The sequence below is a fragment of the Cynocephalus volans genome, chromosome 8, assembly GCF_027409185.1.
Source record: "Cynocephalus volans isolate mCynVol1 chromosome 8, mCynVol1.pri, whole genome shotgun sequence".
NCBI lineage: Eukaryota > Metazoa > Chordata > Mammalia > Dermoptera > Cynocephalidae > Cynocephalus > Cynocephalus volans.
The window spans coordinates 112127074-112395240 of record NC_084467.1 but is presented as its reverse complement, the minus strand read 5'-3'; the positions used below and the strand labels follow the sequence as shown (position 1 = coordinate 112395240).

General features: G+C 43.9%; 8 protein-coding genes, 1 non-coding gene and 1 pseudogene across 12 annotated transcripts in view; 5 read left to right on the top strand and 5 right to left on the bottom strand.

Annotated features, from left to right (window-relative positions):
* The first annotated feature begins 60222 nt into the window (after nucleotides 1-60222).
* ADAR (adenosine deaminase RNA specific) lies at nucleotides 60223-86399 on the top strand. Of its 3 annotated transcripts, none has more exons than XM_063103769.1 (15): nucleotides 60223-60287; nucleotides 65189-66615; nucleotides 68480-68663; nucleotides 69306-69454; nucleotides 69975-70119; nucleotides 70246-70436; nucleotides 77981-78128; nucleotides 78473-78644; nucleotides 78949-79042; nucleotides 79758-79880; nucleotides 80178-80311; nucleotides 82107-82289; nucleotides 82792-82904; nucleotides 83254-83381; nucleotides 83553-86399. In XM_063103769.1, exons 1-15 carry the CDS (start codon nucleotides 60273-60275, stop codon nucleotides 83788-83790), a joined length of 3444 nt encoding a protein of 1147 aa, XP_062959839.1. In that variant the 5' UTR covers nucleotides 60223-60272; the 3' UTR covers nucleotides 83791-86399. The 3 variants fall into 3 exon arrangements, with proteins under 3 accessions (XP_062959839.1, XP_062959838.1, XP_062959840.1); XM_063103768.1 differs by having other exon boundaries at nucleotides 77981-78206; XM_063103770.1 differs by lacking the exons at nucleotides 82107-82289; nucleotides 82792-82904; nucleotides 83254-83381; nucleotides 83553-86399 and adding an exon at nucleotides 80499-81031 and having other exon boundaries at nucleotides 77981-78206.
* Nucleotides 86400-86811: 412 nt separating this feature from the next.
* CHRNB2 (cholinergic receptor nicotinic beta 2 subunit) lies at nucleotides 86812-108889 on the bottom strand. 2 transcript variants are annotated; one of them, XM_063106030.1, is made up of 7 exons: nucleotides 108795-108889; nucleotides 99794-100055; nucleotides 98364-98509; nucleotides 98142-98186; nucleotides 97614-97723; nucleotides 95796-96771; nucleotides 86812-92251 (listed from the first exon to the last, which is right to left on the bottom strand). In XM_063106030.1, the coding sequence occupies exons 2-7, from the start codon at nucleotides 99855-99857 to the stop codon at nucleotides 92081-92083; spliced, it is 1512 nt and encodes a 503-aa protein (XP_062962100.1). In that variant the 5' UTR covers nucleotides 99858-100055; nucleotides 108795-108889; the 3' UTR covers nucleotides 86812-92080. The 2 variants fall into 2 exon arrangements, with proteins under 2 accessions (XP_062962100.1, XP_062962102.1); XM_063106032.1 differs by having other exon boundaries at nucleotides 108822-108833.
* A 344-nt stretch (nucleotides 108890-109233) lies between these two features.
* UBE2Q1 (ubiquitin conjugating enzyme E2 Q1) lies at nucleotides 109234-117880 on the top strand. The gene is made up of 13 exons (XM_063104734.1): nucleotides 109234-109672; nucleotides 111909-112013; nucleotides 112331-112435; nucleotides 113062-113112; nucleotides 114696-114836; nucleotides 115048-115132; nucleotides 115397-115457; nucleotides 115677-115767; nucleotides 115893-115951; nucleotides 116054-116102; nucleotides 116377-116472; nucleotides 116868-116934; nucleotides 117391-117880. The coding sequence occupies exons 1-13, from the start codon at nucleotides 109337-109339 to the stop codon at nucleotides 117420-117422; spliced, it is 1278 nt and encodes a 425-aa protein (XP_062960804.1). The 5' UTR covers nucleotides 109234-109336; the 3' UTR covers nucleotides 117423-117880.
* Nucleotides 117881-119925: 2045 nt separating this feature from the next.
* Nucleotides 119926-139563, bottom strand: TDRD10 (tudor domain containing 10). The gene is given in 12 exon segments (XM_063105843.1): nucleotides 119926-120158; nucleotides 120352-120422; nucleotides 122215-122317; nucleotides 122319-122370; nucleotides 122647-122735; nucleotides 122737-122793; nucleotides 123060-123198; nucleotides 124249-124344; nucleotides 124713-124731; nucleotides 135303-135457; nucleotides 136115-136185; nucleotides 139531-139563. Coding segments are annotated over 12 exon segments (918 nt in total). The 3' UTR covers nucleotides 119926-120125.
* Nucleotides 130224-130327, bottom strand: LOC134385424 (small nucleolar RNA U13). The gene has a single exon (XR_010024392.1). It is a non-coding gene; the product is annotated as a small nucleolar RNA U13 (small nucleolar RNA).
* Nucleotides 139564-144951: 5388 nt separating the features above from the next.
* Nucleotides 144952-145123, top strand: LOC134385224 (small ribosomal subunit protein uS14-like; annotated as a pseudogene).
* Nucleotides 145124-146542: 1419 nt separating this feature from the next.
* On the top strand, nucleotides 146543-147085 carry LOC134384865 (large ribosomal subunit protein eL21-like). Its single transcript, XM_063106656.1, has one exon. The coding sequence runs from the start codon at nucleotides 146568-146570 to the stop codon at nucleotides 147048-147050; it is 483 nt and encodes a 160-aa protein (XP_062962726.1). The 5' UTR covers nucleotides 146543-146567; the 3' UTR covers nucleotides 147051-147085.
* Nucleotides 147086-154052: 6967 nt separating this feature from the next.
* Nucleotides 154053-170342, top strand: SHE (Src homology 2 domain containing E). Its single transcript, XM_063107103.1, has 6 exons — nucleotides 154053-154670; nucleotides 157002-157128; nucleotides 165794-166099; nucleotides 168063-168219; nucleotides 168678-168797; nucleotides 170156-170342. The coding sequence occupies exons 1-6, from the start codon at nucleotides 154053-154055 to the stop codon at nucleotides 170340-170342; spliced, it is 1515 nt and encodes a 504-aa protein (XP_062963173.1).
* Nucleotides 170343-179101: 8759 nt separating this feature from the next.
* IL6R (interleukin 6 receptor) lies at nucleotides 179102-223168 on the bottom strand. The gene is made up of 10 exons (XM_063106055.1): nucleotides 222861-223168; nucleotides 208374-208622; nucleotides 207085-207208; nucleotides 203820-204001; nucleotides 203364-203530; nucleotides 202739-202880; nucleotides 194176-194219; nucleotides 192936-193047; nucleotides 189488-189581; nucleotides 179102-182945 (listed from the first exon to the last, which is right to left on the bottom strand). Exons 1-10 carry the CDS (start codon nucleotides 222943-222945, stop codon nucleotides 182699-182701), a joined length of 1446 nt encoding a protein of 481 aa, XP_062962125.1. The 5' UTR covers nucleotides 222946-223168; the 3' UTR covers nucleotides 179102-182698.
* Nucleotides 223169-264343: 41175 nt separating this feature from the next.
* ATP8B2 (ATPase phospholipid transporting 8B2) overlaps nucleotides 264344-268167 on the bottom strand; it is a 19456-nt gene continuing 15632 nt past the window's right edge. Inside the window, exons 24-27 of the mRNA XM_063105135.1 lie at nucleotides 268156-268167; nucleotides 267868-268006; nucleotides 265787-265917; nucleotides 264344-265536 (exon numbers count right to left, since the gene is read on the bottom strand). The exon at nucleotides 268156-268167 is cut by the window's right edge and continues 234 nt beyond it. Of these exons, the coding sequence (XP_062961205.1) occupies nucleotides 265258-265536; nucleotides 265787-265917; nucleotides 267868-268006; nucleotides 268156-268167 (561 nt within the window). The 3' untranslated portion in view covers nucleotides 264344-265257. The remainder of the gene's footprint in view (nucleotides 265537-265786; nucleotides 265918-267867; nucleotides 268007-268155) is intronic.

Genomic DNA, 268167 nt, shown 5'->3' with positions numbered 1-268167 from the left:
CTCCTGGATAGCTTCAAGATGGGGGCTGGTCACCAGAAAGATCAAGATTTGATTAGAAGCTTGGAACTTCACCCCACCCCATCCCACCCCCAATCTCTAGGGAGATGAGAGGGAACTGGAGATTTAATAATCAATCATGCCTACATGATGAAACCTCCATAAAAAACTTAAATGACAGGGTTTAGAGAGCTTCTTGGTTGGTGAATACATTCGTGTGTTGGGAGGGTAGCATACCCAACCTCCATGGAACAAAAGGTCCTGTGCTTGGAATCCTACCAGACCTTGTCCTGTGTACCTCTTCACCTGGCTGTTCAATTGTATCCCTTATAATAAACCAGTTAACACAAGTAAAGTGTGTTTCTGAGTTCTGTGAGCCAGTCTAGAAAATTATCAAACCTAAGGAGGAAGTGGTGGCAACCACTGATTGATAGCCAATCAGTTGGAAGTTTGACAAGACCTAGGACTTGTCACTGACATCTGAAGGGGGTGGGGGCAGTTTTGTGGGACTGAGCCTTTAACCTGTGCTAACTCCAGGTGCTTAGTGTCAGAATTGAACTGAATGGTTGAACACCATTCAATTGGCATCCAGAGAATCAGAGAACCATTTGCTGGTGTTGGAAAACACCCCAACTTGGTAAATCCCTGGAGCCACTGAATCTTCTGATTACCTGAGCCAATAATTTTGCTTTATATTGAAGCCATTTGGAGGTGAATTTTCTGTCATAGCCAACATAAAGGGTCCTGGTAGAGAAGAACCAACCTTCTGGACACATGTCAAATCACCCAGAGAAATAACCAGAAGGAGAATCAAAGGGAAATACATATTTAGTAGTCCTGACATTTAAAAAATTTAAACCACAAAAATTAAATAAGATAACAAGAAAATTGGGAATGTCAAAGTTGACTTTAGAGTATACCTAACCACCAAGGTACAAGAGAGATGGAGGAAGAAAAAAAAAACAGAATGAGATTCTGTTAAATAAACCAATTTGGTTTTTAAAGAGAAAAGACTAAAGCAGGAAATGATCTTTAGTCAGATGAGGGGTGATGAGTGGAATAAAAGTGATCTAAGATCTTGGTATTTGTCTTAGTTCATTTTTGCTGTTATAACAGAATACCCAAGACTGGGTGATTTATAATGAACAGAAACTTATCGGCTCACCATTCTGGAGGCTGAGAAATCTAAGATTGAAGAGTCAGTATCTGGAGAGGGCCTTCTTGCTGCATTATCCCATGGCAGAAGGTGGAAGTGCAGGAGAGGACAAGAGACTGAAATTGCAGCCTCGAGCCCTTTTTATAATTGGCATTAATTCATTCATGAGGGACCCGCCCTCATGACCTAAACACCTCCCCTTAGGCACCACTTCCCAACAATATTGAATTGAGAATTAAGTTGCCAACACATGCTTTTTGGAAGCCACATTCAAACCATAGCAGTATTGTTTGGAAGGAGGGTAAATATTGATAACTTCAGAGTTTGATCATTTAAATTACAGAGTAATTATAATTGAAATAGAGTCTATAACTTCCAAGCTAGTAGAGGTTGAAAAATGAGAAAAAATAATCAGTTCAAACAATCATAAGATAGGAGGTGGAAAACAAAGAGAAGCTGGAACAAATTGAAAGGACAAAACAAAATGGTATAAACATGTCCAAATATTTCCAAATATCACAATGAAAGTTATGGACTCCAGGAAAAAGAAAGTGCAGTGAATTGAATGGCCCCCCAAAGTCACTGAAGCTTAATCCTCATTTTAACTGTTTAGGTAGGAAATCCTATTGTGATAATTGAAAGGTGGGGCCTTGAAGAGGTGATTAGATTGTAAGGACCATGCCTTAGTTCGTGGGCATGATTCTGAGGGCTTTAAAAGAAGAGCATGTGAGAGTCTCTCTCTCTCCACTTTGCCATTCTGTCATGTGAGACCCCTGGATCACTGTCACCACAAAAAAGTTCTCTGGACTTTGGACTTCCCAGCCTCCAAAACTGTAAGCAATAAATTTCATCTTCTCACAAAGTACCTAGTTGCACCCAGTTGCAAGTATTTTGTTATAAAAACCAAAAACAGACTAATGAAGAAAGACATTGTCAGACTGTTTTAAATTATCCAAATAAAGGCTACTTACAAGGGACACATCTAAAACATAGGATAGAGAAAAATTGAAAGTACAAATTTTTTTAAAAATACAAGTATATTCTAACCAAAAGAAAGTGTGTATAGTTATATAAATGCCAGAGAGGAAAAAAAAAAAAAACACCCCAATGTAAAAAACATGGAGTTCACCAAGAAATTATAACAATTCTAAATTTACATAATACATTTAATAATATGGCCTCAAACTATGTAAAACAAATATTTACAGAACTACAGCAAAATATAAACACAATCACAGTAGGATATTTAAACACATCTCTCCACATAAGCAGTAGATTAAGCAGACCAAAAAAATCTGAAAGGATATAGAAAATTCGGATGACATAATAATCATAAAGTCTATAGTACACACTTTTTCCTAGTACATGGACTATTAAATAAAATTGGCTATTTAATGGACCCTAAAGCAAGTTCAACAAATTTTAAAGGAATAGTATACAAACAAAATTCTCTCACTGCAATGTAATATACACTAAAAATAAGTAAAACAAAAAATTAGAATTAAAAAAACTTTGGAAATTAAGAAACATAGTTATAAATAACTCATGAATCAAAGAATAAATCATAGCAGGAATTTTAAAAATATGAAACAGAACATTAATGAAAATACTACATTTCAAAATGAGTTGAATTTTAAGAAGTTAGAAAGAATAACATGATTTCAAATAAAGTAAAATGGACAAATAGAAACAAGAGCAGAAATAGTTAAATAGAAAATAAACATACACTAGATAAGATTTTTTAAAAGCCAAACGTTAGTCCTTTGAAAACACTAATAAAATTGATAAACCTCTAGCAGGATTGAACAAGAGACAGAGAGAGAAATAAAGAAAGGGAGAGAAGGGGAAGAGAGCGAACACAAAACAATATTGGGAATGATACTACAAAAACTGGAAAGATAATAAAAGGATATTTGGAAATAAATTTAAAAGATTCCTAGAAAAAGATTACGTATGAGTCTGTTTCTGTCGCTTATAACAAAATACACGGAATTGGGTACTTTGTAGGAAAATGAAATTTATGGCTTACAGTGTCAGACTGGGACATCCAAAGTCCAGGCAACACATCTGGTGACACAGGGTAACCAGAGCAGAGAGAGGAAGCAGAGTAACCTCCAGAGTCTCTCTCTTTTTAAAGCCCTCAGAACCATGCCCCTGACCACCATTATTAATCCATTCACTACTGCACAGTCCTACAATCCAAACACCTCTTCAAGTCTCCACCTTTCAATTACCATAATAGGATTTCCCACCTTTTTAACAGTCACAGTGGGGGCCAAGTTTCTAATACATAAAACCTGGGGGACACAATTCAAGCTTCAGTGAGTTTGAGGGGAACATAATTCAATCCACTACAGATTACTAATCAAAACTGACTGAAGCATAAATGGAAAAATGAAATAGTCATAAAATTGTTATTTTAAATATAAATAAATAAATAAATGGTTCAAAATTTTTCCACAAAGAAAACTCCTGGCCTGGATTATTTTACCAGCAAATTCTACCAAACATTAAAGTAGCAATATAATTTCAGTTTTACACACTTTTTTCCTGAGCATATGAAAAAAGAAAGAAAAAAAGGACTACTCCCCACTTCATTTTATAAGATCGATATCAGAATATGATAAAATTATAGACCTGAAAGGAAAGGAAAATTATAGATCAGTTTTACTTATACTGTAGATACAAACACCCTAAACATTCTATATCAAGCCAAACCTAGAAATAGGTGGGGGAAAGTACAGCAGAATTGAATTAGGTTTATCCCAAAGAATACAAGTTTTGTTTAATATTAGAAAAACAACAAAACTTACCAATTAACAGATGAAAGAAGAAAAATCATTTATTAGTAATAGATTTTTAAAAGATTAATTACATTCAATATTAATTCAACAGTAATTCAAATTCAACCATTAATTAATAAAAAACAAACCCTGAGCAAACTAAGCAGAGAAGGTGTGAAGGACACACCCTAAAGTGATCCCCAATGATTCATGCCTTTGTATAATCCTCCTTGAGTATGCGTGGGACCTGTGACTTGCTCCTAGCCAATGGGATATGGCAAAGGTAGTGGGAGTCACTCCCATGATTATGTTTAGTCATGTAAGATTCCATCTTAGTGGACTGGCAAGATTTTCCGGCTGGCCTTGACACAAACAGACCTATTGTGACCTGCGTATGGAGAGGGTCACATGGCAGGGGACTGTGGGCAGCCTCTGGGAGCTGAGGGTGGTGAACAGCCAGTAAGAAGCCAGGGCCCTAAGTCATATAGCTGCAAGGAAATTAATTCTGCCAACAATATGAATGAGCTTGGAGAAAAGATTCTTCCCTAGCTGAATCTCCAGATGAGAATGTAGCCTGACCAACATGTTGATGGCATCCTCGTGAGATTCGGAGCAAGTGACCCAACTAAAGCTGTGCCTAGACACTTGACCCATGAAAACTGAGGTAATACATGTGTATTGTTTTGAGTTATTAAATTTTTGGTAATTTGTTACCAAAAATTAGAAAATTTTTACAGCAGCAATAGAAAATTAATACAAAAGGGAGCTTCCTTAATTCAATAAATGATATCTATAAAATTATATCTTCCTAAAGCATATGTCATACTTAACGGTGAAATCAAGATGCCTGTTATTACCCCACTCTACAGTGGAGGTTCCAGTAGTGCAATATAGCTAGAAAAATAAATAGGAAAAGATTAGAAAGGTAGAAAATTTTGTCATTATCTTTAGCTGATATGATTACCTAATCCACTACAGATTACTAAACCCCTACCTGTCTACCCAAAAGCATCTAAAGATAAATTATTAAAATGAATAAGACAATACTACTGTTGAATACAAATTCAATATATAAAATTAATTACATTTCTATGCCCTATCAATAAGCCAGAAAAATAAATATTTTACAAAAAGAAAACACTTATAATAGCATCCAAAAACATTAAAAACCTTGCAATAATCTAACAAAAGGTCTATTACAGCTTTACAAAGAAAACTATGAAATGTTATTTAAGGACAATAAAGAAAACCTAAATAAATGAAAAAATATACATGTTCAGACTTGTAAAGATGTTCATTCTTCCCCAAATTAATCTATAAATTCAATGCAATGCCAGTCAAAATCCAAACAGGCTTTTTTTTTTATAGAACATGACTAGCTGATTGTAAAATTTACATAAAAACAAAAGACATTTTGTTTTTGCCTTGACATTTCTGAAAGAGAACAAGGTGGAGAGACTTGCCTTACCATATATCAAGAATATTTGTCATAAAGCTCTAATAAGGTAATATGGTCTTTGTGCAGGGAGAGGGAGGCAAACTGAACAGTGGAATACAATAGAAAGCTAACAAACAGATTCATACATTGATGGAAACTTGATTTATTACAGAGCTAGTCTTGCAAATCAGTTGGGGGTAAAAATGGGATAGTCAATAAATGGCAATGGAACAATGGTATCCGTCCATGTTGTGCTGGTCTCACAGAATACCTGAGACGGGGTAATTTATAAAGAACAGAGATTTATTTTCCCAGTTCTGGAGGCTGGGAAGTCCAAGGTTGAGGGGACTTCATCTGGTGAGGGTCTTCTTGCTGCTTCATCAAATGGCAGAAGACAGAAAGGCAAGAGAGCACATATATAAGAGAGAGAGAAAGAGGGGGCCAAACTCGCTTTTATAACAAACCCACTCCTATGATAGCGGCATGAACCCACTCATGAGAACAGAGTCCTCATGACGTAATCACTTTTGAAAGTTCCCACCTTTCAACATTTTTGCATTGGAAATTGTTTCTAACACAGGGGGGACACATTCAAACCATAGCAAATGGTTATCTAAATTCATACACAAAAATTAATTCTGGTTGTATTAAAAATATAAGTGTAAAGAAAAATTGTGACACATTCAGAAGATAATGGAAAACATTTCTTAAACAAGACTTTGAACACTCAGACCATAGGGGGAATGACAGACAAATTTGAATATATTGTATTAAGACTTTCTATTCCATATTTTTTTTTCCTTTTTACCATGGAATATCCCTTATTAGCTATGTAGTTTCATTGGTTCTTGTTTTAAAGCAAAAGATACATTTTACATTTATTCTAAAATTTAATCTATGTAAAAAACACACTGATCCCAGTTTGTAAAAATAAAACCCATATATCTATACACATATACATGTAAACTTACACAGAAAATATAAAATACATAAAATGAGAGGTTGTATTACAGATGAGTAGAATTCCGTATAGTTCTCATTATTTTCCAAATTTTGTACAGTGAACATGTGTTACTTTTATATTCAGGGACAAAACACATTATTTTAAAAAGAGCTGTTTAGTCTTTATAGACTATTTAAAACATGAGTTCTATTCCACATTTTTTTTTAAAGTGAGAAGACAAGCCACAAATTGGGAGATGTACGATTTATATAACTTACAAAGTCAAGTAACTCAAAGAAAAAAAAATAGACAAAAGAAAGAAACAGAAAAGGAATCACAAATTGCCATAAATGCAAACAAAATCACAAGATACCACTTCACGCCCACTACTGTAACAAAAAAAAAAAAAGAATTTGAAAATCAGATAAATCCAAGCATTATATTTGGAACAACTGGAACTCGCACCCACTACTAGTGAAAGCGTAATTGGTACAAGCACTTTGAAAAAAAAAATTTAGCATTATTTAGACAAGTTAAATACATACAACATATCCAAAAACCCATTATTATTTGTAAAACAAAAACAAAATCAGGAATAGAATGGATAGATAGATAAATTATGGATAATCACACAATAGAATATTGTGCAGTAGTGAAAATGAAATGAATGAACTACAGCCGAGTGCATCATCAGGAATGACTCTCAGTCACACAATGTTGAGGGAAGAAGCAAACCAAGGAAGAACACATACTGTATGTTCCAGTGATATGATGTTCAAAAATAGGCAAAACTAAATAATGTGCTGCTTCAAGATACACACATTGGTGTGTCATGGGGGAGGAAAGGGGATGGGATTGGGGAGCAGTGCCAGTGGAATTCCAAGCTCCTGACACTGTTCTAGATCTCAATTTGGGTGGATAATACACAGAGGTTCATTTTATTCTTCTTTAACCTGTGCAAAGATGTATTTATACACTCTTTTTTAAGCCTGCTATACTTCATAGTTTTAAAATTTTTTTAAGAAAGCAACACCCCAAAAATGCAAGGTTTTCCCTGTGGTCCAGTGCAGTTGGTTGACATAGAGGGCAGCAGCAACATCTAAGGTAAGTAGGAGAAATGACCCGACATCCAGGGAAGCAAGGAAAAGCTGAAGGGACGCCACTGGAAGCCTCTGATGCTGTTTTGGACTTCAGAAAAACAAAGAGATGCCCATAAATGACATTCACATACATTCAGTTAGGAGCAGAGCTTTTATCTCCAGAAAACTGTGACGTTGAGCACATGGCAGAACCTGCTGAAAACTGAGGAGAAGGAACAAGGAGAAAGCAGTCCTTACAAGTTACCCTAGAGGAAAAAGCCCTGCTTTTTTTTTTTTTTTCAAAAGATGACAGGTAAGGGGATCTTAACCGTTGACTTGGTGTTGTCAGCACCACGCTCACCCAGTGAGCGAACCGGCCATCCCTACATGGGATCCGAACCCATGGCCTTAGTGTTATCAGCACCGCACTCACCCAAGTGAGCCACGGCCCGGCCCCGGAAAAAGCCCTGCTAAGAAGATCTTATTGAATCGAGAACAACCTGAGTACCCAATACCTGGATTTGGAGTCAGCTAGACTAGGATTCTTATCCTGACTTGGGTACTTACTAGCTAGTAACCTATGAGAAAGTGACTTAAACTCTAAGCCTCAGTTTCCCCATCTGTAAAAGGGAATTATAGCACTTTTGCCAGAGTGTTGCCATGAAGACTAAATGCCATAATATACGTAAGGCCACCTGCTACAGGCACTTGGTTAGCGAGTCCTGTGCTGCATATGTAGAGTCACTATTTCTAGGCTTTGTGTTTTACCCAGTGCAAGCTGATTTATTCAACATTGCCTCTTCTCCTATAACAATCATGCTGTCTAGTAGCTGCCTTACCCAGATTCAACTGACTCCATCAGCATAAAATAAAGAGGGCTGGAAATCCCAGTGTCATGTCTCAAGGGCAGCAAATCAAGACTAGTGGCTGGCAAGGCTCATGTTACACCCCAGGAGTCTAAGCACATCATGCACTGTGATTTAAAAGAGGCTTTACTGCCTCAAAAGCACAATCTTGATAATCCTCCCAATCATCAAGAAATCGTTAGAACTCACAAATATTTCCTCCCAATCTAATTTTACAGAAATCTTCATTTCTTACAGAAGAGCATTCAAAGGGAAGCACGGGATGCTCAGGAAAACTCTGGGGCCCTGGGGAGGCAGCAGCGCCTTGTTCCTGCCCAGGATGCCATGCCTGGGGCCGCGCCTGCTGCATCTCCCTCCGACATGGTCCCACGTGGTCCCTGCGGAGAGACCACACACTCACAACCCTGTAACCCCAGCCAGGCGCTCGGCTCCTGCCTGTAGCTTCTGCCCACCGACCCAACCCGCTAGTCAGGCCCCTTTGCCACCTTCCACCCAGTAACTCTCGACACAGAGACCGATTCCTCCCAATGGTGCCTCCTATCCCGCGCTGTGAAAATACTTTGTTCCTCCTCATTCTCCCCAAATGTGTAAGTCGGTGAAATAATGACCACTTTATGGTGCATTCCATTTTCAACAGCACATTCTCTTCTCTCACCCAAACCCCTATGATGCTCTTTTGGCTTAATTAATTATAAATTATGATCTTTTTCCCTGTTTATGTTCATTTTCCTTCAATATGTCAAAATCTTGGAATCAAAAAGATGAGACTTTAAATAAAGACCATTATCTTCTCCACGGCATGAAAATTCTTCAGGGGCTCTCCCTGTCTGTAGGATAAAGTCCGAGTCCTTAGCATGATTCCTAAGCCTGTCACATGGTGACCCCGACCCACCTTCCCAGCCTCTTCCCCCTCTCTGCCTAGCACCCTCCTTTCCTCATTCTTCCCTTCCTCTTCAGTTACTCCGTTCACACGCACACACACACAACAGGCTATCATAAACCTGCTTCGTTTACTTCATTCCCTGTGGCTTTGCACATGCTGTTCCCCCTGTCTGGATGGCTCTTATGTACATTTTTCCTGGAAAACTACTGCATCCTTTAAGAGCTACGTCTATACAGCCCTCCCCGACTCCTTCACTCTGATAACAGCTACCATTTATTTAAACATCCATTGGTTCTCCACCTGCACATCAAGATCGCATGGGAAGCTCTCTAAAAATATATTCCTGGTCCTCATCCCAGACCTACTGAGAATCTCCTAGGGTGGGAATGAAGCACTCATCTTTTTCCAAAGCCTCACAGGCGATTCTAATGCACAGCTGTGGCTGAGAAGCTGTGTCCTCGGGTGGAGGAGCAACTGAGATCGTGGGCTCTGGAGCGAAACTCTCTGCTACTGGCTGCCTAACCTGGGCCAGTCACTCGACTTCTCCGTGCTTCTGTAAGGTAGGGATGGTGACGATAATGATGAGGAGAAGGATAGTGTCTACCTCATAGGGTCGCTGAGAGCTTTAAATGAGTTAAATGAGGAAAAGTGCCAAGCAGAGTAAGTATTAAATAAATGTTAACTATTATTGTGTCTCTGCAGCACGCATTTCAAATAATCTCCGCCGTAACTCTGAAAGATAATTATTAGTCATAATTTACAATAAGGGGTCTGAGCCTGAGAGAGAGAAAGCAAACTGGGGATCACACCCAGGGCTGCCCAACCTCAGAGCCTACATTCATTCCCATAAACCACGTTGTGCTTTATATTTGTGGTGGGTGAATTGCACTGAAACGGCCTTATCTTTTGGGTGGGCCACTTGACATCTGGTGATGGGTAGGATCCATGCCTTGAACATCTTTGTGTCCCCAATACCTGGCACAATAAATGTGTATGCTTGTGTGTATCTCTATTCTGTGTGTCTTTCAATATAGCAAGCCACTTCCAAACCACTTATGAAAATTAATTTTGTCTTAATTTGGGCTGCTATGACAAAAATAACATTGACTGGGTGACTTAGATAATAGAAGTTTACTTCTCACAGTTCTGGAGATTTGATTCCTGGTGAAGACCCTCTTCCTGGTTTGCAGACAGCTGCCTTCTTGCTTTATCCTTACATGGTGGAGAGAGTGAGAGAGATCATCTCTCTTGTGTCTCTTCTTACAAGGGCACTAATCCCATTCATGAGGACTCTGCCCTCATGACCTAATCACCTCCCAAAGGCCCCACCTCCAAATACCACTACATTGGGAATTAGGGCTTCCACATGTGAATTGGGGGAGCAGGGACATTCAGTTCACAGCAGATACTATATAAATCAATTAACAAAGTTTTGTTATTTATGTTCTTACTCAAACTCCTCGAGAGAAGGGGTGGAGAACTGAGATTTCTATTTGCTGATGATCTCTAATTAATAAAAATGCAAACCTCTGTAAAATTTCTGCCATGGAGTCTTTCTTTGGGAAGGCTTGAAGAATGTTGCAAAATGTATGTGTCAAACGGAGGAGGCACATGAGTGAGTTGTGAGGACTTCACTCACCCAGTGGGGTCAAGTAGCTGACCAAGGTAGCAGCAGCAGCAGCAGCAAAAGCCAAATTCAATGAAAAGGAATCATTCTGTGGAGGGTAGAAGTCTTGTGACTGCCGCTCCCGCTGGCTGGGAGAGCAGCAGTGGCTTCCACCTAGGCTGGAAACAGAGCCCAAGATGCCTATCCTAACCCAGCCACAGCAGTTACTCCCTGCTGCAGGGACCTGTGTTAGACCTCAGCTGCAAGTAAAGAGAGAAGGACCAGGGGTCAAGATCGCACCCCACTGTCAGAGCCAGTGAAAGCCATGATTCCCAACCTCCAGATCACCAAGTTGTATTTTTGTCTGTTTGTTTTTGTGACCGGCCGCACCACACTCAGCCAGTGAGCGCACCAGTCATCCCTATATAGGATCTGAACCCGCGGCAGGAGCACTGCTGCACTCCCAGCGCCGCACTCTCCCGAGTGCGCCACGGGGTCGGCCCCCAAGTTGTATTTTTAAATATTATTTTTGCTTTAGTATACGTTTTTCAGTTTATGGTCTGTCTTTTATAGTATTCTGTTCCTCAAAGGCCTCTATTTTTCTCTGTGAGTTGATATTCCTTGGGAAGTGTAATGTACACACTACAAGGGGCCCCAACCCTCCTGGTGAGCTGGGGCACTAGGAGGTGGGCTGGGAGGACAGGTGATGCTCCTTGTGGTCACAGCCCTCTCTGGCGCACATTCTGGCTCCACACTCCTTCCTCCCAGCACCCTGCCAGGTGACCACCCTGTTCAGGGAACTACCCTTTCCCCCAGCAGAGGCACTTTTCTGAGTGCTTGGTTATAATCCGTTTCAAGGAAGAAGGTAAGAGGAAATACTTAGGAGCTCTCAGGTATGGGGCAGGCTCTGCAAGTTCAGATGAAGTAGGTTATAATAACCAAGTTTCTCTTTAGAGTCGGCTACTCCAGGTAGAAGGTGAGACTCACCGGGGACTGGAAATGGCTAGTGCAGTTAGTATCCTCTCTAAATGTAAAGGGCCCCAGGTTGCCCGCCTCCATGAAGACATCTTTGGCTGCATTTTAAAGCCCAGCATGAGCAAGCCTGTTCAGTCTGGATGAACTAGGTGAGAACTGAATGTGGAGGAGAAAAAGGAGCCAAGCAGGAACCCAGCCAAAGGGAGGAGATCACTTTGTTCAGCCAGACTAGGAGCTACAGCTTTAGCCAAAGATGCCTTTCTCTTTTGATCCTCTTCTTCCATGTCCTACTCCTTCACAAATATTTGGAATAAAATCTATCCAGCCTCTGAAAGATCAGGTTTAATTTCTGATATAAAATTTGGGAGCTGGGGGGCGTTGAAAGAAAGTTGTGCCTGAGCAATAAATATAGAACAGATTCTCAATACATCATAGGCCTACATGTCAGGGGCTCAACAATGGCTGGAACCTGCAGCCAAGTCATTAATTTTCTGATGCACTTCTAGAGAAAGCCCACCAGCTTTGATTTCCTAATTTATTTCCTTAGATGGACTGCATCCTTTCTCCATGGGCAAGATAATGGATTCTATAATTACCTACTTCTGCTTTATTTTTACATCATATTCCAGTTTCAAACTTGGAGTTTGGTGATCGAAATACCTATAACATCAATATTTCATTTCCAAAGACATTTTAATTTTAAATGAATAGTGAAAAGAATCACGTCCCCTCATATACGAGTGCACCTATTTATTCCGGTTTGGCACTTTTCTTCATTACTTTCAAACCAGAGAAATTGCAAAGATTAATTATTATTGCTAAACTCTTAAAAATTAAAAGCATCACCCTGGTTTGGGGCATTGTTTCATATTTTTTGGAGCCATGTGATTCAGAGAAAACCTCCAAAGTACAGATTCATTCCCCTTTTTTGGAGACTGGCACAGTGGATGGGACAAAGAGTCAGACTGGCCAAGGGTCACATTCCAGCCCTCCACTTATTAGGGTGTGTCATTAAGCTAATTATTTAAGCTTCTGAACCTGTTTTCTCATTTGCAAAATAGATATAATAATACTATGTCGAAGGGCTGCTAAGGATTAAATTTGATTGTCTAAAGCTATTATTCCCTGGACCAGCCCTATCAGCATCTCCTGAGAACTTGTTAAAATGCATATTATCAGGTGTTGGGAAAATAGAATAATTTAATCAGGCCCCCTCGCCTGACCATCTGGTTGGGAGTGGTGCGGTGCATTCTTTGTAAATAAGTTGTGTGTGGGTGGAGTTAGTGCGCATGCACGGTGCTGTGGCTTGGCTGGCATTTAGTGCCTTGGGCATCTGCCCAGCGCAGCCATGCTCCCCAACCTATGGCTTCCAAGGATGTTTGCCAGTTACCTAGCTCATAGACCTGCTCCTGAGGGGTCTGGTGACCCAGCCTGGTGTGTGAAGGGTTTGTGACACAGGCTGTGAACGGGCTTGTGGGGTCTGTGAGCTCCAGACCCAGCCCTAGCTCAACAATTGGTGTCATCAGCAGGATGATGAGAAGGTAAAAGAGCCCCAAAATTGGCATAGTCTGTGACAGGATTCCGAGCAGGTACAGGAGCTGAAAGCTCTTAGAAGAAGGAGGAAATGTAGCTACTTTTGAATATGCTCTGCCCTATGGCCACCTTCCTGTTGACTGGGATCTGTGTGCTGCTGACTGTATTGCAAGGCAGCATAGACCAGGCACTACAGCAGAGAACCCCTTGGGAGGGGGAGGAAATGTGGCTATTCCTGAGCATGTGGTGCCTGGTGGCCACCTTTCTGCTGACTGGAGCCCGGCTGCTGCTCACTACACTGCAAACTGATCAAGATTTGCAGCAGAAAGCAGAGTTGTTGGAAGCATGGATGATTATCCTGGAGGATGACATGCAGCGACTGGCCACTCCTGCCCCTCACACCAGGGAAGATGACCAACCCAGCAGTGAGTTGGGGGAAACCATGTATCTTCAGGCATGACCTGTTGTGCGTGAGAAAATGAAGCACAAGCAGCCTATGGGACCAGATGGACAACCGGTGGGTGATCCACAGGTGACCCAATTCACCACCTATGTCCTGTATACCCAGGGTGAACTGGTTGACTTGGGAAGACAGTTCAGGCAGAAACATGGGAGCCCCTGGCTGCTTGGCTGTTGCAGTTATGGGACGTAGGGGTGGTTAGTGTGGTATGCTCTGGTGAGGAAATGGAGAAGCTAGCCTCCATTACCATATACACATCCCTGAGGCAGCGGCTGCAGATATGCCCGAGGGTGAGGTAATCACTCCTTGATGGACTGGGTGAATGCAGCTGCCCAAACCGTGTGGGCAAATGCTGGAGATCTGCCCAAGATTGTTAGTAAATGGCAAACGTATGCGGAGTTGGTCCAAATCATTCGAAAGCTGGGGATGCAGCAGTCCATGTTTAATGTGAACACTCGTGGCCTGGACGATGAAAATTTTACAGGCAGCATGAGAGACATAGTGCTGCAAAATGCCCCGTTAACATCCTTTGGGTCACTGATGGCCATACTGGCCCCATACATTGGTCGTCCTATACATGAAGTAATGACCATGATAGCCAGCCTGGGTGAAGTAGAGGATAGGAGACAAGCAAAAGGGGGCCAAAAGGTGGCTAAGACCAAACCCCCAAGAAATACTTGAGATTTTATCCTGAAGGGACCAAGCAAGACTAGCCGTAAGCAGATATGGCTTGACTTGCTTGCAGCAGGGATTGATAAAAAGAAAATTGACCGGCAGCCAAATGCGGTCCTGTTTGCCTTGTGGCAGCAATTGCGCCCTGAACAGTGTTTCACTAAACATCTGGAAACCAGTAGCAAGGTACGCTCAGTGGATTTAAAAGACTTTTTGGTTGCTCCCGAGGAGGTGGATGAACTGTTCCATTCGTATTAGGGAGCAGGCCAATGTACTCATCTTTTGGGGGCAGGTGAGGATCAGAGGCCTCATATTGAATTGGCAATATATTGGTGGAGGACAAATGTGCAGCATGTTTTGCCATTGATGGATACGAGTGCAGAATGTAGCCTGATATATGGCAATCCAGATAAAATTTCCAGGGGCCACAGTTCGTATAGATGGCTATGGAGGACATACTACTGAGGTCAAAGCTGTGCCATTGCCATTGGGCATAGGAAGATTACCTCCTCGTGTATATACTGTATATATATCTCCAGTAGCTGAATACATCTTGGGTATGGATGTACTTTATGCTTTGCACCTACAAACAACAGTTGGAGAGTTTCGGCTGTGAATACGGACAGTAAAACTTGTGTTACGAGGATATGCTAAACATGACCCACAGGTGTTACCCAAGCCAAGATGTGTGGTTAATGTAAAGCAGTATTGCCTACCAGGAGAACATGCAGAGATACATGCCATTATATTGGAATTAGAGAAAGTTGGCATTATTCGTCTGGCTCACAGACCATTTAATTCTCTGGTATGGCCAGTGAAAAAGCCTGATGGTACCTGGAGAATGACTGTAGATTACAGAGAACTGACCAAAGTAGTGCCTCCTTTGCATGCAGCTGTGCCTTCAGTTCATGACTTGATGGATCAGCTGACGACTCAGCTGGGGACTCATCATTATGTATTGTACCTTGCAAATGCTTTTTTCTCTATTCCAATCTTGGCTGATAGCCAAGATCAGTTCGCCTTCACCTGGGAAGGAAGACAGTGGACCTTTCAAGAATTGCCCCAAGGTTATCTGAATAACCCAACTATCTGTCATGGTTTGGTGGCTGGGGACCTAGCCAAGTGGACTAGGCCCAGCACGGTTACAATGTTTCACTACATTGATAATGTGTTACTAACCTTTCATTCTCTTGCAGATTTAACCCAGGCAGTTCCAATGCTGTTAAGTCATTTGGAACAATGTGGGTGGGCTGTGAATACAGCCAAAGTGCAAGGACCTGGGCTGTCAAATTCCTGGGAGTGGTCTGGTCTGGTAAGACAAGGGTCATCCCAGAAGCTATTATAGATAAGATACAGGCACACCCTTGACCTACAACGGTAGCTCAGCTACAGACATATTTGGGACTTTTGGGGTATTGGAGAGCTTTTGTACCCCATATGGCCCACATGACACACCCACTATATGCATTGACAAAGAAAGGAGTCCTCTGGGATTGGACTGAGGAAGTAGAACAAGCTTATCAAGCTACAAAAAGGGCAATACAGCAAGTACAGGCATTACAAGTGGCTGATCCCACTAAGCTGTTTGAGTTAGACGTACATATAACCCAGGAGGGGTTAGGATGGGGTTTGTGGCAGAGACAAGACCAATTCCAAACACCTGTAGGATTCTGGTCTCAGCTCTGGAAGGGTGCCGAAGTACGCTATTCTCTAATAGAAAAACAGCTAGCAGCTGTATATTCTGCTTTGATGGCCACTGAATCTATCACAGGAACTACCAAAGTCCTAGAAAGGTCAACATATCCCATACTAGGTTAGCTGCACACGTGGGCAACCAACCCTAAAACAGGTTAGCTCAGACTCCCACTCTGTCTAAATGGGGAGCATGTATAAAACAAAGGAGCACTATGTCAACGAGTTCTCTGTTCAAAGAGTTGCAAGCTGTGCTAGGCCCAGCAGAGGTTGTTGAGGAAACTTTGACAAAACCGTTACCCATGGAGGTAGAGGCTACACCTTTCCATGAGGGACAGGAACCTATCACAGAGCAAGCTTGGCATACAGATGGCTCTAGCATGGGACCTTCAGCATCATGGACAGCTGTTGCTGTCCAGCCCTTAACAGATAAGATGTGGTATGAAAATGACACAGGGCAAAGCAGTCAATGGGCTGAATTGAGAGCACTATGGATGGTGATAAAAAACGAGCCTGGGCCATTAACCATCTGTACTGACAGCTGGGCTGTGTACAAAGGTTTAACCCTTTGGATTTCTACTTGGAAGTATCAACAGTGGACAGTAGGCCACCGACCCCTGTGCAGACAAGCCATATGGCAAGAGTTATGGGAATTGGGACATGAGAAAGAAGTAACTCTTTTCCATGTCACAGGACACTCTCCCTTAGCCAGTCCAGGAAATGATGAAGCCAATGCCTGGGCTAAGGTAAGATGGCTGGAGAGAGCAACAGCTACTGATGTAGCCCAGTGGTTACATCGACAAATGCAGTGTGCTGGCAGTAAAACCACGTGGATGGCGGCTCAAAGATGGGCCCTGTCTATAAAATGGGAAGACGTAGTGAATGCCTGTTGTGCTTGTCCAGTGTGTGCTCAAGAGAGTCCTCACCCCTGACGGCTGCCCCATATAGACAGGCAAATAACTCGAGGAAGGGTGCCCCTGACTCAATGGCAAGTGGACTTTGTCAGACCACTGCCAAGGTCAGAGAATTTCAGGTATATCTTCACTGCTGTTGATACAGCTACCAGTGTTCTGTTTGTGTGGCCTTGTAAGGCCTCGGACCAGGTAAACACTGTGAAGGCACTGAATAGCCTTACAGCTATGTGTGGTCGACCTGTAGTTATAGACAGTGATAATGGAACCCACTTTACTGGACATGGGGTTCAGAGGTGGGCCTCCCAGTTGTCCATTCCATGGAAGTTACATGTGCCATATCATCCCCAGGCAGCGGGAATGATTGAGTAGTACAGTGGCCTTTTAAAAAAGGGACTAAGGCTATCTACCCAACCCCCATCCCTGAAGGGGTGGACACGGCGATTATGGCTGATGGTCAGAATTCTAAATGAGAGACCCTGCAAGGGCAGACCCTCTCCAGTGGAAGCTCTGTTGCACAGGGCTGCAGCTGCAAATATACAGCTGCAAATCACTACTAAAGATAATCTTTTGAAGCCAGGATATGGCAAGAATGGAAATATTCTCTTACCAGCCCCAACCTGTTTGCAACAGGGACAGACAGTACAATGGGAATGGCTATGGAGAATAAAAATCCCCCATATACGCTGGGTAGGTTTAATAGGGCCTTGGGGGAAAGGATTAGAGGAAGACTTGCAAGTTTTACCTTGGGTGACAAGTACCTGGCCTCCTCGAGTAACGGTGACATGGCCTGGAACAGATAAGTGCTCTATTCCAAAGGGCACATTTGTATTATCATTATGGCCAATTATGAGTTCCCCTATACTGTTACATGTAGAACCTACAGATCCAACAGTGTTGGCAGATAAAGGATGGTATCATAAACCAGGTAGGATATCTATTCCTGCAACCATCCTTTCTCAGGATGGCAAACTGGCATGTATCTTACCAGAGGGGCGAGAACTTCCCTTATTGATACCAATAACTCTTCTGTCTTTTCGGCCATAGTGTTCTGGCTGCAGGCACTGCACCAGAGTTGACTGGGTACATACATACATTGGCGTGATCATCTACTGAATGTGCATTGAACTGCCCATCAGTATGACTTCAGGATTCGCATGGAGGATCACACCAATGTGGGTGACTACTAACTGGACATATGCAGCTAATAGTTAAAAGGACAGAACTACAAGCCTTAAGGCATATTGAACAGACAATAGGTTATGTAAATGTAAGGGTGATTTATCTTTGCTAATGGAACATCGTGGAAGATTTTGAACACGCATAGATTGTACCTCGAGGGACCCTGAAGGGGTGGATTGTTGGGAAAATAGAATAATTTAATCAGGCCTCCTCGCCTGCCCCTACAGTTGGGGGTGGTGTGGCACATTCTTTGTAAATAAGTTGTATGTGGGTGGAGTTAGTGCACATGTGCAGTGCCACAGCTTGGCTGGCATTTAGTGCCTCTGGTGCCTGCCCCACACAGCCATGCTCTACAATCTACAGCTTTCAAGGACCTGTTTGCTGGTTACCTAGCTCATAGACCTGTGTGAGGGGTCTGGTGACCCAGCCTGGAGTGTGAGGGGTCTGGTGACCCAGGCTGGCGTGTGAAGGGTTTGTGACCCAGTCTGTGAATGGGCTTGAGGGGTCTGTGAGCTCCAGACCCAGCCCTAGCTCAACATCAGGCCCCAACCCAAATCTATTGAGTCAGAAGTTCTAGGGGTGGAGCCAGTAAAATGTGTTTTAAGCAGTTCCTCCAGGTGATTCTGAGACCCACTCAAGTTGGAGGACTCCTGGTTCAAAGCACATATCATACAACAAGTGCTCGATTGTTCCTTCTTCCCCCATTCTCTTTAAATAACACCAATAATTCCTTGTACCTAATGACTTGTACATGAAATGAGCTACTGTGTTCAGCCTGCTTGCTCAATATTAGCTGACACAAACTCTGGACCTAGAGGTTGTGTCCTTTGAGTATGAATGCCCACAATCCAAAAAATCACTTAATTCATCTCAACAATGTCATTCTCCACCAAGCACATTGAATAGAGGGTGGGCAGAGAATGCTGCATTATTTTATGGAGGATCCCCTCATAGGAGGAGACCCGAAGCACAGTTTTCACTGCAGAAAGTAACCAGGTATTTAAATTCCCAAACACAGCCAGTCTCTTACTGGGGCTGGAGCCTTGACTAAATGCTGCCATCCTGTGGGCAGAAGTGAAACACAGCACCTGACCACCTGGTCCATCCAACTGCACGCACTGAGTGTCTACAGCACACCAGGCTGGAAGATGGGTCCAGGCAGGTTCAGAAGTGCAGATGTTGAAGGCGCTACCCAGCAGCGCTCACTTCAGGAGACTGGAGATGAGCTTGTAGACAGATGAGAATGTGCCCAGCGCGGAAGCCCGGAAGAGGGAGGGGCTCGCTCTCAAGTGCCTGAAAAGACTAAATATACAGTCTGTTCCCTCAGGGCAGCAGAGAATTTACAGAACTATTAATAAATTTTCACAGAACAACAAATACACAGATTTTTAAATGAGGAACTGACAAGAGTGACTAAAAAAAAATGCTATTCAAAGGCTCAGTTGTTAATTATAGCCTCCTAATGGAGAAAACATGGAATGGATTCATCTCTGTTGCTATAACAGACACTCTGCGAGAGCTCCCATTGATAAATCAGTGCTCTCGTTTATATCTGTTCATGCTGCATGATTTAAAATTCTGGGAGGATATTTCAGCTTAACATAAAATAACATCCTTTGGGAAAATGCACTTAAATTCTGTGTATACCTAATTCAGACTTTTAGATAAGTAAAAAAAATGTTTATCCATCTACCAAAACAAGAAATTGCTTAAAAGAATGACGGAGCATGTCAGTAAGATAAGGAAGCCCACTCCCAATGGCCAAATCTAGAACAATTAGGGCATCAAAATAAACAATGAAATAACAGATTACAACCCATTGGATAAAATGGAAACACGAGTCTTAACTGATCTGAATCAATTAAATGAATAAATAGAAAGTTTGATGAAGAATAAGATATTTACATATTTTTAAAATACTGCCCTGCAAAATATTGATTACAAGGGGGAAAAGAGTAACTTTACAGTGAAACGGACTGACAAACACCAAGGAGATTGTCAAACCAACCTGCTCCTCAACAAAGCTAATGCTTGTTGCTTTATGCGGCAAGGAAGACCACTACCTTGCCAGTCTTAGTATTGTCTCAGAAGGTCATGGGTGTGATATTCATGAGGTTTGAAAGGTATGGTTTAAGTTGGGTCAATGGAGGAGTCTGGGGGGATGATTGGTATTGAGCAATTCATAATACAATAATTTAGAATGCTGGATACAGGGAGGAGAGGGTTTTGAAGCAAGCCTTGAGGAGTAAATAGCTGTTTGATAAGCCAGAGTTGAGTGATCTGCTCTGAGAAGAAGGCTATTAATCTAATGAGGGATAGAGGAGTCGTCTGTGTTCAGATATATGGGTTTTCTAGAAGTTCCTTAAACAAACAAGGACATTTGCAACTTCATCTTCCTGGGCAGGAGTTTCCTGGAATTTGTGTCGTGTAAATGCAATCTTGGTTCTTAATCCTATTAAACTGTGTAAATGTAGATGGCTTCCATTCTCAGAGGACCCTTACCAGACACGACTTAGAGACAACAGGCATAAACCAGGAAGTATGGTCACCCTACCTGATGTCAGTGGTAGGGTCCAGGGGCCCAATAGTCAGCCTCAACCCATTCAGTTCTCTTACCAGGCTCTTGACTCCACCATAGGTAAGAATTCAAGGGCAGAGTCACAGTAGAAAGTGAGAGCAAATTTAATATAATGGATAAGAAACAGAAATTCCACAGAGAGAGTGCGACATGCTCCAGAAACTGAGCAGGGCCCACACCAAGTTTAACGCAAAAGTAAGTTCAGTACAGACATCAAATCTAACACAAAAGCAAGAAAAACATACTTAACATTCAGTGCAAAGTGCAGGCTGGCTCAAAGAGTGAGCGGCTGGTTGCTGAAAGTAAGCTCCATACAAAGTAAAGTACACATACTTAAAAGAACAGAAGCCTTGGGAAAGTGAGCAACAGCCCTGCTTGCTTTTGTAGTTTCTCAACTTAATGAATATTCAATTAAGGGGGTGGCTCCCAGTTATGTAACATTTAGTCTTGCACATGCTCAGTCAATCTCTTCCTGGAGCATGTTCATTGGTCAGACCCTGCCACATGCACGAGGCATATTCAAGAATATCCTGTGCTTTCTATTGAGCATGCTCAACCACTGGATTTGCATAAGCCAGCCCCTGTAATCTTACTTTCCCCTGCTGGGGCTGAAAATAGGTCTAACTGGCAACAGTAACTTTCCTCCAGGAAAGTGCCCAGAGGAGAGGTCCTGAGACCTCAGGGAATGGCTGAAAACACAGAGGCATGTCCTGAAACCTGAACCCAGGCAAACAGAGCATCTCCTATATCATGCCTACTACTAGGCAGATACCAAATCCATATAGTGTAGGAATTATTATCTCCATTTTGCAGATAAGGAAATTGAGGCTTGTGGCTATTAGAAAGAGCAGCTAATTAAGACTTGGCAGAGCAAGGAAAGCTTCCCAGAGTAGGTTAGAACCAAGTTTAGCCCTGAATAATTAGCAGGAGCCCATCAGGTGATAAAGAGAAGAGGGGAAGAAACGGGAGTGGGGGGAGGATGTAGGAAGAAGGGTGCCCAGCAAAAGGAGCCAGGGCCTCCTGGGGAACTACAAGCTGCTCAGCCTGGGAGGGGTGCAGTGGAAGCTGGAGGGGAGGGGTGCAGTGGGCAGGGGAGGGGGAGGGGCCCGAGGAGATGACCTGGGGTGCCTTGCTATGGAGCTTGGGCGTTATTCCCAGGGTGATGCCAAGTCACTGGAGGGTGGTAAGCAGGAAGTGACATGCTTAGATGAGCATTTTTGAAAGTTAAACTTAGCTGCAGTTGTGGTAAGATGGGTTGGAAAGGAGCAACAGTTAGGGGCTCATCAGTAATTCAGAGAGAAATAAGGACTCAAAATAAATTAGAATCAGTGAGAATGGGAGAGAAGTGGACAGATGGAAGAGAGGAAAGTAGAACCAGCAGAACTTATGGTTTTGAGTAGAAGTAGGGGACAAAAGAAAAAAGGGAAATTTATTGGAATTGCAACTGACATGAGAGGGAGTCATCCTATCCACATAGTTCATCTTTCTTTTTTTTTTTAGCTGCTTTAAAATTGTCATTTAACAAAATTTTACAGTTTTCTTCATAGAGGGCTGAGATTAATTTATTCCAATATATAACTGATATTATTTTGCTATCATAAATGGTATATTAAAGACTCGATTCACCTTCCCAAGTGGATCAACTGAAAGGCAGCTATTAACAAAATGACCTGTTTAATCGTTAGGCCAAACGCCCAGCCACTTTGGGAGGCCAATGTTTAAGAAAGGACCGCACCATCCAGGGCAGCAGCCAAGTGGCCAAATAGCAAATTGAGCCAGTTCCCTGGTTCTTTTCCTCAAAGACAGCAGGACCCCAGCTCCTGCCCCGTTGGATGCCAAAGCTGTAGTTGCCTGCAGGGGGCGCCCTGATCACAACCTCCAACACCCAGGAAAAAGAGCAGATCCCTGAAAGATCCCTCTCCAGGAGGTGATGTGCTCTGTTAAAATATGGCTTGTGGGTAGCAGCAGGCAATGAGGAAGGCCCTTTGTTTATAATTGAGTTCCACATGCATAAGGGAAAAGCATTACTGTGAGATATCTAAAACTGCACATTTTTACATCCCTAACCGGTTTTGTTGTTGTTTACTTAGGAACTAAGCAAGGAAACTGTTCTACTGAATTTGCATAGAAGTAATTAAGGCTTGTACAAATAGTGTTTTGGTAATTAGGTGTATAAGTTCTAACAAATGAAGGCATTTTTCAGAAGTAGTTCAGAGTTCTATGCGGATAATAAGCAGCATTTTTATTTCACCATTTTTCATTTCCAAAGCCCTTTCCTATCCATTATTCTATTTTATCCTTACAACAACCCTACAAAGTAAGCAAGAAGGGTATTATTAGCCCAGTTTTATAGATGTGGAAACTGAGGCTCTGTGGTTTCAGGAATAGACCTAGGAGGGTCACAGAGCTGCCACCCAGAACAGCCAGGACTTGGAGCCCTGATCTTAGGCCACCTGACCCTTGGCAGCTCCACACTGCCCCCTTTAGTTTTGCCTATCATTTAGAAAGCTATTCTCAGGTATTCAAGGTCTCTTGCCAGCTTGAGGGGGCGCAAGAAATTAGCCAAAAGACAGACTGAAATATAACTACAATTTTTATGCTAATGTAATTCTTTTACCCATTTATCATGAAGTTGTGGGATAATGGTGGAAGGGATTCTCAGCACAGCTAACGTGCCACAAGAGATGTGAGCACGAGTGAATTTTTCCTCACCTGGCATTTTTGACCGCCAGTAACAGTCACTGAGCAGGGACCTGGCTGGCCTCCCTAAAGCCATGCACTACTACTCAGGTTGGGTTTGATCTTTTCTAAGTTTATGGAACTGTGAACAGATCAAACTTCCATTGCAGAGCATCCTTTATTCTTGGGATGGAAATGCAGTTACATAAAGCAGGTTTTACTTTTATTAAATACGCCGTTAGAAAAAGTAGGTTCTTGCCCGTGATAACTGCATTACTTCCAATAGAATATAGACTAAATAGTTCTTCCTAGAATAAAATGCGCTGGAGAATATTTGGTGCCAGTAGCCAAACTAGCTTAAATATTTTTCCAAAAATTCTGAATTTTCTCTAAGAAGAGTTGTGGTTTTTAACCCTTGAGACATCAAAAGAAACTGGAAACCAAGAACACAATAACAACTGGCTTTAATCTACACTGGCTAAGTACAAAAGAGTGCTGAGAATAATTTGAATGGCACATTGAGCCATTTGGATTAGGCAAGCTCACGTCAGATCTATAATAGGCAATAGCTATCATTATTTCTCCTTGTTTTTGGTGTTTTTATTTTTCCCCAAAAGTATTTTTTTCACATAAAAGAATATTTTGCTTACAGATCAGTTTTTCTTATTAATTTCTTCCCCTAATAATCTAAAAAATGGCCTTAAATGTAGCTTAGGGTTTACATTTTAAAAAAATGTATGTTCTCCTTTAAAACAAAAAGTTAAGGAGATATGTTTAGTTGGTTGGTTGATTGGTTAGACATCAGAAATGGCTTTTAGTTTTGGGAACATTTGACTAGTTTTTCTGGAAACTTAAATTTATGTTTATAAGAAACCCCAAGGTAAACTACAAAACATAATCACCTCAGCCTTTAAATGTTTTTCATGTTTTGTTTAAATTTAAGAAATTTTAGAAACTGCTGTTTCAAAAGAAGGTTTATCTCAAGTACATCATTTCTCCCACTTTCATTTCAATTTTGCTTTGTGTCTATCAAATTCAAATAAAGTTCAATATAATACTTGTATTAGGTAAGGTTTCCTTAGACACAAACTGACAGAAACTCAAGCAGTAAAAGAGAATTTACTGACTTTCAAAATCGAGGTGAAGGATGCATCTGATTCCAGTGGATCTAGGGATGAATCAGTGATGTCCTCAGGATTTACTCTCTTCATCTTTCAGCTTTATTTATCCCTTCTTGGCTTCCTTCTCCAGACATCCATTCCCCAAGTGGTGGTGAAATGGTCTCTGGAAGGCCTAGTCTCACACTCTCAGTTTAACCGCCAGGAGGAAGAGCCATCTTCTTCATTAGCTCCCCCTGCGAAAGTTAGGGCGGACTCTGATTGGTTCCCTGCTTGGTTGAGTTGCGTGGCTTGAACCAATCTGGCGGGGAGAAGGGTGGAGGAAGACTCTGATTGGTCAGACCTAGATCACGGGACCACCCCTGAAAAAGGGAGTGCTAGCCTAAATTGATCATATTGGATGGTTCCTCACAAAAAAGAGAAGAGGGGGTCTACTACAAAAAGAGGGCTCAAAGGGGAATGGGATTGACCAAAGCAAATATTCAATTCCATGCTGCTAAAGTTTATCTCAGGATGGTAGGAATACAGGCAAATTATTTTTATTGATGTGTGTCTGCAATTGTCAAATTTTCAACTAAGATCTTGTATTATTTTCATAAACAGAAAAAAAGCAACAAATTTAATTTATATGACCATGTGACTTGCTTTAGCCAATAAAAGGTGAGCAGAAGTGACAAATTTCTAGCCAGAAGCTTAAAAACCAGTGCATGCTTCTCCAGGTTCTCTTTTTCCTCTGCCACACAACTGGCAATGTTCTATAGTAGCTTCCCTCTTAGCCTGGGTCCCAAAGTGAGAATGATGAAATGTGGAACAGAGCCCCCTGACTCATGATGGACGTGTGGCACAAGTGAGAAATAAACTTGTCAGTTGTTTTATTACCATAGCACAACCAGTCTTTCCTGACAGATACAGGCACCTGGGACAAGAGCTAACAAAATAATTGCAATACCAAGAGGGCTGGCCGGTTAGCTCAGTTGGTAGAGTGAGGTGCTGATAATACTAAGGTCCAGGGTTCAATCCCTGTACCAGCCAGCTGCAAAGGAAAAAAAAAAAAAAAGAGTTGCAGTACCAGTGTAGAGAAGGTCATAACACTTTATTGAAATATATTAATAAGAATTAAGTAAAAAGAGAGAAATATGTTATCAATGGCTAGATGGGTTTAATATCATAAATTCTCCCCCAAATGACACATAGATTTAATGCCATTCTAACCAAAATCCTAAAGTGTTTTTCACAATTTTGACAAACCAATTCTAAAATACATGTGAAGGAGCAGAGGGTCAAAAAGATGTAAGATACTCTAAGAAAGAATAAAATCAGCAATTACATTCTTGGGCATTTATCTCACAGAAATAAAAACTTATATTCACAGAAAACCTGTGCTTGAATGTTTATAGCAGCTTTATTCAAAATATATCCAAACTGAAAACAGCTCCAATGTCCTTTAATTGGTGAGTGGTTAAACAAACTGGCACATCCATACCATGAATAGGACTCAGCCATAAGAAGGAATGGACTATTGATACATGTGGCAACCTGGATGGATCTCAAGGGAATTATGCTGAATTGAAAAAAAGCCTATCGCAATTTACTGCTGTGGATTGAATGTTCCCCCGAAACTCACTGAAGTTTAGTCTCTACTGTAACTTCTAAGAGGGTGGGAAATCTTATTATGGTAATTGAAAGGTGAGGCCTTTAAGAGGTGATCGGGTTGTGAGGACTATGCCCTCATGAATGAATTGATCCATTCATAAAGTAATGGGCATGGTTCTGATGGCTTTAAAAGGAGAGCAAGTGAGAAGCTTAGCCCTCTCTTGCTCAAGACATTCACTGTGTGATACCCTGCATCAGTCTAGAGCCACCACAATGAAGAAGACCCTAACCAGATGTGTTCCCCAGACTTTGGACTTCTCAGCCTCCAAAACTGTAAGCAATAAATATTGTTTCTTCACAAATTACCCAGTATCAGGTATTTCTGTTATAAGCAACAGAAACAGACTAATTCAGTTACATACAGTATTATTTTATTCATATAACATTCTTTAAATATCACAATTATAGAGATGGGAAACACATTAATGGTTGCCAGGGGTTGGGGATGAGGGGTGGGGGAAGTGTGTGTGGCTCTAAATGGGTAGCATGAGGGAACCTTGCAGTGACAGAACAGTTCTGTACCTTGATTATGGTGGTGGTTGCACAAATGTATACACATGATAAATTTGATGAGAGAATGAATATAAACATCCAAGAATCTCAAGGAACTCCAAGTAAGATGAACTCTAAAGAGATTAAAACCAACAGCCATTGATTTAATTTGATTTTAACTTTTAGAGGATCAGAAATACATATTTTGCTCAGTTTAATAGTTAGCTGATAGCCATTATGGCAGTTAAGCACGTAGAATTTAGTTAATAAGGATGGAAACTTGTAACAGAGAAAAGGTTAAGGGAATTTGCTTAAAGAGTGTTCTGTCTATCTTAAAGAAAAATGTGACCAGCTAAGCATAAAATAATAATAGTTTGAACAATTGTCAGTAGTGATTTAGAGTCACAAGATGTTTCTGCTTTTTGCTTTGAAGATAACAGCACTGACGCACAAATTCAAGTTGTTTCACAGATTCTTGAGGTTGGAGGCAGAAAAGGCCACCAAACCACAGTCACATAGACCTCCCAACTTCCAGACAGGATGACACCAAGGACAGAAATAAATCAGATTAAAGAAACTGCTGAAGTTTACACAGCAGTCAACCAAACAGAGATGTCCATGAGCTGTTCACAAGCCCTAGCCCCTTACCATTGATTTTTGCCTTTAAAAACCTATGATTGAAAGCTAGTGTGGAGTTCAGGTTTTAAGCAATACCTTCCCAGTCTCCTTGCTTGGCACCCTGAAATAAAGCCTATACTTTCTTCACTGCAAAACTCAGTGTTCAATGTTTTTGGCTTGGCCGTGCATCAGGCAGACAGACCCTTGCTCAGTAACAAGACCCACACCGAGACACATTATAATTAAACTTTCAAAAGACAAAGAGAGAAGAATCTTGAAAGCAGAAAGAGAGAAGCAACTCATTACACACAAGGGATTCTCAATTAGAATATCAGCAGATTTCTCAACAGAAACTTTGGAGGCAAGAAGGCAGTGAGCCAATATATTCAAAGTGCTAAAAGCAAAAACTGTCAACCAAGAATCCTATATGCAGTAAAACCATCCTTCCAAAGTGAAGGAGAAATTAAGTTATTCCCAGGAAAACAAAAGATGAGGGTGTTTGTTACTACTAGACCCACCCTACAAAAAATGCTTCAGGGAGTCCTGCAGGGTGAAACCAAAGGGCACTAGACAGTAACTTGTAGCTGTATGAAGAAATAAAGATCTCAATAAAAATAAATATATGAGCAATTATAAAATCTAGTATTATCATAAAAATGGTTTGTAACTCCACTTTTTGTTTTCTACATGATTTAAGATACTGAAACATTTTAAATAAATTATTAGTCTAAAAGCTAGTGTTATTATAACTTTGATTTGTAACTCCACATTTTATTTTCGGCATAATTTAATAGACTAATACATTTAAAACAATTAAAAGTTTGTGTTTTGGCACACAATGTATAAAAATGTAATTCTGTGACATCAGCAACCAAAAGGGGTGGGGACAGAGCAGTAAAGAAGCAGAGATTTTGTATGTTATTGAAGTTAAGCTGGTATAAATTCAAATTAAAGTGCTATAATTTTAGGATGTTAAATATAATCCCCATGGTAACCACAAAAAATAGATATAGAATATATAAACACAAAATGAGAAAGAAATTTAAACATTTCACTCTAAAAAATAAATACAAAAGAAGACAGTAATACAGAAAGTGGGGGAAAAAAAGCTATAAGGCATATAGAAAACAAGTAGTAAAATAACACAAGTAAGTTCCTCTGTATCGGTAATTACTTTAAATGTAAATAGATTAAAATCTCCAATCAAAAGACAGAGATTGGCAGAATGGATAAAAACAGATGATCCAACTCTATGCTGTCTACAAGAGACTCATTTTAGATCCAAAGAAACAAACAGATTGAAAGTGAAAGGATGGAAAAAGATATTTCACACAAATAGTAATCAAAAGAGAGTAGAAGTGGCTGTACTAGTAGTAGATAAAACAGACTTTAAATTTTAAAAAAAAGTCACAAGAGAAAAAGTAGGACATTATATATCAATAAAAGGTTTAAAACAGAAAATATAACAATTATAAACCTTAAGCATCTAATTACAGACCATCAAAATATATGAAGCAAAAACTGAGAGAACTGAAGGGAGAAATAGACAGTTCTACAGTAATAGTTGGACTTCAGTGCCCTACTCTCAATAATGGACAGAACAACCAGACAGCAAAGCTTAAGTAGAGGACTTAAACCAACTATATCTAACAGACATATAAAGAACACTACTGAACAAGAACATACAGATTCTTCTCAAAAGCACAAGGGACATTTTCCAGCATAGACCATATGTTAGTCCACAAATTAAGTCTCAATAGACCTTAAAAGATAGATATAATACAAATTATCTTCTCTAACCACAATGGGATATAGTTAGAAATCAGTAACATGGATAACTGGAAAATTCATAAATTTGTGGAAATTAAACAATCAATGAATACAAGAAGAAGTCACAAAGGAAATTTACAAATTCCTAGAGACAAATGAAAACAAAAACACAACATGCCAAAATTTATGGGATGCAGTAAAAGCAATGCTAAGGGGAAAATTCATAGTTACAAATGCTTACATTAAAAAACAAGAAAGATATCAAGTCAACAACTTTATTTTTTATTTGTTTCTTTTTTTAAAAAAAGATGACCAGTAAGGGGATCCCTTACCCTTAGCCCTTGACTTGGTGTTGTCAGCACCACGCTCTCCCAAGTGAGCTAACCGGCCATCCCTATATAGGGATCCAAACCCGTGGCCTTGGTGATATCAGCACCACATTCTCCCAAGTGAGCCACGGGTCGGCCCTCAAGTCAACAACTTTAGAACTTAAGGAATTAGAAAAAGAAGAACAAACTAAACCAAAGCTAGCAGTAAAAAAGAAATAATAAAAATTAGAGCAGTAAACAAAATATAGAATAGAAAAACAATAGAGAAAAATCAGTGAAACCAAAAGTTGATTCTTTGAAAAAATCAACAAAATTGACAAAACTTTAGCCAGAGGACTAAGGAAAAAACAGAGAAGATGCAAATGTCTAAAATCAGAAATGAAAGTGGGGGCATTAATACTGATTCTACAGAAATAAAAAGTATTAAAAGAGAGTACTATGAATAATTGTACACCAACAAATGAAATGGACAAGTTCCTAGAAACACAAACCCTACCAAGACTAAATCATGAAAAAAATAGAAAATCTGAATAGACTTATAACTAGTAAGGAAACTGAAGTAGTAATCAAAAATCTCTGACAAAGAATAGCCCTGGACTTGATGGCTTCACTGATGAATTCTACCAAACATTTAAGGAATTACTACCAATCATTCTCAAAATATTTTTAAAAATTGAAGCAAAGAGAACACTTTCTAGTTTATTCTACAAGGCCATCATTACCCTGATATCAAAGCCAGACAAAGACACTACAGAAAAGAAAACTACAGAACAATATTCCCTTATCAACATTGATGCAAAAATCCTCAATAAAATACTAGCAAACCAAATTCAGCAGCATATTAAAAAGAATTATATACCATAACCGAGTGGGATTTATTCCTGGGATGCATAGATGGTTCAACATATGAAAACTGATCAACGCAATACCCCACATTACCAAAACGAAGGACACAAAATAACATATGATCACCTCAACTGATGGAGAAAAAGTATTTGACAAAATTCATCACCCTTTCAGGCTGGGAAGTCCAAGATCAAAGCACCAGCAGATCCAATGTCTACAGAAAGCTGCTCTCTGCTTCCAAGATGGTGTCTCTCTTTGTTGTGTCCTCACATGGCTGACGGAGGCAAAAAGGGATTAATGCTGTATGTCCTCACATGGCAGAAGAGATGAAAGGGCAAAAGGCACTAGGATTCTTCTTTCAACCTCTTTTAAGAGTACTAATCCATTCATGATGGTACAACTTCATCACATTCTCAAAGCCCCCCTCCCTCCCGACCTTTTAATATCATTACCTTGGGGTTTAAATTCCAACATATGAATTTTGAAAGGACACATACATTCAAAACCGTAGGAGGAGCATAGCTACCAATCTTACAGAAATTAAAAGACTATAGGAAAATACTATGAACAACAGTATGCCAACAAGTAAGACAGCTTAGATGAAATGGGAAAATTCTTAGAAAGCCACAAATTACCAAAACTGACTCAGGGAGTAATAGAAAATCTTAATGGACCTATAACAAGTACAGATTGAATCAGTAATTTGAAAACTTTCACACAAAGAAAAGCCCAGGTTCAGATGGCCTCAAAGGTGAATTCTACTAAACATTTAAAGAAGAATTAACACTAATCCTTCACAAACTCTTCCAGAATAGATGAGGAGAAAACACTTCCCAACTCATTCTAGGAGGCCAGAATTACCCTGATACCAAAAACCTAAAATAAATTCACAAGAAAATTATAAAACACAATCCCTTATGAATACAGATGCAAAAATCCTCAACAAAGTACTAGCAAACCAAATCTAGAAAAATATAAAAAGGATTATATGCCATGACCCAGTGAAATTTATCCCAGGATTAGAAGGTTGGTTTAACATTCAAAAATCAATTAATATAATAAACCATATTGATAGGACAAAAGCTACATGATCAGCTCAATAGTCAGGAAAAAAAAAAAAGGGAGGCTGGCCAGTTAGCTCAGTTGATTAGAACAAGCCACGGAGTTATAACACTGAGGGCAAAGGATCAGATCCCCATACTAACCAGCCGCCAAAAAAAAAAGTATTTGGGCTGGCCCGTGGCTCACTTGGGAGTGTGGTACTGATAACACCAAGGCCACGGGTTTGGATCTCTATATAGGGATGGCCGGTTAGCTCACTTGGGAGAGCGTGGTGCTGACAACACCAAGTCAAGTGTTAAGATCCCCTTACTGGTCATCTTTAAAAAAAAAAACAAAAACATTTGATGAAATCCAAAACTCTTTTATGATAACAACACTGACAAACTGATAATATTAGTGAACTTCTGCAACTTGATAATGTACAAGTATGAAAAACTTAGCACAAACACAGTACTCAATGGGAACAGACTGAATGCTTTCCCCCTACAATCGAGAAAAAGTCAAGGATGTCTGCTCTTGCCACTCTTCAACATTGTACTGGAAGTTCTTGTCAGGACAATTAGGCAAGAAAAATAAAAGGCATCCAGCTTGGAAAGGGAGAAGTAAAGTTATCTCTATTCACAGGTCAAATGGTCTTATATATAGAAAATCTTAAGGAATCTAGTAAAAACTATTAGAACTAATTAATTCAGCAAGGTTACAGTTTATAAGATCAATATACAAAAATCAATTATATTTCTACATACTAACAATGAAAAATGAGAAAATTAAATTAAGAAAATAATTCTATTTACAATAGCATAGAAAAGGAAAAATATTAATAAGTAAACTGAACTAAAAAAAAGTACAAGGCTCATATGCCAAAAACTGCAAAAGAATGTTGAAAAAATTAAAAATCTAAAGACATCCCATATTTATGAACCAGAATACTTAATATTAAAACAGCAAGACATCCCAAATTGATCTATAGATTCAATACAATCTATATACAAATCCTGGCTGGATTTTTTTTGTAGGAATTGACAATTTGATTCTAAAATTCATATAGAAATTTAAGGTATCCAAAATATCCAAAACAATCTTGAACAATACAAAGTTGGATTTGTAAAAAAGTCCCATTTCAAATTTTACCATAAAGATACAGTAATTAAGTGTGTGGTACGGAGAGCCGGCCGTGGCTCACTTGGGAGAGTGTGGTGCTGATAACACCAAGGCCGTGGGTTTGGATCCCTATACAGGGATGGCCCGTTAGCTCACTTGGGAGAGCGTGGTGCTGACAACACCAAGCCAAGGGTTAAGATCCCCTTGATGGTCATATTAAAAAAAAAAAAAAAAGTGTGTGCTACTGACATAAGGATAGAAAATGGAATAAAATTGAAAGTCCAGAAATAGGCCAGCCCATGGCTCACTCAGGAGAGTGTGGTGCTGATAACACCAAGGCCACGGGTTCAGATCCCCTTACCATTCATCTTTATATGGGATAAAAAAAAAAAAAAGAAAAAGAAAGTCCAGAAATAAACCTTTGCATTTATGGTTAGTTGATTTCAATAAATGGTACTGAAACAACTGAACATTCACATGCAAAAATTATTAATCAAAACACAGATCTCCACAAAAATTAACTCAAAATACAATAGACCTAAATGTAAAATGCAAAACTATGAAACTCCTAAAAGATAAAAAGAAGAAAATCTAGATGATCTAGAGTTTGGCAATGACTTTTTAGATACAACACAGGCAGTCTGAACCAGGTCCCTTACGTTCCTGAATGGCAAGACACAATATCGCAAATTTATTGATTCTCCCTAATTTAATATACAAAATCAATGCAACCCTAATAACATCCCAGCAGTATATATTATGGATTTTGACAAAGCAAATCTAAAGTTTACATTAAATAAAAACTGCAAGAGTATCAGGAACATTCTAAAAAAAGGACAATGTCAGCAGGAGTAAGGGGGCACTCAACCAGCCAGATATTGTTGCAGTGTTCTATATGTAACATTTAGGCAAAATTCATTGCATTGTTGAAATATTTTATATCCTTACTAAATTTTTTATCTGCATAGTCTTCTAGTTAATGAGAGAGGTGTGTTGAAATCTCTTACTATAATTGAGGATTTATCTATTTATTTTAGTATGTCTTTTTTTTTTTTGTCTTTCTATATTCTGATGTTTTGTTATAAGGTACATACAAATTTTATATTGTTATAACTTCTTGGTGAACTGACCAATTATCCTCATGAACTATTCCTCTTATTTGCTTCTTATATTATATGCTTCTTACATTAAGGTCTTCTTTATGTAATAGTAGTATTGCTATGTCTGTTTTCTTTTGTATTCGTGCAGTATATATTTATTTTTTTAATTAATATATATTTTTTTACATTCTATGTTGTTGTTGCAGAGCAGTCAGGAGGGGAAAAGGGGAAAGGGGAAGGAAATGGGATGGAAGAAGGAGGTAGGAGGAGGGGCAGGATGTGCAATATATATTTAAATCGAGGGTACTTCAAAAGGTTTGTGAGAAAATAAAATTAAAAGATAATACAAATCTTTCTAACTTTTGAAGTATCCTCGTTTATGTGTGTATGTGTGTGTGTGTATTTCAACCTTTTGCTTTCATCTTTTCTAAGTTCTTCTATTTTAGGCATGTTTCTTATAATCAACATATAGTTGTGTTTTATTAATGCAGTCTGACAAGCTTCACTTTTTTTTTTTTAAAAGATGACCGGTAAGGGGATCTTAACCCTTGACTTGGTGTTGTGAGCACCACGCTCAGCCAGTAAGCGAACCGGCCATCCGTATATGGGATCCGAACCCGGGGCCTTGGTGTTCTCAGCACCACACTCTCCCGAGTGAGCCACGGGCCGGCCCACAAGGTTCACTTTTAATTGGACTATTTAGTCCATCTATGTTTAATGTAATTACTGACATATTTGGGCTTAAAATCTACTATCTTACTTACTGCTTTCTATTTGACTTACCTATTCTATGTTTCCTTTTCTCTCCTTCTTGCCTTCTTTTGGATTATTTTTATTATTCTATTTTCTTCATCTATTAGCTTATTCGTTATACCTTCTTTTACTGTTCTTTCTATGGTTACTCTAGAGATCATAGCATGCATTCTTAGCTTTTTAAAGTGTAACAAAAATTAGAACCTTTAACACTTTCTGGTAAAAGTGCAATGCAAGGACCTTAGAACTTTACATCCATTGATCATACCTATCCTTCTTTTGAAATTATCATATTTATATATTGCCTGGATTGATCAAATTGTGTACCTCAAAGTTCATATAGTAGAAGTTTAATTCCCACTGTAACTGTTGAGTATAGGAAATCCTATTATGGTAAATTGAAAGGTGGGGCCTTGAAGAGGTGATTATCCATTCATGCCATAGTGAATGGATTGATAATGGTAGTTAAGGGCATGGTTTGGAGGACTTTAAAAGGAGACCACACAAAGAGTCTCTCTCTCTCTGCTCTACCATCTTCTGCCATGTGAGACCCCTGCACTGAAAACCCTCACCAGATGTGTTCCCTGGATTTTGGACTTCCCAGCCTCTGAAACTGTAAGTAATAAATTTTGTCTTCTTACAAAGTACCCAGTTCCATGTATTCTGTTATAAGCAACAGAAATGGACTGATACATATATATATATTTTTTAATTCTCCATAAATTTTAATACACAAACTATTATTGTTAATTTTTACCTTTTCCATTGCTCTTCATTCTTTCCAGAGTTACTGTACTTCCATTCTGAAATCATTTTCCTTCTCAATAACTTTCTTCAGTATTTCCTTTACTATGGTTCTTCTAGGGATAGATTCTCTTAGGTTTTTTTTTTTTTCTCTGAAACTGTCTTTATTTTTCTTTCATTACAGAAGGATATTGTCAGTAGGTATAGAATTCTTGGCTGTTACTTATTTTTTTAAAGCACTTTTAAGATAACATTCCACTGTCTTCTAGCTTCCATTGTCATTGTTGAAAATTTAACTCAATCTTATCATTGCTTTGACTTTCAGCACCTTTATGATAATGTGCCTAGGTATGGATTCTTTTGTAGTTATCCCCACTGAGGTTGAATCCAGCACTTCTTGAATCTATGGGTTGATGTCTTTTGACAGTATGGGGAAATTCTCAGCTACTGTCTTTTCAAATATTCCTTCAACCTCCATCGTACCCTTGGTATTCTTATGCTGAGACTCCTGTTACAAATATGTTAGATCTTTTCACCTTGTTTCAAAAGTTTCTTATGATTTTTTTCTGTACTTTACATTCTTTGTCTCATTCCTTGCAAGGATGCTGGGATGGATAATTCCAAAGCCTTTTCTTTACCTTGGCTTTCTTTATCTCTCCCAAACTAGCAAGCAAAGACATCTACACCTACAAACCTCCTTTATCTCTCCCCAGTAGCTTTTCCCCCTATTTCAAATTATTCCCAATGCTAGGAATTCAACTTCATGTATATCCAACCTTAAATCCTTGAGATTACAAAAAAGAATCACAGAAGTAAAAATACATTTATGAGTTCATATAATGAGAATTGTCAGTTGGAGAGGAATTGTTATTTTTGCATCTCCCTAAAGGAATAATGCTTTCTCCCATATCTGTGCTTCTAATATGATGTTCCTTCTTTTGAGAACATTCTCTTTCATTATTTCTCATCATATGTTCCACTTCAGATTCTCTCGGCCTCACCTGTCTCCAGGACCTTTAATTCCAGCCACTAGAGCTGGGACTAACTCTGCATGTATTTCATCCATATTCATGTAGGCACACACTGAAAGACACACATAGACAGGCCTTACTCCATACCAGCACCTCTTTTCTCCTTTCCTGTTGATAAGTCATCAAACACCAGGGGACACACATTCACACCACCAAAGGGCAGAGTGGTTACCCTTCATGACGGAGGGAAAGCCAGCTGAGAAATTTCTCTCTTCTTTCTCCAAGACAGTTTGCCAAGCGATTGAAGATATCTTTAGAATATGCCCCCAGCAGACTTTCTTGAGACATACTTTATATGGCTTCTTGAAGGACAGCCCCATTAGACGGAGCTGTAGCAGTTTCACTTAAAGACAGCTAGTTTGTAAACAAATTCTCATATTGGCTCTTCTTGTTTCTCTAAAACCCAACAGAATAAACTCAAAGAAAGTGGAAGGAAGGAAAAGATAATTGTAAGAGCAGAAACAGAGATAGAAAATGAAATAGAAAACAAAGATACAATAGAGTGAATCAACAAGGTCAAAAGTGGGTTCTCTGAAAAGATTAACAAAATGAACAAACCTCTGCAATGATTTATGTTAAAAAAAAAAAAAAAGAAAAAAGGAAGAGAAGGCAATAATTTGTCAATCAGTTTTCATTATAATATGCTTTGGTAACTGCCCAAATCCCAAATTCCAGTGTTTACTTCTTGCTTGTTGGCTTGCTATATATGTTTACTAAGGTCCACTGTGACTCTGTTGGGCTCTCCTGCACACGTCTCCATTCTGGGATCACCAGTCAAGAACATGACTTTCTCATGGAAGAGAGAAAAGAGCAAGAAAGCTAGTGGAGACACACACAATATCTTTTAAAGTTTCTGCTCAGATATGATGTCATTGTGATCAAGTCCATTGACAGCTGGATGATGATGCATTCTCCTCCCACAAGAGGCACTTCAAATCACATGGCAATAGGTGGGAACGTGTAGCCCTCTTACAAGAAAGGGAGCAAATACTGGGGAACAATAACAGTCTACCACAAATAATATTATAAGTGAAAAGGAGCAATTACTACAAAAACAGTAGAGATTAATATTAGATTTGGATCCCCATATGGGCCAGCCACCAAAACAAACAAACAAAAAACCACAAAGAAGATTGGAGAATACTATCAACTTTATGCCAATAAACTTAAAACCTTAAACGAAATGAAAACAATTCCTAGAAACATATTACTTATTAAACTGACTCAAGGAGAAATAAAATACCTGAATAGTCCCATAACTATTAAAGAAATCAAAGCAGTATTTAAAATTCTTCCCAAAAGGAAAACTTCTAGCATAGACAGTTTTATAGGTGAATTCTATTGAAACCTGAAGGGAAAGATCATTACAATTTTATTCAAATTCTTCCAGAGGATATAAAAAGAAGGAACACTCTATATCATTCTATGAGCCTTGAAATCCAAACAGATAAAAGGACAGAATGAGAAAGAAAAATCACAACCCCATGTTGTTCATGAATACAAATGCAAAAATCCTACATGGAATATAAGTTGAGTATAATAGCATATAAAATTTTTAATACTTTATGGTCAAGTTGTTTATCTTAGGAATGTAAGGATAGTTTAATATTAGAAAACCTATAATTGCCATTCATCAAATTAACACATTAAAGGTAGACAAGAATTACATGATCATCTTGGCAGATAGAGAAAATTTTTGATTAAATTCAAGTACAGTCAAGAGTAAAAAATCTCATTAAACTAGGAGTTAATCTGATAAATTAATTTATAAAAAGCCTACAAAAATATTATTCTATATTTTTTACCAAAAATCTACAAAAAATAATTCCAAATCACCTTTTTAAAAGTAAGGATCATCAAGAATGCCCACTATCACTATTTCCATTAACATTGTACTGGTGATCCTAACCAGTGTAATATTTTAAGAAAAATAAACGGCAGTAAGAGCTGGATTAGGGGCAATGACTGAAATTATTTTCAGATGATGATTGTTTACATACAAAATCCAAAAGAATCAATGGACAAATTAGAAAGAAGAGTTTAACAAGGTGGCTGGATACAATATCAATATACAAAAATCAAATTTATTTCTATGCCAGCATCAAACAATTAGAAAACATAATTTTAAAAGACATCATTTACAAAAGCAACAAAAACCACAAAATATCTAGGAATAAATCCAGTAAAATATGTGCAAGATCTGAACATAGACAGTAATAAACCTTACTTTAAAACATTACTGAAGACCTAAAAAAGAGAGTAATCCCTTATTCATGGATTGTAAGACTCAGAATCATAAAATGTCAATTCTCTCTAAATTTATGCATATATTCAATGCAATGCCAACAGATTTTTGTTGTTGCTGTTGTTGTTGTTTAGGGGAGTGTGGGGGGTATACACATGCAACTTAAGAAGCTTGTTGTAAAATGTGGAAAAACATGGTAAAACAAAGACCAAGAAGAGCCAAGATAGAAGATGAAGAAAAAACAAATAAATAAGGAAAGCATTGCATCACTAAATATTGAGACTTTTACAAAGCTATGGTAATTAAATAGTGTGGTGTTAGCACCAATGTAGACAAATATTCCAGAGGAACAGATAGACAGTTCAGAAATAGGCCCATACATAACTGGAATGTTGATATATGACAGAGTTGGGGAAGGTGGGGCTAGTCAATAAACAAAGCTGGGGGTGGAGGGGAAAGGTCATTTTCATGTAAAAAGCAAAATTAGATCCCTACCTCCACCATACACAAAAGTAAATTCCAGAGAGGATAAGAATTTAAATGTCAAAAGCAAACCTAAATATTTTTAGAAGTAAAAGCAAATGACTATGTACTAAGGTAGGGAAAAAAAAGAAAAACAGTATAAATACCTATAAATTCAAAGTTAAGAACATCTATTTATCAAAATAGAAAGTGAAAAGATAAGACACAAATGGGATAATAAATTTGCAGGCTGGCCAGTTAGCTCAGTTGGCTAAAGCATGGTGCTAATAACACCAAGGTCCAGGTTTCAATCCCTATACCAGCCAGCTGCCAAAAACAAAACAAAAGAAAGGTAGGCTGACCAGTTGGCTCAGTAGAGCACAATGTTGATACCACCACCATGGTCAAAGGTTTGGATCCCCCTTACCAGCACCAACAGCAAAAAAAAAAAAAAAAAAATTGCAACACATATAACTGACAAAGAATTAGTGTCCAAAGTATATAAAGAATTTGACAAACAATCCACTAAAACAATGGGCAAAAGACATGCACTGTTATATAAGTGAACCAAAGATGGAAACTATTAGCTAAAAACCTACCAGCACCAGACTAAAATGTTTACACATCCAGGTGTTTTAAACAGTTCAAATAAGCAGATGTTTAGCCATTTAAAGCTGCTTGATTGCTTTGTTACCTCATGAAACTGTGCCCAACATCTGCTAGCTATAGATAAGATAAACTCTGTGGCTATAAAGACTCCCCAATTTGCTGCTGCCCTTCGGAACCTTCTGACCCAGAGATTTCCCATGGGCTGCTGAACAACATCACCTAGACACAGTAAGCCCCCTCTCTTCTGGAAGTTTCCTTGCCCTCCTCCCCTTTTAGATGCCCCCACTCCCAACGGTCTCTATTATCTCAGGCTGTGAGGGACTCCCCTGCATGTGAGTATGTCAAAGCTCGCTCAAATAAAGCTTGTGTGTGCTACTGCAACCTCCTGACCATATCTTTTTTGATGCTCATCCCTGAAATCCCTCAAACCCCCTCCACTGACATTTCACAGAAGAGGAACTATGGATGATCAATAAATATATAAAAGAGATACCAAACCTCAGGCCAGGATGAGACACCAGTTAACTCCCATTTCATTGGCAAAAATCAAGAAATCTGAGGTGTTAGAGAAGATGTGGATGCTGGTAGGAGTATAAACTGGTACAACCACTTTGGATAAAAATTTGGCACTATCATATAAAATTGAACATCGCCATATCAAAAACCTTTCAATTCCACACCTTGGTAAATATATCCAAGAGAAATTTTGTGCAGGGTCACCAGAAGGCAATGCTCATAACAGCACTATTGGAAATAGCAAAAGATTGAAAATTGCATAAATGCTCAGCAGCTGGAGAATGGATAAATTGTGGTACATGACGGATTGTTAGGTAGCAGTGAAAATGAACAAAATACTTCATTCAACAAGGATGAACTTTAGTGACACGCTTGTGAAAATAAAGTCCCAGGACCCTAGATGAAAGTTCAAAAACACAAAAAACTAATAAAAACATATTGCTTAGTAACAAATATAAATGTGAAAAAATTAAAGCAGTGTAATAGTTGTGTAAATACAGATTCAGGATGGGGGTTACCTCTGAGGGTGGAGGCGGTAGAAGATGGGGACCACTCATAAGTTGATCAAAGTTAATTGGTAATATTTCAGTTCCTGGGTGGGGTGGCCGGTTAAAAGGAGTATTCATTGTATTATTTTTAAAATGAATTAGTTTAATTTAAACAGGCTATCCAAGGACAGCTGGTTATAGTGAATTATTAACTAATTGTGTGGACTTGTCCATATTTTTTAAAAGGGGACTGTACCTATACACCTTCTCAGGCCTTCAGACCCCACCACGTTAGGAATGACCGAGAAGTTTAATCTAGGCCATGAGCAAAAATGCAGCATCCTAAACCCAAGTACCTACTCCCCACCGTGCCCACAACAACGCTATTAACATTTCATTAAAAAATCCAGGCAAGACGGAACAACAAAAACCTAGCTTTCCTAGGGGGCAAACAAAGAGGGAAGAATCACGTGGTACTCCCTCCCACGCCCGGCGCGCCAATGATGTCACCAATCTGCGACCAAGCCATTGATTCCCGACTGAGAGTAGAGAGGGCTACGTGGTGGGGGAGGGCGGGGAGAGGGTCCGGGCTGCAGTGGCAATCTCTGGTGTCGGGCTGTGTCCCGAGGAATGACAAGACCCGGTAAGTGGCTCTCTCCTGCTGCACAATCACCTTCCCCGGCCGGAATGCCCGGCTTGCGCTGCCTTTCAGTCTCTGATGCAAGGTGGAGCGCGGGGCGCCCCGATGGGGCGCTGAGGGTGGCCGCAGGGCCAGCTGAGGATGTGGCTGGTGGGGGACAGCGACTAGGCTCGGTAGCCTTCTGGGAGGCGGGCGCCAGGACCCCGGTGCTTGTATGAGTGTGTGTGCGCCCGTGTATGCGCGGGTGTCGGCGGTAGAGGCTGCGCACGGATGCTCTGGCGCTCGTGCCAGTCGGAGCCAAACAGCTGGGTACCAAAGGTCCTTGTTTCCTTCTTGCCGACTCCCCCGCCTTGAAGGGTGACTGGTGAGCGAGGCGCCTGGGACTCGTCCCGGTACGCGCTTTCCTGCGCCTTCTTCTCCAAACTGCACTGGACCGGCGCTCATCCCGGGGATAATACCCGCCACCCTTGCGTGCCTGACACGGGCAAGGCTTAGGCGGCCGCTGTGGAGAGCTCACTGTGGGGTCACGGCCACCGCGCTCTACCTCTGTCTGGCCTTGGTGCAGGAGGCCTGGTTGCGTCACCTCCCCTTCCTTCACCTGTTTGGCTTGATTCTTGGGTCCTCCTAAAGGGTAAGCCGGCCCCAGGTGTTTTGTATTGCTGTCAGAGTTTGAGAAACTTGCCTTCCCAAAAGGGATACCTGTCATTGGGTTTTGAATGTTGCTGGGGGGGCCTGGGGAAGTCCAAGCATGGTTGGCTTGATTCTTGGGTCCTCTTAGAGGGTAAGCCAGCCCCAGGTCTTTTGTGTTGCTGTCAGTTTGAGAAACTTGCCTTCCGAAAAGGGATACCTGTCATTGGGTTTTGAATGCTGTTGGGGGTTTGGGGGAGTCCAAGCATTTAGTGAGCTAAGGGATCAGAATCTAAGCTGCTACTGGAGGAGACTTGCATCCAGCGGCCTACACGAGGCTTGTTGCTGGACGGAGAGGCAGGATTGCTAGAGCAGGTCATTGGGAGCAGAGAATGCAAGAGCGTCACATTTTGTCGGCAAGTGTGAATGATGATGCCAACTTCTCTCTACTAAAGAGGGCTTGTTCCTATCCTTCTAAAGATCCTAAAATATCTTGTTCATTATTTTAATATTTACAAACAGTTGAAGTGCTTGCTGTATGGAAGGCAGGGAAATAGAGTGGGAAGGGGGCATGAACTCTGGAGTCAGGTCTGCTACTTAGCAGCTGCGTAACATTGAGTGAGTTATTTAACCTCTCTACTCCTTCTTGGGCTTACCTACAAAATGAGGATAATATCTACATTGCAGGGTTGTCAAAATTTGAAGTATCTAGCCAGATATGATAAAGCAGACTTTTGGGGGCCAGGAGGGTATCTCAAAAGCCATAATTTCTCTACTGTAGACCTCATAAAATTCTAGAACTGGGAAGAGGTTAAGACCTCACTTTATCTTTTCTATTAATTATAGCTTCTCTTTATCGAGCACTTGCTATGTGCCTGACACATTTCAAGCACATTACATACACTAATTTATTTAATCCTCCAGTAACCTAGAGTAGTATTATCCCCATTTTATAGATGCACAAGATGAGTCTTGGCCAAGGTCTTGACGCTAGTAAGCTGCAGAGCTGGAACTTGAAGCCAGGCCATCAGGCTACGTGGTTTACGTCTTGTTTTTTCTCAGTGACAAGTGATGTGGTAATGTTAACCTGGTGTAGTGGGGGAAGGGAGGCATACACAGAGTTTAGAGGGCCAGCATTTGCTGCATGAATAACATCTCAAATTGTCCAGTGATACATTATCTTTTATTTTACATTTTACCCAGCGTTGTCCAGATGTGAACCGAGATTTGGCCTTTTCACCCAGAGAAAAAGGAAAGGCTCAGGGGCACACAATGCTGGGATCGTGGGCACACAGTAGGTATTTGGTAAATGCTTGTGAAAGAAGAAAGAATCTTGAGCCATTATTATTTCTGCCGGAAGGAGGCCGAGTGCTTATTACACAAAGGCCCCTTAAGCTAGCTATTTTTATACTATAGCATGTTGTAATATGAGCATATCTCTTATTCATGGATTTAAAGATTTGAAACTCTGTTTCAGACTGAGATTGGTATTATTATCTGTGACCAACTGATTAGAGTCTTCAGATATGAGAACAACAGAATCTGAGCTTTTGGGCTTCTGTAGTGATCTCTTGAGATATAGCAATTTGTTTTGCTATAACATCTGTTAGACTCGGACGTTAATGGATACAGCTGCTTAAGTTAAGTTTTCTGGAGAGCACCATATGATTGGCATCAGGGATAAAGAGTTCAGAATGCTAAGTTTGTCTCAAAATTAAATATTTGGGAAAGATCTGTGACTGATTAATGTGCATTAAGGTCGAATAGTAAACTAGTTTTAAATAGAAAATATTCTTGGTATTTTCCATCAGCTATTCTGTGTCACTTCTCTGTTTAAGGATGACTTAGGGCCATTGATGAAAACCAAATTGTTTTTCGTTTGCTCTCACACCACAACAATCAACACAGAAGATTTCTGTTTCCTCTGGTTACCAAGAAGTATGTGGGGATTTCTTCCCACCAACAACCAATCAATTAATTCTCCAGATTCTGCAGCAGACACCAGCTAGGTATCCTCTCATTCAATTCAATCCCACAATATCTACCTGGAAATCCCACAGGTTGAGGACTCATTCCCACAAGACTGCTCCTAACTTCAGATGTCAGTCACAAGCCCCAGGTTGTTTTTTCTTTGCTTCTGACAAACCAGCTATAAATCAGGGTTCTCATGACCCCCTCCTTCGGTTCAATTAATTTGCTAGGGCAGCTCACAGAACTCAGGGAAACACTTTACTTACATATTTACTGGTTTATTATAAAGGATATTACAAAGGATACAGATGAAGAGGATAGGATGAGGTATCCTCTGCAGAGGGTGAGGTATGGAGAAAGGGGTGCAGGGCTTCCTCTCTGGGTGCACCACCCTCCAGGAACCAGCATCTGTTCAGCTATCCAGAAGCTCTCCCATCTCTGCCCTTCTGAGTTTTTATGAGGCTTCCTTAGGTAAGCATGACTGATTAAATCATTAGCTATTGGTGGTCAGCTTAACCTTCAGCCCCTCAGTACTCCCTAGAGGTTGTGGGGTGGGACTAAAAGTCCCAACCCTCTAATCCTGAAGCTACCTGGGCTGCCAGCCATCAGTCAGCTCATTAATTTACAGAAAGATATTTACAGATGCTCCTCCACTTACAATGGGGTTTCCTCTTGAAAACACTGTAAGTCAAAAATGCATTTAATACCCTGATTAACCAATCTTTGAAAGTTGAACCATCAAACCAATAAGTCAGGAACCATCTATATTACTTAGCAGATTCCAAAGAATTTAGGAGTTGTATGACAGGAAATGGAACAAAGACCAAATATATAGTTCACAGTATCACAGCTGTATAGTTAACTATTAGGAACATACAAGGTTTATGTAACCCATTCATATAGACTGTGACTTACACACCCCCTCAGTTCCTCCACCCAAGGAACTGTAGTTGCTGTTTCTATACTCTTCCAGATGCCTTGAAGCCACCTATTTCACCATCTTTGTCAGACTTAATGGGAAAGACCCTCTGACATCCATTCTCCCTTTCTGTACCACTCCCCCACAACACACATATGTGAAGCTCTTTCCCCAAAAGAGGGTATATTAATCTAGTTGCAAATGGCAGAAACCTAGTGTAAACTAACTTAAGCAAAAGATTATTTAACTAGAAAGTCCAAAGTCGAACTTCAGGCATGGCTGGATCCTGGGGCTGAAATGATGCATGAGGGCTCTCTTGGCCCTTTCTCTACTCCTTTTTGTTTATTGCCCTCCTTCTGTCCTGCTCCTTTCTCTATACATACTGAAAAAGCTCGGTATTGGCAACCCCAAGCCTATGACCTTATAGCTGTCTTCTAGCATTACAAACTAATCTGTGGATGAGGGGATAGGGATACCATGACTGGACAGGTCTACATCACATGCCTACTCCTGGGATGAAGTAAACTGCCCCTTTGTAACCCCATGGGATAGGGAACTGCAGAGGGTCTAGGCAGGGAGAAACAGCAGGTGACTACTGCTTGCATGTGTGCTCATTTTACTTCTCTGAGGCCCTTGCAGAGCTTTCCAACTGGAATGAATCCACCTGGTTTTGTTTGTCCGTCACACGTTGTCGTGGCATCTGTCATATGCCCTCTGTTCCTTCCACACCTTTGCATCTGCTGTTTGGGTTGCCCTCTCCCACTGCTTCATCTGAATGATCCTTTTGGATTCAGGTCATACTTCCCATCGCAGAGGCTTTCTTTGACCTCCCTCAATGTGACACCCCTTCTCTTTGCTCCCCATAAACCTCTGAGTACATCCCTATTGTAGATTTTATTTCTATTTGATAAATGCCTTTGCTGGTAGGTTCTCCACTAGACCTAAAGCCCCTGAGGATAGAGGTGGCCTTTGCTTTGTATATCTTATCTCCCACTCTTAGCTAGCATTATTTTTCTTCATAGCACTTACAGCCACCTGACATTGTGTTACTGAACCGGGTGGGGTCCATTTGCCGGTGCGCCACTGAACGCCAATCACGGAAGGGCGGTCTTTGCAGTAGAGAAAGGCTTATTCACAGAGACCATATGAGAACAAGGGAGATTTAGTATCTCAGATCTGTCTTACCCACAGTGGGAAAGATGGTACATTTATGTGAAAGGGGTTAGGGGCGATGCATGACGTGAGAGTTCACGATCGGCAAAAGGCTGCGGAGTCGTCCCTCAGCGATCTGCGCAGGCTTATGCCGTCTGCAGGTTCAGAAGATGGCGGCGTTAGCAGGATCTGGAGGTGGAGCGCTCGGCCCTCTGACGTCAAAGATGGGACATTCGCGCACGCTCAGTCGGATGTCAATAGCGCTGTCAGCAGGCTAGGCTGGTTTGTGTCGGGCCGAGCTAACTCGGATGACGCAGGAAAAAAACATCCGAGGCACGTACGTCATGAAGTCTAGGAAAAAAACAGAATGCGTAGTTAGTAATGGAAATTTACAGAAACGGGGAATAAACTGCAATTGAAAAGCCATGGCTACACTTGTATGCTGTATTTATTTGTTGCCTGTTCCCTCATTAGAACTTAAGCTTCATGAGAACAATGAAGAAAGGAATTTTGCTTTGTTATCTCCAGGGCCCTGGACAGTGCTTGGCGCATAGTGTGTGCTCTGTACATGTTTATTAAATGAATGAATGAAAATCTGCACACAGAAAGAAAATGCTAGCATCATGTTGATGAGTGTTCCAATCTGCATGACAGATATAATTCTCCCCTAGGGGTCTGAAACTCAAGTACTGAGGGTCATCCCAGGAAGGCAGAACCTCTCTCCCCATGTGTATTTCAACCTCCAGATGTGAGACCCTAGGAGAAGCCAGCTGGAAATTCCACCCTGTGTGATGTTTCATTCTGAAACCTTTCTGAACTTTAATCGGTTGTATGTTAAAGCTTTTTCCATATTTTGAGCCTTTTTCCTTGGAGTTTTTGGTTTTTTAAAAAAATATTTACTCGAGCACTTTATAATGTGCCAGGCACTGTTCAAAGCCCTTCATAAATAACAACTCATTCTTGCACTGGAGTTTGAGGATCAAGGGTTGTGAACTTTAAATTTTTTTTTTTCTTTGTAAATTCCAAAACACTCAAGAAAGGCTTTTTTAAAATCTCCAATAAAAACATTATAAAAGATATGAGACTCCTCTCCATCCAGCTTATCTCACCCTCCCGAATTAGAGCTACCAAAAACAGCCTGATATGTGTCTCCTCCCTGACCTTTCCTTAGGTTTTTATAGTCATAGCTAGTAAATCTACTGCATCTTGTCACCATTGTTTGGTTTGGTTTTTACCCAAACGCAGCCTTGCTCTGCACCCTGGTCTGCACTTGGCCTATTCCATAGTTGTCATGGAGTTGCTTCAGCTTCAGCCACTGCTTCTACCCAGGGCAGAGCTGCCCTGCCTCTCGATGTGTGTTACAGCTGGGTGAGAGACCGGTGGCCCTGAGCCACTCTGTCCTTCAGGACAGGGGCTGCTCAAGTGTCTTCAGTCTTCTATCAGGAAGGACCCAAACCCACGTCCTGAGGCCACTACAGAACACATCCATTTTCCTGAGAACGTGTTAGGATGTATCTTCGGAAAACCCTACCTGCCCCATACCTACCTCTCAACAAAAAAAGCAGGGGTGGGGGGTGTCAGAATACTCTTTTCTTTATTTTAACAACATCAAAAATGTAATTCTCGTACAAATAGAGACTTGAGGTGAAAGTGTTATTGTTTCACCCCACACTTACCCCAAACATCCAAGCACAGTTCCAGCCCAGCTGCAGTACTCTGTGGTAGTGCTCAGTTCTGATTTGCTTTCTGAAAAGTACCAGTTTCCACTGTGTCAGCAATGCCTGAGCACTTGCTGTGCATCTCTCACCCTACCCTGTCCAGAGCTGGGTATTTTAACTAAAAAAGGAAAATCTTAGTTAAATTGAAAATGATATCTGATTAAGTTTAAACCCTTTTGCATATACTTGTTAACCATTTTTATTTCAATTTTTTAAAGTCTCAGTTAATATTTTGTCTATTCATTTATTGTGCTGAAGTGATTTTTTATAAACTATACAAATGCTCTAAAAAACATGAGTATGTGCTCATTGTGAAAAACAAAATATTTGCTGTATTTTTCTAGTTTATTGTTTGCTATCTAATTTTGGCTTTATCATCAAACATACAAAACCTATTTTTCTTTCTTCTGTAGACAAATTTTACCCTTTTTGATCTTCCTTTTTTCTGGTTTGCTTTTTTACATATGAGTTTAAAAAGCTAATATTCAGTTTTTTTTCAGATTTTAACAAGATATTTGATGAAAATGTTGTGTTATATTTTAAATAAAATCAGTTTTAATTAGAAAAAGGCCTATGTTTTGTTTTAAAGATGTTTACATTACTGTACTTATATATTTTTCCTTTTGAAATAATTTATCAGAATATCAAAGCTTGTTCCACAAATCTGAGATTTAAATGTATGTATAATTCTCATAATTTTAGTGTTCTTGGCATTTTCATAAATTGCTCTGTGAAACGGTATCTATCTGTGGCTATCGGGTTGAAAGAGGCACTCGTGTTCAACAAACAGCTTCCCAGCATGTAGCTAAGATGATGATTTCAGCCTCTTCCAGTTCCCTTTCCTCACTGTTTCCCTAAGACTCTTTTTATTGAGATGTAATTATGTGTACCTATATGCACAGATTTCATGTGTACTCTTCAATGTATTTTTACAAAAATATATACCCATTTATTTTCCATCCAAATGCAGAAATAAAACATTTCCATCACCCCGGAACGTTCTCTTGTGCCTGTGTCTAGTCACCACTACCCCCAAAGATCAATACAATTTTAATGTCTATCACCATAGATTAGTTTCGCCTATTCTAAAATTTTATATAAATAGAATTACACAGTATGTGCTTTTGTGTGTGGCTTCTTTCAGTGAGGTTCAACCCGGTTGCATGTGTCAGTGTCCACTGTATGAATAGACATCAAGTTATTTATTCCTCAGTTGAAGGACATTTGGGTTGTTCCAGTTTGGGACTATTAAGAATAAAGCTCTATAAACATTTTTTTCCCTGTTTTTTATTGTGGTAAAAACACAAAAATTACTATTTTAAACCATTTTTATTTGTACTGTTCAGTAGTGTTAAGTATATTCACATTGTTGTGTAACAGATCTCCAAATTTCTTCATCTTGTAAGTGTAAAACTCTATAGGCATTGAACAGCAACTCCCCTTTTCCCCTTCACCCAGCCCCTGGTTCTGTGAACATTCTCATACAAGTCTTTTTGTGACCGTTTCTTTCATTTTTCTTAGATAAATACCCTGGAGTGTAATTGCTGGGTTTAGCCTTAGAATAAACTGCCTAAAAATTTTCCCAAATGGTTGTACTATTTAATGTTTCCACCAGCAGTGTATGGGAATTCTAGTTGTTCCATATCTTCACCGTTAGGTATTATGAGTCTTTATTGTAGCCATGCTGAGAGCTGTGAAGTGGTATCTCATTGTGGTCTTGTCGCACATTTTAATCACATATTCACGTGGCTGTTCCCATATAACAAGTAATATGTGAGCTTCATAAGGGCAAGTTTCATGGAGTAAGTAGTTATCTTTTTGTTCTAGTTAACCTTTTTTCTTTTGAGGGTAATATATGTTTTAATATAAAAAACATGAAAATTGTAGAAATTGTTAAAAAGTGAATAAAATTACAGGTAAGCCCACATCTCAGACGTCATCATTAATATTTTGGTGTCAGTCATGCGATGCTGTGGTGGTTAGCCCACAGATAGGGCAGTTCCCATGTTAGTTGATTCAGCATCTCTGCAGTGTCCTTTGTTCCACCATCCTCAGGATGTCACTTATTCACAGCAAGGAATCCTCGTCACAGAAAGCCCCTGGCAGACTTATTTTTTGTGGTTTGCTGGCCACAATTATATCACATGTATCACTGGCAAGAGGAGTGGAATCACAAAGACTAGATTAGGTTAGATTAATCAAGGCCCTCCCTCTGGGTCTGGGGAGGGAGCCTGGCCTTCTCAGGGGCAAGTGGACAGAATCAGGGCTTTCTCAGAAAAGAAGGCATAGTTCTTGGGTAGCCAGCCAGCTCTATCTGCCACTTAGACATATTGTTTTTCAAAGCTACAATTGTTCTGTATTTAGAATTTTATGTTCCACTTACAATGAAATTAATATCTCCCATGGCATTAACTCTTTATAAATATCACTTGTTATATGTTGTATAATTTATGACTTTACCAGACTCTATTTGACTATGTTTCCAGTATTGGACATTAAAACTTTTTCAGTTTTTTGCTATTGTGTCCAGTGCTGTAGTGAAAATAAATGTTCATACTAAATTTCAAATTATCTTCCTCAAGGCTGAGTAGTATTAATTACATTGATTAATTATTAATAGTTATATAGTATTCATGATTACGTTATTAATAATAAGGATTGATGACTATTAACTGAAGGTATGAACATATTTAAGGCTTTTGACACTATTTTGGTCCGTTTTGTGTTGCTTTAACAGAAATACCTGTGACTGGGTAATTTATAAAGAAAAGAGGTTTATTTGGCTTACGATTCTGGGACAGCTGCATCTGGCATGGGCCTCAGACTGCTTTTACTCATGGTGGAAAGTGGCAGGCAGCCAGTGGGTACAAGCAGATCACATGGCGACAGGAAGCAAGAGAGAGGAAACAAGAGAGAGAAGGTACCAGGGTCTCTTTAAGCAACCAGCTCTCACAGGAACTAACAGAGCGAGAACTCACTCATTAATCCCCCCTCCCCCAGGGAGAGCATTAATCCATTCATGAGGGATCCACCCCCATGACTCAATCAGTTTCCAACACTGCCACATTGGAGATCAAATTTCCACATGAGTTTTGGAGGGGATAACACATCCAAACTCCATCAGACACACATCATCCAATTGCTTTGTAGAAAATTTGAACCTATCAGTTTAGTCTTACCACCAGTACATGAGAGTGCCTGATTCTCTTTCTTTCCTCATTTTCGTTTTCTCCCTCGTCTTTCTTTCATTCTATATTAACGTATATTCATTTGAGAAATATTTGTTGGTCACCTTCGATAGCCAAGGCACTGTGCTGAGTCATGGGGGTACACTATTACTATTGCCCAGGTGAAACAGACATGATTGATCAAATTATCACACAAATGCATAACTACTACTGGTGATAAATTTATAAAGAAAGCTGCCTATGGTTATGGGTACCAAAATCTTCATATGCCCTCTGGCACAGGAACAGGACTGGAGGAGAAAACTGTGATTTGCCTTTTTCAGGGCTGCAAGAGTGCTTTGTGGCTGTTGGGCAAACAGGTTGGAGGGTGGTTTTCTTGAAGTCTGATGAGGGTGCGCTAGGTCACGGGGTGGGGATGTACTGCAGACCTTGTTACAGACTTGGGCCTTTCTCCTAAGAGCAATGGATAGCCACTGAAAGGTTTAAAGAAGGGAGGTGGCAGTGACCTAATCAGATTTGAGAACATTTTGGAGGGGGCCAGGGTGGACGGTAGCCATGGAATCTCCAGCCTGTGTTAAGTAATCTCATTTTTTTTAATTGCTAATTTGATGAGTGAAAATGTAAGTCGTACTACATTTCCATGTCTTTAATTATTAGTATGATTGAATATTTTCCCAAATTTTTGTTTTCTGTTTTTTTGTTTTTGTTTTGGTGGCTGGATGTTAGGGGATCTGAACCATTGATCTTGGTGTTATCAGCTCCACGCTCTAACGAAGTGAGCTAACCAGTTAGCCCTTCCCAAATGTTTAACAGCCATTTGCACTTCCTTTTTTGTGAATTCCCTGTTTATCTACTGCAGTTTTAGCCGAGGCAGCATAGCATAATAGCTAAGAGCTCCCACGCTTGAACTGCTTGAACCGAAGTACCTGGGTCTGAATCCCGGCTGTGCTGATTACTGGTCAGGTGATGTTGGGCAACTTTTATGACTTTGATCTGCCCCAGTTTCCTCTTCTGTAACAATAGTGTACCTCTGTGGTTGTGAAGGTTAAAAGATAAACCACAGTGCTGGCCCATCTGAGTGCTGCATATGTGTGTGCTATCTTATTCAGTTATATGAGCTTTATACATACATATTAACTCTGTACTGCATATGTGTGGTGACTGTGAGTCCTGTGTGTTTTCATTTGTTTATTGACTTATATTTTTTAAGACTTTTTACTATGAACATTTTCAAACATTGTGTTGCTTTTTTGAAGAACAAAAATCTTTCTGCGGTGAAGTTACCAGTCTTCTCCTTTGTGATCTCTTCCATCGCTATGAAACAAATCAAGTTATACACTGACTTTGTTTTTAGTGTTTTTATTTATAGTGGTTTACATTTAATCCTTTAATACATTTGCAATTTGTTTTGGTTTAGTCATATAAGACAAGACTACTGGTTAGCTCAGTTGGTTAGAATGAGGTGCTGATAACACCAAAGTCCAGAGTTTGATCCCTATACTGGCCAGCGACTGCCCAGCCGCCCCCCAAAAAAGACTCTAGATTTTTCTTTTTCGAACAGCCACCAATTGGCTCAGCTCCACCTGTTGAATAAACCTTCTTCCCCTCACTGCTGCTTTTGGCTCCTTACCACGCATTGAATTTCTATACGTACTAGGATCTGTTTGGGGGAATGTAGTACTTTTCTGTTAGTCTATAGGTCCACTCTTGTTTTATACCAGTACTGCCTTGATTTAATTAGAATAGCTGTCTTCTTTATAAAAAATATTTTGGCCATTCTTTCCTGTGTGTTCTTGCTGTTGAACTTTAGATTAATCATTTTGTCAGGTATCTACTCCTTACTGCCCTGACCGCACAGAATTTGCAGTAAACCATTATTTCATTTGGCATTAATTAGCATTTCCATATATGGAAACATATTTACCATATATATTAAAGACCATATTTCTTTGTTTCTAAGACCACTGAGCATAACAGATTTGGGGGGGAACACCATATTAAATGTACACCTATATTACAATTTATATTCCAATATCAGAAATGTTAGGATATGAAAAACAGTGCTTCTTAGAATTAAGGAAATAAGATAATGGTAATGGTGGTCCTCCTTATTTTCTCATTTTAGTGGTAGTGTCTGACAGTTCCATTCTAAATATGATATTGGCTGTTGAATTATGATGGACAGTCTTTGTTATATTAAAGAAGTATCCTTTCCCCTCCCCAATTTTCTAAATAATGAGACTATTTCACTAAGCAGCACCTGATTAGAGGAGATTTTACCTTGTTTTAGTTAGCTTGAGGGTGAAAGGTGACTAAAAGGCTCACCCCTTGCACGCAGGACCCCATCTCTGCCCACAACTCCTGCCTTCGTACTTTCTTTGTTAGAAAGAAAATATAGATTCTGGCATCAAAGATTGAGTGCTAAATGGAAGTGTTACTGCTCCACAGGAGAACCAGTCTAGTACAAAGGTTAGGCTTCTGGAGCTAAATCTCAGTGGGAGGAAGTGAGGTGGGTTTTTAAAACCTACACACAGTCTCTGTCCCATATTAGGGACTCAAAGTACCACTTATTGGCCAGCATTATCTGGGTTAGATATTATCTAAGCAGTGGGCAGGACAGGACGTTCTGCAAGATAAGTGGTCTCTCACTATGTACATGAGTCAGGATTATAGTGCCCCAGTCATTGTTTTTGGTAGAAGTCAGGTCCATAGGCTAGCAACTGTGTTGGGATTCATCGCTTTGTAGCTTAACTTTTTAGTGTGTACATATTGGGAACTTCAGCCCTCTTCTGGGATACCCACTGTCTACTACAGTTCCAAAGAAAAGAGGTAGAGAGGACAGGGTCAAGAAGTCATAAGCCAGAGCTGAGGTGCACCAGTGGAAAGAACAGTCTTTAGAGCAGTGACTCTTACCATTCCTTTCAAGGACACAGATCTATTGGGACAGTCTCTCAAGGAAAATGCACATACTTAGTTTTTCAGTAAATATTTTTGAGCACCTACCATGTTCTGTGTGAAGTGCCAGTAACACACTGATGAGCAAATCACAAGTATAGCCCTAGCCTCATGGAACTTGTGGCAAGAGAGACAGACAGGAACCCAGAAACCACACAAAGAGATGCAAAATTACAATGTAAACGTGCTCCAAAGGACAGGTACAGGGTGCTTAAAAGCACCTGATACGGAGCGGACAGTGGTTGGAGCACTTCCTGAGAAAGTGTTGACTAAGCTGAGATCTGAAGGATAAATAATAATTTAGTTGAAAAGGAGGGCAGACAGTCCAGAGAGAAGGAACAGCATGTGACAGGAGGGAGCACGGCAATCTGAAGGTAGGGAAAAGCAGGCTCAGAGAGGCTGCGGGCAGAGAGACTGGCACATGGTGTGAGAAGAGAGAGGACGGCAGGGCCAGGCCGTGCAGGGCCTCTGAGCCGTCATGTGAAGATTTTTTGCCTTTGTCTTAAGAAAATTGGGAAGCCATTGAAGTGGGCGTTTTGTTTGTAATGTAAATATGTGATATGCGTAAAAATTCTTGTAGCATACATGTAAGTCACTGAAATACAGCAATGAAATGAATACTCATGAACCCAACACCCTGCCCTGAACCAGAACCTTTATCTATTGCTGAGCTTCCTTTGTCCCCTCCTGGATCCCATCTCCCCATCTCCTCACTCCCACCCCCCTAATCAGTAGTTGATAATTTTCGTGAATTCCATGACATCGATCAGGTTTTGGTTTTCAGAGAGCCCTCAGGCTGTGTTGAGAAGACTGGCAGGAGAAGGAAGGAGGCCAGAGTACATACAGGGAAACCAGTTAGGAGGTTGTTGTGATCACATAAAATATAATCGCAACAAAAGTTTCCCTACATTTTATTTTATTGCCTTGGAAATTTATTTCTTTCACATAGGATTTATTTTCATCATTTTAAAAATGTAAGTTAATGGCACCTTCCTGGAAAAATAAAATAAAATCATATAAAACAAAAAGCTGTAATTCTGCTGTACAGTAAGGAGAAGGCTGAACTGTCTGACTTAATGAATAAATGGAAGTTGTGGCTAAGCATATGTTGTCTGTGACAGCTGCTCTGTTTCAGCCTTTTCCTTTTGATATCCCCAAATGCAGAAATCCCTGGCTGGCCAAGTGAGGTCTATGGCAGTTCTGTGTTCAGAGCTCCCTGTTTGCACTGCCCAGCAAGAATGCTGTATTAGTTTCCTACAGCTGGCTGCTGTAACAAATCACCACAAACTGGGTGGTTTAAAACAGAAATTTATTCTCTTTATTCTCTCACAGTTCTGGAGGCCAGAAATCTGAAATCAGTACCACTGGGCTGAAATCCAGGTGTCCGTAGGGCTGCACTCTCTCAAAGGGCTCTAGGAGGGAATCCATTCATTGCCTCTCCCAGCTTCTGGTGGCTGCCAGCATTGCTTGGTTTGTGGCTACATCACTCTAGTCTTTGAGGCCAGCATCTTCAAATCACTCTCCACTCTGTCTTCACATGGCCTTCTCCTCTGTGTGCATAGATGGCAATTTTTGTGAACTTGTCAATACTGGAAGAAATACGTGTAAAGATGAGTTAGAAATAGCAAAGCCTTATTAATTCCCTCTGGAAAGAAGACTGTAGACACCTGGAAATGGCTCTCTGTCAATTCCCAGAAAATCAGTCTGCTGAAAATCGGTTCTACAAAATCCCCTCTGTCTCACCCTTTTGTCCTCCCTAGTTTCCTCCTCAATATCTAGCTCTAGAGCAGCAAGGAGACAGCAGAGTACATCTCCTCTAAATTCTATTATGAAGACAGAATAAAAACTGGTCAACTAAGACTAAGGAGCTTAAACAAAAAAAGTAAATTAAGCATATTGGTTGTTTCCTAAATTGGTTATTCAGGGAATTGACCATTTGGCAAATTGGCTTTCTGTAAATTGCTGTTGGTGAAATCAGCCTGCTTCCCCAGGAAACACTGCAGAACTTGGGTCAGAGGCTGCCTTTGAGCCTGCCCAGGACAGTACTTCACTTGTCCCCTCTGGTTTCAAGCCTAGGAGATGAGGACATTACCTTGCAGGAAGCTTGGACTGAGCCCAGCCACTCACAGCCTGGGTCCTGGGGAAGAAGAGGAAGAAAAGGCAAGAGTGGATGAGAGGTCCCCCTTTGTGTCCCAACTCCATGGAACCCAAACATGGGCTGGTAGCTGAGCCTCTGTTCTGGCCAGTGCCAGACCAGAAGTCAGTCAGGTGCTGCATGCAAGACCAATCTAGCATAGGAGAGGCAGTTTAAGTGTGTTAGGATTTAATGCATAAAACCACAAGTTGTATAGAGTTGCCTTGTGGGGTGGTTATGAGACTAAATGAACTGGTTATACGTACGTGTGAAATATTCCACACAGGCCTGTTTTCCATTATTAGTAGCATTATTTTGACATTATTGCTAATACTATATCTGTATCATATGATAATACCCACTAACACAATGCCTGGCGGCACTTTTTTTTCTTTCAATTACTAGGTAACTTTAATTGGGTACAGGTACTTAACTGCTTTTGGAGACCTCTGGTTACCCGAGGCATTTCTTGCTTTCTTAAGTAACTTCAAAAGCCAGTTCAGGTCATTAACATCAATAGAGTATACTCTATTGATAAATACAGCTGTGGAGCACTACTCAGCCAGTCGGGCAGCTCGCTGTTCTGTCTACCAAAAGCCTTATGGGTTATCAAAGCAAGTGGTGTTTTCGTGGGAAGACCCTGTTAATTTTTGAAAATTAATGTTGATATGGTAGTTGCTGTTTTGGCGGAATAAAAAACCCAGTGATAAAGAAGAGAAACAACACAAAGAGGAGAGCAATAAATTTGTGCCTAACAACTCTATGGATTGCTTATTGTGTGTTTCCAAAGAGTTAGGATAAGAACATGAGTTTATTTATGTGTATATCCTATTCTAAAATAATACCTTAGAACTTAAAAATAACTCAGTAATTTATTACTTTCTTTGAAAACATGTTGCAGATTGTTTTAGTAGCATATTATATTCACAGACAGTACATTTCTGTTGCAGTATCACTGTATGAGCAAATATTGAAGGAGTTTGCATTACAGTAGGGAGATAGATGATCCAATCAGATGTAGCCCATATGTGTACTGCAGTCTGGTTAAAGGAAATTATAGATCAAAAAGACTGTTGTTATATGCATCCCTGCATGCAGTAAGGTTAAACAGAAGATCCACAATAAACCAAATTAATAATTACAAAGCCAGCTAACAGTTATTTATAGTTAAAAAGCAAGAATAGCAGGGATTGGAAACTAAAACCAACTCAGTAACCAGGACGATAATGTGTCCTTCTCCATAACTGGAGAAGTCTAGCCCCCTGAAGGCACATATGGAGCTGGAGCTTGGCAGTAACTTCTGAAACTACTGAGTAAGGGGTTTCAGTAAACTCTTTTTTATGACTACCTCATTTTAGATGGTAACTCTTAACCATTTGTGTGTTTGTTAATAAGTAGCCCTAGGTGGTATGTACACATGAAGCACTGCATTGGGTCACTTCGCAGCCTGGCAGGAAGCACTCCCAGGCCCCTGGGGAGGTGAGCCATCCTTTATAGGAAGAGCACCTGCTTGGGAGAGGACCAACTACCTATGTGTTCGTGGTACCTTTATATACAAGGAAAACACTGGAAGGGTAGGCACCAATGAACTAACAATGAAGGATTAAAGGTGATTTTTATTGTGTTTGCTTATCTGTATTTTCTGAGATTTTCTTCAATAAACTTACCACTTTCAGTTAATTTTTTAAAGGGCTTCATCCAACTGTCAAGTCCCTACAATAGAACAGCATGAAGATTTACATCACCACTTCACAACCCTGGGGGAGTTTAAACAATCACCGAGGAGGAGGGGATGAAACGTTTATGAGTAAGACTGCAGTTACTCGAGCTGTTAAGATTAAATGACAATAGCAGTTGTTCTTTCAAGGCATAAACTGACCCTCTGTTTAGGAAAGAAATTTCCCCGTACTGCTTCACCGCGGCATCCTATGTTAGATGAAATGGGATAGGGAAGCAGTAATGCAGCTTCTCCTGTACAGTAGTTGTGATTAAACCTTTTCTGGATCATTCCTGAAGAAGGGTTAAAGGCTTTCAGACTGTTTAGCCTGACGGCAAGAAAGCAGAGGTAAGACATAACTCATGTTACTTAAATGGAGAAAAGAACATGGGGAAATGGGCTGGAATTGCTGCGGAAAGAGTTTGTTGTAGTTCTTGGGTTTTTTTAACCTTTTAGAGTAGTGAAATGTAGCATATACATATAGAAATGTGAATAAAATATAAATGTATAACAGTGAATTATTAGAAAGCAAACATATATGTAGCCACTACCCAAGTCAAAAACTAGAACATCACCAGCACCTAGAATATTCCTTCCCAGTCAAAACTCCCTCCTCCTTCCCTAGAGGCAACCATCATCCTGTCTTTTATGCAGTGCATACTATAGTTCAGTTTTGCCTGGTTTTGGACTTTATGTAAGTGGAACCATATAGTATGTATATGGCTTCTGTCATTCAATATCATGTTTAGATAATTACCTGCCTGGCTGCATGTGGTTATAGTTCTTTCATTTTTGTTGCTGTACAATATTCCATTACAGGCATATGCCACCATTTATTTATACATTCTACTTTTGATGCATAGTGGGTTGTTTCCAATTTGGGGGCCATTACAAACAATGCAACTATGAACTTATACGTGTATCCTGATCTAGGACTGGAATTGCTGAATTGTAGGGTGAGTATATTCACACCTTTCCTAGATAATGGCTTCCTAAAGTGAGCAGGAGCTGCTCTGCATCTTTGCTCCCACCTGGTCCAATCAGATGGTTAATGCTGCCTGTCTCGTGGATGGGCAGTAACTCACTGTGGCTTTACTGTACATTTCCCTGATGCAGTGAGGGAAAATATTTATTGATATTTTTATTTCCTTCTATGAAGTTCCCTTTGAACTGCTTTTGCCCATTGTTTTACCTGAGTAGTCTGTTATTCATTCAACCAACCAACCCTCTGAAGGTCATTGTGCAGGGGGATATAGGGATGTATAAAAACATGTTCCCTGCTCCTGAGAAGACTTGATGGCTCTAAAGGCAGATCTGTAACCAAATAATACATAATATTGTGGTGATTGTTGGGGCATCCATCTTCCCCACCAGACTGGAGGATAGCTGAAGGATGGGGCTCTTACTTGTGTCATACCCTCAGTGCTTAACACGGTATTTGGCACATATTAGGAGCTTAATAAAGTTTTGTTAAATGATTGAATGAGGCATTTTCAGTGGAATGTGGAAGTGCTCTATTAGGGTTAAGTGCTGAGTAATGGAAAAGCACAGAATAAGGAACCACATATTGCACACGCTCCCTCACTTCTCACCCCCAACCTGGGGTGGGAGAAGGCCTCCCTGGGAAGTAATATTGAAGCAGATTTTGAAAGACTGCTTCACGGAAGCAGTGGAGGACAAAGTGCATTCTAGACCAAGGAATAGGATGTGCAAAGGCACAGAAGGAAGAAAGAGCACAGCCTACAAGGGAGGGAAATTTGGAGTGACTAGCACTTAGGATGGCTGGAATGAGAGTAAAGTGGAGAAGGGACATCAGCTGGAGATAATGCTATGAAGTGACTGTCTCGTAAATCTCATAAACAGTCGGGATAAAATCAAGATTAAACAGAAAAAGACATTTCTCATAGGGGAGGGGAGAGAGGACTGTTGAGCACTGGAATTGATCTGTAGAATCTTTTCCTAGATATTTTGAACAAAATCAAGCTGTTAGAGAGATAAGCCTGACCATTAAATAAATTGAACGTTTTCCCTCTCTATACCAAAAGTTATCTTTTTGAAAGTAACGTTGTAAGTTGAGCGAGTGTAGAAGAGCAGTGAAGAGGGGGCTTTCCGCAGTCACACCTGTATTTAGCAGCGTCACCTCGGTTAAGCCTCAGTTTCTACACCTGTCAAGTAGGAATAATGCCTACTTTGTAGAGCTGTTGTGAAGATCAAGGCAGATAACGCACTAAGGTAACCCTCGCCTGCTGGGGTGGTTCTATGACGTAGATCCTAGATTATTCACTGCTGCTGTTACCATTATCTTGCTACTTTTTACTGGCTTGTATCCACTCACTTAAGTTTGCAATATGGTAGGAACATTAACAGGTAGTCCACCGTGGGGACGTTAGTCACTTGAAGAGATCTGCCCCCGCCACGGCATTAGAGACACGGTCACGTTCACTGCCCCGCGAGAGGAAGGACGCAGCCCCTGCCGCTTCCCTCGCGCCGAGGGCTGGCCGCGCACCTGTGTTTTCTTTTCGCTTTGTCCCGCGGACTCCCGAGCGCGCCGTGCGAGCGGAACCGTGTAGCTCAGTACGGGGACAGACGTTTTCCTGAAGAACGCTCACTCTCCGCACTTGTCACACACCGCAGGGACTCGACGCGCGATCCGCGCGAAAGCCGGTGCGCACGCTTCCATTTGCACAAACCCCTCCTCTTTGCCAAACTTCCCGAAGGGGAAGTCTTTCCGAGGAAACGAAAGCGAAAGTGAACCGTAGCCATCTTGGGCCCAGCGCGCGACGGGCCGGGGGCTCTTCCGACTCCGAGGCGCCCCGAGCGTGAGAGCCGCGGGGGCGGGGGCGCTGCAGGCGGCGGGGCCGGGCGATGCCTCCGGGGCGCCATGGACCCGCGGAAGGTAAGCGGGGCAGCCCGGCCCGGAGCGGCGCCGCCGAACTTTCTCTGCCGCCTGGGCTCCTCTCGCAGCCTAGCGTGTTTGTGTTATGTGCGTGTTGTGAGCGGGAATGTGTGTGTGTGTGTGTGCGCGCGCGCGTGTGTTTGTGTACCAAGCACAATCGCTGTTCTAGGAGTTTGTATCATGCTACTTAACGCTGCAGCGTCACGTGGGGTGCGGGGAGGGCGTGCACCCCGGTCGGAGGAGGAAGGCCAGAGCCCCTGTCAAGGCAGGCGCCCCTCTTCCTTTCTGCTGGAACCCCTGGGCTGCCTCCCACCCCCGCTCCAGCTCCACTTTAACAACATTCATTACTTTTAGCAGCTCTGCTCTCCGCACCCTTTTCCACCTCCTGAGGGCCTTGAGGGAATTAAAAATAGCTCCTCGTAATAAGCTGTAGAGAAAGTTTATAACAGCTTTCTTCATTATAGCTAAAAAGTGGAAAAACACAAAAGTCTTCAACAGGTTAATAGATAACGGGATACATCTGTACAGCGGAATAGTGCTCATCAGTAAAAAAGTTACTGATGCATGCAGTAACGTGGATGAATTTCGGATGCATTATGCTAAGCAGAAGCCAGACTCAAAAGGCTGCCAACTGTAGGAGTTCATTTATATAGTCCATTCTGAAAAAAACAAAGCTATAGGGTCAGAAAACAGATCTGTGGGTGCCAGGGGCTGGATGTGGGGGAACAAGTTGACTGCCAAGTGGCAAGAGAAGACTTTTTGGGGAAATAGAAATGTTCTATATCTTGATTGTTGGTGATGGTTAAAACTCATAGAATCCTACACTGAAAAGGGTAAATTTTACTGTATGTAAATTATACCTGAATTTTTAAAAGTAATATATATGTGTGTGTGTGTATTTAGATATACATACTTTTTAAATGCCCTTCTTTAAAAAGATTAGGGGCACGTGACTTGAAGGAAAAGCATTCCTTCACACTTGTCAATGTATTACCCTGTGGAGCCCATGTTGTAAAGAGGGGCGGGAGGGGGACTTATATTTTGATACCGGATATATAAAACCAGATTAAAGTGAAATTTAGGAATGATCCTACGGGTTGATTCTCACTTTGTTGCTCTTGTTACTGTTCAGTGACTGTCCAAATAGCTGTTCTCAAGTGGTGGTTTGGTTTTTAGGGGGGTTAGAAGGATAAAAAGAAAAAAATCAATCATCTTCTCTCCCTTTAATCCTACTTCCCTAAAATAACTGTTAACAAATTCATGTATCATTTCTTTCTTTTCTCTGTGTTTGTTCTAGCGTGCGCGCGCACACACACACACACACACACACACACACATCTATGGGTTTTTTTCCTTGTGTTTACAAAAAGATTGTAAAGTACATGTTACTCTGCAATTAGCTATTTGTTGTTTTATTTAACATTATATTATTCCTAAATGTTGAATACAAATATATGTATCTATTTGAATACAGATAGATCTAACACACTTTTTTACTGTTCCATAGCATGAATGTATCGTAATGTATTCATCTCTTCTCTAGATAGACATTCATGTATTTTCCAGATTTGGGCCAAGAGTAGCAATTTAAATCTAGAAAGGATTTTGCTAGAAACTGACTTTAGCCACTTTGAAACAAAGTTCTTTTTCTCAAGGTCACTCAAAGAGCTAATCAGAAAACCCCTAAAGTTCCCATAACTCGGGCACTCATTCTGTACGCACATTTGCCTCTGCCCCTAGCAATATGGCGGGGAGGAGGGGTGCTCCAAGAGGAGCAGGAAAGAGAAGTGATTACCTGTATAGGGGTGTCTTGTTCATGCAGTTGTTAATTGAACAGATGTTGGTTCAGGATCAGCTTTGCCAGGTGCTGGGGAGGCAAAGATGATTAAAGCATAGTCCTTGTTCCCCGGGAGCTCATTGTGGAGTCACCTGCAGCCCCCCCATCAGTACTACGCTGAGAGTATGGGGAGTGGAGAGCTGAGTATAATTTCTAGGGTATCTAATATTGTTAATTACTTTTCAGATACACTGCAGTATATGTGTAGCATTATTTTAAAAATCCAGTAGCTGTGATAAAAGGTAGAGCAAATGGTATAACAGGTGCTGAGTGGAAGGAGTTCAAGGTGAGGAAACTGTGGGCTGGGGGAGGTGGGAGTCAGAAGTCTCCTGAAGAAAGTGGCATTTAAGCAGATCTATAAGGAAAGGGTCAGAGTTGTGATAGGTGGCGGTAGAGAGAGAAGCTTCCATGTTGGATTGGCATGTGGAAGGATGAAAAGATTAGAGGCTCTTGCCGTAGCCCAGGTGAGAAGTAATGAGGGGCTAGAACTGAAAAAGACACATTTAAGAGAAAATACAGAGGTGGTAGACAAGACAGGACTTGGCAACTCCTGATTAGATGTAGGAGATGAGGGAGGGAGGAAGGCAGGCAGGTAGGCAGGCAGCAAAAATGACTCAGGTTTCTAGCCATTAATAACTTAGGAGGAGAATGATTCCATTAACAGTAATAAGAAAAGCAGGAGAAGGAGCTGGGTTTGAGATTAATTTGGTCTGAAGTATGTGGTGTTTGAGGTAATAGCAGGATATCTAAGCAGACAAATTGTCTATGTAGTTGGAAATTGAGATCTTAAGCCTCAGCACAAGGTGGTAGCTGGAGATGGTAGATTTGAGTGCTGCTGTTTAAGAGGTCTAGCTAAAGTCAGGGGAGTAGATGAAATCAACCCAGAGAACAAATTATAAAGGAAGATGAGGTCATTAGACAAAACCATGGGGTCTGATTAAGTGAGAGGGTACTTCAAAAAGTTTGTGGAAAAATAGAATTAAAAGATAATATGAATCTTTCCGTGAATTTTTTGAAGTACCCTCATATAAGAGTGGAAGAAAGGGACAGAGACAGACAGAAGGAAAAAAGAGAGGTGAAAGGAGACCTTTGGTGCTGTGTCACCAAGCCCTCGGAGGAGAATTTTTAAAGAAAGGAGCTCAATCCACAGTGGGCCAATGCATGTTTGTTGAACTGAATTGACCACCAAGCAGTGAAGACCCAACTGAGGTTCAGGAGAGGGGATTTATATGGGCCCTATTAGCATAAGTCAGTGCCCTTCTCCAGTCCCATTTGGAAGCTTTAGAGAAGAAAAAGGGGACAGTGGGCCTTGGGTGGAGATGGGAACTGACCGTGAGATCCAGACAGGGTGAGGGAATGTGTGAAGCCAGAATGAGGAAGAAGCGGGAGTGGCTGACCAGCAGCCGCCGTGGGGTCATGTGAGGAGCAGGTTCCGCCAGAGCAAGGAGTGGAAGTTGTGGAAACACAGGGAAGTTGCCATTGGAAGAGAGCAGGAGCCAGCAAACTACGGCCCACAGGCCAAATCCAGCCTTCCACCTGTTTTTGTAAATAAAGTTTCATGGGAAATAAATTGTAAGTAAAGTTGTACATGTTGTGTGTGGCTGCTTTTGCACTACAATAGCAGAGCTCTCTGGCTCTTTACAGAAAAAGTTTACAAGCTGCTGGAAGAGTTCCAGGGTTTGAGGTTTTGGTGGTGGCCCAGATTAGGGTAGTAGTGAGATGGAAGGAGTGGTTGGATGAGCCAGTCGTGTGGCTGAAAGGTGGCAATGGAGGCCACTGGGATAGACATTAAGAAACCCCATAGCAGGGATGCCATGAGAGTGGTTAGCAAGAATGCTGAAATGCCCTAAGTGTGGCAGGGATGTGGGGAGTAGAAGGGAAGTTATTGAAGAAAGGGACACAGCTGCCTGTGTAGCCTTCAGGAGAATTGGGGGGGGAGGACGTAAGCATGAGGAAACGTTGCTGGATAATGCTCCCCCACAAGTCTGCAAGCCCTGGGAAAGGAAGCAGTGTGTTCAGTGACACCCCCACCCCCCGTCCCATGAGAACCTCCTGCCTCCTGCACCCTCCAGTGAAGGGCACTGGAGGATGAAGGGGAGAAGATGAGCACTGGTTGGTTGGGGGGGGGGTCACGGGTGCTCAGTGTTCTGGTAAATGTACAGCAACACACGAGAATATGGGGTTGCTTGTGCCCTGTACAGCGGGGTTCAGAGCATGTACAGTGGAAGCGCTGCTGGGATGTGGCTAGAGAAGGTAGGCAGACTGGGCTGAGGTGGTGACGAGTAGATCCTGCTTGCTGCACGCATCTAGGGGAGCCTGGGTACCACACTGAAGGGTGAGGATAATGTGCCATTTTTATAAGGAAACCCTCCAGCTCTCCTAAAACCAAATTCTGATCCTCCCCCCGGGATAGCAGTGGCAAGCAGATGAAAGCCTGAGGTCCTGCGACCCTTCCCCATTTCCCCATGTGGAGATCATTCTTGTTACAACCTTGGAGGGCTGGGGTTCAGTTTCATCCAATCAACTTAAATTTCTCTTTTTTTGTCATGGTCATCCAAATCATAGATTTTAGAGATGAGGGGCTCTGGGGTGTTGGGCCTGTCTCAAAGGAGGGGTGGTCTCATCCATTCTCTAGTCCTCTAACCCTTGGCATTATCAAGTTATTGTTCTTTTTTTGTTTTCAAAACAAAATGACATTTATTTGTTTTCCTGGTTTTAAAAGGGTGGCTTTTTTGGGGGGAATGGAAAGTTTCCTTTTCAACTCTCTAAAATTCTGTCGAAGGGCAAAGAATAAGTTAGGTTACTGGAGAGGCTGTGCTGAGGTTATCAGGGCATCTGTGTGCTCCTGGCAGCTCTGTGTTTTGCCTCCTGGCCTCCTCTCTGTTTTCTCCTTGTTGGGCCATGTACAAGGTGGGCAAGTCACCCTAGCCAGGTCACAAGCGCATAGCTCAGTCACCTTAGCATATTAGAAGTCAGGGGTAGCTCCTCAGGGCATGGAGGGGATAGGGACGCCACAGGCTCACCGCCACAGCCCTAATTCACTTTCTTTTCTCTTGTTTTGCAGGAGTGTTCTCTCAACAGATACCACCCCCATGCATTTCAAGGCTATGAGCACAGCAAGCTGAGACACCAGCAGCCGGGGCCTAGATCTTACCCTAATAGTTTCCAGCTCAAGCAAATAGAGTTTCTCAAGGGACATCTCCCAGAAGTACCCCTGACCAGAAAGCAGACATCATCACTGCCACCGTTACTCACAGGATTTTGGCCAAGACTTCCAGGACTACCTACCATAGGCAGGCAACTGGAGATCTGGGGTGTCACCAGAGACGTGCCTCTCAGAAGTCAGGGGTTCCAGAGAGGGTTCCAGCATCCTTCACCGCAAGGCAGGATTCTGCCGTGGAGAGGTGTTGATAGGCTTTCCTCACATTTCCAGGAACTGAACATCAGCCAGGATCAGGAACAAAGGATCTTAGAGCTCTTGGAGAAGCTTGGAGAAGGAAAGGCCACCACAGCCCTTGATCTGGCCAGGAAGCTTGGGGCCACAAAGAAAGAAATCAATCAAGTTTTATACTCTCTGGCAAAGAAGGGTAAGCTACATCAGGAGGCAGGAACACCCCCTTTGTGGAGAATTGTGGTCTCAGTTCAGGCCTGGAACCAGCACAGCAGAGTAGTGAAACCAGTCAGTCATAGCCAGGGAGCACCAAACTCAGACCCCACTTGGGAAACTGAAGACAAAAGTGACACATCTGGCTCAGAAGATCCCCCTGAGCCTTTCAACATGGCTGAGATCAAGGAAAAAATCTGTGACTACCTGTTTAATGTGTCTGACTCCTCTGCTCTGAACGTGGCTAAAAATATTGGCCTCAGCAAGGCCCGAGATGTAAATTCTGTGCTAATTGACTTGGAGAGGCAGGGGGATGTCTACAGGCAAGGGACAACCCCTCCCATATGGTATTTGACAGACAAGAAGCGAGAGAGGATGCAAATCAAGAGGAATGTGAATAGTATCGCTGAAACCACTCCAGCTGCTATCCCTGAGACCAGAAGAAACACAGAGCTCCCCACCTGTAACTTACCCACATCAGCCTCAAATAATGTGGTAACCACAGTAAAAGCAGAGAATGGGCAGGAACCTGTCATAAAGTTAGAAGGTAGGCAAGAGGCCAGACCAGAACCAATAAAACTGAAACCACCTGTTTATCACAATGGCCCTTCAAAAGCAGGGTATGTTGACTTTGAAAATGGCCAATGGGCCACAGATGACATCCCAGATGACTTGAATAGTATCCACGCACCACCAGGTGAGTTTCGAGCCATCATGGAGATGCCCTCCTTCTACAGTCATGGCTTGCCACGGTGTTCACCCTACAAGAAACTGACAGAGTGCCAGCTGAAGAACCCCGTCAGCGGGCTGTTAGAGTATGCTCAGTTCGCTAGTCAGACCTGTGAGTTCAAGCTGATAGAGCAGAGTGGACCACCCCATGAACCTCGGTAAGAGACCACCCAGGCATTGTACCTAGGGCTGGGGTCAGGTGCTCTTGCTCCTGATGCAGTCTCAGCTGACTTGTGAGCAATACCATTTGGTAGCTCCTCTCTTTTCCCTCTTCCTTTCTGCCTTTTGGTTAAATCACCAATTGATTGGGCAATTCTTCGGATGTCAAGTATGACCAGCCGGAATCTTGGCTGAGTGGGAGTGGGGAGAGGTGACCCTTGGCTAAAATGAAACTTCCTTACAAATGATTGGCTTTCATGCATCAATGTCATGCCTGCCTCCTAAGGCCAGAGGTAGTGAAGACTTCACTCGCTTCCCACTACCTTCTGTGCACCATCTCCCTCCTCACGCTAAGTTCCCAAGGGAGGTACAGGAACAGGTGGCTGGGACCAGCTGCACACACAGAATGAGGGTGGGTTGTGCTGCTAAGTAGCAACAGGCCTAAATCCCCTCTCTGCTCAGCTCCTGGAGGGAAAGAATGGTGTAGAGCTGCACGGCTGCCTGCCCGCCTGCCTATTGAAGGTGGAGGTTCTAATTTTACATACCTCCTCTGCACAGATGGGTGGGCTAGCACTTGCTGCTCCTGAGCTGTGAAATCAGAGATTACCTCACTCAGATAGCTGGCCAGTCCCTTCTCTTCAGGGTCCTGCAGGCCAGTGGACAGATTGAGAAGACAGGTGACCCAGAAAGGAGCAGCTGAAAGGCCTAGCAGAGAACTGAAACAGAGTGGCTGCAAGTTGCAGCTAAAAAGAGAGCCAGTGATGATGGGGGAGAATTCCTCTAACTGTTATAGTTACCTGTGCTGGTTTCTAGGGGCAAGGGATTCTTGGCCATGACCCTTATTCCTTATCTTGACCATTTTAATGACACCAAGTTGGCATTGCAGAAGAGCTGTTAAGAAAAGGGTGTGTTTGTCTGAAAACTGGCAGGGCAAAAAGTGGGTTTGTTTCTGTTTGTGTAGAGACTAGGCAGTGGTCATTCTCGTTCTTTCCCCTCCATCCCACCCACCCACCCCCCCCCCCCCGAGTTGGGGGAAAGTAGCGGGTTTTGTGGCTAGTCATTCTTTCGATTCCAGCTATGAGAAACATTGGTGCCATGTTCAGGTATTTCAGAAGGAAATAAGAAATTTGACTTACTTTTCTAAATAAAATCTCAGATTGAGCAAAGAGCTGAACAAATTTGAAGTCTTGAACAAAAGAGGCCTAGGCTAAGTCCAGAGGCCAAGAACAAATGCTTTTTGGTTTTCAGCATAACAAGGGGAAATTCCTTTCATCTCAGGCTTGGGACAAATAGAGCTATAGAATGACTCAAAATGTAGAAATGAGTAGGTTAACCTACTCATTTAAGCTCTAAGAGTAGGTTAGAGACAAAAACAGGCCCCAGATAAGGGGTAGGTGTCTGATCCCTGTAGGTGTCTGCGGAGCGTGTGACTGGGCTGTAAGAAACCTTCACTGTCTTTTAGGACCTTCCTTTGAGGAGGCTAGACTACCACAGTTGCTTTAGGGTGAAGGCATTTTGCTTGCTAACAAGACTGTAATGGTGATTTTAGCTGATCATTTTTTTGTACAGACTTTATCTTAATTCACTGTTAAGAGATAGTGAGTTTCCCTGAGCTAGTTTCTTATCTCCTGTGGCCATGTTTCCTCCATGGAGCTATGAAGAGAAAGTCACTGGCTGCTTTGTTTCCAAAAAGAAGGGACAGGCTGAGCCTCCAAAGGGATAGGAGTTCCTTGGCCTACCCTTTGTCTCCTCCACAAACAAAAAATTCCAGAGTGATGATCTCTTTGGAGAGGGCAGAAGAGGTGGCCTAGTTCACTAGATGTAGTGAGCTAGTGTTCACACATATAATCACTTTCCGTTAAGATTTAAATTCCAGGTCGTTATCAGTGGCCGAGAGTTTCCCCCAGCTGAAGCTGGCAGCAAGAAAGTGGCCAAGCAGGATGCAGCTATGAAAGCCATGACAATCCTGCTTGAGGAAGCCAAAGCCAAGGACAGTGGGAAATCCGAAGAATCATCCTGCTGTTCCACGGAGAAAGAATCAGAGAAGGTAGGTGTCCTGCCCTTGGGAGGATATCAGTTCACCTTCATTGTCTGTGGATTATCAGGATTTTAACTGACACTCTTGATTCAATCCTGGCCTAAACAACTAACAGTATCTCGGGCTCCCACTCTTCCTTCTACCCCTCTGCCCAGCCCACTTTTCCTCCTTTCATACCCTGCTCCCCTTTTGCCTCCCCACGACCCTAACTAGATTTACAGAATTTCAGAGTTGAAACAGATCTTAAAGATTATCAACTTCAGTCTCCTCTCTTGGAAGATAAGAAATGAGACCCAGGGCCAGCCCCGTGGCTCACTTGGGAGAGTGCGGCGCTGGGAGTGCTGAGGCCGCAGGTTCAGATCCTGTATGGGGATGGCCAGTGCGCTCACTGGCTGAGTGTGGTGCAGACAACACCGTGTTGAGGGTTGCGATCCCCTTACCAGTCAAAAAAAAAGAAATGAGACGCAGAACATTTAAATAACTTATTCTTTCCTACGATGCCTAGAAAATCCCCCACATCCTTTTTTCTTTTGGCAAGCCAGCCCCTAATATTTAGTTGGCCAAAAGAAATTTTCTCATCCCATTTCTTTTGCTGTGATGAACTAACCAGAGTTTTCTTAGTTTTTTTTTCTTGTCTCTTATTTTCTCCAGACTGCAGAGACCCAGCCCACCACCCCTTCAGCAACATCCTTATTTTCTGGGAAGAGCCCTGTCACTACATTGCTTGAATGTGTGCACAAATTGGGGAGCTCCTGTGAATTCCGTCTCCTGTCCAAAGAAGGCCCTGCCCATGACCCCAAGTATGTCCCATGTATCGTGTATCTCTGCCAAGGTTTTCTCAAAAAGAAAGAGATACATTTTCCTCCTTGCCTCCTCAGAGATAGAAGATTATTTCACTGAGCAATTTGTCCTGTTTCAATATGGGAAAAAGGGGCCCTTGAGGGCACAGTTGCCATTTATGAAGCAGAGAATCCTATACGGAGGTATAGGGCTTGGAGGTTATTCTTGGTGGGACAAAAAGGTATAGGACCTAGGCATACCTGAGAAGCTCTCTGCTTGAGTGTGGACTTACATGTTCAAGAGAGGGGTTCCTAGAGGAGGTAAAACTATGTTGACACTTGTGTTGAAAGGGAACAGCCAGACTAAAAGACACTGGGGACAGGAGGTGGGTGAAGGGCACTGGCTAGTCAAAGCAGAGAAGTGACTACACAAAGGTGATTTGTACAAGGAAACTACAAGTAGTAAAGGATGACAGCCTTACACAAGCTAGGAAAATGTCAATCAAAACCATTTTAATTCTTCTACTCCATCTCCCATCAGGTTCCAATACTGTGTTGCAGTGGGATCCCAAACTTTCCCCACTGCAAGTGCCCCCAGCAAGAAAGTAGCAAAGCAGATGGCCGCAGAGGAAGCCATGAAGGCCCTGCAAGAGGAGGCAACCAACCCAACATCTTCTGATAACCAGGTAGGGCCATTTTCCTTCTAAAAGATACAGGTCATTTTTAGCAACTGAGTGGTTTAGGATTGCCTGTGAGTCCCTCTGTTTCCTGAATATTTATGGTTCCTCTTTGTTTGGCTAATTCTCCTTTAGCCGGAAGATACGAACATGGAATCACTTGATAACTTGGAATCTGGGATGCCCAGCAAGATCAGGAGGATTGACGAGCTCGTCAGATACCTGAACACCAACCCTGTGGGTGGCCTATTAGAGTATGCCCGCTCCCATGGCTTTGCTGCTGAATTCAAGTTGATTGATCAGTCCGGACCTCCTCACGAGCCCAAGTGAGCATCCCAGCCCTGGCTACAGCCCTGTTGAGGGGGCAGGGGTAACCCAGGAAAGAAAGGATGTGCATTATCTGTGAATGACAGGAGGAGCCAATTGAGGGAAACAAGTGCAGCCCTGTCTCCACAGCCTCTTAGAAGACATTAATTAGATCAGCCATCTTGAGAATACTCACTCATCCAGTGGACATGTTTCCATTCAATTTTTTAACTAATTTTTAAAGGAATATTCTCATATATATAATAGAAAATCATTCAAACTTTTTAAAAATGTATATAGTGGGCTGGCTGGTTAGCAACCTTGGGAGAATATAATGCTGGTACCATCAAGGTCACAGGTTCAGATCCCCTTCTCGGCCGGCCGCCAGAAAAAAGAAAAGAAAAAGTATAGAATAAAAAGTCTCATTTCTATCCCAGATTTCTAGCTTCCCTCCCCAGAACCATATACTATTATCAGTTTCTTGAGTCCTCGTAGGAATTTCTATGCATAACTAGCATATTTTCATTTCTTTTTGTTTTTTTAAACAAAAATAAGCATATATCATATCATCTGTTCTACACCTTGACTCCTTTACTTACCAATGTTTCTAAGAGATCATTATAAATCAGTATATATAGATCTCCTAGATAATGCACAGCTACATGATATTTCATTGAATAGATGCTTATAATTTTAAAATAGTTTATTAAATAAGAGATAAAAAAGCCTTTTCTAAAATGGATACTAAACTGAATGTACCACCATCCAGTTTAAGAAACAGAATGTTGCCATTACCTTTGAAGCCCCTACTTGGCATAATTTATTTAACCAACTTCAAAGGACATTTAGGTTGCTTTTGGTCTTGCTATTAGAAACACTCCTGCAGTGAATATCTTTGTACTATGTATCTTTGCTAACATGTACAAAATTGTCTGTAGTATAATTTTTAGGAGTGGAATTTCTGGGCCATCAGTTATGTACATTTTTATAAAGTTTTAAATTTTTTGTATGTAGGTAACAGACTGTTCAGTAGAAGTACATATTATATGCTCAATGGTTTGGATCCCCGTACAGCCAGCTGCCAAAAGAAAAAAAAAAAAAAGTAGTACATACATACATTGATATATAGCTTGCTTTTTACATGTAACACTATTATCTTGGAGAGCTTTCCATATCACCCTACGTTGTTTTTTTTTTTTTCCTGTTTCTTCTATATTCTTTTAATACAGCTGCAAAGTATAGTGTTATAGTGTACAAGTTTATCACTATTTAACCAGCCTTCATTGATGAACACGTGGATTGTTTCCACATTTTTGCTATTATAAACAATGCTGCAGTAAATAACATGTTTATGAGCATTTAAAATTTTGGTAAATTTTGCCAAATTTTCCTCCAATGAGATTACACCAGTTTATGCTTCTGCCGACAATATATAAGAATGGCTCTTCCCTGGCTGTGCCCTGACTGATATAGTATTATCAAAAATCTTTTCTTTGCCATTCTAAAATGTGAAAAATGATGTCGTAGTGCAGTGCAAAGATTAGTCAACTTTAGTATATTTTTTATTATTATTTACCATATTAATAGACTAAAGGAGAAAAATCACATAATCATCTCCAGAGATTCCAAAAAGGCATTAAGTAGAATTCAACATCCATTCAGATTCAAAAACCAAGCTGCCAATAAAGTAGAAATTTTGAAAACCCACTTAGCATGATAAAAATACGAGGGTACTTCTAAAAGTCCACAGAAAAATGGAATTAAAAGATAATACAAGTCATTCCATGAACTTTTTGAAGATCCCTTGTACTCATCTGAAGTCCAAAGCCAGCAGCTAGCTTAATGAGGCATCTAGAACTGTTCCCCTTAAAGTCAAGAGGAAGGTATGGTTGCCAGTGTCATTATTAACATTATTCTGGAATTACTAGCTAATACAAGCAGTCAAGAGAAAGCAATACGTATAATAAGAAGAAAGAGGAAGTCAAGTTATCGGTATTTGCAGATATGATTGTATGCCTGGATTACTCATGAGAAAACTGAAGAAATATTAGAGACAAAGGAAATAAAAACACCAATAGAATTTATTTCAGGACTAGAAAACTTGATTCTGAAGTTTATATGAAAAATAAGGACTGGCTGGTTAGCTCACTTGGTTAGAGCGTGATGCTAATAACACCAAGGTCAAGGGTTTGGATCCCCATACCAGCCAGTCACTGGGGGAGGAAAAAAAAAAAAGGATGTGCAAGAATAACTAGGGATAATCCTGAGAAAGGAGAATAATAATGTGTATTGTTCCTAGCAGATGTTAAAATAGTGTTGTATTGCATGTGGATAGAAAGGCAGATCAGTGGAACAGAATGCAACACCTAAAAGGAGAGATAGATATGAATGGAATTTTGTACATTGTAAAGATGAGGCTTCAGATAAATCAGTGGGAAAATGATGAGTTATTTGGTAATGGTGTTGGGACTGCTGCTGACTGTGCATCTTTAAAGGGGGCTGGCCAATTAGCTCACTTGGTTAAAGCATGGTGTTGGTAACACCGAGGTCAAGGGTTCAGATCCCAGTACCAGCCAGCCACCAAAAAAAACCCCCCAAAAAACAAAAAAAAAAAAAAAAAACAGAGCTGGATGTCTGCCTCCTTCCCTACACCTATATTCCAGTGGTTCCAGGATTTCAATGTAAAATAAATCATAAAATTACTAGATAGAAAGCAGGGTTTTTTTTGAGAATCTTGGAATGGCAAAGACACAAAATATGAAGTCATAAAAGGAAAAGACTGGGAAATGTGACTGTAAGAAAAACTAGTGTGTAGTAAAAGGGCCACCTGAGAAAAAAACACTTTAATACACAACAGCCCAAGGGCTAATTTCTTTAATATATAAGGGGTTCTAAAGAACTTTTTTTTTTTTTTTCGTGACCGGCACTCAGCCAGTGAGTGCACCAGTCATTCCTATATAGGATCCGAACCCGCGGCCGGAGCGTCGCCACGCTCCTAGCGCAGCACGCTACCGAGTGCGCCATGGGCTCGGCCCTAAAGAACTTCTTAATAGAAAATCTAAGAGAAAAATAGGCAAAGTATGTGAACTGTACTTCCACAGAAAAAGAAACATAAATACACGAAAAAGTGCTCAACTGCACTTTGTAAATTTACACTTTGACAGTGTACTTACAACAGTGATGTAATTGATCATCTACATTATAGCCAAGGTAGCAAGCAACACCTTTAACCTAGCAATGTCACCTCTATGAATTCACAAACACACACTATATATGACATAAGAACAGAGATTTTCATTGTGGCATTGTTTATAATAGTAAAAGACTTGAAATGGTCTAAAGCTCCATCATTTGCAGATTGGTTAATAAACTGTGGTACATCCACACAAAGGAATATTAAACAGCCATAAGAAAAGAATAAGTCATATCTATATGAAATGATCTCTAAGGCCTATTGAAAAGTGAAAAAGCAAGGTGTAGAGTGAGGGGAGAGATGTACATAGTATGTTTGTACATGCATAGGATATTTTCTTGAAGGATTAAAAAAATTGGTAACTTCATTTGAATTTTTACTTTTGGTAAAATACATATGGTATGCCACTTTTCAATTTTAAAAGTTTTTAAAGAGAAAAGCTCATAAAAATAGTATATTGTTATTTCAAATTTGTTTTTCTTTAGTAATAAGTAATGTCATTTATTTACTCAATGTATTTGCATTTCCTTTTCTGTGAACTACCTGTTCTTGTCCTTATCCATTTTTCTTTTGGGTCGTTATTTTTTATTGATATGCAAGAGCTTTTAATATAATAAAAAAATTAGCCCTTTGACCAGCATGACCCAATTTAGATCACTCAGACTAGAGGGGGCTGGAGAAGGTCACCTTCTCCTCTCCCTGTAGCAGGATGCATTTGCCCGTTGTTCAAGCTATGTAGGAGAGGAGCGGGGCAGTCTCCCTGCAACTGTTCTCTTACTAGTTCTTGTCCTTCATTCTCAAGAAGTCCTCCCTTATCTTTAAGCTCAGTCCTTCACATGATAGGTTCAGTTCATTTCCTTTTTCTCTTCTGTGAAATATTCTATAAAATCCCATCCAGGACTTCAAGTCTGTGAGTCATTTAGAATGTAAGAACTTACTCTGAACTAGATTGAAGATATGAAAAGACATGTAACTATAACATCATGTTGGAATGTGCCTTGCAGAAGTGAATGCAGTGTGCTTTGGGGACACAGAGGATATTGCCACTGGTGTCTCCTGGGGAGTCAAGGAAGGTTGCATAGAGGAGGGGAAATGCTAGCTTAGTAGCTATGTTTGTTGACCATCTTATACAATAACATACATTACTTCCTTCTTAATGTGAATTTTGCTGGTTCCCCTTTTTTCCTTTCTCTCTACTCTTGGTGACCTTAACTAATCTCATGACTTTTAATATCTAAATGCTGGAGACTGCTAAATTTATATCTCTAGCCCAGACCTTTTCAGAGCTTCATATTCCTCTGTACAGCTGCTTTCTTGTCACTTCTACTTGGATAGACATCTCTAACATGATATGTTCAAAGCAGAACTCTTCATTTTTGTCCCCTTAATCTTTTTTCCCCCGTCTTTCCCATCTCCATAAATGACACCACTGTCTACCCAGTTGCTCAGGCCAAAAACCTGAGGATCATCTTTTCCTCCATCCCCTTCACCTTCCTTGACCAATCCGTTCTTACATTCCATTGGTTATGCCTTCAGTTTCTATTCCAGATCCCTTCCTCATCTTCCCACCTGCAGTGTCAGTGCTCTAGTCTAAGCCTCTGTCTTCTCCCACCTGGAACATCATAGTAGGCTCCTAACTCGTCTACTTTATTCATTCAACGCATATTTATGGAGAACCTTCTATTTGTTAGTACAGGAACCAGATATTAATCAGTAATCACTTAAGGAAATGTAAGATCTCACATTTGCTAAGTATTACAAAGGGCTCAAGTTGCATAGTGCAGTGAGGATCTTGATAGCACAACTTGACTTAGTCAAGGGAGGAGGGTGTCCCCAGGAAGTGATGCCTGAGCTCAGACCTTAAGGATGATTCAGAGAGAAAGACAGTGGGTTCTTGGCAAAGGACACAGTACAAGTCCTGTGGTGGGAGGAGAACAGAGCTGGTATAGGAGGGGTCTTCAAAAAGTTCATGGAAAGTTTCTTATTTTTTAATTCCATTTTTCCATGAGCTTTTCAGAGTACCCTCAAAGGGGCTAGAAGAAGATGGATGGAGCAGAGAGAGCCTGGGAAGCCTGGTGCTAGCAGAGATGGAGAGGAGATGGGCTGGCCCACACGGGCTGCCCTGTAGATCATGTCAGTGCTTTTACCACAAAAGCAGTGGGCAGCCATTGAAGGTTCTAAATAAAGGAGTGTCACTTATCCTCTACCCACACTCTTGCCCCCTTCCCCGCATTTTCCTATTAAATTTTCTTTCCTACTCTGAGAGAACAATTTCAGACCTTTTCCTCTTTCTTCAGATTTCCACCAAAACCCCCATTCCTCACTCCAAATTGATGACCTTACTTCACGCTTAATTGAGAAAATAGCAACAATCACATGAGAAATACCTCATCTTCCCATTACCAAACTACGTTGCTACCTCCATCTGTACCAATAAGTATGAAGGAAGCACCTTCCTCTGATTCCTGTGTCCTGGATCCCATTCCCTCTTGTCTGCTCTAGAACTTTGCTTCTTCAGTTATCTCCCCTCTCCTTGCCGTCAGTTACTCTGTCTCTCTTGGATCATTCCCATCAGCCTATAAACATGTCCAAGCCCATCTTTTATAAATCTTCCCTTGACCCTATTTTTCCCTCCAGGTACCACCTCATTTCTTTGCTTCTCTCACAGCCAAACCTCTCAAAAGAATTGTTCATGTTCATTGTCTTCATTTTATTAACTCATTCCACTAAAAGGGCTAACCACTAGCCATATGTGATTACTGAGTACTTGAAATGTGGTTAGTTTGACTAAGGGACTGGATTATTAACTGTATTTAATTTTAATTAATTTAAATTCAATAGCCTCATGTGGCTAGTGGCTACCATCTTGGACAGCACAGCTCTAAAGGATTCTAATTACATAGTTAACAAACTTTATCTCATATGTGTATATGTGGTATATATCATACATATATAAAACTTTGTGCATGAGAGTTCATATTCTTTTCAAACAGAGCAGTAATGAGATTCTCCTAGATCCCTCAGGTAAAGATCCTACACAGTTTTGCCCCCACCCTCTTTTCATGCCACTGTCCCTCTCATTCTGAACTTTAGTGCACTGGTCTGCACAAACCTGCCAGCATGGGCAAAGAAAGGACTGAAAGCATTCAGCTGCTCAAGATAATCAAGGAATAGTAAGAAATTCAGTGTCATTGAACATGAAGATTGATTCCTTACTGCTTGAGCTGATAAATCTTGATGCTGATGACTCTGTTATATGCAGTTTGAGTATCGAAAGCTGGAATCCCAACCAGTAGATTAGGATCTCGTCGAAAGCTAGGATTCTTGAAACATTGTCTACCGACTTCCAGGCCATTTTGCTCCATCATGCTCTTCCCTTTGTGTTTGTGGAAATCCCCAACCATGAACGGTGGGGGCCACCTCACTGCTCCTCTCGTGCACTTTACTGTCAGCAGAGCTCATGAGCCCAGGATCCATATACCCCATCACTATCTCAAGCCTGCCAGGAATTGAAAAATAACTCCCCAGCAAAGCTTGGTTCCCTGGCCTAAGACAGACCTTGACATAATGACCTCTCCAGGTTAGGTCCTCTTGACCTAATCAGGAAATGAATGAGGAAATAGGATTGGGTACTTTAGAAATCAGATGGTGTATTAAGTAACAGTGATTCACATAGAGAGAAAGTTATTCTCTTCTCATTTCTGCTTAGGTTAAGACAAAAGTCCAAGTTTGGTGTTAGTGTTTCTTTAAATTTCCTCTAATACTTTCTAATCTTCCTTTATAGTAAAGACAGGTCCAGAGCCTTTGCAGGTAACAGTAGTCAGAATTTAGTAACATGATTTTATCACATTCTGTTTTACAGCCAGTTTTAATTTATGGCAAGTGATACAGGTTTTCCATTTACAGTATTGATATGAAGCTTACTTTTTAAGTGTGTTTACTTTTTTTTTTTTTTTTTTTTAAGATGACCGGTAAGGGGATCTTAACCCTTGACTTGGTGTTGTCAGCACCACGCTCTCCCATTGAGCTAACTGGCCATCCCTATATGGGATCCGAACCCGTGGCCCTGGTACTATCAGCACCGCACTCTCCCGAGTGAGCCACGGGCCGGCCCAAGTGTGTTTACATTTTTAAAGAGTCAATTTAGAGAAAAATATTAAGTCATAGTCCACGTGATATCTGGATCTAGCAAAAATCATGTAATTCATGAATGACCAAAATCTGGGAAACGCTGCCTTAGAAACAGAGTTGTCAAGATTGACAGGTCCATATGTTTGCAAGACTGGTCACATCTTAAGCAAAACTAGCCCTTCCCTGGAACAGCTGTCAAGGTCTGGTGCTTGTCTTTACCCCCTGCTTCTCATCCCAAAGGTTTGTTTACCAAGCAAAAGTTGGGGGTCGCTGGTTCCCAGCCGTCTGCGCGCACAGCAAGAAGCAGGCCAAGCAGGATGCAGCGGATGCGGCTCTCCGTGTGTTGATTGGGGAGAACGAGAAGGCAGAACACATGGGTTTCACAGAGGTAACCCCAGTGACAGGGGCCAGTCTCAGAAGAACTATGCTCCTCCTCTCAAGGTCCCCAGAGGCACAGCCAAAGACAGTTAAGACGTCTACTTTTGGTGCTATCTTTTTGGGGGGGTGGGGGTGGGGGTCCTGCTAACTCCTCTCTAGGTGGAGTTGGCTCTTAATTTGCTGTCATGTGAATTATCCCTAGGCTTTAATATTAGCCTCAATAGAGCATATAACTGGGACACTAGATCTGAGAGGGAAGAGATGACTCACAAGAACTTGCTCTCCTGCCCACTGTGAAATATGGTGGACTCAGCCTTGGCTGCGTGTTCGTGACGCAGCCTCCTGTCCCCACAGCTTCCTCTCACAGGCAGCACCATCCATGACCAGATAGCCATGCTGAGCCACCGGTGCTTCAACACTCTCACGAACAGTTTCCAGCCCTCCTTGCTTGGCCGCAAGATCCTGGCTGCCATCATTATGAAGAAAGACTCCGCGGACATGGGTGTCGTGGTCAGCCTGGGGACAGGTGAGTGAGGCTCTGAAGTGTGCACCCCAGCCATCTGGTTCCCATGGGGCCTGGAAGAGGGTCCTTCTCATTCTCTCCTGGAGTCCATGTGAGCAAGTCCAAGCGGGCAGAAAAAGACTCCTCTTATAATTTCATTTTAGCTACAATCAGTTCAGACTAGGGAATGAGTTACTTCCTAGGGAAGAAAATACATCTGATAAATTAAGGCTGTTTCTGCCTTCGGTCCTTAAGAACTAACAGCCTTCATACTATCCATCGTCATTTTCCTTTAATTATGCCATTTTTCTTTTAAACGTCTTCCTAGGGAATCGCTGTGTGAAAGGAGATTCTCTCAGCCTAAAGGGAGAAACTGTCAATGACTGCCATGCAGAAATCATCTCCCGGAGAGGCTTCATCAGGTGAGCGAGACCAGAGCAGGGCTGTGGAGCAGGCAGCACCTCTCTGCCCCACTTCCCGAGCCCCCACCCCAGGAAACCGTGGCTCCAACACGTGCCTCTCTGAAATCCCATCAGACTGGCAGGCCGTTGACCTGGCAGTGGCAGCCTTTGCTTTTAGCTCGTCCATTTGAACCCGTCTTATGGAATCGATCCCCTCTGTGAACAAGGCTGCATCCCACTACTCTGCCTGGTTTTAAGTGCTCTCCTTTTTTCTGCTTGCTCTGCTTCGTGCCCTTTTTCTAAAAACATAAAATGACCTCTTGGTCCTCAGGGCCTTAGAGATGAGACAGCCTTCCATCTACATTTGAGGACCTATAAACAACCTCAGTGCCAGCTTTCTCCTCTAGTTCACCTTTTCTTTAATTTATAAAGGGAGAGACTCAGGGAGAAGCAACAGTCTCCTATAGTCCTTGAATCGGTTTGTTCTGCCCTAGAATCCCTGTAGCCATCATAGCACAGAGCCCTTGGCAGAAATGAAACTGACCCAAAGGGCTAACCTTGCTTTATCAAACACGGAGGTCTCCCACGGAGAATTTCCCACCACCTCTCTCGACCTGAGAAACTGAAAGCCGTTAAGGCTTTTCCTTACTTGGGGCTCAGACAGAGGTCAGATCACAGAAGCAACTGCTAGTCCCAGAATCAAACCTGTCTTCCTAACCAGACTTTCTTTTTGTAGGTTTCTCTACAGCGAATTAATGAAATACAACCCCCAGACTGCAAAAGAAAGCATATTTGAGCTTGCTATAGGAGGAGAAAAGCTCCAAATAAAAAAGTCTGTGTCGTTCCATCTCTATATCAGGTCCGTACGGTCTCTGTTGCTACCAGAGTGGGCCCTGCCAGGCTTCCTGGATTGGGTATCTGAATGTTCTCCTGGCCCATAAATCAGACCTTATACAATAGGCCACATTCCCTCTGGGTTTGAGGTACATACACTGGTGCAGAATGACTCTCACAGACACTGCTGCCCACCTCCGGTATCCTATGGTAGGCTTTAGAAAACATCCCCTGCTTCTACCACATCTGACTGTTTTTGAGCCCCAGGAGATGGGAGGGAAATCTGCACAAGTCAGTTTTAACAGATGCCCCTGTTTTGCAGCACCGCTCCATGTGGAGATGGTGCCCTCTTTGACAAGTCCTGCAGCGACCGTGCTGTGGAAAGCACAGATTCCCGCCACTACCCTGTCTTTGAGAATCCCAAACAAGGCAAGCTCCGCACCAAAGTAGAGAACGGTGAGTGACACACAACCTCCCCCCACTTCTCACAAAAGGTTCTGCAAGACCCCAAGACCCCCAGTCTGCAAGACTGCAGAGGTTCGTCATTAGTCAGTGGGCACTGAGGTGTGTGGTTTACAGGAGAGGGAAGATGCCAGTGGGGGAGGTCTGTAGGAAGATCAAGGCTCCATTTTGAATTTGTTAGTTTGGGAGACCTGGGAGATCTCCAAATCAAATAGGAGGTGGAAGTACCCGTCTGGAGTCACAGACAGAGCATGGCTGGAAATAAAAAGATGGGAGTCATCCTCCTGGAGGATCTTCACACCATGGGAATGGATGGGACTACTTTGGGGGAGGGTAGAGGAAATGAAAAGAAAATGATGCTGAACCCAGCCCCTAGGCAATGAGTTGACAGCTGAAGATGCTAAGTGCCTGGTCCCCTCCTGGCTAGTTGGAGGCTGATTCTACACCTTGTCCACTAGCTCCTCCTCTTCTGACCTCTAACATCTCCTGTCTCCTTGCATCCTCTCCTGTTCCCTTCAGGTCACACTTCAACTGTCATCAGAGTGATCCTCAAACATAAATGAGATCATGTCATTTCCCTGCTAAATACTGTAAAGTATAAACATAGAGTTACCATATGACCCAGCAGTTCACTCCTAGGTTTACCCTGAGAGAAATGAAAGCACATGTCCACACAAACACTAGTACATGAACGTTTATAGCAGCAGCATTCATAATGGCCAAAAAAAAGTGGAAACAACCCAAATGTCCATCAACTGATAAATGGATAAATAAAATGGGATATATTCACACAATGGAATATTATTTGGCCATAAAAAGAAATGTACCAATACATGCTACAATATGGTTGAACCTTGAAAACATTATGCTAAGTGAAAAAAACCAGTCACAAAAGATAACATATTGTATGATTCCATTTATCTGAAACATCCAGACAGACAAATCCATAGGAACAGAAAGTAAATTAGTGGTTGCCTTAGGCTGGGGGTGGGAAGGGTTGGAGGGAAATGAGGAGTGACTGCCAATGGGTAGAAGATTTCTTTGGGGGATGATGAAATGTTCTAAAATTGATTATGGTGATGGTTGCAGAACTCTGTGAATATACTAAAAACCACTGAATTGTATGCTTTAAATGAGTGAATTGTATGGTATATGAATTATATCTCAATAAAGCTGTTATTTAAAAAAACAAAAACAAAAAACCCTATAGTGGTTTCCCACTGCACTTCACGTAAAAGCAAAACCTGCCATGATCTTCCAGCCTCCTCACGCCACTCTCCCTGTCACAGTGTGCTCTAGTGACACTGGCTCCTTGCCAGATCCCTGAACAACCAAACCCCTTGCTGCCCCAAGGCCTTTGCTTTTGCTGTTCTCTGTGTCTGAAACACTCCAGCTCTTCCTCCTCCTCTGTATCTCAGCTCCCCCAACCCCTCTGTCCCATGGAGTTCTCCCTGTAGTCCTCCATCAGAGCTTCCTCAAAGTCTTCAGAGCACCATTAGCATCTACAATTCTTACACATGTATTGGTTTACTTGTTTAGTGTCTGTTCCATTCCCTGTATATCCCCTCACCCTCATAAATATCCCAGGAGGACAGGGATCTTACTTTGTTTTGCTCACCATTGTTTCCCAGTGCCAAGGATCGGGCCTGGCACATAGTAAGTGCTATGAAATATGTAAGGATGAATGAATGAATGGGTATCCTATGGCCCAAGCCTAAGGAGTATAAACACCACATCAAGGAATAGTTTGGTCCACTGGCCCCTGGTCTGACCCAAGTCTCTCACACAGGGGAAGGCACAATCCCTGTGGAGTCCAGTGACATTGTGCCTACGTGGGATGGCATTCGGCTCGGGGAGAGACTCCGTACCATGTCCTGTAGTGACAAAATCCTACGCTGGAACGTCTTGGGCCTGCAAGGGGCACTGTTGACCCACTTCTTGCACCCCGTTTATCTCAAATCTGTCACTCTGGGTAAGGGATCTGCCTTGGGAGCTGGAACTGATCTGTCCTTCTAATGCCCAAATCCCAGCAAACTGCATGCTTCATTGCCAGGCATTGACATGATGTCTCCCTTTTCCAATGTGAGCTTGATTCAGTCATTAGTAATTGATTCTGAGTGTCCAGTCTGCTGTGGTAGGAAGATTAGATTAGGCAGAAAGCCTAAGTAAAGACATGCCAGGCAGGTCTTTTCAAGATGAGTTAAAGCAACCCAGAAGCTTAAAGCTGCAGTGTCTCAGTTTCCTTGGTCTCCACAGTCCTTGGCCTTACCTGGAACCTTATATATTGTGCTTAAATATTTGATGATCCCATATATATATTCTGGATAGCCCCAATCAGTAGGTGCTTCCTAACAAGGGAACTGTTTCTCAGTCTTTACAACTCTATTTTGTACCTTTAAACTCCCCACATGACTCTGCCGCTTAACAGTATTTGATGCAAACACAGCTGTATACATTTCTCTTTTTGTACCCAGGTTACCTTTTCAGCCATGGGCATCTGACCCGTGCTATTTGCTGTCGTGTGACACGAGATGGGAATGCATTTAAGGATGGACTACGGCATCCCTTTATTGTCAACCACCCTAAGGTGCTATAACCCCATTCTGTTTTCCCTGGGCATTTTTCTCCTTTTCAAGCAATCCTATAAGGAGAGCAAAAATGTACACTATAGGCAAGGGGAGCCTTTGTTGGCATCCCAGGAATTAATCCTTTTCTCCTTTTGAATGCAAAGGGTTTTCCTTCGCTTAGTCTGAAATTAATTTGAGTCGAGGTGGAGTTAGTATGTCTAGAGTCTTCATAGTCTTAGCCAAACAGAATCCTAAATAAAGGAGAAAGATCATGGCCCCATGCTCCTTCCTATGAGTTTTGAATCCCTGCTTCAGAAGCTTATTCCTGAAAGGTTTCCCTCTTTCTCTCATCGCTCCTGGGCTTCCTAGGTTGGCCGAGTCAGTGTATATGATTCCAAAAGACAATCTGGGAAGACTAAGGAGACGAGCGTCAACTGGTGTCTGGCTGATGGCTACGACCTAGAGATCCTGGATGGTACCAGAGGCACCGTGGATGGGTAAGGAGATGGGGGGAGCACAGTAAAAGCAAAGCCAGGCTTCCTGCCCTGACACACAAGGGCGCACTGCACGTCTGCCAGTCTCAGAGCTTGAGAGCTGCCTGCCACACCATGCTTCCTCCTCTGGGCTCCCACCTTTCCTGGTCCCTGTGAGTGCTTTTGTTTCTCCAGGCCACGGAATGAGTTGTCCCGGGTCTCCAAAAAGAACATTTTTCTTCAATTTAAGAAGCTCTGCTCCTTCCGTGGCCGCAGGGATCTACTGAAACTCTCCTATGGCGAGGCCAAGAAGGCTGCCCGTGACTACGAGATAGCTAAGAACTACTTCAAAAAAAGCCTGAAGGACATGGGCTATGGGAACTGGATAAGCAAACCCCAGGAGGAAAAGAACTTTTATCTCTGCCCGGTATAGTATGATCCAGTGACTGATGGACTGGGGGTATTTCACATGGGGCAAGAGGGGTAGGTTGTAGCATTCCTCATCACATCGGTCAAGGGTGGTTTTGTTTCTCCTCCTCTTTTTTAATGGAACCACAATTGATGGTACCAAGAATTTCAGGTTCCCATTTATCCTGCTTTCTTTAGGGTTGCTATGCTGGGTCTGGCCAGGACCTCTTCTCTTTTCCCAAGAGGCAGAGACCTAAGAGGATAGAATGGAGTTATCTTTTCTTTCCACTCAAAGCATAAGCAGTCACAGAGCACCTGAGGCTCATTTCCTCTTAAGTTTTGTTTTTTTCCATTTCCTTTCCCTTTGTGTTTGCTACACTGACCTCTTGTGGTCTTGATTAGGTTCCAGTCAAATCTCTATGAATCATGTCAGGGACTGATGATTTCATTTATGGATACTGTATGTCCCTCTAATTCCCTTCCTCCCCTTCTGAGATTCTTCTTTGTGATCATTAAGTTTCTCCCTGCACCCCCACCAGGGTAAACAGGTGAACTTAAAGAATTTGGTGAAACCTTTATAAGGACAGGAGTTTAAAACTGCAGTCAGTTAATTACCAACTGAAGTGTGATCAGAGTCTTGCACTTTAGCCAGCTGGGTGGTGGGGAGGAAGGTGGGGGTTTGCCAAGAGGCAGGGAAAGCTGCTTCTCAGGCAGTTTATCCCTTCCCCAGGCAGCTGGGAAGTCTAGAACCAGCCAAACTGGGCTAGGGAAGTTGCTCAAGCAGTAGCTGAGATTCCCCCTGCAGATGACACAGACTATTTTCCAGGAAACACAGACATTCCTTGGAATACTGCCAAGCTACCAGCTTCCCCTCCTCTTAAATCATTCCTAAGAATTTGCCCCATTCATGGAGGGCAGAAGGTCATAGACCGCAACCAACTGGTAGGGAAAAAAATCTAGGACAAATCCTAGAGGGCAAATCATCTCTGCTCAGATAATCAGGACTTAGCAAGAAGAGGGCAAAATATCATGTTGGGTCAGATCACTGTTCCACCCAGCATACTATTTCACATGACAGTGACACCAAGGGAAGTTGACTAAACCATGTGTAAAATAGATGAGTTTTTAAAAGAATGCCATAGATGTTGATTCTTAACTGCTACTGATAACCTGTAACTGCACATATTTAAAATGCAGATGTACTTTTCCATTTATTCAAATGCTTTCATTCTGCAAAATTGCTTCAGAAGCTGGTTTCTGGGCAGGGCACAGACCTAAGGTCTCCCTGCCTCTTAGAGAATCTTTACAGGGTTGGCATACAACAAGGCAGTAGTCACAGGTGTAAGGGCAGATTGTCCTCAAACTCTGTGAGGTGAAATCTATTGCCTACACCTCCATGTTGACTTGTGTGGTCAGAGCTTCTGTCCTCTGTGGAGTCTGGCTCTGAAGCCAAGTCAGCCAGACATGCTCAAGAGGACTGTGGAGGCTCTGCTACCTCCAGGACCTGGGTCTGCCTCTTTCCTGTAGATGTGTCTTCATCTGGGAACATGCTGGCCACTGCCCTCAGATGATCTTCAATCTTCCTCCCTCTCCCCTCAAACTGCTGACTAGTGCACCCCCTGTCTGGCCCACCTCTTCAACAGTAGATACAAGTACATCTACATTTGTACTTTTACTCTTGTGGCTACTATACCCTCTGTACTTTTGAGCAAAGTTTAACCATGATAAAATCCACGTTTTTAAATTATGCTAAAGATGTCTTTGCAGAACACCAGAGCATCTGAAGGAACTGGTAGAGAAATGGTGCCTGTCTTCTGAGGTGGAAGGGGCCTGCTCCCTGGCCCTGTGAGTCTGCTGAAGGCACATTAAGTCAGTCCTGGCACCCACATCTGGGGCAGAGAGATCTGTGGTTCCCAGCCATTAGAAGGAAGCTCATCCCCTCAGTTCTTCAAGCTGAAGGGTTAGCACCTACTGATTTACTCAGAATGTTTGGCCCCTCGGGTGTGTCTTGGGCATTAGAATCTCCAGCAGAGCTCTGACTCAGCTGCCTCTTTAACTGGGAGCACAGGAGCTCTCAAAAAATCAGAGCCTCCACTTGCTCCCAACATCTTAGCTAGCACAGATAGTGTTTGCTTTCTGCTGTAGGAAGAGCGCGAGGCATCCCTGAGCTCTATGTGTCTGCTGGAAAGGAGCCCCCTGAGGCCCTGCACCACTGCATCCCCGCACCCCTCTGAGTCACGCAGGACAGAGGGGAAAGAGCTTCCACCCAGCCAGTGTTCACTTTTTTGTCCAATCTTTGTTTTTAATAAGCAGGACCCCTTCCCCCTTTCTTTTTAATGATTTTTGTAGTTGATTTGTCTGAACTGTGGCTATTGTGCATTCTTTGAATAATCACTTGTAAAAACTGTTGATGCTTGAAGCTGTTTCCTTTACTCAAGTTGAAAGGACTCTGTTGGTTTTGGGGTCTTGGTAGTGACTCCAAGAGCAGAGTGGGGAAGAGCCCAAGCATAGACTTGGGTGCCATGATGGCTGCAGTCCAGTTTTATGATTCTGCTTTTATGTGTCCCTTGATAACTATGACTAACAGTATACATTCCTCATAAATAAAAAAAAAAGAATCTGAATTGTTAGAAAGCCTCGGGTCTTGGTTTCTTGGGGGAGGTGAAAATGGGGATAGAGGGACCTGGGTTCTTGGGATTTCTGCTGTGTCGGATATGTAACCTGGGGAGACGGTCATCCTTCAACCTGCAGAAAGGAGCCATTTCAAAGAGCTTCCCTGGGCAGGTAAGCTTGCATCTAGGTTGGGTGGGGTACCTCAGGCACCTCTTAATCACCTCCCCAGCTCCACACACATCCCTTCACCATCAGAGCCCACCATTAAATATTTTGTCCACAAGGACTTGACATGGAAGATTTCAAGGCCCAGAGTAGGAAAACCTCCCTTCAGACAGTATCACAAATTACATACACAATTCCAGCTCTCCTTGAGAGGTGTTCTGCCTCCCCAGCACTGCCCCCACCCCCCACCCCCAGAGTTCTTTGGCCTGTGCATATTTGGAGTAAAGTTGCAGCTGGGACCAGGACAGGCTTGGCTACAGTCTTAGGAGAAAGACCATTTGCTTTTAACTTCACATATATATAGCACCCAAAATGTCTCTCCATCTTGAATTTCAAAGATTGCACCTCTTGCCACATTGTAACTTATTCCAGAATTTTTAGAAAACTCATCCTTGGCCTTTTAAAAATGATATTATACCAGAGGACTTACAGTAACCAACAGCAAGGCTGTCAGTGAAACCACGTTCCTCATACATTATACAGATGGAAGAGCTGAGGCCAGGAGGGCCAGTGGCATGTTTTGGGGCATATTACATAAGGACCAGGACTCTGCATGGTGTTATTCACAGTCTGCTGAAATAAAGTGCTAAGTGAGCTGAATAGTTTTTAATTTAAAGACAGTGAAGGATAATGTCTTCATCTGCCACTGGTCTATCAGGAACCTCGAGTGCCTCTGTCCTGTCCTCAGGCAGCTCCTGGTCCCACCTAGAGGGAAATGTAGTGCCCAGGCTTTTTAGAACGTGGATAGTTTCCTTGAAGTCTAAGGCAAGTGCCTGGATATGTCATCTGCAGGGTGAACAAGACTGTCCCACCACCCACCTCTAAATGGGCTGGGAAGCAGGGCTGCCCTGTGAGAGCACAGAAGGGATTTTCTTTAGCTCATCATTTCACTTGCTGTGCACCTTGCATTTTATCTGGGGTCCCATAATTTAATACTGTTCCCAGGATTTGGGCCCTGTTCTGGAAACAGTCTGGCCTCCATGCAGATTGCAGCCTTGACTCAGAGCACAGGGGCCATGAAGGAAGCCCCACCATCCCAGCCTCCAGAAGACTGGTCCTTGCCTCTGCCCAGTCCTTTACAAAGGGTCCTCCCTAGGAGCCATTTCTGGGCTCTGTCTGCTCCAGGCCCAGCCATTTGGCCATTTCTTTTCCATCTGATGAGTAGATTTGTAAGGCTACAAATCAGTCATTCAACAGCAGACTGTTAACCACTCACCTTTTCTTTGGAATCTTGTAATGTCTTTAACCTCTCATGAATCCACTTTCTCCAGCTTTCTCCCTTTTTCCTGTATTTGCCAACCCTGTGCTGTGAGGGCTCTCCCCCACCCCACAAATACAACAGAGTGACAAGACACCTTTAGAAACTACTTTCTTTACGAGAATCTTGAGTTCCTAATGAGTCTGGCCTGGGATGGGCTAGACCAGTGCAACTATTCCAGGAGTGCAGACAAGGGGGGCCAAGGCAGTGTGGGGGAGGTGGGGACACCAAGGATGGATGAATGAGGTGGCCTAACGGTTCCTAGACCTACTGTCCTTTAGGAACCATGTGACCAGCACACTGACCTCTTGGACCTGTTGGGGTGAATATTAAGAGGTGGCTGCTTGCTCTCTTTCTGGTCAGTCAGGGAGTGGGAGGCTGGCCAGCACTGGTTAGGCTGTGAGGGATGCTATGGCCCCAGCCCAACTCTGCCCTGAAGCAGAGGTGACAACCGGAACTGAGTCCACTCTGGCTTGGGGAGTGATTCAGAGAGGGCCCTAAAGAGCTCTTACTCCCTTCCCATAGAGCTCTTCCCCCTGTTGCAAAGCCCACAGCAAGAGCATGGACTTTAAGGCAGTCTTGGGTTTCAGGCCCAGCACTACTCACCCGCTGTCCCTTGTTCTCTCTGAGCCTCATTTCTCTTCTGTAAAATGGGAGCCCCTTCCCTGCATGATTGTTGTGAGGAATAAAGACGGTGCATCCAAAGGAACTGGCACAGAGCAAACCGTTAGTAAATAATAGCTGATACTGGGATTTGGAGGGGATGCAAACAAGGACCAAAGCGCCCAAAGACTGTTCCCTATTTCCTTAGGGGGAAACAGTCTTGTCCTTCCTCCACAGATAGCCTTCCTCGGCAGAACACACCATCTGGGGAGCTGCCTATGTTTTGTTTGCTTTCAAATTTTCAATAACTTGGTACCAGCTGTTCCATATTACATACCTCATTGCCAGGAAGCTGCCTTCCTCCCACTGCAGTGCCAACCATCAAAAGCAGAGGGCCCATGTGTGCTTTCTTTCCACACAAAAATGGTCATCAGATCACCTGTGGCCTTGCCATCTCTGAGGGAGATAATCCCAACTCCTTTTCTCACTGCCTCATCCCAAACCCACCTTGCTCCGGTTTTCCATCCAGTTTCTCTACCTCCCTCTTCAGATCCAGAGCCACCTCCAGTCCTTGGCCAGCACCAAGCTGGGCACCCAATTCTCTACAGAGACAGCCCCACCATGGAAAGGAGGCAAGGGGCTTCCCTGACATCACCAAGGGAAGAGGACATAGGACCCAAGAGTGGAAGAGACTGTGGTTCCCAAAATTTTCCAGTGCCCTTGAGGGTTCAAACTCTGTACTGGCACGTAGTAATACTTCCTTCACCTCTGCCCTTCCCTCCTCCCTAGTGTGGTAGTCCCCAGAGGGCTGAACCCAGAGATGAAGGGAATGGCACTACACAGTTAACTCTCATGTACACTGACCCCTTTCCTCCTTGCTGCAGCACTCGGCCAGCTCTGTCATCCTCGTTTTACAGATGCGGAACACCAAGTTCAGAGGTAAGTGCCTCATTGAGAGGAGCTGGACAAGCTGCTCTCTAACATCCCCTCTAGCGCCCTTTGGTGATGTACTTGGACAACAGCCACTGTGGGAAATATTAAAAGCAAATACAGCCACAGCAGCAGCTGAGGGACCTCCCCATAGCCCAGGCTATGAACCTCTCCTCTGAAGGGTAGGGTGCCAGCTTGAGGAGGAAGGGGCCTCAAGCTGGCATCCTACCCTTCAGAGGAAGGGTTCCTTTCCTGATGCTGTTTTGGGTTCCAAGATGCTTTTCCTAGGGATATGAGTTTGAGGTGTGTCCAGGCATAATACAAGCAACTCCCAATTTTCTGTTCTAGAAGGGAGTCTCCATGGTGCAGACACTTCCACCACCAAGAAGCGATGTCTGTGAACCCATCTGACAGGTGGGGAAATGCGCTGAGGCACAGCTCATGCAGCTGCTGGCTTAGTGTCCCCATGATGTTCTTTCATAGCTAGTGCAGAACCAGATGAGCCTGGGGTCTCTGAGCACACACCTGTGTCAAGAGGAGCTGACCCAGAAGCGAGGCAGGGCTAGGGAAAGGGCTTAGCCCAGGAATGGATGAAACTTCGCTGAGGATGCGCCTGAGAGAAGCCCCCCACCCATTAGACTAACTTGAGTATACCCTGTAACATTCCTTCTATCTGCATGCCCCGGTTCCCAGCTCCCCCAGATCCAGGCCCTTTTGGGGGAGACTTGGTTTGCTCATGGAAAAGATAGGGTAAGGCTAGGCCTTGGAGCGGGGCTGGCATGACAGTTGACCCCACTCCCACTGGCTCTGGCTGCCTCTCAGACTTCACATTCATGAAGCATCTACTCTGTGTCAGGTACAGCACTAGGCTTTTCCACAGCATCACTTCATCCTCCCAGCTACCCCATGAAGAGAGCATTACTGTCCCCATTTTACACACAAGGAAGCTGAGGCCTAGCAAGGCAAGGGACTTGCTGGAGATATCTTCAGAGTGAGCAAGTAGCAGAGCTGGGACTAGAACCCAGACTCTGGGATCCCTGTCCAGTGTTCTTTGCCTGTGTTGTGTCTCCTCCCACCCATCCACCAGCACCACCTCCCACCTCCACTAAGCCTGGAGAAGCAGAAGTCCCAGCTGTGCTCCACAGAACAGAACAGAGCACCAGGTCCCTCGAGTGCACTTGGCAGACTGACCCTTCTGTGACCTGCCATCTGTTGGCCTGGCACTGAGACCAGGCTGGGACCACAAATAAGAGCCAGTCACATGGTAGGAGTGGGAGCAGGAGTGGGAGATCCCCAAAGAGGTCTGCTTCCTGGGCTAACAGGCCAGGTGGCCTCCAGCCAGCCCCTGGGAGCAGCATCAGGAACAGCCTCCAGGGATGCACAGAACGGAAGCTGAAGCTATGCTTTCAGGGGAGTCACTGGCAGCAGCAGACCTGTCCTTCTGAAGTTCTTCTTCAAACCTGCTCAGCTTTGGTTGGGAGAGGGCGGAGGAGGAGCAAGAGCTGGAAGGATGGAATAATGAATAGAAGGACAGGAGCAGCAGTGTGGACATGACAGAGTTCCAGCCATTTGCCCCCTGCTTGCTGGTCTTCTGTCCAGCACAGCTCTGCTGCAGGCAAAAGCCTGAGTCTGCTTAAAGCCAACATCCTTAGTTTACTTCCTTCAAGCAATCAGTCGGTTCAATTGGGAAAAAAACAGGGCACCGACAGATGGCTCTCAGGGTGGGGAGGAAAGGTCAGAGAGCCACCAGGGTGTGTCTCACCTTCTAGGCTCTTTCTTCATCTGGAACATGGCTCACGTTGGAATCCATGACTGTAAAATGTCCTTCCAGCTCCAAAAGCCTGTGAACTTGCACTTCTCACACAGTTTTAGTATTTGGACATCAGACTCCCAGCAGGTCACCCAAAGATTCAGAACTCAGAGGCTCCCCTAATAGCCAGCTTTGCCCACCACACCCTGAGCCCAAGGGAGAAAGGAAGGAGAGGGAAGTCTAGAGGGTACAGAGAAATCTTCACTGGGCACAAGGGGACCTGGTGCTGGGCTCTGAATCCCTTAGAAGCAAGGAGCTATGGGATTGAGCTGGAAACCTGCCCCAGGAGTCTGTGACCATAGGGCCAGGCTAAGGCCTCTGGGTGGAAGCCACTGACCACTGCTAGGCCCACCCAGCCCAGCTGCTGTCCATTCAAGCAAGGGCATATGTCAGGCATACCCTCTTGCTCCTCTCTCCTGTTCCTCTCTCTTTCCTCTTGCTCCTCCCTTCTGAGCTACCATTGTATCAGGCCAGCCCAGCAGAGTCTGAGCTCCTGTCTCCCCGCCCCTCCTCCCATGACACGGAGGCAGTGGATGATTCTGTCCTCTTCCCCAACACTCTTTCTTCAGGGTGGAAGGCTCTGACATCTCTTTCCTCCATTTCTCAGCCTTCATCCTTCACTATCAACACTATTGCCTGGGCTGGTACAACATAAGAAAGGGAGTAGCCCAAACATGATGAAGCTGGCCCAGCCTCCAGGTTAGAGCTGGCTGTGTGTGGATGGAAGTATGGGGGAGGAGGGGCTCCAGATAAATTGAAGGATGGGTCTGTGGGGGCAGCGTCCCTCTTCCAGGTCGCTCACTCATCCATCCTCCACCCAACACTACTGTACAACAGAGGGCAAAGGGGTGAAAGAGCGTGGAGATGCAGAAGGTCTCACTTGGAGCTGGGAGCTGAGTGGTCCGGGTGGAGGAAGGTGGTGCTGGTGTAGTTCTGGAAAAGAGGCTGCAGGAACATGCCAATGGTGCCAAAGACACAGACAAAAACAAAGATCCAGAGGAACAGGCGGTCGATCACCATGGCGACGTACTTCCAGTCCTCACTCACCTGGATGGAGGAGACAAAGGAGGCCCAGGTGTCAGACACATGAAGGAGGACGGGAGTGGAATGGGTATAAGCAGGTCCCCCCACATATACACACACCCCACTCCTCTCCCTCAGTGATCCCAGAGCAATCTTTCTAAAGCACACTCTGATCTTGCCTGCCTAAAACCCTCCAGTGGCTCCATTGCCTTTAGGACCCATCCAAACTTCCAAGTCTGGAATCAAGACCCACCCATGACAAATATGAGCCTATCTCCTGTCTTCTCACAACCTGTAACCCAGACTTACCAAACCCTAATGTGTCCTGTCAGGTCTCTATGCCTTTAGGTTTCCTTTGTGTCTGCAAATCCTGACCTCCCTTTCTCTATCTGGTGAACTCCTACCTATCCTTCAAAGACCAAAGCAAACATCTCTTTTTCTATGGAGGCTTTCTTGACACCCAGATCAAAATGAACCACTGTTCCCTGTGGGATCTCTGAGCCCTGTGTACACATCTCCATCACATTATTTTTACTGTGCTGTACTGTCTCAATTTGCAGGTCTGTTCCCCCAGTAAGCTACAGGTTCCTAAACCACAGGAACCCTGTCAGATTCATCTTTGTAACTCCAGCATCTGGAACACAGAGAGACCCGTACATGGCTGCTGAATTAGTGAGTGAATGGCTGCCTCTGCAGGCCTCGTTCCTTCTATAATTGCAGAGGGAGCTCCATTCAACAGCACCACCTTAAGTACAGAGGCCCCAAAGGGTGAGAGCTGGGTCCCAGATGTGAACAAATCTGTTAAAAAGATAATACTCTCTGTGGGTTTGAGAGCCAGTCACAGGGCTCACACAAAGGGCCAGCCTCTCCTCAGAGCTGCTCCACTCCAGCCTGAGTCTGGGCCTCTGCACACGTGTTTATCTGGAGCCCAGCCAATTCCAGGGGTGGGGAGGAAGCAACCATGCATCTTCACTTAGTCAGCGGCTGAACAATCCCTCATGCATGTCACAACTAGGCCTACTGTATATCTGCCACCATGCTAGGCACTGGGGACATGATTGAGCAAGACAAATGCATCCTGCAGTTGACAGTCTATTGAGGGAGATGGAGACAAAAATAAGTAAGAATAAAAAAATTACATACTGTGTGGGAAACAAAGGACTGAGATAGAGAAATGGAGGGGAAAACATAATTTAGAGTGTGGTCTGGGAAAGCCTCTTTGAGGTGACATTTAAGATAAGATCTGATGAGTAAAAGGAAGCCTGTGTCAGGAATACGCTGAAGAAACAATCAGACCAACCCAAACTGAAGGATATTCAACCAGCCTGTACCCTTTAAAAATGTTTATGTTATGAAAGACAAAGCTGAGGAACTGTTCCAGATTAAAGGAAACTAAAGAGACATGACAACTAAATGCAATTTGAGATCCTAGATTGGGAGGGGAGTGAGGGGTGATGTTATGAAGGACATTACTGGGACAGTTAGAAAAATTTAAATGTGGACTTCATATTAGATTAAGGTATTGATGCTAAATTTCCTGAATTTGATCATTGAATCTAGGCTAGGCAAGAGAGTGTCCCTCTTCTTAGGAGAGACATGCTGAAGTATTTGGGATAAATGGTCACAGTGTCTGCAACTTACTCTCAAATAGTAGAGGAAAAATTAATAACAGTAATAATTTTTAAAAGGATAAAAAGAAGGGCATTCCAGGCAGAAGGACCCATATGTGCAAAGGTCCTGAGGCAAGAAAGAGTTTGGTGTGCTTAATAAAGTCAAGCGGGTAAGCCAGTGACCTGAGCAAGGTGGAAAGGCACAAGTTCTGAGGGAGTCATTGTCTGGATGCAGGAGCGCAGGAGCTGAGTCAGGGAGACTTTTAGGAGACTATGCCCTGGTCCAGGCAAGAGCTGGTGGTGGCCTACAACTGGTGTTGTAGTGTGGTCCAGGCAAGAGCTGGTGTTAAGTGTGGTGAGACAAGTTAAATGGTGAGACAAGGTTGAAGCTGAGAATTACCTCAGAGTTCGAGCTCACAGGACAGGACTTCTTTTTTTTTTTTTTTTTTTCCTAAAAGATGACCGGTAAGGGGATCCTAACCCTTGATTTGGTGTTGTCAGCACCACGCTCACCCAATGAGCTAACCGGCCATCCCTATATGGGATCCGAACCCATGGCCTTGGTGTTATCAGCACTGCACTCTCCCAAGTGAGCCACGGGCCAGCCCAGGACAGGACTTCTGATGACTTGGATGATGGGGGAGATGAGAGAGAGGAGTAAAGGATCACTCCAGGTTTTTAGTCTGAACCACTGGGTGAATGGTGATGCCATGTACTAAAGATGAGGAAACTGGGGGAGGAGCAGATTGGTGGTGGGGATGTAGATCAGCTCTCAGTTTTGGACATGTTGAGTCTGAGATGCCTGCGAAGTGTTCAAGTAGGTCACTGCATCATCGTCAGCACCTAGCTCCGTGATGCACAATACATGAGTGGACTGCAGCAGGAGAGGCAGGCGGGTGATGCAGCCACCAAGTCCCTGCAGCCCAGCACCCCTGCATCTCCCACTTGGCCTCAGCGGGCTCCTGCCTCATCTTTTCCGGTCTCGGCCCCCCTCTTCCTCCACTGGACTTCAGATGCTCTCTGGCCCAAGGTTCAGCTCCAACTGATCTGTTGTCCAGAAGAACAGATCTCTGAAGCCCTCCAGCCCACACAAACTGTAGTACCTGCCCTTTCTCATCCCCCAACCAGAATGGCAGCATCCCAGAGGAAACCTGGCCAGTCACCATGGCAACAGCTGAGCCTGAGTCTGGAATCAGCCAAGTACCTAGAGACTGACCGCAGGCTGGGGCCAAGGATGCCCAAAGTGGGCAGATGTCAAACCATCATACCTCCTCCCAAATCCCAGCTCAGTCACAAGCAGTCCCCTCCTGGGGAGCCACTGCAAAAAAAGCCAAAAGCTAGAAATGCAGAGAGCTGGGGTACAGGTGAGGAGCCCTCACCTCCACCCGCCACCCCAATATCTCCATAAAAATACTTCATGAGGCCGTCCTCCAGACCCAGAAGAGCAGAAAAGTGATATTGATTTGGGACTCTGTCCTCTCCACAGCTAGCAGGCTCGTGGAACTCTTAACACCCCTCTCCCCACTCCACACACACATCTACTGACCTTGATTTGCCCCCCGTGGGGCACTCGCCAAGGACGCGTCTCTGTGCTAAGAGCTGCAGATTAACAACGTGGATGCGGGAATGCAAACGGCAGGGACGGACAGGCCGCCCTCCCGACACTGACACTGACGGTGCCCCAGCGGAGGCACTTCACCCTGGACACGAGTCCTCAGGAAGCCTCAAGATCATCCTGTACTGACTCCAGTGTAGGCGGCGCCGCCTCCCGGAAGCCAACCGAGAAGAACCGAAGCCGGCGCCCGGGCCCACAGCACAGACCCGCCCCACATTCCCTGTGCTGCACCCCTATTAGCTTTGCGTGCCTAAGGAACGCCACCGCTTTCCAGACGCCGGGGCCCGGCAGCCCGGCTTCTCACCCCCGGTGTCCCTGCCCGGGGACAGTCCCTGCCACTCACACTCTGGTCGTCGTCCTCGCTCCGCATATGGTCCGCAATGAAGCGCACGCCCTCCACTGCCTCCCGGAGGCCGCAGCCACACGGCCCCCCAGCGCGCCCCGGGCCGGCCACTGGCGCGGGCTCAGCCCCGAAGGCCCCGCCGGCCAAGCCCTGGACCGACGCGCGGTTGACGAAGCACGTGCAGGAGTCGGCCCCGCGCACTTCGCGGAAGAAGAGGGCGCCAGAGCGCTCGCGCTCTTGCTGGCGGCGCCGCAGGCGCAGGCGCTGGCGGGCGCAGTGGTGGCGCGGCTGCTGCATGAAGAGCAGCGCCGGCAGCCTCTCCAGGAAGACGACCTTGACCCAGGGCGCCATGGTGTGCGTGGTGGGCGAGCGGTGGTGCACGTTGAGCACGCACACGCTCGTGACGATGGAGAAGGTGACAAGCACCATGGTGAACATGAGGTACTTGCCGACGAGCGGTACGTCGAGGGAGGTGGGAGGCACGATCTTGGAGATGAGCAGCAGGAAGACTGTGAGCGCCAGCAGCACGGAGATGCACAACGTCATCTTCTCGCCACAGTCCGACGGCAGGTAGAAGACGAGGATGGCCAGTGAGGTGATGAGCACGCAGGGGATGATGAGGTTGATGGTGTAGAAGAGCGGCTTGCGGCGAATGATGAAGTCGTACGTGATGTCCACGTAAGTGGAGTCGTCCGGGTTTTCATTGCGCCGGCCAGGCAGCGCCACGATGTCCCACTCACCACTGGGTGTGAAGTCGTCCAGGCTGGCCACGTCACTCTTGAGCACCAAGTCGATCTCGGTGCGGTCGTAGGTCCACGAGCGGAACTTCATGGTGCAGTTTTGCTGGTCAAATGGGAAGTGCTTTACTTCAATCTTGCATGCACTCTTGTAGATGGCAGGCGGCAGCCAGAAGATGCTGCCGTCATAGGAGACCACGGCGTTGGAATAGAAGGACACCTCATACATTCCATCCGCACTGCCAAAGGATGGACACAGTCGGTCCTGGCCTAAGCATTCTTCCATCCCCACCCATCAACCCAGCCCTAGGTGGGAGGAGAGGAAATCCAGAGGAAGACACGAGTAGGGGAAACCCAGGTCTGAGAGTAACCATCCAGGGGCATAGCGAGGTGGAGTAGGAATTGAACAGGAATAGGATATGAGTGGGTTGGTGGCTGGAAGAGATGTCCTGGCCAGGAGTCCTGTGTGGCCTCTTGGAGGTAGAAGAGGGTGAACGGAGGGAGGGGCTACTTGCTACTTGTCGTGCATTGTATAAGCTGGTTGCTACTCCTAAGGGTGGAGAAATTGGGAAAGCCAAAGAGGCCAGAGAGAGGCTCCCCGAGCAATGGAGGGATACAGAGGCAGGTGGGAGCAGGGCATGTTCCTATCGGTTGAGGGAAATGGTTTTATATATTAGAGGTGAGAGGGATTATAAGAGACAGGAGAGAACTTGGAGGAGAAACTGGGACCTTAAGGTTCTTTGATCCTGGCCAGACTTCCAAGAAAGCCTACTCTTGAATCAGTTTAGAAACTGGGGGCTGTCAATCCCTGTTTGTATCCCTACTGCAGCTCCAAATACTGAGAATCCTAATTGGCTAGGAGGGGGCTGGTCATGGCCCAAGTCACCTTGGCTGTCCACACTATATCTCACTGGTCTGGGTCTGTCTGTCTGTCTGGATAGTGACTATCTGCCTATCTGCCAGTGAAAAGTCCCTTCTCTCCCACACCATGCTACTTTCTCTCATTTTCCCCAAGACCCCTTCCCTCCCTGAGCATTCCCATGGTCTCCCCCAACATTCTTATTACTCCAGGGTCACCTACTTGTTGTACAGGACCACATCTGGCAGCCAGATATGTTTGGAAGGGAGCCGAACTTTCTTCATATTGTCAAACTCCTCAGGCTTCCAGGTGAGGCGATAGTCTTCCCACTCCTAGGAAAGGGAGAGAGGCAGTACCAACCTCTGCCCTGGGAGGGCCTTGAGGTCAAGGAGAGGGGTATGAGGAGACCCATATGGCTTGAGGGAGCTTTTAAAAGCCAGTCTCCTCCCTACAGTGACCTCTCTGCCATACAAGTGTGGCTCATACGATACTTTCTCATTTAATTTTCATAGCTAAGCCAAGGTATTAGAATTTACATTTTACCATTGAGAAAATGAATTTTGGAGAGTTTATCCTGTTTAAAGTCACAGAGCTGGTGAGTGTAAGAACCAAGATTCAAATCCAATTACTTAGGACTCCGAAGTCTACATGTTTCTACCTCTTTTGAGGAGATTGAAAGAGAGAAAAGCACATGTCAAAAAAAAAAAAAGGAAAGAGAAGGCCAGGGGTGTGGATGGGAAGAGCACTTACCTGGGTCAACCAGACATTGGTGGTCATGATCTGCTCCCGTTCATGCTGTGGGGAAGAAGAGAAGCTTCTGAGAACATTCCCCAGCCTGTGGGCCCACTGCCACCAGGGTCTCTCTCACACCTCCCCAATCCTTGGGAACAGAGGAGTCAGTACAAACATTAACACAACACATTCTGGCTGGGCTGACTTTAGCTAGGCAGAGAGTTTGGGACCCCCACTCACCACACTGATGAGCTGGGCCAATGATACCATGAGCTGTACCGTCACCAGCTCAGAGCCATTGGTGGCTGGGCGGATAAGCTTGTTGTAGCGAGAAGGATCCAGGAGATGCTCCACCAGCCGCTCCTCCGTGTCTGTACCCCACACACCTGGGCAGGGCAGTGGCAGGAAGTAAGTGAATAGGTAAGGAGGGCCCACCTAGGATCCCACCCTCCCCAAGCAAGTGGAACAATCCGGACCCAACCAGTAGCTTCCTACTGCACCATCCCTAAGGATACTGCAAAATGCTTAGATTATGCCATGGAATCCCCAGATTAACACCCCCACAGATAAGCCCATTTCTGAGACCACCGACCAAGGAGTCCAGGCAGCCCCACAGAAATGCCTCCAGACTAAGAACCCACTCTGCAAGGATTAGTGGAGCGGAGACCTGCTCTTCCTCCAGGGTCTCAGAGGGTAGTTTCAAAAGGCTTGATATTTCTGCTTCCATGGCTTCTCCAGCAAATTCCCATGATTCCAGGGAGGTTTTAGAGGGTGGTGAAAGGGAAATAGTTATTTGTGTCCTGCCACACACACCTTCTCCTAAGACAGTGCCCATCTGTGTGTGCAAATAACAGTATATGCCTCTACATATGACTGTGGTCATGCCCCCCCCCCCCCAAAGGCACTGGGTTGGAGCAGAATAATTGGACTGCCTAAGCTGTTGGTCAGGGCATATTTAGTCTCAAATTCCACACATATAGGAGCCCACTTTCATGAGATGGCATGCAGATGTGGAAAGCTCATTCAGTTGTACATTCCCTTTGTGCCTGCCCCTCCACACACTCTATCCCCTTCTGAAACTCTGCACGAACACACCCCTCCCCACCCCCTCAGAGAGCTCCTTCCGAATTCTCAGCCTGACAGAGCTTCTTCCCTTCCAAGTCTCCTGTCCTACCCTACCAGAAGGTTGATAAGTCAGTTCTCTCCCCTTCCTGCTTGTGGGGTGACTAAAATCAGGACCCCAATGTGGGGGACAGGAAATGATGTGCAGCCAAGGGCGGAGCATTGAACAAGGTAGATTTCTTGAGATAACGTTTCACACAAAGTCAGATGGGATCTCAGTCGCCATCAGAGTCAGCCCTCCTGCCATCCCAGAAAGCCTGGGGAGATCCCCTTCCTCCTTCCTCTCTGTGCCCACACCATCACCACCACTGGCCGGGTTTCCATCTCTTCCTTGTGTCACTTACTCCTTTGGGTATGTTCTCCGCCAAGTTCAGTCTCCCGGATGCTCCCTGCAGTCCTGGGGGGTCTCTCCCCTAACCCGCAGTGGACTCCCCCATCTCTATGGAATCCATCCCTTCCACTTTCCGGTCTGGCAAGAGTGAGACTGAGCGTGGCGAATCTTGGGCCATTGACTGGGGTAGGGGAATCTGGCCGGTGCCCGTCCTTACCTGAGCACAGCCCAAGGAAGCCGAAGCTGAGGAGCAGCGCCATAGGGCCGGAGCGTCGGGCCATGCCGCGGGCATAGCTTGCTACCTCGCCTACCCCGGCTCCAGCAGGCCGCCGGCGGGAGGGCCGCGGGCGAAGCGCTGTCCGTGGTGCTGAAGCCGCGCTCGCGCCTGCGCCCGGCTGGAGCTGGGCCCAGAGGATGCTCGCGGCCTTCGTTGCTGCCCTGCCGACCGCCGCGGCAGTTCCTCGGGCGCAAGGAGCAGGCTGCAAGGAGGAACGAGCCTGTCGTTTATCCCGGTCTGAGCAGGCGGAGGCTTTTCCGGCTGCTCTTCCAGGGAATACAATTGGGACAGTAAGGGGGAGGAGCCTCCGCCCCGGAGGCGGAAACGCCGGATCTTAGGAAAAAAGGGGGTCCCTGAATGGTATATTCCTCTACTGGTCCTGCCTAGTTAGGGTGTGCGTGAGGCGGGAGAAGAGCTGTCCTTCCACGGGACGGTGGAGGAGTTCTTAGAGCCCCGAAGTTGGGGCAGCACCTGGAGGGGTCGGAGAAATGGCGGGAGGCTCGGCAGGAAGGAGCAGCGGGAGTGACAAGTAGGTCAGGGCCCGCTTAGTAAAGGGGGCCGCAAGGCTAGAATGAGGGAGCGGGAGACGGGAGGAGTTTCTGGAGTTCCCGCCCTCTTTTTTTCTCTTACCAAACACAACTAATCCTGCTCCCTGGGTTTGCTGTTGTAAGAAAGCAAACAGCTTTGGAGTCTTGGAACAGAGTCCCCTCTCCTGTCCCCTTCTTTACCTCCACAAACTCCCTAAAAGGCCAAGCTTCCTGATGCTCCCCCACAGGGGGTCTAAGGCAAGGAGGTTGACTTTGCCTGAAAAGAAGGTAACCTTGAAGATCTTGAAGAGTGGAAAGATAAGCAGCCCAAATCAATTAGCCTTTCTCACCCCCATTCTCTTCCACTCTAGTCATTGGCTTCTGTGTGACCAGGGAGATCAGAGAACTACTTCACAGAGGCCTGCCCAAGAATAAAGCTAACACAAAGGAGAGCAGAGATAAGAGAGGAAGAGAGGTGTCAAAACTCAATGACATCTTTGATCTTGAAAGCCCTGAACCAATAAAGATCCCACTTTTTCTTAAGTGGGTTTGTTGTCACTTTCAACCAAAAGATTCCTGACTAAAACAGATTTATCTTACAGCAAGGCTCTGTCTTGTTCCATTTCTGCCTACTTCTCCAACCTCATCTGGGTCGCTCTACCCCCAACTCCACACTTCAACTATTGGCAATGTCTTTAAGATCCTTGAATATTTTATCCCTCCCATACTCCATACTTCAGAGACTTTTTTTTTTTTTTTTTTTTTTTTTTTTGTCTTTTTCGTGACCGGCACTAGTGCACCGGCCATTCCTATATAGGATCCGAACCCGCGGCTGGAGCGTTGCTGCGCTCCCAGCGCTGCACTCTCCCGAGTGCGCCACGGGCTCGGCCCTTCAGAGACTTTAAAACACATAGTTCCCTTTGGCTCTCTTATCACCCATTTTCCCCTAACCACCTTCTACTTAACTTTGAACATTTGGCAGGAATGTTAGTTCCTCAAGGAAGCTGTGCCTAATGAAGGACTAGGTCTTAATCCCTTTTCTGCTCTATAACAGAATACCACAGACTGGGTAATTTACAAAGAACAGAAATTAATTTTTTTTTCTAAAGATGACTGGTAAGGGGATCTTAACTCTTGACTTGGTGTTGTCAGCACCATGCTCACCCAGTGAGCTAACTGGCCATCCCTATATGGGATCCGAACCCACGGCCTTGGTGTTATCAGCACCACACTCTCCCGAGTGAGCGACGGGCTGGCCCAGAACAGAAATTAATTTTGCTCATAGTTCTGGAGTCCTGGAAGTCCAAAGTTGTGGTGCTGTCACCTGACAAATGTCACCCATGTCAGAAGGCATCACATGGCAAGAAGCTCATGCATGAGACAGAGAAAATATCAAGCCAAATTCATCCCTTTATCAGGAGCCCACTCCTGCAATAACTAGCTCACTCCTGAGATGACGGCAGTACTCCATTCATGAGGGTAAAGCTCTCATGACCTAATCACCTTCTAAAGGTTCCACCTCTCAACACTGTTGCATTGGGGATTAAGTTTCCAACAAATGAATACGGGGCGGTGGGGAGGGCACATTCAAACGATAGCAGTCAGGTACCCTGTTATATGTTTCTAGAGCATGTTCAATGATAAATGAATCCATCTATGGCAGTGGCTGTCTACTGTACTTGATTATGAACAGCACAGTGCCTGGCATATCATAAGGGCTCAACAGGTAAGGAAAAGGGTTAGTGCAGGACTGACATCTTTCAGTATGTGAGGGAAAATTCCTCTGTAAAATCTCAGCTAAAAGCAACTTACTTAACATGTCCCCAGTTCCTAGAACTGAGGGGAAGAAGCAGGACAAGTTCCAGAAAAGGACGAGAGAAGAAGTGGGATGACTACAGGCCCCTAATGAACCTGGAATTGGGCATAAATCTGAACCACTAGCTCCAGGGCACATGCATGTATAAACATGTAATAATCTCTTAAGACTTAGAGAAATCTTGGAACCAAGGAAAGGAGTGGAGAATAGAAGCCTTAAGGAAAAGAGATGGAAGGTATGCAGTCACTCCACTTTGGGAAAAGGTCAAGGATGGGAAGAAGACCCACCTTCAACAATTTAGATCAACATTTTTTGGTTATCTACTGTTTGCCAGGAATTGTGTAAGTGTTGAGAAGACAGTGATCAAAAATACTTAGTCCCAGATATTAAGGCGGTCAAAATCTGACAGCAAATTATTACACAATGTGGAGACACTCTAACAGAGATATAAAAGATGGAAGCACAGAAGAGGGAGAGGTTAATAGCGTCTGAGGACCTGGAAGGGATGGAGATAAAACTTGACACTTGAAAGACGAGATGAATAAGGCAAGGATGACTTCAAGGCATTCCAAACTCTTGAGATAATAAGGGAGCTTTGGTGGATGCAGGGTGATTAAGGAAGGCTGTGAAAATCTTCTGTTACGAAAATCTCTTTCTGGAGTGATTGCCTTTTTCTGTAATGATGGACTGGGGAGGGGTGTCCCTTGCTTGCTTAAAGCTTTTGGCTGCTCCCTGATGCTCCTTTCAGGCAACTCCAGGGAGCCTGTTCACCCTGGTCTCTTGCTTCTCTTCTCAAATTCCCCACCTTTTAGCTCACATTTACTTCCAGCCTGGCAAGAAGTGAGTCCTTAACCACTCAGTGACCAAGGAGAGCTGGAACACCCTCCCTCCTCATCTCACCCCCATATACTCCTCCCATACTCACCAGGAAGAAAGGGAGCCAGCGAGAGAGGACAGGTCCAGAACCACACAGGGTCATGGATAGATATAGAAGTGTCAATCCTGAGGCAAAATAGTGATTGGCCAGTTTTGGTGGGACATTCCCATTGCCTCTGATAGTAAGGAACATTTTCTCTTGAAAGGTATTAAAATCAATGTTATTGTCCTTTATTTAAGATGTCTTAAATTTTAAAATTTTATTACCAAATACATGTGTTCATGAAGACGAATTGCAGATTACAAGTTAGTAGGCTGGCTCATTAGCTCATTTGGTTAGAGCGCGATATTATAACACCAAGGTCAAGGGTTCGGATCCCCATACTGGTCAGCCACCAAAAAAAAAAAAAAGAAAGAAAAATAACACAAGTTAGCAAAACAAAGTAATTACAGAATGGATTCATAATCCTACCTTCCCCCAAAAAATCACTGTTAGTAATGACAACAAATTTATATATACACATCTCCAAATTTATCTATTTATATGTACTTAGATAAAACATTCATACACAAAAAAGTATATACATCATAAGTGTACAGCTAGATAAATTTTCACAACATAAACACAGCCATATAACCTCCACCCAGAATTTATTTTTAAAGGAACAAACATGGCCAATATTGACTACTTCAAGTTCTAGAAGTAGGTAGTGGTAATGATTACACTACGTCGTGAATGTGATGAATGCTGCCAAATTGCACATTTTTAAGTGGTTAAAATGGCAAATTTTATGTATTTTACAACAATTTCTTTAAATGACTAAAAAAAAGGATCACTATTCTGACTTCTGATAGTACAGGTTGACTTTGCTTGCTGACCTTTTTATAAATGAAATCATAATCTTTTGTGTCTTTTTTTTTTTTTAATGATGTTAGTGAGAATCATGGACTTTGTTGAATGTAGTTGTAGTTCATACATCTTCATTTCTGTAGAGTATTCCATTGTATGAATATACTATCATTTATACATTCCACCATTGATGGATATTTGTGTTGTTTCCTATTTTGGACTATTAAAAATAATATTGCTATGAACATTCTTGTTCATGTTTTTCATGTATGAATCTATGCATTTCTGTTGGGTACAGAACTAAATCACATACTTTTTTTTTTTAAAGCATACTCTAATATAGTTTTGTAACCTTCCTCTTTCATTTACTATTTCACAAACATCTCTCCTACCAATAAGTATTCTTTGATACCTATTTTTTTAACAGCTACACAGTATTCCATTGTAAGCAAAATTTTGCACATACCTTTAATAATTTCCAAGTGAAACTGCTAGGTCACAGTTTTAATGTTCTTTGAATATTTAATTATTTATTGCTAAAATGAGGTCCAGAAGGATTGATATTGCCAGGGTTCCCCTGAGGCCTCAGGCTACGGCACTAATGACCAACACCCCTACAATTATTGCTTATGCTGAGTCCTATTTTCCCTTTCCTCTCTTCTCTTAAGTCATTTCTCCTTTGTGTTAGGCCTTTCTTCCCAACCTCCTTCTACTTTAGGGCCCACTTCTTTCAGAATGTCCTTCCATTTCCACCTAAGGAACTTCTACTTTCATGTTCTTTTTTGGGATTTAATTCTAATACCACCCTTCAAGGCCCTTACCCTTCTTCATCCATACTATTGTGCTTGTCACACTGTATTACTTCCCATTATATCTGGCTTCAGTTCATCCATTACCATGTGCTCCTGAGGGCAGGAGCAAGAAATACAACAAAATGATAAAATGAGTAGGAACTGTTACGTAACAACCCCTCCTCTGTGTAACAAATCATGTCAAGTGCTTCCCACAGGGACTGTATCTTCTTTGTCTGTGCATTCCCAGTGCCTACCACCATTTCTGGCAAAGAGCAAATGCTCAGAACACATTTGTTGAGTCAATGACAGAATGCTATGCTTCCCAGAGCAAGTCAAATGAGAAGCCCCGCCGCCCTGCTCCAAACAAGTGCAACTTTTCACTCTGACAATGCATGACCTTTTGGAGAAAAAAAAAATATCCCTACAATCCATTTTCCAACGAACAGCCAGAGTGATCTTTCAAAATTTTAAATCAGATCATGCCACTCTCTGCTTAAAATCCTCCAGTGGTTTCCCACCACTCTTTGAATAAAATTCAAATAACTTACTATGGTCTCCATAAACCAGCCCCTGCTTTCCTCACTGGCCTCATCGCCTACCTTTCTCTCCTCTTCTTTCACTAGACTCAAGCTATGCTAATCCCCTATTTTTAGAAAACATTTACTGAATTCTTACAATGTGCATGGTTTGATGCACTTTACATGTGTTCTTACGTACACCCAACAACCTTCTCAGGTAAGTGCTACTATGATCTCCATTTTATAGATGTGGAAACAGGCTCTAAGTAACTCACCCAAGGTCACACCCTTAATAGCTAGCAGAGTTGTGATTCAAAGCCCATGCACTTAGCCAGTATATCATTAGCTTCCAACTTCTAGACCACACCACCCGTTCCCACTCAGTCTTGAATTTACTCTCTCTGCCTGTAATAGTCTTCCCTTGTCCCTCCCAGTCCTGCTTTCTTTTCTTTATCAGATCTCAGCTCAAGCACTGCCTCCTTAGGGAGACCTGCCCTAACTACTGGACTTATAGTTACCCCAGTCACTCTCTCCCATTCTCTCTCTCCCTAAGAAGACCATACTTTAATTCCTTGCATCTACTTCCAGTCTGATATTCTCCTGGCTTTTTTTTTTTTTCCTTCATGTTTTTGTTCTTTTGTTTATTGTCTAACTCCTTGCACTAGAACAGAAGTGTCATGAGAGCAGGATCATGTCTGACTTGTCTACTACTATATATCCATATCTAGACCAGCATCTGGCACATGGTAAAGCCCTCCATAAATGTTTATTGAGTACCTCTTGATTTTTTAGCAGTAATGGTATTCATAGCAATAATAGTATTTAGCATTTGCTATTCAATGTACTAAGCACTCATCCCTGTGTTAATCACTTTACATATCTTATTTCATCTAAACTGGCACAGTGACCATGCTGCAAGTCAGAGTATCACACCCATTTACAGATAGTGAAGCTGAAGTTTGCAGAAATTAAATAATTTTCCAAAGGTAACATAGCTAGCAAAGCAGAGGAGCTCAAATCCAAATCCAGTATGATTTGACTGCCCAATCCATGTTCTTTGCACTCAGCTGTGCTACCCCTTTATGCTCTAATTAAAAGAAAGGCTGTGACCAACTCTACAGTTAACACCTATGGCTCTGCCCTCTCTCCTGAACTCAGAAATCAGACCATACTTGATGTCTCCAGCAGAATGTTCCACATCACCCCTTCCCTCCACACACTCGACACTTTCATTACCCAACCTCCACCTTTCCCACAAAACTCAGCTCTCCTTTAGAAAGTCTCATTTTCCATTAGTGCTACTACTATTATTTGCCCAGGATTCCAGAGCTTCTCAAAACTCTAGTTATCTTTTGATTTTCCCTGATCTTAAAATAAAGTCCAAATTCCTAAACATGGCTTTGAATACCTGCCCAGATCTAGCCTTTGCCTGCCTTACCTGCACAGTTCTCTCCCTTACTCTAAACATAGGACTTCTTTCTGTTCCTCCAACTTGTCACAGTCCTACCTCAAAACCCTTTTGCCTAGGACAGTGTCCGGCCCTTCCTCTTCCCTTGGGTAATTCTACTTATCCTTCACAATTTAGTGTGTCATTTGTTCAGGAATGCCTTCCCAGATCCCCAGTCTTGGTCCTCTTTGAGGCACTTACCACAGCTGCAAATAAGTGACTGAATGTGTAACAATCCATGAAATGTCTGAGTTTCTACCAATCTGAACACATGGAAAATGTGAGGACTGGGTCTCATTCAATGCTGCATCCCCAGTGCCTCACATAGTAGGTGCTCAGTAAATATTTGTTCATCTTCTCCCACATTTAGTGAGTCAGTTGGCTTTTTAGACTACAGCTTTATCATCTCTGTTTTCCCCAAAAGAAAGTAAGCTTCATGAGGACACGGATTATTTATTCACTAGTGTTTTCCTAGCACCCAATAATTCATTAAATGAACATATCCCTCACTTCTTTTTCATTTCTGCCCTCCATATTACAGCTGGACAACCACACTGATGTCATTTCAGATATGACTCCACACTAGGTTTGTAGGTGCCAGAGGGCTCTCCCAGCCAGAGAGCTGAGATGCAGAAGAGATTAGCAGAGAGAAGACAAACCTCATCCCAGTGTTCCTTACTTTTGGGTTTCCTCACTGGGGGAGCTGGATAGTCTGTACAACACTGTGGGACTGTAACATTGTGTCATTTTCTTCTAATTAAACCCTTTATAAAATATAGAATTCAGGATCTTCCAAAGGGCTGCATTTGTGGGTTTCCTGGGTAAGGGCTGGAGTCAAGTAACATGTGAAAACCTCTTGAGAAAGCATCACAGGAAGGCAGAGTGGGGTAGAAGAGCATGGACAAGCCCAGGAACTCTGCTTACTAGCTGAATATCTTTAGGCAGTCATTCCTTTTCCCCACTTGTAAAACAGGGATACAAATGCTTACCCTGCAGTGCTGTTGGATTAGATATATTTGCAAAATACCCTGGCTCAGGGAGTGCTCAATAATTGGAAATTCTTACCACAACCTTTCATGCTACCAGCTTGTGCACAGACACAAAGGTGCCATGTAACTGTTCAGGCTACCCAAATGAGATAAACGGCCCCAGGAAGACCAGGAGCACGACACAATCTTTAAATACCCAGAGCCCAACTTAGCCAAAGAATACCTTCTGCAAATAATAAATAATAAAAGGTGCTGATAACACCAAAGTCAAAGGTTCAGATCCCTATTCCAGCCAGCCACCAAAAATAAATAAATAATAAATAAACGAGTAGCCCAGCACCAGGCACCAAGTTGCGCAGCTTCCAGAAAAGGCTAACTCATTTTAGTCCAGGTGGAAGAGGAAGGGGACAATCTTGCCAAAGCTCAAGTGCTGAGTTGGCCCAGCAGTATTCACCAGGCCCTACAACAGTCTTAACACCTGCCTTTGGCAAAGGAACGCCAGTTCCGATTTCTGGAAGCTGAGCCAGCTTTGTCCTTTGTGAGAGTGCCACCTAGCGAGGGTCCAGAGGCACTGCTGCCTAGTCCCGGCAGCTGCCAGAACCACTGCGGCAAGGTGTTAGCCATTTAGGCTTGGGACGGGGGAATGGGGTCCGCCCGAGTCTGTCTCCTTCCATCTTACTACAAGGTTAGTGATTTACACTAGCGATGCACTCCTTCCATGACGTTCCTCCCCCAACCTCGTCCAAGGCCATGGGGTGTGAAAAGCACCAAAGGTCAGCTAATGACTACCCCTCAGACATAATTAACCAGCGATCTATCACGCCACACTTTATGGTCTCCTAGCGTCGAATCTTTGGAAGCAGGCGGAAAAGGCATCCTCATCAGAGCCATTGTACAGACAAGAAAACTAAGGCTCAGCGGGAAAGTGGTTAATCGAAGGTCACACAATGAATTTGAGACAGGACCGGGACGAGAATCCAAGCCTCTGATATCCCGGGCCCCGGCTCCTTCCCCGATCACACGCCCCTCACTCGGTGTGGAGAAAGAGCACCGGGTGCAGAAGCTCGGGGACCCTGCGCCTAGGACTAGCAGCGGGCGCAGAATACCGACGGTACAGCACTGACCGCACTTCTTTATTCTTTTCTGCCCACCGACTGCTCGCCGCGGCTCGGTGGCGGAGTAGGAGAGGCCCAAGGCAGGAAACAGGGTCCCGCGCGGGTAGCCCCTGGGAACACGAGGCGCCGGGTCACGTGAGAAGGGAGCGCCGGCCAAGGGCCGTCGTGCGCATGCACGCGCAACGTACGTAGACACGTACTGAAGCGGTGAAAAAGAGCCCGAAGCCCCGGGTCACATGTGGAGGGTGGCAGACGAGAACAAGGGGGCGGGAAAGACTGAGAGATCACGTGGAGGAGGCCGGAGCAGGGAGGTCACGTGAAGGGGGACGGAGGCGGGGCCGTCGAGGAGGAGGAGGGGCGCGTGGCTTCCGGCGGCTGAGGGGGCCAGCGAGCGGAGGGGGGGGCCCTGTCCCGGAGGTGGCGGCGGCGCCATCTTGGCGAAGGGGGGATCAGGAAGTGCGGACCGCGGCGGCGGCGGCGGCGGCGGCGGAGCCCGGAGCGGAGGCCGGAGGCTCCCGGCCCGCCGGCCCCGGAACGGAGCGGAGCGGAGGATGCAGCAGCCGCAGCCGCAGGGGCAGCAGCAGCCAGGGCCGGGGCAGCAGTTGGGGGGTCAGGGGGCGGCGCCGGGGTCCGGGGGCGGCCCAGGGGGGGGCCCGGGGCCAGGGCCCTGCCTGAGGCGGGAGCTGAAGCTGCTCGAGTCCATCTTCCACCGCGGCCACGAGCGCTTCCGCATTGCCAGCGCCTGCCTGGACGAGCTGAGCTGCGAGTTCCTGCTGGCTGGGGCCGGAGGGGCCGGGGCGGCCGGGGCGGGGGCCGCGCCCGGACCGCATCTCCCCCCACGGGGGTCGGTGCCTGTGGATCCCGTCCGCATCCACTGCAACATCACGGTGAGGACCCTCTCGCGTGCGTCTCTGTGGGGGCTTTTTGTCAGGGTCTCAGGACCACCCCGTACAGCTTTCTGCTCTCCAAGGACCTGGGAGGCCGAAGCCCGTCTCGGGACTCGGCTCATTCTCTCGAGGTTACAGTTGTTCCTTTCGCCTGAGGTTCAGCCGTGCACCAGAACCTCTACCATTGACCCCTGATAGCGAGGGGCACCCCGACATATGGCGCCTCGACTACCCCTTTCCAAGAACCCACCCACACCTCAAGGTTCATGATTTGGGCTCCTTTTGGCTACTCCTCCACAACTTTATCTTGCCACCTAGGAAAGTCCCCCCATTCTCATTTCAGGGTGCTAGGCCTCCGCACTGACCCCAGCCGGAAGGACCTGGCCTGGTACTCTGCACAGTTCAATGATGCCCCCTTCTCAGTAGTTTCTTTGACTTAGGACGTTGCCACCTGTGGGATCCCTGCCCAGGCATCCCTCATGCAGCCCCTCTCTGCTCTCTGAATTTCACCAAGTGATAGTTTACAGGTCACTTACTACTCTTTTTTCTCTCCTTTGGATTCCCTTTTATTCTGGTGTAACATCTAACTCTCCCCTTTTTGCCTCAGCTGGTGGCAGATCTGCCCTGTTCCCTGTGGATATGTCCAATTGCCCTGAGTTGTTGTCTCTCCTGGTAACGATGGGGATGTGATGTTCAAGGGCTACCCCATTTATTCTGAGCAGTAATGGTTCCATTTCTCCCCAGTGAGCATCATTACATCCTAGGCATACTAAACTAGGAGACACCTTACATGTCTCCTGCCTAGTCTACCCTCAGATATCCCTTGAAGAGGGTTGGCCTCTGATAATTTGGGAATGTCTGGTAGTGCATGGTATATCGCTTATATTGGTTGATATTACTTGCTATGGTCTCCCTGCTGGGGAGCAGTAGCTAAGGAACTAGCTAATTCCTTATCCAAGCAGGCTAACTGTTAATGGGAGTAGCCTGGGGAAAGAGACTTTTGAATTCTGTGGTACTTGGGGGCCTGAATTCAATTTACATGGTGCTTTCTGTCCTTTTCCTCAGTCAAACCAGGTCAAGGTTTGGTGAGGTAAGCCTCAACTTGGGTTGGATGGTGCCCCACCAAAACTCTTGTCCCATTTCTCTCTTTTTTCCTCTCCCCACCAAAAAAAAAAAGTTAAGATTGAAGACTAGGGTGGCTTAATCAGGGGAAGGTGAGCATCTTTGATAATTATTTTTCCTCCAGCATTGATTAGAGCAATGGCAGAGGTGAGATTTCCAGTAGGAGTGGAGAAGGTTTCCTTGGCATATGTGGAAACCTCAAGTGTTAATTTTCCTTAATTAAGCTTCTGATTCCTTAAGGGTAGGTTTGCCCTCATCAAGCTGCCCTTTCAGTTGCCAGAGGCCATCTACTGTCTTTGTCCCTGGCAAGAAGTTAACTTATGGGGTCCCCACCCATACTCCCTGTGGCTCCTATAAAGGAGACTTGGCCTGAACAGGCCCCTTGGTTTGGGCAGAAGGGGAGTCTGGTCAGACCGATTTTGGCACTGTGGCTCAGGAATGCTGGGAATGTCAGCAGCGTAGGCTTCTTTCTTCCAGCCTGCCATGTGGAGCCCTACAGCCCACGCCTGGACTGAGAAGGTGGCAGGTTCCCAAGGGAGAGGAGGGGAGAATGTTGGTGTTGGAGGGAATCTCTTCGGAGTGGGATGGGGAGATTCTTCCTGATATCCTTTTATTCTTAGGTTCTGGAGATACAACCTAGTGTTTATTCCTCCTTCCCTAGTGCTTTTTTCACATCAGTGTGATTGTGATGAGGTAATTCCTCAGCTGGTTCTGGAGTTTGAAAGCAGAAGAGTTGGAGGACTCTGTCCTGGGTGTGGGGAGATCTTCAAGTCCGGAACTTGTATAGGCAGTACAGTAGATTAGGAGTCCTACCTCACTATTAGCAGAGTTTAGCTGTGTTGCTTTCCCTGGTTTTTACTCTCGAGGAAAAAAAGAAAAGGTTCCAGCCTGCTTCTTGGAAAGGGTCCTCTGAGGAACTGTTTTTCTCCAAGTCCAGGATTTGTTGGAGAGCTGCTTGGTTAGATATTGACCTGCTGAGCTGGGTTTTATGAGTGTGTAGGGGTTAGGGGTGGAGAAGCAAAGGAACTCGAAGTCTTGTGGGGCAGAGGGCAGGCAAAAATCTGGCTTTCCCCAGAGTTGCCATTTTGACCACTCTCTGCTCTTTTCCCCTCAGGAGTCATACCCTGCTGTGCCTCCCATCTGGTCAGTGGAGTCTGATGACCCTAACTTGGCTGCTGTCTTGGAGAGGCTGGTGGACATAAAGAAAGGGAATACTCTGGTGAGGGGGCCACGGGGTAGGGGCACATTTATTCCTGGGAGGCCCATGTCACAAAGGCATCCTGTGAAAGGGAGCTGTATCTGGAAAGTGGATAATACAGTAGGCTGAACATTTGGGGGAAGACTTCTTAGAGGAGGTGCTTACTGAAGCCAGAAGGAGATCCCTGCACCATCCCCTTGGAAGCTCGTTGAGCCACATGGTCTATAAGGCTTAGAGAACTGGGTTCCAATTTGGAGTCTAAGCTAAGAGTTCATCCATGCACCTATCCAGATTGGAGTGGAGAAGTATTTGATGTCTCTGTGGTCCCCCACCCTCAGCTATTGCAGCATCTGAAGAGGATTATCTCCGACCTGTGTAAACTCTATAACCTTCCTCAGCATCCAGATGTGGAGATGCTGGATCAGCCCTTGCCAGCAGAGCAGGTAAGCAGCTGAGGGACTTTGGGCACTGTTGTAGAGTTGCCCCACAGAGAGCACTCAATAAGTACTTGTTAGGTGACAAGAATCTGCAGTAGTTTCACTCCACCACCCACTCTCAAACACATACACATATCATCTCTTAGCCTCTTTCTTCCCAAGAGGGGACTTTAGCTAAATGGGGCTCTAGCAACTTCAACTCTCCTGTCAAAACTGTCATGGTCAGTATCCTTCATGTTCAAAGGGGAAATTTTGACCATTATCTTAGCAGTAGCAGTTAGTGGCCACTGGGGACTCAGGCCCCTTGTGAAAAACAAGAATGTAAAGTCAGTCTAGATCTAGGACAGGAGAGGTTCTTAGGAAAATTAAGTTGGGGTTTGTGAGTTGGGTAACAGAAACAGCCATTTTGCTTCTCGTTTATTCTTTGGCATATGGTAGGTGGAGAATAATGGGCTGGTAGCAGAGTCATTCCCTGGGCTCTTGCTTCCACTCAGATCTGGCTGGTGGAGAGACCAGCAGCATTATGGGCAGGCACAGAAATTCCAGAGCTGGAGGCTCAAGGGAGTAGGTCAGAGGCTGCATTCTAGCAAGCCACCAGGGCACTTAACTTCATCTTTCCCTCCCCACTGCAGTGCACACAGGAAGACGTGTCATCAGAAGATGAAGATGAGGAGATGCCTGAGGTAGGCTTGCTATCTGAGGTGGCATTGGCAAGAAGCTCTTTCAGTCAGCAGCATTGATTACCTACTCTGTGCAGAACTCCAGTCTAGAACTGGGGAGAGAGAAACATCAAAGGAATAAAGACATTACTTCTGACCTGGAGGAATAGCCAGTGTAGTAGAGGAGACAGGGCACCCACATCCAACCGCTAAAGACAGGTGCAAATCTGTTGAAACCAAATAGTCAACAAGTTAATTTCTGATGGCTATGGAGTCCCACAACCCTGAGTTTGCATCCCAGCTATCTTAATTGGGGGATTTTACGTATTCTCACTAAGCTGCGGTTTTCTTATCTGTATCTGTAAGACGAGATTATACATATACATATGGTTGTCTCAAAGATTAACTGAAGTGTTGCACATAAAATACTTCATACAGTACATTATAAATGCTAAGTAATTTGTCTGATGTATTCTCTAAAAACAGTTACTTTTGCAGAATATAACATAATGGTTAAGAATTTGAGCTTCAGAGCCTGACAGAACTTGATTCAAGTCTTAGCTCTGCTAAGAGTTCTGTGACTTTGAGCATGATAATTAACCTCACTAGACCTTAGCTTCCTCGTCTTTAAAATAGGGATGATGATAGAATAATGATGTGGTTGTAAGAATGAAATGAGCTAGTGTGTATAGCACCTAATACAGAACCTGACATGTGTATAAACATTTGGTATATGTTAGCTGCTAATGTAATAACTGGGAGGTTAGTATGTCCTTCCAGAGCAAGGAAATTACTCTGATCACTATTTCCTGGTACTGGATTAATGTCTCAGGTTCTGTAACTTTGTAAGGGTCTTAAGACCAACAAAGTACTGGTGATACATGAAATTTACTCCTCCCAGAGAGTGGGCAGTCCTCTGTGCCACACCTCCAACATCTGACTGAAAGGGGCTGAACCCTGGTTAGGGTCTCCTCCTCCCACTGCTTGCTCACTTAGAGCAGGGTGAATAAGGAGCTAATTTTGTCCTTGACCTCTTCCATCTCCCTCTCTGGAACTCCTTTCTCATTTCCATCTTGGCAGTGGGTGCCTCTACATACTTGATTCAGGCTCTGCACTTGTAGGAAAGGAAGGAAGATTTATGACCCAGGCTTCTCCTTTAGACCTGGGTTCCTGAGAACTCCTGGATATAATAGTCACCTGATGAAACATGAGCTTTGAGTCACAGTGTCAGGCCAAAGTCAATTCTGCTGGGATCTAAGGAAGAGTTTCTGCTGCCAAGGGCAAGTTTTAGGGACAGTGTGAGTGGGGTCAGTCTGGGGAACAAGAGGACTGAGTCCCTGCCTAGGTCCTTACTGTAGCTCTGCAACTACAGCTTGAGAACTAAGTAAGAGAAGAAATTTGCCTCATTCTTTAGATTGTGGAGGGAATGGTGCTGGGAGTTACTTCAAAATGGCAAGGGTGTTGTGTTTAGAAGAATGCTAGATGGACTGCTGCTCTTTAACTTGCAGCTCTAGGCCAAATAGGAGGGGGAAAGTGATGGTCCTTCTCCACAACCTGTGTTGGTTTCTTTTCTCCTCTGTTCCACTCCCACCCCACACCTTCCCCAGGACACAGAAGACCTAGATCACTATGAAATGAAAGAGGAAGAGCCAGCAGAGGGCAAGAAGTCCGAAGATGATGGCATCGGAAAAGAAAACTTGGCCATCCTAGAGAAAATTAAAAAGAACCAGAGGCAAGATTACTTAAATGTACGTGCCTTCTAGGGAGAGACTGGGCGAAGGGGTTGGTGATGGCTGGGAAGTGATAGGCCATCGATGTCAGTGTGGGGAGTAGACTTCTTTTTTGGATGTGCCTAATCCTTCCCTAAATCCTGGGCAAGCTGCCAGACTGTCCCTAAGGTCTAGCATGTGTTTCCAAACCACATGACTGAGAGATGTTCCTGTCATCCTTCCCTTGCAGGGTGCGGTGTCTGGCTCGGTGCAGGCCACTGACCGGCTGATGAAGGAGCTCAGGGATATATACCGATCACAGAGTTTCAAAGGTGGTAAGTTTTTCCCTAGAGAGGGGCCTGCACAGAAGTTTCTGATAAGGAAGGATATTGTGATAGCAAGGGGTCCCAGGAGGTTCTGGGATACATGAATGCTTATGCACTTCTCAGGCCAAAATGGAGCTCTTCAAACCAGTGTCTTGGATTAGATGCGTGTCTGTCTGGGGTGAACCTGGAGCCTTTGATATTTTTCTCTGTCTGGGAGAGGGATCTGCATTAGCTACTGCTCTCACCTGGACCTATTTTCTTTCCTCTTTCCAGGAAACTATGCAGTCGAACTCGTGAATGACAGTCTATATGATTGGAATGTCAAACTCCTCAAGTAAGTGGGGACTTTGTGATTGGAGAGAAATGGAGTAGTGTGAGTGGAACTACTGTGGTGGGAGCTCCAGGGCAGTCCCATCCAGTGTGTTGGCTGCAGGGTTCCAGAACATGGTGTGGGCAGTGGTTTGTCCACCTGCTGCTAGCCTGGGTAGTGGGAGCCCTTATAAGGTTCCTGAGCTGAGACCAGGAATCTGAGCCCAGACTCACTGCTTCATAGAGTTGACCAGGACAGCGCTTTGCACAACGATCTCCAGATCCTCAAAGAGAAAGAAGGAGCTGACTTCATCCTACTTAACTTTTCTTTTAAAGTAAGACTATTTTCTTTTCTGGTCTCACCCTCCCTGGCCTAGGCTTCCCTGTCTGCCTTACAGTCCTGTGGGAGACATCGACCTCCCTTCCTTGATTGTTGTCTCTGTCTCTCTCTCTCTCTCAGGATAACTTCCCCTTTGACCCACCATTTGTCAGGGTTGTGTCTCCAGTCCTCTCTGGAGGGTGAGTGGCTGGGCAAGAGAAAGAGGGCAGCTCCTGTGGCAGAAGGTGAAGAAGGGACTTGGAGCTTTTGCCAGGCACAACTGACTAACCTTCCTTCTGCAGGTATGTTCTGGGCGGAGGTGCCATCTGCATGGAACTTCTCACCAAACAGGTAAGCTGTTTCTCTCTCTTGGCTGGGCTGGTGTAGGCGTGGCTGGGCTGAGCTTTACCACACACACACCCCTACAGGTTGGGCAGTAGGCATAATGTGGCCCTTTCATTCTGCTGTGCAAGGCCTGCACCCACTGACCCGGGCAAACAGCTGGTGGCTCTGCTGGGAGTGAAGGGCAAGGGCCCTTCTACAGATACAGCCGCTGCCTGGAGAAACATAGGTTTCTCAGGAAGCTTTGTCCTAACTCGCTCGCTTTGTCCCTCCCATCACCTAGGGCTGGAGCAGTGCCTATTCCATAGAGTCAGTGATCATGCAGATCAGTGCCACACTGGTGAAGGGAAAAGCACGAGTGCAGTTTGGAGCCAACAAAGTAAGGAGCCTGGGGCTGGGGTTGGTGGGGCCTGCTGGAGCCAAATACAGTTTGGGCCACTAGCAGGCAGAAGCTGCCTTCTTTGAGGGACAAAGAGGATAAGGCCCCTGGGCTGGTGGTGTTGGATTAGAGGGCTGGGCTGCCCACAGTGGGAGCAGCATCAGGGACTTGGTCTGAGGGACATCCTAAGACATTTGGGAGGGCACAGGTCTGGAAAGGGATGGTTGTGGGACTGTGGCTCCCAGAGACCTCCCAGGTGGATGGTACTTAGTGTGTCACCAGAACACAATGCTGGGAGCCAGAACTCCTGGGTCTCTGGGTGGCAGCCTGTGGAAAGTGAGGGGCAGTAAGGCCACAGGTGGCCATGGCCTGATCTGGTGGCTTCGTCTCCCCAGTCTCAATACAGTCTGACAAGAGCACAGCAGTCCTACAAGTCCTTGGTGCAGATCCACGAAAAAAACGGTGAGGCTGGAGCCAGGACTCAGGAGATTCGGACACTTGCCAGGCCCCAGGTTTTCACTTCCAGCCAAATAGCAAGAACCCCTTTTGATTTCTGAGCCTTATCACCCATTAATGTAGCACCTGCCCCAGTTCTCCAAAGAAGGGCTGGAGGTGGCTGATGTCCACAACCTCTTCTCCCAGAAAAGCACCAACGATGGTATCACAGATAGACTTGGTGCTGCCCCTTTCCCATCCACCCTTTGGAAAAGCTCATCTCGCTCTTCTGTCATCTCAGGTTGGCATGCCATTCTCCCTTTGTTATCATCAGGTAGGCAGTTTCTTGGCTCCCCACACACCTTCTCTGTCCCCACACTGAGTAGCCTGTCCTAGAATCTTTTTGCCTGTAACACTGGAGATGTCTTCGGTGATTGGGACTTCAGCCTCCACCTGACTGTGTTTTGCTCTGTTTCTTTGCAGGTTGGTACACACCCCCAAAGGAAGATGGCTAACCCTGGAGTGTCATCCCCTTCCTCCTTCCCCAGGCACCACTGGACCAATTACCTTTGAATGCTGTATTTGGATCTCACGCTGCCTCTGTGGTTCCCTCCCTCATTTTTCCTGGACGTGATAGCTCTGCCTATTGCAGGACAATGATGGCTATTCTAAACGCTAAGGGAAAAAAACAAACACAGAACTGTTTCAAGTACTCAAGACTGACTTACAGACCAACCAACCACCTTGCTGGAACCCTTGCTAGCAGGCATTCTTATAAAAGAAACTCTCGAGCCTCCTTATATTGCTGGAAACTCAGCCGTGCTCCAGACTAGAGCCTCCTTACCTATGCTATGGATTTTTAATTTATTTTCTCTTATTTCATGTACACTGCTTTTTTTGGTTACAGTGTATGATGGATGTGTATGAAAAAAAATGTATCTTTGGGAAAACAATTACAGTTTGTTAATTTGAAGATGCTGGTCTTGACTCATCTTTATTTTTATTCCCACATCTCACCCCATCCTGTGAACTTGGGAGGTGGGGGAGGGGTACCAAGTCCACTGTTGCTTTGGTAGAGATGAGAGGCTGCGTTTTGCTGCTAAAGCAAGAGAAATGAGCTGAAGCACATGCCTGGTCCATCCCTAGATTTCTCCTGAAGGCCTTGAGCAACCAGCACTTGTTCCTTTTGGAATGCAGAACCTGGCCTGCTAAGCTACAACGTAGTAGGCTGAAATGATCTTAATTCTAGTCACAGATGTTTTCAAATTTCTAAGAAAAAGAAAATGAGGCTCAGGAGGCTGCTTCATAGAATTCCTTTTAAATGAATTGAGTTGGGATGGGGGCAGAGTCTCCTAAGAGTACGTGTGGTCTTTTCTGATCTCAGCAATCTGCCATGTAGCCACAACTCTTTGGTGTTCGCTGCTTCCTCCTCCTGGAAAGTGGCTTCTAGCACTGGATGGTGATCGTTGGTAAGCTTTGATCACCTTCCTCCTGTCTCTTGCTTCATATGGTTTTGTGAGAGAAGACGGGCATAGTAGTTCTGAAGTAAGCTCTTTGACTTGGAGAATTATGGATTCTTTCAAGCCAGTCCCACAAGGTGGATCCTACTGGAAAAGGTTAGCTTTAAGGGGGTCTGTTTTCAATACCTGTATCCTCACCCCAGGTTTGGGGAACTGCTGAGGAAGGAAAATGAAGTAGGGAGTCTGTGTGTAAGGAGATAGAACTGTTGGTGCTGTGTTAAATATACATGCTGTTTGTAAAAGTTTGGACATGACTTTGCGTATAATGGGTGCTGCCTGCATCTTGTCAATAAGCTTGCTTTGGGGCTGAGACAGCCTCTTGGGACCAACTATGCCTACAGATTGGATAAAGACTGGAATAGCAAGAGGCCAGGGAAGGATAAGTGAAGACATGAGTCTTAGAAAACCTGGACTTGGGACAGCTGCCTGGGAATCTACAGGATTCTAGAGTTCTGTAATGCTTTGAGACACAGCAATTTTAATTGGTCATCCCCTCACCCCTTTTTCTTTTGAGGGATTTTAATGTCTTGCTGCTTTAGGTGGATGGAGAGTTCACCAGTCCCACTCAGTGCTGCTCTAACTCTACCCATGCCCAACTGATTAGGGGTGCTAATATATGCTGAGGTTGAACTAAAGATGGGACACAAGGGGAAAATTTCATTCCATAAAGCTGAAATCTGGTTTTCAAGGCCTCTGGCTTTCTTCTGAACTTATCACCAGCTCTGGCTGGAATGTAGATTGTGTTTTTAGTAATGTGTACTGTGAACTGTCCTCTGTATAATGTATTTTGTAATGTATTTTTCTCATCTACCAAAGGATGAAACAAATAAAATTATTTAAATAGTTTGGCTCTAATAAAATTATTTTAAAAAATAATGGGGTTCATGTTCACTTGACATAAAGGAAAACACCAGCTCCTGTGTGCTGTATAACACCAACTCTAAGAGAATCCTTCATTTTTCTTGTTAAACCTAGCACTCCCTTTTATGGCCTTAAGTTTAGGATTCTAATTAAGTTACAAAGCACAAAAAAGAATCAGGCCATATTGTGAACTGATTTTCTTCTCTCCAACTAAGAAGGCAAGGAGAAATGAAAAACTCTTTTAGGTCGTTACCCTACCCACCAAGCTGCATCTATATTCCAGGCAGAGTTTGCATGGCCCAGTGCCCACAGGCTGGGAGCCGCATGGCAGCTTCACAATCTCACCACAGCAGTTTTAGAGTGCAGGGCAGGGCAGTGGAGGGGTGGCTAGAAAGAAGTGATCATCCCAAACTTGTAAAACATGGCAACGTTTATTTGCCAAGTGATGGCTCATTGGTTAAATGCTCTCTACCTGATTCTACACGGAAAGCCAAGAAAAGGCAGTAGGCTCCTCCATTCTCCAGAATCTCTTAGGGCAACCTATATCGTGCTCTGGGTGCAAAGAAGAGACAAAGGAAAGAACACACCGGCTGCCTCAGGCTTTCAACCTAATGATAGCTTCCTATATTTGGTTCAAATGTTCATGCCAAGTTAGGGAACTGATGACAAATGAGATTTCACTTTGTCTTTTTAAAGAGGTGAGCTGGGGGTAAAGGGAAAACGGGAATCAAATCAATCACGAGCATAGTTGAGCCTTTTTCACCTCCAAGGCCTCAAGAATGAAAGGGATGAAAGGACAGGAGACACAGGAGAGGGGACATGCCGGGTGTAGCCCTATTATTTAAACTCTTCAAACTTCAGGATGTGCAACTGGAAGAGGAAGAGAAAAAAAGTCTCAGTGGGAAGGACAGACCACCCCCAGCTAGTCCACCCAAACCCTTGGATAACCTCTAAGAGAATGACAGGTAAATACACAGCATCCAGGCCTAGGCAGCGGCCTGCAGCTAAGAACCCAAGGGTGGGGAGTGGAGGCAGAACAGCCAAGTTGGAAGAAGGGCAGTACCTTGGAGTCCAAAGTGCCAGTGATTTTCCCTTTGAGGATTTGATGGACAACCTGATCATAATGCAAAATGTCTGCAAAACAAAACAAAAAAACTTCAGTGGCACTTGGTTGTGCAGGAAGGGCAAAGGAGGGAAGCAAGAGGGCTACAGGGAAAGTGCTCTGGCTGCAGATCAGCTCTGACCAACAAGTCTCTGCTAGTTTGTGCTAACTCCCTGCCGCCAGGATAAAATGAGATGGTAAATACTAAAAAGCTGGGAGGGGGGAGAGCAAAGTAAGCACATAAGAGGAGATATTATTGGTGTTGTTAAAATAATTACAGGGAGGGCTGTCCCGTGGCTCACTTGGGAGAGTGTGATGCTGCTAACACCAAGGCCACGGGTTCGGATCCCTATATAGGGATGGCCGGTTAGCTCACTGCAGAGAGCATGGTGCTGAAAACACCAAGTCAAGGGTTAAAATCCCCTTACCAGTCATCTTTAAAAAAAAAAAAAAAAAAAAAAATTACAGGGGTCTGTGATTTTATATTTTCTAAAATGGGAAATTCTACTGGGGACAGAAGATTGTTTACTTGACTCTGCTCTGCAGTTTCAGCTGCAGAGATGGAGATTAAAATGCAGAGAGGTTTTCACCATGATACACAAGCACTCTTACATGCTGGAACCAGGCAGCACAGGAGCTGGTCAAAAGTCCACCTTTCTCCAAGAAGTCTCCCCTGATCAACTCCCACCATCCCTTCATATCACCCAAACTCTGGAACTGTGTATATGCACAAAACTAACCCATATTAAGAGTCAGACTGAGGTTCCATCCCCAGCTATGCCATATGCTTGCTATGAAATGTGAGGAAAGTCCCTTCCCTTTCCTAAGCCTTATCTTCCTCAACCATAAAGGGAGGAAAATTGCACACCTGACTCACCTCTCAGGGCTGTCACAAAGTCCACACAAGAGGTGAGCACATCCCTGACAGGGGCTACATCTAGGTTGGGCACGCTGGCCCTTATGACAGGTTGGGAGATGCTCTTTGGGACAGGAGGCTCCTCTTCTCTGGGCTACACTCCAATATCCAAAGCAGTTGGGCTTGGCCTGCCTAAAGCTCCCAACTCTGGCTGTTCCTCCCCAGGCTGGGCAGCAGTGCCCTCTTCATGCAATGACCCAAGACAACCTCTGGGTGGTGCTCCCTGCCCACTGGGCACAAGCCCGCCAGCCTCCCAGGGAGTGTTGGGCCTGCACTTTTGGGAGAGGCTTTCCCATCTTGCGTGTTGTGCATGCATGCGTATGTTTCTTCACGTTCACTTCTCCTTAGCCCCCAAAGCATTCTTTCATGCTTTTACATTTCCCCCAATCCCAACCTTGAGAAGGGGCCTCCCCATTTCCAGGATGTGGAAACTGAAGTCCCAATAGTGTCCGGGTCTAACAGAACAGCACATCAGGAGAAGAACCTGAGTCCATGCTCTAAACTCTATGACTGGGCTTCAAATTCTAGCTTTCTTCAACAGCAGAATCCTTTTCCAATGAAATCTCAAGCAAAACTCCAAGTACCTAAAACATAACAGCTGAGAAGCTCTGGCAGAATCAGGGGTGGGAAGCTTGCCCTCCCCTACCCCCACCCCCACCCAGTTAACCCAACCTTTGGCCAGCACTTGAGGTCCTCTTGGAATCCTGGGGTGCAGAGCCTAGATGTGAAAACCAATACTCAAGAGGCAGCTTGCTAGGGACAGATGCTGAAAAATGGGGTTAGATCAAAAGAATAGAGGCCAAAGGGAGCCCTAAGGGTTAATACACCATTCCCTGCTGAGGTCCGAGAGGCCGGCACAGCATCACCTGTCCCTGAAATCCTCGGGAGGAGGGTGGAGGATGTCTCACCTGTCTCCAGCATGAACGGCTGAGTCAGAGGAGGGATGGTCCAGAAGTCATCACTATCCAGGCTGCGCAAGGACTGCACAGGAATGGTGGCCGACTGGCCAAAAATCAATGAACATGACCACAGCCCAGTTGTCCACCCTGCCCAGCACCCAGCACCTGGGAAGGAGGGTGAGAGGAGGGTCATTCCACCCAGCGCCATACACAGCAGTCCTTGACAAAGAGGGTTTGAAGGTGGGGGTTAAGAGAGAGAGGAACGGTGAGCCTGCTTTGCTTTGCCTATCTGTGGGCAGGAGATGATCCTAAGCAAAGAAGATCTTAAGAGAAGAAGCAGCCAGAAAGAAACCAGAGTCCAAAGGAAGAGATACGAAGAAGAAAAGGAGCAGCTCTCCTTGCAGACCTCTCTCATACCCTCCAACCCTGCCTGGCACACGCCTGTTCCAGGCGTGTCCATAATTGCCTAGGAGGTACTCAGCCAGACAGCGGGTCCCACGCTGCACGGCAGAGTTGTCCAGGTAGGGCTGCCCGCTCCTCTGCCTCAGCGAGGGTGCTGAACAGCATCTGCATGTTGTGGTGCGGAGTCTATGGATGGCAAAGATCCAGTGGGCCTCGCTGCCTACACTGCATTACACAGCTGTCTCTGCAGGTGTCACGTGCTACGTGTCAAGCACCACTTCTGATCAAGGGAACCAAAGGTACTGATGGGGAGAGAGAACAAGACTGAAATCAGGGATTGGACTACAATCATTCCGGCTTTCCACCACCGCCTGGCCCCATCACCACGCTCACCCCAGAAAGCTTCCGCAAGAAGGTACAGAAGCCCGAGTGGGCTACCCAGCAGCTCGTACCTCAGTGATGTGCATGGCCCAGAAAAATGGGGTCTGAGGGATGACATTGGTCATCAGCAGCCCCAGCTCCCCGCGGATGCTGTGGATGAGGCTCAGGTCTTGGAAGCATCCCCTCAGGAGCAGCACCAGGAAGGATCCTCTGCGGGAAGAGCAAGGAGAAAAGGGGAACGGGATGCCTGAAGGAGCAACACCTGTCCTGCAGTGTGCTGGGCTGGGCGCAGGATGAGTCGCCCTAAGCAGGAGGGTTGTGCCCACCCACTCCAAGGGGAGAGACAAGTACCCAGGTAGTCACAACACGTGGCAGAGGAGAGGAAGGGCCATGCCAGGGGGCACAGGGTTGGAGAGTTCCGGAAGGAGGAGGAGAGGGAAACAGAAACACATGGGGAAACTCCACGGAGACAGGCGGGCAAAAGCCCTCACTGGGTGGATCTTTTTTTTTTTTTTACGTTTTTTTCGTGACCGGTACTCAGCCAGTGAGTGCAGCGGCCATTCCTATATAGGATCCGAACCCGCGGCGGGAGCGTCGCTGCGCTCCCAGCGCTGCACTCTCCCCAGTGCGCCACGGGCTCGGCCCACACTGGGTGGATCTTAAGCCCGCTAAAGTGACTCATGACAATGCAGGATACGTTGTCAATCCCAAAGTAGCTCTTCTCTGGGTTTATTCCAAACGTCATCCTGCCACCTTCTAACTCTATCACCTGCCTAAGTCACATGTGATTAGCAAGGCAAACCTGCTAAAAAAAAAACAAACCGAAAACCACAGGTTCCACAGCATTTCAAGTCAAACAGATTATTCTGGCATTCCTGACATTAAGAATGATGTCTACTGTGGGGAGAGAGGGAGGGGGGAAAGAGGAATTGGTAAAGGGACATGAAAATCAACTACATTGTATATTGATAAATTAAAATAAAAATTTTTTAAAAAAGAATATCTACTGTAAGCACAGCAGATGTGGGGGGCGTGATGATCTCACAGCATCCAGGGTAGCAGGTAGCACAGGCCTTCACTGAACATTAAAGGAAACTGATTTTAAAAGTCAGTGTGGGTCACAGCCTTAGAGCCTGGGTCTGATGCAGGAGGTCCTGAAAACTTTGTCCCCCACCCCGATACTACCCCTGTCCCCACCCTCTGAGGGACAGAATGACGTAGTCACCATTTGCCCTGATGGCCTTTCTACACCGTGCTCACCTCATTTCCATTGGAACTGCAAAGAAGGCTGCCCTCAGTTTCTCTGTCTCACAGGGGTCCAGAGAAGACTTAGGAGTGAGCTGCATATAGTAAGTCCTGGAGGCACCCAGACAGGCTCGCAGGCCCCCCCACCACGCCACAGAAGCCTTGGCCCTGCCCTCAGAGGTAGCATCAGATGGGTCAATAGGCTACATCCTTCCCTTCTCAGCCTCTACATCCTCATCTGGATGGGAAGGGTTGGCTGGATGATGACATTTAATTAAGAAAGCATCCTAGACAAAGAGAAAGGAAAAAGAAATATTTCCTACACTAAGGGTCGGCAGGGGACAAAGTTGGAAGGGAGACTGCACAAGAGGCAGTGACCCTGAGTAGAGCTGGGAGAAGTAAACTAGGAGTCACAGAGCCACGTCTTGGGAGCAGATGGTAGCTCAGAATCTCACCAGTGGTTCTGGCAAATCCTTCACCAGACTCCCTCTCCAAAACCTAGGGAGAAAAAGAAAAGGTATCGCTTGGGCATGGTAATACTTAAAAAATGGTTTAGATGTTGAATCACTCCAAGCACATTTGGAGACAGAGTAGCAACAGCCCCTGTTCTGACAGACATTAGCTGACTTAACACATCCACACGCTTGCCCCTTCCTCGTGGGATCCTGAGCCAACCCAAAGAAAAGATGATTAGACACGGGGATGGGAGGCAGGGAGGCTGTGGCCGGGGGTGCTCCCTCGGGAGTTACAGCCACAGTGAGCTACCCCCGGCAGCCCTCCCCACACAAAGGACGCTCAGCCTGGGCCAGCCCTGCGGAAGGAGAGAACAAGCGAGATGGAAATGGTTCTGCAGGAGGCAAGGCTGGGCGGAGACAAAAGGCCAGGGTGCCCTGCGCTCACGACAACCCGGCAGCCCCCTCCCACGCTGGTGTCCCTCTCTCCACTGTTCTCACCTGGAACCCCCCAACTCTGGTTAAACCCAAGCATCTGCCCCCTGCCTGCTTCCCTACATCCAGCTGCTGCCAGCGAACACCCACACCACAATCCCACCAAAAGCCCCTACCATGACTCCTTTTCCTCTCTCCAAATGAACCCCTCCTCTCTTCAAAACCTCCACCTTCCCCACTCTGCTCCACCTGCTGAACCTCCCTCTTCCTCACGGATAAAACCAGAAGCCACAGGAAGGGAAGTCCCTCACCTTCTCATCTGCCAGACTCCCCGTGTGCCTGCCCTCTCTGCCATCCCTCTTGCTGCCCAGGTTCAAGGACAGCCCTGCTGCGGGCACACCCTCCACCCTCCATCATGGTCTCTCCCCATGTGGACCTTTCTCACCAGGAAAGAAACAGGCTGTGTTATCTGTGTTAGAAGAGACCCTGACTTGACCCCACATTTCACTCCAGCTACCACTCCTCTGGTCCCTTCCTGAAAGTGTTGTCTAGAGTCCTGCCTACTTTCACACCTTACCCTTCCTCTCGGGCTTCCTTGAAATGGCTCTGCACAGGGTCAGCAATGACTTTCCTGTTGCTGAGTCTACAGTCACTTCTCTGCTCTGAATTGGCTTGCAGTAGTATTCCCTCCACTCCCTCTTTCCAAAGACATTTCTTCTCTTGGCCTCTGTGAAATCACATGCACCTGGTTTTCCTCCTTTCCCTGGCTGGCCCCTCTCAAGCTCAACTAATAAATGTTGGCACATCCCAGGACCTGGTCCTCTCCTCTTCTACCTTCTCTCCAAGGCCATCCCCAGGTCCATGGTGTTAGGTATCAACAATGCATCACGGACTCTCAAAGCTGGGTCTCCAGCCCTGATCGCTCTCTGGAATTCTACTCAAATATGGGGATGCCCACTTCACAGGACAGCACAAAACTCAGAATGTCTAAAACCTCTCCAAGCTGCTTCAGCCCAGCTTTCTCAATTTGAGTAAACTGCATCATTATCTACCAAGTGGTTCAGGCAGGGTCAATTCCTCTCTCTCCCTAGCTCTCTACATCAAATTCATCAGCAAGCCAAGCCATCTCTTCCTCCAAAACACACCTGAGCCCAGACACTCTTCTCTCTATATATCTACCACCCCAGTACTGCCATCGCCGTCTCTTACCAGGATGACAGCAGCAGCTCCCAAACAGGGCTCCTGCTGCCACACTTGCCCACGCAATCCAATCGCCAGCAGACACATGATCTTTTACTAACAAAAATCCAATCACATCACACCCCTGATTAAAATCTCCCAATGCCTTCCCATTGCTCTTACAAATAAAATTCAGTCTCCAACTTCGCTGGCCAAGGCCATGTGATCTGAACCCCTTCTACAGACCTCCTTGCCACCCACTCTCCACTTCACCCACCATGCCCACACCTTGGGGCATCTGCAGGCACTCTCTCTGCTTGGACTGTTCTTCCTCTGGTCTCCATGCAGCTGGCTCTGACTTGTCACTCATCTCAGCTAAGATGTCACTTCCCCGCAAAAGGGGCCTCTCTAGGAACCATCTGAAGAAGTGACCCCTCACTCTTCATCATATCATCTTATTTTAATTCTCTGTGATATTTATTACCGTATTTTCTTGTTTATTGAATGTCTCTTTCCACTGGAGTACAAGCATCACAAGAATCACATTTGTCTCCTGACAATGACCTTGATCAGTGAGGTAATGCCAGGGCTTAGAAAATGCCTGGTACATAGTAAGGTCCCAGTAAATATATGTTGAATGAATAAATAAAACAAGAAATGACCTAGGGCAAATCCTTAACTCGCAAAGCCTTGGTTGCCTCTTCTACACCATGAGTCGCACCTGCTTTAATGTGAGGATTTAGCTTGGCTAGTATGTGTCTAGGATGTGACCCCCACACAGCAGGTGCTTAAGAAACAGAAGCAGTATGGCAGAGCAGTTAGAAGTGTGGGTTCTGGAGCCAGACCGTCTGGGCTCCAATCCTGGTTCCAGGACTGACTGGCTGCTTAACTCTGGGTGAGCTACTTGGTGTTCGCATCTGCAGAATGCGAGAGTAATAAATAGCACCTTCTGCTTTAATTAAATGAATCCATACAGTAAAATAATCAGAGAGTAAGCCCTCAATGAAGGTTACCTACTGTTGTCAATCAATGAGCCCCAAATCAAATCTCTCTGCTAAACCACGTTCTGTCTCTCCCACTTACCAAGAAAGTAAAGCCACAACGCTAAAAATTGTCCTTCTCTAGCCAAGCACGTAAGGTGCCCTTTTATTTAGAATCTCCTAAGACAGTTCTAAATACCAACCCCAAGAACCAATTATCAGCAGTGATCTTGAGCTAAAAGTAATTATTAATATTATTAATTCAGAAACATTTTAAACCACTTTAGTCTCATCATTATTCCCTAATGATTTAAGAGAGAACTATAACAAACCCATTTTGACAGTTTGTGAAGTGAAGTTTCAGGGGAAGATCTATATAAATATCTTCCAACCACCACAGCAGGCACATCACCCAAAAACAAACCTCCAACTTCAGACGTGTTTGTAACACAGAGTGGCCACGTGGAAGCTAGAAAAATCAGGGCCGCAGCTCAATAGCTGCCAAACCAGCCAATTTTAATTAACATCTATTGTTGCTACAAGCACACTAACCCGCCTGCCCAGATAATCAACAGCTGTTAATGATCCCTTTCTTTGTTCTGGGACATTTCCACCAGCTGGTCAAGTGTTCTAAGAGGCATGCTGGCTTCAGAATTGTGCTGGTGAATCTGAGCAGTGGGAGAGAAAAAACAGGGCAGGCAAAGGTCAGAAGGCTCTGAATGGAGGATCCATCCAGTCCCCTGCATATGCCACAGAGAAGCTCCTGCACACTACTCACCAGGGACACAGCCTCATGCAACACCCTGAATGGTGGTGGCTTTCCACGCCCTGGACTGCTGCCAGCCACCCTGAGCCATCCCTCCTTCCCTCCCTGGGGAACTGTACCTGGGGCCACCTGAGGCACCCTGGTGGAAATTTAACATTTACAGCTTTAATCCTCAACTACTTCCCTCTCACACTTGAATCAGCCAGGTGACACAACTTACACTTTTACTATGTGGCAGGTGCAAAATGACAAAGATAAAAGACAGACCCTGTTCTCAGGGAGCCCACATTTAGTCACCCCACAAATACTTATAAAATGCCTATGTTCCAAACACTGCCTCCATGAAGTTCACATGCCAATGGGAGTAGCAGTCACTAAGTAAGTACAGTCATGCGCTGCATGACAACTCTTCAGTCAATGAGACCGTATATACAACGGTGGTCCCATTAAGATTACAGTGGCTGTACCACATAGCCCAGGGTGTAGTGGGCTGTACCATGTAGATCTGTGTAAGTTCACTCTGTGCTGTTTGCAAAACAACATGTTTTTCAGAATGTATCCCTGTTGTTAAGTGACACGTGACTGCATACAAAGAGTGACTTCAGTGGCAATGAGAGCAGTGAAGAAACAGGCAGAAAGAGGGGTGAAGAGTGTCTGGGGTGCGTGCTGGATCAGGGAAAGTCCCTCCAAGGAGATGACGGCTGGGCAGAAACCTGAATGAAGTGAGAAAGCAGAGCTGCAGACATCTGGGAGAGGAGGCTTCCGGGCTAAGAAGAGTAGGTCCAGAGGCCCGGGGCAGGGCTGTGCGTGCGTGCTGGGAGCACCCCTGGGGCAGGCAGGACAGGACATTCTCATCTCTTACCTGGACGGCCTGAGACACATCTTCCTGCTCCCACTCTGGCCCCCTAGAGTCTGTTCTAAACGGTCACTTTCAAACTTAGATCGAGGTGAATGGCTGAATAAACAACGGCACATCCATGCAACAGAGTATCACTTAGCAATAAAAAAAGAATTGCTGATGGCGCAACCCCATGAATGAATCTCAATAACATTCCACTGGTGAAAGAAGCCAGAAACAAAGAGCACATACAGCAAGATTCCATTTACAGGCAACTCTAGAAAAGATAAATCTCATCTAAAGTGACAAAAAACAGATCAGTGGTTGCACAGGGCCATGAAGTGGGGAATTACTGACAACTAGCAAGGGGCATGAGAGAAACTTCTGGGTGACTGAAACATTCTATATCTTATTGTGATAGTGGTTACATAGCTGCACACATTTGTCAAAATTCCTCAAAATGTATACTTAAAATGGGTTCATTTTATTTTAAGTAAATTATACTTCAATAAGTATACAGGTTGAGTATCCTTTATCCAAGATGCTTAGGACCAGAAGTGTTCTGGATTTAGGATTTTTTCAGATCTTAGAATATTTGCATTATGCTTACCTGCTGAGCATCCCTAATCTGAAAATCGGAAATCCAAAATGCTCCAGTGAGCATTTTCTTTGAGCATCATGTCAGAGCTCAAAACCTTTCAGATTTTGGAGCATTTCAGTTTTCGAATTTTCAGATTAGGGATGCTCAAACTGTACTTAATACTTCAATAAAGTTGATTTTTTAAAACAAGTAAATTAGTTAAATCTGGTTATGTCACTCCCCGCTCAAACCCTCCAGTGTTCTCGTTATTATGTGATTTGTAAATACTGATCAGTGCCAAATCAAGTTATGGGTTATGATTATTTTTATTCTTATACAACCTTTTCTCTAGGAACTAACTGCTTCTTTCCCCCCCTCCATTCACCTGGCTTTCACTGAACCTCTGGCCAAGTTTCCCCACACCCCCCAGTGGCTCTTACACACCTCTGCTCTCCATTTTCCATTTTTCTTCCTGCCAACATCAGCCTTGGGGCCTCATATCATCCTGCTCTGTCTGGGATGCCCGCAGCGCGATGAGTGTTCTGGGACTTCCCCTGGTCAGTCTGGGAAGTCTCTCATCCCTCTCCTGGGTTGGATCCCAGATCCCTGCTTTGGGGGGCTTATTGCTTCATTGCATTGTTGCGCATTCCTTCATAGCTTTCTGAGAACAAGCACACGGGGTATACATTTTTTGAGACCTTACATTTCTACCCTCATCCTTTATTCAAGTCTTATTCTACCTTCATTCCGTTTCTCTTCACCTCAGAGGAGTAGCGTGCCGACGTCACAACAAGGTTTCGAGGGAGGCACATCTCACACAATGTGTGAAAACCCATTCATCACACTTATGAACCAAAAAAGGATCTCTACTTTCATTCCTGATTGATTTGATTGGGGTTGGGCATTATTTTCCTGAAGAATTCAATAGCACCAATTGATTCCACATCCTTCAATGTGGATTCTTTCTGAAGTTTTATCCCCGAGATTCTAAAATATTTCTATCTAGTGCGTTAGTGTAGGTTTTTATTTTCCCATTCATTATCCTGGGCACTCACTGGTTACTTTCAATCTAAAAACTCACGACATTCACCCCTGGAAGACTTTGTTATATCATTTGATAATTTTCCCCCCATACTCACCTCAACTTAGGTGTTGTACCACCTAAACTGATCCTCTAACTTAACCTTTTCTTTAGAGCACTTTTATTACAAACTACTGCAATTGACAAATCCTCTTCCCAAAAAGCAATGATAAACTTTAACAAAATTGTCAAAAACAACCATTTCAGGACTCTGGAAATTGACCCAAGACACATAACAAATTGAATGCACTGCCATTTCTAATAATTTGTAGATTATTTCAGTTTTTCTGCATAAAGAAACATCATCTGTAAAAAGGAAGAGTTTTCCTTCTCCCTTTGCAAAATGTATGCCTTTATTTTTCTCGTCTTACTCAACAAACTAGAACCTCCAGCTCATGTTGACCAGCAGTGATGGTAGTCGGCATCCTTGTCTTGTTCTAGTTTTTTAAAAGAGTGCTTCTGATGTTTCTCTATTAAAATACTGTTTTCCATAGGCTTTTGGTAGATACCTTTTATCAGGTTAAGAATAACCTTCTATCTCTAGCTACGAAAAACTTTCATTTTTAAATCATGAATTATTGCTGAATTTTATTAAATGTTTTTACTTTGTCTATTCAAGATGATCATATGGTTTTTACCCTTTAATCTGAAAGACATCTGTCATTTTTCTAATATTACTTTTGCATTTAAAAAAAACAACTTGTCAGGATACATTACCCTCATTATATATCGCTGGCTTCGTTTTGCAGTATTTTGTTAAGAAACATCGCATGTGCATTCAAGAGTAAAACTAGCCTATAATTTTTCTTTCTTATGCTATCTTTGTCTGGTTTGGTTATCAAGGTTATACTGGCCTCATGCAATGAATAAAGAGTATCCTTATTTTATTCTTAGGAAAAACTTATATAAGAAAGGAATTTTCTGTTCCTTGAAAATTTGGGAAAATTTGCACATAAAATGATCTGGGCCTGGTGTTTTCATTGTGAGGAGTTTATAAACTATCACTCAACTACTTTAACAGTTATAGGACTATTCAGGCTTCTTATATCAGTGTTTAAAATGATACACTTATAAAAATCTAAATACCAAAGGAAAGATTTATTTTACAAATACCAAAAAAAAGGATATACTTTAAGAAATGTGTTTATTTCTTCTAAGTTTTCAAATCTATGATCTCTTGTTTATGATCTTTTTCTATGACCTCTTTGATGTTATCTTTTTCATTGATAATAATTTGTGTCTTTTTTGCTTAATTTATCTCACCAGAGGGTTTTCTATTTTATTAATCTCTTTAAAGAATAAAATTTGGCTTTATTGATCCCTTTTATAAGAGCTTTGTTTTTTAAAATTTCAGTAACATCTGCTCTCTATCTGGGTTTATTTTTATTTTTTTATTTACTTCTTCAACCAACTCCCAGCTCATTAATTTTCAACCTTTCTTCTTTGCTCATTTAAGTTTGGACATTTTCCTCTAAGTCTTGCTTTCACTGTATCCCAAAACTTTTCATGGGTAGTACTTTCCTTATTGTTCAGTTCTAAGTATTTTTAAATTTCTTTGACCCATGTGTTGTTTACCTAGGAGTGTGTTTTTAAATTTCCAAATGTATGGGGATATTTTGTTCTTCTTTTGGTTACTTATTTCTAATTTTAAAGCATTGGGAATGCTCCTGGGAAGCCATATCCACTTCACAGGGAAGCTGGGTGAGACTCAGGACACTCCTTCCCACAGGCTGGTTCTGGCGTACAGAACTTAACTCTCTACCAGACAACTCTAAAACTGGGCAGAACATGTGAACTGTTTCCAGCACAGGACTAACGGCAGTGGATGGCAGAGCGAAATCTGCTGGAGAAAAGGAAAGCACAAGCACCACATTCATCGCCTTCCGCCTGGGAGCATTTTTCCAGACCACAGCAAAGGGAAGGACAGCCCAAGCAGGAACTGACATTCTCCCTGGGCATCAAACAGATTTAAAACAGCGTTTAGCTGACCAGAATTTGTGGGACAGAGCACTCGAGAGGAAGGAGCCGTAGAAAAGTCTCGGAAATCTAGGGGTTCACCTCATGTCCTTGACTGAATCCTGAGCTGTCCATGTGCAGGGTAAGTTCTAGGAGGCCTTGAAGAGAGGCCAGCCCAGCAGAGGGGGCAGACCTCAGTAAACACCCTGAGCACTCACCTGAGACCCTAGAAGGTCTGAGCCTTAGGAGAAAGGATTTTGCCCAAGAATACAGGCCAAACTGAAATATACCAATCCTAACAAAGAAAACCAACCTTTCACAGAATAAAAAGATCTGCTAGTAATTTAATTTTTGCTAGAACAAAATTCAACACTACTCTATGGACAATAACATAATATAAAGTCTCTACAATATAACATCTACAATGTCCAACACACAATTGAAAGAAAGAACCATATTTGTAAAGAAGCCTGAAGATTTTACCCACAACCAAGGGGATAAATGTTAATAGAAGCAGATCCACAAATGACCCAGATATTGGAATCGGCAGAAAATTATGTCATAATAACTATTGTAGGTATGTTAAAGAATCTAGAAGAAGAAACAAAATGAGGGAAAAGATAGATTTCAGCAGTGAAATGGGAAAAAAGAACCAAATGGAAGTTGAAAAATATATACTATCTAACAAAAAATTCATTAGATGGGCTTAACAGCAGATTGGACATAGCAGCAGCAAAAATTAGATAGGTCAACTTGGAAGAGTGGAAACGCATGTGCCCATACATATACTGAGACCAGTTAGCAAGGTTGTGTGAATGTCTTCAGCGGCTCAGAGGGCAGATTCAGAATAGGCAGAGGGCCAGGTTCAGCTAGGATTGGGGTTTTGCAAGATACAACCTAGTGAGTAAAGGACAAGGGAGTTAAGGATGTTTGGACTAAGGTAGTTTAGACAATCTAAGCTAAGCAGGGAAGTGAGGAAATACAGAGGTACTGAATAGTGAAAAAATGGTGGGGATGGTGGATTTAGAGTCCCAATGTGTGCCAATGTATCAATTGGTGGACTGGGGGTTTTAGAATCTTGCTACTCAGAATGTGGTCCCAGGACCAGCGGCACAAGCCCCATGCAGAGCTGTGCAAATTCTCAGCCCCACCCTGAACATACTGAGTCAGAATCTCGGGGTGGGGCTCAGCAAGCTGTTTGAACAAGCTCTTCAGTTAGTTCTGATGCTTGTTGAAGTTTGAGAACCACTCTTCTAGAGTAAAAGAGGGGCAAAGACTGGGTGGTGGGGGGCACAGAGTAGAATGCTTGAAATGGATATTTTGGAGATACTCCATTATTAGCATTGATGAGGTCTTAAATATAGCTAGAGGAATGAGAAACTGACCAAGTGGAAGAAAAGATCAATAAAGATACAACGGGTCTAGGAAGTAAGTGGCCGGACTCTGAGATGGATGATCCACAGGGACTGAATGAATCTGTGTGATAAGAGAGAAAGTGAGCCGGAAGATGAAGCTTTCAGTGAAGGCCTGACACGGTGCAGTTGACTGCAACCCAGAAGGCCAGTACGTGGTGTAATCTGACAGTTCACCCTTCCGAAGAGCTGGGGTTTAGAGAGAAAGGAAGAGAAATAGTTTGGAACTGGCAAGGGGAGCCATCTCGGACAGTCTTATTGTGGTAATTCCAACCCATCTCTCCACTCCCATCTCCAACTTCTCCCGCTTTGTTCAATGCCTGCTGATACATATTCTGGCCTTGTTCTTGCTGACAGAACCCCAAGTTTAGCAACAATGTGCCTGTTTTTAAAAACTATATCTCCCAGCCTCTTTGCATAGAAGGCCATGAGTTGCAGTTCTATCCCATGAATCATAAGCAGAACTGTGGTCCTCTGAGAACGTGCCTTTTAAGAGGACACAGGGCCCTTTTACCCTATGCTCCTCCTCGTTTTCCTGCCTGGATAACATCATCATGGAGTCCCCATACCAACCTTAGGCTCCCTACCTCCTGATTTCTTCTACAGGAAAGAAAAACAAATAGCTAACTGGTTTAAGCCACTGTTGTTCAGATTTCCTTGTGTGTGCAACCAAGTCAATTCTCACCACTTCAGCCTATGACATGGGATCCTTTGCTCCTGGTTCACCTCTTTGAATGGGCTCATCTTTTCTAGGGGAAGCTCCTGGGGGTTAGTTACGGGCCTTCCCTTTTCTGCCTGCAGAGGCAGCCGGCACCATGCACTGCCCCCACCTTTAACTCCCGCTTCCCCATACCTTATATTTGGCAATATCTGTCTTCCTTCCAGGAAGGACCCGATTCTATCCACCTTTATCTTATACCTCATATAGAGCAAGGCTGTGTAAACAACAGACGTTCTATTAATGTTTGCTACATTAAACAAGCAAAGACCTGAATTTCAATATTCCAGGTTCAAAAAAGCCCTGACTGAATTACCTCATGACCGTTTTTATTTTCGCCAAGAACAGTCTTCTTTTTTAAAGTCCCAAGTTGGGGCTGGCCAGTTAGCTCAGTTCTTTAGAGTGTGCTGTTGTAACTCCAAGGTCAAGGGTTCAGATCCCTGTACCAGCCAGCCACAAAAAAAAAAAAAAAAAAAAAAATCCAAGTTTTCTGCACCCGACCCTGCTTCTGACTATTAAAGGTCATAAAAGTTCCCTAATTTCATCCAAGCCCCTACATTCTCCACAGTCAGACTGGACAGAAGGAAGATGAAAGAACTAAAAGCAAAGTCTGCCAAGTTCTGAAGAGCGAACACAAAGCTACCCAGAGCACACAGAGGCCAGAAGACTAACTGAGCTTCTGGGGCCACTCGGCCCTGCCAGGGATCCTTTTAGGAAGCCTTTTGCTTGTATTCACAAACAATTTTCGTCTGTGGAAGAGCTTGCCATTCAGCTCCTGGATTGCAAGCGCCACTTTCTACATGGAGCCCAGATCTACAAATGTGAAGCTGGAAAGGATGGAGGGACGGGACAGCTCTGAGCACGTCTCAAGAGAAGACCAGAGCTGCAGGACGGGCACCAGGCCTGAGCTGGAAGAATAGCCTCCTCTCCCTCTTCTGCAGCAACAGAAGAGGAGCCATTCTAAATGCACAAACCAAAATTATGTCCAGACATGGGACTGGGCTGGGCTATATGAGAGACTGCTGTGGGCCTCTGGGGACCAGAAGAAATGAGCTGGCTCTATCCCTATATACTGCATGTCTGCAGCTTTGGTTTCTTTAATGCTACTGCCCCCAAAAGTTCAAAGCACTTTTACTTCTTTGAAAATAAGAAAGAGAAAATATAAATAGGTCCAGTTTTCAGGGGCAACTAAAGCTGAGGGTGGTACAGTAACTTACCTCAAGTCAGAAAACAGAGCAAGTGGACATGCCAAAAATAAACCCAGGTCTCTGGACTTCTAACCCACAGTTGCATTGACAAGACAGTATTAGCTGCCAAGTCAGAGGGTTAAATATGGAAAGGGGGTTTCCCAGATATCACTCTGCCAGATCACACTGGGTGTGGACTCGGGAGTTGTTAGGCTAGTCTATAACATCAGTGCATCAGCAAAATAGACAAAGAGGAAAGGAGTTGCTTCCCAGAGAAAACAAAGGAACAGTCATTACCATTTGCAGCCATTCTGGATTTTGTGGATATGGACAGGGTTGAAGTCCTTTAGAAGGCCCAGAATTTCCCCCTACAATGGCAGGGTTTAAAAGAGAAAGAGACCAAAGACATAACTTACAACCAGTTCCCAAGGTTTTAGATCCCCAACCAGCTAATCTGTACCTAATTGAACACAGACTTAATGAGAATCTATAATGTGCTATATGTGCCAGGTTTTGTGACAGACGAGAAAGATATAAGCCCTGCCTTCAACAAAACTCAATAACTGAGTGAGGATACAGACATGACAATCAAGTACACAGGCCATTCCATCACAGGAAGCACAGACAGCTACAGGAGCACACAGTATGGGTATGTAACTCAGAAATAATTAGAGGGAAAGGAGGTGGTCAGGGTGGGCTCCCAGGAGGAAGTGACTTCCACCCCTTTGCAAGTCTCCCCTCCCCACTGTTTCTCAACTGTAGCCTGACCTCCACTGCCTGGAGATATGGTCACCTTGCCCCATCCCAGACATTTCTGCACACCTGTTCCCAATTCCTCTCCTTGGGCCACCCCCCTCACCCCAGTCCCACTCCTTCACAACCCACTGCCCTGGCTTGGGTCTCTCTGTCTCCACACAGGCACCACCCTCCCCTGCTTTGAGATAATGTCTGCACCACCCTGATGCCCTTTTGAGCTACACCCTATTTTTCTCTTTTGTGCCAACCTTGTAGAAAGAGCTGTCTCCACCTAACGCCTCCGTTTCCTCCCCGCCCACTCCCTCCTGACTGCCTGCAGTTTGGCTTCTGTTCCTGAAGGTCACAGACATGCGCCTGCTGCCCACTGGGATGGCTTCTCTTCAGGCCCCGGCTCTTTCAACTCCTACCTGTACCCATTTACACTTCCTCCTTCCTTAGCATCCCCATCAGCACATTGTAGTTGTAAAATTTCACAACCATGATGAAAATTAATTTTGCCCTGGAAAACTCGATTTTGGAAAGATGTATATTTACACCACCTTCTTCTAAAAGCAGCTTTTACCAATCTGAAGTCACTTTGTTGGCTTTGGAAAATAGAAATGCATTACGTACAACTCATTTTTCTCAGTCTTCATGTTCACATTACATTTAAATTCAAATTTTCTCATTTGTTTTACTTTTAAATATTTAAAATAGCTATGTGTTTATTACACATGAATCTCCTAGATGCTGAGCAACAAGCAATTTGTGAGAACAAGCAATACGTACTTAATGCTTCCAGATTATGAAACGCTTTCATGTGCTTTATTCCATTTGGTCTTCATGAACACCCTGTGAAGTACACATTGTTACTGTCCTCATCACACAGAGGCGTAAAAGAAGGATCAGAGAACTTAAGTGACTTCCCTAAAATTACACAGCCAGTTTAGAGTTAGGATTTGAATTCAGAGCTTCTAACTTCAAATTCTACGTTCTTTTCATTATATCATGAAAACCGCAGCTTTCTTGTCAGGTTTTAACATTATTAAAATAGGAAACTATAATGGATATACTAATGATTTAAAAAAGAAAAAAAATGGAAACTGTGTAATAATTTTGTATCTTCTGTAGCAGGCATCAGGAAACCATAGCCTTGGGTCAAAGCCAGCCCACCACCTTTTTTGTAAATAAAGTTTTATTGAAACTTTACTTACAGCCATGCACATTCACTAATTTTCTGTCGCTGCTGTCATGCTACAATGGCACAGTTGACTATCTGCTACAGAAGCATATGGCCTTCAAAGCATAAAATATTTACTATCTAACCCTTTACAGAAAAAGTTTGCCAACCATTGTTCTATAACAATGGCTCTCAATTCTGACTGCAGATGAGACTCAGCTGGAGAGTTGTGGGGGGGGGTTTGTTTTTGGGGTTTTTTTTTCCTTTTTTAACTACCAATGCAATACCTAGCCCACCCCAGATGAACGAACTTGCAATCGCTGGGGGTAGAAATAAAGCATCAATATTTTTTCAAAAGTTCCCCAGATGATTTTAACATGCAGCCACAGCCAAAAACTACTTTCCATGGTATCAAGCAGATTCAGGAAGCACTAGTTTTCAGAAAATGTGCTTGAGGATGAGAGGAGAGAAGAATCTCCCTCCTCCTTGCCCAGTATACACACAAAAATACCAAAAATACCTGCCAGCACCTTTCCATCCATGGAATTTGAACCAGTGTATCAGTGAGGATAGTCCGTCAGCAGACACTGGTACTGTTGATAGTTATCATAAGGAATTCCTAGTATCTGAAGGCATGCCCTAACTGTGACATTTTTTTTCTGCCCCTTAATAGTTTAATTGATTTTTTTTAAATTTTCATGGATTATAGTTTTGACGGGAGGCTTGGTACATTAAGCTAAAATTAAAATTGTCTGGTGTCCTGAAGGGATTAAAATGAGATTTTACATCTCATTTTAAATACTGAAAATAACTTATTAAAATCTTTTAAATTATGAAAACATTAAATGTTTATTGTAGAAATGTTTTTAAAAATACAGATAAGCAAAATAGAAGGATCACCCTTAATCCTACCACCAAAACATGAGCACGGCACATCTGCTATAAAGATCGTGGGATCATCCTCTACCTTCTGTTTCCTAACCTATTTCACTTAATATACCTCTTTCAATCATTTATCACCAACCACACCATGTAAGGGATCTACAGCCTACTATTAATTATGACACCAGCATTTATGGATCACTGACTTTGTGTCAGACAGGTAGGAGGTTACTGGTATCACCTATGTGCGAAATAATTTCATGCTCATCATACTGGCAACAATTTAGCAGCTGGACAACACCAAGTTTTGGTGAGGACAGAAGAAACCTTATGCTGCTGGTGGGAGTGCAAGTCATCCCCCTCCTGGTCAAGTTGTGTGCACGGGTGGCCCTGAGGTACCACATCTAAGTACAGGCCCTGGAGACACTCACACATGTGCACATAGACAGGTGTACAAACCGGTTCACTGAAGCTCTGTTGGAGGTAGCAAAAGCTGGAAAAATGTTAGTTTGAACCATGTGAAATTAATGTTTTTGCAGATTAAAAAACATGGTCCAATATCAGCAATTTCATATGGTATAAGCTAAGCACTAGAATGAGTAGAATGAGTATTGGCAGGTACGCTCGCTGTGGTTGATATGTACAAAGGAATATTATACGATAGCCAAAACTACAAACTAGAGCTGTATGTACCAACATGGATATGTTTTTAAAAATACATGGAATGATGAAAGCAAGCCACACACAAATGCACACAGAGAATAGAAAGGGACCAACAGCTACCTGCCCATCACCTCAGCTCCCTACCTCCTAGAGCACACCCTAGACCTTGTCATTACCAATGACCACAGCTAATCCCAAATCACAATTTTGAGCCCAGAACTCTCTGACCCTCTTCCATCTTTCCTGTTCACACCTTTAGTTCTCCAACTCCACCCTCCAGTGCCATGATCCTTCAAATTCTGCCCTTTTCCCTATCCATTCCACCCTACCCCCACCCACAGTATCTCTGCTGTCCTCTGTACCCAGCTTAGATGCCAGGGCCTATCACTGCAGTCACTTCCTGTTCAAGAATTTTACGGCATTCCTACTACCTATTCCTCATCATCAGTCCCCCCCACACACAGCCTCCCTGCTTCTGGACTCATCCCTCTCCGTGGAAGAGCTGTCCTTACACCAGATCCCTCTCTCAATTTCTCAAGGCCTCCACAGCTAAATTGTCTCCTCTCTCCTGCACCAATTTCCCTCTCCACCAATTTCCCTCTCTACTGGACAAACATACAGACTAGCTCTAATATCTGCCATCTCAATACTTATACACACACAACACCTTTGATCCACACCCCCCTCCTGTTAACACCCTGTTTTCCTACTCTCCTTTACTACTAAAATCCTTGAAAAAGTCATCTACACTCTCTTCCTCTCATCCTTTCATTCAACAAATATTTATCAGGTGCAGCAAACAGAGCAGACAAAACCCTTCTCCCCTCCTGGACTTATCTTCTTTGGGGAAGACAGATAATCAACAAGAGGAATAAGTAATGTGCGTGGTAAGTTCAATAGTGGTAAGTGTTAAGGAGACTTATGAAGCAGGAGGGGACAGGAAGAGTGAGGGCTGCAATGTAGGGAGAACAGCCGGGGGGCCCTCTGAGAAGTGACACCTGGGAGTGGAGCCCAGTCAGCAGAGGAGACAGCAGGTGCAAAGGCCCTAAGGCAGGCTCAAGGTCTAGCGAGGCGGCCAGTGAGGCTGCAGCAGGGTGAGCTGGGGAGAGGGCGGAGGAGATGCGGACACAGGGAGCAGCTCAGGGAGGGCCTTGTGGGGAACGACTGGAGGTGTCTGAGTGGAGGGCTGCCAAGATCCGCTTGCCATCTTACAGGATCACTCCAGCTGCTGTGTTAAGATCAGGCTGAAGGGAAACAGGGCAGAAGCCACTGCAGTAATCCAGGGGAGAGATGACAGTGGCTCGAACCAGGGTGAGAGCAGTGGGTGTGATGGGAAGTGCTCAGATTCTGGCTATAGTTAACATTTTGTCATAAAAAAATTCCAAACATACATAGAAGTAGAGAGTACAATGAAACCTCACAAACCCGTCGCCAAGCTTCAACAGCCACCACCATTTTGCCATAACTGTTTCATCTCTCTTTCCACCCCTCATTCACTAGGATGTCTTAAAGCAAATCCCACGAATCGTGTCATTTCACCCTCAAATACCATAATGTACTCCTCAAAAAACAGTGTTTTCTTATAAAGACACAACACCATTATCAAACTAAGAAAACCAACAATAATTTCTTATTACCAATTGACAGGCATATTTCACCCACCGTCTCAGTAATATTTTTTCATGGTTGTTTTGTCCAAATCAGAATCAAAAGAAGGTTTATTTATTGTATTTGGTTATCATTTCTCGTAAGCCTCTTCTAAATCTCTTTAATCTCCACCAGATCCTCTATGTTAATTTTTCCATGACTCTGACTTGTTATGGAAATCAGGTCAGCTGTCCTGTAGACAACAGTACTGCTTCTTTATGGCAGCAATAACTTAATCTTCTCTTCTTTACATTTCCTGTAAACTAAAAATTAGCCATAGAGCTGGATTAGATATAAGTGTTTTTCTATTTTTTGTTTGCTTGTTTTGGCTAAAGTACTTTAAAGATGGGGGCTGGCTGGTTAGCTCCGTAAGTTAAGAGCATGGTACTAATAACACCAAGGTCCAGGATTCAATCCTTGTACTAGCCAGCCACCAAAAAATAAAGAAAGAAAGACGGTGTGGTCATCTTTATATTGCATCACTTTAGGGGACTCATATCTGGCCATTTCTCTTTTAGTGATGCTAAAATTAATCAGCAAGTACAGATGGTGACAGCCTGACCCTTCCATTTTAAAACCGCCCATCAGTATCTTACCTAATGAATTCACTGTGCTCAAATAATCACTGCCTAAAACAGATATTTATTAAGGTATGCGAAATGGTGATTTTCTAATTCTATCACTTCTGCATCTATGAGCTAGCGTTCTTCTGTAAAAAACTTTCCCTCATTCACTAGGGTTATTTGCCTTGAATAACATGTTGGAAAAACAGGATACTTATCCTTTGCCTTTAATAATCAAGTTTTATATTAATGAGATATTGTCTTTCCATCTTCAATTGTGTCCAGTGAGGTTTACATATTTCTCCTTCCTTTAGGTATCATTATAAATTATTGTTTTTAATCATTGATGAGTTTTAATCAAATGTTGTCAGTATTTTTGATGCCCAAATTGTCCCATCTTACGCCCACAGGACCTCCTCTTCACTGCCCTCGTGTCTTTTTATTTAGAAACTTCCCAACATAAATAAAAATACAGAAAATAATATCACAGATCCCTATGCACCCATCACTTGGCCCCAATCACTCTCAACTCATGGCCATTTCCACTTCATCACATCCTCTGCCTGCCTCTAGGCCCCTCTGAAACAAGTCTCAAAACACCGTATCACTTCCTGTGCACACATTCCAGCACCTAACTCCAAGAAACAAGAACTCCACCTCCAAACAGAACCTCCTCTGTCCTTTCAACTGAACCTCTATAGCCTTTCATAGCTTTCTGGCATAACAGCTCCAGACCTGGAATCAGCCAGTCCTCTAAGAAGGCCTGGTTCCCTCTAGTGGGGAAGAACTCAAGCTAGGAGATAGAAGTGTTCATTGCTACTGGGTTGTTGGAGCTCCAAGGTCTTCCCACAGATAGAACTAGAAGACACATATCTTTAAAAAGGAAATCATGTTATCCTATGGATTTCATCTATAAGAGTTTCAACTTCTTCGGTTTTATTTTTAATCTCTTCTCTTACGCTGAAAACTCTTGATTACTACCATTAAACTACTTGTTTTATCCTATATTAAATATATAACAAGATCAAGTAACAGTATCAGTATTATTACTGACAACAAAACTATTAAGATTTTATATACAGTCAAAATACTATAGTCTCAGGTCAGTTTGAGTAATTCCTTTCTCTGACATCAAATTTGGCTACATAACTGAATTTGTTTTCAATTTTAGTGTCTTTAATACATAATTTTTATTTTTTAAATTATAAAAAATTTAAATGTTCCTAGCCAAAGCAATGACATGAGGTAAGTTCAGAGGTCATGCCCCATCTTCCTTCTACCGTTTCTTCCTTCCCTTCCCCTACAGGAAACCATCTATATCCCTTGTTATCCTTCCACTGTTTATTTTTGCAAATTTAAAAACAGATTCCACTCTCCTCCTCCCTTCTTATACAAAAAATTTTTTGATTCTAGATATATTTTTAAGGTAGAGCCAAAATGACTTGCTGACTGAATGTGAAGTATGAGAAAAACGTGAGGTATGAGACAAGACTATTTCTCAAGTTTTGGCCTGAAAAAAAACGGTGTTGCCATTTACAGAAGTGGGGAAGACTGTGGGAGGAGCAGGCTGTGGGGAACATTGGGAGCTTGGTTTGGACACACTAAGTTTGAGACGCCCAGCTGGCTGGTTAGCTCAGCTGATTAGAGCATGGCCTTGTAACACCAAGGTCAAGAATTCGGATCCCCATACCGGCCAAGCAGAAATAACAAACAGGCAATTGAATATACAAGTTTAGAGTTCAGGGGAAAGGTATAGGCTGGGAGTACAGATGATAACTGAAGTCATGATTTTCTACTATCACAATCATATTATCTGCAATTAATGAGACCTTTTTCTTTCCAATTTTTATGTCTTTCTTTTTCCTTGCTTTACTGCACTGACCAAAACCACCTTTACAATGTTGACAGAAACAGCAGTAGCCAGCATCCATATCTTTCTCCTGATCTCAAAGGGAAAGCTATCACAGTTCAGTTGTGTAACTAAGTATTACATTAGCTGTACATTTTTAAGTCCTTAGTCCACCTGGAATCTATTTTGTGTGTGTTATGAGATAAAGGTCCAATTTCATTTTCCCTATATAATCAAATATCAGTTCATTGAATAGTCCTTTCTTTCGAAACCGACCTGCAATGCCCCCTGTTTATCATACACATTCACCGCATGTTCGAGTGTGTGTGGGTCTACTTCTAGGTTCTCTGTTCTATCTAGCACTGCACCCACACCAAGGTCATCATACTACAGTGGAATGTTTGCTCCTCTCCATGCCTCCTCCTCCTTCTTCAGAAAGGCATAGTTCATGGGACTTCCTATTCCATGTAAATTTTAGAATCAGCTTATCAAGTTCTTTGGAAAACCTTTTGGTGTTTTTTATCAAAATGGCATTGAATCTATAGATCATTTTAAGGATCATAAAACTGCGTCTTCTTATCCATTAACATGCTATTTCTGTTTATGTAGGCCTTCCTTAATTTCTTTCAATAAAGTTTCATAATTTTCTGTATATATGTCTTACACTACTTTTATTAGATTTCTAGCTCCTATATTTCTGGTTCCTCTTGTTTGCATTTTTGTTTGCTTGTTTTTTTTTAAGATGACTGGTAAGGGGATCTTAATCCTTGACTTGGTGTTGTCAGCACCACACTCTCCCAAGTGAGCTAACCGGCCATCCCTATATAGGGATCCGAACCCATGGCCTTGGTGTTATCAGCACCACACTCTCCCAAGTGAGCCACGGGCTAGCCCTTACCTGCCTATTTTGGCTCTCTTAGTTTTCCTTACTTTCTTAAGTCTCAGGTATGCATTTAAAAGTACAAGAGTACTTCAGAAAAAGAATAAATAAATAAAATAAAAGTACAAGAGTACTTCAAAAAGTTTGTGGAAAAATAGAATTAAAAGACAAGACAAATCTTTCTATGAACTTTTTGAAGACCCCCTCATATTTTAGCCTCTATTTCCAGATATTTTCTTGTGAGACAGTTTTAAATCTATCATAACTGTGGAAACAGAAGGCATTTGACATCAATTAGGCTACTCATATATTCAGCAAGAACAGATGCAGAAAACTGGTAAGGACAGAAAGCAAACTAGTCAGTTCAAAAGTAAATGGGTGACCAATTTTGAAATATACTACAAAGCTACAGTAAGCAAATGTAGTACTGGCCTAAGGAAAAACAGATCAATGGAATAAAATGAGAATCCAAAATAAACTGTTATATTTAAGGTCCATTGATTTTTGACAAGAGTGCCAAGTTAATTTAATGGGGAAAGAATAGTCTTTTCAACAAATGATGCTGGGACAATTGGCTATCCACATGCAAAAGAATGAAGTTGGACCCTACCTTACACCATACACAAGAGTTAATCTGAAAGGGATCACATGCAGGGTTCAATCTCTGTGCCAGCCAGCCGCTAAAAAAAAAAAAAAAAGGGATCATAGCCTTTTGCCTAGTTGCACCCTAAAAGGAAGATGAGTCACCAGCAGCTCTATTGCAGCCATCCAGAAAATTCAGCCAGGTTCTCACTCATGCTGCATCTGCTCAAACTGGCACAGTCTGATCCAGAAATACGGCCCTAAAATGTGCTGCCAGTGCTTCCATCAGTCCATGAAAGATATAGGCTTCATTAAGATGGACTAAGTGATCTTCCTTAAATAGATCCAAGGCATCCACCCAGTGAAAGAAACCATGCTAGCTCTTTGCACATAATTAAAAAAAAAAAAAAGATAACGTACCTAAATATAAGCTATAACTATGAAACTCTTAGAAGAAATCAAAGGTGTAAATCATAGCAATGATCAATTAGACAATGAATTCTTAGAGATGACACCTAAAGCACAAGCAACCAAAGAAAAAACAGAAAAATGAACTTCATCAAAATTAAAAACTTTTCTGTGCCAGAGGACCCTATAAAGAAAGTTAGAAGACAACTAAATGGGACAAAATATTTGCAAATCATATATAATAAGGGACTTGTATTCAGAATTATAAAGAACTCTTATAACTCAATAATAGAAAAATAAAACAATTAAAAAATGGGCAAAGGATTTAAACAATTCTCCAAAGAAGATATAGAAAAGGCCAATAAGTACATGAAAAGATGCTCGTTTGTTATTAAGAAAATGCAAATCAAAACCTCAATGAGATACCACTTTACATCCATTAAATGGCTACAGTCAAAAAGAGAGGCAGGGGCCGGCCCATGGCTCACTCAGGAGAGTGTGGTGCTGAGAACACCAAGGCCCCGGGTTCGGATCCCATATACGGATGGCCGGTTCGCTCACTGGCTGAGCATGGTGCTCACAACACCAAGTCAAGGGTTAAGATCCCCTTACCGGTCATCTTTAAAAAAAAAAAAAGAGAGAGAGGCAGTAACAGGTTTTGGAGAGGAATTAGGGAAATTGGAATCCTCATACATTGTTGATGTGAATGTAAAATGGTGCAGCAATCTTGGAAAACAGTTTTGCAGGTCCTCAAAAAGTTAAACAAGGAGTTTACATGTGACTCAGCAGTTCTGCACCTAGGTATATATCCAAGAGAACTGGAACATATGTTTAGACAAAAACTTGTACACTGATGTTCAAAGTAGCATTATTCATACATAGCCAAAAAGTGGAAACCACCTAAATGGCTATCAGATGATAAATGGATAAACAAAATGTGGTATATCCATACAATGAAATATTACTTAGCCATAAAAAGGACTGAAGTACTAAGACACACTACAACATGGATAAACCCTGAAAACATCAAGCTAAGTGAAAGAAAACACAAAATTCCACATGTTGTATGATTCCGTTTATATGAAATGTCCAGAACAGGCAAATCCTTAGAGACAGAAAGTAGATCAGTAGTTGCCAGGGGCTGGGAGAAAAAGGGAAGGGAGAGGGATGCTAATGAGTATGGGATTTATTGGAGGATTATGAAAATGTTCTGGAATTAGTGGTGATGGTCGCACAGCCTCGTGAATATTCTGAAATCCACTTAATTGTACATTTTTAAATGGTGAATTTTACGGTATGAGAATTGTATCTCAAAAAAAAAAAAGGGGGGGGGAACCGCCATCTTCCAGTAATTCGCCAAAATGACGAACACAAAGGGAAAGAGGAGAGGCACCCGATATATGTTTTCTAGGCCTTTTAGAAAACATGGAGTTGTTCCTTTGGCCACATACATGCAAATCTACAAGAAAGGTGATATTGTAGACATCAAGGGAATGGGAACTGTTCAAAAAGGAATGCCCCACAAATGTTACCATGGTAAAACTGGAAGAGTCTACAATGTTACCCAGCATGCTGTTGGCATTGTTGTAAACAAACAGGTTAAGGGCAAGATCCTTGCCAAGAGAATTAATGTGCGTATTGAGCATATTAAGCACTCTAAAAGCCGAGACAGTTTCCTCAAACACGTGAAGGAAAATGATCAGAAAAAGAAGGAAGCAAAAGAGAAGGGAACCTGGGTTCAACTGAAGCGCCAGCCTGCTCCACCCAGAGAAGCACACTTTGTGAGAACCAATGGCAAGGAGCCTGAGCTGTTGGAACCTATTCCCTATGAATTCATGGCATAATGGATGTAAAAATATATAAAATAAAAGGTCAAGACCACCGTACTATTAAAAAAAAAAAAAAGGAACGTTAATACAATGAAAAGTTTTTAAAAATGCTGGCTACTGTTATTACTGTGAGTAACAAATCATCCAACTCTGATCCAAGATACCAGGAAACTGTTGCAGGCCAATTTGTTAGTTTGCAAATAGGGTAAAGTCTCTGATGTTTCACCACTCTTGACAGGGCATTAATGCTATAATCAGAAATTTCTTTTTAAAATCCTACTTCTTTCCTCTTGTATGAGCTAGTCTGAGTTTGAGAGTTGAAAGAAAGCACTGTGCACACAGAGGCTCCTCTCTGCCCACTTCACTGTCAAGTAGCAGGTTGTACCAGTCAAGAAGGGGTAGCATCCTTGATAGTCTATCAGGTGCCAAGAATCCCCCAACCCACTCCTTTGATTAAGATTTCATTTATTGGGTCAAAACAAATTATTTTCATTCTCTGTGCTCCAATACTATTCTTCTTCTCTCTTTGTAGGTCCATCTTTTATTATGGTGAGTCTTTTTGGTTATGTGGTTTGGTATAAGGCAAAGAACATGAGTCCTGGGAACACAACTGGACCTGGATTCAACTCTTGGCTGACCACTCACTAGGTCTGTGTACTCGGCCAGGGAATTTGACGTCAGAGAGCCTTGGCTGCCTCGTCTCCAGGATGGGGATGCCACCTGCCACCCAGAGTTATAATAATAATTTAATAAAACCACACTAGAGAAGCATTTAGCCTATTTCCTGGAGCACGCCTGATAAGATATAGTAAGAAGTATAAAAAAAATAATTAGGTACAACTTGAGCAGAGAAGATTGAGTGTAACCAGTTGGCAAGCGGATATGAAGACAAAGAAATTTTTAGAAAATGTTTGTCATGCAGCAGGGTTCCACAAAGGTTAGTTTCTCTCATCCTTCTTCCAAGACTGAGCTCCCTGAGTGCAAGGACTAGGTTATTCATCTTTAAGCATGCTGAACCTCAGGCACAATATTTTGTATGTAGCAGGTGCTCAAAAAAAAATTCAAGGGACTCTTCAATTTGATAGAATGTACTTTCATTTTCCTTACATCTGTACTTCAAATGCACTTACTACAAAATTTAAGTATTTATACTGTTCTATAATTATTTCAGATTTGTTGGTCTGGACTCTCCAAATAGACAGTAGGGTTCCTAGGGTCAAAAATACGATTGCTTACAATCTACTTTTCACATTCCACTGATGCAGCCCACTGACCAAACTGGTTCATTTCAAATTCAAGTGGGGGTTGTTTTTTTGGCTGAGACAGACTGCTCCCTTTTACCAAGGGATCAGCAGTTAAGCCCTAACAAGGCCCCTTTCTAAAAAAAAAGGTGCCCAACTACAGGCCTCAATCCAAAGTGACCATCCAGGTTTACATGAGATAAGTAGGGGGACTAATGGTCCAGGATGCAGTTTTAGCATTTTATTGCTAAAACTGGGAAAGTCCAAGGCAAACTGTTATGAGCTAGTCATCTCAGTCACCAACTAGTGACTGCCTGCACCTTCACAGCTCTCAGATGTCTAAAAACTGGTAAAATGAAGTTGCTAGCAGGTTAATAAATCATACGCGGAAGACCAAATAACTAAGAAGCAGCTGTTCACAGAGAGTGAAGAATACCTCAGAGATATCCAGTGGAAGATTGCCAACATACACCTCTGTCTCTTTTTTCTTACATCCTAAGAAGAAAAAGAACATTAAAAGGCAGGTGCAATGTTAGAGGATTCAGAGGACTTAGAACACATAATAAGTGACACATTTTTTTCAATGTTAAAACATTCACACACACACACACACACACACACACCCCACTACAAACATTCCTCTCCTGTGAACACTGAACGGTTATACTGTACTCAGTCATTCAGCAAATACTTATCAATGTTACAGAGTGGTCCAGTGATGAGTGAGGCCAAGCATGTCCCTGCCATCAAAGCAAGAGCTCACGGTCTGGGGGGACAGAGAGGCATCAGCACACCAGGAGTCTGTGCCTTCAGTGAGGTATTAGGAAGTTTTTCAGGATCGACAAGCAAAAGCACAGAGATATGGCACGTCTGGGAAATCGCATGTAGTCAGGAACAGCTGACTACATGCTGCATGCGGGCAAGGGGAGAGAGAGGAGGCTAGAGATGCAGGGGAAGCCAAATTATGAAATCGCTGAACACTCTGTCACAGCAGTCACAGTTAATCTACTGGCTGGGAGAAGTGGGCGAAGGGTTTTAACTAGAGGAGTGATTCCACCAGATCTGCGTTTTAATAAGATCACGTTGCAGGTGGTGGAGGGTAAAATGGAAGGAAGAAAGAATGAAACAGGAGCATGGAGTTAGAAGCAGCCAGCGGTCCAGGGAGTAAGGGTCTGCACCATGGCAGTGGTAGCAGGGCATATCCACTGACTGGAGGAAGAGCATAACCTAGGCAGATGCCAAGTTTTCCACTTGAACAGAAACCAGGCAGACTGGGCATCACTAACCAGGATCCAGGTCACAGGCTGAGGTCCCAGCACCATCCAACCCCCACGCTAACTCACCTGGGGATTTCTGTTCCTCCCACACTCCCTTCTTCCCAAACAGTTTATTAGAGGGTCGGGAGTCACTGCTTTTCCAGGACCTGTCAAACAAAGGTGTCAGCTTCAGACTTCGCAAGCTCAGACTCTGACAAAAGGAAACACACTGGGCATAAGAGCAGAAGCCTGAATAAGCCTCCACTCCCTTTCCTGACCAAGGCCTTCCCTTCCTTCTCTTGGAATCAGGTTCCAAACCAGGAAGCCCTCCACTGGACTTTTCAAATCACTGACAGTTAAAGCACATATAGGGTTAGCATCAATAGGCAAGAGATGCTGGGCGTGGTTCTTAAGCTCTGGGCCTGGTGAGACAGGAACAGAAGGAGAAAGAAAAGGCTGAGTGGAGGCAGGTTTGGGACTTACAGGCTGCAGTTGCTTTCCAAGAGGATCTCCTGCAAAGCCAAGCAGTCACAGTTAGAGGAATGCCAGGATAAATCACCATCACACGAATACTGAATAGGTACTGTGGAAGGCAGAATAATCAATCCCCTCCTCCAAAGTGGCCCACATCATAATCCCTGGAACCTATGAACACATTAGGTTTCATGGCAAGAGGGAATTAAGGTTGCTAATCAGCTGACCTTAAAATAGAGATTATTTGAGTGAGCCCAATATAATCACAGGAGTCCTTAAAAGTGGGAGAGGGAGGCAGAAGAGAGGGTCAGAAAAAGAAATGTGACAACAGAAGCAAAGTTAAGTGATGTGATACGAGAAGGACTTGACCATTGCTGCTGGCTTTGGAGATGGAGGAAAGGGCCACTAGCCAAAGATTACAGGCAGGCTGTAGATGCCAAGAAAGGCAAGGAAACAGATTCTCCAACTAGAGCCTCCAGAAGGAACACAGCCCTGCTGACACCCGGATTTTAGCCCAGTGAGACGTGAATCAGACTTCTGACCTACAGAACATAGGTAATATATTTGTGTTGTTTAAGCCACTGAATTCGTGGTAATTTGTTACAGCAGCAAATAGAAAACTAATACAGGTACCAGGAGCAACTTTAAAACCACACACTTCTGCGCATTGGCTGGCCTGTGGAGAGAACTGGGCTTCAGAGTTAGACAGATGCAGCTCTGAGTCCAGCTCAGAGACATTGGGCAAGTTTTATCGGTAAAATGGGAATCAAAACATCTGTGTCATCAATCATGAGGGTGAAGTGAGACACCACACTTAACGCACTAGCCATGTATTAAGAACTCAATAAATGCTAGCTACCATGTTTATTTTTATAGCTTCTGCTGGTACTTTCCCACAACTCCGTGGAATATCATGTTTCCATTTCACAGATGGAAAAACCAAAGCTCAAGGACATCGGATGATTTCCTTAAAATTATAAAAGATACTGAAGTAACTCAGGTCTGTGACTCCAAAACGTTGGTTCTTTTCCACAGATAAGAAGGCTTTCAAAGTCATTTTAAAGGGATATTTTTTCCTTTACTTTAGGAGAAACATAAAAATTTTAGACAAACAGATTTTAAAATAAAACAGTAACTCTTTTCTCCAAACGGTTCCCAGCTGTGGGAGAAAACAAATCTAAATAAAACTAAAAGTGATTAAGATAATAAAAAAACTTAGGTATGGATGAATAAAAACCCAGAGGTTTATGAGTAAAATCAGGAATATAGGGTGTTAATCCCAATTTCCTGGTAATCCCTGGAAAAGTCTATGAGTTTCTGGAACAGGGCAGGCACCAAGACCTGTCCAGCATATATCTTTCAAACATCCCTTTAAGGGCCTGCCAGGTACTTTGCTAAGCAGCTAATACACATTTTCATTTAATTGTCACTGAAACTCTAATAGATGGACATTATTACCCCATTTTACAGATGAAGTCCTGCAGGCTCAGAGACTATACCTGATAATTTGCCCAAGATCACTTAGTATCTATGCTCACAAATCGAGAAGGTTGTTTTTTGAATCCAAACCATATGACTCCAAAGTCCTCAGCTTCCTTTTACTCTATTGTTTGGTCTGGAGAAATACCTTATTTGTGTTTTTAAAAAGACATAAAGAATACATAAAAAGAACTCTTACAACTGAGAAACAAAGACAAATAAACCAATTAAAAAGGGGCAAAGGATCTGAAAGACATTATTCCAAAGATATCTAAATGACCGATAAGTGCATGAAAAGGTGCTCCATATCTTTTAGTCATTAGAGAAATGCAAATCAAAACTACAGTGTTATCACTTCATACCCACTAGGATGGCTATAAACAAAAAGAAGACGTAAATGTTGAGGATGTGGAGAAATGGGAACGTTCACATTGCTGGTGAAAATGTAAAGTGGTGCAGCCACTTTGGAAAAGTTTGGCAATTTCTCAAAAAGTTAAACAGAAAATTACCATATGATCCAGCAATTCCACTCCTGGGTAATTGCTCAGGAGAAATTCAAACATGTTCACACAAAAACTTATTTGCAAATATTCATAGCAGTCCTGTTTATAATAGCCAAAAAGTGGCAACAACCCAAACGTCCATTAACCGATGAATGGATAAATAAAATGTGTGGTATATCCATACAATAGAATATTACTTGGCAATTTAAAAGGAATGAAGTACTGATACATGCTACAACGTGGATGAATCTCAAAAATGATGGCAAGGGAAAGAAGACATACACAAAAGGCCACATATTGTGTGACTCCACTTACACAAGATCCGGAATAAACAAATCTGTAGACAGAAAGTAGATTAGTGGCTGCCTAGGGTTGGGGAGGAGGAGCAGGGACTGAGGAGTGACTGCTAATTGATATAAGGTTTCTTTTTGGGGGTGGAGATGGGCTAAAATTAGATTGTGGTGGTGGCTGTGCTGTAAACATACTACATACACTAAAAAAAACAGGCTCAAAGCAGGTGACTTTTATGGTGCGTAAATTATGTCTCAATAAAGCTTTTTTGAAAAAAGCCAAGATGCACTTTCAATGGTAGGGGTGAGCACGCATTTCTCACCTCCCCACCTCACCAACCACCAAATTCCGCCAACGGTGACAAGGAACATTCCGTTGCCATGGCTCGTACATGAGGATTTAGATCGTGTTGCGTGAGCCCCTACAGAACTTTTACTTTTTACACTAAAAGATTTTAGTGGCGTGAACTGAGGTTAAACTTAGTTTTTTAAACTAAAAAGGGTTTAAACTGCTCCGAAGGGAGGGGTTATGGCAGAGGCGTCTTTTAAGGCAAAGCGCCCCACGGTTCAGCGCAATGGCTCAGCATCTGCACATCCAGACTCGGCTGACCACTCCCATCATCCCTACCAAAACACTCTGCAGAGGTACCCGGCGCGAGCAGGCGACAAGCTGCGAAGTAGCAGCGCGCCCTCCCGCCCCTTGCATGGGGGGTGCAATTTCCACAACCGCTTGCCAGCGCCCCTGTCCCCGCCACCCCTCGCCTGGGCAGCCTGGGGGCTGAACCAGCGGGCCGTACCTCCTCTCCCGAGCCAGGCGCCTGCACCCTGCCGCCGCGCGCCGAGCCTTCGCACCTTCTCCCTTCGCGCTCCGCCTCCCCGCGGGCGGCGGACAGGGCGGGGCGGGCAGAACTGGGGCCCCGCGGCGCCGGGCAGGCGCTCCCCGCCAGAGTAACTGAAGGAGCGCTAGGTGATCTCTATCCCTGCGCCAGCCTCTTAGCAGCCAACTGCCCCCACCTCCACCAGCACCGCAAATAACGTTTGCACAGAGAGCGGAGTGAGCGGGCGGGGCGCGCCTGGCACTCTGCGGAGCCGGGGGCGTCCTTCCTGGGACTGAGCAGCGCACGTGGCGCTCTCACGGGCGCGTTTGAAGGCAGCGCCCGGATGACAACGCTCGGTGCAGACGGGGGGCTCTGTGCTCGCGGGGATGCGGCCAGTCAGCACGTGCGGCCGCTGCCGCCTTCCCCCGAGCATGCACCCCCGGGCCAGCCTCTCCAGAGGCGCTCACCCCACCGCCCTCGGTTCGGGGCGGGAGGTGTTGGGGCTGGGAGGCGCCAGCCGCAGTAGGGGAGGGGCGCGCGGAGAGGGTGGGCGGCCCGCCGTCCATCCACCGTCCGTCGCGGCGCCGGGGACACTCCCGCTGCCTCTGCTGCAGCCTTTCTCGTCCCTGGGAGTGTGGGAAGGGCTGCTGGGGGCTTCCGTGGGTCCGGCCTCTCCCACCTCGGGAGGAAAAAGCAGGGGGAAGCCCGGGCGCCCGCCGCCTCCGGAGAGCCGCGGTGTCCTCGGGCTGTGCAGGCGCTGAAGACGAGCCCGGGCGGGGCCCCGGTGCGTCGTGCCTGTCGCCGTCCGCGTCCGGAGCGGCGGCCCGCGCCCGCCCGCTCGGCGCCCCGGGCCGTAGGGGCCCCACCCTGCTGGGCACGGGCGACTGCCGGCCGGGGGCGCACAGAGCAGCCGTCGCGGGGCCTGGCCGCGGCCTTCAGCGCCCCAGTGCCGGGGAATGCAGTGGTCCCAGACCCCTGGCGCCTCTCCGTGTCTGGGCTGGGCCTCTTCGCTCGCCTGTTCCGCGGCCACGACGCTCCTGAGCCGAGCCGGCCGGGCCCCCCTCATGGCGGCCAAGTGGTTCAAAGAGTTCCCCCTGAACCTGAAGACCGTGTCGGAGCGGGCCAAGCCCGGGGGCGGGGGCGGCGGCAAACTGCGCAAGAACTCGGAGGCGGCCGGCGCGGCGCTCACTGCGGGCAAGGGCCGCAAGAACTCGGCGGCCGAGCTGGGAAGCGGTAGGGCCGGGGTTGGCCCCCTCAAGGACAGCCGGCTGTCCCGGGACAGCCTGCAGGGTCTGATTCAGGCTGCCGCGGGCAAGGGCCGCAAGAACTCCCGGGCCACCGAGGAGGACCCCCACCGGGGCGCGGCCAAGAGCTCGGGCTGCAGCACCTACATCAACAGGCTCATCAAGGTGGACACTCAGGAGAAGAATGGAAAGAGCAACTACTCCAGCAGCAGCAGCAGCAGCAGCAGTAGCAGCAGCAGCAGCAGCAGCAGCTCTTCCTCCGCGTCCTCTTCCCCTTCCTCCCTGGGCCCCGAGCTGGACAAGGGCAAGGTTATTAAGCAGCAAGACACGGTAAGAATAAGCCCCCTTTGGACCACCTCTCCGTGGGAGGGGAGCATAGTGACCCTGCTAAACCCTGGGCTTCTTTCTACCTAAGAAGCGAGGATGTGTTTCCTAAGGGCCTTCCCTCCTCTGCCATTCGGTGACTTCTAAGTGACCATTTAAAGTCATTACACTTTTTTTTTTAACCTTGAAAAATTCTCATTCCAGGAATGGGGAAATTTGCGGAAATACACTACCCATTTAATTTTGCTAGCAGTTTAGAAGAGGAATGAGATATTCTTGCTTTGTTAAATTTGACCGCTTTAATGTGGTTTATCTTAGTTTTGACATAAAGGGGAATTGCAAAGCTAGACGTGAGAATGCCTTTATCCTTTTTGAACATAACCTCTAGACTGTGTGAGTATGGATTTCAAAGCTTCAGGAAATGAAGGGCCACCCCCCTTTTCTGCTGGTTTGGAAGTTCTACCATTCTCTGCAGTTCGACCTAGTAAAGGTCTTCTCAGAGCTTCAACAACACTCCATGATTACAGCCTTTTCATTCATCCCATGGACGTTGTTGTGCAGCAGCCATATAGGATAAGGGGCATGAGCGCTCCAGGCTGTGGGGGATACAGAATATGACAAGGAAATGCCTTTAAGGAAATTACGGATCAGGAGAGAAGATAGAAAAAAAAGAGAGAGAGAAGAAGGTGTTCCCTGCTTCTTACACACTGGAGGTTTGCTGGGTGCTGGGTGCTGTCCAATGTGGGAAAGTTAAGAAAAGCAGTATGAACATGGAGAGGAACTCTCCATTCTTACAGAGAGGAGTTGGTTTGGTTTCATTTAGTTGTTTTTAGTCCACATTCCTGTGTGAAAGGAGTAGAGAGAGGAGTTCAAATCGAGATTTCAGACTCTAGTACAGGCAATCACTTCCTGGCACTTTAATTTTCTCTTGCCCAGGCTTCAAACATGCTGCCCACCTGGATGGAGTCAGGAGCCCACAGCACATAGCATGTAAGCCTGCATTGGGCACTTCTGTTCATTCCTCCATTTAGTCTTTCCACAAATATTTACAGCATGTCTATGCTGTGCCAGGCACTGAGCAGAGAGCCGTGGAAAGATGGCTGAGGTCCATATGTTACTCAGTGGTCTACCTGCCTGTTCGACTAGATTGTAAGCACCTTGAAGCCTAGGACAGACCATCGTGTCTTATGATCCTTGCTGCAGTTTGTGACTGCACTGCACATGGTGGGTAGTCCAGAAGAATGGGTTAAGTGAGTGGTAATCACAGTCCTCTGCAGTAGTGGCCCAGTTAATGTCACGGTTGTCACTTCTGGATGTCTGAGCTTTCTTAGGCCATCTTCTCTCTAAAGGAGGACTCATCCAGACTGTTCTCTCCTCTTCATCTCACCCTCATTTATCTGAGTTCTTCCTGCCGGCTACAGTGATACTTCTCCATGAACTCTTTGGAGAATATAATTGAGATTGTGGAGCAGGGCCCGGAGCTTCCTTTCTGAGAAGGTAACACTAACCTCCAGTGTTGACACCTAGCTGCTGCAGAACAGAACTATTACACACACCCCACATCTCCAGTTACCTTCTGTTTTTGGAAAAATATGAGGGCATTTCAAAAAGTTTGTGGAATAGTAACGTTAAAAGAAATTAAGAGTCTTTCCATGAACTTTTTGAAGTATCCTCATAAATGCTTTCTGACATAAATACCCATCAAAAATGTGATCTGCAGTCTTTGAAAATCAGTTTGCCTGTGAATTACTGAACCTAGAGCTCCTGCAATACTATCTCATGCTGACCTGTTTCTCCTTTATGAAGCCTGTCTCTTCAGAGCTTCATATAAATTTCTTGAGGACAGGAAGCTGACCTTGGGTTTACTTCGACTCCCTTGCGGTGCCTCACCAGTACTAGTGGGTGACTGACTCACTATGATCGTATTGCTCAGCTGATTGGAGTTTAAACGATTTAAATCATGGGGTATGTGGTAGACCACTTCATCTTTTTATGCTCTAAAGCCACAGACACACTCCATGTCCCACCACCCACCCTGCCACCCACTAACTCAGCAAATGCTTTATTGCTTGGGGAAAGAAAGGGAGGTGGAAAGAGCACTGGGGATGAGTAAAAGGGTTTAGATGAATTGTAAATGAATTATACTACCAAAAAAAAAAAAAGAAGAAAATCAAATGTTTGTCCATCTGGGACACATGATCACTTACAAAAGCTACCCAGAATTGGTTAGCGATTTTGACCTCTCTTCAGATCTGCAGATTTCAGTAGCCATTTTGATACTATTGCCATTTGGTATTTGATAATCCTTAGCAACTGTCCTCTCTTGTTCTCTTATAGGTCATCATTTTAGAAGACTATGCTGACCCTTATGATGCCAAACGGACAAAGGGTCAAAGAGATGCAGAGAGAGTAGGAGAGAACGACGGTTACATGGAACCGTACGATGCACAGCAGATGATAACAGGTTTGTAACTAGGTTCTGCTTGATGGGGGCCGAAATCCCATACTCACATGGCGTGAGTAGAGTAGTAACCAGTGTATATTTGAGAAAGAGGGATAAAGCAATTTAACCAAATCCTGCTGAATGGAAGAAACAGAACTTAGACCTAAAACTAAGGATAAAATATCTGGTTAACTTCTTTTATGGTGGTATCCTTCAGAGTTTCAGAATTTGCAGGCGTCTTTAAAGTTTTTCTAATCCTATGCAAGGTGACACTTGTGAGTTTGCAGATCTCAGTTTTAAGATTATTTATGTACATTTTTTGGCTACTTTCAGAAGCTTTGACATCCATAGTGGGAGTCATAAATCTGTGCAAAGGAACAAATACATACTTAAGGGATTTTAAGTTGCTGAGAGATGCGAACATGACATGATACTCAGTATTGTAGTAGAAGATTTTCTCACCAAGTTCTACAACATTGGAGCAAAAAATTTAATTACTAAGTAATAATTAGAGATAATTTTCACGAGCCAAGCCATAGGAGGCAGACCACCTAAAACCAAACCCAGCTAATCTTACAACTTTTTAAGTGGGAACAGTTCCACTTTGTGAGCTAAGCAATCACTCTGCTATTTTTGGTGTCAAACTTTTCTCTTTTATTCATAGGTCTCTTAAGTTGGTATAAACAATACTTAAATAAAAATAATATAAACTAGTTATCTAGATTTATTTGTGAATTTTAAAGTAAATTATTTATTCACCTAATTTGCCTTAAACATTCTTCCATCCACAATGAAAAATTATAGTTTCTGAGTGATGACTCAAGGGATCCTTGTTTGAGTGTCGTGGGTTTCATGCCTGGGAAAGGAGTATTGGTCACACATTAAAGACTCTGTCTCTTCTGTTTAAAACAGATTGAAAAGTTGTCAAGCTCAGGCTCCATGAGCATGGTCTCAGAAGAGTTGAGCATAAGCTAGCAGCAGCACACTGGAAGGGCCAAGACAGGCTTCAGAATGAAAGTGAGCTGCACAGGAAAGCTCAGCTCTGTTTCCTGCTTCTCTGCTTACAGAGATAAGGCATTGCATTTGGGGAGGGTGTACCCTGGCCAGGCTGTGACCCTCAAGGTCACTGGACTGTGACCCCTAATGAAATCTGTGAATGAAAGGAAGTAAAAACGGACTTAGTCAGAATTTTAAAAAATAGTAGACACTTGAAAGGAATAGGGAAAAGGATTTACTTTTACATAAGATTGAGAAAAAAGATTTTCTAAAAAAAAAGTTAATGCTTAATTTTGATGTACCTTTCTTTGTCCTTTTGTTTTTATCCTTCTCTTCTCTTTAAGTGGAGTAGGTAGTTTATCTATACGGCACTAGCTATTTATTTGCAGAACCATACTGATTATAGGGAAAGTGCTGTGTTTATTAGAAATGAATATAGTTAGGTTTTTTCCCATGTAATCTCTGCAAGAGCTCTGGAAACCAGGAGACTGCAGTACTATCCCCCTTGTTAGGACAGGGCAAAAAAAACAAGATGAAAGGGATTCAGACTTGCCTATGTTCACAAGACATTTTAAGAGACAGAGCAGGAATAAGAACCCAGATCTCCCACTTCAGATTGATCTGCTCCTGATACCACATGGTCCTGAGGACACACTGGAAATGATGTTTGTAAAAGCACTATAAACTTTACCCATAAGTAAGGCATCTCTCTTCTCACACTTTTCAACAACATTGTATCCAAAAGTAAAAATTGTCAAACATGAAATAAATACAATAATAGTAATAGCTGGCATTTAATATTTAAGTGTTTATTAAGCTCCAGATTTTGTTTTGTTTTGGCTGGCAAGTATGGGGATCTGAACCCATGACCTTGGTTTTATAAGGCTATGTTCTAACCAACTGAGCTAACTGCCAGCCCCTCCAGGTTTTGTTTTAAACAGTTTATGTGAATGAATTCACTTAAGCATACAGAAGTAATGTATTCAATTGGTGAATAAATTCAAATTTATTAAAATCTACATATACCTTGCTCTTAACTTTAAAAATATATTAGTGGATTTTAAATTTTCTTCATTTAAAATAGGGTATCGCAAAACACCTTCTCAATCAGTGTAGAAAATATACCTCTAATTCTACCCATAGGTTACACAGCTGGACAGAATAACAGGAAGTGAGTTTATCGGAAGCTGGAAATAAAAGATTTGCTGCTGGGTTTGTTTTTTTATTTTTTATACCTTTTACTTTTTTTTTCAATTTGCTCATGTGTGCTTGGTTGTCAAGTCCAAGTATGGAAATTTCCCATATTTCTTGAGAAATGCTAGGGCTATTTTTTAGTGTGTTCCAGCATTTCTGCAGGAGATGGAGAGGGTGCTAATGAATGTGATTAAACTGTTGCAGAAGTCAAATCTGTATTGCCCACCTCTGTGTTGCCTTTTTTATATCAGTGAAGTGGAAATTACATGCCTGGTTTTAACAATATCTTGAGCATATAGAATACTGTCCATGATGTGGGCCGGCCTGTGGCTCACTCGGGAGAGTGCGGTGCTGGTAACACCAAGGCCACAGTTTCAGATCCCTATATACGGATGGCTGATTAGCTCACTTGGGAGAGCATGGTGCTGACAACCACCAAGTCAAGAGTTAAGATCCCTTTACTGGTCATCTTTATATAGGGATTTTTTTCAAAAAAAAGAATAATATCCATGATGTTATTTTATAATAGCCAACAAATAGGCATTTATTTGTCATGTACAAGGCTCTGTGCTGGGCTCTGGACATACATGAAACAAGACCCACATAACCCCTGCCCTTGGACCTCACAACCAAATGGAGAAACAGACCTAACACCAGTAAAGAAGAAAATAAGTCATTGAAGAGTGTGATAGTGCTATGACATAGAGAATAAGAATCACCATCTGCATCAGGGAACAAAGGATAAAACAGAAGTTAAGAGGAATTCATGACTTTCCTATGGCCAAATAACTGTGGGACCCCATGCTCCGTGGATTCCCCCAAAACTTTGCACTTAACTTTTAAAAGTTAAGAATTAGATTATGCAGAATAAGAAAAACAAAAAGAAAAAAGAAAAAAAAAAGAATTACATTATCCAAAAGATTCTATCTAAAAAGGTATGACTATGGAGCTGGCTAGTTGGCTCAGTTGGTTATAGTATGGTGCTGATAATACCAAGGTCCAGGGTTTGAACCCTGTACTGGCCAGCTGCCAAAAAAATAAAGCTCTGACTATGAATACAAGGGCAATATTAGCACAAACCTCTGTTGTTTTTCTGCCAAGTTAGCAAGAACATATTGGGTGTTTTGTTTGTTTGTTGGCAGCTGGCTGGTACAGGGATGCAAACCCTTGACCTTGGTGTTACAAGGCTGCGCTCTAGCCACCTGAGCTCACTGGCCAGCCCAGCAAGAACACTTTAGGTAAATAATTAGCAGAAATATTCTACATAATTTAGCATTATAAGTTTTAGCCACCAAATTGAAACTTGAGCATTGGATGGATCTTTAGAAGTTCCCTAAGACAGCCGTTTGTTAGCATGAGAATTTTTTCCATAGTTAGTATCATACAGCTACAAGTTGAGGGCTTACTAGGTGCTCGGACTTGCCAAATTACCTCACTAAATCCTACAACATCCCTGTAAAGTGGTTTTTGTTATACAGTTGAGGAAACCTAAATTCAGAAAGATTAAATAACCTGTCCATATTACACAGCTGAAAAGTGGAAATACCAGGTCATTTGGCAATCTTTGGTTTTAGCTATTGAGCTCAAAGATTGTTCTTAAAATTTTATTTTTGCCTCCAAATGGTTTTGTTGATTTGTTTAAATAGTCAAATCTAAAGGACAACCTCATTGTTTGGATCTTCATTAAAAAAACTATTATGAAAAAATTACAAATGAAGACTGTTTTTGATTTATTTAATTTGTCTCTACTTTCCTTGTTAAATTTCAGGGTTTCTGAATTGTACCTGCTTCTGTTAAGATATTTGGGTTTATTCAATAAGAAAATATTTAAGTAAATTTAAATAAAAAACTTGAGCACTGATAAAAGATGTAAGTAAAAAAGTTGCCTAACAGCCCTGTTTCTGATTCTAAAAGGAAAGTAAAGCCTTATGAGGCTCTAAGTTTAATGTTTTGGAAACATGAAATAGATTAGGGGGAAAGGCGTGTTAATTTAGAAACTGTAATCAATATTTTACATGAAATCTTTTGATTGTGTGGTAGAGAAAGCATGGGCTCTGGAGTTAGTAATAAATGGTTCCCCCACTAACTACTGCATGACTGTGGCCTCAGTTTATCCACCTGTGAAAATGGGATAACACATCTGTCACTGCATTATGAGGCTTCAGTGAGATGCTGGGGATAATGTGCCCAGCATACTCAATAAATACAGCCCTTATTTAGACACTGCAAAGAGAACTGCATTTTAAAAGAGAATTCCGGAATATGTAGTGCAATATTAATTGCTAGCTGCAATTAATTTGGTGAAAGAAAGTCTTAGTTGTTTGCTCCCTTTTAAAATGTGAATGGCATAATTATGTGCAAAGAGAGTTGGGGATTGAGAAGGGACAATTTTCAGCCCGTTATGTTTCACACCAACCAGTTGCACATTTGAATTGGTGCATGTAGCCCTCAGTTCCAGCCCCGGCTGCAAACGAGTGTTTATCTGCTGCCCGTCCACACTGTTCTGTTGTCTGCCATGGTAAATGGCCTCTATCGGCAGCCAGGGTGTAGCTTCCTCTTGCCACTTCCTCCTTCTCAGGCTCATTTCCTCTTGGAGTCAACTCTGCACGTCAGGGTCTATTCTCCCTGCAGGAAGGGTCGACTTGCAGCCCCACGATTGTTTCTGTTTCTATGGCGCCTCAGGTTGGGGGCAGCCAGGTGTTGGAATGGAAGGTTACTCCCCTTGGGGAGTGGGGGGTCTGTTCTCAAGCCCTTTTTTCCCCTAATTAAACATAGTTTCTAAAGATAATACTTTAAAAAAAAAATAAAAATAAAATAAAGATAATACTTTGCTGATTTTGCCCATCTCAGGACCATGCAAGGAGGGAACATTCTGAGCTGTATGCTTTCCAGTGTGTCTCCCAGAGCTCTAAGTGTGCACAGACTGTCTAAAATAACAGGAATACATGGACCTCATCACAAAAGTAAAAACTCAGACACACGTGTCATAAGAGCTCAAGATTCTAATCACTGTACCTCATTTTAATTCAAATGTATTGAAATTTCCTTGTGAGCAAGACTCCTATATTAAAGTTAGGGGTTCCGCTAGCCTGTGCCAGATGGTCTAAACTGAGGGTAAACTTAAGTTTTAATTAGAAACCTTATAATTCTAAATTCATTCTTTGAATTCCTTTGTTTTCTGTTTTCTTAGTTCTTTAGAAAAGTTCTTTTAATTCTAGTCTTATCTTAATTGAACCAAGAACAGAGTATGTTTTTGTTTCTTGTTTTTCATAGCTCCATCTAGAATAGGCAATGAAGAAAACTGTAGGATTGAAAGTCAAGAGACTTGGACAGGAGATGCAGCTCTGACCTCAGACAACCCTGGGTGCCTGGCCTGGGGGCAAGGGCAGGGGACGAGTCTTCTGGCCCTCACATTCTGATGTGGAGATTTTAGATCCAGGTAGTGCCCTTCTCCTTGGGCTGGGGCTAGAAATGAGAGATTAGCTCTGGACAGCAGGAGGAACTGCAGTGGTGATTGTGGGGATCCAGGAGATGTGGAAGCACCTCTCAGGCTTAGCTGCTCATTAGAATTACTTGGGAAATTTTTATAATCTGACTCCCAGACTGTAGCCCAGACCAATTAAATCAGAACTTCTGGTGGTGGGACGCAGGCAGCAATATTTGTTATAGCGCCCCCAGGTGATTCCAAGGAGCCATTACTGCATAGAATTGGAGACAGCTGAGGACAGGGGCCCTGTCCAGCAGAACTATAACCATATAAACAAACATTGTGCTTTTTTTGAATTTAGTGTCTTTAATAACTTTTCCCTCATTTGTTGTTCTTTTCTTGTTATAGAAGTCTTATAGAGTCAATGATTCCTCTCCACAGAGTGTCACCGTGCCTGTTTTTAAGTTACAGATAGAAAGTCTTTTCATCCTTTGTTTCCTCTTCTGCAGTCTTCTGAGCCTCTTCCTGCTTACCTGACCACTCCTTCTCAGCCTTCATCATTGGCACCTCTTCTTCCAGCCACCCTTAGCTGAAGGAGTCCCAGGTTCTGCCTTTGATCCTCTTTCCTTTTCAGTCTACCCTCTTCTTCTTTCATGATGGCTTTCATTCTCACAGCATTAACAATGATCTATTTGTGAGTTACTTCTTGACATGCACCTCCAGATCCACATTGTCACCTGCCTGGAGAAGTTCTAGAGCTCCTTCCCCTACATTTTTCCTCCTATCCATCCATCCATCCATCCAATCATTACTTAGAACAGCTGTATGTCCTACAAAGATAAGACATGGTGGTCCCTGCCCTGGGCGTCTCCGCCAAGTTGCAAATACAACCACATCAACAGATAAATCCACACAGTGGGAGAAGTGCACGGTAAGAGTGGTTTGGCACAGCCATAACCCCTGATCACTCTGTGGGGCATCGGAAGAGAGAGTGGGCAGGGAAGGCTTTTCCAAGGAGGGGGAGATGCTGAGTTAGATTTCAAAGGATTGGAAGATCACCAGGACACTGATTGGCATAAGACAGTGTAGTCACGCACCCATCTCCATCCCCAAACCAAGGAAGTACAGGCCAAAGTACAAAAAGCATCAGTATTGTTTTAAGGTTGATGGAAAAAAAGTTAATCCCTTTTTAAATACAAGATACAAGGGCCGGCCTGTGGCTCACTCGGGAGAGTGTGGTGCTGATAACACCAACGCCACGGGTTTGGATCCTATATAGGGATGGCTGGTTTGCTCACTGGCTGAGCGTGGTGCTGACAACACCAAGCCAAGGGTTAAGATCCCCTTACCGGTCATCTTTTAAAAAAAAATTAAATATAAGATACATTAATTATTCTCTCTTTTTTTTTTAAGTGTATTACACAGGGAACTTCAGAAGTTCCATTTGGTCAGAGCAAAGATTTGTATTATGGGGTGGGGTATAGAAAGAAGAAATTGGAGAGGGAGACAGTGATCTGATCGTAGAAAGCCCTCCACGCCGTACTAAGGAGTTTGCACTCTGTAAGTATACAGTTGAGAGCTTATGAGATGTTTGCATTTAGAAAGGTCCTCCTCAACTGTGATCAGGTGGAGGACAGATTGAAGGCTTCCTGATGGGCATTTAGAAGAACTACATGATGATTCTGTTGGTCTGTATCACCTGCTGTGGTTGTCCAGACCCTTGTCATCTCTAACTGTACCTGGCAAAGCCCCTAGACACTTCTGGTTCCTTCCCACTGTGGCTGGCTGGCTGGTTAGTTGGTGGTTGGTTGGTTTGTACCAGGTTTTTCCCATCCATTTCCATGCCTCAGTTCATACTATAGCTTTCTGACTTACTCAATCCTGAACACTGTGGTTAAAGTTATCTTCCAGTGAAACACAAATATAATTGTTATACCCTGTTAAAAAACTCATAATAGTTCTGCATTACATAGAGAACAATCTAAACTTTTTGTTCTTGCTTTTAAAACTTCTACCCTTTGGTGCCTGGCTTGCCTACTTCTCCAGCTGCTTCTTACACTACATCTCTCCTCTATGGCGTTCTGTCCTTTAAACTTATCTCTGAACTCCCCCTTATGGGAACAAGCCCTTTATAGTTCCCACCTCTGTATCTTCACTTATGCAAGCTTCCTCCACTGGAAATGACCTTCTCTATCAAAGTCAACTCATCTTCCATTTCTCTTCCACTTGGAATCAATCCAAGTGTAGTGGCTGAGAGGATGACTTCTAGAGTCCAACTTCCTGCTTTTGAATCCAGGCTTTGCCACTTATTGGTTTGGACAATTTCCTTAAACTCTGTGCTTCAGTTTTCTCTTCTGTAATGTTGGGGAAATCATAGTATCCAGCTCACAGAATGGTTGTGAAAATCACAACACACTTAGAATAGTGCTTAACACATGGTAAGCCAGTGATAAATGTTAGCTGTCGAGTTATTGTTGTTTTCCTCCAACACCTCTTTTACTTTGACTTTTCTTACGGTTATTAGCCTGATGGATATTATTTGTGAATGTGTCTGGCTTCCCCACTTTATTGACACTGCCTGGAAGTCAAAAACTCTGACTAGTGCATATAAATATCTTCCCTCGGCATACGTGGAGTAATGTTTTGAGTATAGTAAACACTCAGCCAGTTTTTGTTAAAATACTTTGATCTGGGCTTCCTAACAAAATGGAAAAACGTTGCAGGTGAACTGTGCTCAGAGCAGACACCAGGACTGGGAAGTGAAACAGGTCACCCTGAGACCACTTCTTACAAACTGCAAGTGGCACCCTGGAGGCGTGCCTGTCTTCAGATGTAATCCCTCATCTTATGAGTTTGTCCCATTCCCTGGCTCAGGCATCTGGAGAGAAGTTGCAGGCACCTTCCTTTTGCTTTTGTAGCACAGCTGGGAAGTAGTCAGTCCATAAAGAACAATCTTGGATACAGTATCTGCCACCTTAGACCAGTCAGAGGTGAAGATGTAATTGGGTTATTGCCAGGCTTCGAGGCACCTGTATTTTCAAGGGATAATGGATGATGTGTGTTTTTCAGAAATTAGACGACGCGGTTCCAAAGATCCCCTAGTGAAGGCCCTTCAGCTGCTTGACAGCCCTTGTGAGCCAGGGGAGACCGGCATGAAGTCAGAGACTTTGGCCAAAAGACAGAGTTCCAAGGACCTCCCGGGGAAGGCGCCACAGCTGTATGACACTCCCTACGAGCCTGTGGAAGGGGGCCCCAGGGCAGAGGGGAAAGGGCGGCCAGCAGACAGCCGGCTGCCGGAGAACGACCAGAGGCCAGCGGCCGAGTACGAGCAGCCCTGGGAGTGGAAGAAGGAGCAGATCGTGCGGGCGCTGTCAGGTGAGGCCCCCACACCTACGGTTCCGGTTTCCCAGCCAGGAGACTCCACCCACTCAGGCTTTTCAGCCAAGTGCATTTCCTTTTCTGCAAGTCTCTTTTTCCCAAGGAATTTGGGCTAGGGAAATTAAGAATCTGGCTATGGTTGAAAGATCAGGACTAAAGTTGAGCCCTTTGTATTGCATTTACTTTTTTTGTCCTTACAGATACCTTTATTTTCCTTTCTTTTCTCAGTGTGTTACTGTTTTGGAAATGCCTTCAAGGACTATTGAAAAAACATAACTAGAAAAAATTTTTAAACAAAATAAAAAGCATAACTGATCACTGTACATTTATTTTCTCACCACTGAAGCTATCAAATTGGGAGCAGCTTTTTCTAACTCTTACTTGGCGCTACTTCTCAAACCTGTTAAAATCCCTATTTATAAGATGGCAGCACTGGATAAAATGGATTACAGGTAGAGGTGGTGGGAAAGCTTGATGAAGCTAGGGGGTTTTTTTGTTGTTTTGTTTTCAAAAATCCTCCTGAAGGAATCAGTTGTTAAAGTGAGTTTTTGTCTGGCCAGTTACTCAGTTGGTTAGAGCACAGTGTTAGATCACCAAGGTCAAGGGTTCGGATCCCTGTACTGACCAGTTGCAAAAACAGAAAAAGTGAATTTTTATTTACTTATTTTTATTGAAACATAATTGATTATACATATTTGTGAGGTGCAGAGTTGACTGTCAGTATTTGTGTACGATATGTGATAATCAGATCAGGATTATTAGCATATTCATCATTACAAAATTATTCTTTGTGTTCATTACCCAATTTCTCCCTAACCCTTTTCTCCCTTTCCTGCCTCTAGTAACCATAATTCTGTTCTCTCCTTCTGAAAATTCAGCATATTATTATGGTCGTTGTTTCTTTCATTGCTTGTTTCTTTCTTTCCTTATTTTTTAGCTTCTACTTATGAGTGAGGACATGTGGTATTTCTCTTTCTGTGCCTGGCTTATTTCACTTAACATAGTTTTCTCCGAGCTCATCCATGTTGCTGCGAATGGCAGAATTTCATTCTTTTTATGGCAGAGTAGTATTCCGTTATGTAAATATATACCACATTTTCCTTATCCAGAAGTGTGAATTTTTAAAATAATAAGAGAAAGTTGGTAAGTAGGTTGGCAATAGATATTAAAGGTAATTCTTCCTCCTGCTTCTCGAACGAGGACATAGTTTTTCTAATTGGCTAACCACATAATTTCTTTTGCCTTTAATTTAAAATTTTAGGGGTATCTTTTCCCTCTAACAGGAAAACCAGGTTTGCAATTAAATATATAGCCAATGGTAAAAAGTAAATAGAGAAGGTAATATATTTGATAGCAAACATCTGAGTCAGTTTTTGTTTGACTTCAGTCTTGTTTTCAGTGAATATCTGTTGGGTACCTGCTATTTTCTCAGTCCTATGCTAAATGCTGCTATTTTATCTCTTTATCTTCCGTCCAGACTAGATGTTGTAGCATTTTTAAGATGTTATTTGGTAATTTTTCTTTCTGAGTTGATTTTTCTCTTTGTTTTATTATTTCAAAAGAAAACTATTCATTTGGTTTCATAGAATGACATACACTCTTGCAAGAAATCATTACCTGTAACTATGTTTAATCATTTATTCAAAAAACACTAAAACTAAGAGCTTTAAAAAGACCATGCTGATATATATTAAAGTGGTTTCCTCTGATATTCTAAAACTATTTTATACTGATGAATATCCTACAGAAAAAGTGGCTGTACATGAGATGCTGACAGTGTGATCAGATATCAAAAGACAGCAGGAGCTCAGCTATCCAGGGTATTATGCAGTATATTATAGCTTGCACTAAAAGGGAAAACTGCTTCTTTCCTGAGCTAATGCAGGCAAGGAGGGTTTTTGTTTGAAGTTTACATCGATCACTCCATGGCCTCTGGTGTTAAATGGAGTCTTCTTTCCAGTCCAGTTTGAAGGATCTGAGCGACCTTCTGGCAGGGAGGAAACAGCGAGGCAGCACCACCGGCAGAAGAGCTGGACCCAGAAGATCCTGAAGCCAGCCCTCTCTGATCACAGTGAGGGGGAGAAAGTGGACCCGGGCCTGGCCCTGGAGAAGCAGCCGTGAGTCTCCTCCACAGACCTTTGTATCAATGGCTGGGAGCTCACTGACAGCCTGGTGTGTGGGGGGGTCCATTTTACATGATTATTTTTGTTCATGAGTAGTTGCCTTGGGTGGGGCTTATTAATGAAAACCCATCTTCAAAGCCTAGTACATTTGTGCAGAGTGGGAATTGCACTGCCTCCCAGGAACCTTATTTTAAAATTCATTCTCCTGTGCAGAGTGGAAACTTTTCACATGACACTAGCCCTGTTAACTCTTGTGTGATTGATAGGCTTTGAGAGGCAGGAAGGATCACCCAAATCTGCATTTTGTCTATTTGGGATGTGAATGTAAAGCAGGATCTAGTTCAGACTGTCAAGCTTCTACCAAAAGTTCATGTCAAATAACACTTTTTGGAGTGACACCCAGTCTGGATGTGTATTTTAACACTCATGGTACCCCTCTCCCCATTTTTCAGTTGGTATCATGGTGCCATTACCCGTGCTGAGGCTGAGAGTCGACTACAGCCCTGCAAAGAAGCTGGTTACCTGGTTCGAAATAGCGAGTCAGGGAACAGTAGGTACTCCATTGCACTAAAGTAAGTATTTAAGCTCCATGGCCTTTCCTTGTCTCCAAGGGGAGGGTACAATGTGACAGTCTTTCCTATCATGGGTAGGTGACCAGTCAAAAAAGATATAATTTTTTTCAAATTCTTTTTTATTTTCAAAACAGATACAATTGGAAGGTAATTCACAGGAGTGTATATTGCCAGAAAATAAGATACATTTGCTTGGACAATAGAATGTGAAACACTGATTAGAATGCAAAATTGATGTGGGGTAAATGCACCAATATCTATTACGATAGTGAGAGTCCTGTTTCATTATGATTTTACACTAGTCAATTTCTACCTTACATTTCTTCATCTGGAGTAGACACTCGCCATAGAGAAGTAATTCCTGATAAAGAGAATGATTTTTAGCAGGATAGTTCAGTCATGCTTTTATTTCCTAGTCATGGACGCTTTAATAAATCAGATCCCTTGATTGTCAAAATGCCAACTGCAATTTTGATACCAGTTTCTTCTGGTGAAGAAGGAGATGCTAACTTGCTTATTCCTCCCCCTGTCTGATTGTGCACAGAAAATTCTTGTTTGCCTGGGAGGCCTGGCAGAGTGTGGATCATGGAAATTCGCATTGCTCTGTGAGCTCAGTGGCGCTATATTGGAGGATCATTGTCAAGAGCCCTAACAGCATTTCCTTCCTGAGGAAGCTGAGCCCCCACAGCTGAAACAATCAGACTGGAGGGGAAAAGAGGGGGGAGGAGGTGTTTGAGCAATATGGCTCAGAAAATGGGATAGGACACCAGACATACAATACCAGGAATAGCTCTACTGTGTTCCTGAAATTGGTGCTTGTGGATTAAGTCTTTGAGCCTTCGCTGCCAGCCGTCATTATATACAACCAGGAATGGTCATTCCAGATGGGAGGGGTGGGAGGAGCAAACAGTTTTTATTATGGTAATGATGATGATTATTCTTGTGTTGTTTTTGGGAAAAAAGGAGGAAGAAATCTTACTTTTTTTTTTTTTTTTAAACCCCGTGTGGGTGAGTTTAAACCACACCTTAGTAGCCTCAAGTTTGGGCTTAAGCACTAGTTTTGCAATTTGGGGGGCTAGAGAGGGCTTGGCATTTTTTTTGTTTTCTTTTTGGTCCAGTACCTGGTGACTCATGTGTAATAAGGATAAGCAGAAAAAAAAGAAGGATGAGCAACTCAAGGATGACATGCATTTATGCTGCAAAATTCCTGAGAGCTCAGCTGGAGTGTTGAATGCATTTCTGTTTGTATGGAACAATTCCCAGAATGGATAAGAACCTATCAACCTATTGTGAATCTGTGGGGTGGGATCCTCTGCTCACTTATTCATGTCTCCTCCTTGATTTTTGTTTTGTTCCAGGACTAGTCAAGGATGTGTCCACATCATAGTGGCTCAGACCAAAGACAACAAATACACACTGAATCAGACGAGCGCTGTGTTTGACAGCATCCCGGAAGTGGTACACTATTATTCCAATGAAAAGTTGCCTTTCAAAGGTGCAGAACACATGACCTTACTCTACCCTGTGCACAACAAGCTTCACTAAGTGTCAGCTACAAAAAGCCCTGGGCCTCTGGCACCTAAGTGGGGATCAGCACAGCACCCCACCAGTCTCTCAGTGGACAAGGCTTGGCTGCTTCTTAATAACTGGAAGAAAGTGGGAATCTTCATTTAAAAGTCAAAAAGTCTTTGATCTTGAATCATTCCATGACAGTTGGTTTCTGTCCCATGTCTCCTTGATAAGTAGTCCTATAGTAAGAAGTCATAATTTATCTGTTGCCTCCAGCTCTGGAATAGGGCATTCTGTATGGGGTACGACCCTCAGGAAAGGTGAGTCAGGAGTTCAGGGGCATCACGGTTCTCTGGAAGCGTGCTAGCTGTTACCCGGGATACCCGCTCTCTAAACAAACCAACAGAAAAACTGCTTGGCTTCTACGTGTAATTGTGTGGACCAGAAGAGCGTGTGATGTTGAACTCATTATTGGGGAAATGGATGCACAGTGGAAAATGGGAATGATGGGAAAGGTGCCTTTTGCCCTCAAGTGTCCTAATGCAGCTCTGGAGTGCATGGAAATTGACAACTTTAGGGTCTGGCAAAAGGATTATTTTGTTGATCAGCCTTCCTAAGAAAGTTTGTGCTTTCTCAATCTCTGTGAACTTTTTCATCATTGTTTAGCAAATCAGTGATGTAAGCCTACATAGAAAGGAAAATGTCCCACATTTAAGAATCATGAATATAATTAAGCATTGGCATCGTTATTATAATTCTGAATTATAGAATAAAATACACAACAAAGATTTCATTTTTGATTTTTTAAAATTCTGAAAATTTAACAAAGTTCAACAGCTATTTTCTTATTGGATAATTATATAGAACTTCTGATATCTGTTGTTTCATCTTTGTACATTTTAGTTGCCATGGAATCGTTTTTAATTTTGTCTCTAAAATTAGATTTGCTTTGTATTTTTAGTAAATTAAAACAAAAATACAAGACTGGCCTATGAGCTCAGTTGGTTAGAACATGGGCTGATAACACCAACAATGTCCAGCGTTCTGTCCCTGTAACGGCCAGCCGCCAAAAGATATATATGTGTACACACGCACGCACGCACGCACACACGCATGCACACACGCACGCACACACACACACACAAAACTCTGGGATCTGATTGTATGAACTGCATCTTTAAAGCCTGCACAGATTCTCTTTCTGTGCAGAGCAGCGCAGTTCACGCTGTACAAAAGTATTTTAAAAGACTTTGAGCTTTTCTCTAACTACTATTACTTGATATTAAATTAATATTCATAGTATTGTTATCTGTATGATTATCGTGAACTTATATTGCCAGTTTACTTACTGTGAAAACAAAATGTGGGAATGGTGTACTGTGAGAAGAATGCTATGGTGAGTGGCTCTATAATTAAAACTGAATAGATGTTTCTGTACTCTGAGGTTTGTAATTTGATTCTTGTAACTGGCCCAGATGCAAATGTGCTGTCATCAATGAAAAGTTAACTTTTGTAGCTTCTTTTAAATACACAAAAAAATGTTGATTTGGTTAATTTTTAGGAAACCATGTCTTTCTAGTTATTAGTTATCATTTGACTGTTGTGATTTAGAGGTTAGTAATTTTTTACTTCTTTTAAAGATCTTAGCCAAAGGGTAGTATATCTTTTGATTTAAAAAAGTTTGAGAACAACTTTTTCTCACTGGAACACAATGATTTTATTAATAACGAATATTGCTTTTTAAATATTGATAGAACTTTCAAAATGTGTTGGTTCATGTACTATATCTTTAGTACAAGATTTTAAAATTTTTTTTCAGCATTCATAGTTCCAATTCCATTCAACAAATATTTATTATCTTCTATATACAAATTATTCATTGTGTTAAACTTACGTTTAGTTCAGCATTCTGGAAACGAAACCTTATTTTTTACTTAAACTTATTCTACAAAGTAAATACAGGAGTTATCCTAATTTTAATAAATGCTAAAAGTTTTATAAAATTTTTCTCTGTGCTCTAAATGATTTTTGACCCATACCCAGAAACTTTTATGAATGTATAATGAAATAACATTTTGAAAGCAGGGCTGATACTAAGTATTTATTGAGCTTCTATCGAATGCCCAGTATAATGCTTCCTCTATACTATTTTTCTGGGACAGTCATTCTATTTTCTTTATATAATTAAAAGTGGAGCAGATGTGGAGTTTATATATAGTCCAGTTAGTTTACAGTTGTACAGGAGGTTATAAGAAGAAATATAGTAAATTAGTGGAGGGGGAGGCCTGTTAAGCTACTATTTTCTTCTTAAGGTTGTGACACAAGCTGACAAAAGCCAGGGAATTCACAGCTGGGTGGTGGTACAAAGTACCATATGCTCTAAAAACAATTAGGCCCAGCAGGGTGTCCCTAATGGCTTCCTTGTTAAGCCTTCTGGGCCAGCTGATCTGGCTCTATGACATGTGCTCTGAGCTCTGAATGCTTGGGCTTTTTGTTGTTTTGTCTTGATAAGTATTTTCCTGTAGTCTTCATACTTTTGAGTTAATACTATCTCCCAGAATATTTTCTGGCTTTTTCTGGAGAAAATAATGTCTTTTAGCGAATTGTTTTGAATTTACATCCATAGAGCTATGTCTGTTTTCTTTTATCACCCCTCCTTTTTAAAAAATGCTCTGCTCCAGGTTACTGGGTGAGTTTAGTTAGTTTTAGGTCTATAAGAACAGAAGGTAAAGGCCTTTCTATTTACCCTGATACCGTAACTATTTCTAGCAGGATGGATTTCAACCTCTGGAGTTGTGTGTGTTTAAAGTAGGAATGAGATAATGGAGAAATGTTAATATGTATACAATAAGGTAAATATTGATATGTCTGCTGGGGGCAAAAGTGGCCTTTTAAGTTATTCAAAACACTTTCTTATGAAGCATTTATAAAAAAAGTGCCTTTATTCATTGCTGTTTAAAGTCTCTATACTTTGCTGAATTGGTATTAATTTGTTGGCTTCTGCCACAGGTTGGGGAAGTAGGCAGATAATCTACAGTGAAAGCCAGATGTTTTTGAGGCAGGTGGGAAATAGTCCTAACTCGTTAATTAGATTATATAACTGTTAATACTCTGTTATTGGCTATTGTTATTGGATGCATCTTAATATTTAATTCAGAACAACAACTATGAAACATTCTTAAGTTGCTTTTTAAAAGAGGGTGGCCTTTCTATCCTATTAAAATGCCCTTTTTTAGTCGAAGGTTAATGCTTCGTTTTTCCTTTAGTCTAGGGAGAAAACCAGTGATGTCTAGATTTCATTTTCCTTCTCTGCATGTTTTTGATATTTAGCAGGATTTTATTCTTTTCTTACAAATAGCTCTCATTTATTAGTTGTCTCTGTCTTATTTTCTATAACCAGCACTAGTTTGGCCTTATGATCTCTCTAGAATCATTCTTCTTTATCCTAATTTCCAATTTTTGTGCCTCGCTTATTTGGACTTAGGCTCACTGCAGGCCAAGTGTCTCTCCAACTTCCTCCTTCATGGGGCGGAGGGGGAACCCTGTGTAAAGAAAGATGGTGTATTGCTGCCATCTAATGGAAAGAGAGCAAACTGCAGTTGAGAAAACAAGCTGTACATTTAAGGGTAGGGCTTCTGAAGGAATTCTGAAACGGTCCATAAAGGGAAAAAATGATGACCTAGCAGTTGCCATTTTGAAATATGCCCTTTCCTACGGAAAGGGTGATTTGAAGCCTAATACAGTTACCTTGAGGCCCCTGGACTATGGCTGGATCATGTAGTTTAGAATCTTAAATTGTATTTTAATGAATGTGCTGGCAACAGATAATTGAGAGAGGCATCTCATTTGTCACGTTCTTAACCATTCAGTTATTTTGTCAGGGGACTTTACTATTTTAAATATCAACTAATACATAGTATTAACTTTTCAAATATTTGAAGATTAATACAGGTGCCTGTCTGTAATGCTTTAGTAATTTATATCAGAAATATTTTATAAAATTCCTGGATGTTTTGCAGTAGCCAATATAGGCTGCATGCCCTGAAAATGGTTTACTCTGATATGTAACTTCAAATAAACATTATTCCATGAAAACTAGTTTTGTTTTGTTTAATTCTGTCAGTTTTGAGAATCACCTCCCTTCATAAAAATACTTCCTGTGGTTAGGGCTTAACAGTTTCCTTTGCAGCCACTGTTAATGAAGTGTATAAACAAGCCATGATTGAATATAACTAGCAGATCTGATTTTTTTTCTCGGTTCACCTTGACAGCCTTCTATTATGTTTTCTTTCCCAAATAAAATAGTAATACAATGAACTTTTACTCCTCTTTCCTTGGTCCACCTTCTTCCTCAGTGTTTTTCTTGTTGTTTTGGGGGCGTGGGCGGTGGCGGGCCAGTATGGGGATCCAAACCCTTTACCTTGGTGTTGTCAGCACCGCGCTCTAATCAAGTGAGCTGACCAGCCAGCCCTTCTTCCTGAGTAGTCTGTTATAGCATTTGTTTTCTTCCCTCACTAGACGTCAGAATTACGCTCTGTTTTTGTTATTACTGTTTCTTATTAATACAGATGCCTCCATCCCATCTGTGGGATTTGATGCTGTAAGTCTGTTGTGAACTGGGGAATCTGTATTTCTTAAAAATTCTACCAGATAATTTTTGTACACAGCCATGGCTGAGAACCATTGTTGTAAGTTACTACTTAGAAATAGTAGTATTGCCCAAATAAATTCATTTGAGATCCTAGAAGAAAGGTATGCTGCTGAATCTGATACCATATTTTTAATTTCCATTGCACGCTTATATAAATTGCCACCAGGTGGAACAAGTGCCTACTCTTTTCCCATCTGTGTGTAGGAGAAAAGGAAGTTTGTATTGAGAAATGTTGCCCTCTACCCCCAACTACAGCAATTAGAGTAATGGTTTTCAGAACTCAGATTGAACATATGTTTCTGAAAGCCCAGGGTTTAGGTTTTAAATGTTGGATTGTGACCCTGTGAAAGGCCATGATGTAAGTAATGAGAATAGACTCGCTACACACCAGGTGCTCTGCTGAACAAATGCTTTCCATTATACAGGATCTCATTTTAATCCTCCACAACTCAGTGAGCCAGGTGAGAGCCTCATTTTTCAGAAAAGGACACTGGTGCTTAGAACAATCAAATCACTTGTCCTGGGTCAGCCACATAGTAAGTGGTAGAGCCCAGACAGCAGCCCAGGTCTGATTCTAGAGTAGCTCTTAATTGTCCCTATGCTTTCCCTTTGAGAGAGTACTCCTGGCCTGCATGACCCTTCACATTTGAAGAACATTATTGGTCAAACTAGAGGGATTAAGGAGGGACTTTAAAAAAAGAAAAGAAAAGAAAAGAAAAACCTAGGAGGAGGAGGAGTAATAAACTAGCCACTTGATTTTAGTTAGCAAGTGAAAAATAAAGTTTGAAAAAAAAATCCAGAATAGCCAAAAAGTGGAGGCAACTCAATTATCCATCCATGGATGAATGGATGGACAAAACCGGGTATGAACATGCAATAGAATATTCCTCAGCCTTAAAAGGGAAGGAAACTCCAGTACATGCTACAGCACGGATGAACCTTGAGAACATTATGCTAAGTGAAATGACAGTCACAAAAATGTCATTTCACTTATATGAGGTACCTAAAGTAGTCAAATTTACAGAGACAGAAAGTAGAATGGTGGGTACCACAGGCTGGGGATTGGGGAATAGACTTATTGTTTAGAGGGTGCAGAGATTCTGTTCCGGATTATAAAAACGTTCTGGAGATTCGTTACGTAACAATGTGGATGTAGGTAACACTATTGAACCACACACTTGGAGATGGTTAAAGATGGTAACTTTTGGGCGGGGGGTGGCTGGCCTGTATGGGGATCTGAATCCCTGACCTTAGTGTTCCAACACTGCATTCTAACCAACTGAACTAACTGGCCAGCCAAGATGGTACATTTTATGTTATGGGTTTTTTTTGGGGGGGGGGGCGGTTGGCACTGGCCAGTACAAGGATTGAACCCTGGACCTCAGTGTTATCAGCACCTCATTCTAACCATCTGAGCCAACCAGCCTGTTACGGGTATCTTACCACAGTTTTTAAAAAACCAGGATGCCAGTCTATTCTCTTACAGTGGAAATACATCTAGCAGACTGGACATTCAGGTTGCCATGTGTGACCAATGTGTTCTCCCCCGACAGATGAGCCATGTGGTCACGGCAAAGGAAATAGGGATTAGGCTTGAGGTATCCACCTCCACCTCCAGGACAAGCCTGTACTGGGCCTGGCAATCTGTGTCTGTGGACCTAGGCGGCCCTTCCGCTGCTTGGGAGAGGCTCCACCTATAGAACTGTATTCCAAAGTCAGGAATACAATTTAAGCTCAGATAATTAACATACAATTATACATTGAGATTTGCTCTGAGGCATGAGGGTTATTTCTTTTTCTTTTTCTTTTTTTTTTTTTTTTTTGTGACCGGTAAGGGGATCGCAACCCTTGGTGTGGTGTCATCCGCACCGCGCTCAGGCCATCCCTGTATAGGATCCGAACCCGCAGCCTCGGCACTCCCAGCGCCACACTCTCCCGAGTGAGCCACAGCGTCGGCCCTGAAGGTTATTTCCAAAATCCACAAATAGCACCAGAATTACTTCCCCCAAGTTATGACTCATATAGTATGTCCCTGTATTATCTTGATTTAAACTTAAAATGCTTTCTGCATGACATTTTTTAATGATTCAGATTGGCTTCGGATTTATTTGCATAAATAAACAGGATTACTAATTTGGACTAATTGAGGGAAAGATATATTATTTTTTGATATGCATATAAAAGCCAAGTAGTTTACCAAGGTATCAATGAGTGTGGTGTTAAGTAGAAAACATGTTTTACTTTAAAAGATAGTTAAGAAAAGTGTGTTTATATTCATTTTGAATTATTAGAAACTGTGTGCTTGCAAGTGAAACATTCCTCCTAACATCCCTGCACTTTTTAAAACAGAATTGCAACCCTTTTTAGAGACTAATCTAATGAACCAGCCAACTTCAACAATTATTGCCTTGTAGCCAATTGTGTTTTGTCTATGATCCCCACCTACTTCTTGCACTTTTTAATAAACAATTTTTCACAGATAGTAAAACATAAGAGAACTATTCCAAAATAGAGGGATCATAATTGTTTAATAAAATTTTTTCTTTAATTGTAAAAACATAATGCTATGAAACAATTTTTAACGTACATAAAGGGGAAAAAAAGCAAATCTGGACTTCAGCGACTTCCTAAATGTCCTTAGAACATTGCAGAAGTGCTGAACACAGAGCATGTGCAAGCCAGGCCTCTCCGTCCCCTCAGGTCCCTGCCCTTGGACGCCATCCCTTGGGGGAGCTGTAACCCTCTTCCTCTGTCTTCACGCTCTGCTTCCATATTTCCATCCCTGCCTTCCCTGACTCCTAGACCCGATTAGTCATTTGCTCCCAGAGATAGCGGGGTGCACGGCTGGTCCTTGAGGAGGGCGTTGCTTCCTGTTGAACCCCATGTCCAGCACCATGGTCCAGCAACGTTCCCTGACTGAGCCTTTCCACCCAGAGAGAAGCACCATTCACAGTGTGGTGACCAGTCATCCTTCCAGCAGGAGTGGAGGTAATAAGGTTTCCACCCCATAAATAAAGCACAATTTGAGAATTTGGGGGAAGTTCATTAAAGTTTATACCAAGGAACAGCAAGAGAAAACCAAATCATTCACGCACAGCCCAGAGGGGTGGATAACTATAGATGGAGGGACCTGGCAGGAACTGGTTGCCACCCCTCCCCTTCGTGACCTCCTTTGTGGTCTGGCTGCCTTAGGCCCACCCATGTGAGTCCCTGGGCCTTTGTGTTGGCCTCAGCTTGCAGCCCCAGCTCACACTGATAGGAATCCAGGTTTCTCTCCCCTGGGGTGAGTGGGTCAGGCCCCCACTCAGCACAGGGTGCGGGCACCTGGCCTGGGAAAGGGGGGGGTAACAGAGGTCATCGAGAAAGGGAGAGACCAAAGCAGTTCTTTCCATCTTCTGACTCCTCTGCCCACTCCTCTCCACAGCCCACAGTGAAACCACCAGGGGGACATCTGGTTCCTGAATCGCCTTCTTCAAGACAAGGATCAACCCCAGAGGAGGAGAACGTGGTGTCCTGAAGCAGGCAGTGGGTCCTGCGGCTTTCCTCTGGGCTTTGCCCAGGCAGGAGCCAAGCAGTGGGTGTCTCACACCTTAGTCTGAGTTACATAATTTCCAGGCTTCCCTGTGGGTTCCTCCTCCCCAGCTCTGAACTGTTTACACGGCAACTCCTACCCACAAAGCATCCCCACGATGGCTTTTCCTGTTCGGAAGATATGGATGGCTGTGTCCCAAGTTTCTCCTACCTAAGACCCTTTTCAACAGGGGACAGATTCAGCCTATCTGGTGATCAAGAGCCCAGGGCAGCCTTTGTCATACCATTCACCCTCCACCCCAGTCCAATAAACAGTCTTTTGATAAATAATGGCCATTCCTGTTCCTTCCCCTCAAGTCCATCATGTGGTAACATCCTTTCCAGAAACCCCAGGACTCGTTTTGGGAAGTACTTTCATAATTAAAGCCTTTTGAGAAATTTCTACTTCTTTCTTAAACATATATGATTATTTTCCAGAGTTGCTTTAATGCTGCATAAACGGGAGGCCCACCCCCCCAAAAATGGTCCTGTTTAATTACCCATCCTTTCTCTTTATTAATCATGCAAGTCTTTCCTTTAAATGACACAGATGCCCAAAGCATTACACCAAGTATATTTCTAGAAATTATTTATTTCAAACATTTACAATTTTTACTTTAAATGCAAAATAGCTGGTAAAAAGAAAAAACATTGAAAAACATATCATACTGACACTTTGCCCCATATACAGACATCAGCTTTTCAGGTAATTAGGTTTAAGAAAAAAAAATGCTTAAAACTATTATTTCTCTCCAAAAAAACAATGTAGAGTTGAGGTATTCTATTAAACAGATGTGATCTCCATCCAGTAAGGTCTCTCTATTAACTAACAGCCTTGCTACATGCTGTTCCAATCCTTTCCTTCTAAAGTAGATCCGCCTTTGAGCATATGTTCATAAAACTGACAATGTTCCTTAATAATCATTAAGGTTGCCATAGAAACTCCCCGGAGCTGGCACCTGGCCACACTGAGGACACCAGGCTGGAAGGACCATTAGGGGATGCTCGGGAGTGTCTGGCACAGAACTGGAGCCTGCCCCCCCCCAAGCAACAGCCCCACAGCCAACCGCTGTGTAGGAAAGTTGGGTGTGGGGCTCATGCCCCAAAGGATCATGGGTTACCCCTGCATCTCCAATAAAGGCAGATTTCTCACCAACCCCACCTGCAGATGGGTGTCACAATCCTCCCCAACTGGGTCGGCCTTAAGGACCTGCATTGACATGATACAGCTCAGCACCAAAGCGGCTGGGCAAGACATTTCCTGAACATTCTTCAGGAAACCCACAAACCATGACCATGCCCAGGCTGCTCTGCTGGGTTCTGTTCACCACCAGGTGGGCTCCCAACCTGGTTCCATTAGCAGATTCCACACCTTGCCATGGTGACCAGTTTCCTTCCTCCCGAGACAGCATGGAAATGGCAGACTCAGTGTGACCTTGGAGCCTAGCAAACCAACTGCAAAGGCAAGGCCCCATCCAAGCAAAGAGCTCTAAGTGACCAAAGACCTCATAGACACAGCCAATGCTGCTCCTTTGACATATTTTTTAGGGTTCGAATCTCCACACTGGCCAGTCGCCAAAAAAAGAAAAAAAAATTTTTTTTTTAAATATTTCATTAATGCTGCAAGAATTCATCATCACTTCTATTTAGACCTCAAACGAACCTATTTTCAACTTCTCCCACCCAGCAGGATGAGTAGTCACGTTTACCCAATTGTCCAGCATTTCATGTCTAGCCGTGTGGCAGATGGCTACCGGTGTCAGAAGAGTAACAGCACTATTGAAGACACAAGGCAGCACATGAGCTGCAGAAACAGACACATGTTCAGTCGCCACAGATTTGAGGTCGGAGAAAGCTTAGGGTATACACCTGTGTGCACTGAGCAAGGCCTACAGCCCAGAGAAAACAAATACTTTTCCTTCATTTATACTAGCTTATAAAAATAAAGGGATAAAAACCCCTCTTCAATACAAAAAAGAAAAAGGCAGTTCCGTTACAATAATAATGAAAGCAATAACAATTTGGAGATCAAAGCTGCCTTGCCCTCAGTGATTATGAGCTATCTGGATTTCACATCTTCTGCTAGCACGGCTCTGCCTAGCTTTGGTAATATCACATTTGGGTAAAACAGTGTAAAGAATTAAAGAATCGTGGGCACAGAATCACCCTTTCTCATGCAGATTCTCATTTCTAATATTTCCCTTTTACAGCATTTTTGCTGTTCTGAAGTCTCAGAAATATTACAGAGAAAAGAAAAACAAAACTACAAACACCTGCCTGAATTTTGCCACCTTAACATGAGTTGTCTAAAGCAGCAGCAGGGTCTAAACGTACAAAGGCAGCAATGAAAATCACTACTTGCTCAAAATAGTAACAGCCTGAATCCGGCAAACAGTAAATAAAACACGGTTGTTTCCATCCTTTTGCACCTGACTGGTGGTGGTGGTGGTTGTTTTTCTAAAGGAGTAGACTACTAGAAAAATTTTGTGGTCTGGTACATTTTGGGTCCGTGGTTACAAGATTGATTTTAATCACAGCTCCACTCTGGGATACCCCAAAACATGAGGGTACCTGTCTGGGTAACCACTAACATCGCTGAATTTTCAAAGCCCGGACAGAATCAGCTGAAGGAGTTAGTCATAGTGTCTCGGTGCTTCAATACTAGCTGAACTGAATCAAACTCGAAGAACTAAATAAAAAGAGGAAGACACCACGGTAAGGGATTTTTTACTGAACCTCCCTTTGATAAAACAGGGCTCAGGCTTTCAGGGGTGGGGAATTTCTAGAACCTGCCTGGCGGGCGGGGGTGGCTGGCTTCCCAGCACTGCCACCCTGAACGGCCACCCTCATAGTCACGGCTGCCTTTCCCCTAAATGAGAGAAGACGCAGATTATTTTTTCAATTTTGAAGACAAAGACGAAATACAGAATGAAATCAGAACATCTTCTCTGATAGGGGAAAATATTTGCTTCTCCTCCTCCTTTTTCACTTGATTCAATTTTGTGCTAAACAAAGTTATTGTGCTCCCTGCCCTGCCCCCAAGTTATTTATATACCAGACACTCAGCCACACTGAGGCTTCCACCCTCTCGAGAAAATTGTCAGCAGTTTTTTGAAAACCAAATTAAAATGCATTCTTGCCGGGTTCTTTTTTCTTTTCATATGAATATTATCTTCCCTAGTTACTCAGGTTCAGTTGAAAACAAAATAAAGTTGGAGAAAAACAGTTTCGGTCTCGGCACTGGCAGAAGCCCCCTCTACTGCCAGCTGTCCTTTGAGGGAGGTGGGGGGACGGAGAACATTGGCTTTCAGAGGCTGAGGTGTCCCTCAGCTGTGCTACTACAGGGGACTGTGGAGACCTTGTCCCACTCCCTTCCCTCCCCTCTGCTTCTCTCCTCCTGAAGCCCTGGGATGCAAAAAGGGAAATCAAGCCAGTGTAGCTGCTTCTATATCCGGCAAATGCCTAGGATTGTCATTCACATTTAGCAAAATGCTAATAAGGAACTAATTATCATTCCATTTAAAACCATCAGGCCCTGAGATATTATTCACCACCACACCACCACCATCACCACCGCCGCCGCTGCTGTTTTGAAGTGAGAGGAGGAAAGGCAAGAGAAAGCTTCTTCCTCCAGCCTTAGTGGTTGACGGAAAAGCTGTGCTCAGGCCTAGAAAAATAGATTTGCGAAGGCACCCGGGTTTTATGAATCTGAGCTTAGAAGATGAGATGGTGCAGTGGGCCAGGAGCTAGGCAACTGGGGAAGCCTTTGGCTGGAAATGCATCCCACCTGCCTGAGGGTGCAGCTTGTGGGGATGGGGAGAAAGGGCGTGGGTGGCCAGTGACTTCTCCACACCAAGGCCTCCCCAGCTACCCCGCTCTGCCCACCTGAGTGCCTGAGAGTCCTGACACGGCTCTCTTCATGGTGGCTTGAGTTCACTCTACCCCTTTAAGCAGAGCATTTGGGAAGGCAGGTTTGAAAACTCAACCTCTTCTTCGTTCTGAACAGAGGCAGCAAACCAATCTTCACCCAGTGTAGGTTTTTCTGTAACAGTGAGGCCCAAGGCCCCACGCCCCTGAGATGAGCTGGAATGGCAGTGAGAGGCATCTTTGGCTAAGCCAGCTTGTGCTCCGGCATCACACGGTCCAGCACATCTGACAGCCAACCCGTCAGCTATCTGGGGAAGAAGTAGTCTTTGTTGCTGATGTCATAAGGGCTCCGTGGGTCTCTGGCATCTGGCCGGCTGTGGCTTGAGGTGTTGTCAGACCCAAGGCTGCTGGGCGACACTGGCGGGGAGATGAGGGGAACAAGCACTGGGGTGGGCTTGGGCCTCTCGGGGACCAGCTGCCCCAAAGTATATGGCGGGTGCATGCTCATCTTGCCTTCTTTCAGAGCCCGCAACTTCCACGTCTTCTTGAACCTTCACACAGACACACAAAGACAAACCACACAGATGTTCAGTTACCCTGTGGTGAACCCACAGTGAAAAACACCAACAGCTGGCCGCCCTAGTGGCCTGGCGCTCCCAGGTTTCAGCTCAAAGCAGTGATCAGCTTATCCCATCAGCTGTTCATTGTCACCAGGGACTTCACAATACTCTGAAAAGGTGGTGAGTTTCAAAAACGCCCAGAGAAAATCAGCATATATCGTTGGTCCAATTTACAAGTGGGGGAACTAAAGCATCCGTGACCACAAGTGTCCCTTTATAGCACTGCAAAGTCTCTTGACAATCCCTTAATCTGTCCTGTTCCAGAGGCTGCTCATTAGGTACACGTCATCAACCCCAAATCCATTTACTTAAAAAGAGAAAGAGAAAGAGGAGTGGGGAAGGAAACTGCCATTAAATAGCAGGGAAAGCACCGCACTGCTTCCTCCACAGTCCTCCTCTTGCTTCCAATACTCCATGCTCCCCAGTTCTCCCTCCGCCTCTGGGTCCATTCCCTCCATGCTGGCAAGTCCTCACAGACTCAACCGTGGGCACCACTGGGCACAAGGTGACTCATCTGACAGGAAAGTCAATGTTAAACAGGAAGGAGATAGACATCTCTCTGATCACAGCTTCGTTCACAGTGCTCCACTCTGGGCCCAAAGCCAGGGCTCAGTAACTGAGAAAAGTCACTTGACAGCCCAAAGAAAGATAAGCTGGTGATACTGATCTTCAAAGGTCCAGTCAGGTCTCCTTCCTGAAGAGGCCCTTCAACTGTGCTGGGGCAGCCAGGGCCCCCAGCCTCATCTCCGTCTTGCTTCCCACTTTGTGACTGACTGATTGCCTAGAAACCCAGAAGTGGGAGCAAGGTAGCCTCCCTCGACTCCATCAAACGTTGGTTACTCCAGGAAGGGCCGTAAGGGAGGGAGGGAAACCTATGTCAGAAACAGTATTTGGAGATTTTCCTTGGGTTTCTTTTTATATCGACAGGCTATTCCTGTCCTTGTTATGATAAATAATTGATAGTTGGCTCCGAATCTGCCACTGGCCCTTAGCCTGTTATCCAAAAGGAATAAACAATCTGCAGAATGTTACTTAAGGCTTCACCATTTGGACCCTACACAGGAAGAGAACCCAGCAGGAGTGCTTACTGGAGCTATGCTGAATCCTTGAGTGGAATTCTTCTCCCCTACGAGAGGACTGAAGGATGCTCTGGATTTCAAAACATTCAGACCCTCTGACCCAGGAATTCCACTTTTGGGAATGAAATAATACCCTAATGTAATAACATAGCTATGGAAAAAGCTTTATGCACAAAGACCTTCAACACAGTGTTGTTTATAAAAGCAAAACAACAACCAAATGCCCAATAATAGGTTGGTTAAGTGAACTTGGGTGTATATATCCACCTAATAGAGGAGTCTGCAACTAATTGAAAGTGAAGTTTATGAAGGATTTGTAATAATGTGAAAAAATGCTTACATTATAATGCTAAATTTAAAAAGTAGGATTTAGATTTGTAGATACAGAATAATCACAGCTATGTAAAAATAAACAAGAAAGTATGCGGAGGAAAAAGACTCAGCCGAAATTCATCTAAATATTAAGTGTTCTTGACCTGGCTGTTGATTACATGGGTGTGTTCACTTTGTGGAAATTCATGGAACTGTACACTTAAATGACATGCGCACATTTCTGTATGTTTGTGAGACTTCAATCACATTTACATTTTAAAAATTAACGGTGGCTGGATATGATATTTTTCTTCTACTTGTCAGTGTGTAGCAAATCACCTATAGTTATCATACCACACACATAACATGCACGCACACATACACACGCATTTTTTTAAGTCCCTACTGGCTTCATTTAATCAATATGGAAGCAATCTCTGTCCTCAGTTTTTTTCAAAGCAACTGGATAAGTAACCAAGAAAGGTGAGCTTTCCTTTGAAATATTTTTTTTGCCTTTTTTTTTTTTTTTTTTTTTTGTGACCGGCCACACTGCGCTCAGCCAATGAGCGCACCGGCCATCCCTATATAGGATCCGAACCCGCGGTGGAAGCGCTGCTGCGCTCCCAGCGCCGCACTCTCCCGAGTGCGCCACGGGGTCGGCCCTCCTTTGAAATATTTTGAGGAGAGAATGAAATCCTTTCTGAAAATCGCTAAGCTCAAAGGGGCTTTTGAAACCAGCCAGCCTGGGGGAGTCCACAGCTGGCACAGATGGGTATGCGCAGGGCTGGGGGTCAGAGGGGTTGTGGGGCATGTAGAAGGAAGAAACAGCTGAGCTATTCGCCTTCACTTGCACCCTGACCTTTTGTCTGTTTTATATATTTGGGCTTCATAAAGTTTTAAGGAAAAGGTCCTGTAACTCAAAGAAGTCTTTAAAACATTTATAATAACTCTCACTCTTTTTAAAAAATCAGATGTAGAAACTAAGACCCTCTCAGGACTACAGAGAGTACCCACTGTACCCAGCCACTTCTGTGGCCCAGGACACCATGAAAGTCCCTGTGCCCCTCACCGCAGAGGTGAGAGAGTCTGTGATTTTAAAATATTGGAATGGGACACTACATTAAATACAAAATGATTGTTAAGTCATAGGCATACACATAGGAAGCCCTTCACTTAATAGCGTAAGTCCATTCCACATAAGTGTGCAGAAAAATAATTCTCCGTTAGAAGAATCCTATTTTCCCAGTTCCTGATAGCATAAAATAGAATCAGTGCGGGGTTGGAAGAATTGGCCCCTGTAAGTTGTAACATTCACTTAAGATGACAAACCTTTTTTGTTTGTTTGTTTTTGTTTTTTTCCTGACCGGCACTCAGCCAGTGAGTGCACCGGCCATTCCTATATAGGATCCGAACCGGCGGCGGGAGCGTCGCTGCGCTCCCAGCGCCGCACTCTCCCGAGTACGCCACGGGACGGCCCGACAAACCTTTTTAAACAGCACATTTAAATTTTTAAAAATTATCACCGATATTGCTGGAAAAATATTTAGAAAAATACTATGCTCAGGACACAAAATAAATGCTCTAAACAAAAAAATACAGTATCATAGACTGGCAGGATGGATGTTGCTGTAGACTTGATGCCCCCCAACCTTATTGAGGCTTAATCCCCACTGTTAACTGTTGAGGGTGGGAAGTCCTATTATGGTAATTGAAAGGTGGGGCCTTGAAGAGCAGATTAGATTCTGAGGGCCTTAAAAGGGCACATGAGAGGTTAGTCTCTCTGCTTCCATCATCTTGCAATGTGAGACCCTTGGGTCCCTGTCGCTACTACCAGATGTATTCCTTGGACTTTGGACTTTCCTGCCTCAGAAACTGTAAGCAATAAATTTCGTTTTCTTATAAATCATGCAGTTCTAGGTATTTTGTTATAAGCAACAGAAATAGATTAATACAGATGTCAACCTGCCTCTCATACTCTACCTATTGTAAATGTGACCATCCCAACAGTCACCATGGTTCAGCCTTTTTGGCACTCCCAGATTCCCACAGTATCCAAGTTTATACCCTTTTCTTAACACGAGGGATTTGGGGAATAGAGAAGTTTTTCATCACTTGAAATATCTGGCCTCTTTCCAAATAAATTTGCCTATGAGGAAGAAAATGGAAACTCACCAGGCTAGGAAATAAATTACTGATATGTTCTCAGCACAGGGCACTTGCCTTGTCTGTGCCTACAGGGACTCTGGTTGTTTAGCAACCAGCCAGCACCCAAGCATTTTCAGCAAATTAGCGAGCGAGGTCTGTTCCCAACTGATGCTTCTCTATTAGAGGTTAATAGCACAACAAGATGGCGCTGCTTGTTAAGGCCAGTGGTGGAATGACAGGACCAGCTGGGCCCACCTTTTAGCCAACAGCAGGCTAGTACCATGGGCAGGGACTCTCGGGGCATGTGTTCCAGTCCAGGCTCTTGCTTGTCTTTGGGCAAGTTATTTTACCTCTTTAGGCTGTTTCTTCATTTGTAAAATTACAGAATTTTACTAGATGACCCCTAAGGCCCTACCTAAAGAACATGAGCCTTGGGTCTGAATCTTAGCCTTACCCTTACTAGCTGTAATCAGTCCACCTCGTTCAGCTTTAGTTTCCTCATCTGTCAAATGGAAATCATATCTACTCTGTAGGGTCTGTGGTGGGCTATGAAAAAGGCTGTTGCAGCCTTAATAATGTAGAAATGCAAACAGACACAGGAGTATGTGCCTATGGTGAGGTAAGCAACCCCCGAGGTAGACCCCAGAATGTTGGCATGGCCCCCTCTGGATGAAAGGTGTAAAAGTCTTTGCTTCTTCTAAGGAGCTACTTCCATTCATTATGAATCTCATCATCAGCATACCCTTTGGATGACCTCTTTCCAAATAAGTTTTCCTATAAGGAAGAAAATGGAAAGTCATCAGGCTAGGAAATAAATTACCAATATATGCTCAGCACAGAGCACTGGATGGCTTGTTCACAACATGACTGAAAAATCAATGTGAGAATAACTCTGAACACAATTTGAGTTATCTTGCTAATCTTCCAACCCAGACCACCCTTGGTAGTCAAGCTTGCTCAGGGCCACTGTGAGCATCCAATAAGCTAACAGGTAGAAAGCTCTCTGCCAAGGTCTTACTCCTCCTTCCCAAACCCTCTCAAAGACCACTTCCCACAATCACCAGCCAGAATTCTTCGAAAACCACACAGTGGGCTGGCCAGTTAGCTCAGCTGGTTAGAGCACAGCCTTATAAGACTAAGGTCATATGTTCGGGTGCCCACACTGGACAAAAAAAAAAAAAAAAAAAAGAAGAAGAAGAAGAAGAAAGCTACATACGAGGTAACAGGAAGGAAGGATAGAATGCAGTTTCTCCTCCACTTGTGTTATCATAGTGATTGATCCCTGCCCAAAGCGCCCAGCGGACTACTTTTAGGGCTTCAGCTTATGCAAAATTGCAAGTTCCTGCAGTACATCCATGAACACTGAAAATTTTCATTATTGACTATTCAATCGGGGCACTGTTGGCTGACTTCTGCAAGCTTGGGAATGAATGACAAAACCAATGACCAAATAGAGAGAGGGAGATTGGCCTGATGAGTGGCCAGGGTGCCAACTCAGCTTAGAAGAGTGTTTTCTAATCATGGCTGGGGGACAGCACTAGGACAGAGCATTTAAAGGTGACCCTTTAGTTCTGCTTGTACTGAAACTTGGGATGCTCCCAAGGAGGTCCTACCAGGCACCTCGGATTTCTCTTATGCACACACGTCTGTTGTAATTCTCTCACGGCACTTTAATCCCTTCAGTATGTGGCTCTTGGAAGAGAGGAAAGGTCAAATTCATATTGCAACCCCAGAGTCTCAGTAGTTTCTTCAGTGTCTAACACACACTGTCTCCCTCTGGTTTCTACAACACCAGAGTCTCCTGGTTCTTCTCCAACCTGCAGGCCACTCCTTCTCAGCCCCTCTCCCAGCAACTCCTCTACACAACTTTTCAGTGTTGAGTTTCTCCAGGATCCTGTCATCAGCCCTATCTCCATCCTCTCCCATGGCTCCAGTTACCATCTACATGCTGACAACATCTGAATTGTCTGCCAAACATGTCCACTTGAGGTTCTCACAGGCACCTCCAACTCAGTAGGTCCCAAAACGGATTCACTGTTTTTCACATAGATTTGTTCTTCCTCTGATGTTTCCAGTCTTTGGAATGACAACACCATCTGCCCACTTACTGAAGCCAGAAACTTGAGGGTCATCCTTGATTCCTCCCTCTCCTTCATCCTCCTCATCTACTGTCATCAAATCTTGTTAATTCTACTTCTAAACTATATCTTGAATCCATTCATGGCTCTCCAACCCATTGCTACCCATCCTAGCGCAGCCGACCTATCATCCCCCATGCCCAGACACAGGAACACTAGCATCCATGTATACCTCTCCCACCCAGTTTCCAAACTGTATTGGGATCTTTTAAAACTGCCAACCTGATCGGGTTCTTCTCAGAACCCTCAAGAGAAGGCCTAGCGTCCTTTCATCTCTCTTCAAGGCCTTCCATGACCTGGCTCAAGGCTACCTCTCTACTCTTCCCCTGCCCCAGGCCTCCCCCATACTGCTACACACACACATGCACACACGCACACACATGCAATACATGTGCACATGCTTGCATACAGTCTCAATCATTTCACATACTGAGCTTCTCTCCTGGAACCCTCTTCTTTCTCCTCTTCATCAGACCAACTCCTCTTCCTCCTTAATGCCGCGGGGTCAGTTCTCCTTACCACAGGCTGCTCTTTTTGTCACTCTCACACCAGTAATTATTTCTCAGTGTCTGGCTTTCTCATTAGACTGTATCCATCCCACCCAACAGTGCCTTCTGCAGCACCTGAAACAGGGCTTGACATAACAGGAGGTGCTGTGTGTGTTATGTGTGTATTTGTTTGTTGAATGAATAAATGAATGAGTGAATGCTCTGCAAATTTCTGATGACTGAATGGGCAAAGGAAAGCTACATAAGAAATACAAGAACACCACAGGGCCATCCCCCAGGACCCACCGTACCTCAGGACAATGCCAATGCAGAGGAGCGTTCCAAAGGCCAGGCTGCCTCCAGCCACCAGGAATGTGGGCAGTGGTACCAGAGAAGAATCCTGCCCTAGAAAAAGAGAGAAGAAAGAGGAGGAGATGGAGAATAAGGAGAAAAAGGAGTAGACAGAGGAGGAGGAGAAGAAAACCACTTAGCTGGTTCTGTCAAATGCCTCCAAGCAACCTTACCCCTGGAAGAGGAAGCAGCTCTGCCACTTGACAGGACTGCCAGTTTTCTGGCCAGCGTCAAATCTGGCCCCAGCATAACCTGACAGACCCCAGGATTCCACCACTTGGCAGGAGATACACCTCAAGGTCGGAGTTTCTGGGCTCCTGCGGCCAGCCACAGATTCCCATTCACTTTCAGAGTCACTTTTCTGGTGACATTCAGCCTTCCACCATAAGACACAGAGAGAGTACAAGAAACAGAAGGCTTTGAGGACCTCCTTTTGACGGCAGCTCCAATGTGGATGATGCCAGGGAGGCTCGGGTGCTTTAAATTGAGTATTTGGAAGTAGTTTTCTCCATCAGGGCATCATCTCTTGCCTGTCCCCCAACTTGGCACTCCAGCCCCGCCACATGACTTTCATTCAGTTCTCCAACGTGACGTGTTCCCTGTGCTCCAGGGCCCTCCACACGTGCTCCCTCTTCTCTCCTGGAAAGCTCTTCCCACCTCTGCTGCTCCCCTTTGCTGTCCAGTCCCTACTCAGCTTTCAGCTCTCAGATGAGGTGATGTCACTTCCTTTGAGAATTGACCCTCCTGCAAGCTGAGTAAGTGCCCTCCCAGTTATTTCTCCACTTCCACCTCTAGACTGAGCTCCCTGAAAGTGGGGACTGCATGTGTCTTTTTCTCTCATATACTCCCAGCTGCTCACACAGTGCCTAGCATAAAGTAGGCTCTCCAAAATATTTCATCGAATGAATGAAAGAACAAACTAGCTTCACAAGTAGCCATGTCTTCCCACAGAAAGGTCCTTCCTACAACTGCCAGAGACCCTGGACAGGATAGAGGTACATCTAAGCAAAACCTTCATTCTCTCCTGCTACGAATGCAGATAGTCGCAGTTGCATGGACCCAGGATTCAGGCTCTTCTACCCTAAATGGTATCCACTGTTGAAGATGGTATCCACTGCTAGTCATTGCTTCAGATGCCCACTGGAGGCAGGCATTGCAGTGAGTCCAGGCTGGTGAGTGGGCACTGACTTCAAAGACAGGTCTCTCTGAGGATGTCGCATGTCTCTTGGCAGAAACAGCCATGTAATGAAAGCAATAGGCTTGACTTGCTCACTTATTTATATGTCACCATTTTTTATATTTGTTCCTTCATTCATTCAACAAATATTTATTGATGCCTATCCTGTGCCAGCCTTTGTTCTAAGCTTCAGAAATACAGAGAAAAGTATGACAGAAAAGTTCCTCTCCCACCACCACCCCTGGATCCTACATTCTAATCAAGAGAGACAAACAGGGGGGGAGGGAGAAGGGAGGGAGGTTTTGGTGATGGGGAGCAATAATCAGCCACAATGTATATCGACAAAATAAAATTTAATAATAATAATAAAAATAAAATTAAATTAAATTAAAAAAAGAGAGAGACAAACAAACAAATAAATATGTTGTGTGATGTTAGCAGTGATGGGGCATGATTGAAAAGTAAAGTTTAGGAAAGAGAGAGAGTGACAGTGCCGGGGCGGCACTGTCAGATGCAGTGATCAGGAAAGGGCTCCCTGAGAAAGAGGCATTTGAGCAGAGATCCGGGTGGTAGGAAAGAGTGGGCAAATAGGGTCAGAGGAAGACCCTCCAGGCAGAGCAGGAAGGAGGTGCCAAGGCCCTGGAGTAGAGCTTGCGTGGAAGAGCAAGGATGGCGGTGTGGCTGGAGCAGCGTGAGTGGAGGGGGATGGAGGAGGAGAGGTCTACCAGTAGGGGACTAGATGACTTTGTTAGGACTTCCCACAGAGCCTAGGGACTTTGTGAGGACTTTGGCTTTTACTCTGGGGGACACAGTGTTGAGCAAGGGAGAGCTTGGATTTGTGTTTTAAGGATCACTCTGGGTGCTGGTTAGAAAAGAGTCTGTTGAAGTTTAAGACTGGAAGCTGGTAGACCAGTTGACAGCTCCTAAAGCTCTCCAGTTTCTGGGCATATTTCAAGGTACAACTGACGGGATGTGCTGAGGGCTTGGCCAGAGGATGAGAGGCAGGAGAAGAAGTGTGCCTGATGCCCCAACACCTGAGCAGCCAGCAAATGTGGTGCTGGTTGCCGAGATGGGGAAGATGGAGAAAAACAGTTTCGGGTTGGAGAGGTGGGGAGGTATCAAGCGTTCTCCTTTAGACATGTTAAGTTTGAGATTTCTAGTAGGCGTGCAAGTGGATATGTCAACTAGACAGTTGGAGACACGAGTGTTAGTGGCAAGGTCAGGATGGGGATATAAATTTGGGAGTCATCAGCCCATACATGGTCTTTAAAGACATGGAGCTGGATCAGCCCATTGGTGAGGGGGCTGGAGATGACTCAAGGGTCCTTCTGCAGCAGCTCTTGAACGCCTGGCCTCCTGCCATCTTCCCATGCCATTTAAGGCCAATTTCAACGAGCGTCCTATGATTCTCGCTGCCGGACACACTCTCTCAATTCTCTTGATTCCATTCTGCTTTATCTATGCCTTCCTTTTGGCCTGTCTCACACTTTGGTCTTTGTTAAAGTCACTAATTTCTCTTTGTCAAGGCCTCCCAGTGTACTGTAGAGTCCTTGAGAGCAAGGATAGATTTAATTCCCTCTGAGTCCCCAGCTGTGCAGAGCTCAGCCGCAGGTATTTAGCAGGTCCTCCACAGGGGCTCTGCACCATGGTAGGGTTTTGCCCCTGGGATGGTGCAGCCTGGGCACCCAGCAGCAGGGGCAGGAAGGAATCTACACAGGTAAGGGTAAGGAGGCCAAGGACTTCCTCAGAAAGCCCAAGAGCTGTCAGATGGAGCTGTTCAACTGCTGAGCCTCTGGAGTCTGGACTCTGAGTCCCATACATCCATCTAGTAAAACAAACACAGGACCTGTGATCTCTGTGATCTTTCTTGATTCAAATGTTGGTAAGTTTTCCTGATCTCACAGGAATAGAGAATCAGAAGCACTGAAATCAAGGGCTCCCAAAACAAATATTTCCTTCAACAGGTATTCCATTTTAGATTCCAATAATTTTGTTTGCAGCACATTCGTTTGTACTGTGGGCCGAGTGTGAAATATTTCACTGATTTTTCCGGCTCTTCTTATGGCCCCCTCACTGTATCTTAGCTAGCAATATCAAATTTCAACACAAAGTAATAAAAGAATATTCTGCCACTGATACTCTGCCAACCAGTCGAAACAAGAAAGGACTTTCTGCAGAGACAAGTCTTGTGCCCCTCAGACCATAGGGATACAAAAATATCCAGTCCTTACCTTTGAGGCTTGTTGTATTTGCAGAATCTCTGGGGAGAATATTATCAATATTATCATCATCATCATCATCATCATCATCATCATCATCATCATCATCAACAGTAGTAGGTGCCTAAAAGAGACATTTCTCACCATAAGTCCCTTTCTGTGGATCCTACCGTCATTCAGACCATCACCTCCTCCTCAAAGCCCTCCCTAATCCACCCAAAGCATTTCTTTCTCTATATCATGAACCTCCTGGCATCTGACCTTCGTCACCCTCAACTTTTTCACTATTACTTGTGCATTTGTATCCACACCTTGTCAGCTCAAGGTGGAAATTTCTTTCCATCTGCCTCTCCACCAAAAGCTCAAGAGCACAGCACCCTGCACAGAAGAGATACTCAGTTGATATGCTGAAGCCACAGTTGTACTTATGGGTCCAGTGCCAGGGCGCAAGTACCACTGCACACTGGGAAAAGCATGGACTGGACTCCTGGCTCTGCCCCTTACTATGTGATATGGGGCAGATTTCTCAACTCACGTGGGCCTCAGTCCTGCTCCCTTATAGGATTAAATGAGGATCAAATGAGCTAGCAAAGGCAAGGCTCGGAGTCTGGCGGGGCATGGCCAATCAGTGTCAATCAGTGTCAGTTCCCCTAGAACCTGTGCTAGGAGCTCTCTGGCCCCATGCATGGGCTCCACCTGTAGATATACACCTGCTGGTGCCTGGACAGCCCTGCACTGAATCTGGATAAGGTTCAGAAACCCTGGGCTCCTTCCCTGTGCTGCCCAGCTCCAGGAGTGGCTCAGCCTCCCAGCTTAGCGTTTAGGGACTTAAGGACCACAGGAGGAGATACAGCTGGATGGGAAATTGGATTACTCAAGGAAGTTGTTAAGCAGCTTCAGAGGTAATCCTCTTTCTGGCAAATTGTGACACCAGGAGTCCGCAGGGGAGGGACTCAGATGAGCTGAATGTGAGCTTTAAGCTAAGCCATTAGTGATGTCCAAAAAGCTCAGAGATGAAACAGCCACTAGACGCAGGGAAGTTCTGTACACCGGGCCAGCACTGCTGCACATTCTACAGCCCTGGGACAAGGGAACTGCTATTTCCCCTTTTTACAGAGGCTTGGAAAGGACAGGTTACACACCTACCACCTCATTTCTAGTAAGTGGCAGATCTGGGATTTGAACCAAATTCTATCTGGTGCCAGCCCACACTCCTAACCACTAGGACCCTTTTACAAGAACATGAGCTCACCTGCGTGGAGGGGGACACCATCTCAGCTTGAGGACTCCTGGATTCTGCAGACAGAAGGAAGCATCGTTATTAGTCATTCAAGGACCCTGGAGTCCCTGATGGGCTCCAGAAGCAGAAAGTTCATCACAATGTTGTTTAAAGAGCATAACACTGGAAATAGCCAAATATCCAACCATAAGGGGCTAGCTATATAAATTATGATATAGCCATATAATGAAATGGCCTTTAAAAATATGTTAGGAAAAAAAAGTTTGGTTGGTTAGAGCATAATGTTACAGCACCAAGGTTAAGGGTTCGGATCCCCACACCAGCCAGCCACCAAAAACAAATAAACAACACAAAACTTTTAGAAAAATGTTGAAGACATTACATAATGTTGTATGAAATATGTAACACAAGATCCATATAGTTTGATCCCAAGTGTCTAAAGAAACATATATATGTCATTATTTATTTTTATATTACATTATATATCATAATATATATTCACACACAGGAAGAAAAAAAAGGAAGGATACACATCACCAGATATAAGCAGTATTAACATTTTAATTTTCTTCTATGCACCTTTTTGCAATAAAAAATATACAACATAACAACAAATTCTCATCCACCTGGATGGGTTTAGTACACCTTGCAGGAAAAGGGATATGGACCTGGCAACCTCACAGGGCCCCTTCCCCTCCATGGGAACAGTATTTCTGCAGAAATCCCTGAGGCAGAGGGAGGCCAAGTATCACAGTGAGAGCCCCGACACAAGGCCAGGCTCGGTGGCAAATGTGGGCCCAAGGGACTAGGCGCTGAACCATGAAAGTCAATGAGTGGAATGTTCTGGATTTCAAAATATTTCCTTGTCAGTTCATCATTTTTCCATCAAGAAGTTAAAAATACCACAGAAATGGTTCACACAAAGATGACAAGCCTCCCTGAGCCAGAAGTAGCATAAGGAAGGACTAAAAAGGGGTGGAGGAGAGGATGACCCTACCTTTGCTCAAGAGAGAATTTCCAGCCGGAGTGTGTGCCATCCCCAGAAGGGGAGAAAATCACACTCCAGCATCACTGGAGGGAGCTTAAGAACACAGCCACCCTCCTCACTGTACAGAGAGGGAAAGCAACTTGTCCAAGGTCACACAGCACGTTAGCCTAGAATTGAATGTAGAATTCATGGGAGGGTCCCAGTTTCTTATTCCTTTGTGTTCCTCCCAGCCTCGCTTAGCAGAGAACAGTTAGATTTATAGCAGGGGGTGACTGAAGGATGAACGGAGGGTGTGGGGGTGCTAGAATGAAAGCTAAAGCGAGTAGATGGGGTAGCACTAAACAGAAAACATGGGTGACCGGGCCGAACCCGTGGCTCACTCGGGAGAGTGTGGCGCTGGGAGCGCCGAGGCCTCAGGTTCGGATCCTATATAGGGATGGCCGGTGCGCTCACTGGCTGAGTGTGGTGCCGGTGACACCCAGCCACAGGTTCTGATCCCCTTACCAGTCACAAAAAAAAAAAAAAAAAAAAAAAAAAAATTTGGGCTGGCCCATGGCTCACTTGGGAGAGTGTGGTGCTGATAACACCAAGGCCAAGGGTTCAGATCCCATATAGGGATGGCTGGTTGGCTCACTGGGAGAGCGTGGTGCTGACAGCACCAAGTCAAGGGTGAAGATCCCCTTACCGGTCATCTTTAAAAAAAAGAAAAAAAGAAAACATGGGTGACCATGGACAGTCATTCAGCCCAGTGGTTCCCCAGACCCAGCCACAGCATCTTCTGGAGCCTTTTAGGCCCCACGAGACCTATGGCTTTAGAATCTTGGGCATGACACCCCAAGGGCTTTTAAAGGGATCTCCAAACCTAAAGAGATGTTTCTGGAAGAAAGGGAAACCCATGTAGTTTCCACTCTCAGTCCTGACCCCCACCATGGCATGTGGTCCAGAGAATGACATTTAACCTCTGGTGGATCAGATTTCTGGGGGTAAAGTGGGAATTTTATTTTGGTATTACCTCGAATAATCAGAATGTTACCAGCATGAAGTGTTTCTAGTGCAGAATAAAAGTCTTAAATAACAAGGTTTTTTAAAAAGCTTCCTAGATGACACTGGAGACCTTTGATTCAGACCATTTTGTCTCCTGTGAGATGCGGGCTGGAGCAAACTTTGCATCGTTGTAAATAATAATCATTTCCATTTTACAGATGAGGAAACTGAGGCTCAGGAGGAAGTAACTTAGATTAATCATATGAACAGCATACTAGTAAAATATTGCTAATATTACTAGCACCAACCTTTGTTGACGTTTACTATATAGTTTCAGTAGCTCCATTTCCTTATTCACCTTCACTGTGCCATAGGAGGCAGATACCATCAGCCCAGTTTTACAAATATTCTGAGGCTCAGAAAGGCTACAGAACTTGCTTAACATCAGGAAACACATTTTTTTCTCTTTAGGTGAAATAATTTAACATTTCTATTCCAGTATTTTGTATATCTTAATGTTTCACTCCAGTTACCATGATGAGTGAAAAGGGAGAAAGTGACGCTCACTGGCCCCATGTGTGAGGTTGTGACAGTAGTGGTGACAGTGGGTGATCACAAAACACGGTGACAGCAATACTTGACATTTATTGAGCACTTACTGCGTGCGAGGCACCATTCTAACCACTTTACATGAATCAACTTGTTTAAATCCTCACAACATTATTCTGAGATAGGTGCCGTTATTATCCTCACTTTACAGAAAAGGAAACAGGTGCAGAGAGGTTAAATAACTTGCTCAAAGTTTAGTAGCATGTGGCAAATCTAGAATCTAAACCAAAGCTGTCTGGTTCCAAGTATGTGGTGCAGGAGGGAGGACCTGGGCAGATGTCTGGGCAGAGAGTAGAGATAGGAATCCAGAGCTCAAGAGGCAGGTTTGGCAGGAGACACAGGTAAAATAGTCATGCTACTTTATTACGTTACATTCATAATAATGGTATTTATTACACATTTATACATGCCAGACTCTGTGCTAACCGCTTTCCGTCTTGTTGAAGCCTCATAATTCTGAGAGACAGGTGTTTTGGTTTGGGGGTTTTTTGAGGCAGGCATTATTATGCCCACTTGACAAATAAGCAAACTGAGGCTGAGTTAGGTACTTCCCCAGCTAGTAAGAAGCAGAGCCAGAAAGTAGACTCAAGTCTGTCTGACTCCACAGCCAGCACTCTGTACCAAGTGGCAGGTGACACGGTAGAAGCAGGCAAGGTACCCAGTGGAATGGGTGGTTTGAGAAAGCTGCAGAAAACTGCACAGAAGGAAGAATGAGAGGGGTGCCATGTGGAGGAGTGAAGCAGGGCACGATCTCCAGAAAGGTGGAACCAAGCACTCTTTAACCTGCAGGATGAGGCCGGCCCGTGGCTCACTTGGGAGAGCGTGGTGCTTGACAACACCACGTCAAGGGTTAAGATCCCCTTCCCAGTCATTAATAAATAAAGAAATGAAATAACCTGCAGGATGTCCCACGTGGGGGTCTGAGAAGAGGAACAAGACAGAACTCCCCTAGAGGAATAGCCAAAGGGTTTGAGAAGATAACATGGAGCTACAGGTATGTAGGCCAGGGCCCCAGCCCTAGCCTCGGGGCACCCATGTGCCTTGCAAGTACAAACCTCTAGCACCTCCTCCAACTGGTGCTACTCCCATTCTTGGGGAATAAGAGAGTTAAAGGGATTTGTGACAAGCAAGAAATAACCCTTATACCTAATGGGCTTTCCCCAGGCACTTCACCCCATGCTCACTTTGAAAAGGGCCTCTCAGGGGCCCGCAAATTCTATGTGCGATCAGGGAGACTTCCCCACCAGGAGAGGACAGATCCAGGAGAACTCCCACTCAGGAGAGTGCTGCTGACAGCGCCCCGTCCACATATAATCCCTGCTCCCTGCACTAAGGGCACCAGCCTGTTTTTCCTGCCCTAACATCAGTGGCACAATCTTGATGAGCCACTACCACCGGGGCTGACAGCAGTGGCCCGGCCACGCTGGCAGGAGCAGGGTCCCCAAGACAGTGTGACCTTCATACAGAAGGCCATGCTGGGGCCACAGCCTCAAAGGGGCAGCACCCGCTGAAGTCCAGACTCCCCAGCCCCCCTCCTTCCACTCCCAAACGGGCCCACCAAGGCGGGCCACCACCTGCCTCGCTCAGATCTCCCATCCACGCACCTGTCCTCCAGCCTCACCAAGCAGCTCCCCATCACCCTCCCCTTGTTCACAGCTCCACGCTTCACACCTGCTGTCCTCTCCACCTGCTATCTCCATTTTTCTCTCTGAGACACTCCCCCAAGACAAAACACAAATGTCACCTCCTCCAAGAAGTTCTTCTGCTATCTCTAAACCACTTCTGCAGAAGTGGTGGCCCCACAGCCTTATTGAGCTATATTACAATAGAGCACCCCCTCCCAGCCCCCCAGCACGTACTAAAATCACCAGGAAAGCTTTCTCGAACTACCCACTCTACTTATCCCTCCAGATTCCAACTCGGTGGGTCCAGGATGCCATCTAGGACAGTGACTGTGGTATCCCCATAGCTTCACTTTCCTCATCCCAAGAACCAACATTGTCCTGTAATTGCTAATCCCCTTACATGTGCAGTATGAATACTTTTTCACTGGACTTATAAAAACTCTCCAAAGGAGACAAGATAGGCCATATCATCCCTACTTTACAGATGAAAAGACCAAGACTCTGAGAAGTGAAATAATTTACTAATGGCATACAACCTAATTCCCAGGTCCAGTGTGTTTGACATCTGTGTTTCCCAGAGGCCAACACCCCACACCTGGGAGGCAGGGTTGTCCTGTCTCTCTGGGCTTTGACAGCTGAAAGTCCTTGGGGTGGGAAAGCCCACTGATGTCATATCTAGTGCATTGGCTTGTCCCAAACAGCTGAATGACTCCACTGTTGGTAAAACACAACTCACCTACTATTCTACCAGCCCTCTCCTTTTCCAGAACTGCTCCCCAATTTTCAACCTAAATCCTTCTAGAATCAGAATCACTCAAGTTCTTCTTGCTCTGCCAGAGCAAGAGGTTTCTCTCTTGGACATATTCACCACTGGAGTTCTGAAGACACCCCCCTTCTGCCAAACCACATACGCACAGGATGGGGAGCTCAAACTCTTTGGCAGCTTATGTGAAAAAAATCATGCATTCTATCTGAGCTCACATGTTCACTCCAGCAGGTCACAGAAGCACAGTGACCTGAGGCTGGAAAGTCAGAGACTGTACCCAGTACTGGCCAGATGGCCCCTGCTATGCCATCTTCCACTGGAGGGAGGATGTCACCAATTTGAGAAGGACATCCACAAATAAGACCAGATTCAGGGGAAGGTGACCAGACAGGTGAGGAACCTGTAAACCATCCCATGCAACAGCCTGGGAAGAGGAGCCCAAGCAGGTCCTCTGGGAACTCCAGAAGAATTCAGAGAGAGCAGACTAGGACATTTGTCATGAGTCACCCTAGAGGACAGAGCCAGGGCCAGTGAGGCCAGAGTTGGGCTTACATGAGAAAGAACTTTCTTCCTGAAAGGACATTTCTCCAAAGAAGGTATACAAACAGCTAACAAGCACATGAAAAGATGCTCAACATCACTAATCATTAGGGAAATGCAAACCAAAGCCACAATGAGATACCACTTCATACCCATAAGGATGGCTATTATCCAGAAAATGGAAAATAACAAGCGTCAGCGAAGATGTGGAAAAACTGGACCCCTTGTGCACTCTGGTGTGAATGTAAAATGGTGCAGCTGCTGTGGAAAACAGTATCTTGGTTCCTCATAAAATTAAAAATAGAATTGCCATGTGATTCAGCAATTCCACTTCTGGGTATGTACACAAAAGAAATGAAAGCAGTGACTCGAACTGACATTTATACACCCATGGTCATAGCAGCATTATTCACAACCAAAAGGTGAAAGCAACCTAAGAGTTCCTTGACAGATGAACAAATAAACAAAATTTCGTTTCTCTATGCTATGGACTATTATTCAGCTTTAAAAAGGGAGGAAATTCTGATGCATGTTACAACATGAATGAACCTTGAAGACATTCTGCTAAGTGAAGTAAGCCAGTCGCCAATGGACAAATACTATCTGATTCCACTTATTTGAAGCACCTAGAACAGTCAAATTCGTAGAGACAGAAAGTAGAATAGTGGTTGCAGGGGGTGGGGGTAGGTTGAATGGGTACTTACTGTTTAACAGATACAGAATTTCAGTTCTGTAAGGTGAGCAACAGTTCTGGAGATGCACAGTGGTGAAGGTCGCACAACAATGTGAATGTACTGAATACCACAGAACTGTGTGCTTAAAAATAATCGAAATGGTGAATTTTATGTCATGTATATTTTGCCACAATTAAAAAATTTTTAAAAAGAAGGAACTTTCTAACAAATCAGGAGTTTTTAAATCTGCTTGAGTACCTAAGCTAAGTGATTGGTAAAACAGGTAAAACAAGTGTCAGTCTGTATCCAGAGCATTTCCTCTGTACCATGTTGTAACTGATTTTATCCCCTTGCAAAAGCCATATTTGCACTCAAGGCCATATTGATGTTCTACACTCAGATAATGAGTGTGTTACATTTGTATATACTCAAAGTATATACAAATCAAAGAAAACCATGGACAGGTCAACGCAATCTAGCTTGAAGGATGTTCTGATTTATTTAAATGGTCTTCCTAAGCAAGATATAGTAGTTAAGCTCCCGTTCTTGTCCAGGTCTTAGCAGAAAATAAGCTTTTGAGAAGAGGGCCCAGTAGCAAGCTGCCCCCTGCTCTTGATGAACAGGAGGTGGAGAAAGCACCAACAAAGAGCTGAGCCTGCATTTGATATTATATGTGTCTAACTAAGACAACACCCTAAGCCCAAAGCCCACTCCTCTGGCTCTCCCCAGGACAGGAAAGACAAGGGGCAAGGACCCCATAGTTCAAAGTCAGGGACAAGGACGACCCATCACATCGTACCATCCAATCTGGGAGAAAATGCATAGCCTTGTAAAAGTCTCCTTTTTGGTGTCAGGGCTGGGAGAAAGTGGCAGAGGTGGAAATGGGACTGGGCAATTGATGTCACTTCTATCTTTTTCTCTTTATACACACACTCTCAATAAATGGGTATCTTCTTTTTTTTATTTTATTTTATTTTTTTGATTGTCAAGTATGTAAGAATGATTAATTTGGTTCAGCTATGTCACAGAACTGAAGAGATCTGCCTACAAAGTGTGCCTGGAAGCCACTCTACGATAACAACACTGGGAACAGTGAAATGAGCTGCTACAAAGGGTAGTGAGTTCTCTGTCTCTGGACACATTCAAGCCCACGCTGGTTGACCACCTCTGGGCTGTGGTCACAAACAGTTCTGCATTCCAGGTCTGCCAAGTCCTAAACTTTCACAGCAGGGTGTCAGTAGATACTGTCTCAAGTTGTCTTATCAGAAAAAAACTCAGCCATACATGCTTGCTATTTAGAGTCAAGGAGAGCGCCAACAGTAGGACTAGAAACAGAAAGAGTCAAACGGCTTCCTAGCTGGACTAGAAACAGAAAGGGATGGGCCAAGGGACCACTGCTTGATATTATAAGCCTTTCTTTACTTCTTTGTCATGAATTAATTTGATTTTTTTAAAAAACTTTAAAAGTTAAAAAAAAAAAAACTTCCATGGGTTAAAAGAAAATATTAATCATGCAGTTACTAAATAATATATTTCCGGAAAATACTTGACAATATGGAGAATGCTCATAATATTATATTTATATATCTATACACAGATATACACACATAAAAATACACATAAATGTACCTAGAAAAAGGAAAGAAGTGTACTAAAATGTTCTCACTTATTTTCTTTCTTTTTTTTTTTTTTAAAAGATGACCGGTAAGGGGATCTTAACCCTTAACTCGGTGTTGTCAGCACCATGCTCTCTGAAGTGAGCTAACCGGCCATCCCTAGATAGGGATCCGAACCCGTGGCCTTGGTGTTATCAGCACCACACTCTCCCAAGTGAGCCACGGCCGGCCCTCTCACTTGTTTTCTGTAGGTGGTAAATAAAAATACTGGTGATCATCATTATCTCCTTCATGTATTTCTGGAGTTTTTCATGTTCTATAACAAACACGCTAATTTCAATAGTCCCCAAAAGGCAATTATTATTACTTTTAACAAATAAAAAGCATTAGCAACTATCGTAGATTAAATACAATCATATGGCTACAATTCTTTGCAGCTCCTCCCATCCAATTGCGGAGTGATTGTCACCCCCTGCCCTCACTATACCCATTCCCTCCTCCCCCAGCTCCCCTGACTCTGGGCTACAGGGAGAACCACCACCAGCCACCAGCCAGCACCACCCAGCAGACACGTGAGTGAGGCCACCTTGGGCCATCCAGACATGGTGGAGCTGCATTAGTGATTCAGGCAAAGCCAGCCGAAGAGTTCCTGGTTGACTTATTTTCAGAATCTCAAGCAGATCGTTTTGGGGTGACTTGTCACACAGCAATAAATGACTGATAAAGTGACAAAACTGAAACATCCCTTCTTTCTTCTAAGCCCTCCACAGTACCTGTCCACGGGGTGCCCATGGCCTCCGGGCTCCACTCACTCCACAAGCCATGCCCAAACTCCTCCTGGGCCCGAAGTTGCACCACATGCCTCATGCCGCTCCAGGCGTCGTAGATGATGCAGTGATGCTGTAGATCCTTGACCTGAGGGTGGGAGGCACCTGAGTCTGGGATGGGGCCCGGAGGTGGTGCTGGTTAGGCAGCTTCACAGGGAGACGGCGCCCTTCACCACCCAACTGGCAGAGATGCTCCAAAGTCTCAGACCAGCCTGGAGGCTCAGGGTGAGACGCGGCTGCCCTCGGGACCAACACGGGCTGAAGCTGTAACTCACTGCCCCCACCCAACGCACTGCAGCATCCTGCAAGCCACAAGCCTTGGCGTGCTCACAGCCCAAGTCCCTTCCCTAGCCGTACTCTGATTCTCACAGACAGGCCTGTGAAGAGGAGATTGGTCTGGTAGTATTATTCTCATTTTATAAACAAGACAACGAAGGCTCAGAACTGAAAAGACTTACCCAAGACCATGCAGGTGGTAAATTACAAAGCAGGGCCTAGAACCCTATTCTTTCTCTGCTATCCTCAAGAATCTAGGGGCACTTTTCTGTCCAGAAGTAAACGATAAACTTACCATCCATGTTGTGAATATCTTTGACCGTTCAGCCCGGTATCGAAGCTCAAAGCGTAGTCTGTAGAAATTTGAGTTCCAGGAGTGGGGGTCTTGCCAGGTGACACTGAGCCGGCGAGGTTTTCCATCCACGGCAGTGACCGTGATGTTGACCGGTGGGTCGGGCTGCACTGTGGGAAAGTGAGCATGGCTCCTGTGCAGCAGTCAACATGGTGCAGAGACCCATGAAGAATCTGCAGACCCCCATCCAGGCAGGACCACCCCAGCCCCAGACCACTCCCCATGCACACCTTGACAGGGCCCACGTCCATCAGTCTGACCTCCTGGCAAGCAACGCCCAAAAAGCACCAGCTCACCAAACCCCTCAACCACCCCTTCCCTGCCCCTTCTGAGAAGTCGATAGGAGTATTAAATCAGAAGAGAGGAAAACAGCGGGAGGGTGGGGAAGAGGTCACTTACGGATTTCATAACCATCAAATATCTGGGTTTTGCTGGACTTGCTCCCAACGCCGTTGGCTACGCACAAGGACACTATGTAGACAGAATTGTCTCCCTCCGGGACTGCCAATTGGCAGGAGAATTTCTGGGACTGCTGAGAATACTGGCAGGGCTCCTGGAATTCTTCTAGTGGACTGTACTGACTGTCGGACACAAAGCAAAGGCAGGGCTTGCCTATCAGTTTCTGCACTTATTCAAGAGTGGAGAGAAGGTCAGGGCCAGGGGCTAAGAGCTCAGGCTCTGAAGTCTAACCCTGGGTTTGAATCCCAGCTCCAGACTTACTGGCTTTTGTGACTGAGTAAATTATTCAATTTCTGAGTATCTTTTTTCTCATTTGAAAATGAGAATGTTAATAATGTCTACCTCATAGGAGTTCTGTTAGGATTAACTGAAAAATGTATGTAAAACATCTAGTTTAGCACCTGGCACAGAGAAGTGAGGGTGCTGGACTAGAGGGCCCAGCCAGTCACTTAGGCAGCAGCTACATGGTAAGCTCTGGGTTTCTGCCAGGTCCTGTGTTCTTGGAGCTGTGGGGAAATGCAGAAATTAATCGAGAGACCCCACCCTGGCCTCAGGACATGAACAGAAAACACCCACCCTCAGATGACTAGACACCCAGTAAAAATGTCATTCCAGAAGCACAGAGTGCTAGAGAGTTCACAGAGAGATGTGGTATTTCCGGCAGGTGAGTCCAGAAAAGGATTTTGGGTGACTGAAGACACTGAAGTGAGTCAGACACCATCCCACTTGGCCTGGAGCCTGACATTTCACCCATGATGACGTGTATGGGCATGTGAGGCACGGCAGCCACTCGACCCTGGGCTAAGGCTGAGTCCAGCACATGGGACAAACTCTCTTCTTCTGGGAGGCCTGCCCCAACTTCCCAGTGTGAGTTGGAGTCTCCCACCCTCCGTCCCTCAACGCCCCCCAGGCTTCCATCCCACCCAGCACTGGGAAGGCTGCTCATCAGCTGGTTTAGTGTCTGAGGGCAGGAGCTCCCACAGCCCCAGCACAGCACTTCATCCAAGGCACACGCTGAACTCGCCAAACGTGGAAGGAAGAGTGAGCAAGCTTAGTCGGGGGAGGGTGTGAAAGTGGGCCACCCAAGAGGAAAAGCAGGGCCCACAATCACCTCTTTCCAGGGGCCTGTTTCACCCCCAGCAGTCACAGAGCCAGGGGGCCCTGAGTGGATACAGGGTCCCTGAGGCTCCCCCTCCCCACTTTCCTCATTTCAAAAGTACTCAATAGCTCTGCTGTCTCTTCAAAGCAGATGCCAGCCCCCAGGCTGCTGGCAGGAGGAGGGTGTGAGCTAAAACACTTGTCTCCTACTCTTACTGCCAACAAAGTATTCTAGTTGAAGTGTCAAAAATGAATAAGCTTTCCATGCCTGGGCTGGGAAGCTCAGGCCACTGTGTCTATCCTGTTTAATCCTGTCTATGGACGAAAGCCTTCCACATCCCAGACAATGTATATCCAAACCCAGCTTTCCATTGCGAGGCTTTCTGGTCTTCTCTACTTGGAGTGTGAGATAACAGTCCTAATGGCAGCTGTACCGTTTGCAGATGGGTAATATACACTCCCAGTGTAGAGGCCAGAACATAAATATTACTGCCAGCCACCTAGTGACTACCTGGAGACAGACACAAATGGAAGCCAAACCACCCTGTTGAAGTCACTGCTGATTTTTTGATACAATAGTCCCCTCCTTAACCACGGTTTCAGTTAACCACAGTCAACCAAGGTCTGAAAATATTAAATGGGAAATTTCAGAAATAAACAATACATTTTAAATTGTGCACTGTTCTGAAGTCTCACATCCCGCCCAGGAAGTGAATCATCCTTTTGTGCAGTGTATCCACAATGCAGACTCTGCCCGACATTAGTCACCCGCATCCTCTGCTCCTGACATCCAGCATCCCCATCATCATGGCCTGCAGGATCACCCAAAGCAGTTGATCCTCCTTCTGGGGTACTGTCAGGTCAAGAGTAACCTAACACTATGTCACATGCCTGCGTCACTCACTTCACTTCATCTCCTCACGTAGGCATTTTATCATCTCACATCATCACAAGAAGGGTGAGTACGGTACAATAAGATTTTTTTTTTTTTTTTTGTCTTTTGTCTTTTTCGTGACCAGCACTCAGCCAGTGAGCGCACCGGCCATTCCTATATGGGATCCGAACCCACGGCGGGAGTGTTGCCGCGCTCCCAGCGCAGCACTCTACCAAGTGCGCCACGGGCTTGGCCCCAGTAAGATATTTTGAGAGAGAGAGACCTCACTCCCATAACTTTTATTACAGTATATTGTTATAAATGTCCTATTTTATTCTTAGCTATTGTTGTTCATCTCTTACTATGCCTAATTTATAAATTAAACTTTATCAAAGGTATATATCCATAGGAAAAAATATAGTATATATAGGGTTCTATACTATCCGCAGTTTCAAGTATCCACTGTGGCATCTTGGAATGTACCCCTCAAAGATAAGGGGGGACTACTGTACTCTGATGACTGACAGTTCAAACTCAGTATAAACATCTAAACTAAGGAGACCTTGGTGTGGGGATGGAAACAGGCAAAACTGCAGAGGTCGGTTTGTTTTCAGCATCTTCCACCTCCTCTACACCCATGCCTGAACCCATTGCAGGTCCTCCCACTCGAGCAGGGACCCCCAGGCAAGGTGACTTCTCTCCCCACCCATTACCACTTCCTCTCATCTGCCTTTGTAATGCAAAGAGCCTGATAACCTCACAGGGTCAAGATACTGATAATGGGCTCCCAGAGACAGGGATATCTGCATCTTCTTCAGAGCAACGCCCAAAACCTTTGAACTTTTAATGAAATCAGACAGAATGGGATTGGATTCCCAGCAGAGCCCCCTACCAGCTAGATAACCTAAACCAGGCTGATCAATCTCTCTGAATCTCAGTTTCTCCATCTGTTAAGTGAGAAAAATAACAAACACTTCTCATAGCTGTCGTGATAGCTAAAAAGTTAATAGGACCAAGTACGAAGTGCAGTGCCCAGCACAGGGAGAGTAGTCAAAAGAAACTGAGTGCCCTCCTATTTCCTCCTCCTTATCCCAAAGGCATTACTTTCTATAACACTTTGGAATCCCTGGCTGGCCAGCTCTACTGGGTTCCTTTGCAAGCCCCTCCACCACTCCGGGGACCTCAGCGAGGACGGTGTGGACATAAACACAGGGTCCAGCCCGAGATACTTACAGCTTCCTCACTACTAGCACAGCCTTGGTCGTCGGCGAAGGGGGCTTCGGAGGACTCCACTCACAACAAACCTTGCTGAGGGGGCTCTTCCGGAAGCAGGTGAGCTGGGGCTCCTCTGGGGGAACTGGAACGAGAGCACAGCAGAGTAAGGAGGCAGCGGGGCTTCCTCGGAGCGCATCTGATCTCATGGGCAGTGAGTGGCCTCCCCTCTGCAGGGAGCACTTGGCTCAGCCCCTGGCCCCTGGCCCTGGAGCCAGAAATGGCCAGGACATCATGGCCTAACTCAGCCACATGGGGATCTAATTGTGGCTGGAAAATTAAGGGTCACCTAAGTCCTCGTGTCAGGCTGGAAGCAGATCCTGGACAAGGAAAGGGAAGCTCCTCAGGTCAACTTGTCTAAAGTGGGGAGAGGATCATCCAAAAAATAGGGGCATGAAGGGCTAGCCGGTTAGGTCAGACGGTTAGAACATGTTGTTATAACACCAAAGTGAAGGGTTTGGATCCCCATACTGGTCAGCCACCAAAAAAAGTAAGGGCTTTGGAGTCACACAGACCTGGCTGTGTGGCCTTGGGCAAGTCCCAACCTTGCTTCAGTTTCCTTATCTATAAAATTAACTGACGGTAATATAATAATAATACTGCTTTCCCTCACAGGGTTGGAAGGATTGCATGAGAAACAGGAAGCCAGTACCTTAGCACAGGGCTTGGCACACAGAGCATCAGCTCTATGAAGTCTTTATCTAGATGTAAGGGAGCTAAGAACCTGCTAATTCTAGAAACAAGAAAAGCTACTTTGAGATCTCAGTATGTGCTATGCAGAGTTTTCAGCACCATGTGTGTGTGACTACATATACACACATATAAACTCATTTCATCTTTACAACAACTCTAAGGTAAGGTAATAAAATTAACCTTATTTTGCCCAAGAGGAAACTGAAGGGCAGAGGAGTTCAGCTGTATGTGAAGGAGCAGGATTCAAACCCAGGCTGCCTGGCCGTGGGCCCCACACTATAACCTAATCCACTAAAAGCCCTACTTCACAAGGCCAGCTAGACAGTGTTCTCCCTCAGCCAGATGCCCCCATCCCACCAGAATTTCTGCCAGCATCTCACTGGCAGACATCACTGGGCCTTTCCCCAAAACTGTCAGGCCAAGGAAATAACAGGAGTCAAAAGGATCAGGCAGGGGATATCAGGCAGGGGATTTCTCTGGAATGCCCAGAGCCAAGTTTCTTAGGGGCAATGGAGCTGTCCTGGGAGCCATCTCTGAGCTCTGAGCACACAACTCACCATCTACCAGCAGGTGCACAGTCCCAGCTGGGTGGCCATCCTGGTAGCACGAATAGTTTCCAGAGTCACTGGGCTGCACCGACCTCAGAAGCAGCCTCCTGCCCACACTGGCCCATCTGGTGTGGAGTGAGCTGGCGACCAGATTTCTGAGCACCCAGTGAACAGTGGCATTGTCTGCTGGTTCTCCCCCTGGGCAGGTCAGGGTAACGCTGGCCCCCGGCAGGCTGGTCAGCACACCACTCGCCACCTCTGGAGGAAGGAGGAGAGACATTTGGTGAGCCCACAGCAATCTGAGAAAGGGACTTCATTCTGATTTGGGGAAACCACAAGAGGCCTCAGTACTAAACCTCTCTCGAGTCTATCCACTGGTCCAGGCCACTGTCACCTTTGCCTAGATTCAGGCAACGGCCTCCCTGTGGACTGCCCAGCCTGGCCCTCTCCACCCAGCTGCCTGAATGAGCCTTCTAAAGCCACAAGCTGGTCACCCCACTCCCTTGATTAGAAAACCCTTCAGGGACCTGCCACTGTCCACAGGATAAAGTTCAAGCTCCTCAGCATGGCCCACAGGGCCTTCCACCACCTGCCCCTGCTGACATTTGAGGCCTCATCTCTCCCCACCCCCTTAGAAATTACAGACACCCCCCCCACCCCCCACCCCTGTGCTCTTCTCCCGCTCACTCTCCCCCAACCATCCCACAGTGGCTCCTCCTATGTCAGGTCTCAGCCTAAACATCCCTTCCCCAGGGGCCTTCCCTGTGCCCCAGCTGGATTAAGCCCCCATTCGGTGCTACCTTGCCACCCTGTCACCCACATGCTACCAAATAATTACCAATTTCATGTCTGTCTTCCCCTGAAGACTCCAAGCACCACAAGCATAGGCACGCTGTTTTGTTCTCCATTATATTCCAGTGCCTAGAACGTTGGCACATGGCAGGGACCCACGGAGCATGTGGTGAATGCATGATTGGATGAATGCCAGGTACCCCAGTGGGACTCCCTGAATGCACGAACACACAGGAAGTCTCAGAATCACAGGTATGCCCGGTTTACAGATGGTAGCTGAGGCACAGAAGAATCGGGATTTGCACAAGATCACCAACAAGTCAGCTGCACCAGGTCTTCTGATTCTCTGTTCCATGGGCTCCCTCCAGTCTCCTACACCTATCTATTAAAAAACACTTCTGGCAATGGTATTTTTATTCTAGGGACCAAATCGTAAGGTAAAAACAAATGCATTCCCCGGCCCCTGAAAGGAATCGTGTGTGTTCTGCTACTCAAGGAAAAGAAGATTAAAGATTAAAAGAACAAGTAAACTGGTATTTTATTTATTTATTTATTTATTTTTTGAGTACAGGTTACAGATTCATAGAATCTAAGATAAAAATTAGCAGAACTGCCTTGGACTAATTTACTAACCAATCAATTAAATTAGTCCAGGCTGATTGGTTAGGTGTCGGTTAGAGCATGGCCTTGTAACATCAAGGTACAGGGTTCAGACCCCAGTACAAGCATTGTACGAAAAAAAACAATTAAATTAGTCCAACCAGCTGAGGGAATGGAGGCCAGGGAAACATGACTAATTTTCATGTTAAGCACACTTGGTCCTTCAAGCCAAATGTATAGCCATTTATTAGCAAGCAGCAGCAATTAACTTGGCCAAAGATTTCAGAGAGGCCCAGCAGCTGCCTGAGTGCCTGACCTCACCTCCCCGCCCGAGCTCCTGGGACGGAGGACAAGCACAAGTGTCTATCTCTCTCTGGCCTGCAAAGCCTTCTTGCTTGGGAGTAGTTTTTATCTCATGCTTGGCATCCTGCCCTTCCGCCACCCCCCATCCGAGGCAGCTGTCAGAGAGGAGGGGTAAGGATCAGTGACTCCCAGGTGGATAACACTCCCGAAGCCAGGGAAGACTGTCAGTCCAGGCAAGCCTGGCATCGGTGCTCCCTGGCTCCACAGATGCCCTCCAAGGTTCCTTCTCACTTTACCACTTGGAGCCAGAGTCCTACACCCTGGGACCCTCTACCCCAAGGATGGCAGAAAAGGGAAGGAGGCAAGGCCAGGGAGGCAGTCAGTCATGACTGGTCAGGTTTTTTTCTTCACCACCAGAGCCCTTGACTTGTCACCTTGCGGCCAGATGAGTTTGGGCAGGTCCCTTAGACCCCTCTGGCCTCACTGTCCCCCCCCCCCAAGTGGGCAAGGAGGGCCTTCCCTCTGTCCTATGTTCAACAAGCATTCAAGGAGGCCCCAGCAGCCAGGCATGGGTGAGGATACAATCCAGCATCAAAGAGACCCTGCCCTTGAGAGATGTAAGACATATTTGCTGCTGCAGAGCTGGGACAGAGCACACAGTGCTCCCCTGAATGGACTTTCCTCAGAAAATAAGAGTCCCTGGAAGTCAAAGTCCACTGACAAACATTGTATTACATAATATTGAACACATGCAAATTATTATAATAATATAATAATATGAACGTGAATATAAGCATAAAATATCCAGGAGCTCCCACCAACCTAAAAACTAGCACAAACATTGTCTCTGAAGCTCCCTCTGGGCTTCCCCATCCTCCAGCAGTGTGACGTTTGGGGTTTATCACTCCCTTACTTTTAAAAATAGGTTCACTACCTATGGATCCCTAACTTTTTCTGAACTTTGCTTGATTTTTGAGCCTTTATATATAAAAGGTTTGTATGTAGTCTTCTGTGACATGCTTTTTTCATTCATGTTTCTATATTTCATTTACATGTAGCTATAATGCATTCATTTTCACTGCTATGTAATATTCCATTCTGTGACCTCCATCATTCTCCCATTGAGGGAGGTTTGGGGTCATTTCCAGTGTTTTGTCATATCAAAGATTGCGGATATCAAGTTTCTTGCACATGACTCTTGGTGTGCTTGCTCAAGAACTTCCCTAAGAGTGAACTGCTGGTCTTAGCACGTATGTGTGTGTCACACAGGTCCCTTTCCTTCATAACTGAACGGAGTCAAATGTGTTTAAGTCCAGTGAGCACCTGAAGGAGGCAACAGTGTGCCACATCCACTCATATATTGATTTCCATCTGTGCCTGAATGAAGTTTAGAAGACACACTGACACCCCTAGTCACTGTATCAATATTTTCACTTTTCCATTTTCCACTTGATAAAGCAGCTATAAGGATAAAACCTAACACAAACATCAAATTCGTGCTCAAATTACGAACTTGTAGGAACAAAGATGGAGACGCGGCCAAAAGAGGACTGTCTGCTGGTGGGTGGCCCCACTGCAGTGCTTGCAATATCCCTCTCTCAGTTAATGAGCAGAAATCAGAATTCACAAGGAGGGCTGGCCACTTAGCTCAGTGGGTTAGAGTGCAGCCTTATAACACCAAGGTCACGGGTTCAGATTCCTCTACCTGCCAGCCTCCAAAAAAAAAGAGTTCCCATAAGAATTCACAAAGAAGTTTAGGAGCACTGACTGACACATCACAGACACAAGTGCAGGTTGTATGAAAATCCAAGGTGGGGGTCAAGGACCACAGATGGATCGTCCTTTCATTGGCATTTTTTACACAGCACAGTCCTCAACTATATACAGGTCCCCATCCCCAACCATGCATGTGAGCCACTCATCATAGAATTCAGTAGGTGCTTAGCACATGTTTGTTTCATGTAGGGCACCTAGGAGGTGCCCACGGGAACAGGGTCTCTACACTGAAAACTCCCAGGGGCACCATTCACAGGTGACACAGTGGTCTAAGTGGTGCCCCCTCATGTGCAATGGGCAGGCCCCACACTGGGGATCAGAGGAGCTAGCTTTGCACAGCCAGGAAATGCTGAGGAAAGAAAATGTGAGCCTGGAGCCAGAGGGAGCTCTCTTTTCTGCTTCCACCTTTGCCAGTTCCAGGAAATATCTTTCTGGTCACTTCCCTTACCCCAGTTCAGATGAAGCTCTTGCCATGTTTAGTGACCAGCCTGAACAATAGCAGGGGCTGTTCTGTTCCTGCATTCACTAACAATGGCCAAAGTATTTGGGCAGCTCAGAGAAATATGGAAAAAAAAAAAAAAAGACTTTTTTTCTCTTCCACAAAAGCAGAGCTGCAGGGAGCAACATAATGGCCACTTCCTCTGCCAAGGAACTTGAGTAATAGTTTTCTGAATCTTTAAAACTGACTCACTATTTTTTAAATAGGGAATGATTAATTATAAACCACCCATTGGCAAGTATTGCCTGTCACAGCACTGCTTCAAGATTTATTCCTTCCAGAACCTGCAAATGACACTGTGTTAACTACGCTTTTAAAAGCACTGTATGCACAGTGATCACAATAAATACTCATAGAGGAAAGACCATAAGAAAATATATTTGTTAAAGTCAGAGTGGGTAGTGCTGCCCCACCCACCCACTCTCCCACCCCCTCACCCCTCTGCCTCCTGATCAGAGTCTCTGAGTCAGTCCCTGTGACACCCAGGGGGGCGGGGGGTGGGGGGGCCCTTGTGAGCAGCTCTTTGAAGAAGTGATGTTCACAGAAGTGCCCTCCCCTCATACTCTGCCCCTCTCTGCAATCACTAGAGGTGACTTCTTTCTCTTCCTTTTCTCTTTCTGTGGTTTTTGAATTTTCCAAGTTGCTTGTATTACTCTTCTAATTATATATATATTTAAAATAAAGAAGCTGCATAGGCTGGGTTTATTACATCCAGGGAGGAGAGAGAAGAGAGGGCAGGGCGCAGTGGGCCCTGGGGGACAGGGTGGGGCAAGGGTGGGTTTTTTTCAGGGCCAATAGCTTCTGAGAGCAGAGCACCCACTGACCCGTACAGCTTCAGGCCAGAGCACCCACTGACCCTTACAGCTCTATGCTGTCACTGTCACCACACCCTGCACCCTAGCCCATCCTTCCCCTGCAGGCCTTATCCCCTTGTGGACACAAGGCACCTTCTCTGGGCTCAGCCTCAATTCCTCCCCAGGTGTCCCTGTTTCTCTGTTCCCTAGGAGTCTGCCAGGGGCCACAGCAGGGAACCAGGTGAGGAGGGGGCTCCTGAGAGCACGCCTTCCTGCTCCTGGGAGACATGACCTGGCCATTCTCACGTTCCTACCCAAGCCTGACAAGCTGCACACAGCAGGCCCTGGGAGATGGGGGTGGGGTGGAGGGGAAGGGTGTGGCGGGTGCTGTGCAAGCTGAAATTCAGCAAAGAGCACACAATTTAGCATTTGTCTTCGAGCAATTGCTCAACCATCTGGAGCCAGGGCTGCAAGCCTGTTCCTGTCCCCTCCTTAAGAATTCAAGAATTTTTGTGCACCATGATGTGCAAGGCCAGAAATTCCTAATCCTAATCCATAAGACAGAACTGGCAGTTATTGAACACCTACTATGCGCTGGCAGTGCTGTCCACCTTTTCCATATCATAATCTTGTTTAACCCCCACAAAACCCTGTGGAAAACTTAAAACTACTTGTAATACAGGCCACCCTGGGATAAATGTCACTGACACATTGAGGGAGTTGAGGGATAAACTATTCGGAAAGGGGAAGAGAGATTTGAGCTGGGTCTTGAGAAATGAGTGGGAGTTTGATAAGTGAAGCTGCAGGGAATGGCACTCCATAAAGAGGGAACAGTATGTGCAAAGGCATCAAGAATTGAGAGTCCTGGGGAGGGCTGGATTCTGGAGTGTCTGAAATACAGTAAAGAGGGAGATGGAACCTATGGGGAACAGGGAGGGTGTGGGCACCCTCTAAGGGGATCAGACCTGGCTCTGCAGGCAGAGGAAGGCCTTGGCAAAGGTGTGTAAAAGCTCAGTGCCCACCCTGCCTCCAACCCCAGCCTCCAGGACAGGAGCCAACCCTGCTTCTTGCTTCTATTTCTCTTCCAATCCCCTTGAGAATGAACCATCCTGATTTGAGTATCACATATTGTACCCAGGTATTGATATTCAAGGCTGTACCCCACAGATATGTACAATCACTTGTGTTTCAATAAAAAATAAATTTGTAAAAATTAAGAAAAAAAAGAGAGAATGAACCAACTGTCCCCAGCTCCTAATGCATCATAAGGCATCACAGAGGCAGGAGAGAGAAAGAGGCAGCCAAGGACGATGAGCCTTCTTTGCTCCTGGGGAGGGATCATCCTTTTTCCTGGCTCCTAAGAAGAAATGGGATTCTGCAGAGGAGGCGAAAGTACCTCACCTAGGACTAAAATCAAAAAAGAAGGCACTATTCCCTCTGGAAAACAAACCTTCCAAAAGCTCCTCCTCAACCATCAAATGCACCTGGTGTCTGGTTTGGTCACAGTTCAGACACTGACTACTAATTGGGTAGGGATAGGCTGACACAAATGCCTGCTTTGATTTGTTCTTTAATATAAAGTACATGTCTAAGGGGCTGGCCCGTTACCTCACTTGGCTAGAGAGTGGTGCTAGTAACACCAAGGTTAAGGGTCAGATCCCCTCCCCAGACAGCCGCCAAAACCAAAAAAATTAAAATAATAAAAATAAATAAAGTACATCTCTAAGAGCGGAAAGCAGCTTGCTTGGCATAGAGGAAGAAACTTATGTTGTCAAGTGACAGGAGTTCTAGTCCTGGTCTTGCCAACCAGGCAACCGCGGGCACGTCACTGCCCCTGGCAGAGCTGCTCCCCTTCCCTGCAAAATGAGGGTTCAGACTGAGATCTGGGGGTCCCTGCTGGCCCCCACTCCTGTGGTCCAGCATCCCATCCCCCTGACTTATTTGTTCTTAGAGGGCAGGAAGTACATCTGTTGATCTCAGACAACACCCAGCTTGAAAGCATAATTAATCTATGGATTTATTATTTTCATAGTTGATGACTTTGGGAGAGGGATAACAGCAAGTTCATCCCGGTGCCCTCAGACAAATGCTTCTTTCTCCCTGAGAGCTGTAGGGAAGGGAAATTCTCACAACTTCCCTTGCCTCCTATTCCTCAAGGGAAAGAGTTTAGGACCTGGATAAACCCCGGCGAGCAATCCCACAACTCCCTGCTCCTGTGGCCCAAGTAATCCTTCTCCCAGGGCAATGGGCTCCCCACCATGGCCCCAACACCCCTGGAGCTGGGACTTTGTAGAGCAGCTCTGGAAAGCAAGGTTCTTCCCCATTCAGGGCCTAAGTTTAGGTGCTAGAAACCCAAACAGCTTTGCTGTCTTTATACTTTTTTCTCTCTTCAAGTAAACTTGCAAATGTCAATAACCAGAGAAAAGCACACACTCGGAGTCACATATTTCTCAACTCTCTTGCAGCTTGTTGTTGCTCTTGCCAGCAAAAACAAGTTCGGCTTCCTGGCCCCATTTATGCAAGCAGTAAAGCAGAGGCCAGCCCACCACCGAGGACACAGGCTTAGCTCGTGCCTGCTAATCCCACTGTCCCTGCTACTGAGCGGGGACGCAGGGTCCTGGCTGCCTGGGCCAGCTGGCAGCAGAGGATGGCCTCCAGCTTCACTCAGCTTCTCAGGTTGCAGAGGCACGGGATTTCAGAAGGTCCCCTTGCAGCAATAAAGGTTTTGATCTGAAAGGAGATGTTGTCCTGGAGAAGTCTTCAGGAGATGTATGTGGGCACCTCATGTCCAAACAAAAATGAACTGAGAATTTGGTCCCCAGGAGCGAGAAAAAGTCCCCAGTACTCTCGGTGAACCCTCCTTGCATTCTCCATAACAATCATTCCCAGCTAGGAGCACTTACCCGCGCCAGGAGCTTTACCTAAGGGCTCTCCACCCCTCACAACAACCCTGCTAGAGGGAGGCTTATCCCCTTTGCACTGTTGAAAGTTAAGGAACGTGCCCAAATTCACACAGCTAGTGAGTGAGGGAGTCTACACCGGAACCAGTGAATCTGGCCAAAGTCCACCTCTCTCCTCAGCCCAGGCACCTTTCTGTGTCCACCTCCAGCTCCCCCTCTCTCCGGGCTGCCCACCACCCTCTATCTCCCCCAATTTCCTCTTCTCTGCCCTTCTCACACCTCTCTACCCTTCACAGACATGGGAAAGGGAATCCTGAGGCTTGAAGGATGTGCATAAGGGGGCAGTGGGCTTTCTCACCACAGTCTGCCACTCCTAGGGGGACCTGGGGGGGTCCCTCTCAGAAGTCAGGAGTCACACCCTTACCTCTCCTCTACCCTGTAGCAGAGCATTTGTATGCCAAGTCATGGCTTAAGAGTGCCTCCCCCTCTGACGACGAATCTCATGCTCTCCCCAAGTCATCATTCACTTCTCCCTAACATCCCACAGGGTGCCCTCGGCTACCATTGCGGGAAAGGCGAGGCCACAGGCTATGGCAAGTCAAGACTCTCAGGGTCTAAGCCGAGACCCCTGCTGCCTTCTCTAACTTGGCTCCCAGTCCCACCTTGTCCACAACCCCCTCTTCTCAGATTACTGCTCTGGCTGGCAGCCCTACCCCCACACACGTGTTTGTACTTCTTGTACCTGCTTGTATTTGTCTTGTATTTGGCAGAGTCAGTATTTACCTTGGCTTGGCCCTCCTCTCCATCCGCACCGCGGACTATACACTGCTGGGGAAGAGGGCCTGGGAGAGAGGGTCCTTTGGACCCATAAAAAAGGTAATGCTGGATGCTGACTCAGACCTGTGCATGTGACCAGCTCCTCAGGAGAAAAACATTTAATCCTTCCCTGGCAGCATCAGAGGTAATCACCTGGCCCTGGTCCAAGAAGGTCTGGCCTGGGTCACCTCTCAGAGATTATAAACTAATTAGAGGAAAAGATATCTAAGGACGGCAAACAATCCAACTCCCCCACCCAACCTAACCCCAGGAGCAGATTGAGAAATAAAAAGATTAAGGGCAGAACTGAGCAGGGCCTAGGAAGAAAGGCACTGACAGCCACAGGTGGATGCACACAGGACTTTGGTCCAGAAGGGATGTGAGGAGGAGCTACAGCTGGGGAGTGGGTGCTGGGATAAGGACTGCTGTTTTAAAGCTGTGAGGGCCCTTAAGGATAATTCAGGCAAACCCTCCCCATTTTTATAGATGAGGAGAAGCAGCCAGTGTATAATGTAACAGACTGGAACCCAGGGCTCTGGGACTCTCAGTCCATTTTTACCCCATGACCCTCTGCCTTCCCAGGAGTACAGCACGAAGGGTCCTGTCTTCCCGTCTCTGAACACAGCCTCAGAGCCTAACCAGTTTGGCCCATAGTCAGTGTTTTCCATGTACTTCTGGAAGGTGGGAGAAGGGCAGCAGGAAGAGAGAACCTGATATATGCCCCTCATCCCATCCCAAACCATATCTACCAACCACCACCCTCCCCCCAGCTTCCACTCCCCCACCCCTTTAGATATGAGGAAGCAAAGCTAAAGATATAAAAAGTCACAAGTGGAGGTGTGGTAGGGAGTGACTGGGAGGGGCGGGGAGAGGCTACCGGGGCTAGATCTGTTCAGTTATTACTATGAATTGTGGTTCCATGGGTATGCTCATCAGTGAAAATTTATCAAGTTGTCAGAATCCTACTGACCACGCGCTTCCGTAGGTGTGTTACACTGCCCTAACACCCAAAGGCCCCACTCGTGCATTCTCACCAGTGCCAAGCTCAAGCCTATCTCCCCCCACCCCACGTGCCATGAGCCTGTGTTCACACACGCACACACACTGGGCCGGCTCCTTCCATGTCACTGTTAAGGAAGCGTTCAGAATGGAAGCGGACCAGGTACTTCTAGCCTCAGCGAAACCTGGAAGTCCAGCTCTCCTGCCCAACTAGTCCTCCCTTATATATAAGCACCATGTTCTAACACAACATTATAAATATGCCAATCCTCCTTAATTTAATCTCTAAAGCTTACTCGATCCTAATAAATATACCAACAGGACTTTTTTTTTTTTTTTTTTTGGAACTAGGCAAATTGACTCTGAAGTTCAAATGGAAAAGTAAACAAACAAGGACAGCCAGAAAATTCTGAAAAAGCAGAGAAATGAGAGCAGGATTAGCCTACCTTTAAAGCATATTGTAAAGCTGCAGTAATTAAAACAGCATGGGACTAGCACATGAATAGAGATACACAACTATGGGAGAAACTAGAAAGTTCAGAAATAATAAAAACCAAAAATAGCTCAGTCTGCACTACTGGGTACTGTGCACCTCAGACGCACTCCTAAGGGTAGAAGCCACCAGGCAGAGCTAGCAAGGGATGGATGCAAGAGGGGAGGCTGCTGAGGTTCAGCTACAAGTCAAGCCTGAGCCCAGGACAGAAAAGCCTCTGACTCTGCAAGGGGACTTTTGACCTCTTTGGATCTCAAGGCAAGAGGAGAGGGTAAAGCACACAGATTAACCACCCAAAAGAGACTCCCCAGAGGCTTTATCCAGACAGAGGGTCTGAGGGTTTAAAGCCTTTCTTTGCCATCTTCCCTTTGCCACTGCAGCCCTTAAGGATCTCTCTTCAAAAGACTCTAACAGTTAATGACATGACATTTAGCACTTCCCTGTTCAGCTGGAGTCCAAGGGGCTGAACGGCACCCCCAAGCTTCTCCAGGGCAAGGGACATCCATGTGTCCCCATGTTGCCCTCTGCTCCAGGCCCTCAGGTAGTACAGATTGTTAAAGAGAAGGCAGGAATTTTCCTGCCCAAGATGAGAGTATAGGGAATCCCTAAATATTTTTATATTTCCTTCAGGCCTTCGCTCAAATATTATCTTCTCAGTATCAATTCTACATGCCACCACCCTACCCCACCCCCAGTATACACACACAGGGCCTATCTCCCTTCCCTGTTTTATTTTTCCTCTTTAGCACTAATCAGTGTCATACTATATATTTAATTTACATCCTGTTCATTGTCTCCCCCACTAGAAGGAAGCACAAATAAGACAAGGATTTTTGTCTGATTTGTTCACAGCTGTTTCCCCAGCTCTTAGAACAGTGTCTGGAACAAAGTAGAAGCTTGAAATATATTTTTGGAGTGAATGAATGATTAGCCATATTTATTTAAATACTTGCTCTGCACTAGGACTTTTCTAAACATTCTGTTACTTAGTCCATTTACTCTTCATAACCACCCTGTGAGGTAGTATAATTGTTTATATTTTCTAAATGGGGGACACTGAGTCTCAGAGACATTCAATCATTTGGCCAAGGTCACATCATTTTTACATGGCAGAGCAGGGCAGAAATCTGTCTGGCTCCAAATTCTTAGCCGTTACCTATACAAGATGAGCTAGGTTCAGGTGGAGGAGAGAAGGTGGAGAGGGATAAAGGAAGAGGCAACAGAAAACCTCTGGAACTCTAGACCAGCATTGTCCACTAGAATTTTCTGCCATGATGAAAATGCTCTGAATCTATGCTGTCCAATACAGCAGCCACGAGCCACAAGTGGCTAGTGAGCATTTGAAATATGACTAGTGCAACTAAGGAACTAAATTTTTAATTTGATTTAATTTTAATTAATTTAAGTTTAAATACCCATATATAGCTAGAGGGTACCATATGAGAGGGCACAACTTTAGACTTAGACTAGTTCTGGTGACTGGGATGGAGTGTTCTCACTTACTGGGTCTGTGCCAAGCAGGCCTGATGGGATCAGGAAAGGGAAGAAGAGGGAAGAGGGTGCCTATTTACAGCAGTGAGCACCTTCCTTACTTTGTGTAATGCTTACCAATGCCCAGTAAGGGGAGTATTTACTTGGGACCTAGTTCTCTGAGAGTCCAAGATGAGGTCAAGATCAGTGTGCTTGTTGCTTTGGGACCTGGTCCTCAATCAGAGGAGCTTCCTCTCTCTACCTGTCCCCCCAACCCCCTGACAATTTGTCTATGGGTAGCTGGTACCAAGCGGGATGGATCAGAAGACTGGGTTTTCTCGGTCCTTCTCAGGATTCACACTTGACCTTTTTCAGGCTCCTTTTAGGGTGGAGTCTGTATGGCTGATCCCACACAGGCCTCATAGGCTTCACACAGACTCCATAAATGTTTGCTTCAATGAGTAAACAAGGGACAGAGCCAAAGCAGGGAGAGATTTCTGGCAACTGGGAGCCACATGGGGGAGGGCCTTCAATCAGTTCCTCAACCACACCATTTAGGCAAAAGTCCTCAAACCTGACAGTGCCTAACAATCACAAAGGGCAGTTTGTTAAAAATGACATTTCCCAAGCCTCACTCCCTGATATTCCTATTTAATAAATCTGGGGTAGGGGCCAAGAGCCAGCATTTTTACCAAGCCCACCACCCCCACCCCCAACACACATGCCAAATCTGATGCTAGACCCAGAACTACCCTTTTGAGAAACACTGATTCTGGGTGAGGCTAGGAATGCAGGTAGGCACTGGGAGCAGGAAGAGGCTGCCCTAAACGGAAATTCAGAAGTTGAGAGAGGACTTTGAGATATTTAAAGTTGTATGTGCTTGTCTTGTGTATCTTCTTGCATTACAGAAAAAGAGGGAACTTGAGTCATCCACATTCAGGCCTTCTACTCCCAGCACCTAGAGTGCTGGAGCTGGAAGAAGCCTGAGTCCCAGCTGGTCCAGGCCCCTAGATGGCAAGTACACCTGGCAGATCCTGGACTAGTGGGCAGCAGCTCATCCCAAGGAAAACATGCCTCCCAGCTGTAAGAGCCCTTCAGCCCAGAGAGCCAGAGGATTTCCCCTCAAAGCCAACTCCAGCCTCTGCTACCCCCTCTGCCCCTCACTTCTCTAAAGTGAAACATCTCACAGTCATTCCGCTCCATGCTTCCTGTATAATTTCTTTATTTTTGCTCTCCAGTTTGTGGGCTGTCTCTGTGTGGGTGTGGGAGAGAAGCTGGGCAATTTCTACTTCTCTGCATTTTCCTTCTGAGCTGCGAGGGCTTTCACTTCCTCCCTAACTCTCAGTTCTGCCTTTCATAGACTGTCCAGGCCATGAGACCACCTTGCCCATCCTTCCTGAGCACCAGGGAAACGGAAAACTGACTGCAATTCGCTGCCCTCGAAGTACCTTGCAACCACTTAGGAGCAAAAGGAGGCAATGGCTACAGCCGTAACCTCCCTAGGGCAGATGCCTTGTGGTGTAGTGTGAGTAGCGACAAAGGCAGGCAGGGAACCCAACCAAGACATCAACCCTGCCTTGCATCCCTCTTATACTACCATGGGCAAGCCTGGGCCTCCACTTCCTCTCCCTCAGCCTCTTCTGCCCCAGCATTCAGCCAGAGGAGGACTACTCTCCACTTGCCCCCAAACATCCCCAGCTCTGCCTGCTGGTCTAGTTCTACATTTGGGAGTCTCAGGGATATCCCACACTGGAGCACAGAGCCATAGGAAGGGTTGGTCTCCACCAACTAGGCAACTTCCTGTCCCACCTCTCTGAACCTCAGTCTCCTCTTTCGAACAAAGTTATATGTAGATGCAGTGGAAGACTAGAAAATATGTATAAAGCACAGGAGGACTCAATCAACAGTGGCTGTTACTGGCAGGAGCTTTAAACATGTATTGAAAAGGAATCCCTTTCCTTTTCTCTTTCAAGCGCAAGGACCACAACCATCCAGAGAGCAAAGAACCGCAGGCACTCCATCCCAGCAGGCACTCCATCCCAGATCAAACACCGAGTGCACCCAAGGAAGGAGCCATTGTGGTCTAGCAGTGAAAGCCAGAGCCGCCCATCCCTCCAGCCACCTATCCCAGAAGCCTGTCGGCTGCCCCTCGTTTTTCCGCTGTGTCCTCAAAGAAGCCCTCAGACCCTGAAAGGTTTGCTCTGGAGAAGCAGTTGCCCAACTCCTCTAAAGGAGACTGTATGGGCAGCTGGGCAGGCAGCCAGAGCGCATCCAAAGGCCTGGCTGCAGGAGCAAGTGCCCCCTGCCCGCTCCCTCACCCCTCCTTCTCTTGTCTGGAAGAGGAGTCTGGCGCAGGCCAGCCCCAAGAGGTCCCAGTCCGTCACCAGCCTCCCCACTCAGTTAAGTTCCCAGAACTGGGGCACTTGGTTTGCCAGAGCTGGTGCTTGCTGAAATGAGTGCGTGCAGCGGGAGGATCCGTGACTCAGCGCCCGTGATGTCAGTCCCTTCACAGTTAGGACACTGTCGGTCCACATATACACCCAGAGGGGTGGGGGAGAACCAGGAGATGTGGCCCCTCCAAAGCGGAGGGTGGAGAGGGCGCTGGTACAAGGAACACCCCAGGCCGGAGCATCACTCCGCTAGGACGCGCCCTCTTGGGCATCCCCTCTTAGAGTAAATGGGGACACCGTTGTGTCAGACTCACAGGGGCACTGGGAAGAAGACACGGAGATCGGGTTTCCGAGAACACACCGAGTCCTGTACACAGACGCAGGGAGCTTCCCAGCCACAGGGCAGTCCCGGGGAGATCTCGGGGCCAAAGGCGCAAGACGCAGCAGGGGGCGCACGAGCGACCGCCCGCGTCCGCACACCTGGGTCAGTCAGCTCTGGGCCGGCACCTTGTGCCCGCGGGGACCGGACCCGAGCTAGCCACGAAAAAGGACAGCCGTCACACCTCCTTTCCTCCCTCTAGCCTCCCCCGCGTCTTGGGCGGCCACGGCAGTCTTCCCCGCCCGCCGGCTGCCCCAGCCCTCCAGGTGCGCTCCAAGCCCTTACCCAGCGTAGGGCAGCTCCCTGGGGCCAGCGCCTCCCCCGGCGCGGCCAGCAGGATCGCCAGCAGCGCGCAGCGGACGGCCAGCATGTCCTCCTTGGCTACGCTCCTGGTCCCAGAGAGACGGGTGGGCGAGTGAGAACCTGGCGGCCGGGGCGGGGCTCCTGGCGGGGGGGCGGGGGGCCGGGCTCAGGCCCCGAGGCCAGCTCCCATCCCCGGGGGTCCGGCGCTCAGCACACACGAGTCCCCCGGCTCCGCGCCGCGCTCGGCGTGGCTCCCTCTGGCCCGGCTCGGTGTCAGTGCGACTTCCCACTTGCACATGACTCAGAGCAGCGGACGATCCTGGCAACGCAGGAAAACATTTGAGGAACTCGCGCTTGGAGCGTCTCTCCGCGGTCCCACCGTGCGGTTACGAAAGCCGGAGCGGATGGCGCAACAGCGCCGCGCACCAGCAGACCGGTGGGGGTGGCTTCCTGTCGCCGCGCCGCACCTGAGCCGGGAGGGCAGGCGACCGCGAGCCCTACCAGAACCCCTCCCCCGAGTTCTGTTGATGAGAAAAGGCCGTATTGGCCACCATGGACTCAGTTTTGATTTTGGTTTCGTGAACAGGATTACTGTACGAAAGGCACACCTGGAGAGCCTTCAAGGAAGCGATGTGCCTCTTACCGTTACAGTAAAGCAGTACTTGGCAGCCTGGGTTGCCCACTGGAATTACCTTGGGAGCCCTAAAAACCACAGATGTCTGGGTCCGACAGAGATTCTGATTTAGTCGGTCTGGGGTGACGCTTGGGTATCAGAGACTCTCCACCTTAACAGTACATTTTCTCTGCCCAGCTGCTCTCACAGGCTGCAGCAAAGGCAAGCGAAGGGTTTGGGTTCTGGAGTCAAACAGATAAACCTGGGTTCCCATCCAGCCCTGCCACCTACTGTGTCTGTGACTGCTGTTCGAAAATCCGAGTCTCAGTTTTCCTCATCTGTCAGAGATAAGAAAGCCTATAGTAGACAAGGTTATTATGAAGATTCTGGGAGACAGCATCTAAGCACCCGATACAGGGTCTGGGCCTGTACTCAGTAGATGTCAGAACCTGCAAGTCTGCCCTCCTGACCTGACAGAAACTAACACTTGGCTTTCAGGAGCACCCACAAGGTCCTTTTGAAGTGTCCCTCCAAAGTTCCCCACAGAGCCTACACCTGATAGGGTGGCATCAGAGCTGAATTTGAAAGGAAAGAAATATGCCAAAATAAGATTTAGGTTGAGAAGCTTCCAGACCAGCAACTGCCCATTAGAATGTGCTTTTCCACTTTGGGCTTCAGGCTGATCCTAACTCAGATCGAGGTTCCTGGGGCAGCTGGAACGGGCATGGTCTGACAGAACCTCCAAGTGGATAGAACCAGGCATGGAAAGACAGAGCTTCTGAAATGCAGCCCTCAGACCACATGCATCTGGATCTTTCTGTGGGAGCCACCTATCAGCAGTGCCAGGCAGAACCAGACACACATACTGACCCACCCCACGATGAGGGTCGGGTTTGTTTCAACCACTCCCACAGACAGGGAAAGAAAGGTATGTTGGAGGGTAGATCTTTTGGCACCCAGTCCTCTCTCCTGCTGTTTAAAATGGGGCTGGAGCAGGGCTAGAGGGTGGTTCCCACTGTGGTTGCCCCTTTCCTCTGTGTGGCACATGCAGACCTGAAAATAATCAGAGGGACTACAAGCTGCCAGCCTGAAACCGGAAGGCTGCAGAAAACCCTCAGCTCAGATAGGAGAGTTTAAAATAGGGAGGCTGAAGCCCAGAATAGGCATCTTAGACCCCACCTGTCTTCTGCCCCAAAACAGACTTCTCCTTCTGGGAGCCTGTGCTCTGGAGTCAGGCAGATTGAGTTGCCATCCCAACTCTGCCACTTGCTGACTGTGCAACTTGGGCAAGTTACTTAACCTCTCTGAGCCTCCATTTCCTGATTTGTAAGGTGAAAGCAACAACATACAAATTATTAGTGTTGTAATTCACATTAATAGACCTGGCCCATCTTTATTTTCCCAGCCTCATTTTCTGCATTTCCATGCCTTGCATATAATTATTCTAAATAATTAAATATTATTAATAAATCAATAAATATTCTACAATACTATTTATGGTTTCTCACCTCCATGCCTTTGTTCAAGCTATTCCTTGCACCAGGAATTCCCTTGCTTTGTCCTACACTCCACTCACCCTTAAGACTCTACTCCGATGTCTTCTCCAGGAAGCTGTCTGGTCTCTTCTCTACTTGCCTGGAATCCCATCATCCACAAACTCAGATTAGGTGGCCAGACTCTGCTCCCTCTAAACTCCTTGCTCATTTTGTTTACCACCCTGTCTTCCCTGCTACACCATAAAACTCATCTCTATATCCACACTGCTGAGCAGGGCCTGGCACATGGTGAGGGCCTTTGTCTGGGGATGTGGCCTCCCCCAGGGTGGACCCTGAGCAAGCTCTCTGGCCTCCTTTTCAAGCCCTGCCTGAACTCTACACTAAGTGGAGTTTCAAAAATTTGGGACCAACATTCCAAGCTTTGTTATGAAAACCACTGATAAGGAAGTGAAGAAAACACACCTGAACTCCCTTTACCCAGATAGCAGAAGGAACGTGTGGGACATGTCTGAGCCAGGGCACCTCTCTCAGGTAACTGTGCTGTCTACACAGTACTTTTGCATACACAGTCTCCTTTGAACTTCTCAACCCTGAGGGCTGGAAGGTATTGTTCCCAGTTTTCAGTCTGAGTAGACTGAGGCTCAGAGAGGTGAAGTGACTTATTCAAGCCTGCCCAGCTGATAACTGGGAGCTCTGGGGTGAGAAATGACTCCTGGCCCAGGATTCTCCTTGAGGGAGGGCTCAGTGGGCCCAGGACCAAAGACACAGCAGGACATCTGTCTGCCCCATCACAGCAGGCACTCGGGGTTGCCTAGGCTGTAAGGGGCGAGTATAGGAGCAGAACTTGGTGTTTGGAACACCCCCCTCGAGCCTCCCAAACTCCCTCTCCTTCACCTCTATTCCTGCAGTTAACCTAGAGGGGAATCTCTGGGCTGACTCTTTCCCAGCAAGCAAATCCTCTCTCCCATCTTTCATCTGAAGAGATTAAGCTTTTTAAAGTTTGCCAAAGACAGAGACCAGTAGGAAGCCCCATAGGATAAAAATATAAGCTTGTTTTGAATCCAAAAGAGACTTAGTCATCACCTGCTACTGCTCCCTCCATTTACAGTTAAAGAAACTGAGGCCTTGAGAGATGAAGTCTGCATAAGATGGTACAGGCAGTTAGTGACAGAACTGGTCAAGGACCCAGATGTCCTGACTCATAGTGGTCGTTTTTGATTCCCACTCTGCCCCCACCTTCTGGGTTTGGGCTGATGTGTTGGAGCCATTCTCCACAGCCGGAGTTTAAAACCATACCCTTTGTTCTCTGCTCACCTTGGGAGTCTATCTTTAGGTGCAATGATGATTCTTGGAGTTTAAAACCATACCCTTTGTTCTCTGCTCACCTTGGGAGTCTATCTTTAGGTGCAATGATGATTCTGCGAAGTGCAGTGGGGTGGGGTTGGACTGACATGCAGACCCTTCCCCTGGCCTCTGGCCCTGGAGTCAGCTCCTGGTTAATCAATAATTACAGGAAAGTGTTCCTTATTCTCTGAAACCTTCCCCTCCCCCTTTCTCATCAGCCTGGGAGGAGGTGTATGGGTAGACAGAGTTATAATATATGGGGGACCATCTGAGCCCCCAAAGTCAGGCCCCAGCCAGGGCCCAACACCTTCACCCTGTCTGGGGAGTCCCTCACTTTTTTGGGGGGGGGGTGGCTAGCCAGTAAGGGGATCCAAACCCTGATCTTGGTGTTTTAACATTGTGCTCTAACCATTCGTGCTAACTGGCCAGCCTCAGAGACCCTCACTTTCACAGTAGAGGAATGCAACACCCCTGGCTCTGCAAAATGACAGTCAGTCTCACCTCATATTCGATCTGCAACAGAGTTCAGTGCATTTTCTGTTCCACTTTCCTTTGCTTCACTAGCTGAGTTTACCTCAGAGAAGGGATTTTAAGCACCATTCTCAGAAAAGGATTATAAAAGTTTCTCCCCTTGTAGTATTTATAGAATGTAATGATTTTGTAACTGCTAAAAAGCATCATGATTAAAATTAAGCATAGAATTGTATGATCTAGCAGTTCCATTTCCGGGTTTATATACAAAGAATTGAAAGCAAGGACTCTAACAGATATTTGTACACCCATGTTCACAACAGCATTATTCACAATAACCAAAAGGTGGAAACAACCCAAATGTCTATTGGCAGATGAATGGATAAAAAAAATGAGGTATGTACATACAATAGAATATTATTCAGCTTTAAAAAGGAAGGCAATTCTGACACATGCTACAACATGGGTGAACCCTGAAGACATTATACTAAGTGAAATAAGCCAGTCACAAAAGGACAAATTCTCATATGATCCACTTATACGAGGTACATAGAGTATTTAAATTCATAGATAAAAAGTAGAATGGTAGTTGCCAGCATCTGGGGGAAGGAGAGAATGGGAAGTTATTGTTTAATGGGTAGAATTTCCATTCTGCAAGATGGAAAGTTCTGGAGATGGATGGTAGTGATGGTTGCACAATAATGTGAATATGTTTAATGCCACTGAACTGTACATTTACAAATGGTTAATTGGTAAATTTCATGTTACGTATGTTTTTCCATATTTTTAAAAAAGAATCACAATTATAAGATTAAACCAGCTAGGAGCTTGAAAATCCAGACATACAAAATACATGCATTATTGGGCGGGTGGGGAAGGGGAGATAACTCATGTTACTAAGAGATATAGCATGAAATTCCTTTAAGAGAGTGGGCTTCTTTAGTACAATAAACAAAATAATTCTATGTGCATAGACTTGAGCCAGTCTGCTTGAGTTCAAATCCCAGCTTTACTACTTACTAGCTGTTTGTCTTTGGGCAAGTTACTTAACTTCTCTGTGCCTTGATATCTCCATCTATAAAACAGGGAAAATAAAAGTTACCTCATATGATACTTTTTTTTTTTGAGAATTTAATTAGTTAACATAGGTAAAATGTTTATAACAATGCCAATACATGGTAAACCCTATATGAGTGTTTGTTAAATAAATGTAAATGAGTAAACTTTCCCAAAACATATTCTTTCTAGGCAGAGGAGTCCATCCAAATCTTTAATTATAGCTCATTATATCACCCATAAAATGAAATATAATTTGGTCATTAGATGCTTTCTGAGGCCCCTTCTAAGAAGCTCCATGGATTTAACAGTGTTATGGATGAGAAAACCATTTACTAGGTTTAACAGTTCCAGCTGGATTTGCTTCTATCAACAGAAATTTCTTAGAGCTAGGGCATCTACAGTTCCTACTTCTGCTTGCCATTTCACCTTTCCTGAAAGATATTCTTTTTTTTTTTTTTTTTTTTTTTTTCTTTTTCGTGACCAGCACTCAGCCAGTGAGTGCACCGTCCATTCCTATATAGGATCCGAACCCGCGGCGGGAGTGTCGCCGCGCTCCCAGCGCCGCACTCTCCTGAGTGCACCAAGGGCTCGGCCCTCCTGGAAGATATTCTAAACTTAGATTTCTTTTTTTTTTTTTTTTTTTAAAAGATGACCGGTAAGGGGATCTTAACCCTTGACTTGGTGTTGTCAGCACCACGCTCAGCCAGTGAGCGAACCGGCCATCCCTATATGGGATCCGAACCCGGGGCCTTGGTGTTATCAGCACCGCACTCTCCCAAGTGAGCCACGGGCCGGCCTGTCCTGTGGACTTTTGTAGAATGAGAGTTGAGTTATAATTACCCTTTACATTGCCAATCACATGCTCCACTTGCATTCATTAGCTGGCTCTTTAGCAATCATTTGCATAACTACTTATGCATAGACATACATATGTAAGCAGATTCCTGAGCCAAACTGCCTGAATTTAAAGTCAGCTCTGTCATGAACAAGCTGGGGACCTTGGACAATTTATGTAATCTGTCTAAGCTTCACTTTCCTTATCTGTAAAATGGGAATAGCAAGAGTTTCTACTGCGCAGAGTTATTGTGAATATTAACCTAAAGTAGATACTCACTAAAGTAATAAAGTACTTAGCACAGTCCTGGTACCCAGTTGCTTGATGATGATAATAATCTAGATGGATGGTAATCTCATCCACCCCAGGGAGTAAAGGAAAAAGGTAGATGTTACTTATAATCTGTTTTTTTCTAACTGAAATTTCCTTCCAAGGAAAAAACCTTATTTATATTAACTATTTTCATTAGTCTCTTTTCTAAATATGTTATACACTTTCCTGGCCCATAAAGTAGATTGTGCTGAACATACTTTTATTATGTTTGAAGCAATGCAACATAGAGATTAAAAGCTTTTGAGCTGGCTAGAGTCAAAAAGTCAGACACTAACAAGTGTCAGAGACTGTGAAGAAATCAGAACCCTCATCCACTGCTGGTGGGAATATAAAATGGTGCAGCCACTTGGGAAAACAGTCTGGAAGTGCCTCAAATGATTAAACATAGTTACCACATGACCCAGCAATTCCACTCCCAGGTATATAACTAAGAGAAATGAAAACATGTGTCCACACGAAAACTTGTACATGAATGTTTATAGCAGCATTATTCACAACAGCCAAAAGGTGGAAGCCACCCATATGTCTGTCAACATGAATGGATAAACGAAATGTAGTAGAGCATATCCATACAATGGAATATTATTCGACCATAAAGAAGAATGAAGTAATACCACATGCTATTACATGGATAAACCTTGAAAAGTTTATGCTAAGTGAAAGAAGCCAATCGCAAAAATCCAGATGTTATATGATTTCATTCATATGAAAGTCCAGAATAGGGAAGTCTATAGAGACAGAAGGTAAATTAGTGGTTGCTTACAGCTAGGTGGTTGGGGATGAGGGAATATGTGAGTGATAGCTAAAGGTTATGGAGTTTCTTTTCAAGGTAATGCTCTAAAATCGACTGTGATGGTAGTTGCACATATTTATGAATATTCTAAAAACCATTGGATTGTACACTTTAAGTTGTTGAATTATATGTTATGTGAGTTATATCTCGATAAAGCTGTTTAAAAGAATTTTTTTTAATTAAATAAATTTTTTAAAGCTTTTGAGTCATATAGACTTGGGTTCAAGTCTTTGTATTAGTTATTTAATCTTTCCCAACCTTGGTTTCCATATTAGTAAAGCAAAACCAACAGCAGGACCAAAGTCATAGGCTAGACGTGAGGAGTAAATGAGATAATGTCCATGAATTGCTCAACAATGCCAGGCACATAGTATTAATTCAGCATATTGCTAGGAAAGATTGGTACATTTCTAACAAATATTTTTTGGATGGCATCCATGTGCCGAGGTTTGCGCTTGTTAGCACAACATATTGAAAGATCAATAAGACACACTAGCTCATTTGGTTACAGAGCAGTGTTAAAACACCAAGGTCAAGGATTCGCATCCCCATGTCAGCCAGCTGCCAAAAAAAGAATTCAGTAAGACACAGATTGTGCCCCTCTCATCTAGGGCTCATACCTCCAAGGATTCCACCCTTCTGCCTTCTCTAGAACCTTAGGCATGATTTATCTCTCTTCCTCTTCGCTGTCAACCTCTCCCATCAGCATTTAACATGCTCTCCTCTCTCCTACCTTGCCAAACAATTTGTCCTATGCTCCATGTTCCTTCCAGTTATTTCCCTTCCTCTTTCCAGTTTGCAGCCAACCTTCTTACGCTGTCCCTACTTCCTCACCTTCCTTTACCTTCCCATCCCACTCTAACCTGCACTCTACTCCCACCCCTCCCCTGAAGCCACCCTTTCTAAAGATATCATTCATTCTACAACCCGTTTTTGAGGGCCTTCTCTGCACCACTGTCCTATGCACAAGACAGCAGCAATGACCAAGCCCAAGCCCTGCCCCCATGGAGCTAACATTGAAATGAGAGAATGAATATCCACACACAGACAAAGAAAAAAGATAATCTTGGGTGGTCCATGGCTCATTTGGGAGAGTGTGGTGCTGATAACACCAAGGCCACGGGTTCGGATCCCATATAGGGATGGCCGGTTAGCTCACTTGGGAGAGTGTGGTGCTGATGGCACCAAGTCAAGGGTTAAAATCCCCTTACAGGTCATCTTTTAAAAAGAAAAGAAAAGAAAAAAGATAATCTCAGATGGTTCAAGAGCCGTGAAGAAATAACTGCCAGGCCATTTAATTCAATGGACACTTTAAAAATAATAATTAAAATATTTATTTTTAATCCCCTTTTTGATGGTTCTAGAGCTTCTCAATCCTGATTTCCCTTTTTTATATGCAATACTTTACATACATATATATATGTACAGGTAAAAAGAATAATACAATGAACATTCGTGTACTGCCACCCAGATAAAGAAATACAAAAACAGATCCCCATACTTGCCAGCTGCCAAAAACAAAACAAGAAAGAAAGAAAGAAATACAAAAACACACTCTAAGGTCATTGTCTTTGACTTCTGAGCAGCCTTAGACAAGGCTGACAATTCCTTCCTTCTTAACATATTCTTTTGGCTTCCTTGATATCACACTGTACTCTCAATCTCTTTTACTGAGAGACTGGTAGATCCGTCCCAGTCTCTTTTACAAGCTCTTTCTCCCTAGGCTACCTTCTCCTCCCTCCAGACATTCTCTCCCTAGTCAATTTCATCCACTTCTACTGACTCTGAAATGTTCACATTCAAGGGCTGGCCAGTTATTTCATTCGCTTAGAGCGTGGTGCCAATGACACCAGGGTCAAGGGTTTGGATCCCCTTACCACCCAGCTGCCAAAAAAAAATGTTTATCTTCAACCCAAATATTTCTTATAAACTCTAGACCTGCACATACAACTGCCTACCTGACATTGCCAATATGAGGTCAGCATATGCCTCTCAAACTCAACATGTCCAAACCTGCACCATTATCTTCCTGTCACTATTTGATCTCCCTCCTATACTCTCTATCTCAAGGACTTTCCCCACCACTTGCCCATGTCAGAAAACTAGGAGTCATACTTAACTCCTCCTTCTCCCTCTGCTCAGTCATCCAGTTCATTGCAGTGTCACTTCAACCTCCAGAATAGATATCAAATCAATCTGCTTCTCTCCACATTCACTGCTGCTGTACTGGTAAAAGTCACTCTCACTCTCTCTTGGACTTCTAAAATACTAATCATTGATTTCCCCCATCCATTATTGCCCCTTCAATCTATTCTCCACACTTCAGCCAGAATGCTTTTTAAAAAATACTAATTAGATCATGTTCTTTTTCTGCTTAAAACCCTTCAATGCATTCCCATGGGCACTATGTCTGTCTGTTCATCACTGTATCCTCAGTGGATAAAACAAGTGCCTGGCACAGAGTAGACAATCAATAAATAATTATTGCATAAATAAAAAATAAATTGTTTATGACCTTATCCAAGGTCCTTATTTAATAAATACGGAAGGAGGGATGAAGACCATAATACGAAAAACTCATAGCCAGCATCATACTCTATGGTGAAAGAATGCAAGCTTTCCCCCTGAGATCAGGTACAAGACGAGGATGCTCACTTTTGCCACTTCCGTTCAATGTAGAATTAAAAATTCTAGCCAAAGTAATTAGCCAAGAAAAAGAAATTAAAGGCATCCAAATTGGAAGGGAAACAGTAAAAGTTATCTCTGCTTACAGGTGACATGATCTTATATGTAGAAGACTCTGAAGATGATACACACACACACAAAACAGAGCTAGTAAAAGAATTCTGCAAAGTTGAAGGACACAAAATCAACACACACAAAAATCAGTTGCATTTCTATACACTACCAATGAACGATCATAAAAAGAAATTAGGAAAACAATTCCATCTACAAGAGCATCAAAAAAAGTCAAATACTTAGGAATAAATTTAACAAAGGAAGTGAAAGACCTGTACATGGAAAACTACAAACATTGCTGAAAGAAGTTTTAAAAGACCTAAATAAATGGAAAGACATCCATGTTCATGGATTGGAAGACTTAATATTGTTAAGATGATAATATTACCCAAAGTAATCTACAGACTCAGTGCAATCGCTATCAAAATGCCAACAGCAGGGCTGACCCGTGGCTCACTCGGGAGAGTGCGGTGCTGATGGCACCAAGGCCACGGGTTCGGATCCCATATAGGGATGGCTGGTTGGCTCACTGGGTGAGCGTGGTGCTGACAACACCAAGTCAAGGGTTAAGATCCCCTTACCGGTCATCTTTAAAAAAAAAAAAAAAAAAAAATGCCAACAGCAATTTTTGCAGAAATAGAAAAATCCATCCTACAAAACAATCCTGGAAAAAAAGAGCAAAGTTGGAGGACTTACATTTTCTCATTTCAAAACTTGCTACAAAGCTACAGTAATCAAAACAGTAAGATACTAGTATAAGTAAAAGCATATAGACCAATGGGATACACTAAAAAACACAGAAATAATCCTGACATACGGTCAACTGATTTATTTTTGGAAAAGTTTCTTTTTTTTTATGGTGGCTGGCAGGTACAGAGATCAACTGATTTTTGATAAGGATGCCAAGATTATTTAATGGTGAATCAACAGTCTTTTCAATAAACAGTGCTGGGAAAACTGGATCTCCACCTGCAAAAGAAAGAAATTGAACTTTTACCTTACACTGTAGACAAAATTTAACTCAAAATGGATCAAACTTCTAAATGTAAACGCTAAAACTAAAAAGCTCCTAGAAGAAAACTCATAAAGAAAAACCTACCTGACATTGGATTTGGCAATGATATCACACATCTTAGATATGACACAAAAAGCATAACCAACAAAAGAAGAAATAGATAAATTGGACTTCATCAAAAGTAAAAACTGGGGCTGGCCTGTTAGCTCACTTGGTGAGCATATGATGCTGATAACACCACGGTCAAGGGTTTGGATCCCCTTATGGCCAGCCACTAAAAAAAAAAGAAAAAAGAAAGGCATCACGAATAATATATACAATTATGTGTCAATTAAAAATAAATAAATGAATAAAAATAATGCACCATGTCATATATATTGTTTCTACACATCCTATTGAGTCATCACATAAGAAGCAATAGAAAATAGAGACTCAAACAGATAATAAACTTGCCAAAGAACCCACATAGCTAGACCTCAGTTGCTGTCTCCCCCCCTCAACCCGTGGCCTCTAGAGTAAAATACAACCTACTCAAGACTCTGTAGTCTGGCCCCAGCATGCCTTTTCTTTCTCTTTCCCACAAGTGCTCTCCAGATATACTGTATTTCAACTAAAGAAGTTTTGAGATTTCCAGATAGAGCCCAGGAACCAGGAAACCACCTGGGTTTAGATGGCAACTGACTTAGCCAACTCAGGAAAGACAAATCCTAATCTGCCAGCAAGGAAAGCTGAGACACAACACGATTTATTCCACAAAATCCTCAAAAGGCTCATAACTGGCTGCTCCAAGGACACCTAGAACTGAGTGTGTATGTCTCTGTGAGTGTGTGTGTGTGTGTGTGTGTGTGTGTGTGTGTGTGTGTGTGTGTGTGTGAACAAGGAGGACTAGTTGAAAGCTGCTTGATATTCAGTTAGGCTCTGGATCTCCTCCCCTTGTCCTACATTACTGGGTAACTACCCCTCCCTCACTCCCATAGAAATCTGCAGGTTTATATTCTCTGCACAGGGTGAAACAGAGGGTCTCTGAACTGGGGTACACCAGGTGCCATTGATAGCATAGATATGGTTTCTAAACTAAGGAATGAAAGGACTCGATATGCAGAATGCTACCTGCTGCCACAGCCCTCTGCCCCCTTTGAGCAACCAGAATTCTAGCAGCCAGACCTTCTTCCTCCTGGAAGGAGATTGGTAGACTCTTCTCCAGGAAATCTGAGTAGCCCAACAGGAAAGACCTAAAGATCCAGACATCTGGGGATTCCCTTGAAAATAGCCTCATCGATCTACGCCCGTCCTATATAGGATCCAAACCCGCGGCGGGAGCGTCGCCGCGCTCCCAGCGCCGCACTCTCCCGAATGCGCCACGGGCTCGGCCCGACACAGAGCTTTCAATCAGCATCTTAGTTCCCAGGTTAGGGCTTTACGCTTTATTTGCTCCTCCACATGCCATCCCCACCTGGCCTGCTACACTGGGAGAATCTCAAGCATGGGCCACACACGCAAGAACCCACACCCTCTGGCTTCTGGTTGGTCTGGCCAAAGCGGAACCTAGGAGGAAGGCAGGAGAGTGAGAGCAGGGTATTTTTCCTCTGGCTGCCCGTGTCTCTCAACTGAAGGTTACAGCTCCCCTGTACTCTGTTTTTGTAAATGGCCATTTTATAAATAAATCCTCCTGAAATTATCCTAATTTGAGTGACCCATATGCTCACTGTTGGGACCTGACTGATATAGTTCCCATCTCATAAATGATCGGATAGTCAAGAACCAATAGATGGCTGAAAAAAAGCCTTTCAAACATGGAAGATAAAAGCAAATGTACATCTCATACCAGCCAGATGCCAGAAAAAAAGAAAAGAAGAAGAACTAAAAGCAGAATGATAAGCAATTTTCAGAAACAGAGTCTGTATAGGAAGAAAGAAAACTTCAAAAAAAAAAAACTAGTATCACTAATATGCTGAGAGAGACACTAAAAGATATTGCCTTTGTGAAACAAAAATGGGTTACATTTTTAAAAAGGAAGAGCATCCAGAGGTCAAAAAAGAGCTCTTGGAAATTAAAAACGTGATAGCAGAAATTAAAAAGTCCAACTCAATAGAAAAGTTGAAAAAATAAAGTTAAAGAAATTTCCCAGGGCCTGAGGCATGGATCTGGGGACCAGACACCCCCCACCCCCCACCCCCACCCCGTACAACCAGGCACACCACCTGCACCAAGGAGCATGCTAAAAACATCACCTCCATGTGGGTGGCCCACCACAGCCACCACAATAACCACAGCTGCCAAGAAAGCAACTAGACACCACAAGCACCAAACAGATGGTCCAGCAGCCACTGGAGGTGCATTGACACAAGGAGAGTCACCAGCAGAGACCAAAGGAAGAAGAGGATGTCTCTCTCCTCAAAGCCCATTCCAGAGTGACAGAAGAAGCAGGTACTCTACAATAATATTGGGGGACCTGAACACACCTCTCAGATTGAACAGATCATCTAGGCAACAAATCAACAGAGTAACCATTACTCTTTCAGAGGGAGAGAAGAAATCAAGGGTAATTAGAGGGGGAAGGGGGATGGGGAGAGATTGGACAAGGGGCATAAAGAATAAGTATGATTTGTAACAATATATATGCTAGTAATATAGATTTGATCAACATATGTCAACACTGAACCCCCAAAATATGTATAATCAATTATGATTCAATAAAAATTTTAAAAAGAAATTTCCCAGAAGATAGATCAAAAAACAAAGAAATAGAATATAAAAAGGGTAAGATAAAATTAGAGAAACAGTCCAAGAATTACACTTTTCTAATAATAAGAGAAAAAAGAGAAAAATAGAGGGATAGAAACAATTATAATAATTCAAGCTTTCTCAGAACTGAAGAACATGAGTCTCTGGACTGGAAGAACCACTGAGTGCCCAGAACAAGGGATGAAACTAAACCCACACCAAGGGAACACTGAAGACAAAGAAAGATTTTACAAACTTTCAAAAACAGAAAAAAATAATCACCACAAAGGACAAATATGCCAATTATCAATTTATTATGTCTCAGCTCCAAATTCGCCCTTAATACCTTCTCAGTGATAATGGATGGAATTCTTCTAAGCATTTCTCTTTTACAGTGAGCACAATGTTAAACTTTAGAAGGCACTGGAGGAACATTACTGGAGGAAGGGGCTTTTCCTCCTGCTTCCAGCAGCTGCACCATAAACCAGAGGTGCGGGTGAAAGGCCATCCATCATGGGGTGTCTGCCCAGACACACACCTCACTGCCCTCCCAAGTCTTGAGCCTTTCTGACATGGACACTGCACACTCCAAACCTACCAAACCTGCACCCTACTCCCTCTGCATGTCTGGCTACCAGCTATGGGTCACCTGTCCATGAAGGGCTGCTTCATGCTTGCCCAGCAAATGCAGATCAGCTCTGACCCAGCAAACCAGAGAACTTCTCTGCCAACTACTGGGCTAAAACTATACCTTCTTTAGTGAGGTCTGACTCACTGCCTTAGGAAAGGGCCTTGCTCTTCCAAAGTTTTCTTCCTTGGATATTTCCCTCGGCTCTCAGGTACCATCTAGTATTCTCCTACATCTTATAGTTATTCTTTGATCATAGTTTAATACTTCTTTATAAAGAACTTCCCCTGTTTAAATCACTGCATGATTTTGTCTTCCAATTGAACCCAGACTGATAGAACCAGGAATCAGAATGGCTTGGTCTCAACAGCAATACTAGAAGAAAAAGGTAATGGAACAATGCTTTCAAAATTGTGATGCAAAGTGTTTCCAACCTAGAATTATATACCCAGCCAAAATATGAACCAAACGTAAGGGTAGAATAAGGACATTTTATTTATTTATTTATTTTTAATTAATTAATTTTTTAAATTTTAATTTATCAATATACAATGTAGTTGATTTTCATGTCCCTTTACTGATTCCTCTTTCCCCCTTCTCTCCCCACTCCCACCCATCAACATCATATCTGTTCACGTGTCTCAACAAGTTCAAGGAATTGTGATTGTTGTGCCTTCTTCCCTGCCCCCGCTTTGTTCTATATTTATTTATTTATTTTTAGCTCCCACAAATAATTGAGAACATGTGGTATTTTTCTTTCTGTACCTGACTTATTTCACTTAATATAATTTTTTTCTAAGTCCATCCATGTTGCTGCGAATGGTAGTATTTCATTGTTTTTTATTTTTTATTTATTTTTTTGTTTTTTAAAGATGACCAGTAAGGGGATCTTAACCCTTGACTTGGTGTTGTCAGCACCACGCTCACCCCAGTGAGCGAACAGGCCATCCCTATATGGGATCCGAACCCGTGGCCTTGGTGTTATCAGCACCGCACTCTCCCAAGTGAGCCACAGGCCAGCCCTATTTCATTGTTGTTTTTTTTTTTTTTTTTTTTTTTCGTCTTTTTTGTGACTGGCTGCACCGCGCTCAGCCAGTGAGCGCACCCGCCATCCCTATACAGGGTCCGAACCCGCGGTGGAAGCGCTACTACGCTCTCAGCGCCGCACTCTCCCGAGTGCGCCACGGGGTCGGCCCCATTGCTTTTTATAGCAGAGTAGAATTCCATTGAGAATCCGGAGAGTTTGGAGCTTCATATGCAAATGTGGTCACGAACCGAAGAGTGCTGCGGGATACACAGGAGGGGAAGCAAAGACTCCAGGGCCCATCTGAGCATGCAGGAAGAACAGGCCTGTGCCCACCTGTGCACAGAAACGCCTGCTTGTCTGCAGCTACAGACAGCCCACTGTGGAACAACCAATCATTCCCTCCCTGCTTTCAGAACCAGGCATTCTCCTCCAGATGTGCTTAGCGGTGCTTTATGAACTGCCCGGCTCTTAGGGACTTTCCAGTACTTTCCTTTCCCCTCCCCACCCACACGCCCTCTGCCCTCAGGGTTCCCGAGTTAAACAATCTAGATGCACACTTCCGCCTCCAGGCGCCCCACCCCATCCTCTTCCTGGAGCTCCACCCCCACACAAGGTGATGAAGGGGAGGGGAAGAAGGAGAGGGGAAGCACTCTAGAGCAGCTGAATAATTTGAGAAATGAATACATTGGAAGGTAGCTCTCTTGTTACTTTGAACCATAGGAAAGGGTAGAATGGGAAGAATGACCCCAAAAGCCATTGAGTTGGGGTGAGGCAGCTTTACTCCACTTAAAACCCCTCGGGGCTCCGGCTGATTCCCAGAATAAGACTGAAATGCCTTGGCAGAGAAAAGGATTCTCCAGAAATCACCCCTGCTTTTCTCTCCTGCCTCATTTCTTGCCACTTTCTCCTTACTGTCACAATAAACAATGTCCTTGCAGACAAGAACATGACTTCATGTGGGCAAGTGGGGCTCTTGTCCTGGGCCCCATGCTTAGAGGCACCTGAATCTCTGACACACACACGTATTTATTTCATACACGTGGCCCCTCTCTCACTTAGGATCGGGTGCTTCTTGCTGGCACACAACATCTGCTCATCGCTCCCAGGAGTGGTGGTCATTGCAGCTGCTCATTGACACACTCCTCCTCTCTGCACTGGAGCAGCCACAGGGGGTGGTGGGCTTAACCCCACCCCCAGTTCCAGGGACAGGACTGAATTCATCTAAGCCAGACAGAGGACCTCTCTCCACCCAATCCCCCAACACAAACAAACAGGGCACAGCACTTCCCTGGTCAAAGTGCTCATCCCAGGGAGGGCGTGTGGTTCAATCTGAGGACAGAAATGATGGATGGCACAGGAGACACCATTCTCTCTTGCTTTGGATTGTGCTAAGTGTAGATGTGAGGCCTGGGAATGATATAGACATATGTCTGCTCCAAGAGGAGCCAGCCTTGGAACATTGCCATCTGACACTACCATAACCCAACAGACAACTGGAGATGGCTGAGCTAAAAGCCCATTCACCTGCCATTTGGACTGATACTCCAACCAGTGGTCAGAAAGCCATAGCCCTCAGGCTATATCTGGCCCACTACCTATTTTTCTACAACATGTGATGGTGAATCTCATTAAAGTAAAAGAAGCTAGACACAAAATAGTACATACTACATGATTCCATTTAGATAAAGTGCAAAAATGATCTATGGTGTTGAGGGTTGGGGTAGAGGTCACTTTTGGGGAGATATGGGTTAGTGTCTGGGACAGGGCCCAAGGGGGTGTTTCAGGTGGTGGTTATGTGGGTAGTTCACTCACTAGAGTTATTTCTATATGTCTGATGTTTTTGAAGCTTGTTTATAAATGGTATCTTTCTTTTTCATATTTTTAAAAAATATATTATACATAGCCATGAAGTACATTAATCTTAAGTGTATATAGTTCAATGAATTTTTGCATAGTTATACATCCATGAAAGCTCCACCCAGGTTAAGACATAGAACATTTTACATATCTAATCAAGGTATCCCAGAAAGTTCCTCCCCACCCACATTCCCTCAAGAGTAACCACTACTCTGACCATTGATTGGTTTTGCCTCTTCTTGATTTTTGGCATTAAAGAAGTCAGAATGCTATCTTTTGTTTCTAGCCTTTTTGTTCAAGATAATGTCTATGAGATTACTCCTGTTGTTGGGGGTATCCGTAGTTCATTCTTTTTATTTCCATGTTGTATCTCATTGCATGAATGCACAATTAGTTTATACATTTTCCTGTTGATAGACATTTGGATTGTTTTGACTTTTTGGCTACAGTGCGTAAAGTTGCTGTAAACAATCTTGTACATGTCTTTGATGGACACATGCACATATTTCTTTCACCTAGAAGTGAATTTTCTGGTCATAGGGTAGGCATAGTTTTACCTGTAGTAGATAGCCAGTAGTAGATACTGCCAGTTTTCCAAAGTGCATGAACCAATTTACAACCAGCAAGATGGTTACAATTGTTTCATATCCTTGTCAACACTTGTTATTGCCAGTCTATCTATTTATTTTTTAATTTTAATTTTTTAAATTTATTTATTTTTGGCTGCTGGCCCGTTTGGGGATCCAAACCTGTGACCTTGGGGTTGTAATGCCAGTCAATTTAAATTTCAGCTTTTCTAGTAAGTACCTAGTTGCAGTTTTAATTTACATTTCCCTATTGTTAAACAACTTTCATATATTTTATTGGCCCTTTGGATATCATCTTTTTTGAAATGCCCATTAAAGTCTTTTGAATGTTTTGGGAGCTGGCCGATAGCTCACTTGGTTAGAGCATGGTGTTGATAACTCCAAAGTCAAGTGTTTGGATCCCCATACCGGCCAGCCACCCAAAAAAAAAAAAAAGGTAAAGTCTTTTGCCCATTTTTGAACAGGCTTACTTGTCTTTTTCTTCTTATTATTTTTTATTTCTTTATATATTCAGATGTAAATTGTTTAGGAATGAGTAATTCAAATTATCTTCTCCCAGTCTGAAGCTATACTTTCACTCTCTTAATAATTCTATGATAAACAGAAGTTCTTCATTTTTTTTTTTAAAAGATGACTGGTAAGGGGATCTTAACACTTGGCTTGTTAGCACTTGTTAGCACCACACTCTGCCAGTGAGCTAACCGGCCATCTCTATATAGGATCCGAACCCATGGCCTTGGTGTTATCAACACCACACTCTCCCGAGTGAGCCACGGGCCGGCCCTAGAAGTTCTTCATTTTAATAACATTTCATTTTGTTAATATGTTAGTTATACAGTTAATATTTTTTGTGTTTCTTTAAGAAATCTTTCTCCACCTGAAGGTCATAAAAATAGTCTTGTTTTCTTCTAGATGCTCTATTGTTTCACCTTTTAAATTTGCCCTATATCATTTCAAATTAATATTTTTGGTATATGATGTGAGGTAGGGGTCAATATTTATTTTTTCCATATATATCCAATTGTTCCAGCACTATTTTTTTTTTTTTTTTTTGACCAGTAAGAGGATCGCAACCCTTCCCACAGTGTGGCCCACACCACACTCTCCCAAGTGAGCTACACGCTGGCCCTAGCACTATTTATTTAAAAGGACCCCTAATTGGTGAGAGCTGGCCAGTTAGCTCACTCAGTTACAGCATGGTGCTGATGACACCAAGATCAAGATTCCCCCTTACTGGCCAGCTGCAAAAATAATTAAAAATGAAAAAGAACATCTAATTACTGGAAGTATATAAAAATACAATCAATTTTTTAATTTGCCCTTTTATTCATAATCTTCCAAATCCATTTATCAATGTTAATTTATCTATGGGTTTTCTATGCACACAATGTTTGCAATAATGATTGCTTTATTTCTTCCTTTCCAATACTTAACAACTTTTATTTCTTTTTTCTTGCTTCACGAGGGTACTGCAAAAAGTTCATGGAAAATAGAATTAAAAGATAATACAAGCCCTTTCATGAAATTTTGAAGACCCCTTGTAGTGCATTGTCTAGAGCCTCTAGAACAATATTGACTAGAAATTATAGTAGTGGATAACCTTATCTCATTCTCAATCTCAGGAGAGAAGCTGTATTTTTCCATTTCTGTTGCTTATAACAAAATTCTTGCAACTTATCTCTGAAATGCCTTCAAGGTCTTTTTTCCCTTCTCTTGATAATCCCTTTCTTCTATACTAATCTCTTTAGTAAACGTTGCTGGGCTACACCTTTGCTTTTGTGGCCGGGCTGAAAGTTTTACAAGTTTTGGGTTTTTGGTTTTTTGTTGTTGTTGTTGTTGTTCATAGATTCTGCTTTAATTCATGCCTTTTCTCCCATAACTCAGCATAGGCTGTTATGAGCATCCGTGCAGCTTCCTGAATGCTTAGAAATTTCTTTCACCAAATTCCCTGGGTCAGCATCTTTAAGTTGCACATTTCATAAAACTTTTTGGCATGGACAGAATGCAGCCAAGTTCCTTGCAAGTTTGTAGAGATCTTTGCCCCAGTTTCCAGTGGTCCCTTCTTATTTACATCTGAGATCTCCTCAGTGTGGCCTTTACTGTCCATATTTCTTTCAGAATTCTGCTCACCAATCTCTAAGAAGTTCCAAACTTTCCCTTGTCTTTTTGTCTTCTACTGAGTCCTCCAAACTCCTTCAACCTTTGCCCAACACCTAGTTCCAAAGCCACTTCCACATTTTCCAGTATTTGTTATAAGCAACACCCCACTTCTCTGGTACCAACTTTCTGTATTGGTCCGCTTCTGTTGCTTATAACAAAATACCTGGAACTGGGTAATTTGCAAGAAAATGAAATTTATTGCTTACAATTTCTAAGGCTGGGAAGTCCAAAGTCCAAGGAACACATCTGGTGAAGGTCTTCTTTGGTGGTGGCTTCCATGACTCAGGGTATCACATTGCAAGATGGCAGAAGCAGAGAGAGAGCTAACCTTCACAGTCGGTGCCTGTTAAAGCCATCAGAACCATGCGCATGACCACCATTAACCTATCAACTTATTACTCAGGGAATAGATCCGTCCATTCACTAGGCATAGTCTTCACAATCCAATCACCTCTTCAAGGCCCCACCTTTCAGTTACTGTAATGGGATTTCCCATTCTCCCAACAGTTACAGTGGGGATTAAGCTTCAGTGATTTGGGGGGTCATGCAATCCACTGCAGAAGCTCTCAATATTTCACTATTAATGATGTTAGAGGTAGCCTCCTTATATTCTTAGTTTGCTAAGAGCTTTTTTTTTTTTTTTTTTTTTTTTTAAAGATGACCGGTAAGGGGATCTTAACCCTTGACTTGGTGTTGTCAGCACCACGCTCACCCAATGAGCTAACCGGCCATCCCTATATGGGATCCGAACCCAGGGCCTTGGTGTTATCAGCACCGCACTCTCCCAAGGGAGCCACAGGCGGCCCTGCTAAGAGCTTTTATTTAAAATTGTATAGATTTTTTTTTTTTTTTAAGATGACCGGTAAGGGGATCTTAACCCTTGACTTGGTGTTGTCAGCACCACGCTCTCCCAAGTGAACTAACCGGCCATCCCTATATGGGATCCAAACCCGTGGCCTTGGTGTTATCAGCACCACACTCTCCCAAGGGAGCCATGGGTGGGCCCTAAAATTGTATAGAATTTTATCAAACACTTTTTCCCTATCTATTGAGATAAGTCGTGTGTGATGAATTACGTAAAGAAAGTTTTAACTCCTACACCAGTCTTGCTTTTCTAGAATAAATTCAAGTTTGTTGTGACATGGTAAGCTGTTTACATATAGTTGGAATTGATTTGCTAACATTTTGTTTAGGATTTTTGTAATTATGTTCATAAGAGAGAATAACCTGAAGTTTTTTTGCTGTTGTTATCCAAGTTCTGCTGCTCTCACAGATGAGTTAGAAGAGTCTGAGTGAGATTGGTCTTACTCCTTCCTCAGGTATTTGGAGGAATTCACCAGTGAAGCCACTGCAGGGGAGTTTTCTTTATTTAAAGGTTTTTAATTTTAGATAAAATTTCTTTGACAGATACAGGACTCTTCAGATTTATATTTTCTACTTTTTTCTGTTTAATAGGTGTTTTTCAAGGTATTTGACTATCACATTGAAATTTTTTGATTTATTTGTATAAAATTGTTCAAGATACTCTCTTATGATCTTTTTAAAGTCCATTGTGATACCTTCCTTTTTATTCTCGAAGCAGTAATTTGTGCCTTTTTTTCAAAAAAAATTAATTAATCTTAATTTTATTAGTTCTTTTGAAAAGCCAACTTTTGCTCTATTGGTTCTGCTATTCTATATTTGTTTTCTATTTTATTAATTTCTGTTCTTAGAGCTATTATTTCCTTCTTTGGTTTTATTTACTTTTTTTTCTAATTTCTTGAAATTGATTATTCTAATATATGCAATGAAAGCTATAAATTTTTCTCTAAGCATATGTTTAGCTGCATCCCATAAGTTTTGATATGTTCTAATTCCAATGTCATTCAGTTCAAGCTGTGTTCTCATTTCCATTATGATTTCTTCTTTTATTCATGGGTTATTTAGAAGTGGATTGCCTAATTTCACAACTTTGTATGTTTTCTAGTATCTTTTTATTATTACTAAGTCCACTGTGGTGGGGGTACATACTCTGAATTATGTTAATCCTTTAAAATGTGTTGATGCTTACTTCATTGCTCGATATATGGTCAATTTTGTTCAATGTTCCGTGTGCTTTTGAAAATAATGTAAATTTTGCGATTTTTTTTTTTCTTTTGGGATGACTAGCCCTTATGGGGATCTGAACCCTTGATGAATTTTACAATTATGGGTGGCAGTAGTCTATATGTCACATTAGATCAAGTTTCTTGATTGTGTTTTTCAGATTTTCTATGTCCTTATTGCTATTCTTATCTGCTTGTTTTATTAATTATTGAGAGAAGTGTGTTATAATCTTCTATGATTCGAATTTGTCTTTTTCTCCATTTAGTTCTGTCCCTTTTTGCTTTGTATATTTTCAGGCTATGTTATTAAATACACATAATTTAGAATTATTATATCTCTCTGGTCTTTTCATCATTAGGAAATTTTCCTCTTTTTATTTATTTATTTTTTACAGGGATATTCATTGTATTTTTATTATAACTTTTTTGTTTTTCTTTTTTTCCTTTTTTACGTTTTATTGATTTTCTATTGTAACAGAGCTGGTTGTACATATGAGTGAGGTACAGAGTTGAATATCAATACCCATGTGCAAAATGTGATGTTCAAATCAGCACAATTGGTATATTCAACATTATACGATGGAATCATTTTTCATGTCCCTTTACCAATTCCTCCCTTCCTCCCACTCCCCTTTCTCCTTTCCCACCTCTAGTAACCTCAGTTCTGTTCTCTCCTTTAGAAAGTTCAACATATATTGTGATTGCTGTATCTTTCTTTCTTTCTATTTATTTATTTATTTGTTTGTTTGCTTGCTTATTTATTTTTTAACTCCCACTTATGAGTGAGGACATGTGGTATTTCTTTTTCTGTGACTGGCTTATTTCACTTAACATGATTTTCTCTAAGTTCATCCACGGTGCTGCAAATGGCAGTATTTCATTCTTTTTTATTGCAGAGTAGTAGTCATTTATGTATATATGTCACATTTTCCTTATCCTGTCATTCAACAATGGACATTTAGGTTGGTCCCAACTCTTGCTTATTGTAAATAAAGCTGCAATAAACATGGGGCCTAGGTATCCCTTTGACACGATGATTTCCATTCCTTTGAGTATATACCCAGGCGTGGAATTGCTGGATAATATGGCAGTTCTATCTGTAGTTGTTTGAGGAAACTCCATATCATTTTCCATAATGGCAGCACCAATTTACAGTCCCATCAACAGTATAGGAGGGTCCCCTTTCTCCACATCCTTGTTATCAATTGTTACTCTCTTTTTCATAATAGCCAGTCTAACTGGGGTGAATTGATATTTCATTGTGGTTTTGATTTGCATTTCCCTGAGGCTGAGTGATGTTGAGCATTTTTTTCATGTGTCTGTTGGCCATCTGTATATCTTCCTTTGAGAAATGCCTATTCAGCTCCTTTGCCCATTTTTTAATTGGATTATTCTTTTTTTTTTACTGTTTAGTTGTTTGAGTTCCTTGTGTATTCTGGACTAATCCTTTGTCAGATGCATAGTTTGCAAATATTTTCTCCCACTCTGTATGTTGTCTTTTCAATCTGTTAATAGTTTCTTTGCTGTATGGAAGCTTTTTAGTTTGATATAATCCTATTTACTTATTTTTCCTTTTGCTGCCTGTGTTTTTGGGGTTATATTCATAAAGTCTTTGCCCATTCCTACTTCCTAAAGTGTTTCCCTTATGCTTTCTTTTAGGAGTTTTATAGTTTCAGGTCTTATATCCATTTGGGGTTGATTTTGGCATATGGTGAGAGGTATGAGTCCAGTTTCATTCTTCTACATACAGATATCTAGTTTTCCCAGCACCATTTATTGAAAAGGCAGTCTTTTCCCCAGTGTGTGTTCTTGGTGCCTTCATTGAAGATCAGTTGGCTGTAAGTTTGTGGGTTGATTTTTGGATTCTCTATTCTATTCCATTGGTCTGTCTGTTTTTATGCCAGTGCCATGCTGCTTTGGTTACTATAGTTTTGTAGTATAATTTGAAGTCAGGTAATGTTATGCCTTTGGCTTTATTTTTTTTTATTCAGGATTACTTTGGCTATTCAGGGTCTCTTGTTGTTCCATATTAATGCTAGGATTGTTTTTTCTATTTCTGTGAAGAATGTCATTGATATTTAGATGGGGATTACATTGAATCTGTAGATCACTTGGGGTAGTATGGACATTTTTGCAATATTAACTCTTCCAATCCAAGAGCATGGAATGTCTTTCCATCTTTTCATGTCCTCTTTAATTTCTTTCAACAGTGATTTGTAGTTCACATTGTAGAGATCTTTGACCTTCTTGGTTAAATTTATTCCTAGGTATTTTATTTTATTTTATTTTATTTTATTTTATTTGGTGACTACTGTAAATGGAATAGCTTTCTCAATTTCTTTTTCTGCTAGTTCATTGTTGAAGTATAAAAATGCTACTGATATTTGCATGTTGCTTTTGCATACTGCAACTTTACTGAAATCATTTATCAACACAAAGAGATTTTTTTTGTAGAGTCTTTAGGTTTTTCTATATATAAGATCATGTCATTTGCAGACAGGTCCAGTTTGACTTTGTCTTTTCCAATCTGGATGCTCATTATTTCTTTCTCTTGCCTGATTTCTCTAGCTAGTACTTCCATTACTATATTAAACGGGAGTGTTGAGAGTAGCCATCCTAGTCTTTTTCCTGTTCTAAGGAAAATCATTCAGAATTGAATGATATTGGCAGTGGGTTTGTCATATATGGTTTTTATTGTGTTGAGATACTTTCCTTCTATACTTAATTTGCTGGGAGTTTTTATAATGAAAAGATGTTGAATTTTGTTGAATGCTTTTTTCTGCATCTATTGAGATAATTGCATGGTTTTTGTCCTTGACTTTGTTGATGGGGTGTATCACATTCATTGACTTGTGTATGTTGAACCATCAACCTTGCATCTTTAGGATGACTCCCACTTGATTATGGTGTATAATTTTTTCTGATGTGTTGCTGTACTGTATTTGCTAATATTTTATTGAAGATTTTTGCATCTATGTTCATCAAAAATATTGGCCTACTGTTTTCTTTTTTTGTTGTATCTTTGTTTTGGTATCAGGTTGATGCTGGCCTCATAGAATGACTTTGGGAGAATGGCCTCTGTTTCAATTTTTTGGAATAATTTGAAGAGAATTGGTATTAATTCCTCTTTAAAGGTTTGGTAGAATTCAGCAGTGAAGCCATCCAGTCCTGGGCTTTTCTTTGTTGGGAGACTGCTGATTACTTCTTCAATCTCATTGCTTGTTATTGGTCTGTTCAGGTTTTCTATTTCCTCTTGGTTCAGTGTTGGCAGTTTGGATGTGTCCAGAAATTTATCCACTTCCCCCAGGTTTTCAAATTTGTTGGTGTATAGTCATTTATAATAGTCTCTAATGATTTCTTGTATTTCTGTTGTATCAGTTGTAGTGTTTCCTTTTTCATTTCTAATTTTTGTTATTTGGGTATTCTCTCTTGGTTCTTTTTTGTTGTTGTTGTTGTTGTTGTTGTTGTTGTTGTTGTTGTTGTTGTTGTTGTTGTTGTTAGCCCAGTAAATGGTTTGTCTATTTTGCTTATCTTCTCAAAAAACAAACTTTTTGTTTCATTGATCTTTTGTAACTTTTTATAGGTTTCTATTTCATTTAGTTCTGCTCTGATCTTGATTATTTCTTTCCATCTACTAATTTTAGAATTCGATTGTGCTTTGTTTTTCTAGTTCTTTGAGATGTAGTGTTAGGTTGTTTATTTGAAATCTTTCTATTCTTTTGATGTAAGTATCTATAGCAATAAAGTTCCCTCTTAGTACTGCTTTTGCAGCATCCCACAGATTTTGGTATGATGTGTCTTTATTTTCATTAGTTTTGAGAGATTTTTTGATTTCCTGTTTAATTTCTTCTTGGACCCACAGGTCATTCAGGAGCCAGTTGTTTAGTTTTCATGAATTTGTATACTTTCCAGAGTTTTACTTGTTATTTATTTCTAGCTTTAATTCATTGTGGTCTGAGAAGATACTTGAAATTATTTCAGTTTTTTAAAATTTGTTGAGGCTTGATTTGTGACTTGACATGTGGTCTATCCTGGAGAGTGTTCCTTGTGCAGGTCAAAAGAATGTATATTCTATGGTTGTTGGATGAAATGTTCTGCCATGTCCAATTGATCTAAAGTGTGGTTTAAATCCTATGTTTCTCTGTTGGTATGTTGCTTAGATGATCTGTCCAATGTTGAGAGAAGGGCATTCAGGTCCCCAATTATTATCTTATTTGGGTCTATCTCTTTCTTCAGGTCTAATAGTGTTGGCTTTATATATCTGGCTGTGCTGATGTTGGGTGCATATATATTTGTGATTGCTATGTCTTCTTGCTGAATAGATCTTTTTCTTATTATCTTTGTTTCTTTTTGTAGTTTTTGGTTTAAAGTCTATTTTATCTGATATAAGAATAGCTAGTCCTTCTTGTTTTTGATTACCATTTGTGTGAGATATCTTTTTCTATCCCTTCACTCTTAAGTTTGTGTGTGTCCTTACAGGTGTGAGTTTCTTGTAGACAACATGTAGTTGGGTCTAGCTTTTTAATCCATCAGCCAGTCTGTGTCTTTTGAGTGGGGAATTTAATCCATTTACATTTAGGGTTGTTACTGAAAGGTATCGTCTTACATCTGGCATTTTGTAGACTTTCACCTGGATATTTTAAATATCTTTTGTTTTTTCTTTCCCTTTTATTGTTTTTATTTGACATTTGTTGGTTTGGGGAGGTTGTAAGATACAGTTTCTTTCTCTTTCTTGTTTGCATTTTTGTTCTACCAGTGGGTTTTGTTCTTTCTTGTGCATTCATAGAAGTGATTATCGTTTTTTGGATTCTAGATGCAGGACTCCCTTGAGGATTTCTTGTAGGTCTCATCATGTGGTGGTGAACACTTGTAGTTTTTGTTTATATGGTAAATACACTATTTCTCCCTCATTTCTGAAGGATAACCTTGCTGGGTATAGTATTCTTGGCTGGCAATTTTTTTCTTTTAGTATTTTGAATACATTATCCCATTCTCTTCTGGACTGTAGAGTTTCTGTTGAGAATTCTGCTGTTAGTCTGATGAGAACTCCCTTACAGGTGACTTGATGCTTTTCTCTTGCTGTTTTTAGGATTCTTTGTTTTTGAGTTTTGCCAGTTTGACTATAATGTACCTCAGAGAGGAGTTTTTCGGATTGAATCTGTTTGGTGATCTTTTAGCCTCCTGAATCTGAAGGTCCATGTCTTTCCCTACACCTGGGAAGTTTTCTGCTGTTATTTCATTGAATATGTCCTCAATGCCTTTTTTCTCTTCCTCCCCTTCAGGAATACCCATGATTCGGATGTTTGTGCACTTAAGGTTTTCTGCTGTCTCTTTCAGACTTTTTTCATTTTTTAAAATTGTTTTTTCTTTCTTTCTTTTTTTTTTTTTTTTGTCCACCTGAATTATTTCAAAGAGACTGTCTTCAAGATCAGAAATTATTTTTCCCACCTGCTCTAGCCTGCTTCTTAAGCTCTCAGTTGTGTTTTTTATTTCATCGAATGATTCCTTCAGTTCCATGAGTTCTGCTACATTCTTTTTTAAAGTATTAATCTCTTTGTAAATTTCCTCCTTAATATCCTGAATAGTTTTCTTAGTTCATTTGTCATCTAACTGCATCTTCCTGTATCTCATTGAGTTTCAAGATTTTTACTTGAAATTCCTTTTCAGTCATTTCAAAGGTTTCTTGCTGTATCAGATCTGGTACTTGAGAGTTACTGTATTTTTTTGGTGGACTCATATTTTCTTGTTTTTTTTTTTTTTTTTGTATTTCTAGTATCTCTACATTGATGTCTGGTCATCTGGTATAGCAGTTACTTCTATTACTGTCCTTCCCTGGACTCCACCAGTGACCCTCTTTGTGTCAATGCAGTTGAGTGGTAAGCAGTCACCTGCACAGTGGCAGTGGCTGCTGTGGCTGCTGTGGCTGCTGCTGTAGTAGCAGGCCACCCTTGCAGTGATGGTGTTTGTGGAGGTGGCTTTGTCAGGCTGCCTGCATGGCAGCAGCGGCTCCAGTAGTGGCAGGTTGCTTTTACAATGATGGTGACTGCCTAGTGGCACCAGTGATGGCATCAGTGATGGCAGCAACTTCAGCAGTGGTAGTGTAGCAGTGGCCCACACAGCTACAGTATTGCAGTGGCAGTGGGGTTATGTCTCACTGGCAGCAATGGAAGCAGCAGCTGCAATTGTCTCCCTGGCATTTGTGGTGTCCTTGGCTGTGTTCTTGGTGAAACAGCACTGGTGGCTGCAGCCGTCTCCTTCACATCTGCAGTGTCATTGGTGGCTGCAGGGTTAACTCACAGTTGCAGCAATGGCAGCGGTGGTTGCAGCCACTTCCCTCACATCTGCAGAGTCCATGGCTACAGTGACGGGCCATGTGCAGGATTGCTGCTCTGTGGGAAGCTGCTCTGTGATGGGCAACAGTTTTGGGACTGGACAATGGCTCTGGTGACTGTGGCAGTGGTGGTGGTAGTGGTGGGCCCATTTTGATTTTCTTCTGTGAGAGGAACATGCCCTGGGCAGCTGTAGTCTGCCATCTTCCTGGAAATCCTGAAATTTTCCTCTTTATTTCTACTTAGGTCTTGTCTTATAACCTACCATGTCTGATAGAAGTATAGCCTACCAGATTTTTTGTGGGTACTGTTTGGATTGTGTGCCTCTTTCTTCTCTTTACTTTTAAGCTTTCTGCATCCTTATAGTCAATACGTCTCCTGTAAGCAGCATATGGTTGAGTTTTAGATTACATGCAATCTGACAGTCTTTGTATTTTAATTAGGGTATTTTTTTCTTTACATTTAATGGGATTACTGATACATTTGGATTTAAATCTTACCATATTCTCTTTTGTTTTATATTTATCTCACTTCTTCTATTTTTTTCTCTCATTTCTGCCTTCTTTGAATTATTTATTTTTATTATTTCCTTTTCTCCTCTATTCAGTTCTTAGTTTTACATTCTTTTACTATTTTTATTGGATACCCTAGAGCAGCAATTCTTTTTTTCAATTATTAATTTTTTTTTTTTAAAGATGACCAATATGGGGATCTTAACCCTTGACTTGGTATTTTCAGCACCACACTCTCCCAAGTGAGCCATGGGCTGGCCCTTCAATTATTAATTTTTAATTGACAAATAAAAGTTATATATATTTATGGTGTACAACATGATGTTTTGAAATATGTATGCATTGTGGAATGGCTATATCCTGGTAATTAACATATGCATTATCTACCATATTTATTGTCACATATACAATATATTGTGTGGTTTTTTGTTTGTGTTTTTTTTTTTTGGTGGCTGACTGGTATGGGGATCCAAACCCTTGACCTTGGTGTTATAAGGCCACACTCTAACCAACTGAGCTAACTGGCCAGCCCAATACATTGTTATTAACTATATTCACCATGTCTTACAATAGATCTCTTAAACTTATTCCTTCTGTCTAAGTGAAATTTTTTATCCCCAATTGCCCCTGCCCCCCTATAGCAGCAACTCTTAAGCCTTTTGGTCACAGAAACCCTTTATACTCTCAAAAATTATTGAGAGCACAACTGTATATCTACACATAAAAGAATGAAGCTGGACCCTTATCTCATACTGCATACAAAATTTAACTCAAAATGTATCAAACACCTGAATTTAAGAGCTAAATCTATAAAACTCTTAGAAGAAATCATAGGGTAAATTTTCTTGAAATTGGAAAAATTTCTTTTAAATATGACACCAAGGGCTAGCTGGTTAGCTCAGCTGGTGAGAGCATGGTTCTGATAACACCAGGCCCCAGGTTTCAATCCCTGTACTGGCCAGCTGCCAAAAAAAAAAAAAAAAAAAAAACACCAAAAGTTCAAGCAACAAAAGAAAAAAATAGATAAATCGAACTTCATCAAAATTTAAAAATTTTATGCATCATAGGGCATTATCAAGAAAGTGAAAAGACAATCCACAAAATGTGAAAAAAAAATTGTAAATTATATATTTGATGGCGTTGACTAGTTAGCTTAGTTGGTTAGACCATGGTGTTATAACACTGAGGTCAAGGGTTCAGATCCCTGTACCAGCTAGACACACAGTATCTAGTATCCAGAATACTAAAAAGAGCTCTTACAACTTAACACCAAAAAGACAAGCAATGGGCTTCAGTAGACATTTCTCCAAAAAGATATATAAGTGGCTAACAAGCACATGAAAAGATGTTCAACATCATTAGTCATTAGGGAAATGCAAATCAAAACCACAATGAGATACCACCTTACACACATTACAATGGTCATATTAATAATTTAAAAAAGGAAAATAATAAGTGTTGGCAAGAATGTGGAAAAATGGGAACCCTCATACCTTTTTGGTGGGAATGTAAAATGGTGCAGCCAATGTGGGAAACAGTTTCATAGTTCCTCAAATAATTAAACATAGAATTGCCATATGACCAGCAGTTTCACTCCTTCACTCCTAGTATATAACCAAAAGAATTGAAAATTGTTGTTCAAACAAAAACTTGCACACAAATGTTCATACTAGCCCTAGTCACAATATCCAGAAGAGGGAAACAACCCAGATGTTTATCAACAGATAATGGATAAAGAAAATGTGTTATATTCATACAATGGAATATTATACAGCCATATAAAGGATTTGTAATAACATGGATGAACCTGGAAAACATCACGCTAAGTGAAAGAAGCAAGACACAGAAGGCAACATATTACATGTTTCCATTTATGTGAGATATCCAGAATAAGCAACCCTATAGAAATAGAAAGCAGATTAGTGGTTGCTAAGGTCAAGAGGGAAGAGGGAAATGAGGAGTGATTGCTTTATAGGTATGAAGTTTCCGTTTTGGATAATGAAAGAGTTTGGGAACTATACAGTGGTAATGGTTGGACAACATTATGAATGTTCTTAATGCCACTGAATTTGTACACTTAAAATGGCTACAATGGTAAATTTTATCTTTTATCTATTTTACCACAATTTTTTAAATTATTGAGGGCCCCAAAGAGTCTGTGTTTATGTGCGTTGTATCTAACAATGTTTACCATATTAGAAATTAAAATGGAGAATTAAAAAATATGTAGACATTAATTCATCCTGAAATAATAATAGTTAAACCATTACAAATAATATATTTTTTATTTTTTTGATTTTTTATTTGCTTATTTTTATTTTATTTTATTATTATTATTTTTTAATGATGACTGGTAAGGGGATCTTGTCCCTTGGCTTGGTGTTATCAGCACCACACTCTCCCAAGTGAGCAACTGGCCATCCCTATATAGGGATCCAAACCCGTGGCCTTGGTGTTATCAGCACCGCACTCTCCCGAGTGAGCCACGGGCCAGCCCTCTATTTGCTCATTTTTAGAAGAACAGAAATAAGAATGGGATTGTTTTACATTTTTTCCTTTCACTTTCATGTCTGCCTTATAAAAGACAGTTTGATTCTCATAACAATTTCTGCATTCTATCTGTTCCTTTATGATGTTTAAGTATGTGAAGAAAGTTTAGCCTTACACAGATATGTAGTTGGAAAACAGGAGTATTTTAATAGCCTTTTCAGATAATTGTGGATTTTTTAAATATAAAACTCAACAAGTTATAGTTTCTTAAAGACTAGTTACAATGTGGACTCTGAAACCAAATTAATAAAATTTTTGTATTCTTTTTGTACATTAAAATCTATTGTTCTATTTTACACTTAAAATGGGTTTTTTGCTGTGCAAAATTTTCTAACATTATGCATTGGTTATTTGGAAAATTGTAGGTCACTAAGTTATTTTTTGTTCATGTGCTTGCTTTTGGTTTTGGCTGATCTGTACAGGGATCGAACCCTGTACCTTGATGTTATCAGCACCATGCTCTAACCAGCCTGCATTACTAAGTTATAAAGATTGTTGACATATTTCATCATACAGTATCAAAAAATCATGTCTGTTAATATCACTATCATTTTCATCAGAGAAGTCTTATTTGGAGCTAAGTTCATAATAATGAATAAATACAGTTTTCTAAAATTCTAATTTTCACTTGACAGTATGCATAGCCATAGTTTTTGGTCATTCGTTCAAGTCAATTGGCTCCCTACAATTTGGCTCAACAGTCTCAGTCTCATGGAAATAATTCTCCTTCCAATGGTTTTGGGTGAGTAACCTGAAATCATGAAGTCATCTGCTTCTCAATTGAATTGATCCTAGAAATCCTAAATCTTGGGTACCTCGTTTCTTTCCTTCCTCTGAGTCTCTCAGGCTGTCTTTCTTGGATGTTTCTTCCAGATGACCCTATCATTGGCCTGCAGCTTACAGCAAAGGTCCTCAGAGAGGACAGCAGAGACCATCTGATGACATTCAGAATGATTTAGATTACAGTGTCTGACAATATCAGAATGTCTTTTTATAAAGACATTTATTAGTTATGGTCATTCCATTTAGGTGAGTGCAGTTGTTTACATTCTTATTCTCCCAACATTTAGTGGAAGTAGCTCATATGACCAGTAAAGTCATGAAAGGAAATGTGGAAAGCTCAGATTAATTAGGCTTTCAATGAGAAAATAAACCTAAGTCTTGGACAAATGAATGTGATGCTAACAGTATTTTCCACACTGCAATAAAATTAGAAGATGATAAAGAGCTGTCTGCTAAGCTAAACTAAAATTATCATCAGTCTGTGTTAGTTTCAGCTGCCATAACAAAATACCACAGACTGGCTGGTTTAAAAAACAGAAATTTATTTTTCAGTTCTGGAGGCTGGAAGTTCCAGGTCAAGGTCCTGCAGGTTTGGTTTCTAGTGAGCGCTCTCTTCCTGGCTTGCAGACAACTATTTTGTCCTCACATGGACTTTCCTCTGAGCACATGCGGAGAGGGAAAGAGACAGCTCTCTGGTGTCTCTTCTTGTAAGCACACTAATCTTAACAGGTAAGGGTCTCACCATTATGACCTCATTTAACCTTAATTACTTACTCACTCCAGTATATAGAAATATAGTCACACTGGGGGTTAGGGCTTCAACATATGAAAGATTTACTTTGATGCACCTCACTTATTTTTATTTATTTATTTATTTGTGGCAGCTGGCCTGTACAGGGATCTGAATCCTTGACTATGGTGTTATAACACCACATTCTAACCAACTGAGCTAACCGGCCACCTGAACTCAATTCTTATAGTATTCTTCCATATTTATATGTCAAACAGTAAAAACTGTAAGTTGTGTTTAAAAGCTTTAATGCTGAAGTTCTCTTAGCATTTTTCCAGCTATGTGCTAGCCTGACATCAATCTGAATTTTTTACTTCTTATAATCTAGCAACCAGACATTCATTTAATTCAAAACTAAGCATTTTTGGGCCGGATCCTATATAGGAATGGCCGGTGCGCTCACTGGCTGAGTGCCGGTCACGAAATAGACAAAAAAAAAAAAAAAAAACTAAGCATTTTTTCCCTCTGAGTTTTACCTTCAACAGATGTCTAAAATTTTTCTAAAGGGCCAGCACATTTAGAGCATAATTTTTTCTTCTCTAGGAATTTTTGAGTTCTATTATTTTTAGATTTATAGAAGTGTTTACTCTGTGTTGTAACACCAAGGTCAAGGGTTCAGATCCCTGTACCATCCACTCACACAACACACACACACACAAAAAGTTTGCCTTGAATTGAACATGCCCCCAAAACTTAATCCCCACTGTAACTGGTGAAAAGTGGGGCCTTGAAGAAGTGATTAGATTGTGAGGACCCTGCCATAGTGAATGGATGGATCCATTTGATGGTGTAATGGCAGTTGTGGGCACGGTTCTGAGGGCTATAAAAAGAGAGCCCATGAGGAGCTCTCTCTCTGCTCTGCCATTCTGCCATGTGAGATCCCTGCATCACTGTCACTACCAACAAGGCCTTGACCAGATGCGTTCCTTGGACTTTGGACTTCCCAGCCTCTGAAACTGTAAGCTATAAATTTCATTTTCTTTATATATTAAACAGTTCCAGGTATAAATACAAAGTGCTTACTATAAACTACTAGTTTACTAGTTTATAGAAACTAGTCAAAATAGATCCTTCTTTTCATTTGAGACATTATATTTTCCTCATGTGACAAGACTCCAGACATGGCTCTTTGCTCCAAAGGAAACTATCCTTGTATCTATGAGCTCATCTCACTCCTCTTGCAATGTCTTTTTCATCCCAGTGGCCATGTCTACCAATGAAGAATCTTGCTCTGCCCATGGCAAAGATGTTTTTATCCCTTTCTTTTTGCAATGCATGCAGAATGTGGGTCTAGGTGGGTGATCCAATTGGTGATAATACAAACTATCGTGGGCAGGGGCCGAGCTGCAACCACAGGCACCTTTCCAACTTTCCCCTTCATGCCTCTCTGGAGGCCCTGCTTGGCTTCAATCATTGCCCTGGCCAGTGAATGGGGACGTCCCAATCATTCATAATGGTGGCCATTCCACCCCACATAGCATCCCCAGCCTTTGTCACCCTCCCCCTCTTCTCTCTGGGTCCTCTTTATGTCCCTATTCTATGATTTTGATAGACCAAGGTAAAAATTTTATGATAAAAGACAGTAATTGTAGGAGAAAAGAATGAAGAAAACCAACACATGGTGATTAGAGCCCATATGCAACACAACCAAAAAGTCAGGAGATCAGGAGACAGGGTCAGTAATTAGCTGCCGATGGCAAGTGACAACCATGGCTCCTCCAACCGGGACAAGGCAAAAAACAATGCTAGCAACCCCTTCATTGTACCTGGGTGTCTTACATTCTAGATAGCTCGTAATTCATTCCATAGGTAGCTATTTAAGAGTCAAGCTCTTCTATTACATAACAGATTTTCTTAATTATGTATATGTGTTCTGTCTTTGATTTTCTTGCCTATCCTTGGCCATTGGTCCAGTGGTGGCCCAGCACTTCTTATCAAGAAGTCCAATGGCATAGACAACCTTGGACTTCTTGATAAATTACACTAGAGTTCTTGACACTGTTCAAGGGTCTATATCCCGAGAGCCACTACCTGCCTATACCACTCTTAGACTCAGGCAAGAAAGGCTACAGTCTGGGCTGATCTAAAGCACACCCTTCAGTGTGAATAGACACTTATCTATAATATGGGTAAGTTTTGTTTTGCCTATAATAGATGTTTATGAAAACAAACAAACAAAAAATAAAGCACTCCCTTCACCACCATCACCATGGGACCCCCCTCTGGCCATGCCTCTCCCATAAAGTGATTGGTCAGAGGAGCCTAGGGGCTTGCCCAGCTGGAGCCCACATTGCCTCCTCCTAGACCAATGCTGCTCAAAGTGTGGCCCTAGGACTACTGCCAGTCAACAAACTGCTTGTTACTGGTCCACAAAGAGCTAAGTACAGAAATTGAAAGCAAGCATTTAGAAATTTTTATCACAGTTTGACTTTGCTGCAACATCCAAGCTCCTGATCATTTTCCAGGAACTTGTTTTCATTGTATTTTACAAAAGCATCAGCCCATCACAGATTGGAAATTTTAAAACCTGGGTATTAAAAACAACAATAATAACAAAAACCTTTCATTTATTTTTTTTTTAAAAACTTTCATTTATAAAAAAATTTTTAAAATAAAAATAAAATCTGGTCATTCATCTGAAGCACTGTTCTAGACTGGCATTTTCTGTCCAAATAGCGCAGATTCCATTTCCAGGGCCTATGCAGCCTTCTGCCTCAGGTATCCTCCCGCAAGCAGACCCCTCTGCCCAGTGTGCACACCTGGCCCCAACAGCTGTTTGCAGGGGTGCAGAGGAGCTTGGACTTGTGAGTTGGAGAGTCCTCTTGTGTGCACACAGGGCTCCTCAGTGCAGAAAGAGGGCAGGCTGAGGGCCAGGAAGCCAAAGGTGCCAGTTCTAAATTCAAACCTGGCCTTCCAAGCTGTTATCTTGGAAGATATATCTGTCAAGGTAGGAGGACAGAACATAATTTAACATTCTGTTAGCCTGGTCTCATAACTCCTCCATACTCAGACATGTGGTATGTGGGCCTCCATTGGTTCCTTGCCCTGAGTCCCATACACCCTCCGGGCAAACCTGCCTAAGACACCCCTGGATGGGCACTTGAGGAGACTATTAAACCGAATGCACTTTGTAAAAGCACATGAGCGTTTTACTGCATAGCTTTCATGGGATTTTCAAAGGAGAAGCTGATCCAAAAACGATTTAAGAACCACTGGCCGAGATGTTGCAGAAAATCTGACGGGGCCAGTTGGGCTGTTCCACTCCGCTAGTTCCAAAGACGGGCTCGAAGACTGTCTCTTTCTCTTCTTGGCGTGAGGGTAGACTAGAGAACAGCGATCATCTGGGGCTGCTCAGGAGGTCTTCCATATTCCTCCGGTATCCTTTGTATCTCCCCAGAACAGACTTTCTGCGTTTCTAGGAGTCCCTTCGCCTCCGGTGGAGAACCAGCTCCCAGGCCCAAGCTCCCGCGTTTCTCCGCAAGCCCCGGCGGCTGTCCAGGTGCGGTAGAAGCCGCTCCCCAGCGTGGGCAGCCGCCTGCCTTCCTCCCGCGCCGCGGGCAGCGCGTAACCCAGGCGCGCCCCGCCCACGAGCGGCCCTGCTCGCCGGGAGCGGGTCCCTACCCCGGAGCCCACGCACGGCAGCCCCGCGCAGAGGGGTTTGGGGCGCCGAGGGGTCAGGTGCGGCGGGGGACTGGGAGTAGGGGCGCCCCACACCGCGCACTGTGGAGCTGCGAGCAGGACAAAGATAGTGGCTTGCGCGGGGCAAGTGGGGAGTGGGACATGGTCCTTTCCTTCCATCTGTCGCCCCCTTCCTCACCTCCTGCAGTCCCCTGAATAAACCTCGGCGTCCTTTCCTCCTTGCCCCAATACTCAGGCCCACACAAGTCCCTGCTGGGGCCTGGAAGACAGAGACTGGGGCCCTGCCAAGGAGGCTCATGCCTCCCTGGCTGGCGTGCTGCAGTGGCAGGATGGAAGGTTTCTGCAGAATCTTCAGCCCCGGCAGTATGTCCTAGCCTAGGGGGACTCTCTCATTCTGTCCAAAAATACTCATTTCTTTAGAGGAGGTACCCCATCACGATTTTGGTGGTTTTGTTTTTGTTTTTAGTAAACTCTGGGTCCTGAGAAATGTTTGGGAAAGACTTCCCTCTCTCAGCCCAGTAAGGTGAAGGCTATACCCTCCCCAGCTGGGTGGAGGTCTGGGCAGCTCCCGGCAACTCACTGAGAACTGGAGAGTTTCCAGGAAGTGCTGGAAGGGTCAGACCAGGAGGTCAATATCTCCCACTGGAGTCAGAACACAGTCATTCAAGATAGGACACTGAAGCCCCAGAGGAGACTCTGCACTGAAGCTCAGAACAGACCACATCTACTTTACTGGACATAGTCAGGGCCACCCCTACCTCCCCCTCCCCTGACCTGAGGATGCAACTCTCCAAACCCAAACTCTCCCCCACACAGTGGTAAAAACATGGGTGCAGCCTTCCCGACTTTGTTCTGAGAACAGAGATAAGAGGGACAATTTGGCTCCTCCTGTCAGCCCCAGGGCTCCCATGGTTAGTGCGAGAATCTCCCAATGGCTTGCTTTCTTCAAAGTGCAGACCACAGTTTATTGTCCTGGGTCTTTATCAGTGACTCCCTCTCTTGTGCACTAGGGAGTGGCAACCATGGGATGCTGCGGCAGCCTGCCTGTCTCACCTGAGTGCTCTGGTCTCTCCATTTTCTCTTGCAGGACCAAGGAAGGTGGTGTCATTGAACCTTTCTGGCAGAAGGATTTCTTTGTGTTTTGAATCCCAACCTAAATGGCCCCTCTTTGGAGGCAGAAATACAGCTTTCAGGACCCTGCCCATGTCACAATCACTGGGAAATAGTGGCTCAGGACATTGCAGTTTAATCGTTTCATGCTCCACATCAAGGAAGATAAAATATATGATGTAGAGTGTGGCAGCCCCAGAGCAGATGCTGGTGGGGTTTACTTCAGGACTGTTGTGTCCGACTTTGGTGACTGGGGAGACACGAGCAGGGAAGGACTTCCAAGGAAGGAGACAGAAGGACCATCCAGAGAGGCAGCAGTGAGACCCAGAGAAAGTGTAAAAAAAGCCAACAGAGGGCAGTTTCAAGGAGAAAGTGGCCAAAAAAGACAAATGACTAAGAGACAGCAAATAAGATTCTGGCTGGTTAGCTCAATTGGTTAGAGTATGGTGCTGATAACTCCAAGGTCTAGGGTTCAATCTCTGTACTGGCCAGCTGCCCCCAAAAAGGAGATTGCAAGTAAAGATCAGACCTGGAAATGTCTGCTGGACTTGGCCACATGAAGGTTAAAGATGATTTTAGTGAAAGCATTTCAGGAGCGGGTGAAGGAGAAGCCAGAAGGCAGGGAATGGCGAAGGTAAGGAAGAGACTTCTTCCAAGACACATTGACTAATGAAGAGATGGACACAGATCACAACCTAGTTTATGGGGGGGGGATGAGTGAGAAAGGAAACCTGAGCATACTTATTTAGTGAAGGGAAGGATCAAGGGAGAGGAAAATGAAGGTCAGGTAAAGACGGACAATGGATGGAAGATGATGGAAGGTGCTGATGGGAGGAGGGAGGAGCCAGAACCTCACCAGGCGTGGGAAGAGGCATGGGCTGTGTCTGTGTGCAGTGAAATTTGTAGGTGAGAGGGAAAGCTGAAGGAGTTATTTTCCTCTGTGAAGTAGGAGGCAGACCCATTTGCTGAGGGTATGGTGGGAGGTGGTGGGAAGGAGCTGAGGCACGAGACGAAAGTTAGGAATAACCAGGGAGGCGGAGGAGAACGGCAGTAACTAGGGAGGCCCAGCATCGCCTGGGTGCTGACGCCTGCAGAGCGGGAGCCCATGAACGTGTAGCTCTCTACCCTCCACGGCTGTGTGGCTCCCCGTTAACGTTCCACAGCTCACCATGAGAGAAGTTGGGGAGATCCAGTGTTGGAGTGTTGCTGGGCAGGGCCGTGAGGGTCAGACCACAGGCTTTGTGCTGGATGGGAAAGCAGCAAGGGCTCGTGAAAGGAAGTGATGACCAGGAGAAGAGAGGAGGTCACTAGGAGTATGTGCTGGGAGAACATGTGGAAGGTGGAAGGGCCCAAGAACGTGGACGGTCAAATACTGGATTGTGAAATTCCAGGGGTGGAGCTACTCCTAATGGCAGTGGGGTGCCCATGGCATGTGCTGCTTTGGTGGAGTGGAGGTGAATGCCCTTAAAATGAGGAGGCCGAGGAGGAACGAAGCTAGGATGTCAGACAGACTCATCCTCACAGTTGGGGAAGACACTAGGACGATGGTGGGACTAGGGAAAAGAGACAATCAGGCAGGTGCCCAAGTCCTCAGCAAGCACAGGGAAAGAAGTAGGAGATCAAAGGATCCTGCTGCCAGGAGGGGAAAAAATGGGAAAGCTGAGTGGCAGGAGACTCAAAGGAGGTTTATACAAAAATGGAAGGAAAAATGTCTGCAAGTAGCAATGAGAGTAAAAATAATGCTGGCCCTGCCCCTCAAATATATCTAATAGGATCCTGGGTGAGAGGAAGACCCCGCATCAGTGAGGAGCAGGGGGAGCACTTTCTCAGTGGTTGAGTTGTATGTATCTTGTGCATCCTCTGAAACCTCTGTCAGTCGGAAGTGGGGGAAAGTGGGAGCAGGAAGCACAGGCAGTGCTGCGACCTATCATGGGTGGGGTGGGGGGCATCAGCTTTTTGGTGGATGACAAAGTTAGGGTCCTAACCAGCCTCAAGGGATTAAGGCCTGTCTCTGTGTCCTGGGAGTGGGGAGGCTGAGGCCGGCTGTCACTTGCTGCTTAAAGCTCAGGGATCCAGACAGAGCCTGGAGATAGGCTGGTTTGTACTGGACAGGCTGTCCCTGTGGGGAGGCAGGGATCAGGTTGTGTTCCTGGCAGGTCTGTGGCACCATCCCTGCCCTGAACTATTTCTCCTTGAGAAGCTGATCTTATCTTTATGTCTTCCCTCTGAGCTTAGTACCTACTGGGAACTCTGTTTTTGAGAAGAAGAGGAGGAAAAAGGATCGTCCCATGACAGAATGACAGAAAAGACTGGTTAGAGGAAGAAACCAGCCTGGGGGCAGGGTTGGGTTTTGTTGATGTTGGCCATTGGCCAATTGTCTTCAGTCCAGCACTAACCCCTCGCCCTAGCTTTCCTGGGACCCTGGCCCTCACCCCACTCTCCCTTCAAGGGAGGAAAGCTCGCCTTATCCACTAAGTTCCAGCAGAGACTTGGTATATATTTAGGCTCCTTGATACTCACTTAAAAAACCAGGAGGATGTGAGGCTATGAGGCCAGTGCCATTGGAAAAGGCATGGAGGAACAGGGGAGTCAAAACATAAATAAATAAATAAAACTTAAAATATTTACCTGGTACCTTCCCTATACATACCCAGCCATCTGGCATGTGTCAGGAATGAGGTCGGCCTGTGTTTGGAAAAGCAAACTGTTCGAGGTTCTAAGCACCAGTCATCAGCTGAACACAAAGTCCCCACTGATTTGCCTCTCAATACTGCCCACTGCCCCATGTTCCAGCTGAAACTGAGATCCCAAGAGGTGTACAGATAGAAGTGCTGTGCCCCACAGTCAAAGTCGGTGTTCTCCACCTCAGCCCAGATCTACCCACTCTATTCCATTTAAGAGACAGTTTGTCTTTACCTTCACCACTAGTCTTAGTTAAACATCAGAAAAAAGACAAATTACACACTTCTCAGAAACTGGAATTTTATAAAAAGGCATTTTCTCTTATATCCATAAAATGATATAATTTTTGCAAGTATAGAAATGTGTCATAAATTATACAGAATGTTCCTTAATTACAGCTCAATGCAACTTGGTACTTTCCTCCCTCCCTAAAAAACGAGAGAACCAAAAAAATAATATATATATAGCTGTATATATATATATATATATATATATATTTATATATTTATTTATTTGTTTGTTTATTTATTTATTTATATAATATAGACAAACCTAATTTGAAAAAAAATCACTTCCTCTTTGGTATAAAAATCAGACTCTCACCTCGAGAGACAGACAAACAGACATGATATCAGGTTTGTAAACTGTGTGGCCAAAAGGGATTTCCCCATCCAGACTTCCCTTTCCCTGTTCCCTGTCCAACCCACAGCCACCTCACAGCAGCCCATCTCCAGTTCCTTTGGGGCTCCCACACCCATTTAAGATCCCCATACCACACTCCCAGCTCCACACCATTCCTGAAGTCCCCCCCACCGTGACCCACGCATGCGCACGCGCACGCACACACACATCCCAAGAAGAGGAAAGGATTCTTCCCAAGGCTGATTAGTAGCAACTAACTTGGGAAACACCTAATTTGGGGAATAGCTTCATAGATGTGGATGGTGGGGAGAAAGGACAGGCTGTGACGAGGCTCCAGTTGAGTCTCGTCCAGGTCAAGCCAGGCGATGAGTAGGCAGTCTCCTAGCCTAAGCCCATTCTGCCCTCCTCCTCCTGCGCCACCACCCAGTACAGGACTCCACCACCTCTTGCCAAATGCTGGGCCTAGAGGGGTGGGGCCCCTTGTTTACTGGGAGAAGGGAGCAGAGAGGCCAGCTTCCCCTTTCAGCATGACCTCAGGGTGCTGGGGTGTAGGTACAAGAAAGTGATAGATGAGGAGGGAGAAGGAAAGTCAGAGGAAGTCTAATGAACTTGTGTCTAAATCTAAAATTAAAGAAAACTACCTTTTTGTTTTCCAGGACCAAATTCCATACTCAGCTTTAGCTCACTAAGAATAATAGGGCCACTTTCCCAGGCTCCAGCCCAATACCAGCAGGACTTATAGAATCCAGGAATCGATATATACGTGTGTTGGGGGAGGGGTGCAGCACTTTACTCTCAAGGTGAGGAAGGAGGCAGGACCAAACCCTCCTGTATACTCTCCCAATACCCTCCGGCTGACCTCCCTCCCTGGGTGGTCCCTCTGTCCCACAAGGGCACTAGCCACTGGAGGACAACCTGAGAGATGTGGCTCCTCCCAAACACCCCCCAACACACACATCCAGCCAGGCGGGGGCACCCCAGTGTGTGCCAGCCTCTTCCCAGGAGAGTTAAGATACCAACCACAACATAAAAGTCACATAGAGGCCTTCTCCACTTGCCAAATAAAAAAGACAAAACCAAACTATACACAAACACAAATCGAGAAGAGACATACATGATGTGAGGGGCCCAGAGGCCCCAGCAGGTCTCTGGCTTCCCGGCATGATACATTCTTGTGTAATTCAGGAACAGGGCCATGAGGGCCCCTCTGGGGAGTAGGAGTAAAAAAATATGGAGATTATAGTCTCCCTGTGGGCTCCCAGACAGGGCAGGGACAGACCCAATCTCTCACAGTTTTTTCTTGGTTTTGGTTCCACATCTGGTCCCCCACTGGGACTGGTTCTCAATGCCTCAGCCCCTGCTCTGCCCTGGAGGCTCGCTCTCTCCAGCCTCCCAGCTGGTGGGAGGGCCCTGCTGGGGCTGCACCAGCCACTCCTGGTGGGACCAGCAGGATAGAGTTTACCAGGGGAGACGGGAGGCAAGGAGTGAGGACTGGCACTTCCAAAACACTGTTCCCTTGGCCACTAGCTGGCCCTGTGTGCTCTGGTCATTGGCACAGGGCATCTCAGTCCTGGTCTTCACCCCTTGAGGGGCTTGTCAGCCCCACTGCTGGGGCTGCTGGCGCTGTCACTCTTCTTCCTGCGCAGGCTCTCAATCCAACTGGAGCTGGAGCGAGTGGTGAAACTGGACAGCGCAAGGGAGCTAAGCCGCATATTCTTGCCAGACATGATGAGCTCCCCGAAGCCCTCCTGGTGGGAGAAGGCATAGCCGGAGCGCCGGGAACCTGTGCGGCCCACCCGCCGCATGCAGCGGTGCTGGGCTTTCTGCTTCTTCCTCACCAGCTGGGTATAGCGGACCTGGTTGGGGGGCACAGGGAAAGAGTCATCCATCAGTGTGGCAGTGTCAGACATCACCACGGAGAAGGGACACAGAGCACCCCGGATCCTCCGAGGCCACACAGAACATCTGTCCTGAGGAATAGTGGATGACTACCACTGACATACTAAGCAGTCACACAGCCCAGAAACAGACACATGAATGTTCAGGACAAAGGCCTTTCCTGCCACACCAGCTCTGTCCCCCAAAGTGGACGGCTTGGCTTCTCACCGTGTCAGAGAGATCCGGCTTCAGGTTGAGCCTGAGGAATCGAAAGGCGACCACGGGCATGATGCAGACGACTGTGGTGAGCACAATGGTCAGCCACACTGTGGGCTGGGCCAGGGTGTTCTGGGCATTCCCTGGGGGTGGAGAGGAGCTGGTAGCCTCAGGAGTAATGAAGTGGACAGAAGGGCAGACCCTTGACTTCCCCATTTCTATTTCCGGCAGCTCCACTTCTCTAGTCTCAACACAAAAGTCATTTCTTGCTTCCCTCTTGTCACTGCCCACCTCCCAAATGTACATCTCCAAATTTGACTTTGGCTCCAGACTCTGTCAAAACTCCAAACCTGTTTCTCCAGGCCTTATTTGACATCTCTGTTGAACATCTAAAGGAATTGCAAATTTCACTTGGCCAAAAGTGAACTATTGTTTCCTCCACCCCAAATCTGCTCCGTGTCTTTCCAGCTCAGGAAACGCTGCCTATCACCCACTCTCCCGCTCCAACTGAAAACCCTGCATCAATCTTGATTCATCTCTGTCTGCCCCTGATCCCACATCCAGACTATTGTCTCCCTTTTCAAAATATCTATGGAATCCCACCACTTTTCACTCTATTGCAAGCCACCGTCATTCTTTCTTCCCCCGTCTTTTGTTTTTGTTTTCTTTTTTTCTTTATTTTTTTCTTGTGTCTTTCATTTCTTCATTCTAAGCCACGATCATTCTCACCTGGATTACTGCAATAGCTTCCTAACTGGTCTCCCCACTTCCACCTTTGCCCCTATACTTTACTATCCACAAAAAAGTAAGAGTGATCCTTTAAAAACATAAAACAGTTCATGACACTTCCCTGTTCAAAACCTTCCAATGGCTTCCTATCACATTTATATTAAAATTCAAAGTTCTTACTCTGACCTATAAAGGTTTAAATGGTCTGGACTGATTCTCATCCCTCTCCCACTTCCTCCCAGAACCCCCCAACCTCATTTCCTCCACCCCTCCCCAGTTCCTCAGCTACAGACGACCTCACAAGCCCCCGACTAAGGCCTTTGTATTGCTGTGTCCTCTTCCTGGATTTCCTTTCCCAGAGACCCACATGGCTTGCTCCTTTTCTCTGTATTCAGATTTCTCTGTGCCTAGGTCCCTTCCTCAAAAGGTCTTTGTGGACTACACCTGTCACTCTCTACCCTGCTTGATGTTTTCTATAGGACTTATTACTTCCAGACATTATGTCTGTTTACTTGCAAACTATCAGTCTGTCTCATACATAAAATCCAGAAGGGCAAGCACTTTGCCTGTTTTGTTCCTTGCTCCATCCCCAGCATCCAAAATAATGAGCGACACACCACAGGTGCTGATACAATGCCCACTGGATGAGTGAACGAACAGATCTGAAGCAAATGCTTCCTTCACCTCATTCCTCCCAACCAGCCCCTCTTTGCCACCCGCCACAGTCCCCTGGCACCAGTTCTGTACAGCCTTGCACTTGATCACTACAGTAGCTTCATCACAGGCCGTCACTGCCAGCTTCATCTTTCTAAAGCACATGTGGAGCCATTCCCCACTTCTTCTAAATACATGCATACATATATACTCCTGGCAAGTCGAATGCAAGCCTGGCCTGGCACCCTGATACTACAAAAGGCCTACCTTTCTAGCCTCTCTCCCACTGATTGTCAAAGGGGGCTCTTGCCCCACCCTAGTTGGAGCATTCTCTGTTGCCCAGAATCAAGTGGCCTTTTTGTACTTCCAGCCCTCCAGCTTGGAATCCGATTCCCCAGTCCTGGCTCCACTCACAGCAGTTTCTTCTGGGAGGCTGTCCCTAGCCACCATGCTGACCTTAAAGTCTGCCACCCCTGGCCTGCTGGGATCCCCAACACCCCATGGCCAGTCATGCTGCTCCTAACTTTCATGGATATGTAAGTTATTTGGGGGCAGGGCCTGGATCAGACACATCTTGACTTCCCCACAGCACCTCCCGGAATACCTGGTGCATAAGGAGTATTGAATAAACGCTTGTGATGTGCAGGCTGGCTGACTACCCTGTTATGCCCAGAACAGTTGTGATTCAAGAAGAAGACACAGGAACTCACCTACAAACCGGAACTGGTTTGGAAACATGTCGAAAAGCCCATTGCTGTGCATGGCAAAGAGGATAGCAAAGTAAACAGCTAGGCTGCCCCAGATGAAGAAGTGGTTGATGGCTGTCCAGTAGCCTGTATCTAGCCCAATCTGAAAATAGCAGGTATTGTCACAGGCTGGAGCACCCCTAAAAAATCTGTCCCGCTCCCCCAGAAACAGAACTGTGGTGCCCAGGGCAGCCCCAGGGACAGGAGGCTCTGCTCTCCAGAGCAGAAGGCAGTTCCTGGACTGCCTCATACCTGCACACTGAC

Bases quoted from the DNA above. Each gene is read 5' to 3' on its own strand.
- ADAR (XM_063103768.1), top strand. The intron at 66,616-68,479 runs GTAAGAGACCAC...CTTTCCGTTAAG, and splicing joins GGACCACCCCATGAACCTCG to ATTTAAATTCCAGGTCGTTA. The intron at 78,645-78,948 runs GTGAGTGAGGCT...ACGTCTTCCTAG, and splicing joins CGTGGTCAGCCTGGGGACAG to GGAATCGCTGTGTGAAAGGA.
- IL6R (XM_063106055.1), bottom strand. From the start codon at position 222,945: ATGCTGGCCGTCCGCTGCGCGCTGCTGGCGATCCTGCTGGCCGCGCCG. The intron at 194,220-202,738 runs GTACTGTGGAGG...TTCTGTCTGCAG, and splicing joins CATGGGCACCCCGTGGACAG to AATCCAGGAGTCCTCAAGCT. The intron at 182,946-189,487 runs GTACGGTGGGTC...GTCTGTGTGAAG, and splicing joins TGCATTGGCATTGTCCTGAG to GTTCAAGAAGACGTGGAAGT.
- CHRNB2 (XM_063106030.1), bottom strand. From the start codon at position 99,857: ATGGCCCGACGCTCCGGCCCTATGGCGCTGCTCCTCAGCTTCGGCTTC. The intron at 98,510-99,793 runs GTAAGGACGGGC...TGCCCTGCCCAG, and splicing joins CTTCCTTGGGCTGTGCTCAG to GTGTGTGGGGTACAGACACG. The intron at 92,252-95,795 runs GTGAGTGGCAGG...TCCTCCATCCAG, and splicing joins GCGAGGACGACGACCAGAGT to GTGAGTGAGGACTGGAAGTA.
- LOC134384865 (XM_063106656.1), top strand. From the start codon at position 146,568: ATGACGAACACAAAGGGAAAGAGGAGAGGCACCCGATATATGTTTTCT.
- UBE2Q1 (XM_063104734.1), top strand. From the start codon at position 109,337: ATGCAGCAGCCGCAGCCGCAGGGGCAGCAGCAGCCAGGGCCGGGGCAG. The intron at 113,113-114,695 runs GTAGGCTTGCTA...CACCTTCCCCAG, and splicing joins AAGATGAGGAGATGCCTGAG to GACACAGAAGACCTAGATCA. The intron at 115,458-115,676 runs GTAAGTGGGGAC...ACTGCTTCATAG, and splicing joins TGGAATGTCAAACTCCTCAA to AGTTGACCAGGACAGCGCTT.
- SHE (XM_063107103.1), top strand. From the start codon at position 154,053: ATGCAGTGGTCCCAGACCCCTGGCGCCTCTCCGTGTCTGGGCTGGGCC. The intron at 157,129-165,793 runs GTTTGTAACTAG...TGTGTTTTTCAG, and splicing joins TGCACAGCAGATGATAACAG to AAATTAGACGACGCGGTTCC. The intron at 166,100-168,062 runs GTGAGGCCCCCA...TCTTCTTTCCAG, and splicing joins GATCGTGCGGGCGCTGTCAG to TCCAGTTTGAAGGATCTGAG.